General features: G+C 42.4%; 2 protein-coding genes, 1 long non-coding RNA gene and 1 other non-coding gene across 12 annotated transcripts; 1 reads left to right on the top strand and 3 right to left on the bottom strand.

Moving 5' to 3' along the window:
• Window positions 1–111,349: 111,349 nt before the first annotated feature.
• On the bottom strand, window positions 111,350–231,918 carry TTC17 (tetratricopeptide repeat domain 17). 5 transcript variants are annotated; one of them, XM_061152186.1, is made up of 25 exons: window positions 231,871–231,918; window positions 207,045–207,134; window positions 201,672–201,841; window positions 200,889–201,000; window positions 200,497–200,628; window positions 194,959–195,068; window positions 194,252–194,396; window positions 193,678–193,817; window positions 192,055–192,215; window positions 190,383–190,495; window positions 188,419–188,565; window positions 186,802–186,917; window positions 186,480–186,645; window positions 185,228–185,305; window positions 184,872–185,096; window positions 178,130–178,316; window positions 157,092–157,262; window positions 146,669–146,928; window positions 145,988–146,141; window positions 141,787–141,907; window positions 139,560–139,719; window positions 138,559–138,642; window positions 115,647–115,766; window positions 114,051–114,194; window positions 111,350–112,504 (listed from the first exon to the last, which is right to left on the bottom strand). In XM_061152186.1, the coding sequence occupies exons 1-25, from the start codon at window positions 231,901–231,903 to the stop codon at window positions 112,373–112,375; spliced, it is 3,471 nt and encodes a 1,156-aa protein (XP_061008169.1). In that variant the 5' UTR covers window positions 231,904–231,918; the 3' UTR covers window positions 111,350–112,372. The 5 variants fall into 5 exon arrangements, with proteins under 5 accessions (XP_061008169.1, XP_061008164.1, XP_061008161.1 ...); XM_061152181.1 differs by lacking the exon at window positions 231,871–231,918 and adding an exon at window positions 231,676–231,861; XM_061152178.1 differs by lacking the exon at window positions 231,871–231,918 and adding an exon at window positions 208,893–208,937.
• LOC133062856 (uncharacterized) lies at window positions 231,907–248,579 on the top strand. 4 transcript variants are annotated; one of them, XR_009694253.1, is made up of 4 exons: window positions 231,907–232,029; window positions 233,903–234,073; window positions 243,195–243,287; window positions 245,678–246,335. It is a non-coding gene; the product is annotated as an uncharacterized LOC133062856 (long non-coding RNA). The 4 variants fall into 4 exon arrangements; XR_009694252.1 differs by having other exon boundaries at window positions 231,936–232,029; window positions 233,031–234,073; window positions 245,678–246,292; XR_009694251.1 differs by lacking the exons at window positions 231,907–232,029; window positions 245,678–246,335 and adding an exon at window positions 247,295–248,579 and having other exon boundaries at window positions 232,085–234,073.
• API5 (apoptosis inhibitor 5) lies at window positions 240,369–267,600 on the bottom strand. Of its 2 annotated transcripts, none has more exons than XM_061152207.1 (14): window positions 267,374–267,600; window positions 258,365–258,526; window positions 257,243–257,336; window positions 256,718–256,783; window positions 256,033–256,184; window positions 254,398–254,604; window positions 253,588–253,692; window positions 252,256–252,345; window positions 250,890–251,071; window positions 249,836–249,929; window positions 248,930–248,986; window positions 246,937–247,013; window positions 246,286–246,422; window positions 240,369–242,494 (listed from the first exon to the last, which is right to left on the bottom strand). In XM_061152207.1, exons 1-14 carry the CDS (start codon window positions 267,440–267,442, stop codon window positions 242,412–242,414), a joined length of 1,575 nt encoding a protein of 524 aa, XP_061008190.1. In that variant the 5' UTR covers window positions 267,443–267,600; the 3' UTR covers window positions 240,369–242,411. The 2 variants fall into 2 exon arrangements, with proteins under 2 accessions (XP_061008190.1, XP_061008194.1); XM_061152211.1 differs by having other exon boundaries at window positions 240,369–242,489.
• A 2,239-nt stretch (window positions 267,601–269,839) lies between these two features.
• Window positions 269,840–269,912, bottom strand: TRNAC-GCA (transfer RNA cysteine (anticodon GCA)). The gene has a single exon. It is a non-coding gene; the product is annotated as a tRNA-Cys (tRNA).
• Window positions 269,913–288,358: the final 18,446 nt, after the last annotated feature.

Here is a 288,358-nt window from a genome sequence, read left to right as displayed (position 1 = left end):
GGAAAGCCCTAATTAGTGTTCTGCACTTGGAGGCAAAAGTCTTGTGTTTGAGTTCTGCCTTTTCATCCTTGTTACTGGATGAACACAGATTTTTTCTTTTTCTAAGATTTTATTGATTGATTTGGCTGCGTTAAGTCTTGGTTATGTCTTGCAGGCTCCAGAGTGCTGGGGCTCACTGGGCTTAGTTGTTCCACAGCATGTGGGATCTTAGTTCCTTGACCAGGGATGGAACCCACATCCCTAAATTGCAAGGTGGATTCTTAACTACTGGACCACCAGGGAAGTCCCCAAACACACAGATCTGATTTAAACTCTTCAAGCATCAGTTTCTTTATATTCAAAGCGGAGACAGTGACAGTTGAGTTTGTTATGAGAGCCAAAGGCACTAATATTTGAGAAAGAGTCTTATAAACATTAATGACCTATGATAGGAGGTAAGATTATTGTTTGTTGAAAAATGTGTCCTCCTAGTGAAACCCAGCCATAACTGCATGGTGATGACTGACTCCACATCCACACATGGCAGCCTCAGCCAGCCATGCCACTCAGAGAAAATCTCAGATGGGTGGCTTTGGAAGTGATGTGCCCAGAGTTAGATTCCATCAGGATGCAGATATATTGTCCTCTGTACCTTCAAAGCACCTAGTCTACAGAAATGTGCTTGGGTTGTAACAATCATGGGTACAGTCAGACGTCAGGAAGAACTTCACTAAGAAGATTAAGGTAGAGACTCTGAGAACTCCCTTTTGGGGATATTTAAAAATAAAATAGGTCTTTCTTGAATGTTTCAAGAACAGACCTGACCAGAGGTAGAGACTTGGATGAAATGACCTCCTTGGGTCTTTTCTACTTCTGTCCAACTCTGATGTTCTAGCATTAGACCCTTTTGCTCGATGTTGCCGGTCAAGTTCATTTAGATGTCCTGGGCTCCTTGTCCATAAGATCGGCTGCATCCACAATGCCACAGACAACTCTTTACGACTGAATAATTTCTTTGGTGTATTTTCAAGCACAGTCTCCAAGGAACATATGTTAACTCTCAAATAACTTAGAACACAAGGGACTATGGCACTCAATTTCTCCAGCAAGTCTGTAATTATTACTTATGATAATAATAAGTGTCTTATATTTATATAGTGCTTTATTGTTATTGTTGTTATTTTTTAGTCTCTAAGTCGTGTCCCACTCTTTTGTGACCCCATGGACTGTACCCTGCCATGCTCCTCTGTCCATGGAATTTCCCAGGCAAGAATACTGGAGTGGGTTGCCGTTTCCTTCTCCAGGGGATCTTCTCAACCCAGGGATCGATCAGACTCACATTTCCTGCTTGGCAGGCACATTCTTCACCACTGAGCCACCTGGGAAGCCCTCATATAGTACTTTATACCCTCCAGTATATTCTAATTTTATTAGATTTCAGAGCCACTCTTGTACTACAAATAAGCAATTATTATGCTCCATATTTTACAAAAGACAAAATGAAGACAGAGGTTTGGCAAGCTGCCTAAGACAACATACTTAGTAACTGAGCTGACTTTAGGATCCAGACCTTACTCTAGCACACATAGGAAAAAAATCCACTTTCATTCCATGGACCACCTAAGATAGAAGCAGCAAATGGGGAAAGGAATTCCAGGCCAGTGTTCATATAGCTGTTTACCTATCCAGTCCAAAAGCAGATTTACTTTTCTGGAATAAGACATTCTGCCTATTCTGACCATAGAAAACCCAGCCAAGGATTACTCTTGCCCTTTGTGGGAATATCCCATACCCAGCAGCTCCCAACAGCAAGTGTTGCAAACTTCTTTGCAAAGATCACCCCTAGATGGAGGACCTAAGTCCAGGAAGCCCAAGTTTCCACCTTGTCTTAACATAGAACTAACAGCCAGCTGACATGGCAGAAGGGCAGCTGCAATTTGACTTATATTTAGATAGAAAATATAAAATGGTATCATTGAAGAGTACATCATAGCTTCAAAGATGTTATTTAAAAGTTCCCAACCTTAAGCAATTTTCAAATCACATTTAAGAGGTAGAAGGAAGATCACATAACCACAATTCACACAGGAAGCTGAGATTCACCCTGTGGTGTCAGCTGGTACCCATCCCAGACCCAGGGGTCTGTGGAACCATGACAGGAGAACTAACCCATTAGGAGAATCCTATATTTGGTCTGGATAACAGGTGGTGATGGAAATCTTAGCTTTAACTATTTTTCCTGTTTTGAGTTTTCATTTTTTTCAACAATTTAGTAACAACAAATATTTATTTATGAATCATTTTAAACAGTAGCTGCCTTCAGATGACTTTTGTGGCACTTAAACATTAAAGCTCTTGGGGTCACAAAGAATCGGACACGACTTAGCAACTGAACAATAAAACATTAAGGCACATTAAAAAAAAAAAATCACAAAACCAAGCCACAGTACACAATTTTCAGATAGTTCTACATTTACAAAATGGAAAACTTCCAACAACAGTAAATCTAAATAAAATGGACCTTTATCCCTATAAGGGCTTTCCCGGTGGCTCAGAGGTAAAGAATCCGCCTGCAATGCAGGAGACGCAAGAGACGTCGGTTCCATCCCTGGGTCTGGAAGATCCCCTGGAGAAGAAAATGGCAACCCACTCCAGTATTCTTGCTGGGAAAATCCCATGGATGGAGGAGCCTTGTGGGCTACTGTCCAAAGGGCTGCAAAGAGTTGGACACGACCGAGTGACTAAACACACACACACACCCACATAAACCCATTAATGCTGTTTTAACATTGCCCTTCCTTACAGTCTAAAGGATCTCTAGTTTAATTGAAGATTTTTTGCCCAGGAACTTTTTCACATCACCAAATTGCACCAGTCGTGGTCGAAATAAATATCTATTTCTATATAAAAATTTTTAATAATTTGAAAGAATAGAAATAAGTTATTCAATATTCAGAATTTTTGTTTATTTAAAAATCACACTTTTTTTCATGTATGGTCATATTATAAGGTAAGATATATGGGGGAACTAATGAGAATGAAACATGTAGTTGAGATATTACAACTCAAACTAAGCCTATGTTACATAATAATGATTTTTAAACACAAAAGCTCCATGTTATTTCATTTATTTCAAATATTACTCAAACAGCATCACAGTTTTTAAATGTTGGCTACAAAAATTATCAGGTTAGTACATCAGTTATATGTCTTACTCTGTATTAACAGATTATGTCTATATTTTCAGAGACAAATTTGGATTAAATTCTTATATAACTTTACCACTGAGCTAAAAATAAATATGGAAAAATATTGGTCTGATTCTTTGAAGGATTTTTTTAATTAGAAATAACACATTAAAACAAAGTTTATGCAAACAATATGGCATAATCAGGGCATAGATTTATGTGATCCCCAAAACAAAACTCAATCACCAAAAACCAAAACAAACAAAAACAAAGCAAGCTTTTTAAAAAAGGATTAAGCCATGGAGTTTCAAATTCTAAATAATCATTATTCCAAATTCATTTCTATAACCTATCACTTATTAGTATCTTTTTTCAAACTGGCCAACGAAAGTGTGCTTTATGAATCTCAACAGATTATGTCTCTTTCTGTATCCAATCTTCTACTCTGAATGATTTTTTTCCCCAAGTTAGCATAATTCTTTTACATTTTTAAAAAGAGATAAAAAGATATAGTACCCTAACAGGACAAAAAACTTGGGAACCATACACACACAAAATAAAATTACATTAAAGTTTTTTCCTTAGTAAGGTTAATAAAAATGAAACCACATTTTATAACACTTTTTTCACTCAAAAAGATTTAAAAGTTCACCAAACTAAGATTCGTTTCACTCATTACTGATGTGTGTTCGTCCTTCAAGAGGATGTATGAACTCTGATTAACAGCAGAAGTATACTTCCAATATTACTGTCCTTCTGGACCAAGAATCCAGAAAAGATTCTTAAAAAAGAATCCTCAGAAGAAAATTGAGGATTCTTTTGTGTGTGTGTGTGTGTGTGTGGAGTCAGTTGCAGTGGGACCTCCTTAAACGGACCAAGCTAGTCTTCTGCCAATCCTGAGGCATGGAGCTTTCCTGTGTCAGGGGGACACCAAACCTTCCACAATCTCACGCCCAGCCTCAGTGTGTCTGCCAAACAACTTTCCAGAGACTTTGATGATGAAGATATTGTCTTTGAAATAAAACAATCTGTCTAGGGTTCCTCTTTATCCTGACCACTTACAAGAGTATTGGAGAACTTCCTTGGTGATCCAGTGGTTAAGAATCCACCTACCAAGGTAGGGGACATGGGTTCGATCCCTGGTCCGGGAAGATCCCACATGCCACAGAGCAACTCAGCCCGTGTGCCACAGCTACTGAAGCCTTTGTGCCCTAGAGCCTGTGCTTCGCAGCAGGAGAAGCCGCCATAAGAAGCAGCTCGCGCACCAGAACTAGGGAGTAACTCCCACCCGACGCAACTATAGGAAGCCCGTGCACAGCAACGAGGACCCAGTGCAGCCAAAAACAAATGAATATTTTTTTTAAAGAGTATTTGAACACAATGAACCCTAAGGTTAGCCCAGAGAGGAAGTAATTCCTTTTACTTAACAGGGAAAACCCAGACCCAGACTCAACTCTCTTTCAAAATCCACATTCCGATGTTTCTTCCCATCCATCTTTTGGTGCAGAACCACAGTTAAAATAATCAGGATGATACAGCCGGATGACAGACCTTAACTCAAACAGCTTACAGCCAGTCATATATTCCAGTCCTTACCTACCGCACTCAAATGGTATTATGGGCTGAATGTCTGTGTTCTCCCAAAATTCATATGCTGAAGCCCTAACCCCTAGTGTGATGGAATGAGGAGGCAGAGCCGTGGGGAGGTAATTAGATGTAAAGGAGGTCATGAGAGCGGAGTCCCAGAATGGGATTAGTGCCCTTGTAAGAAGAGAAAGAGAGACCAGAATTTGCTCTCCCCACGCACACGGGCTGGCGTGCTGAGGAAAGGCCATGGGAACACACAGCAAGAAGCAGGCAGTCTATAAGCCAGGAAACTGGCTCTCACTCGGAACCGAAGCTACCAGGACCTTGATTTTGGACTTCTAGTCTCCAGGATCATGAGAAATAAATGTCTGCTATTTAAGCCACTCGGTCCGCGGTATTTTGTTGCAGCAGCTTGAGCTGCCTAAGACAAATGGCATGCATGTCTTTATAAACAAACACACCTGAGGACTGTGATTCCGTCATTTGCTTATTTATTGGATAAAAATGAAATGAGTGCTACTCCATGCCAGGCACTGCTGGAAGTATGGAGGGTCAGCAGTGTGTGTCAGATGGTGGTATTTTTTAGTCTAAAATGAATCCAGCTCTTTGCGACCCCATGGACTATAGCCCGCCAGGCTCCTCTCTCTGTCCGTGGAATTTCCCAGGCAAGGATACTGGAGCTGGTTACCATTTCCTCCCCTGGAGGGGATCTTCCTGACCCAGGGATCGAACCCAAGTCTTCTGCGCTGGCAGGCAGATTCCTTACTGCTGAGCCTCCAGGGAAGCCCAAATCCCTGTTTGCGTGGAGCTTACATTTCTCAAGTTGCCTTCCAAGACCACATTGGGAATATCCCACCAAATTAGCTAATTTTACAAAAGGACCAAATCTGTGTGTGCATATTATTGGTACAATGAATTCACACTACACCTTACCTCTAAAGGGTTCTTGTGTCTTTAAAGACATTACCTCCCACACCCAAGCTGTTATCTCACAGAAATGGAAACGCGGCACTTGCTGGGAGGAAAACACAAACTTAGTATTTATACATTTTTGTATTATTGAACTGGTTGAAATGAGCATGTATTAGTTTTGTAAATATAATTCCATAAAAGTTCTTTTTTTTAACTTTACAATCAGCCCCTCAATACTCCTACGAAGCAAGACAGATGGAAGTGAATGAGGTCCAGAGAATGACCCTGGTTACGAGGAGAGAATTGTCTCACAGATATCCCTTCCCTAGAACCTAGTGAAGTGACCACAAAGTTCTCCAGTAGCAACAAGGAAAAGGGGCATAGCCAGTGCTGGAAGTAAGACTCCAAAAGTGGCAGCTTAAAAGGAAATCAGGACGTCCCTGGTGGTCTAGTGGTTAAGAATCTGCCTGCCAATGCAGGGGACACGGGTTCAACCCCTGGTCCAGGAAGATTCCACATACTGTGGGGCAACTAAGCCCGAGCGCCACAACTCCTGAAGCCCACGCCCTCTAGAGCTCACGCTCTGCAACAAGAGAAGCCTCTGCAATGAGAAGCCCCCGCACCGCAACTAGAGAGTAGCCTCCACTCGCCGCAACTAGAGAAAGCCCTCGAGAAGCAACACAGACCCAGCGAAGCCAAAAACAAATAAACACATAATACATTAAAAATTTTTTTAAAAAGGAAATCAGTTCTGATTTGGGGTGGAGCCAGGCAGCAGAATGGGACGGCCACTAACTGCATCCTGACTTCTCAAAACCTCTCACAAATAAGTCACACCAATCACGAGAATTCTCACTTAAAACTCCAAACTGGTAAGAAGAAAACTGGGACTAGCCTAGGGTTTTCCTCCTTCACTGGGAAGTAGGGGAAACAATTGCAAGCTGCATAAGAGAAGCAGGACAAGTGGACAAGAAGGCTGCCTCTTGCAGAAGTGCAGGCTCCAGGCATGTCCTGAGTGGGGCATGGATCTGAAGCCAGAAGTTATCTACCCAGCAAAAGGAGATCCACCTCCCAGCTGGAGCCAGGCAGTGAGAACGCTGGTCCAGGACAACTGATGAACCTTCAAAGGGAAAGCAGAGCCCAAGCTGTCTAACAAAGCCTGCTCCAGGTGAATCCTCTCTGTTCCCTTGCTCTTTAGGAAAAAACTGGAGAGCTCTTAAAGTGTTAGACCTTAAGGAAAAAAACAAATGATACTGTGAGATGATAGTTAAGACACCACTACCACTATAAGAGTAAAGAGAGAAAATAATATAGATAGAACTGCTAAAGCATGATTAAGATAAAAAATAAATTCGGGGACTTCCCTGGTGGATCCTGCCACAACAGAAGATCCTGCGTGCCCCAACTAAGACCCAACACAGCCAAATAATAAATAAATATTTTTTTAAAATGAAATGGCACTAAAACAGTCTGTATGTGACACACACACAGCATGCAAAAGACACACAAATAACCAGCCTAGAAAATATAACGCAAGAAAGAGGAGAGAAATTTTTCACGTGTGTTTAACTAAAGAATAACCGAATAAGAACATGAGGTCAAGAGATGATTAAAAAAAAAAAAACCAGAATGAGATGAAAATAGAAACAACAGGTTGGAGGGAACAAATGGATGCCAGAACAATATCATTTAAAAATTATAAATAAAAATACCAAAGGGACAGAATAGACAGAGCTGAAAATAAATCACAGTTGTAGAATAAAGGTTGAAATAATTAAATGTATGTGAAAGAGATAAAGCAGATCAGGGAGAAGCCAATAAACATGGAAGATAAACATAATAATAATAGGTATCTTCAAAGTATCAGACTCAATAAATAAAGTGGGGGAAAGTACTAGAAGACCCAACAAAAGAAAATTTCCCTAAAAAACAGTAACCTTTAAAATAGAGTTTATTATGTGCCAGACACTATTCTATGCACTTGACACAAATTAACTAAAATCATCCCAACCAATTTTATGAGGCATACATAATTATTTACATTTACAGATAAGTTGTAAATGGACTGCAAGGAGATCAAACCAGTCAATCCTAAAGGAAATCAATCTTGAATACTCATTGGAAGGACTGATGATGAAACTGAAGCTCTGATACTTTGGCCACCTGATGCAAAGAGCGGACTCATTAGAAAAGACTGTGATTCCGGGAAAGATTGAAGGCAAGAGGAGAAGGGGACCACAGAGGATGAGATGGTTGGATGGCATCACTGACTCATGGACACAAGTTTGAGCAAGCTCCGGGAGCTGGCAATGGACAGGGAGGCCTAGGGAGCTGCAGTCCATGGGGTTGCAAAGAGTCAGACACGACTGAGCAACTGAACAATGACTGAACAACAGATAAGGTGAGGCATAAAGAGATGAATAATTTGCTAAGATTAAGACAGGTAGAACTGAAAATGTCTATTGAAAAGCATACACTGGGTTCTAGAAATATGGAATGTAAAATTCACAAGGCCAAAACACAACATCAAGGGTAAAGAAAAAACTTTTCACACATTCAGTCAGACAAGGTAAATTACCGACATGAGAAATAATCATCTGACGTCCTTCTCCGAAATAATATTCAATGCCAAAAAGATAATAGAGGAATAACTACATAGCTCTTTAGAAATAAAGGGTGACCCAAGAATAGTATGCTTATTCAAACATATAGGCAACAAATACAAAAGAACTCAATGAAACAGTACAGTAAGTTGTTTTAGAAGGAAAAAAAAAAGTGTTTACAATAAAATCCAGCCAATTATAAAATAAATCCAAATAAAGAACTTCAGGGTGGAGAAGCTGTTGTAAAAAGTATAATAAGAAGTACACATACTAGACAGTAGCTATGATATGAATTATGGCTATAGAAATGATATGAAACCTGATAATGCACAAATAATAAAAACATAATCAAAACAATAGCAAAATAATGTGATACAACAATAAAAATCAAAGTGAGGGAGAAAGAGGTAGGAGAAAAAAAGAGTGCTTGCATGAGGGGAATAAATCAACATTGCCTAAAAAACAAAATCATTCAGGGTAAAAAATAAAGGCTGTAACTTCTTAAGGTACTTCATAATCTCTTCTTAAAATTAGAAGGGATATTTTGAGAAATGATATTTCCTGTGATAAGAAATGTGTATTTGAAGTTTAGTAATTCCTTCAATTTCTTTTTTCTTCTTTCAATTTAAGTTAAATTAAACACAATCATTCTATTTCAAAATAGCAATATGATCTCATTTTGTATCTCATCAATAATATATTGACTATCTCTTACCATCCATTCAGTTATCCTTCCATTAGTTGTTCTATATTGTGTGCCTAAAAAATTATTTAAAAATCACAATTTTTTTAAAAGAATAAAGTACCTTTAAAAGTGAAACAATAGTGATTTTTATTTAAAAAGAAAAGCAAAGTTATAATAATGCATCTGGGGAGCTGGCTGGGGCTTTTAAAAATCTCCTCCTCTTTTATATGGTAAGAGAACAAATGTAAAATGGTACTGCCACTGTGAAAAACAGTATGGCGCGTCCTCAAAAAATTAAAAATAGAACTACCATAAGATTCAGCAATTCTACTTCTGGGTATTTTTCCAAAGAAAACAAAAACACTAATTCGAAAAGATATGCACCCCTATGTTCACAGCAGCAATATTCAAAATAACCAAGATATGGAACCAACCTCAGTGCCCATAAATAGATGAATGAATAAAGAAGATGTGATATATATATATATATACATATACACAATGGAATATTACTCAGCCTTTAAAAAATGAAATCTTGCCTTTTGTGACAACGTGGATGGACCTAGAGGGTATTACTCATGGTGAAATAAGTCAGACAGAGAAAGACAAAAAACGTATGATTTCTCTTATTTGTGGAATCTAAAAATCAAAACACATGAACAAACATAACAAACAGAAACAAAGTCATAGATACAGAAAACAAATAGGTGGTTGCCAGAGTGGGAGAGGGTGTTGAGAGAAGTTGGTGAGGGAGATTAAAAGGTACAAATTTTCAGTTAAAAATTAAATGAGTCACTGGTATGAAATGCAAAAAAAAAAACAAAACAAAACAAAACCAGAATGAGATTAAGTACTAAGGGACAGGTAGGCTGTTGTGATATAAGCCAATGTTCATTCTATTCCTGTATTCTGACCTCCTATGAGGAATTTAAGCAGTGCAAAAAAGCATCAAAAAGAAAGTTAAAAAAAAGAAAAGTGAAAAAAACCCCACACCAAGTCCTACCATCTAGAAATAACCATCATTGATATCAGGTGAACATCAGTCCAGATAATTTTTATCCAGATAAAAGAATCAGTGGATAGACAGTTGATCAGATAGATAGCATGCTAAGTATTATAAAAAATAAAATGAGATTAGATGCAGTATTTCCTAACAGATTCCACTTAATTCCTAAACCATGATATCGTCCAAAGGATGTAAGAAGTCCAGCCCAGATGTTTAAACATTCAGTGTATGGTATTTCCTCGAGTAAAACTGCTCTATTGGATACACAAACCGCGGGGCAGTCCCACTTATACAGACACACACACACACCCCAGGCCTACTCTCCTGTTGATCTACAGCACCCTGAGGTCTGACCGAGTCTTTTCTGCACCCACAGAAGGGATTTCCCTTGTCTGACTTATCACACCTCACTCGGACACAGAAGGCCTGGGACAGGGACATCCGAGCAAAGCTGAGATGCACGCCTAAGAAACGATTCCGGAGGAAAAGCAACAGAAGCCAAAAGGACCACGAGAGGAAGAGGAACAGTGATGTGGGCACTTAGGAGCAGAAAGGGAAACCAGGCAGGCACAAAGGCCAGGAAAATAAGAAGGGACAAGAGCTGCAGGGTGGAGTGACGTAAAAGGAGGGTCTGTTTCCCACTCTGAGTCCCACGGAAAAACACTTTCCTACTGGCAATGGACCAGCACAGACAGAAACAGGGATGCAAGGGAAACAAATTAACTTCACTGAGATCAAGTTTGGAGGGGAAAGACCCCAGGTCAAGAATTGGATCCATGGACTTCCTGGGTGGCACAGTGGGTAAGATTCCTCCTGCCGATGCAGGGGACACAGGTTCAATCCCTTGTCCGGGAAGATCCCACAGGCCCGTGGAGCAACTAACCCTGCGCACCACAACTACGGAGCCCAAACTCTAGAGCCCAGGAACCACAACTGTGGAGCCCGCGTGCTGCAGCTACTGAAGCTTACGCACCTAGAGCCCTGAGCTCCGCAACAAGAGAAGCCACCACAAGGAGAAGTCCATGCATCACAGTGAAGAGGAGCACCCGCTCGCCGCAACTAGAGAAAGCCCGGAAAGCACTCAAGACCCAGCACAGCCAAAAATAAATAAATTAAATTAAAAAAACTTAAAAAACGGATTCATGAGTAAACAAAGGCTCAACATCAGGAGTAGAAAACAGCTCTTATCAGAGAGGCCTACATCTAGTATCCTCGGAGCAAGACACATGCATGGATACCCGACAGGTTTGGCTTTCCCACCTGTCCGAGAAGGTACTACCTTATCTGCAGACACAGTTCAAAAGGAACATAACTGACCCAGGAGACCAGATACATTAGACGCCATAATGGAACTCTGGGTGAAGGGATCGGATTTTCAGAGGCCTTTCTTTCACCCAAGTCATGGGCTTTTTCCACCCCGGGAAGGATGCTTCATTCACAGCACACACAGCTGCACGATACCCAATCACCTGACTGCTTGTTGGAGGGCCCTGACTGGTCCCCGGTACCCTGAGTTCTACAGGGAAGACAACTAAGACAACATGGCTCCTCAAGTCATCAGGCTCTGTGATCACCTAAATGGGATCACCCTACTTAAGTTTATATCAAATACTGTCACAATGTCTTGATTTCTCTTAAAGGAACACAAAAAACGCGGGTCTTTCCTAATGGCCAGAATGAAGTTGAGTCACTTATTTGCATTTCCTTGCTCTTTGAAACCACTCTCTAATATTATCATAAGAGATCAACTCCCCCGTCTAAAGCCTTCAGTGATCCTGCAATGCCTTCCAAACTCAGTACAAAGTCATTTGCTCAACATTCAGCTTGCTCTATAACCTGGCCCCTGTCTTTGTAGTTGCCTTTTCCTCCTCACCATCCAATCATCCAGTGCTCCAATCACAGTATATTACGCCAGAATCCACCTCGCATTCACTCTTCCAGACCTTTATTATCAAGTTCCACAGCCAGGAATCCCTAATTCATCATCCTTCTATCAAAATTCTACTCAATATACAAGGCTTAGCTCACATGTCCCTCACCCCCCCAGAACTCCCATCAGAATTAAGCTTCCTTCCTTTCAGGGCATTGGAACTTTGTTTTGACCTCTAGTTAGACTTAATTCATTTTGCCCTCTATTAGTTGCTGTTTGAATCTGTCTTGATTTAAATCTGTCCTTATTGGTTATAAGTGAATGAATGAATGTTTATTGAACATCTACTATGGATGCCAGGTGCTTCCACAGACATCATCTAATTTATCCTTCTGTTGCTAACATGTAATGCTCATACATTTCAGGTGTTCATAAATGTGTGTTGTATTATTCTATTAAAGAGAAGGGTAATAGTTTGATTTCTGAGCTTCACCAGGAGGCCACTTAAATACATCTCCTTTAGAAGACTTAATGAAAAAATTAGACTGTTCAACTCAGTTGGATGGCATAGAGAAGGGGTGCCAAATATTTAGTCTTTGATAATTCTATCTTAGAAAAATGCCCTAGCCAGAAAACAACACTGTCCTTTTTTTCTGCTTCTTTTTCTTGGCCCCACCCAGGAACTCAGCATCATATCTCTATCCTGCCCAGAGTCGGACCTCAACAAGCTAGACGGCTCTCACCCTGGACCAGCTCCTAATTTTCTGTGAACTTTCGACAAGACACAGCCCTGTGCTGTGCGCCTCAGTCGTGTCCGACTCCCCAGGACTCTGAGACCCCGTGGACTGTAGCCCAGCAGGCCCCCCGGTTCAAGGGGATTCTCCAGGCAAGAATACTGGAGTGGGTTGTCATGCCCTCCTCCAGGGCATCTTCCCAACCCAGGGACTGAACAAGGTCTCCCACAATGCAGGTGGACTCTCTACCATCTGAGCCACCAACGAAGCCTTAATGGGGCATTTGGGCTGGATGACCTCAGAGGTACTGATCAGTTCCTAAGACTCTATGTTGAAAGAACATACACAAGATGACTTGGGAATTGGCTAATTCTTCAGGCCAACCTGTGTACAACAAAATACAGAAGATTATGGAAATGGGGCAGTAGATTTCTGCGTGTGTATGTGTGTATTCTGAGAATGTTTTGTGTCTGTGCATTGGGGGGGGGGTGGTGAAAAGCTGTTAATCCATGGAAGTCTACTTTCAAGAAATTCACAATTTAAGTGAATACCTAAACCGTAAAAACACGGCTTGGTTACTCTCTACTAGGGATTATCATTTTTGTTGTTGTTATTAAGAAGCTAGTGAAGGTTAGTTTTAAATCCACTAATCTTACAGTTGAGAATGGCTTTTAAAAAATCCACAGACCTATAGAACTCAAAGATCACCATTAACAAATAAGTTCTCTTCATTTACATTTAGCATCTGACTGGTCATCCAGAAGGATCTGTTTTGACCAAATGAATGAATAAATCAACAGGGTTGCATCAACTTCTGCAGGGAGTGAGGGAACATGTAACAATCAATTTTTAGTCAGAGTGTCAATGAAGGCATATCATTCACTACTTAATAACCAGTTGATCTGGATTCAGCTATTTTCAAAATCATCAATTAGACTGGACTAAACCTCTCCTTAAGACAGGTTTGGGTGAAAAGACACAGCTTGTATACCAAGCGTGTGCATATACAGATGAACCTGAGAACGCTCAGTTTGATTTAGGAGAAGCCCACTACAGTTCTCTATATGCCTCCCCAAGGATATAAGGTGTCCTTTGTTCCCTCAGCTGTCAGAGAAAACCAGGAATAAACAGGGGCTTTGGTGCTGTTAGGGTCAAGGTCAGACTCACATCTTTGTTCCCATCAAATGGTTACTGTGTGCAGTTCCAATATTTCACCCGACTGTTTTAACCAAAGGCACATAATACTGGGCCTCAGATACAGAAATGCCACTGTGGCCCCAATAAAAATGCTCTAGTATATCAGGACTATGAGTTTGCTATAAGTAAAAGGTATTAAATCTGCAGGGAAAAATTAATTTATAAAATAAGAAAAAGAAAAAAAAAGAAGACAAAAGAAAATTTTGATTAGGTACTTTTTGGAGGGACTGGGGAGCAACATCATGTAAAATTCGGGAGAAAAGAAAACATCAAAAAAAAAAAGGGGGGAAAAAAAGTGACTAATGTATTTCACACGGTAAACATATTTTAAATGCAAACACAGAAGCAGCAGAAGGGCTCTTTTAAAACAGGGATCTTCAGTTGAGTACAGCCATTAGCTCTTACAGGCCAAACTAAGCCAGTCTACAAGGAGGGGGACGGTTTTCAGATCAGTATTGCTCAATCAACACAATTTTTTAAAAATTTTTCAAAAAGGAAGAAAAGAAAATCAGTTAAAAAATTTTGAGCCAAAACTTCAAAAGACTATTTTTAAGACTCAGTTTCATCATATATTTTAATATATGTCCTTTTAAAAATATTTTTCTCACTGCAATGCCTTTCCTAAAATCAAATATGTATTTTTTTCTTTGCTGAAGATTCCCCCAAAAGAACATTTCCCTCCAAATCTATACTTTCAATATATTAACAAAATAGATTCAAACTTTTTGTTTGTTTTTGTAGAGTTTGCTAGCCTTTTTTTTTTTTTTTTTTGTGAAAGAAAATCCTCCTCCAAATTTTTATTTTTTTATTCAGGATATTTAAAAGTAATTGCTACTTTTTGAAAAATTATGTCATTACGGAGTAATTAAGATTTTAAAAGGTTAACTATCTTTATGACTCAGATAGCCCTTAATCCAATTATCAGGGTGAAGGATGAATGGACCGTTTCTCCTTTCAATCTGTTTCTAGTTTGGAAAAAAAAAATTTCTTTCAGAAAACACTGATTTCTAAATTTACCAAATATGATGGCAAATTTAATAGCAGTGAAGTTTTTAAATAAGCTTGTACAAATCAATTTAAAAACTGCTTCTTGTGTATAACTTTTGGGTTTATGTATGTGCGTTCCTGAAGAAAGAAAGGGGAATAGAGAAGAATTTCATTTGATATTTATACTATGTGTTTAAATCTACCTCAACTAGTCCTCTACATTTAATTTCCTATGGTTAGGTTTTCTCTTTCCTTTTTCTTTTCATGTTTTACTTTTTCTTTTATTCTGCTATTCATACTATTTCCTTTTTTGCCCGTGAACAATATTTTTTAATAACAAAATTATCAGTAAATAATGATGGTTACAGCAACACTGAAGATTATAATTATATTATCTACTGTTTTCCTTGTAAGGATCTCAAGGTAGTTTACAAAGAGAAAATAAAATCAGCATTCCTTCTCCTGTCACAGGATTTAAAAATTTGACAATTGTAATTTTGGAGGGTACATGATACTAATGCTAAATCATTCAAAGCAGTGCTTTTCCTACATCATTGCTGGAATTTCCCTGTATTCAGGATTGAAGATTAAAATTTTATTTATTTAAAGACATTTTTATTTAGCATTGTCAGACACAGTTCCATCAGTCTTTTTAAGGACACAAAAGACCTCTAAGGTTTAATTCAGAGTTGAGGGCAACTTACATTTAATGAAAAGACTACCTTATGTCAAAAATAATGTCAATATTTAGCTTATTCATGTGCAGACTCTAATTTTAAATGAAATTTAGAGGAATTCCTATCTTCCAGTATATCAGTCAGTCTAAGCCAGCATGAGACTATGTTCAAACATTAGGTTACCTTCAGTTACAAGTGGTTAAGTTTTACTTTGTGGGTAAGAAAGATGAGCTACCGTCTCTGCTGGTGAGAATATATATATATATATATGTATATATATATATATATATATATGTATATGTGTGCCCGTGCGCATGCGCAACAGACAAAAAAAAAAAAAAAAAACAGGCCATAATGAAACTAACAACATGTAGACCAATGTCGAGCATACAATTTCAGGGTTTTGATGGTGCCCCTGATCTAAGACATTGGGATAAAGTCCCTGTATCTCTCTTTACCCTGTCCTCTCCGAATCAATTCCTAAACTAGTGACAGATTTTCACCTCATTCTTTGGGGATCTTCTTAAGATCACAGACTCCTTCCCCTACTTTCAGTAAATGTTAATTAACCTCCAAGAGTGCATGACATCAAAAACATAATTCTGACCCCCTTGAAAAGAAAGAATTAACAGGCATCACCTTCCTGACTATCAAAGAACCTCCATTAAAAAAAAAAAAGATAGCTCTAGAAGCTGTATTTTCCCCTGCAGGACTGCATATTAACAGACAACAGTAAAAATGGGAAAAGATTTGTGTATATGGAGAAATTGTTTCTGAGGTTGTGCCTGTCTGCCCAAGAAAATGGCAGAGAGAAGAGGTCAGTGACTACATGAGGAATTTCATCATTTTAATCATGTCATGTCTTCTCTATGGCAGATTTAGTACACTTGCAACAGGTTGGTGATTGTGGAACAAGGTATGAGAGACAATGAAAGATCTGTGAAATTTTTGAAAAGAAATTTAATTTGGAGCAATTCTATGACCTAGGTTTTTATACTTTGGGGGAGGATATTTGGCTTTTTAAATTGCGATCCTTTTGGGAAATTTCCATAAACTTTATTTAATTCTATAATATGATTCCTCAAGCAACTTTTAGAATCTACTACTTTATTACAAAGCCTTATTACATTTTTTAAAAAAATAAAAAATATTTTTGCCAAAAACACAGCAATAAATATATAGCCCCTATTTAGTGCCATATATAATCCTTCTAGAAGCATAAATATTAGAAATAAAACAACCTATTTTGATGTGTTATATTAAAATCTATACATTTTATAATCTGTGAGCATATACAGAAAAAAAAATAAAGATGAACTCAATCTAGTGCTAAAACATAAACTCCTAAATATGTTAGTAAAAAAAAAAAAAGTGTGGTCAATTTAAAATTATATCTGGGAAAACATTTTGACTGAAAATTCTATTTCTAACTAAAAAAGAGATAAAAAAAAATTCTATTTTTAAATTAAGGAATAAATTTATGAATAGTAGAAGAAAGTGCCACTCCTCCCTAAAATAAGCATATTAATGAATATCACACATCGCTCTGTGGAAATTATATTTCCTTTGTGCCACATGAAAAATTAATGCTTTATAATCATAAATAAAATATCTTCTTAGATATTTGAGCTTTGGTTAAATAATGATCTTTACTGTGATAAACTATCTTTAATATTATGCAAATAAAAGAAACAAAATTTCATGTTAAAATCTCAGGGAAGCTGAAAGGTAGCTCACTGAGAAGCAAGATTTTTCATCATAAGATTAAAAATATTTTACAGTATATCTTTAAAGGTTCCCCTTCCTTGAAAAAAATATTTTCCTTTCTCTCAGAATTCTAAAGCATGACTTTAAAAAAAATTCTAAAGCTAATAGCTAATCCTCAAAAAAGTAATAAGCTTGTATTTTTAAAATACCATTTGTTTATTATTTGAAGAGACAGCAATGTTTCCATGACTGTTTCATATTTAAATGCAAGTAATTCCTATGTAAAACTACCTGAAACATTTTTTTTTCCTGGACCAGCTCCCTGGAGGGCAAGTTTGAGGGGGAAATAGCTATGAACTGGAGGATTTCATAAGTCTGTAAATATATGAAAATATTAAATTAGTGTTACAGCCTAAAATATTTTCTTAATATTTTAATTTTAATTCTTTAAGATTTTAATGAGCAAATTTTAATTCAGGAAGCTATCAATAATTTTTTTTTCTTTCTTTAAAAAGTTTTATTATAAATGACTGCTTCTGTGCTCCATTAGCTACATATAACTTAAAATTTAAAAAGAGAGGCATAAGGAAATTTGCTAAGGGGAAACCATTTTCCTCTTTTACTCAAATATCATTTCATTAAAGATGATGCTGACGTTCAGAGGTGGTAGAAGTATAGAGGGTAAAGTTTGGAGGGCTATATCTAATTCACCCTTCCTTTTCAAAAATCAATGCATAGGCTGCCAGTTTACTTACTGCCCCTTCATCAGCTAAGAATTGCAGAACTTCTCAGACAATCTGATTTTGGTTCATACCACACCCACCTCCGGCAAGGGGGTTTTCTGCTCTTTTCCTTATCTCTGATCAAGTATTCTTGTCACAAACTCAAAGGGTAAAAGAGACCCCTTAATTTTTTTTTTTTTTAAATCACTAACTCCATTGTGAAACAGTGAAATTAATTTTTTAGTTGATTTTTTTCCCTACCAACCTAAGATCTGGGCTTTAAAGAAGGGTCAACCCTGGGGATCATAATTTTTTTACAAAGTCAGTCTGATTTGCCTGTGGAGATATTAAAAGGTCAGTGTGGTATAAATCATTGCAGTTTGAATGACAGCTGTCCTGAGAGGCTATTACTGTTTGTTTAGCTCCAGACCAGTTCCCAGCCCAATTCACAACCTCTGGAAAAATCTCAGGATGATCCCAGCACTCCTTGACTTTAGACTCATCTCCCACCTCACAACTCCTGGTGGTGTTACCTGCTTCCTATTCCTATTTCAACTCTCTGAACCAGTCCAGGACTCTCTCTAGACCCTGGGTCTGCAGGCACCTGTCTTAACACTAGCAGTGAGTATTGGTTGAGGACATACTACACACCTGAAGGACCAGACTGTCTGTTAACTGATATTTCATCTCCCCAACAACCTTATGAAATAGGCATTTGAATATCCCCATTTTACAGATGAAGAAACTGACTCAGAGAGAGAACTTGCTCCAGTGCACGCACCTGAAAAGAAAACTGACCAGTAAACCGAGATCTCACTGGCCTCAAAGCCCGTGGCCTTGGACCAAGAGGTTGCACTGCTTCCTCAAATTATGCTGCTTTTAGCCACCCCTTGAAAGGCTGCAAAGAAGAGATAGCAAGGACCACTGTGCAGTTTATGTTTGACATGTCCCTGGGCTTTTAGGTTTTTTTAAAAAGAGAAGAAAAGTCTTTGAGTAGAGTTGATGGGTAGGCTGTGGGGGAAATGCAGAAAGGCCTGTGGAGAAGGCTCCTGTTTCTAAGAAAATTAAATAAAATACATAAAAAGTAAACATAGGCAAAAACATCTTTTGAAATGGCTTCAGATATGCTTTATAGGTTCCGGGGTACAAAGAGTAGCCCTTTTCTTCTAGTATTCCCCAGAAAACGTAAAGACCTCATCAGATGCTTCCTATCGTCACCCTGCAACTTTCAACCAAGACTTGAAAGAAATGCTTGATAGAACAAGTTAAGTGAATCAAAGAGAAGAGAGCAAAGATTTTTTTTGAGGTGGGGAGGGGTGATAAGAGAAGACAAAAAGATTTATAAGACAGTGAAAAGTGAAGCTGGAGGAAGGAAGGAACGAAGAGAAAATATACATGAAAAGGAAAGAGAAAGCATCTTTGATGATAGCAAATAGTGTTATCTGTTCTTGCCCTTCTATTGTTCCTTTACTCTTTCCTTGGTGGGAATCACCTAAACTGAAAACTTAGGACTGGATATAAGCTGAACGTAAAAGGTGAATGGTAAGTATTCTGGGTGAATCCTTTTTTTCCCCCTCTGATCCAAAAAAAAAGTTTAAAAAGTAAAATAGGGAATGATTTGCAAAAATATTGTGATTAAATTCAATAGATTTTTAAAAAGAACTTGAAAGCAAGGAATTAAAGGGGAATGAAACAACAAAGAGATAATCTTTGGGTAGGGATGCATCAAGTAGAGAAAAAGATTTTCCTATCAGCCCTTCTGATTTACTCCCAGTCGGGTAATCCTGGGCACTGGCAGGCTATGGAGCAAATGGACAGATGCTTTCAGAAAAGATTATCTTTTATCTGTTACTCAGGGAATAGCTCTGGTCCTATGACTGCAGATTCCATGATATAAGCCTTGTATGCCATTGCTATATGTGTCAGGTAGGGGAAAAAAAAAAACATAATAATAACAACAATTAACATTTATTGAGAACTGAGTGAAGCTCTTTACATGCATAATCTGATTGAATCCTCACCAGAACCTTAGGGTTGTTATTGTTATTCCCATTTTACAGATAAGGAAATTGAGCAGATGAGGACTGATTTGCTTTTAGGTGGATCTTTCTATTCTTTAGCCTCAGCAGCAGTGATCTGTTACTTTCTTGCTTAAGTAGAAACTCACACACTTCACCGGATCCTCCCACAATCTACCTGAAGTCTTTACAAATTCAGATCTTAATCCAGACCTTCCACTTCCAAGGTCATGTCCCAGCAGTGCCTTTCACTGGCTATTTACCCTGGGAGCGCTGAGTAAGAGCATCCAGCTCATCCTGAACGTAAAGCTTGCATCAGTAGCTGATCACACTAAAGTCCATAAACATCCTTCACCCCAAACGAAAAAAGCCAGGCCTTCCTCATTGCAAGGAAGAATTCTGAGGGAGTTAACAGCAGGGGAGAAAGAGGCTTTGGAAGACTTGGAGTGGGGGACCTTTGCACGCTGACCTCTCCATGTCCACTGTGAGTCTTAAAGACTTCCAATTTCTCCTTTACTGAAGATCTCAGCAGCACTGCCTGCCATAAAGCCCCCAGCTATGCTATATAAAAGCAACCTATCAACCCAACAGGGTCATCCCAACAAGGCCAGTCTACCAACATAATAATCCAACCAATGGACTGTTCCTTTCCTTCTCAAGGAATCCCTCTCCTGTCTATCTCTAATTTTCCCTGGTGGTCAAAAGCACCAGAGAAAATCCATCTTTGCTATGAGCCCTGATGTTGAGACATTACACTGTCCAGCTTCAACACCAACCTCTGTTCCCTCCTCCAAATCACCAGACTTTGCCAAGAACATTTAGCCTGAAAGATGGATTGTCACTTCAAAATTCTGCAGGACTGGGCTAGATTTGGCCATTAAAACTTCTCATCTGCTTCTGTCCCTCACCTCCATGCCTGCTTTGCCTTTCAGTTACTGATTTTATGTTCAGCATTTACTCTAGCCTTTTGCAGTATTACTTAATTCCAAATATTTATTCTACAAAAAAAGGGAGGCCAAAAACCATGATTAAAAACACAACACAGAGCTGCTAGGTTAAGGAAAAAAAAAAAAAAGAGAGAACAGCTACAAATCAAGATTTGATGATGCAACCTAAGCTGCAAACCTTAATTTTGTAAAATATAGGACTTCGAGACTAACTAGATGAAAAATGTTTAATTAGGGCCCAGTGAAGCCTAGGGAAGTCATGAGCTCCTTGAAATTTTATGTAAAATATCTGTGTTTCTCTTTTTTCTCTTTCCTTTGGTTGTTTTGTTTTTCTGGGAAGAAGCTCCGTAACTTCATTAGGTTATCAAAGGGAGAATAATTTATTTATATCCCCAATGCCTAGAATAAGGCCTGATATATAGTAAGGACTCTATAAACATTCAACATGTGTTGAATGAATGAATGAACAAGAGGGATCTGAGCTCTAAAACACCTAATTTTATAGATGGAGGATCAGAAGCCTAGGAAGGAGACAATAGCTTTTCCAGGGTCATGAACCTAAGTAGTCAGGACCAGATAGAACTAGCTCTTTTAATGCCTTCCACTGTTTGCCAATCTCCTTGTTTTGTTTTTTAACCTAACTGTATCTTTCATTCCATTTCATTTTTCTTCCTTCCAATCTGTTTCTTTTTAAGTTGAGAAATGCATCTTATTTCCTAGTTAGAAGTTACCAGTAAGAGCACATCTGGAAAGAGAAGTGAGGAAGCAAACAGCAGGGAGAGTCTATGAACAAAAGGCCGTCACAATAATTTATTGGTCATAGCACACACAGCATGGCTACTCTTCCTATGTGCTCAAGACATGATTAATAATGGCATCAAAATGGCTGTCACTGATGGAAATATGCAAAGCTGAGTTAGATCCAGGCGTTGGCAGTAAATCTTAAAACTGACCAGACCAAGCCAGTGTCCTAGGAGCAGGTGACCCGCAGCACTCTAAAAGATATCCGAGGGACAAGGATCAAACGAATCCCTGCTTGGGCTGAAAGCTGCTTTCATGGACCTTCCTTGCTTGTCAAGTAATTAAGAAATCCTGGGAGAATTCAATTGGCCCTTACTACCCTCCTAACACCTCCCAGTCAAGCCCAGTAGGCAAGGATAAGATTCAAGCTGCCGACCAGAGGACAGAAATAAGGGAGAGAGGCCTAGGCCTCATGGAACTGCTTCAGGCTGAGAGAGACTCTGGAAGAGACCAGTACTCGGATCCCGTGACACAGCAAATTCCTTGTGCTGACGACTTTCTTAGCGGATCAAGGCCCACGTGGAGGCACTGAGGTCTGTCTCGGCTGTGTCAGAAACAAGAGAGGAGAGCCTTGCCTCACTTAGTGATGCCCCCAGAATGCTAACTGCTAGCAGACGAACCTGTAGGTAAACTCTTCTTTGAACCCTGGCATCCTAAATGCAAGCCATTTTGGAAGGAAATCTGTTACAATTTGTGTTTATGGATTGTCTGTATTATTTAGTAGTGCTAAGAATTACTGAGCCAAGCCAGAAGAATCCAGAGTAGACAGTAAACAACCTGGGTTAGAGCCCCAGCTGTGTGACCTTGGTAAAATCACTTAATCTCTCTGAACCCCTGTTTCTTGATTTATAAAATAAAGGTATTGGTCTGTATATCTATAGCTCTTTCTAGCTTTCACATGCTACGTACTATATTTAAGTTTGAGATTTAACCCATCAACAGATGTTTTTAGAAGAGGTTACCCTTCAGGCAAGAAAATCTTACCCCCTCTATTATTTTCTTAGATGTTTCTACAAGGCAACTGAAATATCAATTAAAGGGGGAGAAGGGGGAGATGTTAACCTCTTGGAATGAACTATAGCCCTGTTGCTCTAAGACAGATGCTGAAAACTTATATTCAAAAGGGGAATTTAAGAGAAGTTAGGTTCAGCCAGTGATTTGAAGATCTTGCTCTCACTTTACAAGGTGGGATTATAGAGGTTTCTAGTCAATCAACTTATTGTTAAAGTTCCATTCTCAAAAGTAAACATCTCACAAAATCTATGTAGCAGTCATTTAATTAATTCAGTAAATAGGTCTGTTGTGTAATGATCCTAAGGTCTTCCATGGACTGTGCTTCTGTTCTACCATGAGCCTCAAGTTTCCTCTAGAATTTCTGGCAGCTTCCTACATTTTGCTCACATAACAGCCGAGGATAAGTTAGGGAGCTCGGTTCCTCCCCATCTGACAAATCTAACAGCCCTGGAGTTTCAAAATTCTCTGCCTAGCTTTGAACTGTATTCCCCAATGCAAATCACAGTATGACTCTGAAGCTCAGCAAAGCAGCTAAACAAAAGCTCTGTAGCAAAGGATTTTCCTGGTTAATAGTAAAAGTAAATGTGTTTAGAGTTTAATGCCTTACCCCTCAAAAAAAAAATCAATAACCTAAAAATCTTCCTATCTTTCCTATGATGAACCCCAGTTAAGTAGACAGAACTCAATGTGCTGGCTTCCTCAGAAAAACTAAGCTGGGCAGCAAATCACCGTTCAACTCCACAACTCTCCTGGGCCCCTAAGAGGCCTGACATAGCCCAGGACATGGGGGCAGAGGGGCAGCTCTGGGCCCCACTGAAGAATCCCTGCACCCCTGAGTCCTGAAGGCTTGGGAGCTTCCAAACACCCAGGTCCAGGTCCTGCTAGGGGATAAGACAGGAAAGGGGGCTGCTTCCTGGGGTACTGTGCCCCTCCCCAATCACCTGTATGATGGATGCTTCTCTTTGCCAAATGCTAAGCCATCGAGGACCATCCCCAAGCACTGGATCTCTGGCTTCCCTGTGTCTCGTCACCAAGTGGGGAGTGTACACACACTGCCCAGGCCAAGGGGCCACGGGCTGGGGTAGCTCTGCACTTACCTGGGACTCCAGAATTCATCTGTGCGGACTCTTCAGCTCCTATGGCCTCTGAGAGCTCTTCCTTCAGTGACCACCCCTCACGCAGACCTCCAGGGGTCAGGGCAGGTTTGACCACCTGAAAGGGCCAAGGATGGGCAAGGTTACTTTGCTGGCTCTGGAGGAGAATGGAACGTTTGGGGGCTGGGACATTTTGTAGGAAATTATGGGGGTAGGGAGGCTAAAGGGAAGGAAAAGGGCAGAGGGGTGCATCTGGGCCAAGAGTTACAAGGCAGGGGGGCTGAAGCAAGAGGAGAGCTTTTCAGAGATGCCCACACAGCCCCCTGGGTTGAGAAGTCCTGAGACAGAGAAGAGGGCCCAGGTCTGAGACTGCAGACGTGAGCTCAATTTCTTTGACTCGGCCCCTTCCTTTGCCTCCAGCCTAAGGCAGGTAAGGAAGGGATTCAAAGCAACCACAGATCTTGGAAAAGAGGCCAGAAGGGGCAAAAGAGCCGGGCAAGGGGAGGAAACTTGGCTCCAGCCATGGATAGAGCAGGAGAGGCAGTGGGGAGCCTCACAGGAACAGAGCAACCAAAACTGGGCCTGAGGGTGAGAGCGCGTGGAACCCCCAGCCTGACCCAGCCACCAGGGGGCAGGTGACAGACAGGGGGCTCCGTGATGTCTTCACCCCTTCCTCGGCTCGGGAGACCAGCCTGGTCTGGATTTTCTGACATAGGCAAAAGCTAAGCTAGCTGATGTGCTTCGGGTACCAAGCGTCCCCGGGGACTCCCTGGACACTTCCCACCCCCATGGAGAAGCATGGGGTGAGGAAGGGTCTCCAACCGTTACCCCTTCTCCCTAATGTAGGCGCTCGACAGTTTGCATCAGATGCAAGTGCCTGGAAGTTTCCATCAGGCCCCTGGCTTACTGGGTGACGTGGCTTTTTTTTTTTTTCAAAAGGTGTGTGCGTTAGCAGTTTGAGGGTTCAAAGAGGTCCTCCCCGCACTTTGCCCTCCTTTCTCAGCAAAGACAAAGTGGGGAGAAAGCGGAGAGACAGCTCCCACTGGCCTCAGGGTGAAGCAGCCGCCCTTAGGAGGGAAGGAAAGATGTACACCAATTTTCACTCCTGGCGAAGGGAAAGGGGAGGGGGGTGCTTTCCTCTGATCCCACCCGGAATGAGACCCCCCCCCCCCCCGCAAGCCCCCCGCCCCGGATCAGTGAGTGACCGGTGTGCGGCAGCCGCAGTAGCTTCTTCAAAGCAGCAACAGTTGTCTGGCTGAGGCGAGGCGAGGCGAGGACTCGCTCGGGCGCGCACGACGCCGGCTTCGGCCGGGTGCTCGTGGGCTCCCGAGCCCCGGCCCCACACCTCGCCTTGTGGGAGGAGGGACGGGGGCCAGGGGCGCGGGAACCTCGAGCCGCCCTCACTCAGACGGTTTTTACTGTTTTTGTGCGAGTTCACTTCGCTCAGGTCACCTCTCTCCAAAACCTGGTGGAGGTTCCGGCTTTTGGAGAGAGGAGGGCTTTCTGGCTGGGGAGAGAAGGGGAAGGTAAGAAGCAAAAAAAAAAAAGAAAAAAGAAAAAAAAAGAGATGCTGAAGGGACACGGGGTGAGGCTATTTTTAATCTAGCCTGGCTTTTGCGCTTCTTCCCTCCGCGAAGCTATCGCTCCACAGACGGCCCCAGGTGAGAGGCAGGGAGGAAATCCCCCAGAGCTTTTGCTTTGGCTCCATCTCCTTTGCAGATCTTAGGGACCCTTTTACTCTTTCAGAAAATGCAACCGGAGAGAGAAAATCTCCTTTATCTGGGGAGAGGGGCTCTGATTTATCCCTGGAGTTGGGAGTCCTCGCCTTCCGTGCCTCCTCGCAGGCTGAGCTAGAAAAGATTGACTCTGTCCAGCACTCTCGGACTTTGGAGCCCTTTTTCCTCCTACGGGAGAGGGTAGACTCTGGGTGCTCGGCTCAGGGAGAAGGGAATGATGGTGGGCGTTTAGTTTGCTGGGAGAATGGTGGTTGGGGTGCAGGGGGGGGGCGAAATTCAGGCCCTCCCGGAAAATGCGAAGCTTCGCAGCCCTCGGGTCTTGGACTCTCTTATCCCTAGACTCATCCTCTAGCCGTGTCCATCCCTCTGGGCCTCCGTGTGTCTGTGTGTCCTTCTGGTTCAGTCCCTAAGGGCGTCTAGCAGTATTTCTAGCTGACGAAGGACGTGGGGGGCGCAGAGCATGGTGAAGGCCTGATCTTTGCCACTTGTAACCGAAGCGGTCACGACTGCAAGCAGTGGAAGGGGAGGTGAGGAGGGGGGGGACCCAGAGCTGATCCCCAACCCTGCAGCTCTGCTCCGCTCCCCAGGACGGGGCACCTAAAGAGGCCAGGACTGCGCTGCTGTTGCCACTGCTGAGCTTCTGTCTCGGGTGCAACCACATCGCCCAAATGCTCCTTCTCTGCGGGGGTTTTCCCAGTTTTCACATGTTTTATCCCTTTCTGTGCTACTTAGTTTTGAGCAAGGCGAGATGAGGGGGACCTGAGGCTGCAAAACGCTTCAAATTAGGTTGGAAGCAGGTGTGGGGGGAAGAAGGGACTCCGGGGAGCGGGCGGTGCCTGGGTATTTTCCCTCTTTTTCGGAGCTGCCCAGTTCACCGCGTCTCCCCTCACCTCGGGGTCCCCCACTAGGAAAGGGGATGCTGAGGGCTTCCCGCCTCTCCCTCAAGGACTTCCCCACCCCTATATTGCAGAGTTGGATCATATGGGTCAAAAATGGCCAGAAAATGTCCTAAACTGATTCATATTCCAGGTACCGATTTGGCCCTAAGACCAGATTCTTTTTTTTTTTTGCAGTGGGTGAATGGGCTTATTCGGGGTGTGGGCGGAGGTTGGTGGTGGTGGTGGGGGAGACACAACTTATGTAAACTTTTATTGTATTTCAGCTTTTTCCCACTTCTCCGAAAACATTACGCACACCGCCTGCTCCGATTCCCCCTGTGATACAAAGTCGATTAAAAAGTTGGGGGTGGGGGACCTGTGCGGAGGACAGGCGGGTGACCAAAGCCTCAGGGAGCGCGGGAAGGACGCGAGGGAAAGGACTGATTCTTCCGTGGAAAACGGGGAGAGGGCTGGGAAAGGCTCGGACTGAGTCGTTTCGGGAAGGTGCGGACTTCGGCGATCGCTGGTGGCTGCCGTCTTCTCGACGAGTGCGCCCTCCGCGAATGCTTTTTGGGGTAAGGGCTTCCGGCTATTGAGTTATGTACAGCAAGCCCAGACCGCAAAAAGATTCGCGAAGGGCAGAGTCTGCCGGCTTCTTCAGTCCGCCGCCGCCGCCTTCAGCCCAGGATGTCTCCGAACCCCGGAGCCGAGCAGGCTGGGTCTCCCCAGCGCGCTCCAACGCGGCTCAGCCTTCCCACCCCGCGCGCCGCCCGCCCGACTCTCGCCCCTCCTCGAACCCCTAGCCCCATCCCTCCATTTCTCCACACCGTCCGCGATCCCCCAACTCAGCCCGCAACAGCCTCGAGCGAGGTGTGTGGAGGGCGAGAGGAGGAGCGCGGAGAGGGGACCAGGGATCCCGGAGCCCAGCCTCCACCCCTCTCCGGCACCCCAGCACCCTGAGCCTCCACGCCTATCTGTCCTGTCACCCTCTTTCCCCTCTCAGGGTTCCGCCAGCCCCGGCTGCAAGGTCGCGGATTTCTGAACAGGTACAGTTCGGATTCCCCCTGAACCCCCTCTTGTCCCTCCTAGTCCCCCAGCAGAGGTTCCAGCCGTGACTACAGGCGCTGCGTAAAGAGAAAAACTCCCCCAGAGCACTAAATAAATACAGACGAGGCCGCCAGCTCATTGGTGAGGACTAAAATCGTCACCCACCAATCAGGAGAGAGCTCACATTTCCTTTTTTTTTTTTTTCCAGAAGGGGGAGGGAGGAAAAAAATATTTCCATTTCTAATTATTTAACAAAACCCAGACTGGAACACGTTAAAATACTGTTGTTGCAAAAAATCTGGCCAAGCCCCCCTGCCCCATTCCAGCCCAGGCGAGGGCGTGAGATATTGGGCCAGGGTTCAAGAGAGCGACCTCTCCCAACAGGACCTAAGCCAGGAGATTCAGACGTAAAATGACAGGCCAAGATAAACAGAAAATATACCCAAACTGCACAGTAGTCAGCCTATTTCTTTAAAAAAAAAAAAAAAAAAAAGGAGGATGGCTCGAACCCCACTCCCCGTAAAGTTCTGGAAGCTCGATAGGCAGGGTGAAGCCCCTCCTTCCGTACCCCCCCCCCCCAAACCCGTCTAGATGTTCAGTGTCTAATGTCCCACTTGCCTCGGGTGCCCTTTCATTGCTGCAAGGCCCCCCCCCCCCCCCAGCCCCCGCCCCGCACTCCCTACCCATTCTGCAGAATGTTGAGGGGAACAACAAGAGGCGAGCCCCTCTCTGACCGCCGGCTCCCACCACGTCGGGAGATTCCACCCTCTGCTGGAGGAAGCAGAGGGGAGGGGAAGGGAGACTAGGGTGGAAGGAGGAGGGAGATCTCTTTCCTACGTTATCCCTCCTTCCCTCTTCCCTCTCTCCCTTTAGGCCCCCTCCACCATCCAACGTAGTCAAACTTTGAGGGGTTGCCCTCCTTCTCCCCAGGGCAGCGCCACCCTTCCCCAGTCTGGTCTTCCTCCCCTCCCCCCTCCCCCACCTCGCCCCATCACGGTCCAAGAAGGATTTGGGCAAAGGAACATTCAGACCACCTCCCTCCCCGAGGGTAGTCCCCCCGGGGGAGGAAAGATTCAGCCTAAGTGGGGTGTTGCAAAACATCGCCAGAACTTGGGGGGAAAAGTTGCCATATTTGTTCTTTGCCACCCTGGAATCGACGTGCCGGCGGGCGCGGGCGCACACGCACGCTCTGGCTTAAGCTTGCCCAGAGAAATCCAGCTAGATCGTCTCCAAGTCTCTGTTGGCCCACCCCCTCCGCCCATCCATCACCCTCCGGCAGCTCCGCGACCCTCCCACCCTCCCACGGCGTCCCCTCGGCTCGGCGACCGGCAGACGCACGCACACACCCTCGGAGCGTCGGCGCGTCCGCCGCGCCAGAGGGGGCTCCACAGTCCGCGGCCGCCGCAGCGGCGGCGCGGCCCCCTGTGGGGGAAAAATAAAAGAAAAAGTTCTACTCAGCCGACCACTGAGCCGACCGACCGCCGGCCGACCTGTGCCCCGTCACCCCTTCCCCTTACCTGGGTCCCCAGGTTCCTGGAGCGCGCCGGTCCGGTCCGCACTGCAGCCAGCTTGGAGGCGCCCCTCTCCGACCGGCCCGCTCCCCTCCCGCCCTTCCCCGCCCCCCACGGGTGTTGGCCCGGCGGCAGAGCGGGCTCTTCCAGGTAAGTATATAAGTTACTGTACTGTGTGGGAGGGTCACGATCTTGGTAATTGCGGCTCTCCGAGCTTAACCCCTGCGTTCCTGCCTTCCTCCAACTTGTTGAGGACTCGTCGGGTCGCGGGGAGAGCGAGCGAGCGAGCGCGCTGGCGAGCGCGCCGGCAGGAGGGTGGGGGGTGGGGGGAGGTGGAGAGGTGCACCGGGCCGAGAGGGAAGAGCCAGACAGCGAGCGGCGGAGTTCAAAAGTCCCCCTGGCAGCGGTTTTCATTGGATAGGTCTTCCCCCCCACCTCCATTCCCTACCCCCCCCCCCCGCCCCGTCTCCCTTGTAGGGGACGTCTCCAGGCGAAGTCACGATTCCTTCTCAGTTCGGAATGAACTGTGACTAGAGCCATGACGCAGCCAGCGCGCATTACTCACTTTTTGCAGTCACGACTTGGGAATCCGTGCTGGTTCCAACCAAAATTACACCGCTACCATTGAATTATTTAATAGGATCTAGTTCGGGGGTAAACTTGTGCATTGTGTCAAGCGATGAGGAGAGGGGTCCGGGGGGAAAATGAGGACATGGGGCGTCCTCTCTTTCCCCGTAATGACCCCGCTTCCCACCACTCCACGTGTTGCATTTGTTTTATTGCGCTGCCATCCCTCCTAGCGCCGCCCCCCCCGCCCCCCCGCCCCAAGCTCTTGCCTTTGCAAATGTGGCAGAATTTGTAAACATAACCACGCAACTTGTGGGGCTGAGAGGGGCGAGGCTTGGGAAAGGGAACGAGTGGGTCCGGGTGAGTGACGAGGAGGCCGAGGGGTGGGCCGGGAGGCTGCGAGCAGCTTTGGTTTGAGCTGAATTGTCAAGACGAAGTGTGGGTTGAAGTTATTTGTGTTATTCTCCACAACATCGGTAACAGCCCTTGTTACTATTATGAGTTGACGAATACTGTCTCAGCCAGGGAATCTTCCCAGATAAGACTACTTCTAAAGTAAAAATAACTCGACCCCCGGCCCGCACCCCAGGGCTACGCCTCCAGTGCCCAGAGTTGGAGTGGGGGGGGGGGGTGGTCAGGTCACTGAAGCCATAGGCTGTTAGTGGGTTAGGATGGGGGACCTGGGCTCTCCTCTTTCAGTTGAAGGCCAGACCTCACAGATACTTACCTCACCGTCCTTTTTTTTTTTTTTTTTTCTTTATTATTATTACAGGTATAGAAAATATTCCTGCATGCACACAAGCTTACTGCAGATCTACAAGATAGCTTCACACACACCCCCACCCCCACTGTGTACAGCCCACCCTTGTGGGCCAATTTGAGGATGCATTTTTATTATTTCTCCCCGAGGAGTTAATCAGCAAGATGTCTTTGTATGCCAGAGTGATGTTTATTCCTCACCACCCCCCCCCTCCCCACTCTGGCCTCTGATAACCTTCCTCCCTCTTCACCTGTCTGGCTACAGGTTTAACTAAAGTCACTGGAGTTGATTGCAGTGCATATCACGTTGGGTCAAACCCATAACCCCAGGGAGTTGATGGTCTCCCCAATAACATTTGGAAACTTGGAGAAGAACCCCCTCCCTCCCTAGTTTCCTTCAGAGCCGGTTTTCAGAAACCCTTTGGCATTTTTGGCTTGAAGGCGCTGGGCGATGTTCCCAAGCCTGGATTTTCTGCGCATCGCACCAGCAACTCCTGTGCTTTGGTTTGGCTTCTAATTCATTCATTCCACCAACTCATTTGGGGCTCCCATGACTAGGACGCTAAGGAAAGGGAATAGTAAGAAAAATGCCATAACGCACAGACACATCTTTACACACCTCCCGGGAACTGCAGGATGTGGGAACGTGGGGGGCATGAAGTGGGAGCGACGAGAGTCCGAATAGAGCGACCCTATAGCCTCTTATTTGAAAGGGATCATCACTGGAGAGAAATCTTTCAAACCCACTGGCGGGAAGGTGCGGGCGCCTGGGAATGGAGACCCAGATAGTGCCTGGCCTCTGCGGAGAAAGCCGGTAAACCACCGGCTTGCGGTTCCTGGAGCGCTGGGCCTTGGCTCATCCTCGAATCTAACACTTTGCACCCCCTCCTTTACATTTTTTCCCTTTCCTTCCCACTCACCCCTCCTTTTCCCCAAAGCTCTCACCGAAGTCACGACTATCCTCTTTGAACATCCTTAACCCTCTCCTCTCCGTATCCCTTTTCTGCATTCAGGGCGGGGCTATCCGCAACTGGCGCCAACCCCGCCCCCTGGCGCTCGGAGCTGAACTCGCCAAGGACCAAGGAATTTTCAGCACCTGCCTTCCATGGACAGCTACCGCGCCCTGGGCCAGCCGGGATCCGCCAGGGTCGCGGTCCTCGGGCTCCCGGACCGGAGCGAGCAGGGAAGTTTGTCAAAGGAACGCGTATTTTTCCTTCTTTTACCTCCCAGCCCCACCATGCAATTTTAATCTATATCGCATCGTCTCCATTAATCTCGCAGAGAGATGGCCCATTAAGTCGTATCTGGACACCCTTTAAGACAGAGAAAATAGGGAACGGAGGGGGGCAGTCGAGAGAACCGGGCTCAACAGCGCCGACCCATAGAGAGAGAGAGAGTTGCAGCTATTGATTCAGAGATTGGTCAGGGTGATTCCCGGCTCTGCAAGAATTCCCCCTTTCGGTTCCTTTTCATGCAGCCCCAAATTCCTTATGCACACACACAGCTATACCCCTCACCCCCTACTCAGTACCACCCTTCTCTTTAGAAAAGGGGTGAAAAAGCAGCCAAAAAAGAACCCCAGGGCATGCACAAAGTAAGCCTCAGTTCATACTCACAGTCTGCGGCATGCACATGACATAATATTACTTACCCAAACGGGAACTCCTTAAGAGAGAGAAAGAGAAACACGGGGTGGGAAGAGAAAGTGGAGAGAGGGAGACAGGAGAGAGGAAAGGAAAAATCCAACAATTAATTTCCAGACATAGTTGGGGGGGGGGGAGGAGGAATGCAGTGATGTCCAGGTTTTCTTCCACCCGCGCTGGCTTTTTATCCCAGTGCAGCCCTCGGTCTATTTCTGGAACACGATCAAACCCTGATGCTATTTTTAGCAAGTACTGAAAAAACCTCCACACACAAAGGCATTTCGCTGGAACGTTACGTCCAAAACATTAGATGTGCATTAAGCGCCCCCTCCCCACTTTTCCCTGCACCATCACACTCACTTACATTACTGCAGATGATTTTTTCAAAGCAGAAAAACACCCAAATATTGCTTATATTCTCCCTCCCTCCCATTAACTCCCGTCTGCCTCCGCCTGTTGCAAGCTCCTCACTGTCTCCCCGACCAGAAGGCTTTGGAGTGGTTGTATTCTTTTAGAGCTGCAGGTCCCCATTGACCAGACATGCTTGGGAAATGGGGGTGGGGTGGGGTGCTTAGACCCCATCCCCAGAGGAGCTTCCAAAAAAAGCTCTAGAGTCTAATGCGGTCCACGCTGGAGATTCCCAAATGAGGAAAGGAAAAAAAAAAAAAAAAAAAAAACCCTCCATACCCTTCCCACGTTTCCCACCCATGCTTTGCAAAATCTCGCTGTGTTTGCAACACATCGCCTTTGGAAATGTATATTTTGAAGGCGCTGTGTATGTGTGTCTGTGTGTGTGTGTCTGTGTGTGTGTATGTGTGTTTTGCGTTCTAGTAATTCACTACGAAGGGGTTGGAGAAAATAGACTCATGAAGGCAGCGCGGAGCAGCCGCCTTGAGTCTCCTTTGCCAGCCTGCGTCAGTCATCAGCTACTGACGTCACGTGCAGATTCTCCTCTTTGGTGGGTCTGGTTCAGCCGAGAAGAGGCTTCTGCTCAGAGACGACGCTTTGTGTTCGGCGCCGCTACTGAACAAGCAAGGCGGCCGAGGCGGGCGCCACCCTAGGCTTGGGCTGGGCAGCTGCAGAGTAGGCTGCAACCTGGTGTGCAGCGGGCGTGCGGGGCCCCCAGGGCTTGCCCAGCAGGACAGCCCCCCTCCCCAAACGCCCTGCGCCGCCGGGTGCAAGCTCGGCTTGGCACAGGCGCGGAGCGAGCGTCCTTTCCCCGCCCTTTCGCAGCTGACCGCTGTAGCGGAGACAGCTCTGGCTATAACTCGGATTAATTCTGTGTGTTTGTCGGGCAGATAGCCCCAGCTCCTCAAGTGACGCAAATAACAGATTCTAAGGCTCCCGCTCTCTCTCTCTCGCGTTCCCTTTCTCTCCCTCCCGCTTTCTTTTCCCTCTTCTGTTTCCTGCGCCCACGCATCCTGCTCGGTCGCCCACGGAATCAGCCAGCTACAGCTTCTCAGAGAGCAGTCATCCAAGTTACAGACAGACAGACTCCCAGAGCAAGAACAAATAAACCTGCAATTAAACACACACATACACACAGCCTTTTGCAAACGGCCAGCAGCGTTTAGGGGCTCCCCTGTGTAGGGGAAGGGAAAGCTGATTCACAAATCCACCGGCCTCCAGTCACTGCAGGGGGGCGGGAGGAGCGGAGAGCCGACGGAGAGGCCAGGGACAGGGAAGGGCTTGATGCTGTAGCTTTGCCCTGGCACCACCACCTGAAAAGGAAACCCACCTCTATAAATACCCAGATGGCAGGGTATTAGCCGATAAACAACTTTTGTTGAATGGGAGGAAGAGAAAATGGAACAAAGACTGCAAAGGCTTAGTCTCTAGCAACATTATCAGGGATTTTTAAGACTAGGCGAGGCTTTAGCCTTTCTCCCTCTCAAAGACCAGGGGATCTTCTATTTTTCATCTTAAAATAATGCTGAAAAATGAGCTGAATGGATTAGTGCTATTTTTAAACCAGTTTGAAAGGAGCTTGTTTCATGAGGGTGATAAAGCGTGCGTGTATGCGCGCGCGAGCGTGTGTCTCAGTGTGTGTTGTTTCTGAATCTGAGGTTTTCAGCAGAAGACATGCCACACCTCAGCATGACAGAGGGTTTATTGATTGGGGATGTGATGGAGGTGGCAAGAATTCTTGCGGATTGGAAGATCAGAACACAATTACATACACAAATCACCCTCCCCAAATCTACACACGATCCCAGATCCAGCTCATATAACTTCTGCCCCGAGGAGTGGGGGTGGGGGACCAGAAAGCTATTTACATCATGCCTGATGCCTGGTCCATCTCCTTTATCAACTTTAATTATCAACATTCCCTGTCAGTGATTTCCCTTACGCCAATAAGCAATTTTCTGTAGGTTACCACTAGGATTGGGGGCACAAGGCCCGAGAGACAGTGAGAGGTCATGGGACTGACCTTTAATCAGTGTGATCTTTAATACCCTCTCATCTCTCTCTTCAGGCCCTCTGAGCCTTTGTAACTTGCCTCAGAGATTTTGGTTTCAGCTTAAGCCTGTCCTGGACTCTCAACTCCTGTCTGTGGCTTAAACCTTGCCTACTGTAGGAAGGCAGAGGACGCCTGCTCATCACGGAGGACACCCTCTGGCAGCCCATCAACAGCTGTTTATTTTTAGCTCTGTGAATGCATGTATGTATGCATGTGAGACTGCCGCTACCGTGGGGGAGGCGGGCAGCCAGAAGGATCAGTGAGACAGAGTCCGCCTGGGTTCTTGCAGTGAAAATGGCTTATCACATGGGATCATTAGATGTGGCCCATTGGACAGAGAAAGTGTTCCCATCATGTGTCTCAGGGAAGTCTTACTGGATTAATGGGAGTGTTAGGCTGACTATGTTTTTAAAGGCACAGAGTAGGTATGTTTTTAGAGATATGAGATGAGCTATGTGTCAGCATAAACTCATGTGACCACACCATTTCTAAATAGACTACATGAACTACGTAGAGAAGAGACACTTCGGAATCGTGTGACCTGCTTTCTGTTTCTAGGCTTTCTATGGTGGTTGGGTGCTATTGTATCTGATGTTGAAACCAAAGCAGCTTCATTCAAGATCACTTTGGGCGCCCCCTAACAGCTTTCAGCAAACCCCGTATGTAACCCTAACAAATAAGGCTGAGTTGGAAATAGAAGAAACATGCTGAGAACTTCTGAGGGTAGCAACCAAAGTTACGCTACCTGTAGCAGTCTGATGGGCTCAGTATCTTTGCTTCTCCTCACAACCCTCACCCCCCACAAGACAATGCCTCTCTGCTCTGTCTCGCTACTCTAATCAAGCTGAGTGGTTACACTGGGGGCTGGGGGCACCTAGGAAACTCAGCAGAAACATTTGCTGAAGGTTAGTCCTTCACAGACAGCATCTCTGGTTGCCCTACGCATCAACAGTCAGATCCTTTGGTACATGCCTGGACTGGAGCTGGTGACCTTGGCTTTCCAAGCTGTCCTGCCATTCTTTGCTAAGGGCTGTGGTGCCCAATTCCTGTCTGAGCAGTCAAGCTAAGGACCCAGAGAATTAATAGACTGACATGGAATCTGTCCAAGATGAAAACCGCCTTCTGCACTGCCGACCCATCCCTGGGCATCCCAAGCATGAAGAGGACTCATTTCCCCTAATGCTGCCCCAGAGGGCCTGGGGGGTAGGCTGTTGTCACGAAGCCCTTGAAAAGAACGGAGTCTCCTCTCTTTCAGGGTCAATGAAGCCCAGAAATGTCCCGCCCGTGTCTCTTGTCTGCTCTCCAAGCACCAAGAAAAATGCCAGTAGGTAAAGTACTGTGTTTGGAAGACGGGGAAAAAAAAAAAAAAAAAAAATCCAGCTCAGGAAATCAACCAAGGGGAGTCTATCAGGGAAGAAATCCAGGAAAGAGATTCCTCTTGGCCTAAAGATGTCTCCATCAGGGAGCAGAACTATTTTGGCCTAAATAAGGGCCAGGGTAGGGGGAGAATAAACCAATAGTTTTTGAGAACCTATTATGTGCCAGACACTGTGCTGGGTGCTTGTACATAAATGATCTTATGCTTATGGCCATTTTATGGGTATCACTATAATGATGTTGCCTACCCCATTAGGTTGAACATAAATCAATCCCAAAATATTACTTATTTTTTCTATTTTCAAGGGTTTCCCTGGTAGCTCAGCTGGTAAAGCATCCATCTGCAATGGAGGAGACCCCGGTTCTCCAGGGAAGATCCCCTGGAGAGGGGGATGGCTACCCACTCCAGTATTCTGGCCAGGAGAAGTCCATGGACTAAAGAGTTGCACTAAATTCCATGGACTAAAGAGTTTAAAGCTAAGAAAATGGAGAGCAGGCAGAGACTTTTGTGCACAAGTCTTGGAGCTTGAAGTTGTAAAACTAAGGATCTGATCATATTTATATTTGTGCGGTTCCCATACTCATGCTCACATCTCTCTATCATATTGCTTCGATTTCAATATCCAGTTTTCTTTGTTCTAGCTCCATCATTAGGAATTAGAGATATCTGGGACTTTTTCAGCAGTAACCTGAAAAATGAAATTGATTTTTTTCTCCTAAGAGTCCCGTGAGCCAGTATACACACCACCACTCCCCCCCACCCCCAACCTCGCCACAAGGCTATCTGCCTATGAGAAGAGACCTCCCTCTCCAAACCTCTCTACCGGAAAGTTCCAGCTGGTTCAGCTTCAGCCAAAACTCAAGGGATCTGTCTGAAGCCAGCCAGTGTGAAGTGAAGATGCAGTGAACTTTCTGTCCATTCAGGCTGCTACAGCCAACCATGTTGCCCCCTCCATTAAGGAAGTCCTGTAGGGGGTACCAGGGAGGAGTTAGGAACTCCCCAGTCCAGTCTCCCTAGAAGGCTCTTTGAAGGTGAGAACAGCAGCAAATCTGCATTTGGGTTGGCTAGTCCTCCTTCATGCTTTTAGAAACTCCAATCCCTGATCCCTTTCCTGATTCTGAAAACTTCAGAGGCCAAGCATTAGCACGGTGGGGGAGATGAGCCACAGCATGCATAATACAAGCTATGCCACCATCCCCTTCCTCTGTTAAGTACACGTTTCATCACTTACCCTGATCAAGAGGTACATTCAGTCTTGGAAAACACTTCTTAGAAGCCAGCATATTTGGAGGTTTAAGGGAGATGTTTTTAAGGACCACTTGCATGCTGAAGGAAAGTAACTAGAATTCCACCCCCTCCCTTTCCTTTTGTTGGCATCAACACTCAAAAAAGTCTCAACTCTCCATCCACCTGAAAGCAATGACAGTGTTCGATATCAGAACAGTTAAGACAATATCTGCTGTTTGCACACCTTCATCATCAAGGAGCAAGCTCTTTCAAATGCCTTCTTCCCCACCCTATGCCACTCAAAATGCCTGGAGAACCAGATAATAGACTTTCCTATGCCTGGCCAGATGAAAGGCACATTTGGGAGAATCGGGACCTAGAGGGTCACCCGGGAGTGTCTTGAGTGGGCTTCATGGTAAGGGTCTAAGCAAAGACAAGGAAGCCAGAGCAAGCACATGTTAGGGGCTGAGGCTGAAGCAGTAGGGTGGGGTGGGACTCAGGACACCAGCGTGCTTTAGTTTAGCAGAAGCTACATAGAAAAGAATCAGAACTTTGGGTCATGGGGAGAGAAGCATAATAATAAAAGAGGGGTGCTTCAAGATAGCTGTGTGAGTTTGGCCTTGACCTTGTCGTTGATGGACAATTGTCTACCTCTGAGGGCAGAGAGACCTCAACCACAAATTCATTGGAAGGGGGTGATCTAGTGGATCCAGATTAGCTGAACTTTTTATCCTTTCACTATTAAAGCAGTCTTGAAATTAGCTGCTGCTCTGTGAGACTTGGATTGCTATATCTGATAATCCAACAGTAAAAAATGGGCATTGCATCTCTTTAAGTCCTAGTCTAATAAATACAGGTCATGGAGCAGTAGAAGAAAGGCCTAATATATCCACTGGATTGACCAGTTTTGTCTTTGTTGTTGTTGCTTTACTTATTGGCAAGGCTATGAGTTAAGGAGCTGAGTCTGAATCTTTTCATGAGAAGAGATAGTTCATCTCACACATGAAAATCTGGCATCTGCAAATGGTTTTAACTTACCCCTAGAAGTGGAAATAAAACTGGGGGAGAGAAAATATGTTTTCTAAGTATAGTGGGTTTTCCGAGAACCACATTTTTTGTAGTGATTGTGAGAGAGCACTCTGACCTCAACAAATTCTGATTTGGTTAATCCTGGTGGTGGCAGTAGCGGGGTGGAGGGGGTCTGTTTTATTTGTGGTCTAGATTAACATTGTGAGGCTGGACCAATGTCTGTGTCAGGGCTGGGGAATCCCCAAGGGGCATTCAGGTCAAAAGAAACCAATAAGTGACAAATCTTACAGCCTAACCAGGCAGACCTGTCTCACGAGCCCTGGGTTTCTGAGATCATTACCAATCATCCTAGACAGTGCTGGCAAATGTCACTTACCTCACCATCCAGGAACCTGTGGCTCAAAACCCATGAAGAAAAGCCTTGGATCTCAAATGAAAATGTCTAGAGTGAAGCCATCACAATATGGTAGAATGAAATGCAAATTTAATTGGAGTAAAAAAAATCAAGATGATTCCATCCTGTATTCAGGGGCAGTCCAATTCTGGGGCTCTTTCTTTGTTACCCCCCATATTCTCAATCCGCCCTAAGTAAGGTCTTTTACTCTATATGACTAGGATTAACGGATTGAGGGTGCCTCCATCTGGTTTCAATTACATCACTCTCAGATACCTGGGGTACCTTTACTGAGTGAGACTGCTCTGCCAGAGCGTCTTGAAACTTCATTTTGGAAGAGGTAGGATTTGCCGTGGTTTTCCTGACCTGGGGGGCTGAGTACTGGGCTGATTCTGGCACGAGGCAGGGAGAGGAGACAGGGAAACTATTATCAGCCATCTGGATATAACTCAGAGGGGAACTTGCCAAAGAAAGAGCAAAGCCACTGCCCCTGGGAGGGGCACCTCAGAGAAAGAGCTGGGTAGACAGTGAATGGAGGAAGGATGGTGATCAAGAGGGGGTGATGATGGCAAGGGTTAATAGGAAGATGAACGTGAGCAGCAACATTGCGGAAAGCGCGAGGCAAAGGATGAGGTGTGTCCTGGGTGTCTGAGGACTGCTTTGAAAACTCATCTGGTCTCCTCTTGGTCGCTGGTGCTCCTACAATAGCAAGAATGAAAGGGAAAGGGTGTCAGCAATCTACATTCCATCACTCAGAGCTCCCTGTGAGCACTCAGTTCCAAGTTCTCCCATCCTCTTCTTCAGTGGTATCATTTTAGTGTCTCTGGACATAGCAGACACACAAGGGCCAGATGCTCACGGACGGCTACAGTTAGGTAAAGGGATGCTCAGCCTTAACAGCAGGTGGCCAAATATGAGTTCACTCCAAACTGGTAGATCTGGACCAACTATTCATCAAGAAATCACATTTCTGACAAAGTACAGCTTGTGATATCAACCAGGTCAAGCCAGAAAGAGTTGCTTCCACTGGTAGCTGAGGGCTAGGAGGTTACCTCACAGACAAATATGTTTAACCCAACCACTCCGTTAAGATGACAGCCCAATTGTCCAGGAGGTGCTGTGGCAAGCCTGCTCTTGCACCTGCTGTGTTATTATCAGCTGGTACCATTCTGACCCCATTATGACATCACTCTGCCTACTTGGAATGGGGCAGCTAATCAGAGGTCTTGAGACAGGGGTAGGGGAAGTAGGTAATATCTGGTGTGACTGCTGTCCCACTGTGTAGATTTAGAGACACAGAAGTGAAACTGGAAAGCATCACTCAATCCATAGAGGAATGGGGACCCTATGACTTGTGTGTGCGCCCAGTAATGTCCAACTCTTTGCAGTCCTTTGGACTATAGCCTGCATATAGTCTGTCCATGGGGTTTTTCAGGCAAGAATACTGAAGTAGGTTGTTTCCTCCTCCAGGGGATCTCCCCAACCCAGGGCCTGAACCCACATCTCCTGCATCTCCTGCACTGCAGGTGGATTCTTTACCTGTTAAGCCACTGGGGAAACCCCATCCTATGACTTACCTGTATCTCAAATGTCCAGGAAGAATCAATGTGGGAAAATGCTTTAAGGTTCTGCATGAAGTGAAAAGGATTACACCTTTGCATGGTACAAGAAAGTTGAAATAATATGTGGGATTCTCCCAGGGACCTAGATACCTTGAAAATGTGGGCTGGTGAGTGACCAGCTTTAAAAAGGTAAGTGGCTTGTGTATTTCCCAATTCCCAAATGACTCTGTATCAAGGGAGCTCAATCATGAACCAACCTGAAACAGGGAAAGGAGTGACTCAGGACAGGATGTGTGTGTAAATCAAGGACGTGGCTTCATTACCTGCAGTTAAAAAGCCTGATCGAGAACCTTGGTTTCAGCTAACACCAACCAGAAAGTCAGAACTTGAGCTGTGAGTGAAGATTCTGGTCTTGACTCTGCCATTTGCTCCTAATTGAAATCTAGAACACGGCACTCAGTACCTTAAATTCCCAACTGAGAAAATGTGTGTACTGCTACCTGCCCTACCTCACAGGATTTTATTTTTAAAAACACAGGTGTGAACATGCTCCACAATTTTAAAAGGCCTCACCTCTGTCATGGAAATTCTTCTTAGTCATTGTGGCAGTTCCTCTTTTTTCTGTTAGAGCTTCAGAGAGCACAGATTAGACAAGCATTGCTATGTAAGTAATTGCCTTATGGACTGAATCTTTTTTCAAAAAAAACAGGCTCAAAATGCTCTAGCTCCAGGAAGTTTATGGAACAATCTTGGAACCAGGTATGAGCTATTCATATTAGGTAATAAGAACAAGTTTCACTTCCAGTTTCACATTGTCCTTTGGTCCTTGCTTCTCAGGAAATTCCAAGAACCATGAATGTCACTGAGGGTCTCCTAATCTCTGGTGATGCCAGCAAGTTATTTACATCTCCCCAGGTCTTGGCTGCCTCACGCAATTGTGGTATTTAATGAGATCATGCAACTAAGATGCTTAGCACTGAGTTGGCACCCAGTAAATGTTAAATGAAATTATGAAGGAGGCAGAAGAAACCAGCCTCTGGAATTTCATCCTCCTTGGTGGCTCAGGATATCTTATTTTCTCCTTGGTTCAAGGCACCAAGAAGCTCTGATGCCTCAAATTGCTACCCGCAGGGCAGGGCAAAATGACTGCTATGGAATTTCTATCGAAGAGCCAGTAGAGGGAGCTCCCGAGTAAAACTTCCCTGGTCTGCCTCATTTCTCTATAAAACAAATCTCTGCCCAGAGGCCAGGGACTTTTTCTCTACCAGAAATCTTTTACTTAGAGAAAACTGGAGCCCTCATCAAAAGACCTGGACCCAGTCCTGTTTTCAGAGTAGCCAGGGAGGGGTTATTGTACTTTAGAAACAACTTGAGTCCCATGCCAAGATTGGGCTCTGGGCTACCTAAAATAGAAAGTTCCTATTAGGGCTGATCCCAGGAGATGTGGGGCTGAGACTTTTGAAGCTAACACTTTTCCAGCCCATGGAATTTGGAATATTCTCCAGTTTTCTAATCATCCTCTCCCTACAAAGATTGAGATTCACAGTCCCTTACTGTTGTTCAGTCACTCAGTCATGTCCAACTTTTTGCGACCCCATGGACTGCAGCACACCTGGCGTCCCTGTCCTTCACCATCTCTCAGAACTTGCTCAAATTCATGTCCATTGAGTTGGTGATGCCATCCAGCCATTTCATTTTCTCCTCCTGGCTTCAATCTTTCTCAGTATCAGGGTCTTCTCCAATGAGTCAGCTCTTCCCATCAGGTGGCTAAAGTACTGGAGCTTCGGCTTCATTATCAGTCTTTCCGATGAATATTCAGGACTGATCTCCTTTAGGATGGACTGGTTGGACTGCCTTGCTGTCCAAGAGACTCTCAAGAGTCTTCTCCAACACCACAGTTCAAAAGCATAAATTCTTCGGTGCTCAGCCTTCTTTATGGTTCAACTATCACATCCGTCCATTCATAACTACTGGAAAAAACCACAGCTTTGACTATACAGACCTTTGTCAGCAAAGTAATGTCTCTGCTTTTTAATATGCTGTTTAGGTTGGTCATAGCTTTTCTTCCAAGGAGCAAGTGTCTTAATTTCATGGCTGCAGTCACCATCTGCAGTGATTTTGGAGCCCAAGAAAATAAAGTCTCTCACTGTTTCCATTGTTTGCCATGAAGTGATGGGACGAGATGCCATGATCTTCATTTTTAATGAGTTTTAAGCAGCTTTTTCACTCGCCTCTTTCACTTTCATCAAGAGGCTCTTCAGTTCCTCTTTGCTTTCTGCCATAAGGGTGGTGTCATCTGCATATCTGAGGTTATTGATGTTTCTCCCAGCAATCTTGATTCCAGCTTGTGCTTCATCCAGCCCCACATTTCGCATGATGTACTCTGCACATAAGTTAAATAAGCAGGATGACAATATACGGCCTTGGCATATTCCTTTCCCAATTTGGAACCAGTCCGTTGTTCCCTGTCCGGTTCTATTGCTTCTTGACCTGCATACAGATTTCTCAGGAGGCAGGTAAGGTGGTCTAGTATTCCCATCTCTTGAAGAATTTTCCACAGTTCGTTGTGATCCCCACGACAAAGGTTTCAGCATAGTCAGTGAAGCAGAAGTAGATGTTTTTCTGGAATTCTTTTGGTTTTTCTATAATCCAACGGATGTTGGCAATTTGATCTCTGGTTCCTCTGCCTTTTCTAAATCCAGTTTGAACATCTGGAAGTTCTCAGTTTACGTACTGTTGAAGCCTAGCTTGGAGAAATTTGAGCATTACTTTGCTAGCTATATGAAATGAGTGCAACTGTGCAGTAGTTTGAACATTCTATGCCATTGCCCTTCTTTGGGATTGGAATGAAAAGTAACCTTTTCTAGTCATGTGGCTGCTGCTGAGTTTTCCAAATTTGCTGGCATATTGAGTGCAGCACTTTCACAGCATCACCTTTTAGGATTTGAAATAGCTCAACTGGAATTCCATCACCTCCACTAGCTTTGTTTGTAATGATGCTTCCTAAGGCCCACTTGACTTCACACTTTAGGATGTCTGGCTTTAGGTGAGTGATCACACCATCGTGGTTATCTGGGTCATTAAGATCTTTCTAGTGCAGTTTTTCTGCATATTCTTGCTACCTCTTTTTAATATCTTCTGCTTCTGTTAGGTCCATACTGTTTCTGTTCTTTAATGTGCCCACCTTTGCATGAAATGTTCCCTTGGTATCTCTAATTTTCTTGGAGAGATCTCTAGTCTTTCTCATTCTATTGTTTTCCTGTATTTTTTTTTTTTCATTGTTCACTTAGGAAGCCTTTCTTAAACTCTCCTTGCTATTCTTTGAAACTATGTATCCAGATGGATGTATCTTTCCTTTTCTCTTTTACCTTTGGTTTGTCTTCTTTTCTCAGCTATTGGTAAGGCCTCCTCAGGCAACCATTTTGCCTTTCTTTTTCTTGGGGATGGTTTTGATCACTGCCTCCGGTACAATGTTATGAACCTCCATCCATAGTTCTTCAGGCACTTTGTCTATCAAATCTAAAAGATCACAGTCCCTAAAAGACCTTTTTGCTCATGCCCTAAGTCATGTCTGACTCTGCAACCTCATGGACTGTGCAGCCCACCACGCTTCTCTGTCTATGGGACTCCTTAGGCAAGGATGCTGGGGTAGGGTGCCATCACCTCCTCCACAGGATCTTCCTAACTCAGGGGTCGAATCTGTGTCTCCAGCATCTGCAGGCCAAGTCTCTACCACTGAGCCACCTGGGAAGCCCCAAAAGTCCTTATTAAGAGCTTGTTATAAGGCAGTCATGGAGCCTGGATGCTGCAAAGCAGCAGGCTGAAGGGAACAGGCCTTGCCCACTCTGAAGAGCCTTTACATGTAGGTACCTGAGAACTCAGTGATGGACATGAACACCTTCTCAGATAAAAGACCTAAAATACTGCCGAGAGGTAGCAAGATGGACTCTGCGGAGCCTCTGAGACAAGCTTTTCCATAGTTCCTTCTCTGCTCAGACCCTTCAGATCAACCAGGAGGCCCACTATCAAGGGACAAACCTCATTTGTTCCCCACACTTACTTTCTGGCTCATAGTTAATCAGTGTAATAGTAGGAGCCCCACGAGACAGTGGGAGATCTTGCCAGTCTTTCTTACAATTAACATTTGCTCAGTGTGGTTTTGATCAGTAGTGGCCTCCTTTGTGAAAGGGTGCCCAAGGGGCTGTGCGCCTCACCTACTTACAGAATGATACAGTGGTCAGAAGAAACCCGAACAAGATGAAGACTTGCCATCAGGAAGCTTAAGAACATCTGAGTGCTCCTCTCCCTCCTGCTGGATCACTATCAAGAATAACAACAGCTGATATTTACTGAATATTGACAAGCCTCAGGTGCTGTGCTAAGAGGTATGTATACATTATCCCATTCAATCCTTAGCAGCATCTTAGTGAAACAGTTGGAGAAGGCAATGGCACCCCACTCCAGTACTCTTGCCTGGAGAATCCCATGGATGGAGGAGCCTGGTAGGCTGCAGTCCGTGGGGTCGCTAAGAGTCGGACACGACTGAGCGACTTCACTTTCTCTTTTCACTTTCATGCATTGGAGAAGGAAATGGCAACCCACTCCAGTGTTCTTGCCTGGAGAATCCCAGGGACGGGAGCCTGGTGGGCTGGTGTCTATGGGGTCGCACAGAGTCGGACATGACTGACGTGACTCAGCAGCAGTGAAACAGTACCTTTACAGTGTCCATTTTGAAGTTGAAAAGCTGGGGCTTGGAGAGCCCCAAAATGACCTGCCCTGAGCCAAAGAGCTGTTTCAGTGTATTAGCTGTATTCTGAAATACAGTGAACCCCTCTTTGAGCCCTAGCTGCGTTCTCCAGAACAGACAACAGTTCCCTTCAGCATCAGGGGACTTTTCCAAGGGTAAGGGCAGCCTGGGCAGTGGGACACACTTTGTTAAGTTCCCCTCAGGCCCAATGGAAGCATCTGATGTTCCTTTTCATTGTATTGCCTCATTTCCATGGGGTAAGTGCGCCCTGTCTTGGGAGGAAACAATTACACCAGGATGAAGCTTTTGCCTTCCTCTTCTCTCTCTAAGATAATCCATCTGACACCTGGCCAAGCTGCAGAAAACAAACAGGACTCATTACATCTTTGGAAATTTCATTCGATTTTTAGAATCAGGGATGAGCTGGAAGACTGACAGCCAGAGACCTAGTTCAAGAGTAGAATTATTTAAGCCTTATGCCAGAAAAGAAAAGACTGTTTGGGCCCTGCCATTAGGAATAATCTATAGCGGAGGTAGGAGTAGGTAATGGATTTTATCAGCAGCTCTCAAGCCATGACTCCACTTACCCTGAGTTGTAACTTTGCTGGGCTCTGCGTGCCCAACTCTGGTTAAGGGTCAGCATTGGCTCTTTTGACACAGAGGTTTGGACCAGGTAGGGAAAACAGAGGCTGTATAGCTAACATCATAGGAGGCACTTCTCTTTAATCCGGGATGACAAAGGCCCTGCTTTCAATTACCCCATGAGCTTGACTCTTCCTACTACCCTCTTCTCCTGAAGTCAACAGGGGGAGGCTGTCCAGTGAGAAGGTGGGTTTCTGATGATAAGAGAAAAAAAAATGATACTGTCTTGTAGAGCCCGAGAACCACTGGCTGCAGGAAGGAGGCTCAGGTCTGTTCCAGGTCCCTCCTAACTTGTCTTCTCATGTTCTCATCTCTAATGTTTTGACTCATGGAATAACTTGCTGTTCTGGGCCACCAGTATAAGCAAATTTGTTCCAATTGGTTTGAAATATGTTCAGTTACAAATCAAAGGAAAACTTTGGCCTGGATTGTAAATAACAGGAGAATTACTAATGTTCTGATTATATCTGGAGCTCATGCACAGGACGAGTTCATTCTGATTAGGGATTTGGGGCCCAGTTCACTTAAACAAGAGGCACCAAGCCCTCAGCAGGGACCAGCCTTCATCAGGCTGCAACTTGCAACTTGCTTCATCTGCATCCTGCTTGGAGCCTTCTGGGGCCAAACTGGTTACAGAATATTTATGTTTTCCCTGAAATCGCCTTCAAAGGCCTAGCAGTCAAGTCTTCCAAGGGACCTAAAGGGATGGGGGATTAGGGACAGAGATGCCCTAAGAATGGGGGAAACACTAATAATACTACTAAGAATTGATCGAGCACCTGTTATACACCAGGCAGTGTCCAAAAGCACTTCACATAGCTCCATGTACTCATAGTAACCCTAGGAGGCAGGTACCAGTATTATTCCTATCTTACAGGTGAGAAAAGAGGGAGGTGACTGAACTTGTCCGAGGTCTCAGGGCTATTTAAGTAGGCAGGGTGCTCATCCAGGCTCTTTGGCTTATGCTCTGAGCCCGGTGCTAGATTCTCTCCTCCTCATGGAAGGATCTCCGGTGGGGTCAGTGGGGGACGGTCTGGGCACGTATAGGTCTCAAATGAAAAGGGACTCATATTCAGTCTGGTGTTGTATTTGCCGTGGACAGTGTGCGGAAGATCAGATACCACAGGGACTAATGGGCCCATAGAAACCTGTTGTCTGAGGCCTGGGGATCCCCTGACCACTCGACCCAGTGCCACAGAAGAAGACTGTGATAACAGTAGCTTTAACACACCCTAGGAACTCCTGCACTACGCTAAGTCGCTTCAGTCGTGGCCAATTCTTTGCAACCCCATGAACCGTAGCCTGCCAGGCTCCTCTGTCCATGGGATTCTCCAGGCGAGAATACTGGAGTGACTCCTAAAGGGCAAGAATTATTCAACTTTCTCTGAGCAACAGTCATGAGATTGCATAAATTACCGGGTGCACGGACTCTGACCCTTCGTTTTAGAGATGAGGTCGAAAGAGGCCAAGTGAATCACGAAGTCCACGAGGTTAGGGCAACAGAGCCTGGACGGGAACCCAACTGCCTCCTGGTTCAGTCAGGCTGTCCGATCATGGGGTGTCGAAGGCTGGGGGGTCAGATAAGAGTACAGTGCTTACTGCCGAGGGAGGCTACTAGTACTCAAGACCTCACCTTCTAGAAAAGAAAGGGAGATGTTTTTCTAATTTGTGTCAGGAACTAGAGCCTGGATGGAGAGTCAGTTTACACCAGCTCACAGGCCAGGTTGACTTCCCTGGTAGCTCAGACGGTATTAGCCTCTGTCTACAATGCGGGAGACCCGGGTTCGATCCCTGGGTCTGGAAGATCCTCTGGAGAAGGAAATGGCAACCCACTCCAGTATTCTTGCCTGGAAAATCCCATGGATGGAGAAGCCTGGTAGGCTACAGTTTACGGGGTTGCAATGAGTCGGACACAACTGAGTGACTTCACTTCACAGGCCAAGTTAGGGAATGAGCTCATTGATCTCTGTCCCCAAATATCCAGATCACCAGATACGCAGGTGGTGGGGGTGGTTAGCTTATAAAAGTCTGAGAGCTCAGACATCCGTAGGCTAAGGAAGAGCAGGAGAACTTCACTTGCCTTGGTGGAAGTGGTCAAAGAAATGTTTTCAGGGAGGGATAGTGGCTACTTTGCTCTTTCCTTTTCTCTTACATCACCTCTCTGAACTATTTTTGTTTTCTAAATCTAAGTGAATTCAAGACAGAAAACTAAGTAGAAGCAAATCACCCTCGTAGTGAATAGGGATCCTAACTGCTGCCCCAGAGTGAGGGTGGGTGAAGCCACTCCCCGCAAAGCCACTCCCTTCTCAGACTTGGTCGTTCCTAATAGCCAAGATATGGTGGTCTGGATAAGGCCTATAAATCTGGGACCTGACAACCCAAACATAGTCAGCCTGTGGGCTTCTAAGAGTATGAACTGCCCATAAAAACCTGGCCTTGTCCCCAAACATTACCAAGTCCTTGGAACTAAAACCTGGATCTTAACAGATGAGCTTTTTTCTTTTCAGCTGATACATCCACACCCACGGACATGCTCATATAAACTCATGGATGAAAGTGTTCCTGATACAGTGGGACACAAGACATAGAAGTCTGCAACAGGGAAAGGAAGCCTATCACCATAGGCTTGTTGGTCAGGCAAGGGCTATATAAGTTCATAGGCACTCAGGGTGGGTGTAAGTCTTACTGAGAGAAGAATGTGGGCTGCTAAAGGCCTCTTTCACCTTTTGAACTGTGAGTGCCATGGTGGCAAGCAGGATCCAGATCTCTGAATCTGCTGAGCCTAGAACATGGTTTTTCCAGTAGTCATGTATGGATGTGAGAGTTGGCCCATAAAGAAGGCTGAGTGCCGAAGAATTGATGCTTTTGAGCTGTGGTATGGAGAAGACTCTTGAGAGTCCCTTGGACTGCAAGGAGATCCAACCAGTCCATCCTAAAGGACATCAACCCTGAGTGTTCATTGGAAGGACAGATGCTGAAGCTTCAGTACTTTGGCCACCTGATGTGAAGAGCCAACTCATTGGAAAAGACCCTGACGCTGGGAAAGATTGAAGGCAGGAGGAGAAGGGGACAACAGAGGATGAGATGGTTGAATGGCATCACCAACTCAGTGGACATGAGTTTGAGCCAGGTGATAGTGAAGGATGGGGAAGCCTGGCATGCTACGGTCCATGGGATCCCAAAGAGTCAGACGTGATTGAGTGACTAAAGAACAAAGTATATGTCCTACTAGACCCTCCACGATGTTGATAAGGCCATGGGGACTGGGTAATTTATAACTTTCTTCTGTTTTCTATCAGAGAATGAGGTCATTGAAAATCAAGACCTGAATGAGGAGTAGATGGTCATACTTGCCCCCAAGGAATCACTGAGGGACTCTCACAATGTCCAAGGAGAACTCTGAATATCTGGCCAGTGGAAAGGAGGAGACTTGTGAGTCTCCTGTGAGTCAAATGCAGATGATCTTCTTATACCCAGACTCTTGAGGTCCAGACTTGTGCTAAGTATTGACTGGGACCCTTTCTCCTTACCTGGATACCTCCACTTTTAGGACTGGGAGCTGGGAAAAAAGGGTTTATGGGCTTTGAACTGAAGGGAAAGGTCCAGAGAAGATCCCAGGCCTGTCCCTTGCTTGGCAGGGTCAATGAGAATAGTTCCTTTGACTTTCACTAGGGGAAGAAGAGGGAAGGTAGATTTTACCAGCATCTCTCAAGAGGAGTACCTAAGTATATATGTGAAAAGGTCTAAGAACAACTCCACTAGCTTCAGAACAAGAAGAATCTACCCAGGAAAGAAAGTCATATGGTGGAGATGCCATCCCACACTGGGCCATGAGAAGATACTTCCCAAGTCACTTTTCTGATGCTTCTGTGGGCCCATCAGTGGCCAGAGGTATAATAATAAAGATAATAATAAAAATAACAGTAATAGATCCTTTGCCATGTGCCAAAACCTTTGCAAATAACTCAATAAATTATGATAACTCTTTGTGGTGAATACTATTATTCCTCTCATCCGGTCCTATCACTTCATGGCAAATAGATGGGGAAACAATAGAAACAGTAAGAGACTTTATTTTCTTGGGCTCCAAAATCACTGCAGATGGTGAATACAGCCATGAAATTAAAAGACGCTTGCTCCTTGGAAGAAAAGTCGTGACCAACCAAGACAGCATATTAAAAACCAGAGACATTACTTGGCCAACAAAGGTCCATCTAGTCAAAGCTATGGTTTTTCCAGTAGTCAGGTATGGATAATGAGATTTGGACTATAAAGAAAGCTGAGCACTGAAGAATTGATGCTTTTGTACTGTGGTGTTGGAGAAGACTCTTGAGAGTCCCTTGGACTGTAAGGAGATCCAACCAGTCCATCCTAAAGGGGATCAGTCCTGGGTGTTCATTGGAAGGACTGATGCTGAAGCTGAAACTCCAATACTTTGGCCACCTGATGGGAAGAACTGACTCATAGGAAAAGACCCTGATGCTGGGAAAGATTGAAGGCAGGAGGAGAAGGGGATGACAGAGGATGCAATGGTTGGATGGCATCACTGACTCGATAGACATGAGTTTGAGTAAGCTCTGGGAGTTGGTGATGGACAGGGAAGCCTGGCGTGCTTCAGTCCATGGGGTCACAAAGAGTTGGACATGACTGAGTGACTGAACTGAACTGAAGTATCAAGAAACCAAAAGTTAGAATGTTTAAAAAGCTTATGAAAAGTCATATAATCAATGAAATTCAGGTGCCAAGATATGTTTGAACCCAGGTCTGTTTGGCTGCAAACCCTGAACTATTCGCTGTTACACTCAGGACACTGAGAGTCTAGCCTACCAGAGCCCTATGTCTACCTCTACAGCTGAGTGAGGTGAGACAGAGAGGAAGGCACGGTTTAAAAAAAAAAACGTTAACATCTTCCTCTGTGCACACGCATATGTGCAGATTCATGTATCATGTATGTAGAAGAGAGTGTGTTTAGATAAGCTACTTCTTTCATTCTCCATACATTAGACATTATAGTGTGAACACTCCCACTTTTGGGGGCTTCCCAGGTGGTGCAGTGGTAAACAATCCACCTGCCAATGGAGGAGATGCAGGTTCTATCCCCGGGTCGGGAAGATGCCCTGGAAAAGGAAATGGCAACCCACTCCAGTATTCTTGCCTGGAAAAATTCCATGGACAGAGGAGCCTGGTGGGCTGGAGTCCATGGGGTTGCAGACAGCTGAACACGACTGAGCAGGCACCCACTCCCACTTTTTAGGTGAAGTAAGCAGGTCACAAAGAAGCTAAACAATTTGTCCAAGATCGTACATCCACTCGATTTCTTGAATCTATGTGGTTTGATGCTAAATCCATGGCTCTTTCACTATAACATATTGTCACAATGATCAGAGTCAGCTAGCATTTACTACACACCCACCACAGGTTAAGCACTGTGCTAGGCTCTTTCACAAACAGTAAATAGTTATTCATCGACTGGTCTTCTAGTTCACTAAGATGGGCTATAGCTGCAGCAGCCTCCTAGTCAAGGTTATATAAAAGAATAAATCAGAGTAATTCCTTTTCTTCTTTTCTCTAGGTATTCTCAGTAGCTAAGTCAATCTAAATATTTCACAAGAGGGTGCTGTTGTCACCTGAAGGACCAAGGAAAAAAGAAAAACCAGATTAAGGTTGAAAAACTCAAGTCTCAAAGTCCCCGATCCAATGATGGAGGGTCAGTAGTGTCTTTGTTCTCTTTGCTGGATGCATTTCTAATGCTATCCTATTTCCATTCTAGTCCACCCCAGATTTCTGAGGTGCCCTCTAGCTGTGCTCCTTCAAGGTAGAGAAGTAGGGAGGCAGTTGATGATGGAAGGAAGGAAAAATTCCCTTGCTTCTAGAGTCCATCAGGACTATAGGTCTGTCTTCCTCTTGACCCTTTGAGCCTCAAACTCTAATTCTTCCATGTCAACAACAATTGAATGTATTACCAAAGTCATTGCTGAGAACCTGTCACACTAGCCCAAGAGATCCCTGAGGAGACTTTGGAGCAGTGGGGAGGTAAGTAATAATTGATCAAGTACTAAATAATAGCAAAATTTCTCATGAAGCAAGCTAAGTATTTTTTCATTTGATTGTAGATGGTGAAACCTAAGTACACATCAGGCAGAAGATCTGCTTGGTGGAGCCAAGCTCGAAAGTGGTGGGTGGGAATTGGATAGATGCTTCATTTCCAAGGCCTGGGCTCTAACCCAAGGATTCAGCAGATTAGGGAGCTATCAACAGATGAGTTCTGTCTTCAAAGCTGTGACACCCTCACCAGCAAGTGGTGGGTTTTTCGCAGAGTGAGACTTGGGTAGAGAAGTAGGAAACCCCAATGGAGGAAAAATGGAGGCTAGTGAAGTTTTTTTGGTTGTTGTTTTTGCTGCAGATGGATTCTTTGCTTGAGGAGGGAAAATAAGCAACAGTGCTCTCAGTCTAGGATCTGGGTGACTTCTTGCCTAGGCTGGCTTCATGGGTGTGCAACTTGTGCAGACACACATGGCCCTGTGCTCAGAAGGGCCATGTGCTTGGTTTAATCCTCTGCGGTCATTGTCCTGACATTCTTAATAACCGTATCTTTGAGCTTGTGTTTTGTAAGCAGAGTCTGCTGTGAGACGATGGAGAATGCATGAGTAGAGAAGGCACGTACCATACATGTGTTCACCATTCTTCACTACCCCCACGAGGTTGGCAGTTCCCCCAAGAGCACAGAATTCCAGTGGGAGCCCAGTGAGATGCAAAGTAAGTCAAAGGTGTGTCTATGAGAAAGGGGGGACCATGGACAACATCAAGAGGTCCTGATGTTGGAACCAGAACTTGCTCAAATGTAGAAATAAGGCAGTGGGGTTCTACGAAACACTAATGACCAAGGACCCCTACTTTATCATTTCTCACTCGTGTTCCTTCCCTCTATTTGCCAACCACCTATGCGGAAAAGGATGGCATGGAAGGAAAGCGGAGACTAGAGCAGTCCACAGTTGCTTCTCCTTCCAGTCCTTCCTTCCTCATCATTAAGCTGAAGTCAGAGATGCTGGTAGAACATTCACATATTAAAAGTCAGATGAAAGCAGTTGAGTTCATTTTGTTCAATGTGTCCAGTGTTCTGGTAAGAACCAAACACATATGAAGGTATGACCTATGAAATACAAGTTGTGTGATTTCAGTGATTCTGCAAATGAATTAAGTGCTCTTATATTTGCATTTAAAACTAGCATTGCACAGTATAAAGATAGATGGTAAAATTCATGCTAATGAAAATTTTTATTTTTATTTAGCATGACAAGAAACTAGCAAATAAAAAAAATGACAAGAGAGAGACTCAAGGAAAAAAGCTTTATATTTTAGTACCTTTAATAACACTTTTTTCCTGCGTTTTTGAGTGAGGGACCCTACATTTTTTTTTACTGGGCCTCATGAATTATGTCGCTGGCCCTGCTCCTATCCTTATTTTTCTTACGAGAAACAGAGGCAAAGCACCAGCGCTAATTCAAGGCGATGAACAGAAAACTTGGACTTGATTCTTCTCCTAAGCAGGTGGGCACCCGTTCGCGGTAACAGTGGTCTCCAACGTCGAGCGCAGGTAGAACTGACACTCCTGAATGAATATGAGGAAACCCCAGGCAAATTCAGGTTCACCACATATACTCAGGGACGTCAGATCCACCCCCAAACCAGAAGTGCTATTTCTCCGCTGGCGTCTTCACACGCGACGGAGGTGAAGCGAGTCCGCTCTGTTGGGTGCTGTCCATGAGCTCATAGGTGGAGAGGACTCCGCATGTGCGCACACACACGCGCGCGTGCACGCTGTGGTTGGTCTTGACACACAGTGTACGTGTACACTGCATGTAAGTGTTTGCATGTGATGTGGGCTTGGGCCCCTCATCACCTAAGAGAGGCGGGTTTACGTGGCTCTCGGGGGCGGGGTTGGGGGTGTCGAGGACCGGCTGATTGACAGAACACCTTTAAGGCTGGGGTGGACACGGTCCTTCCGGACCTCGGGCCTCCAGAGACCACGGCTGAGGGTGGAGAGCTATGCTGGTGGGTTTGGGGGGCTGCCGGGGGACACATGGCTCTATTTCCAGGAGCAGTTTTTCCTATAACCACTCTCCTCTCCCTTTATATCACAAGAAGACAAACACCTGTTGACTTAAAGAACAGAAGGATTTTCGACTTCCTTCAGAAAGGAGTAACACAAGCAACCCTACAGCCTCCGAGGCTGTGAAAGACTCTTCCCTTCCACCACTGGGCAGAAAAACGAGGAGACAGTCTCATGAGCGAGGCCCCTGAGTGACGTGGAGAGCGGATGTCAGGCCCGCTGACCTCTTCGACTCGGCACCAGCGAGTCCGGAAGCATGGGGTGGCCATCTACTCGCCCTCTTTAGCTGCTGCTGCTTCCCCACGGCAGGCTTAGTGCGAGTCCGTGTCCCGATCTCACGTCCCACCCCATCTCTACCTTCGCTTCTGCTAGCTCTGGAGCCAAGAGGTGGCAAGGGCACTGCTGATTCTAACTTCGAGGCGCACCTTCCCCAGCCCCACCTCCTCTGCTGAAAGAGATTCACTTCTCAGGGGAATCTGGTGAGCCCGCCAGCACCCCCAGGAGGAAAAAGTCACTCACTCACTTCTTTAGAAGCACATCCCCCCCGCTGGGTGGTCCTGACCACCACCAGCCCACCAAAGAATCATTGCCTTTCATTGTTTCCGTATTTCCCAGTGCATTTTAACCAGACATTCAGGGGGCACCCCCACGTCTATATTTAAAGGCTGTGGTGGGGGGACTCCCCGCCCCCACGCCCCTCAGAAGAGACCTGTGTTCCACCTCCCAGAAGTGGCTGCTCATCAGAGTGGAGGTGATTCAGCTTTCCTAGAAGATCGTTTGCAGGGGAAAATACAGTACTACTGCTCAGAGTGCTGCCTGCTTCCAGAGATTTAAAAAAAAAAACACACACACACACACACACACACACACACACACCAAAAAAAACCCCTGCTCTCAGACACATGGAATTCCCATTGACGAGGTCTGACCAACACCAGGCGCTGAATTTTTCGCATTAAACTTAAAGCTCAGGATGAAAGACGTGGGAGTGGGAGAAGGGGTCCGATTTGGCCTTTTCAGCCCTCTGGAGGATCTGAACTCTGCCCACCACCCCCCAAGGTCAAACGACTGATGTGCAAAAAGTCCTCCCTGTCTGTCCCTCCACTTCCCTTGCCCAAGCTCTCCCTCCTCACAAGGACTCTCTCTGCCACAACACAATGAAGCCCCGGTGGATTTACCCAGATTAGAGAACCCCTTGAAGTCTCTGTCAGAATTAATCTTCTCAAGAGAAACACTTGTTGGTCACCACCTTGCTTTGTGCGGCCGCGGGGAAACCAGGGCTCCGCGGGGGACACCGGCCTCTGACCCCCCGTCTGCACAGGGCACCGGGCAGGGGGCGCCCCCTCATCTCACGGGACGCCCCCCACACACACCCCCGCAGCACCACCGCCCACACCCTGCAAGCCCGTTTATTTACCTTCTCCACTCCAAGCTGGGCCCATCCCAGCACCAGCCCCCCAGAGCCCGGAGGCCAGCGCCGCGGCTTCCCAGGCGGGGAGAGGCCCTGGCCGCGCGCCAGCCGCCGCCGCCGCCGCCGCCGCCGCCCCCGCGGTTTAACCCTCCGCCCTGCGGAGTTCAGCCTCTCCGGGCTACAGGCTGCAAAGTTTGCCAGGCGCTTTTTTCCGGCGGTTTTCCTCCACACAACCGGCCCTAAGAAATCCTGCACAGAGATTTCCCTCTACAGGTGGTTGTGAGCTGTAGCAGTTTTTGCTCTTGCCATAGAAATGTGGTGGTTTGGGGTGTTTTTCTTTAATTTTATTTTACCTGCTATTCAGGATTTTTTTTTTAAAATTATTTGGCCGGCCCCCATTAAAGACGCAGCATTTCTCCAAATAATGGGATGAGAGAGTAAATTCTCTAGGCAAGAAATGTTACTACTACCATCACCACCACCGTGCCCTGACTCCATCTCCTCGCTCTCCCCCACTTTGCTCTGACTTCATGAAGCCTTTTCTGAACTAAAATTGCATGTGCAAAATAATGACAAGAATGAAGACACTTAGTGAATGAGAATCAACCCCAAATCTGACAAAGTGGAGAAACTGCCCACTACAGAATCCCCCTGCATGCCGCACCCCCCAAAAAAAAACATCGCGGGGGGGGGGGGGGAAGGAGACAGCATCCCCTCCCCAGTTTGACACCACAGAACTGTCTTCCAACTGGCATGCCTCCTGCAAAAACCACACACACACACACACACACACACACACACACACACCCAACCCAGGGAAAGCCTGCTCAAGAAGTCCAGTCGATTTGTAGGAACATAATGGTTCAATGAAACAGACAGTAATCATGGCCCGTCACACAGCTCTACTCCTCCAAACATCCAGCAACTGACATCATAAACTTTGCAAAAGCCAAACCCAAGACGGTGCATGGTATAACCTACCTTGGCGAGCTGCTTCACTTTTTGTGCAAATGTTTTCCCCTCCGCACGCTTTATGGAGATTTCTAGGGAAATTTGGAAAGGCTGGTGAGGGGGTGGGAGAGGTGAGGGAATGAGGGTAATATAAATAAGGAAGCATTTTAAATGCACCACGCAAAAAAAAAAAAAAAAAAAAAAAGCTCGGGATTTCACGTTCTGTGTCTGCACTCTTCCCGGAGCAAAGCAAAACAGTTCGCGTTCAGTGCCAGACTTGGAGGGAGAGGGAGAAGAGAGAGGGAGGGGGAGAGAAGGAGAGGAGAGAGGGAGGGGAGAGTAAGGAAGAGGGTGGGGGAGACTGGAGGAGAGAGGGAGAAGAAGAGAAAGAAAGGAAATGAGGGAGAGATAGAGGGAGAGGAGAGGCGAGGTAAGCCAGGAGGGAGGGGGGGAGAGAGAAGAAAGGAGGGGGAGCCGGAGGAGAGAGAGGAGGCAGCCCCCCTCCCACGCTCCCACCCCCACACATTCAGGCACCTCCTGAGTAACTGATCAGAGCAAGAACTCATCACCCACGTTTGAAAACCCCGTTTGGGGACTAAGTCCCGATGCACACACACTCGGGGGCTATATATAGACAGACCCTAATGATATGCATTGCATTCTGAGCGTAGATGTGTGTGTGCGGATTACATACGGTTCCTTTGACAGGTATGATTTTTTAATTTTTTTTTCTTTTTCTCTCTCTCTTTTTTTTGCACTGCAGTGCGTCTGATTATATGTTTGGATTTTCTTTTTCCCTTTTATTTTTTGCATCAGGAAAACATGCATCAATTTTGAGGGTGTTCGGGAAGAATGGTGGGGGGTCTCAACGCCTACCAAGCCCTGGCTTGCTTCCCCCTGCAAAGCTGGGATATTTGCAGAGTTGGGGCTGTTTGAAAAGGCTCCAGCTCTGGCTCGGTGTAGCACGCCCAGTTCCAGCAGTGTGTGCTATTGACCTGCATTGACGTCAGTGCGTCATTAGGTCTCCCTTAGAAACACTGACTTTCAAAAATAGTATCAAATTAATTCAGTTGGAGCCTGGTGAAGAAAGGCTACTAGCTGGAATCAGCCATAAAACTCCAGAATTTTCAGCCCCAGATCTCTTCTTTTTCTAGGAGCCAAATAGAAATCAGATTGTATGGAAAATGCCATTGATGGGATTTTTTTTCCCCTTAAGAAAAGGGACCAAATTAGATTGCAAAAACCCAGAACTGCTTTTTTTTCTTTCCTCTCTTTTTTTCTGATCTAAAAATAACCCCTTGCTTGAGCTGACTGCGGTATCTTTTGTGTTGCAGCTCTCTGCTTTTAGCAGTGTGGTCCTGGTGAAGGGTGGAACACAGTGCAGATATCGATCTATTGATATTTGCAAAGCCAGGAATTAATTTTAATAAAAACGGGTGCAACTCATCGTGGTGGTGGGTAATAGAGAAGAGGGGGCGCCCTGGGAAGATGTATGCCATTCACACTTTATCGTTTCCTTTTTTTCCCCAATTCATCTTTTAAAGCTATAATTCCCACCCCACGTGTCTCACGTGGCCTGTGACCAGCACATGCAACCCCCATTCATACAAACACAAAGCACCAGGGCATTCACACTTAGCAGACACAGTACATTCATAAGCAAAGGCTCTGGGATCTTCCTTCCTCTCCTGGTTGCTTGGCAGAAAAGGCATAGAAGCCCACCAACACAGGTTTCAGTTTAATTGGGGGGACTTAAATATTCAACCTGGTAGTTAGATTATGTTATTAAAATCTGTGCATGTATTAAAAATCTGCTTTTTTTGTGGGGGGGAGCCACCACCCTCTTCACATAGTTCACAGTGCAGTTCTAACTGGACTATTTTAAAACCGTACATTTTTCTACATACCTATGAATTATATACGGGAATATAGAGAGTATCTCCCCCATAGAAGCAAGTTGGGTGACAGGTGTCACTCTCAAAACTTTGGGGAGGGGGGATATTGGATTTCTCTATTTTCAGGGAAGGCAATTTACGGAGGCCATTGCCCACATTTCTTGCTCCCCAATCCTCTCCCCCTAACCCTTTCTCCTTGTGCTTGTGCCTCTGATCCATTCAGTCTTTAGCCTCTGCTGAGACTGTTAATGAGGGGGCTAATTAGGCCCATTGTGTACAGGGGCCCTCTTGGGAAGCATTTGGATGACAAGTGTTGTGGGGGGTCTTGGGTGGAGGACAAGCGTCCATAATGTATTGAAATTAAGACTTAAAATTATGAGGACCTTTAATTTTTTGGATACACCCACAAAGTCAGGCTTCCTATCCCTCATCACCCAATCATTTGTGCTTATCACTATTTCCTAAAAGAAGGAGGCCCTTCCCTCCACTCCCTGAAATCTAGTTGAGAGAGAGAAAGACAGGGGTAAAACACTGTCATCCTCAAAATTTTCAGACAAGGACAGAAAATGCATAATTCTATTATGCCAGGCTAGTAGGTCAGGGGAGTGGAGGGCAGAGAAAACCAAACCCCATCTGGTCCTTGTCAGACCCAAGGAGAAGCCCTGAGGGCTAGTAGGGGCAGAGTTTATCTAAGGACAGTTTCCGGTGTTTGGAGGAACCTTCAGCTGGTGACAGACTGACCACATGGTTTTCCTTGTCTCTCCCCCTCTTTCCTCTCTGACGGTTCAGGGAGGGCAAGGCAAGCGCCTATGGTGTGTGCTGCCACAGGGGCAGCAGCAACAGGGAGATGCTGTGAGAAAACCCAGTGTTTCTCTCTGCCCCCAACCCAGCAGAGTCTGTAGACTGTGGTAAAGACACTGATCAGTGGATGCTTCCAGCCAACCAGGCACCTGCAAACCACTACCCCGGCTTGCAAGGGCTCCCAGACACCCTTCATCACAAATGCATTCATTCACAGAAATCTACAGCCATTCATGCACCTGCACAGAGTGACATTCATTCATATTTCAGCCACAGCTGCAGCCACACATTTGCCTGCAAAGTCTGAGCAAGTGTGCACACAGAAACATGTTTTTAGAAGGTTGCATTCCACCCTTCCCTTCTTGAGCACAGACACACACACACTGACACACATCCTCACTGTTCGCCCTGCTTCCTTCCCCTTGAAAAGAACAGATTTCTGCCACAGAAAGTGAAAGCGAAGTCACTCAGTCTTGTCTGACTCTTTGCGACCCCGTGGACTGTAGCCCACCAGGCCCCTCCGTCCATAGGATTCTTCAGAACCCTGAATACTGGAGTGGGTTTTCTTCCTTCTCCAGGGGATCTTCCCAACCCAGGGATCAAACCTGGGTTTCCCTCACTACAGACAGACACTTTACCCTCTGAGCCATCTGCCAGACAGTTGAATCCCCAGCCTGTATAAAGATCTACTGACCTCGCCCATGATTAGATCATGGACGAGATGCCCAAGGGCTGGCAGAGGCGCAGATGTCTAGGTGGATGAGGGGAGGCCAATTCTTTTCCTGGCCTGGTTTTCCTCCCTTGGCAGCCTGGTGGACAAAGAGAGGGCCAAGGGAGGGGCTTGCAGTGTGGCCCAAGATTGCACAGTGCCCCACTTGGCCTGTTCAGATCGTGTCCTTCGGGAAGAGGTGAGAGTTGTGGAGAGCTGTCAAGTCCTGCAGGAGCCAAGACTTGGCATTCCCAGGCCCTGGGAATCCGCGTGGGTCTGGACACTGAGGTTGGGGAGATGGGGATTCTCCATTTGCCCCTCCAGAGTTGCTTGGGAATTCCTTCATTCTCTTCTGTGCCTCTGGAGGTTGACCTCCATGAACTCTGGATGTACGGTTCAACCAATGGGGGGCCCCTGCCAGGGAAGTCTGAAGACGGGAGAGTAGCGCCATCTTCCTCTGGGCCAAGCTATGGGTTGTCTGTGGTTGTGTTCCTCTTCCGTAGGGCAGAAGTCCCTGGATCCATGTTCCTCATGGTTCCTATTGGCTACTGTAAAACATCTCCCATCAGAATGCTAGGTAAATAGCGTTTGTTTTATGCACATAGGACAAGGTGAGCTTTTTCAGTTAAGTTCATTAAAGGACAGATGTTTCAGGAGATATTGCAGCAAAGCAGTTAAGGAGGGTTCTGGAAGTGGACCATTAGCTTAGCTGTTTAGCTGCCTTGTGATCATGGGCAAGTTACTTTATTTCTCTAAGCCTCAGTTTCCTCCCCTGTAAAACAAGAATAGTACTGATAACAGCACCCTGCTCTTAGAACTGTCATAAGGACTGTTAAAGGTAACGTATGTGAAAATGTGTAACCCACTGCCTGGAACAGAGTTAACCCATAGTAAATCTTCGGTGGTTGTTGTTGTTCAGTCACTAACTTGTGTCTGACTCTTTGCGACCCCATGGTCTGCAGCACGCCAGGTTTCCCTGCCCTTCACTATCTCCCAGAGTTTGCTCAAACTTATGTCCATTGAGTTAGTGATGCCATCCAACCACCCCATCCTCTGTCACTCCCTTCTCCTCCCACCCTTCATTTTTCCCAGCATCAGGATCTTTTGCAGTGAGTCAGCCCTTCGTATCAGGTGGCCAAAGTAGTGGAGCTTCAGCTTTAGCATCAGTCCTTCCAATGAACACTCAGGGCTGATTTCCTTTAGGATTGGCTGGTCTGATCTCCTTGCAGTCCAAGGGACTCTCAAGGGTCTTCTCCAGCACCACAATTCAAAAGTATCAATTCTTTGGTGCTCAGCTTTCTTTATGCCCCAATCCTCACATCTGTACATAACTACTGAAAAAAACATAGCTTTGACTATATGGACTTTTGTCAGTAAAATGCTGTCTGTCAGAACTTACATAGATATACCCAACTGAATGCAGAGTTTCAGAGAACAGCAAGGAAAGATAAGAAGGCCTTCTTAAATGAACAATGCAAAGAAATAAAGGAAAACAATAGAATGGCAAAGGCTAGATATCTCTTCGGGGCTTTCCCAGTGGCTCAGCGGTAAAGAATCCTCTTATTTTCTCAGCTATTTGCAAGACCTCTTTAGACAACCCACTTTGGCTTCTTACGCTTCTTTTTCTTGGGGGTGGTTTTGGTCACCATCTCCTGTACAGTGTTACAAACCTCCATCCATAGTTCTTCAAACACTCTATCAGATCTAATCTTGAATCTATTTGTCACTTCCACTATATAATCATAAGAGATTTGATTTAGATCATACCTGAATGGTCCAGTGGTTTTCCCTACTTTCTTCCAGTTAAGCCTGAATTTTGCAATAAGGAGCTGATGATCTGAGCCACAGTCAGCTCCTGGTCTTGTTTTTGCTGACTGTATAGAGCTTCTCCATCTTCAGCTGCAAAGAATATAATCAATATGATTTTGGTACTGACCATCTGGTGGTGTCCATGGGTAGTGTCATCTCATGCGTTGTTGGAAGAGTGTGTTTGCTATGACTAGTGCGTTCTCTTGGAAACTCTGTTAGCCTTTGCCCTGCTTCATTTTGTACTCCAAGGCCAAGCTTGCCAATTACTCCAGGTATCTCCTGACTTCCTACTTTTGCGTTCCAATCCCTATGATGAAAAGGACTTTATTTCTTTTTTAGGTGTTAGTTCTAGAAAGTCTTGTAGGTCTTCACAGAATCACTCAACTTCATCTTCTTCAGCAGCTGTGGTTGGGGCACAGACTTGGATTACTGTGATAGTGAATGGTTTGCATTGGAAATGAACCTAGATCATTCTGTTGTTTTTGAGATTGCACCCAAGTACTGCATTTTGGACTCTTGCTGACTGTGAGGGCTACTCCACTTTTTCTAAGGGATTCTTGCCCACAGTAGTAGATATAATGGTCATCTGAATTAAATTCACCCACTCCCATCATTTTAGTTCACTGATTCCTAGAATGTTGATGTTCACTCTTGCCATCTCCTGTTTGACCACTTCCAATTTGCCTTGATTCATGGACCTAACATTCCAGGTTCTTTGGCAATACTGCTCTTTACAGCATCAGACTTTACTTTCACCACCAGACACATCCACAACTGAGTGTCATTCCTGCTTTGGCCCAGTCCCTTCATTCTTTCTGGAGCTATTTCTCTGCTCTTCCCCAGGGGCATATTTGACATCTACATCAAACCAGTCAATTCTAAAGGAAATCAGTCCTGAATATTCATTGGAAGGACTGATACTGAAGCAGAAACTCCAATACTTTGGCCACCTGATGAGAAGAGCCAACTCACTGGAAAAGACCCTGATGCTGGGAAAGACTGAAGGCAGGAGGAGAAGGGGCCAACAGATGATGAGATGGTGGGGTGGCATCACTGACTCAATGAACCTGAGTTTGAACAAGCTCCTGGAGTTGGTGATGGACAGGGAAGCCTGGCATGCTGCATTCCATGGTGTTGCAAAGAGTTGGACACAACTGTGACTGAACTGAACTGATCCAGGGTACTCATCTTCCGTTGTCATATCTTTTTTCCTTTTCATACTGTTTTAGGGTTCTCAAGGCAAGCATACTGGAGTAGTTTGCCATTACCTTCTCCAGTGGCCCACATTTTGTCAGAACTTTCCACCATGACCCATCTGTCTTGGGTGGCCCTGCATGGTGTGGTTCATAGCTTTATTGCGTTACACAAGGCTGTGATCCATGTGATGATTTTTGCGAGCTTTCAGGAGTTGTGGTTTTCATTCTGGAAGCTATGGGATTGTAGTTCTTGCTTCTTCTGTCTGCCCTCTGATGGCTGAGGATAAGAAGCTTATCCCTTATGGGAGGGACTGGTTGTGCAGAAAACTGGGTCTTGCTCCACTGGCAGGACCATGCTCAGTAAATCTTTAGTCCAATCAGCTGCTGATGGATAGGCTGTACTCCTTCCCTGTTAGTTGTTTGGCCTGAGGTGACTCAATCCTGGAGTCTAAAGGCTCAATGGTAGGGCTAATGGTGACCACCAAGAGGACTTATGCCAACAGTCACCTCCTAGGTATTTAACTGTTCAGACTATAAGCATGCACTCTACAGATGACCATCTATGGAGGATCTAGTACTTTCAAAGTTTTGGGTCCCTGGCCAACAGTAAGATATCAATTTTATATCATGACCTGAAGATAACACACACAAAGCTAAAACATAATGTCTAGCCTTAAAACTTTCAAGGCACTCTGATATTCCTTCTTTTGTTCTGTTTCATCACACACACACACACACACACAATCTGGGTCCCAACTCATCAATGGAGAGACATTGATTGGGTGTTATCTTCCAGGGATGAAAGTTCTTTGAAGGTGACGGACTAAGTAGAGACCATATCTTCATGTCTTCTAAATAGGTGTAGTCACATTAATGCAGAAAGAGTCAATTAGAGATACTCTTTATAGAATCTGAAATTCCCACAATGAGTATCTGAGTGGACCTACATGTACAGAAACTAGGTGTTGGGGAAAGGGAGCCAAGTGTATAAAACATGGTGCTTGCCTTCAAGGAGCTTATAGCTGAGTAACAAGATTCACCCACTCATTTATTCATTTAACAAATCAAGCACCTACTATGTGCTAGGAAGCACTGTTCTGCATCAGTGAACAAGTTCCTGACCTCACCAAGCTTATCTTCTCATGAGAGTGACACATAATAAATGAATAAATAACTGAAGAAGCATAATATAGTGCAGACAGTGGTAACGGCTCTTAAGAAAAGGTGAGGGGACTTCCCTGGAGAGCCAATGGTTAAGAATCTGCCTGCCAATGCAGGGGACATGGATTCAACCCTTAGTCTGGGAAGATTCCACACGCCTGCAGGGCAACTAATCCTAGGAGCCACAACTACTGAAGCCCACGTGCCCTAGAGCCGGGGCTCCACGACAGGAGAAGCCACCACAAGAAGAAGGTTGTGGACTGCAACTGGAGAGTGGCTCCCACTTGCGGCAACTAGAGAAAGCCCGTGCACAGCAACAAAGACCAAGCACAGCCAAAAGTAAAGAAATAAACATCGAAAGAAAGAAAAAGTAAGGAAATGGAGAGTGACTGATATGAAGACCTGTTTCAGATAGGGTTGTCAGGGAAAACCTCTAAGGAGAAGGTATTTGACCACAGCCATGAAACTTCAGCGCAAACCCTGTACATTCCAAAAGAAACACACTTCATTAAGAGAGACCAAGGAGAAGGGGAGCAGTTCAGGAGGGACGCTCAAGAGGGAGCAGATATATGTATATTTATAGCTGATTCACACTGTTGTATTCCAGAAACTAAAACAACATTGTAAAGCAATTATCTTCCAATTAAAGGAAAAACATTCTATGATAAACCATAATGGAACAGAATACTAAAGAAGGAAGTATATAACTGAAGCACTTTGCTGGATAACAGGAATTAACAACATTGTAAATCAAATATACTTCAATAAAAATAAGTAAGAAGGAAACAGAGGGGTCAACCAGAACCTTCAGAAAGGCTCTGAAGCAGAAATGGAATATTCCAGAAGTAGGAAGACCAAGGTAGCTAGAGATCATGAGACTGTGAAATACAGATGGGGCCAGATGACATAGGGTCCTGAAGGCCATGTTAATTTTCAATTACATCTAAATGTGATGGGAGGCCATTGCAGGGTTTGAAGAGTAACACGAACCGGTTTACATTTTAAAAACTCACACTTGTTGCTGCGTAGAAAGCTGATTGAAGAAGGCAAGAGGAAAGCCATGGCACTGGTCAGGAGGCTATCATGGCAGTGAGACAAGAGATGACCGTGGCTTGGATGAGACTGACATTCACAGAGCGGGGAGGAGTGACCGGATCAGAGGTACCTCATTTGAAAGCTGCTGCCTCTCCATATGCATAATACGGCGTAGAACGTGAGGTGCCAAGATAGAGTACAGTGTGTTGTGGGAACTCAGTCGAAAATTACATCTGGCTGTGGGATGAGCTGGCACTCGAGCTGTGTCTTCAAGGATGAGTGGGTAGAGATGGCGAGGGAGGAGAGGACATTCCAAAGAAAGGGAAAAGCAGATGAGTAAAAGCACAAAAGAGAGAAAGCAGAAGGCATGCTTGGGGCCCAGCAGCAGTTCTGTGGATGATGTGAGTGAGTGCGAGTGACAGTTGCTCAGTCGTGTCTGACTCTTTGCGAGCCCATGGATTGTAGCCCGCCAGGCTCCTCCATCCATGGAATTCCCCACGCAAGAATACTGGAGTAGGTTGCCATTTCCTTCTCCATGCTGCGGATTATAATGCGCTTCAAAGAGGGGGCTAGGATGTTAAGATTGAACAGGTATGTTTGGGATAAATCACAGGGAGTCTGCAGGGCCACGACAGAATTTGGGCAATGGAGAATCACAGCATGTTCCTAGGGAGGGTTTTATGGGATCAGAGCTGCGCTTTAGAGCCTATTGGGTAATTAGAGGCTGCAGGGTAACCTGGAAGTTTCTGCTTTGGGCCTCTGTAGCTTCATTCATTGAGACCATCTTCAACTTTCTTTAATCCTAAATCTTTTGTTCCAGCCAGACCAGCCTTCTACTTGACCAGTGGGCTGCCTACAACCATGCCCTCCTCCTTGCCTTTATTTAGGTAGTTCTCAGCACCAAGGACACCTTGCCTAGCTCCTATCCATTTATTCAAAACCTCCCCCATTCTTTTCTGGTTCCTTGGCCTCTATTGTTCCCTCCCTTCTGTCAAAGCACTTGTCTACAGCACTCATGTTGGTTCTTAACTTCATACACGCGCATTCCTTAAGTATGTATTTCAAGAACTTTCCCTATGAGATGTAAACTCCTTTCGGTCAAGGAAGAAATTAGCTGGCATTCCCTTTGTTTCTTCCACACTGCTTGGCACTCAGTAGCCATTCAATTATATTGACCACCCTCATACCTAATACAGTGAGTGCTGAGAGCCAATGGGCCTTCTCAAGAGCCATGAGTAGAAAGGCAATAGTCCAGATACACTGACACCTAAACACATAGCCCAAGGGGACCGCTCTTCTTGTCTCCAAATATCTTCCATTCCCCGGCCATTCAGAAACGAAACCACTACGAACTGGACACACCTAGGTTTCACCTTCTATAAAAGAACCATCCTGGGGAATTACCCTTGCTCTAGACAATATTATCCACATTCAAGAGAACACACCAAACCACGGTTTTCCACGGGGAAACGGAAGTGGATCCGGGTCAGATGCCCACTCCACTCCGGCGCTTGCTGGCTTCCTGCATCTCGCTCCCAAGCTATGGACCACATCATCCACTGGTTTCCCCTGAGATTGTGTACTTAGTCGAGCGGCTTCCACTCGGAGCCACTCTCCCACCCCGTTTCACCAGCCCTTGGAACCAGCAAGCAGCAAGACACAAGTTTCAAGACGGCAACAAGGCTGCGTGGACTCTCAAGACCTGACACCCGGCAGGAACATGGGTCACTTAAGGACACAGGCAAAGGCACAGATGATGGGTCTCCTTCTCCGTTGCTGTGGACACTCGATTCGGTGCTTAGCCTGTCCTTGGCCTCCACGGCTCCCGGGCTCTTTCTAGATGCTTCCCCTGCCACTTCTGGGAGGGGCATGGGGCCCCGGGGAGTCAGCAAGGTCACCGACGCGGGAAGGAAAAAGATAACCAGACTCTTGTCCTGTGCACTGAGCTCGATGCTCGGCACTGTATCCAGCATGCCAGGGCACCCCTGACCCAACCGAGCCGAGAGTCTGGTGGTCGAGACCAAACCAGGCGGTGATGCCTCCGCGTCGGCGCAGTGATGGAGGTCTAACTCGGCAGTGCGCGCCCGCTCATTTCAAAATCTCGTCTCCCTGCCCTTCCCAAGGCAAGCTTAGGTTTAAATCGGGGAACCATCTCTTCACTAAGAGCCCCCCCTACTCTGCCTCCTCTTACATCTCTGAAACTCAGGGATTTGGAGAGTAGGGATGGGAGACCTCCTTTCACAGAGTTCCACCCTCCTCCCCCAAATCCAAGCTGGCTGGGAGGTCAGCAACCCTGGCCTCCAACTTCAGGACGGAGAGGGGCACGCGGGTGCGGGGGCCGGGGGCAAGGCTGCGGCTGCCGGAGGCGACTTTCTCCCGCGCGACCGCCCCCGCCGCCGCGGCCTCCCTCCCACGCGTGGGCGCCGAGCGGCGGCTGCGGCGGGGCGGGGCCGGCCGGTCACGCGGGCCGCACGCGGCGCTGCGCCGCGGGCACGTGAGGGGGCGGGGCCTGCGCCCAGGATCCCCTCTCGCGGCTGCTTGCGTAGGAGCGCGGCGCCCGCCCCTCCCGGCGCCGCCGCCGCCCCCGCGCCGCTGCGCGCGCCGCCTCCGCCCGGAGAGCTCCCGCGCGGGGGCGGGCGGCGGAGCCCGGGGAGCGGGCGCCAGGCGACGAGGAGCGGGGGGCGGGGGAGAGGCAGGGGGACGGGGAAGAAAGTGCGGGCGGAGGGCTGGCGCTCGGGGCTGAACGACGGTCTCCCTCTGGGCAAGCCCCGTCCCCCACTTCCCCCAGAGTCTCTCCCGGACTCTAGGTTTTTTTCTCTAGGGTTGGGGCGAGGAGAAGCTGGGATGCGGAATTACAGCGGCGAGCGGGCTGGTGGCGGCGAGGGAGGCTGTTGGATGCGAGGACCCCCCCCCCCCCCCCCCCCCACTTCCCAGCCCTTTCCCCCCCATCCACCCACGCGCGCGTGCTCTCCCGGCGCTGATGATGTCCTGCCCGCTCCGCTGCTCTGGCTCAGCTCGTGACTCTGCTTCGTGCTGGCAAAATTCCGCAGCATGCACTTGGGGGTGGGGGGTGGGGGCGGGAAGGTTGGCTGCGAGCCTTAACCCCTAGAGCTGGCCACCTTCGGGCCTCCCCGACTGCCAGGTACTCCACTTACCTGCCCCCTCCCACACTAGGTCATTCCCAGGCCCACCCATCCTGCAGGACACTCCATCGTGCACCTGCTTGCCCTCAATAGCATTGAAATCTCCCATCTTTTCCTCTGGGCGCCGCCCCCCCCCCCCCCGAACCCCATCTCTAGAGTCCGTATGGGTGCGGGCAGCGGACGGGAGCAGGGTGACACGCAGACTGTATACAGGGCCCCTTCGGTGTACACCCCGCTTGGAACAGGGCAGTGGAAAAACAAACAGCTTCGCAGGAGGAGATGGAGTCTAAACACCAGCTCATTTCACCCGCCCCTTGTTGATCACCCAAGCACGTGTCCGCCCCCGGGGTAAATATTGTGGTTTGCTTCCATTCATCCCCCAAGAAGACGTATTCGCTGCCCCTGGTAACTGGGCAGCAAGGCCTGGCCCAGGTCTGTCTCCTCTGGGTTACTGTGCATCTGACGCAGGAGCTGAGATAAGATGGTGTGTGTTGGAAACACAGGTAGGGTGAGAAATAAATATTATGAAAAGCAAGAGATTCTCAGAAATCAGACCCTGTGCTCTCTCAGTTGGGAATGCCCTGCACTGCAAGATGTGGGCTCATTCAGAGGGCGGGACTGTGTGGGAGGTGTTTTTGCCCCTCCCCTAGCCAGAGGTAGATTCTGTATGCTGTCTTAAAAGATACTCGTGGGGCCCTCTCTTCCAGGTCGCAGTTGCGTGGGGCTGAAGTTTCACCAGGAGAGAGGCCGCAGGGCTGGGGTTGAGATTCCAGGTTTCAGCCATAGCTGCTGAAAACTTGACCTGGATAGGTTCTCGAAAACTGCCTTGCCGACAAGCTCTATCAGCCCCAAAAGAGAAGCCTGAGTGGAAGGCTCAGCGTCCACTGGGCCCTCGTCTGCTCCAGCCTACTGGGGTTGTTGAATCTGGTTGCCTTGAACATCAGAAACTTGAGAACGTCTTTCAGAAGGCCCTTTGTCCTCCCGGTCATGCTTCTCCGAATTCCTGTTATTCAGGGTGGTAGTTTGATACAGTTCAGCTGCAGCTTGTTCTTTGATTTAATTTTGTCACCTGGTATCACCTTGAAAACGGGGATTTATGTGCAAACATGCAAAAGGCCTCAGGAGAGGGCTTCATTCCTGGAGGAGAAAAGGGCAGTACAGAGCTTTAGGATCCTTTGACCATTTATTTATTCATGTTTCTTGGTGACTTACTGTGTTCCACGCCTTGTGCAAGGCACTGGGGAAACCTAGTGAGAATGACATGGCCTCTGTCCATGTGTCCTTTGAGAAGACAGTAAATGATTTTATTACAGTGAAATAATTGATATAACTGGATTGCTTATGAGATGCAATGATAACATAGGGGCTGCTGAAATCTGCCCTGGGAAATGTATCTGTCAGCTTGGGCTACATTGAGCTGCAGTAACGAATGACTCCAGTGACTCAAGTAGCGAAAAACAAACGAGGTATTATTTACTTGCATGCCTGTCCATCAGAGGTCGCCTGTGGTTCTGCTTCATGTTCCCTTCATTCTGGAGCCAAAGGTCAAAGTGCTGTCCCTTCGTGGGTCTGGCTGGTCTTAATGGCAGAGAGAAAAGAGAGATGGCAGAGGCGTGCAATGGCTTCTGCTCTCAGTTCAGTTCAGTCACTCAGTCGTGTCCGACTCTTTGCGACCCCATGGGCTGCAGACCGCCTGGCTTTCCTGTCCATCATCAGCTCCCAGAGCTTGCCCAAACTCATTCCATCGAGTCCATGATGCCATCCAACCATCTCATCCTCTGTCATCCCTTTCTCCTGCTGTCTTTCCCTGCATCAGCGTCTTATTTCAAATGAGTCAGTTCTTCCCATCAGGTGGCCAAAGTATTGGAGCTTCCACTTCATCATCAGTCCTTCCAATGAATATTCAGGACTGATCTCCTTTAGGATGGACTGGTTGGATCTCCTTGCAGTCCAAGGGACTCAAGAGTCTTTTACAACACCTTAGTTCAAAAGCATCAATTCTTTGGTGCTCAACTTTCTTTATAGTTCAACTCTCACATCCATACCTGACTACTGGAAAAACCATAGCTTTAATTAGATGGACCTTTGTTAGCAAAGTAATGTCTCTGCTTTTTAATATGCTGTCTAGGTTTGTCATAGCTTTTCTTCCAAGGGTTGCCATTGCCTTCTCCACTAATCCTCTTTTAGCGAATTCCAAATGTTTTAGGAGCTATGTGTCAGAAGACCAACTATTTATTTCTTACTATAAATCACAATGTCACATGTACATATTTGAAATTTTATAGTAAAAGATACATACATTTATTTAACTATGTTTAATATTTTAACAATTTATCAGCATTAAGAACATTCATGCTGCTGCTGCTGCTGCTAAGTCGCTTCGGTCGTGTCCAACTCTGTGCGACCCCATAGATGGCAGCCCACCAGGCTTCCCCGTCCCTGGGATTCTCCAGGCAAGAACACTGGAGTGGGTTGCCATTTCCTTCTCCAAGGCGTGAAAGTGAAGTCGCTCAGTCGTGTCTGACACTTAGCAGCCCCATGGACTGCAGCCTACCACGCTCTTCCATCCATGGGATTTTCCAGGCAAGAGTAGTGGAGTGGGGTGCCACTGCCTTCTCTGATTCCAAGGAGCAAGCATCTTTTAATTTCATGGCTACAGTCCCCATCTGCAGTGATTTTGGCAGAGATAAAAGAGAAGTGGCAGAGCCATGCAGTGGCTTCTGCTCTAGAGTAGTATATAACACTCACTAACACGGCATTGACCGAAGCAAGACATGTGAGGAAGTTGGCCATAAATAGAGCAGAAAGTATAATCTTTCTACAAGGTCAGGCCAGTTGGGAGGGGTGGGGAATGTATGGACCAATAATATAATCTACCATGGCTTTCTGGAGGTGGTGATGCTTGGGCTGATTGCAAAAGTAGACTAAAACTTGGGCAGGTAAGCAGATAAAGCAGATGGTATTCCTGTAGAGAGAACCCCATTGGCCACAGTCATGGAGACGAGAAACTGCTTGGTCCGACAACTTTGCCTTCTAAGTCTGCGTAGTGTGGTGCGGTATCCTTCTTCCACTGACCCTTCGCATGTATGGATCTCTTTTTAGGGGCTCACCTCCAGCCCTGTTTCAAAGGGCTGTCACCTAGGGGAAGGGTGCTGATTAGTTGTTACATGTCTTCCTGGAGGAAATGGACCCAGGTTACCCCCCAAAGACTCTTTTTTAAGTACTGGGAAAGTACTTTGAAAAGTCTTTTATAAACACTGTAAAAGAAAACAACAGCATCAACAAATCAGCAAATTGCCATGAGATTCTTGATGCCTTGAAGGCCGGATAGTGATGGATCTGGGCAGCTGTGCCTAGGGGCGGGGTCTACCAGAGTGACCCCTGCACATGTCAAATCTTGTAAAAGTTCAGTCTTTGTTCATGGAGGAGTTTCAGGGGATGTCTCTAGATGGTTCTGATAGTCATCCGAGTCTCTGCCACCCTTGCTGTGTTTCTTGGTAAGCCTGATCAGTAAAAAGCCTCATTCCCACCCACTTCTTTCATTTTTTTCTTCTGATTTAGGTGTTAAAAGAAGGAAACTGTAAACCAAGATGCCTAGGTGGCAAATGCATGTTGTTGATGTGTGGAACAATTAGTTAAACCTTTTGTAGTGGTTTGGCCTTTCCTTCCTGGTGTGGTAAATGCCTGAAGGGCAGTGCTCATGGCCTGTATTCCCACCCCCCTGTATCCCCTAGAGCAGTATTTTCCTGAGGACCAGAGTCACCCAAGGGAGATTTGTACCTGGGTTGGTTAGTTGGAAGGCAAGTCTTCTGAACCGAATCAGGAATATTTCAGTTGCAAGTAACTGAAAATTCAGCCTAACTGGCTTAATCTAAAAAGGATTTTTTTTTTTTTTTTTTTTAGTTCATTTAGCAGGAAAGTCTGGGACCCACTAGTCTCCTCTGTCCATGGGATTATCCAAGCAAGGATACTAGAGTGGGTTGCCATGCCCTCCTCCAGGGGATCTTCCCCACCCAGGAATAGAACCCATGTCTCTTACGTCTCCTGCCTTGGCAGGCGGGTTCTTTACAGCTAATGCCACCTGGGAAGCCCCTCCCCACGTCTAGGTTCTGCTTTCTTCATGGCTGGCTCCTCTCTCATCTAGGCTCCTTCAGTCTAGTTGTGAGACAGCTCCAGACTTTCTGATCTTGCACCTGCCTGGATCCAAGCCCACCGGGAAAGCACATCTGTACCTTTCCCAGCAATCCTGGAACAGGTATTTCCTGAACAAATTGTGGTCTGGGGACTGTGATGCTCCATTGATCAAAGGCCAAAGGCATGTATATTGTGGGTGAGTTTCCCCACTCAATGCACAGGACTGAGGGATGGAGAGGAGATGGCTTACAGGAGGCAAGAAAAGGTGGTGACGGGAGGAAACATGAATAGCAGCTGGGTGACAAAAACAGCAGCTATTCAGTTCACGAACTGTAGTCTGCATCTGTCAGCTATTGTTACAATAATGCTGTATAACAGACCATCCCTAAACTCAGTGGCTTACGCTATTTAGCATTAAGTTTTTTCTCACTCATGGGTTTGTGGGGTGTTTGAAATGCAGGAGACCTGGATTCAATCCCTGGATCGGGAAGATGCCCTGGAGAAGGAAATGGCAACCCACTCCGCTAATCTTGCCTGAGAAATACCATGGACAGAGGAGTCTGGTGGGCTACAGCCCATAGGGTCGTGAAGAGTCAGACACAACTGAGTGCGCGCGTACACACACACACACACACACACACACACACACACACACACGTCAGGTTGACAAAGTTTGGCCCCAGGATGTGGACTGGGTTCAGGTCCGGTCTATTTTGTCTCATCTTCCTGGGAACAAGGGCTTCCCTGGTGGCTCAGGTGGTAAAGTACCCGCCTGCAATGCAGGAGACCTGGGTTTGATCCCTGGGTCGGGAAGATCCCCTGGAGAAGGGAATGGCAACCCACTCCAGTATTCTTTCCTGGAGAATCCCATGGACAGGGGAGCCTGATGGGCTATAGTCATGGGGTCGCAAGATCTGGACATGACCTAATGACTAAACCACCACCACCGCCTGGAAACAGGAGTCACTCAGGGTGTATTCTTCTCATGGTGAATGCCAGGAGCTCATGGGATGGGCAGAAGCAACCCCCGCCCCATGCCTTTTAAGAACCTTGACTCAGAACTGGTGTGCTATTGACTCTACCCATATTCATTTCGCCAAAACAAATGGGGAGGCCAAGTCCAACATCAGTGGAGCAGAGAAATATAATCCAGTTTATCACAGTGTTGGAAAAAATGAGCTCAGCAATAGGATTAGAATGGGCTGCTCCAAATTTCCCAAACTGCATCCATCTAGCTTTATTCATAATTGTCCCATGTTCACATGGACATGCATGAAAAGTCCCTGCTGAGAAATTCCCATATCGGATTCTTTGTCTCCCTAACTTTCCTTTCCCAATGCCTTTGCCTTCAGTCTGACTCTAGATTTTCCTGCACCAACTACCTGTGATTCACCTCACCTGTTTTTGAGGGTGTGAGGACTGATCCAGGAGCTATGATGGGTGCGTGTCAACGACAGGTGAGTGCCCATCTGTCTGGAACACTGTGGAAAGAATTCTTGCTGTGAGTGGGAGATTGGATGAGAAGAGGTTGCTTCTTCAGCCATTTCCCACACTAAGATACACTGATTCTGGGTATTCTTTGTGTGGGCTGCACCCCACAGGCCTGCAAGCCTTGTGGTTGCTGAACCTCAAGATGAAAGGAAGAGCCCAGAGACAGTGACCGAGACATCAGTGGTCTATTAGACAGGGGGATTGTTCACAAAAGCTCCTGGAGTGACATTGAAGCGTGTGTGGAGGACAGTGGGCAGGACCCAGCAGCAGTCTTCCCTACTTGGGGGAGAAGGAGGCTACCATTTATAGGGGAAATTGACATCAGGTGGGCTTGTGAATTACTGTGGACTAATTAAGTCCTATAATTAAAGAGGATTGCATCGTCATGTGAGAGAAGCAGGGCTGGTTGAGCAGGGGATGTGCAGAGAGCAAGAAAACAGCTGTCTTGATTGGCACAACCATACACTGTGTCAATTTTTGACCCATGTAGTTATATTTTAGGATATGGGGTTTGATCTATGAATCTTTGATCTCTTTGCTTCCAGTGTCCTCAGTGTGGGATCCATCAGGGCCTGAGACCACAGTAAGCTCAAATACCCAGACAATAATCATTCTGCCTCCCACAGGGGAACCCATGAGGAAGAGAACCCGGAAGAAGGCAAGTTTCTCAGCAGCCATATTTCTTGATAAAACTTGTCTTTGCTTCTGGATAGCTTCAGACAAAAGAGCCATCCAGAAACATTAGTCCCCTCCTTCCTTCCTTCCTTCCTTCCTTTTCTTTTTAAGTGTATCCCCAAGAAAGCGAGCAGGCAAGCATAACTTTTCATTCTGTATTCCAGTGGTGCAAAGCCCTCACATCAGGAAGTTCTGCATAGTGTCTAACTTGATTCTCCATGGTTGAAGCCCATTATTTCTCCCTTCTCATCTTTCACATCTTTGCATATGGTGGAGCCCATCTCTAATGTTGGTGTTATAGAGACCTGTTTGTGATGTTCATGTTCCAGAAGAAAGAGTTGGTATTGTTTTATTTCGCATCAACAGACAATTATTGAATGAGGGTGATTATCCCTGTACAAGTGCTGCAATGTTAAGAGCATCCCCTTTGGAGTCAGGCTGTCTGTGTTCCAGTCCTGGCTCTGCCACTTACTAGCTATGTGACTTGGACACGTTATTTAGCATCATTTGTCCACAGTCTCCCTGTCTGTAAGATGTGTTTGTAATAGTATCTCTCACAGGGTTCTCATGAGGGATAAGATAATTAATAGATGTGGAGTGCTTAGAATAGTGTCTGGCATATATGTGCTCAATAAATGTTGACTATCATTATCCTCATCTTGACATGTAAGATTTAGTTTCTGGAGGGAACTGGCACTGATGACCCTGGTAGGTAGCTGTTCTCCTAGTTAAGGTGGGGAGGGAACATGGGTAGTTGTCGGAACACAGTGAGACAAAGTTGCAAGGAGGTAAATTTCTATTTAAGAAAAGATCTTCCTGGGACTTGCCTGGCAGTCCCGTGGTTAAGACTCCACCTTCCAATGCAGGGGGCTGCAGGTTTGACCCCTGGTCAGGGAGATAAGATCCCACATACTTCAGGGCCAAAAAAAAAAGAAGATAAGATTTTCCTAACAATTAGAATTGGCCAATAAATTAAGTAATGAGCTCCCCTGTCATCAGAGGCATTCAGGAAAATCCTGAATAGCCATCCAGTTAGATGGTATGTGAAATTCTCCTAGAATTGAAAGAACAGACTTTTCAAATGGGTAGTACATTGGGCTGGACAGATCTTAACTCCCAAGGTGTATTGTTTGGGCTGTGATGTTGTTTTTAGTTTTTATTTTTTTTAATTTCACTGAATCCACAGTGGATTGGGAGATTTTTTTTGTTTAAAAATCTAGGTTTTCAGCTTGTTTGCTTGCTTGATTTTTGCAGAGTTGGAAGATCCGGCAACATTTAGTCGACAGTCTTGGAGATCAGTAACGGAGCTGAGCTGTGGCTGCTCCCTTAAGATATGTAAGTATGTCTTATGCCCTCTTCTCGGGCCTCCTCTCTCGTTTATGGGACGCACCTGACTCCTGTGTGGTTTTGAATTTACAACACGTGTTGGAGGAGGTCTGCCGCGTGGGTGGGCTAGATCGGAGGAGATCACCTTTAGGCTGACCTGACCCCAGGTGAACTCCCTCCGAATTCTGAGAGCCTTTGTTCTGGATGCACATCTGACCCCCCTGGCACAGCACCGTCCATTAAGCATGCCCTGCACACCTACTGCTTGCTCAGCCCTATGATTCATACTAGCATGCTAAACTGGCCTTCAATGGGTCCTATTTTAAATATGGAAAGGAGAACACTTGTTTTCTTTATTCACTGTTCACTGAATACCTCTTACACCAGAAGTGTGTGGGCTTTTCCCCACCAAGCAGTTCTTCAACTCTTCAGACATCAGCTGGGTGCCCTACGATTCAAACACAATTCTGACAGTAACCGCCTGTGGTTAACATAGGCCCACAGGCCCCTCAGTCCTGCAGGACCGCTCCCCGCTTCGGTGCAAGGCACCAGTCCAGGTTGTCACCTGTGTTTCTCAGCTTCTGGCTCTAGATCAGAGGCTCCTGTGACCCTTCCGTGTGTTTGATCGTTTGTGAGAACGTCTCACAGAGTTCAGGAAAACAGCTTACTTACTAGCGTTTGTGTGTTAGTCTCTCAGTGGTGTCCGACTCTTTGCGACCCCATGGACTGTAGCCTGCCAGGCTCCTCTGTCCATGGGATTCTCCAGGCAAGAATAGTGGAGTGGGTTGCCGTTTCCTTCTCCAGGGGATCTTCCTGACCCAGGAACGGAACCCAGGTCTCCTGCATTGCAGGCAAATTCTTTACTGTATGAGCTACCAGAGAAGCCTTTACTTACTAGAGAATTGGTTTATTATAAAAGGATATAGCTTGGAACAGCCAGATCAAAGAGATGCAAAGGGCAAAGTATGTGTGTGGGGGGTGGGGAGGGGGATATGGAGCTTCCAAGCCTTTCTGTATGATCAGGCCATCCAAGATGGCTGTTCTCTTGCCCTCTGTACATCCCCTGCCCGACCAGTGCCTCCTTCATCTATATCCTATTTACATGACTGACCTTCCTATGTATTTGCCCCACCCCGACTCCAGCTAGTGATTGTTCAAACCTGACATCATAGATTGAGCCCACCTGACATCACTCCCCCCTATAACTGGTTATGCCCCCTCCCTCCGGGGAGTGAAGACTGCTGACCTGGCCTGCCTATCGATGTTTTCCACGCATGGTGGGGTGTTGTTCCAGGACATTGCTTCAGACAGGTAGGCTCCCCCATTCCTTAAGCTGTTGACATCTCTGTTGCTGACTCTGGGCTCTTTGGTCATGAAGCTGGGCAAGTCCAGGCCTTGTAGACCTGTGGGGTGCAGCCCAACAACCGGCGGAGCAGACAGGAGGCCGAGGAAACCCCCGAGAGCGCCGAGATGCTGGGAAACAAGGACAGGGAAGTTGGCGGGGCCGAACGATCCCGGGGTAGCCATCCCCTAGGAAGGGGGCTCCTGTGGTGGCTGTCCTTGGGGGAATGGGGTGCCAAGAGAGTAAAGTCTCTGGCATGGTATCAAAGTGAGACTTTTGTCTTTGGGTTCGCTTTTATCTTGGATGTGTGCAAGTACCTTGTCCATGAATGCAAGTCCTATTCTCTCTTTCTGGTTTTGACCTTTATCAAAGGGTCCTAGTTGTTCTGATTGAGCCCACCTCCGTGTTTTTCTGAAGGTGAGGCAGGTGAATGTGCCAGCCTGATGTCATTCACCCTATTAACTGGCAACCTACATACGCCCCCTTTCCGGCCAGGAGTGAAAACTGCCTCTCTGCACAGTGGGGCGTTGCTCTAGGACCTTGCTTCAGACGTGTAAGATCCCTAATCCATTAAATCATTGATGTCTCTGACTCCAGGCTTGGTTGTTTGGACTTGAGGTTGGGCAAGTGCAGGTGCAGCCTGGGGTGCAGCCCAACAGTTCCCCTGGGCCACCACCCTCCCAGCACTTCTACATATTCTGCCATCTGGAGGCACCCAGGACGCCAAACTATCACTTATGCATGGAGCCTTCATTACTTAGGCATGGTTGATCCAATCATTAGCCATTCATGTTAACTCAGCCTCCAGTTCTTCTCCCCTTCCCTGGAGGTCAGGTCAGAGGCCGAAAGTTCCAGCCCTCTAAAACGTTGGTTCTCCTGGCAACCAGCTGCCATCCTAAGGGGTTTTCCAATAGTCACCTCATTAACAAACTCAGGTGTGGTTTATAGGGGCTAGTGAATAAAAAGATGGTCCTTTCCCCGTTAATCCTCTTTTGCTGCTGCTGCTAAGTCGCTTCAGTCGTGTCTGACTCTGTGTGACCCCATGGACTGCAGCCCACCAGGCTCCTCCGTCCATGTGATTCTCCAGGCAAGAGTACTGGAGTGGGTTGCCATTGCCTTCTCCATTAATACTCTTTTAGGGAATTCCAAATGTTTTAGGAGCTATGTGTCAGAAGACCAACTATTTATTTCTTACTATAAATCACAATGTCACATGTACATATTTGAAATTTTATAGTAAAAGATACATTTATTATTTTAACTATGTTTAATATTTTAACAATTTATCAGCATTAAGAACATTCATGCTGCTGCTGCTGCTGCTAAGTCGCTTCAGTCGTGTCCAACTCTGTGCGACCCCATAGACGGCAGCCCACCAGGGATTCTCCAGGCAAGAACACTGGAGTGGGTTGCCATTTCCTTCTCCAAGGCGTGAAAGTGAAGTCGCTCAGTCGTGTCCGACTCTTTGTGACCCCATGGGCTGCAGCCTACCAGGCTTCTCCGTCCATGGGATTCTCCAGGCAAGAGCACTGGAGTGGGGTGCCGTTGCCTTCTCCTAAGAACATTCATAAAGTTGTACAACCATCACCACTATCCATTTCCAGAACTTCTTCACCACAAACTCTCTACCTATTAAAAAATAATTCCCCATTTCCTCCTCCTCCTTATCCCCTAGTAACTCCATTCTTTCTATTTTTAAGAATTTGCTATTCTAGAGATGTCTTATGAGAAATCATACAAAATTTGTTTCTTGTGTGTCTGATTTATTTAATTTAGCATGATGTTTTTAAGGTTCATCCATGTTAAAACGTGCATCAGAATTTCCTTCCTATCTATGGCCAAGAGAATATTCCATTGTACGTATATACATTTTGTTGATCCACTCATCTGTTCATGGACACTTAGGTTACTTCCACCTCTTGGTTATTATAAATAATGCTGCTATGAGCATTGGGATACAATATCTGTTGGAGTTTCTGCTTTCAGTTCTTTTGGGTATTTCTGGTCCCGTTATATTTTAATTCAAACTGAACAATAAACTTTCAGCTCTTCCTCTCACTGCTCCATAATGTAATAAAGAACCTGGTACATCCATTTTACAGATGTAGAAACTGAGCAGGAAATTAAGGTTGGAAACTGGAAACTAGATCCTTGGTGTGCAGTCATCGACACTAGACAACATCTTGTCCTGAGGACAAGGGTTGTGTCTGAGTTATCATAGATTTGCATCCTCAGGACAAGTGGCCAGGATGCAGCCCACATGGTGTGAAAAGAATGAATGAACATTTTTTGTGCTGACACTTTTTTCCCCCCATAATTTGTTTATTTTTGGCTGTGCTGGGTCTTTGTTCCTCATGGGCTCTTCTCTAGTTGGCGAGAGTAGGGGCTACTCTCTAGATGCGGTGTGCAGGCTTCTCACTGTAGTGGCTTCTCTTGTTGCAGAGCACGGACTCTAGGGTTCAGGGGTTTCGGTAGTTGTGACACGTGGGCTCAGTAATTGCCACTCTCGGGTTCTTGAGCACAGACTTAATAGTTGCGGTGCACAGGTTTAGTTGCTCTGAGGCATGTGGGATCTTCCCGATCTAGGGATGAAACCCGCGTCTCCTGCATTGGCAGGTGGATTCTTTACCACTGAGCCACCAGGGAAGCCTGGTGCTGGCACTTTGACAGAAGCTCTCAAAAAAGCTCCCAATGTCTGTAATACTTCTTCCTCTCTTAAGTCTCCCTCTCCACCTCGTAGACACCCCCACCACACCCCTAACAAGGGACTTGAACAAACCAGCTGGTGCTGATCCATGCCCTAAAGTCAAAACAACCACAGCCTCGGGCCTGAGAGGTTGCTTTCCCAAGTGTTCTGTCCAGTCTGGGTGTGAGCTTTATGGGAGCTTCACCCCAGTTCACTGTAATTCCTGAGCAGCTGGTTCTGGCTGGCATGTGGAACCCACTGGGGGATCCTCTGGCATGGGGGAGGGGGAGGGCGGATCTGAATGCCTTCTAGTCATACTTTGTCAGAGAATCTCTCTAACCTGCTGCATGGTTGCAGGTCCTCTTATCTCACCAAGCTGTCCTGGGGTTTGGGGAACCTCAACCCCAATTCCCTTTTGTTTAAAAATGGAGACAAGTGTAATTTTAATGGGGTGGTGAAAACGCACCTCTCCGTAAGCTGTACTGTCACCTTGGCATTTGCTTAAGAAAAGAGTGGCTCTAAAAGGATTCCCTGCTCAGCTCTCCTTGGAGGAGCCTGGCTTGGGGAGGGGTGGGGGGGCTGTCAGAGGCGATCAAGGGGTGTGGCTTACATCCTCTGGGGTCCTTTGTCCACTTGCTTTCTGCCCACAGGACAACAGAAGCTGTCACTAATGGCACAAAGGTGGGCTGCAGAAGGCGCGTGCCTGTCTCGCGCTCCTGGGGAGAGGGTGTGTGAGGAAGAAGGCAAGTGATGGTGAGAAGCACTCACAGGCAGTGAGTGTCCTCAAAGCAGTCAGGCGGATGGTGCCGTTTCACCGGGGAAATTTCTTTGACTGTCTGGCGTAGGAAGGAGGCGGTGAGACAAAAGCTTTGGTGGTGGGGGTGGGAGTAGCAAGGGAGGGTGGAGATGAGCTCCGTAGGATTTGGCAAAAGACGGAGAACTAACTCCGTCTATCTATAGCCGGACGGAAGGCAAACAACCCCCCGGGCCTCCGCTGAAAGTGGGCGGGGCCGAGGGGAGGCGGGGAGCCAGCGGCTTCCCCGCGGGCAGCAGAGGGTTAACCGCTCCGGGCGCCCAAGGACGTCAGAGTGGGTTCTTGTCTGCGGCTGGGACTGAGAGCTTTTATCCCTTGTTATTTTTCTCCTGTCTTGGCTTTTTACTGTGTTAGGATTTCAGGATTTGGCTTTATATATATATATATATGTTTTTTTTTTTTTTTTTTTTTTCTGAAGCTGAAAATATTTGGAAGGGGAGAAAAAAAAATTCATCCCAGTGAAAAGGATAGGAAGACAGCAGGCTGGAGGCTGGGGTCATTGGGAGTCCCTGGTTTTAGATCAAAAGCAGGGCAGCCAAGGTTACGTGGCCCCCTTCCATCCCTACGTTCCCTTGAAGCCCCCCAAACCTCAGCCTGGACAAAGGGACGTCCTGCTTTGGAACCCTATTCCTCCACAAGTCAGCTATGAGACCAGCTGCTACTAACGGGGACCACCGCCCCAGGAGAGGTCCTCCTGGACACGCGGTTCTCCCGCCCAGCAGTCTGAGCCTGTGTTGGGCTGGGAGGTGAGGAGATGCCACAGACTCTGCAGTAGACTTTCCCTCTGCTGACCCTGTGGGGAAGGGCATGGAGAAGGACACAATCTTTCTGAAAGTGAAGGGAGAAGAGAGAGGTGATCAGGTTCCAGAAACAAGGAAAGAAGTGGCGTGCGTCACCTAAAACAACTAAGAGCTTCTTAGGTGTCTATTTAGTCACTCGGTCATGTCAGAATCTTTGTGACCCCGTGGACTGGACAGCCTGCCAGGCTCCTCTGTCCATGGGATTCTCCAGGCAAGAATACTGGAGTGGGTTGCCATTTCCTTCTCCAGGGGATCTTCCCGACCCAGGGATCAAACCTGGGTCTCCTGCACTGCAGGCAGATTCTTTACCATCTGAGCCCCCAGGGAAGCACTTAGATGTCTGTAAGATACTTCTAAAAGGAAATATTAAAACTCAGGGAGGTCATATTCAGTGGATACCCAGAGGAGTCAGCAGTTTTCATAGCCTGTGGGCTTCATGACAGATTTGTTGGTCTGAGGCACAAGGTTCTGAGCACAGAGCTTGGTGAGAGGAGGGTGAGGTGGCCTGGGTGTGGCACCGTGAAGCCAGATGTTGGGACAGAGATGTGGAAACACAGCCATCGAGTCCCAGGATCCCAAGAATGGAAAGGAGGCCTGAACACATCCGGGGGCCCTGCTTCCCAGAGCAAGAATGGTGTTGGCCCACATCCCTGAGATGGAAGCATCTCGTGGACTTGCACACCCTGGGCCCTAGGGAGATGACCGGGGAATGGGAGTAGCTGCTTCTTGATGGAACTTGGTCACTTGGTAGCCCTGTGAAGCTGCAGGAATTGCAGGGGTAGAAGTGGGACCTCCAAGGGCAAGACCGAATAACATTTGTCTCTTACCCATTCTTTTGTTCACTTGACAGAGAAAACAAGCTGTGTCATCTAGTGTTAAAGATTAGAACGAAGTTTTCAGAACTAAGACTTAACATTATAAAAGTGGACTTTCTATCAAGGACAAGAGTACCTCTACCTGGGGTCATGACAATGGTGGTTGGCGGGAAAATCTCCCACCCAATCCAAGTCACTTAAACTGAATTTTTGCAAGAGAGAGGGGGAAAGTATCCATCTACAGTAAAAACTGGGAAATGTATTGTGGAAAATGAGCATGGAATCAGTGGAAAAATAGAAGCAAAAATGTTCTCTGTTAAGTAACAATGTTTGTGTGGTCTCTGATTTGGGCTGGAGATCTTGACTTTCTCCTCTCTGTCCTCTCTTCAACATCCTGCCCTGAGACCTGGAAGCCTACCTTAATGGATGTGTCAGTGGGTTCTCAGGCCCTCTGGCTTCTGTTGGGTTCAGCCATTAAGTGATGCTACAGCGGGAGATCTAACCACCCTGGTGCTCAGCCAGTTTTACTGCCTGCAATGCGGGAGACCTGGGTTCAGTCCCTGGGTCAGGAAGATCCCCTGGAGAAGGAAATGGCAACCCACTTCAGTACTCTTGCTTGGAAAATTCCATGTACGGAGAAGCCTGGTGGGCAACAGTTCATGGGATCACAAAGAGTCGGACGCGACTGAGCAACTTCACTTCCTTACTTACTTAGCGGAGACTGGGAGATGGGCGGAAAGTGAAGTTGGGCTGTTTATTTTCTGGCTCCCTCCCAGCAGAGTCTCCACATGCTGGCTGTATCCCTCCTCAGAAGACCTTGTCAGGTGGTAACCTGGGACAGCAGCTCTCTCCAGATTGAAGTACCTACCTTTCCCCTTGGGCCTCCAGAGCTTGGAATGGTAACAGCCCCCACTGTTGCCAGCTTCATTCCTTGCTGGTTCCCTTTACCGTACCCACAGGATTTAACTGGCCCCTTTATTAAACTCCCATTTATCGCATCTGATATTACCAGCCACTTCCTGCTGGGACCCCACTTAATACAATAATCTAATAAATAACATCAAGTGGAAACTGTAATGTGAGGTTAGTAGTATAAGCTCAGTGTCATCACCAGCACTTGGTTGGATGAGGCTTATGTGAATTCTGTCAGTAGGGTTCACCCACATGGCAATGGGCTAAGGAGAAGAACTCGGTTCGCTTAGTTATTTAAGTGAATATTTATTGAGTATCTAACCCTAAAGGAGATCAGTCCTAGGTGTTCTTTGGAAGGACTGATGCTGAAGCTGAAACTCCAATAGTTTGGCTACCTGATGTGAAGAGCTGACTCATTGGAAAAGACCCTGGTGCTGGGAAAGATTAAGGGCAGGAGGAGACGGGGACAACAGAGGATGAAATGGTTGGATGGCATCACCGACTCAATGGACATGGGTTTGGGTGGACTCCGGGAATTGCTGATGGACAGGGAGGCCTGGCGTGCTGTGGTTCATGGGGTCACAAAGAGTCGGACACGACTGAATGACTGAACTGAACTGAATTGAGTATCTACTGTATGCCATGCCCTACGGTGGGGGCTGGGGAGTCAGTGAGGGGAAAATAAACGTCCAGCTCTCATGGCATTTTCAATCTAGTGGGAAAGGAGGAGATTAATCACATAGCCACAAATATAAATATATATAGGTAGAAACTGTGATAAATCCTTGGAGCAAGATAACTATACCTTTCTCTGAGAGCAGCTAATAGGAGGCTGATACTGGGTGGAGCTTCAGAGAAAATTTCTTGGAGGAAATGACACTAAACTTAGCCAGGGAAAGGGCAAGGGAGCGGGGGAGGGAGCATGGGAAGCAGAGGGAAGGGCATGCTCAAAGATTCTGAGGCTGGACGGGTCTGACAGGTGTTCAGTGAACGTGGGAAGGGCCTCTGGAGCAAGTTGAGGTTTAGCTTTACGTGCAGTGGGGAGACATTACAGAGTTTTGAACAGGATAATGGCATGATTTGATGTCATAAAAGCTGGTGATGGTGCCATGGGGAACACGGGTGGGGATGCAAGGAGAAACAAGTGATGTTGCTATGGGAGCTCCTAACTGCTGGTCTGGCGGTGTAGTGATGCTTTTCTGGCCCAGGAAAGCCTGACTTGGAGACAGTGAACTGGGTTCATGGGCACAGCCCTCGGGTGCCCTGTTCCGTCGTGAACATTGCGGTGAATTAGATTCTTGACCTGATGCTCTCAGAAAGATGAGAAAGCAGTGAGGGGAGCTGTGACCTGGGATCTAATCTTGACCAGCAAGGAAGAACTTGCTGGTAAAATGGAAGTGTCTGAAGGAAAATGGGAAGTTCTGGGGAGAAAAGGACATGTGACCATGTGAGGTGTGCTTGTGTGTGTGTGTGTGTGTGTGTGTGAGAGAGAGAGAGAGAGAGAGAGAGGGTAACAGAGATAGGAGAGAGATGTTAGAAAAACAAATCTGTCAGACTCCAGATAGAAGACAAGTTACTAGCTTATGGCTAGAGAGTCAGAGAAAGAAAGTGGATTAATAGGCACAGGAAATCCTACTGTATTTACTTGCTTTGGGCTGTCATAGCAAAGTGCCACAGACTGGGTGGCTTAAACAACAGAAGTGTATCATCTCACAGTTCTTGAGGCCAGAAGTCTGAACTCGAAGAGTGTCGGCAAAGTTGGTCCCCTCTGAGATTGTGAGGTTGGAGCTTCCCTCGGCCTCTCTCCTTGGCACATAGACAGCCATCATCTGCCTGCCTGTCTTCATATTGTCTTTTCTTGATCCTTGTCTGTCTGCATGTCCAAATTTCCCCTTTTTATAAGGACATTAGTCCTACTGGATTAGGGTCCACCCCCGTGACCTCACTTTTCCTTGATTACATCTGTAAAGACTCTACCTCCAAATAAGGTCACATTCTGAAGTACTAGGGGTTAGGACTCCAACATGCCTGTTTATGGAAACTCAATGGACCCATCACAACTACCAAATGAAATTCAAGGAGAACTTACCAATTCATCTATTGAATACACACCAGATGCTGACTCTGTACCAGGGACAATGCTAAGAGGCATCTTGGCCCCAAAGGTACACTTTGTCTGATACGTATTTTTGCAGATATGTAAAAATATGTACTAAAGGGCTTCCCTGGTGGCTCAGATGTTGAAAAATCTGCCTGCAATGCAGGAGACCTGGATTTGATCCCTAGGTCAGGAAGATCCCCTGGAGAAGGAAATGGCAACCCATTACAGTATTCTTGCCTGGGAAATCCCATGGAGAGGAGCCTGGTGGGCTACAGTCCATGGGGTTGCAAAGAATTGGCATGACTGAGCGACTTTCACTTTCACAGGTTTATAAGTGCTATGACAAATAGATTGATATTTACCTCTAGAACACACTTGTTGTATGATACAGTTTAATGTAACATTACGGGGAAGCAGAGAATAATACAGAGCATGGTGGTAGCACAAAGAGCAGCGTGGGGACTTCCTGGCGGTCCAGTGGATAAGAATCTGCCAGTGCGGGAGACACGGGTTCAACCCCTGGTCTGGGGAGATCCCACATGCTGTAGGGCAACTGGGCCTGTGCACCACAGCTGCTGAAGGCCACATGCTTACAGCCTGTGCTCTGCAACGAGAGAAGGCACCACAGTGAGAAGCCTACCATCACAGGAATAGTTCTGCTTACTGCAAGTAGAGAAAGCCTGCATGCAGAGACAAAGAGCCAGGGCAGCCAAAAAATTAATGAAAAAGTAAAAAGAGCAGGCTGGTCAGTGCTACTCAAGGAGGTCAGGGAAGGCTTCTTGGAGGAGGTAACACGACCTGAGTCTCCAAGGATAACAGAGGAGTGGCCCAGGGGGAGAAGAAATGGAAGGGGCCTCCGTGCGGAGGGAGGTCCATAGAGGGAGTGAGGGCAGCAGGTTTGTGTAAGAGTATGGCTTTAGCGCCAGTGGCGGAAGAGGAGATTAGGGATGCCAGATCATGAAGGGCCTTGGGTCCAAGATAAGGAATGTGACCTTACACGTATACTTGACAAAGTTTTCAGGGTGTACGTGGGATATCATCCGGGAGATTGAAGGACAGAGTGCTATGATTAGATTTGGCTTTTGTGGGAAGGATGGATTGAGGGGCTTGTGAGGGGAGCCAGGGAGACTAGTGAGTGGGCAGAGGCAGGAATGAGAGAGAAAGAGAACAGAAGGCTGGACCAAAGTACTAGGGATGCAGAGGGGAGAAACCGTGATGCAGAGTCCTGGGGGGAGAGTTGACGTCTGTTAGTGATGACTTAGTCATGAGAGATAAGAGAGTGGGGTTTTAGACTGATCCCTGGATATCTGGTGTGAATGTCCTACCAGACAAGGGGATATTTACAAGACAGGGACTTCAGGAGGCAGAGAGGATGTTGGGGGAACCTTAGATCTCTTTTAGACGTGTTGAGATGCTTGTGGGGGCAGTCAGGTGGATATATAGAGTAGAAAGTTATTGTAAATACAGTCTGGAAGTGAGGGAAGAGGTTTGGGTTTGAGATATATATCTGGAAGCTCTCAGTAGTTGAAGTGATAGACTTAGATGAAGTTACCTAAAGTGTGAGTTGCTCAGTTGTGTCCAACTCTTTGCGGCTCCTGTGTCCATGGGATTCTACAGGAAAGAATACTGGTGTGGGTAGTCATTCCCTTCTCCAGGAGATTTTTCTGACCCAGGGATCAAACCTGGGTCTCCCGCATTGCAGGCAGATTCTTTACCATCTGAGCCACCAGGGAAGTCGGAAGTTACCTAGGATGAACCTATTTATTTATTTTTTTCTCTCATCTCTCAGCACGTGGGATCTTAGTTCCCCAACGAGGGGTGGAACTTGCGCCACCCCCTGCAGTGGAAGCATGGAGTTGTAAACGCTGGACCGCCAGGGAAGTCCCTAGAGTGAAACTTTAGAGTGAAAAAAGAAAATGTAGGGCTCAGGGACAAAGCCTTGAAGAGAAGGTCATTCCATGTGTGGGATGAGAAGCCTTCAAATGAGATGGAGAAAGGTCAATGAGGTGACCCTGGAGAAAGCCTGGTGGACATCAGGAGGAGGGAGTTAACACCGTCAGATGCCCCTCGGAGACTGAGAGTGAAAAAGGAGCAAAGGGACTCTTTGGATTGGCTATTTGGTGGTCACTGGCTCCTTCAGTGGGTCAGTTTTAGTGGAGTGAATGCAGCAAAGGTTAAGTTGCATAGACGAGGAATGAACTGAAAGGGGAGGAAGTGTGGGTGCTTCTCTTAGAAAGCTTGGTAGTGAAGGGAAGAAGAAAAAGAGACTGTCGCTAGAGGGGTACAGACGATTTGGAGGTTGTTTTTTTTTCCCCACTATGAGAAAGATTTGACGGTGTTTCTATAGTGAATATGCAGAACAGTAGGGGGAAGAGGTCAAATATGCAGTGAAGAAAGAGAAGACTTCCCGAGATGAATAGGGTGGGATCCAGAGCAAAGATGGTTGGGTTGTCCATGTAGGAATGATGCAGTGGAGGTAGTAGTAGGTCCAGAAACCTTAGATGGATCAGCAGGAATTAGAGAAATTCCTCAATGATGTTGTCTATTTTTTTCCCCTAAAATGTGAGAGATGATTCATCTCTGGGGAGTGTGATGGAAGGTGGCTAGATAGTAGAAATGATGAGGGGAAGAAGAACTTGAAAAGGCTGTATTAGTCAGAGTTCAGTTGCAGTTAACAACCCTTTGTAGCTATTTTAAGAGGAGAAGGACTTAATTCAGTCAATTGGCTGCTTACAAAAATCACTGGAAACTCTAAACTGAGATTCTAGGAATGAACCCAGATGATCACTCATCTCCCAGGGGACCTACCCATTCTATCACAGTCATGAAGTTGGGGAGGGACTTCCCTGGTGGTGCAGTGGTTAAGACTTCTGCTTTCACTGCAGGGAGCATGGGTTTGATCCCTGGTCAGGGAACTAAGATCCTGCATGCTGCGCAGCATAGCCAAAAAAAAGAGAAAGAAACTGGGGAGTCTGAAAGCCCACACTGTTGACTTGGGACACTTAGTTATCATGCAGGGACCAGGAAGTTGGGACAGTAACTTTGGGTACAGGGCCAAGGGTTCAAATTCAAGCCTCATGAGGTGTTTCTTTTTGGCAAAACCTAAGTCACAATCTAAACTCTAGCTATAAAGGAGTTTGGAAAGTTTTCAGTTTTTCATTCTCTGCCATACAGGGATACATGCCTTTATCCCCACACTTAAATTCTAATCAACAACAGTAGCATGCTCCTACCTGACTTAACTATCCCTTCATACAAACTGCCATCCATCCATCCATCTTTAATTTCAGCTAAAATCAGATGTAAGCCTAACATACAATTAAAGGATTTGATAAAGCTGATTAATAGTAGTAGAATTTCATCCTTGAATAATGTAAATAATTGCCAGGGAGTTGGTGATGGACAGGGAAGCCTGGCGTACTGCAGTCCATAGGGTTGCAAAGAGTCAGACACGACTGAGGGACTGAACTGAACTGAAAGATTCTCCACTTCAGTCTTGGATATAAAACCCACCTAGTGTTGAGTCTCTTCCATCTTTTAAGGTAGGGCACTGAAGTTTACAGTGTTCTTTCTCAAATCTGATTTCACTGATTATTGTATTTTGTGAACTGGACATTCATAGGGGTTACTCTCTTCATTTTACAGCTGACGTAAGGTCTGCCTTGGTATAGTATTGCAAAGGACTTTATCATCCAAATGTATTTTGCAGTTGTTGCTCAGTCGCCAAGTCCTGTTTGCCTTTTTTGTGACCCCATGGACTGTAGCCCACCAGGCTCCTCTGTCCATGGGATTTCCCAGGCAAGAAAACTGGAGTGGGTTGCCATTTCCTTCCCCAGAGGATCTTCCTAACCTAGGGATTGAACCTGCGTCTTCTACTTGGCAGGTGGATTCTTTACCAAACATATTTCCAGGCCATCAAAGAGAACAGATTGTGCAGTATATTCAATAATAATACTTGATGAACCATACAGGTTATAGGTCAATTCAGTCTCATTGGACAATGTGCCAATCTGTCTATATGATACTGGAAGCAATTACCATAGTCTTGTTCATAATTTTCTCTTTTTTTCAGCTTTATTGAGCTATCACTGACAAATAGGAATGATACATATTTAAGACATGTAATTTGATGTTTCTTTGACTGGACCCTGTGGCATGCAGGGTCTTCACTCCGCAACCAGGGATGGAGCTCTGCCCCCCTGGAGGGGAAGCATGGCGTCTTCACCACTGGACTGCCAGGGACGTCCCTGTAATGATGGTTTGATACAAGCATGCATTGTGAAATGCTCACCACTATCAAGCTCATTATCATAGCCATCACTTTACAGAGTTGCCATTTCCTCCCTTCCTTTCTCTCCTTTCCATATCTCAAGTAAATAATGTATTGTTAACAGTAGCTATCACGTTGCACGTTGTACCTTAGCTCTCTAGAACTTACTCATCTTGCACAGCTGAAGCTTTGGACACCTTGAACAACACCTCCCTCTTTCCCCAAACCTACCCCAGCAACTGCCCTTCCACTCTCTGATTATATGAGTTTGGCTACTTCAAATTCCACATATCAGTGAGATTATCCATATTTGTCCTTCTGTGTCTGGCTTATTTCACTGTGATGCCTTCCAGGTTTATCCATATCATCAAATGCCAGGATTTCCTTCTTGTTTTATGGCTGAATGATAATATTTCATTGTGTGTACCACATTCTCTTTAGTCATTCAGCCATCATCTTGTTTAGGTTGTATCTTAGCTATTGTGAGTAGCATGCATTCACTTTCCATCATCCATCCATGCATTCATCATCCATCCAACCACAGCAGGCATCAGAAGCTGCTGTGTTTATATGGTGCATGAGTTGACCAGGTGTAGAACAGCAGTAGCAGTGGAAATCACAGTCTGATCTTACATAATCTGCCATCATTCTCTAATTCCAAGATATATCCGGTCAAAGCCAAACAGGTAGGTTAAATAAGGATACGATGGGGATCACCTCTAGTCTGCTGGCAGACTGGCTCTGAAGTGATAAAAAAAAAAGCCCTGATTTTAGTGTTTGCCAATTTCATGGCTTAAATAGTCTCATCATGACCAATTTAAAGCTACCAAAGATGAAGTTTCGAGGTAAGGTTGACAGTCTCATAACAATTCCTATGAATAAATAATATCAATTCTCATGGGGCTGTATGAGCTGATTCCTGCATGCCACTGGGTCATCAGTCCTGCGTTCTTCAGGTCTTAGTGATACTCACCTCTGTGATTCTTCTAGAAATGTAGAATTGGTTTTTGTTTACTGTTTTGTTAAGGAGGGGCTCATCGGGCGTTATCACTTGGTCCTTCCTATCATGATGGCCCTTAACCCATAGGTCAGGCAGAACCCATAGGAAATTCTGCCTGTCACTGAGTATACATATTCCACCTATAGATTCAGAACCTGGAGAAACAACCACAGGATGGAGCCACTGTGTAAAGATTTGGACCCCAAAATCATTTATCTCCTGTCCTTCATTAATTTCCACTCAACCCCTGACCTGGGATTAGTACTAACTCAGTGCCAGCAATAACCCCTGAAAAGTCTTTTCCTCTTTTCCCAGTGTTACACTCACTCTACTAAATAGCCACAGTTCCCTTGGGGAAAAGTTGGGGGGAAGATGTACGATATAAAATTGTAATGTCATATGGTACAGAGTACACAGTTTCTCTATTCGCCTGACTTAAGCGTGGGAATTTAGTGACAACCTGTGACCCTCTGACGTCCCGAGACTTTGTCTCAGATCTCTAGAGCTCTGGCTTGGTTTTAATTCTGCAGATCCAGCAGGATGTTAATGCAGTGCTCCATGTGGTCTAGCCGCTGGTCTGCATGATCACTGAGCCACCACTGAAGTCCCCTGTGAGTCACTCTCTTCTCACCGTCACCCTGGCCCTGCTCCCTTTTCGTCCAGCTTGATGTGGTCACTTAGTGTCACTACAGAGCCAGTACTGGATCTCATTAGCCCCGTTAGTACCCAGGAATGTATTTCAGTGGCAGTGTCTCCCATCATCACCCCCAACATATAGAGAACTGCAGCTCCAGCACTTTTAGAGGAAGCTAGTGTTCTCAAGGAATTTCTTGATGCCTTGGTGAAGGGGAGTCCTCTGGTCTCTATCAGGGGATGTACAAGCAGTCCCTGACTTCTGATGGTTAACAATTTTTCCTCTTTATGATGGTGCAAAAGCAGTATGTGTTCAGTAGAAACTGCACCTCCGATTCTGAGTTTGGCTTTTTTTTTTTCTGGGCAAGAAACATGTATATGGTACTCTCTTGTGATGCTGGGCATGGGTGGCAAGTCACAGCCCCCAGTCAGCACATAATCACGAGGGTAAACCATTGGAGCACTTAGAACCATTCTGTCTTTCGCATTCAGTAAATTACATGAGATATTAAACACGTTATTGTAGACTTTATATTAGATGATTTTGCCCAATTGTAGGCTAACGTAAGTGTTCTGTGCGTGTTTAAGATAGGTTAGGGTCAGCTATGACATGTGGTAGGTCAGATGTCTTAAAAGCATTTTCAGTGTTTGATATTGTCAACTTACCATGAGCTTACACAACCGCCTCGTAAGTCGAGGAAGATCTGTAGTTAAAGCTTGGATAGACCAGTCAGAAGTGAGAAATCCACTTCATCAGACCTAGTTCCCCAAGTCTTTGGATTTCTCCTACATTATACCCAGGAGCTTTATGGCATGTCAGTTTCATTTGATTATCACCGAGTCCAGGCTTCAGTTTGCCAACTGAAGTAACAATAAAACTTTGATCAGATTCTTGAGCTGGTGCCTCAGCTTCAGAATCTCTGGTAAGCCACGCAAACATACTGAAAAATTCAGCCAGATTTAAAACTACATTCTCTCCTTTACACTCTTTATACTCTCTTTATACTCCAGCATGGTTTGAACATATTCCTATGAATATTCTCCAGGTCTTCATTGATACATAAATTCACACATTTTAACATCAGAGTGTCTACTGGACACACTTTTATAATTGGCTCCCTGGTCACATGGAGATTGCCTTTGGCCATGGATCTGGGGACATGTGAGGCTCTGGGGTGGGGGGACAGTCACGGAATCATCAGATAAGGTAAGACCAGGCTCCTGAGGCAGGGTCAGAGGGGTTGTTTCTGCTGGTGAGCGAAGCCTGGTGCAGTTTCGTGGTCTCGGGTCTTCAGATTTAACTGCCTCTCCTAAGTACCACCGTTCTAATATTTTGGGACTCTGGTCTTTCCTAATGTGTGTGTGTTAGTTGCTAGGTTGTGTCCGACTCTTTGCGAGTCCATGGATTATAGCCCACCACGCTCCTCTGTCTATGGAATTCTCCAGGCCAGAATACTGGAGTGGATAGCCACGCCCTTCTCCAGGGGAATCTTCCCAACTCAGGGATTGAACCCTGGTCTCCTGCATTGCAGTCAGGTTCTTTACAATTTGAGCTACTCAGGAAGCCCCTAATCATTGCCCTAAAATTTCCCATTAGAAATATGATGAGCTGTGAATCCAGTCTATTTTGTAAATCAGCAACTTACAGGATAAGAACCTATATTTGGCTTTTGGCTACTCACTAGCTGTGAGAGATAAGGTATGATTTTAGGGCATTCATCAGATATTCTCTTAAGACAGTTATAGGAAGCCCTTGATTCTCTGACTGTTGAGCCATGGATTTAATGCCCTGGGCTTATTATTCTGTTTATTCTCTCTTGAATGGGGAGAAGCAATCAGCCCACCCCATAGTCCTTCTAGTCCTCCTGACTATCAAACTGGGGTTGGCCTTTGCCCTTTGTTCTGTCAAAGCCACATCTTTAAAAATTCACTTTCTGATCCTTGATGATAAATAAGAATAGAGCTGCTCTGTGAAGAGAGAGTGAGGACAGAACTCCAGCAGGACATTTGGTGATAAAGGAAATAAGAGATAGGAGATACCAGGATTCATGGAGGACTTTCAGAATAGAGATATTTGCAGGCCAAGAAAGCAGCATGATGGAATGGGAGAGATGGAAGATGCAAAGAATATGGCAAGTGATGGAAGGAGCAAGTTCTCAGAGGTGGACGGACTTTGAGTAGGAAGAAGAGCCCAAGTGAAGGAGTGATCCTGGTGAATGGTCTGGGGATGGAAGACCTCATGAAACCGAAGCACAAGTTGAGATGGAGTGGATGGGAGAGGGCCATGAAAGGCCAGGACATCATATAAGAGAGGGGTGTCCAGAGCCTGAGACTCGGGACAGAGCAGTTGTGAAAGATTGTGAGTGAGGCCCACACGCAGCCTTGCTGACTCAAGTGCAGCATGGATGAGGCATCAACTCGAGCTGAGCTGGTGCAAGCTGAGAAGTCCTCAGCCTGGTTGTGGAAATCGGTGAAGGTGAGAACAGTGTGGGGATGAACCCCATGAATGAGCCAGGTGTGTACATTCTGCGGGAAGGTCAGGGCTGGAGGAGACCCTGTAGGCTGGTAGATAACACAGAAGTGAGGCGGTGGTGATGCTACAAGCAGACGACCTGGTTTTTTGAGGAGGACAGGCGGGGGCGGGGCGGGGGGTGGTCTGGAAGTAACCCTAGGAAACCAAGAAACACCCCAGCCCGTCTAACCTGCACAAAAGGGGGCCTTAGTAAGTGTGCTCTGAGAGCAAGTGACCTCAGGGAGGGATTAAATGAAGATCGCTTAGGACGATAATACCAGGCACATAGTCAGCACTCAGATATATTGGCTCTAATATTACTAAGTCAGGGACAAGTAGAAGAAATAGAAGATGGACTGAGGGGATCAATAGACAGGTTAGATCTGACAGTAAAAGGGGACAGGAAGGAATAGCACTGACCGCGCCATCTTCCATCACCAGGTTCCTAAAGAACCCCTTCACTTCCTCCTCCTCCTCATTCTTTCTCTCTCCCCCCATAGCAGCTTCATCAAGATACCACCCATATACTGTACAATTCACCCATTTAAATTTCTCACTTTAATTTTTCCTATATTCACATATAAGTTGTACAACCATCACTACAATCAATTACAGAACATTTTAATCACCTCAACACCCATATCCTTTAGTACCCCCCAACCCCCCATCACTTCTGGCCCTGGGAAACCCCTCATCTTGTCTCTATGATCTGCCTGTTTTGGACATTTCATGTAAATTGATCAGAGTGTACAATAAACAAATTCTCTTCTCGAATGCCTTTTTATTATAAGTGCGAAGGAATGAAGCAGTAACAGTGGACTTTCAGGTATTAGCAACAGGGGCGCGTGTGTGTTTTAGGGAGGGGATAGGATTTGGAGACTCAGATCCTCCTTCCTCTGTGCACAAATCTAGCCTGTTTGTTTTTCCTCTTATGCTTGGAAGGGAAAATGTCAGAAGTCAACCACCTACAGAATCCAGGAGGAGGCCCATGAATCACGTCAGTGGTCGGGACCCTGCTGAGCATCGTACAAAGGGCTGGGGAGGGGTGACTCTCTGCCTCTAGGGCACCCCTCTTGAGGGGGAGACCAGTTGGTGCCGATCTGGAGGTGGCAGGTGGGGTGGAGAGAGGGGGTATTATCGTGGAGCCCCCAGAGGGCTTCACAGGGAAGTCATCCAGAAGCCCCAGCCTGTCCTTTCATCCATGTGGCCCCTCCGTGGGGACATAGTAACCAGTGCAGGGATGGGCAAGACCCACCAGTGCTTGTCAAGTGTGGCCACAACCTATGGCTCCTTACATGAAGTTCAGTGGTTCGCCGCCTGCCAGCCCCTAAATAACATTAAATCACCCACTAAGAAGGTTCCTCCCACTATAATTCTCTTCTAAGCCTTTTGAAGTCAAAGAGAAGGAATCAACTTGGTGCCCGTGTTTCTAACACCCTCACTGACCCTTATGAATTTCCCTTTTAAGAGAGTGGGTCTTAGAATCAGGGTCCACTGGCAGCAACTATATGTCCCTTGAATTTAATCACATTGTTTTGTTTACAGTGAATGGATTTTCCATGGTCTTCCACGTCTGGTAGTGATATGAAGTTTCCATCTTACGTAATCATTTTAGAGCTTAATAAGTGAGTCAGTTTAAAGAAAAATATTACTGATATTTATATAATATAATAACATTATTATTATATTAACAGTGAGTGCTAGGTAGATAGGCAAAAATGGTGATGGAGGTACATGAAATGACTGAAGCATAAAAGTGGAACTAGAAGAATTTTATGATCTGTTTCAGCCTAGAGGGTCTGTGACTCAGTGATTCAGAAGATGAGCGATGTCGCTGAGGTCAGCCTGGCTTCCCCCATTGTAGCTCTCACGCCACTGCACTGTAATGGGCAGGTTACCTGTCCGCCGCTCTCCCCAGACTTGGGACCAGAGATGTACTGTTTCCCCATGTCCACAGTGCCCAGCACAATGCCTGGCACACAGAAGTCCTCAGTACTTATTCACTGAATGAATGTACAAATGAATGAAGGAGTGAATGAACAGTTGCCCTTAATACTCTACGTGAATCGGTTCATCCATCCATCCTGCATCCACTCTATACTTATTAAGCAGCTACTATGTGCAAAACACCCTGCCCTTAACTTCCTTGTAAAGACTTTATTTTTCTAGTCAATAATCAATCTACGTATGGTGCCCGAGGTAGTCCAGATACTGTCAATGGTGGGGAGAATGTAGTCTTGACTTACAGGCAGCGATACTAGAGGCAGCCAGACCTGAGATGAAATCCTGCCTCTGACACTTAATAATTGGGGCACTTTGGGCCATTTACCTCTTGCAGTAGGAGTTCTCCTTCTGTAAAGTGGTTTTAATAATATTGAAGTGGTCCTGAGTCAGCCCAGGGGTTATGTTGTTGAATGAATGAGTGAGTGGAGTGAATGGGAGAGGGACCGTGGCCCGGGGCTCCTGGCTGGGTGGCCCGGGCACAGCCTGGCTCCTCTCCCATAGCCCAGGCCCCATCTGCTGGTGAAACTTCAGGATGGGTGTGAAGCCTGAGCTCAGAGCTGCGCTTCACTGAGGGAAAACAGAGCAAACTGGGTAAAAAGCAGAGAGCCAGCGAAATCCCCTCCAGCCGTGGACGCCGAGGCCTGTGGCTGGGCCGGCAGCCGGAGGTGGGGGGGGAGGGGGGCCTTGGCAGGTGACCCAGGGGAGAGACAAACCCTTCCCCAGCTGGCTGGATGAGCGGCCGCCCCAGCCCCTCCCCGCCCTCCGAGGATGTGGGCAAAGTGATGTTGGCATGGTGACCAGTCTGCCTGTCTCCCCCTCCTCAGCGTCCTGCTGTGACAAAGAGGCCCCGAGGAGTAGAGTGGGGCCCTGCGGGCTCCACCGGCTCAAGAACCGTAGGGAGAGTGGGGGTCTAGGGACTGGGTGGGGGAGAGAGTCCGGTGGGGGCGTGGGGGCTGCAGGCTCCACTCTGGCGGCAGGAAACAATGGAGCGGTTGCCCTGGCAACCAGGGGCGGCCTCTCCCGGGGCCTCCAGGCTGAAACTGGGAGGAGGTGTCCTAAGAAAGCGAGGTTGGGAGCGGGGCGCGGTGGGGGCTGATCTCAGAGCAGCCTGTTCCCCCCACCCCCACCCCCACCCCCACCCCCAGGAAGGGCTGCAGGGGCTTCTTTCCGGAGAAGAGTCCAGTCTCTGTGGACCCATTCTGCAGAGCCTCAGAGGGGAGACAAGAGAGAACGGTTTTCGCCAGGCCATGTGGGAGATCCTTGACTGAGCAAGCTGTGGGCATCCTGAGGACCTGCCCGAACGCCCAGCTCTCCCCCTCTGAGGCCTCCTGACAGCTAGGTTTAGGGCAGGGGCCATGAAGTCAGGCCCAGAGGTCAATGACCCGAGGGTCCCTCCCAGCTTGCGGCTGTCCTGCCAACTCGGGATGTGGGCGATGCTGTGGGTACAGGTGGGGTGCGGAGCTGGGCCCCCGTTCTCTGAGCCTGAGGACAGACCCTTGCCCCGAAAGCCCCAGCATCAGTGTTAGTAAAGGCGGCAGCTTCTGGAGCGAGACATCCTGACTTCAGAGCGAGGGCTCTGGCGCTTCACTGGCTGCGCGACCCAGTGGGAGTGAGCCCCTCTGGGTCTCAGATTCTCTCGCTTACACCAGCAGCCGTGAGCGTGTGCGTGTGATACACGGGCGGGCACGGCTTGCTTGCTGGGGACCAGCTTCCTTCGGTCCTCTCCCCAGCCACACACTTCTCCCTCTGGGCACCTGTGGCTTGGAACCCAGGCAGCATCACCGACTCTGTGCACGCTGCTGAGATACCCCTCAACACAAAGGCACCCCCGTTCTCCCCGAGAGGCTCCCCTACTCTTGTTACCTTCCTGAGGGTCCCAGGCCGAACACCCTCCTGCCGTGGTGACCAGACTGGTCTTTGAGTAAGGGCTGGTTGCAAGGTGTCCTTTGCACATCTTAATATTCTCATTTCCCCCTTTGAACGTGGGTTGCTTTTGCCAGAAAGAAAAGAGAAAGTTAGATGAGGGAGCACCTTTATAAAAGGTCTGAGAGCTCAGAGGCTTCGGGGGTGGCTGTGGCCATCGCACCCGCCTGGGTAAGAAGCAGGTCGCTGGGGGACAGTCTGTCTCAGCTGGCGGCCACCTGCACCCCAGGCTCTGTCCCCGCCCGCCGTCAGCACCTGACATGACCGCGAGCCTGCGTGGGTGTGGGGGGTGACGGGGGGTGGGGGTAGCGGGGTGAAGGTGGGAGTCACGACTCCAGCCAGACGCCTGGGCTTTCGGGACAAATGGCGCCCTCTTGTGGCCGCTAGGGCTCATGGCAAGCGTTTCCCACCCCTGCGCCCTTGGCGGAGGTTCAGAGCATCCTGCCAGGTGCCTGAAGGGAGGGGCGCCAAGGACGCGGGAGCTGGTCTGTCGTGGCCCTCCGGCATCCAAAGTAAAGGTCATTCCCGGCCTTGACCCCTAAGGCGCCCCGAGTCCAACTGGAGCAGCGAGGCTCCTTCCCGCTCCTTCCCAAGCAGGAACCTCGCGGAGGCTGAAGCCCAGCCATCCCGAGAAGGCTCAGCATGCTCGGAGGGCACCGGCCGCCTGCCAGGTGCTGACGGGACAAGCTGGCCCCAGGGGCCCTCGTCCACAGAGACGGTCTCGGGCTGACGGCGAGCGGACCGGGGGCTCACGTGGGCCTCCTGGAGAATCTGTTACGTCAAGGTCCTGGGCTGGGCTCGGGGTGAGGTGTGTGGGCAGAAACTGAGGAAGGGAGGAAAGCTGACCTGTTGCTGTCTGCGGCCTTCACACTGTAAGTGTGTGCACTCCAAACAGAAGCTCTCACTGGGGCCTTGGCTCGACCTCGGCGGGGGCCCACGGGCCTCCTGAAATCATATGCACTAGATGGTCGTTTGTCTGGAGAGGAGGTCTAGAGTTTTCATCAGATTCTCAGGGCTAAAGTAAATGGGGTGAAAACCTTCTCCTCCGTAGCGTAGGGGCCCCTGCGCAATAGTCGCCTTGGGAGGGGGCTGACGTGCTCAGACGATTCTGTTTTCTCTTCAGCTGCTGCTCCTTTGACATAGCTTTTAAACCACGGGGAAAGCTCAGGCTCATTTCTCTCTGACCACAGCTCGTTTCTGTCCCCAGAGTGACCCGGCTTGATCACCCACCTTAGTCACCAGCTTTGGATCCAAATGACTGTCAGCCTTTTCCAAAAATTCCATCCGCCTTAACAAGGCAAAGATTTGTCACCCTCAGGAGTATTCCGGTGAACATGACAGGCTTACTGTGGGAGTTCTGGAAACTTCCTTCAGAACTCAGAGTGGGGAAAGAGTGTAGAAAACTGCAGTCTTCTGAGGTGACTGCCTTGAATATTCTGTGAGTAAAGAGTCAGCCATGTGACTCTGATGATGAATTCTAAGCACAACAGATTAACCAGCAATACCTGGAAAACAAGATAAAAGGTCAAAAAAGGGGCAGACAGGGAAGGGAGAGGTCATGGTGGTCAGAAGTGTACTCAGCGTTCAGGAGGAGTTTATGGGGGACTTTCCTGTGGCCCAGTGGAGAAGAATCCACCTACCAGTGCCAGGGACACAGGTTCGATCCCGATCCAGGCAGATTCGACGTTGCCTCAGGGCCACTAAGCCTGCTCAGCGCAACTTCTGGGCCTGCACGCCCTAAAGCCCGAGCTCTGTGACAGGAAAAGCCACCTCAACGAGAAGCCTGTGCGCCACAGCTAGAGAAGGCTCACGTAGCAGTGAAGACCCAGCACAGCAAAAAAAAACCCCAAAAAACAAAAACGTGTTTATGGACATCCACTCTGCACTCTAGATGAGTAAGACAGGGGCACCCAGTGAAACAGAGGAGAGAGACACCCCAAAACTGATAGCTCACAGTGAATGGTGTTCGGTGCTACATCCATGGTCTCCAAAGGAGAAGATTTAACTCTGGGACCAAAGACACAGTCTCAGTCACTCAGAGCTTCGTGCAGCCAAGATTTTTATTTAAACCGACCGGACAGAGGAAGCTTCTGACATAGACGTCGAAAGGGGGTCGAAAGAGTACCCACCCTCACTGGTTTAAGCAGGGCCTTATATGCTTCTCAACTGGCTGCTGAGAATAGACAAAAAGAATACCTCAAGGTTGTTAGGGTTCCACCAGATTCTTTCCCAGGGCATACATTCTGAGATAACTTTGGCACAAGATTAGCCAGGGAGAACAGGTTCTGGGCAAGATCTACTGTTGCTGTGTAATCAGGGGTACAAGTCAAACTTTTGCATAAGTGAGACATTGTGCTGTGTGATTATTAGCTCCTAAAGAAAGACCAGTTCTTGGGCAAGATACCTTGTTGCACAAGACTCAAGGAAAGCAGGAGAGACCTTATTCACCTCCTCCTCAAAAGGGCTGTAGGCTTCAACCGTCTCAGAACCAACCATAGCGCCATGTGGGGTGTGTTACAACAGAGGGGCTACTGGGTAAGTGAGACCCTAAAAGCTCACCCAAAGTCGCGCTAAGCTCACCCCAAAGTGACCCTTCCTCTAGGGCTGTGGGTTGGACAAAACACAAAGCAAATGTTCTGTCTCCCTGGCTTCCTGACAGCAAAACTTGGAAGAAGACTGTGGCAAATTGTGTTAATGGTACCAGTTTTTCAGTCCTTATATCCGTGCCCATTGCCCTGTGACACTGAGGGCAAGTTGTAATTCCCCCACCCTGGACAGTGGATTTTGGCCAATGTGGCACAAGCAGGGTATTTAAACATGCTCGCCTGATGGTGTGTTCCCTGGTGCTTCTGCCATTGCACGAGAATATTCTGGGCTAGCTGATCCTAGGAAGAGGGTGAGAGACATGTGCCCCAATGAAGCTGTCTAGTCAAGCCCTGCCTAAAGGACTATCCCCAAACCAACCTCGAGATACAGAAATGACCCCAGTAAAGTCAGCAGACCCCTGAGCCCCATTTGAGCCTAGCCTTGATTAGCCTACTCACAGTCAACCTAAAGACAGATAAGGTATAATAATAAGTGTTATTTCAGGCCACTGAGTGTGGGATAGCTTGTTATGCAGTGATAGCTGACTGATACAAAGGCCCCTTTATCAGAGATTTCTGTAGATTCTGTAGATTTCCTCTTGGCTAGATATCTTAAAGGAAATTCATTTGGAATTCAGTAAATAATCCTGAATATCTGCCATCTATCATGTTCACAGTGGTACAGCAAGTAAAATATTCTTAAGAATATAACAATAGTGTATATATAATAAATACTGGACATGGAATAACAGACTGGTTCCAAATCTGGAAAAAAGTACATCAAGGCTGTATATTGTCACCCTGCTTATTTAAATTATATGCAGGGTACATCATGCAAAATGCCAGGCTGGATGAAGCACAATCTGGAATCAAGATTGCTGGGAGAAATATCAATAGCCTCAGATATGCAGATGACACCACCCTTATGGCAAAAAGCAAAGAAGAACTAAAGAGCCTCTTGATGAAAGCGAAAGAAGAGAGTGAAAAAGTTGGCTTAAAACTCAACATTCAGAAAACTAAGATCATGGCATCTGGTCCCATCACTTCAAGGCAAATGGATGGGGAAACAGTAGGAAACTATTTTTTTTGGCTCCAAAATCACTACAGATGTTGACTGCAGCCATGACATTAAAAGATGCTTACTCCTTGGAAGAAAAGCTATAACAAACCTAGACAGCATATTAAAAAGCAGAGACATTACTTTGCCAACAAAGGTTCGTCTTATCAAAGCTATGGTTTTTCCAGTAGTCATGAATGGATGTGAGAGTTGGACTATAAAGAAAGCTGAGCTCTGAAGAATTGATGTTTTTGAACTATGGTCCTGGAGAAGACTCTTGAGAGTCCCTTGGACTGCAAGGAGATCCAACTAGTCCACCCTAAAGGAAACGAGTCCTGAATATTCATTGGAAGGACTGATGCTGAAGCTGAAACTCCAATACTTTGGCCACCTGATGTGAAGAGCTGACTCATTGGAAAAGACCCTGATGCTGGGAAAGGTTGAAGGCCGGAGGAGAAGGGGACGACAGAGGATGAGATGGTTGGATGGCATCACCGACTTGATGGACATGAGTTTGAGCAAACTCCAGGAGTTGGTGATGGACAGGGAAGACTGGCGTGCTGCAGACCACGGGGTCACAAACAGTCGGACACAACTGAGCGACTGAACTGAACTGAATAAACACAGAAAAGGTAGAACATGATCAAAGTACCACAAAAAAGATCAGATAAGACATTAAGAGAATTAGAACAGTTACTTCCAAATAACTGGGAGGAGGTGATCAGGAAAACTATGAATCTCAAAGAAAGTCTAGGATTTTGACAGGCAGTGGAGAAAAGGATGGACCTTCCCACATGGAGGGCTTTGAAAGCCAGGCTGTGGGGTTGGGGCCACATTCCTCAGATAAGTCACTGGTACTTGACTGGCCGAAGGGCTCCTTCCAGAGACGGTATCCTCCCAGGCAGGAAAGTCTCCTTCCAGAAAGACAGGAAGTGTGGAGTATGTCGCAGACCTCAGAGAATGGGTTCCTTCAGTCATTCATTCACCCGTGAACCTTCGCCGAACACTGCACCAAGCACCAGGGACTCAAACATGATTGAACCAGCCCTGACCTTGGGACACAGGGGTGAGGGGAGATGTACAGCGAGCAGCTTATGGCTGCAGCGTGACCGCCGCTGCACCAGATCGCTGTGCTTGGCGGGAGGCCTCCCAGAGAAGGTGCCGCAGAAGCAGAGGCTGTCTGTCTTCATGGACAGAGAGGCGTTTTCTTAAAGCTTGCTTATTGACTGATTGATTGATTTGCGGCTGCTCTGACTCTTCATCACTGTGTGTGGGCTCTCTCTAGTTGCGGCCCAGGGGCTTCTCATTGCAGTGGCTTCTCTTGTCACGGACCATGGGCTTCTCAAGAGCATGTGGGTGCGGTAGTCGTGGCATATGGGCTTAGTTGCCCCATGGTATGTGGAATCTTCCCAGACTCAGGATCGAACCCACACCCCCTGCGTTGGCAGGTGGATTCTTAACTCCTGGATCATCGGGGAAGTCTGAGAGAGATTTTCTAGCAGATTCCAGGTGAGGGCCTGGGGTGAGGAGTCACCGGTGTTCTTGAGGGTACTGTCCCTGGCCATTGTTCCTTCTGCCTTTGTTTACCGTCATCCCGGCATCGCCCAGCCTCAGCCAAGCCTTCAACCACCCCTTCAATGCGGTTGCCACCCATCATGTTCAAAGTGGTACAGTAAGTAAGTTATTCTTAAGAATATAAAAATAGTGCATATTTTTACATACACCCTTCAATTTAGAAATCGATAATGATAGTGATAGATTTCTAAATCCGTCACTCTCCAACACAGAACTCCTCACCTATCACCCCAAACCTGAGTTTTCCTTTGAATTTCTTTTCTCCGTGAATGACTACATCTCCTGCCCAGTCACTCCAGTCATTTGGGAAGTGATCCGAGGAGACGCCAGTGGGGGGTGAGAGGTCGAATAGGGTGGGAGGAAGCTGGTAAAGGGCGTCTGTCTCTTCAGGCCAGTTGCCCCTGGGGACCACCGACACTCGGGCCTCTGCAGCATGCGTAGAATAGCTCTCAGAGGGATCTTACTCAAGAGGTGTCTGTCCACCAACACCCCATCTGTCGGGGCGTTAACTCCCCAGCACGGCCTGTCCGTGCCAGGGCCAGACGGCCCCACAGCTGGCGCAGTCCCCGGGCGGCCACTGTGGGCATGTTGATGCGGTGCTGAGGGGATAGACAGGTACCAACAGCCCTGGCATGGCATGTTTGGTATGTAGGTTCGAGAGAGCATCCTGGCATCCCTGGAAGCGGGGACAGCAGGTTCAAAGGCCCTGAGGCCTCAAGGAGCCTAAACCATCCAGGCTCTTTGAGGCCTCAGGGCCTTCCAGAAGTAATAATTATTTCCTAAGAAGAAGAAGGGGAGGAGGAAATGGATGAAGGCAGTTGAAAGGTACCAACTTCCAGTCTTAAGATTAAAAAGTACTGAGGATGTAATATACTACTTGAAGGCTATAGTTAACACCGCTCCATGGTGTATTTGAAACTTGTTAAGAGAGTAGATCTTAAGAGGTCTCATCACAGGAAAAAAAAAGAACAAAAACTTTTTTTCCTTTTTGTTTCTATTGGGCTGGCCAAAAAGTTCATTTGAGTTTTTTCCATCAGATGTTATGATAAACCCAAATGAACTTTTTGGTCGTCCCAATATATGAGATGATGGATATTCACGAAACTTACTGTGGTCATTGTTTCACAAACTATGTAAGTTAAGTCGTTAAGCGGTACGCTTTAGACTCTTACAGGGCTGCATGTCAATTATATCTCCATAAAACCGGAAAGGAATAAGAGAAGGAGGTGAGGAGGGGTCTGGATCCCAGGACCCACTCTTGGAACCTTCTGAATGGACCCCTTCTCTGGGGTTGATGCAGACTCATCTGGTGCCTGGGTGTTCATGCCCTTGGGGGCAGGATGGAGCTCACTGTCCGGGGCAGTGGTCTCTGCGTGGGACACTCTGTTGATGGAGACGTCTCCTATCTGTGCTGTCCAATAAAGCAGCCCCATGTGGCTATTGAGCACTTGAAACGTGACTGGTGCAACCAAGGGAACTGAATCTTTAGTTTTATCCCATTTTGATGAGTTTAAATGTTAATGTCAGTAGGCAGACTGGTTCGTGGCTGCCGCTGTGGACAGCGGGGTCTGTGGGCGCCTCCTTCTCCCTGTTGTTCCACCGTCCTCCGCAGGCAGGACTCTGAGCTGCGCTGATGGTGAGCATCTCCGGGTCTGGAACACCACGTGGTCCCCGCTTCCTCTGGTCCTCAGATGCTCAGCCCTGTGTCCAGCTCCCACTGGCAGGATTTGGAGAGCAGTGGGCAGAAGTTGGCCTGGTCCCTCATCCCTGGGCCCCCTGGGAAGCTCCGGGCTCCTGTCCGCCAATTGTATGAAGTTAGCATGTGCCCCCCGCACCTTTTCCTTTCAGTAACTGTGAGTTTGTTTTCCATGTCCGTGAGTCTGTTTCTATTTCATAAATAAGTTCATTCATACCATTTTGGGGGTACGTGTGTCTTTGAATTATGGTTTTCTTAGGGGCTCAAGATCCCAATGGTTTTACCTAAAGAGGGGCTGTCTTCTCTGGCTCTTGTCCCCCTCCAGGCCTTAGACAGAGTCCAGCTCCATCAACCAACTGTCCATGAGGCCTAATCCCGGTCCTGGCAGGGGACCCAAGACCACAGTTCCTCAGGCCTGTAGGAGTTCTCAGCACCACTTCCCACGCCATCCCTGGCACCTGGCATAATAATCTCTTGATTTTGAATACGTTCATATTTTGAAGTATCATATCCTGCCTTCGTGTGTGTTGGAGTTGGAGGTGTGGGATTCCAGTGTGTGTGTTCCATGGGCCAACGTGACTGGACATTTTGTCATTGTTCAATCTCTAAGTCATGTCCTACTCTTTGTGACCCCATGGACGGCATCTCGCCAGGCTTCCTTGTCCTTCACCATCTCCCAGAGTTTGCTCAGATTCATGTCCATTGAGTTGGTGATGCCATCCAACCATCTCATCCTCTGTCGCCGCCTTTTCTTCTTGCCCTCAATCTTTCCCAGCATCGGGATCTTTTCTAATGAGTCAGCCCTTCACATCAGGTGGCCAAAGTATTGGAGTTTCAGCTTCAACATCAGTCCTTCCAATGAACATCCAGAACTGATCTCCTTTAGGATGGACTGGTTGGATCTCCTTGCAGTCCAAGGGACTCTCAAGAGTCTTCTCCAGCACCACAGTTTGAAGCATCAGTTCCTCAGTGCTCAGCCTTGACTAGACATTTGGCGAGGCTAATTCTACACTATACACGACCTTTCCTCAAAAAAAATCTGGAAATTTTCCCTGGGGAGATGAACTCCTGTGTGAGAAGCATTACTACTGCAAGACATGAGTTACATCCTTCATACAGTATGATTTTTTTAATTTGTATTTCAGCCATGCTGAGCAGCGTGGTGGGACCTCAGTTCTCCGACCAGGGATTGAACCCACACCCCCTGCACTGGAAGCTTAGAGTCTTAACCACTGGACCGCCAGAGAAGTCCCTTCATATTGTATGAAATAGAAAAGGGTGTCGGGTGTCCAGACACACTTGGGTTCAGAGCAGACTCCCGTTTTTTCTAGAGTTCACCTCCTCCGTTGTTAGGCCATTCTCTCCAACCCCAAATCTCTGCAGAGGCCTGTCACAAGGAGCTCAGCCTCTCTGAACATGCTGGGCTGCTTTTATAACCTGAATACAAGCCCAGACCCGTATTGAAAGGAAGGCCCAGCCAGACTCTTGGCACATGCAAAGTGTAGTGCGATTTCTGGTCAATGTGATAGTTTTATTCCTAGTTTTTTAAAGACTCTCCACACTTTTCTCCGTAGTGTCTGTATTAATTTACATTCCCACTAACAGTGCAGGAGGGTTTTCTCCACATCCTCTCCAGCATTTATTGTCTGTAGATTTTTTGATGATGGCCATCCTGACTGGCGTGAGAAGAGCCTCACTGTAGTTTTGACTTGCATCCTTCTTCCTCTCACGTGTTTCTTGGCCGTCCACCTACTTCGTCCTCAGCTGCGCTCCAGCCGCTCTCAGGTGTGTGGGTCTTGTCTCCCACGTGTTCTCCCTCATGTCACACGTGCGTGTCTCCTAGCACTGCATGGAGCACCCGGTGTGTGAACACTTAGTGAATGCTGGTGAATGACAGTGCAACCCACGTGATCCTGTCCTTACTGCTGCGGGAGATCTGAGGGCTTTCCACTCGCACCTCACGGTTTTTTAGGAACACAGTCCAAGGCAGGTATCTTGCTTCTCTGCTTCTCTGCAATGGTGCTTGCAACACACAGACACACACACAGACAGACACACAGACACACACACACACACAGACACACAGATACACACACACAGACACAGATACACACACACAGACACACACAGACACAGATACACACACACACATACAGACACACACACACACACACAGACACAGACAGACAGACACACACACAGATACAGACAGACAGACACACACACACCCACGCTCTCTACTATTGATCTGGCTGATAGAGGAAACCCAGTCTATTCCACTGTCCCAGGGCCCCAGTTAAGGAGAATGGGGCGTCTGGTGGGACCTGCTTTGTGCGGATAACCCCCCTCTCCTGGATCCAGGGGCTCTACTCTGAAGTCTGTGCCTGCCTGTCTCCAGAGCAGCGGATGACCCAGCAACAGGGGTAGTGGGCTTCTAACTTGAGCTTTTGTGGTTCTCCTAATGGTCAGATCTCATCCCATGCTTTCCTTTTCTGCTGAGGTGCAAACAGGCAAGTCCACTCCACTAGCAAACATTTAATTCAGCACCTATTGATGTCCAGCACTGTAAGTGAGACATCAGACGTGGCTTCCGCCCTCAAGGAGGGACGATCTAGTTGGAGAGACAAGGCTGAGAGAACTAGAGGACACAGTCTACTCCTGAATGCTGAGGACCCAGGAACAGTGCTCTCTGATGGACTCACTGTCTGAGTCCCCGGGGGCGGTGGAGCCTCCTCCAGGCGCAGGAACCTCGGCTTGGACACTCAAGCAGAGCCCCCGGCCTGCCTTTCCATACATTTTTTTTTTCTTCAACTCATATTTCATTCCCCGAACATGTACTGAACACTTGCCATGTGCCAGGCACCATGCTGGTCACCACAAGTGACCCTAAATGGTGGGAGAATAGAGTGTGAGGGGACAGTGTGAGACGAGGCTGGGCTAGGTTGTTAGAGTCAGCGTGGGCAGAGCCGAGAGCTTTGGGCTTTGTCCCTCGAGAAATGAAGACCCCCCACCCCCGTGCCTCCAGCTGGCACTTGAAGCTACATTTGTTCCTCCCCTGCACCAGGCTTCCACCTCGCCTTGCTGGGGTCACGCCACTGCCACTGTCTGCATGCCAACGCCTCCTACTCCTCCCCTTTTTTCACGTATTTAATGCCACTGTTTTTCAGAGGCATTGTCCATGTGTCTCACGATGCCACGTACCTATAGCAAGCGCTGCAGTTACCCCTTTGGTGTCACTCATCACTTGCATGGAAATGAGCTAACCATGTGTCTTTTTAAAAAAAATTGAAGTAGAGTTGATTTACAATGTTGTATTTGTTTCTGGTGTAAAGTGATTCAGTTTTATTCATATTCATGTTATATATATAAATTATATATGTATTTTATATATAGCTGAATATATATATATATACACTATTTCAGATTCTTTACCATTATGCATTATTACAAGATACTGAATATAGTTTGCTGTGCTATATAGGATGACTTTTTAATCCACTTTATATATAGTAGTTTATATCTACTAATCCCAACTCCTTACTTATCCCTTCCCCCTCTTTCCCTTTTGGTAACCATAAGTTTGCTTCCTGTGTCTGTGAATCTGTTTGTTTTGTAAAAGAAGTTCATTTGTACCTTTTAAAAAATTCCACATATTAGCAATATCATATGATATTTATCTTTCTCTAACTTTACTTAGTATGATAATCTCTATGTCCATTCATATGGCTGCAAATGGCATTATTTTGCTCATTTTGGGGGGCTGAGTAATATTCCACCGTATATATGTATCACTTCTTTATCCCTTCATCTGTTGATGGACATTTAGATTTCTTCCATGTCTTTGCTATTGTAAATAATGCTGTCATGAACACTGGGGCACATCTATCTTTCCAAATTATGGTTTTCTCTGGATACATGCCCAGGAGTGGAATTGCTGGATCATATGGTAACTCGATTTTTAGTTTTTTAAGGAAGCTCCAGACTGTCTTCCATAGTGGCTGTACCAATTTACATTCCCACTGACAGTGTAGGAGGGTTCCCTTTTCTCAACACCCTCTCATTTATTATTGGTAAACTTTGTAATGATGACCATTCTGACCAGTGTGAAGTGATACCTCATTGTAGTTTTAACTTGCATTTCTCTAATAATTAGTGATTTTGAGCATCTTTTCATCTGCCTATTGGCCATCTGTATATCTTCTTTAGGGAACTGGTTATTTATGTCTTCTGTCCAGTTTTTGATTGAGGTTTTGTTGTTAAGTTCTATGAGCGGTTTGTATGTTTTGGAAATTCAGCCGTTGTTGGTCACATCATTTGCAGATACTCTCTCCTGGCCCCTAGATTTTCATTTCATTTACGGTTTCCTTTGGTATGCAAAACTTGTAGGTTTGATTAGGTCCCATTTGTTTATTTTTGCTTATATTTCTATTGTCTTGGGAGACTGACCTAAGAACACATAGCTACAATTTATGTCAGAGGATGTTTTGTCTAGGCTCTCTTCCAGTTTAATGGTGTCATGTCTTATATTTAAGCGTTTTGAGGCTTTTTGTGTATGGTGAGCAGCTGTGTTCTGACTTCACTGATTCACATGTGGCTGGCCAGCCTTCCCAACACCACTCACTAAAGAGACCGTCTTTTCTCCGTTCTGTATTCTTGCCTCCTTTGCTGAAGATTAATTGACTGGAGGTGTGGAGGGTTACTTCTGGGCTCTCTTTTCTGTTCCATTGATCCCTGTCTGTTTCTGTGCCAGTACCACGCTGTTTTGATTGCTGTAGCTTTGTAGTATCGAGGGTTATGCTTCCAGCCTTGTTCTTTCACCTTAGGATTGCTTTGGGATTTTTGGGTTTATTGACTATGTAGTTTGTCTCCAGTCAGCTGCTCAGCTCTGTCTAATAAAATCTCTATACTCCTGACTCTCGTAACACATGGGCCTGACACCAAACAGTTGGTTAATTTTAAAGAAGTTCATAAACTACCGAATTAATAATGGTGGACAAACCCAGCAATACCCCTAGAGAAGCAACAGCAGTATCAAGGAGAGGACACTGGAAATCAAAAGGGAGAAGGAAGAGTAAATCAGACAGCTCCAGGAGCCAAGTGAAGCTGTTCTCACTTAACCTGGAGAGGTTACTGTCTGGCCTCTCAGTCCTTCCCGGCCACCCACTGCTCCTGATCCATGTAAAGTACTTTGAAGGAGGACAGGAACACAGTACGCGACAGACATTAGTCCTTATTAGCAGAGGTCTTCAATCCTGCCACTAAATTCTAGAAATAAATTAAGAGTTGTATTCTGTTTCTGGACCCTGATTCAAAAGCTTGACTGCTTAAGAAAGTGAGCCCTAGGCTGAAAAGTGAGTTTGCCCTATGAGAGCATTTAATACAAACACCTGAGGAAAATTTTATTCCCGTTTTTCACCTTGGTAGATTTCCTTTCCTTCTGTCCTACAATTCATTGACTTTCTCTTCAGCTGTGTCTAGTCTGTTTAACCCAAACATTTAGATGTTTATTTCAACAGTATTTTTCACTTAAAAGATTGTTCTGTGGTTCTTCTTGACAGAGGAGTCTGGCAGGCTACATACAGTTCATGGAGCCAGAGAGTCAGACACACAGCCTGCTCATACTTTATGTTATGTGGAAGCTAGTGTTTTAACTACTTGAACATGTTCAGCATCCTTTTCAAATCGCTCTGTTGTTTCTTGTACATCAGGAATAAATTGTGGGGCATGTGAACTGTGTGACCCCGTAACACCGGAACCCCCCAGTTCTGTTCTGTATTCTCTGTGCTCCCATCTGCATTCCCTCATGTCCTTTGTGACCTCAGTCACATGGTTTCAAATACTGCTCCCATGGCTGTGACCTCCAAATTTATATCTCCAGCATGGATATCCTCTATTAACCCTAGTTTATCCAACGAGCTACGCAGTTATCTTCGCATGATCTGTACCAAACTGAATTCCTTATCTTCTCCCCCAAATTCCTAACTTTGATCTTCCCATCTGAGTTAACAATAGCTTCCTCCTTCTAATTACTCAGGCCAAAAAAAAAATCCTAGAATAATCCTGACTCCTGTTAAAACAGGTCAGATCGTTTTATTCCTCTGCTTAAAACTAGTGACTCTGCAATGACATATAAAGCCCTGCAACAGATATAAACCAAGCCCACAAAAAACTATACATCTGTCTCACTTCTCTGGCTTCATCTCCTATTATTTTCCCTCTTGCTCACACCTCTTCAGCCACACTAGTCTCCTCTGTTTTAAAACTTGAAAAGCATACTTCAGCCTCAAGTCATCTACATTTGCTGTTCCATAACATCACGTAAACAGAATTATACAGTACATAGCCTTTGGAGTCTGACTTCGTTTACCATGTGGGAGAAAATGAAAAACTACAGAAACAATGGATCAGCGGTTGCCGAGGGTGTAGGATGGTGTTTGACGACTAAGGGGCAGAGTGAGAGTCTTTTGGAGTTGATCACAGTTTTGTATCCTGATCATTGTGGTGGCTGCATGACTCTACACATCTGTCAAAACTCACAAAGGGGCTTCCCTGGCAGTCCAGTGGTTAAGACTCCGTGCTTCCAATGCAAGGAGGCGCGGGTTCAATTACTGGTAAAGGAACTAAGATCCCAGATGCTGCATGGTGCCAGGGGAAAAAAAAAAAACAAATAAAAAAAAGGTCACAGTACTGTACACCACAGAATGAATTTCACTGTATATATGTAAACTAAAAAAAACAAAAACAAAACCAGTAGTTGCAAGTTTCAGGAAAAACTAAATGCCACATTGCCAAGAGTTGGGGAAGCAGGGGATGTATTCAGACGCAGGCAAAGATACTCTGAGGGAAAAGAGCTTCACTTTATCTAGCAACAAAGTGAGCCTCTTCTCAAAATACATCTGATAAAACTGCTTGAAATCAGCTGGACTCTAGCTGCACAAAAGACAGACAGAGTGGACAGGCATGTCTGATTGCTCACCTGCTTCTAAGAAATTACAGTCTGTGCTAGAACCAAATGCTCTGGGTTCAGTGACCCAGTATTTGAGATGATTGGTATCTGATAGCTGTTCTAGGGAACCCCGTGTTCGGCAGAGTCCTGTCCCAAAAGGAATGCTTAATTTCACACTGGTATGACTCTCACCAAGTTTCTCCATCAAGCTTACCTGGAAGAGCTTTAGGATCAGTGCTCACCGCAGGGGATGTGACTTTGTGGTTTAGATTCTTCTTCTTTTCCCTGGAAGGTCAATTACCAACTCTGAACATCTGATTGTGCGTCTTTCGTGGTCAAATGTATCATGTAAGATCATCAACCATAAAACCTAGTGATGGACTATTTCTCCGCTCGCTTTATGTTGTGGAAAAAGAGAAAAAGACAACCTAGGATGTGAGAAGATCCAACACAGGGTTACAGTGAGGCTTCAGAGCTGCCTGGATGAGCCTGATTCTAAAGAAAAACCATGCCACAGACCTATTCTGTTCATAAACGACTTTTATTTTTGTCCTCAGTATGTGCCCTTGAAGATTCCCAAATGCCTGGAGTTTCTGACTCTCCTGGGACCAGAGGTATAAGCATTGTAAGGAAACACCCAACCTTGGCTCCTCACTCTCCTGAGGGGCTCAGTCTGAAGGCCTCAGAGAGAGGGAGCCGACATTCACGCCTCATTCCAAGATGGGTAACACAGTGAACAAAGAATTAGTAAAACACAGACTCAGTCTGCTGAGGGCTTCAAATATACATATTCTATATATATAAACCTGTTATACAGGATGTCAACATATTGGTTTCCTTGTGATCTGCAATTTAAAGTACAAATGAGAGCGATGTTGTACACTGCTGATTTCCCCTTCTCAGCCCCCCTCCCTCCCCAACATAAATAACAGCACAAAGGTCAGGTGATCCTAAGGGTTTCTGTTGTTGTAAATATTTTGTTTTTAAAATCATTTCCCCTTCCTCCCCCCCTCCCCCGCAAACTACCTCTGAGAGTTTGTAACGTAGCAGCATGGAACGGACAAGGCCGGGGGGCAGCGTGGAGAGCTAGTGGGAAGAGCGCGGAACAGTGCTTCTTGCTGACTGGCGCCGGACGGGCTTCTGCATTTCCATGGACAACAGAGGCTGTGACGAGAAGCAGAGAAGGTGCCATGTGGCTTCGTCCTCCGCCGAGCGGAGGAAGCTGGCTGGACCACTGAGAAAAGCCCTAAAGGCATCGAGGTCTTGGAGACAGAGCACGCTCCAGAAATGTCTTGGCTCAGTATTTACACGGTATCTTTAAGCTGCATTTTCCTTTTAACAAATTTACGTTTCTGAGGTTGGCTGGGGGAAAGAAGGAACTTAAAAACAAAAACAAAACAATTCCCACATATGTAAAAGTCCTGTTATATGTCTTATTCAGTTATTTTCACACACATCATTAAAAGCAGATACTGACAATGATTGGTTTCTTATTCATTTTTTGAAGAGCATGAGAAGAGAGACAGGAGAGAGGGGAGGGATGAGCTAAGGAGAGCGCCGGCCCTTCTTCAGCATCAAGTGACACTGGATGGTCTGGATTCGGTTCTTGGCGGGGACAAACTCGGGCTGCAGCTTCAGGGTAGACTCGTACCACACCAGTGCTTTCTCGAACTCTTCCTGTGGGGGCAGAGGGACAGAGTGAGAGGGGTGTGACCACCAGACTCGACAGGGGTGGTGACGTCTCTCTTCCTGGAAAGCGCATCTGCGGCAGGGACGGGCCTGCAGTGTTCTCTCGGTGCGTCTAAATCCCTGAGGCAGAGGGGACAGCCACCTCTGTCCCCGAGGTCACAGACTACAAAGAAAACCATGGCCAACCAAGAGCCAGAGGCAGAGGGCAGACCAGCTCTACAGAGGTCTGGTCCAACGACAGAGTGGCAGTAAGAACCGCTGTCACTGAGCCCTGCTGCGTGCCAGGCGCAGAGCCAGGCGCTGTGTGGAATCCCTTCTTGTAATCCTCATGGAAACCACTAGAACTATGTCTGGCAAAAGCTGATTTTGCATCTGCTTGAATTTTCTACTGTAACTGGAAAGAAGGAAGTCAAGTCAGGTATCTCAATTAGACTTGTAAATTTTGAAGCAGTTTCTTATTCTCCCTAACACTTGAAAATATGAACTTGGTTTGGAAATGATCACTGCCACACGGAAGGCGTTCATCTTTTACTTAGACTAATACTCCCGAAGAAGAGCCCGAATCTACCGCTTAAATGACTCCTTCTAGTCAAATGAGAGGCAGAATTTCTCATTCATAGCAGCAAATTTTGCATTTACTGGGGACGAAAATAGATTCTTCAATTTTAAGAAGCAGAGAGGGAAATCTGCACATTCAGCAAGACCTACCTGGCCAAATTAAATTTCTTGCCTTTGAAGTCAAGGATGACACACACAACTTGGAGCCTGAAGCTGCTCGTTACATGAGCCTTTATCAAGAGCACCTTGGAAAGAGCCTCATGTGGGCCCTAAACTTTGGATGAAAGTGGATGGCATGACTCTCATGTTCTAGATTCAGCTATGACAGCTTCTGGGGGACCCCTGGGACTCTGAGTTCTGAAACTGGTCCTCCTTCTGACCCAACAGGGTTCTGGATGATGGCTTTGCCATTTTGGCTATAAATGGTATCCCAGGGAACTAGTGGCATTCCGCCATTCATTAAACCTTTGGTGAGCACCTACTACGTGCCAAACCCCGTGAAGTGCCAGGAACAGGGAGATGAAGAGGAGTCTCTTTCCTAAGGAGCTCCTGGTCTGGTGGGAGAGACTACTGCTCAACACAAAAATTATAAAACAAGGTGAAAAGACAACAAGAGAAATCCGCACAGGGCACTGTGAGCAATCCTGGGGACCTGGCCCGGCCTGGCAGTAAGCGAGCCCGAGTCTGTGTCCGCTTGGAGTGTTAGGGAGGGTGCAGTCTGCAGAAGAGGGCAGGTAAATGGGCCTGTTAGTGTTAAATTCATGGTGAGGAACTACACAGTTGCAGATACCTGAGTGAATTAAAGACTTACAAACCCCCTACCATGAATTATACCTGTGGTGGAGAGCTACAACTTTAGACACAAAGCTTCCAGGAAACCAGGGGACACTGACAGAGTCAGGGGGTCTGGAACTAGAGACGTGGCCCTGACAGAGGGCAGCAGAGGGGGTTCGCCCCGCTCCCAGGCCAGCCTCACCATCGCCACGTATACGTTGCCCAGCGTGAAGTGGTTGACGGCGAAGTGCGGCGCGATCTCCACCGCCATGGTGGCCACGATGACGGCGTCGTTCCAGAGCTTGGCGTTGTGCAGGATGTTGGCCAGGCTGATGAGGGGCACGTCCTGGGAGAGAAGGGAAGAAGGTTGGTTTCTGGGCTCTCACTCTCGGCTGTGGTGGCCGTAGGCAATGTGGTCAGTGTTCCCTGGCGAAGGAGAGTCGTGCAGCTCGATGTGGGGGCTTGTCTGCTGCGGGTCTGTGATGGGGAGGAGCGTGTACCAGCCCAGCTGTGCACTTCTCTCTCTGGGAGAGTCTTGTCTCAAAAACAAACAAAAATGCTAGCTGGGTGAACCTCCTGCTGAGTGAGGCAGCTGCTGTCCATCGTGGTGCAGCTCCGGGTCACATGGCAGCTTGTGAGGAGCAGCCGGGGGCCCGACGCTGTCCACAGTCCACACTGAGGCTCACTGTCACAGAGCCGAGCTCTTCTCTGCAAGGACCACGGTGCCCTGAGGCAGGGCTGGCGCGCTGTGGCCACAGGCCACGGCCAGCCTGCTGCCCAACTCTGTACCTTTTTATTGGACCTCATCATTCCCACTCCCCGAGGTACTTCTGGGGCTGTGTTCATGCTATCATGGCAGAATGAGTGGCTGCAAGAGGCAGGCTGGTCTCAGAGCCTACATGTGTATTATTTGGCCCTTCACAGAAGAATTCCCTGACCCCTGATCCAGCGTCTTGGCCCTTCCCGTTGGGGAGCCTTGTGGTAGCCTAGAAGCATGGAGCACAGGATGAGGGGCTGAAAAAGCTGCAGTGTTATTGTCACAAATATTTACTAATATCACAAATATTTATTCCCTTTAGATGTGTGCTCAGTCGCTTCAGTCCTGTCTGACTCCTTGCAACCCTATGGACTGTAGGCCGCCAGGCTCCTCTGTTCGTGGGATTCTCCAGGCAAGAACACTGGAGTGGGCTGTCACGCCCTCCTCCAGGGGATCTTCCCAGCCCAGGGATAGAACCCAAGTCTCCTGTGTCTCCTGCATCGGCAGGCAGGTTTTTACCACTGGTGCCACCTGGGAAGCCCCCTTTAGACGTGTAACCTGAGAAACTGGTCTCTATATTGCATTTCTCTATATCACTGGGTTCTTCTACAGGAGACATAGAAGAACAGAAAAAAAAGACCCATGTTTGTCCTTGCTGGACACCCACAGAGACACATCGTTATATGAGGTCACAGAGGTTTAAGAAGTTGCCTAAGGTCACAAAGTAATCACAAAGGTGGTGAGAGGCAGAGCCGCACTTAGAGCTGCATTTACGACTCAGCCATGCCTGCTCCTGAGAGTGTTCTTCCGGGATCCTGAAGCCCTTCCCCGACGGCCCCACTTGCTGAGGGGGGAGGCCATGACGGTGAGTCTAACTCAGGCCTGTGGCAGCACGGGTGGGCCGCTAAGGTTTCCCACCCTTAGCTTCTTGCTGCTTCCTTACGGGCTGAGCAAGAGGAAGGCTGACGAAACCTCAGGACAAACCAGCGGGCGCGGGAAGCAACTGAGGGATGGAAGCTCCCACCTGGGAGCCCCACGCACCTTCATCTGGTGTGGCGCGTGGTGGAGGGCCTGGCGCAGGCAGTCGATCGCCTTCTTCCCCTGGCCTTTGACTCTCCAGTAGAGAGCTGCCATGCTGGAAAGGACCCAGGACGTCTGGTTCTGCAAAGGAAAGGTCGGTTAAAGCGGGTGTCTCTTAAATAACACACTAACTTACCACCAAGATTGGGAGTCGCAACCCAAGTTCACGACCATTTAACTATTTACCTGGCGCTGGTGGTCTGCCTTGCACCTTACGTTCACCCTCTCACTGACCCTAGTAACCATCCCACAAGCTTGATTCTACTAGTATAGCCTTTTTAAATAAATATTTAACCTCTCTGGATCATAGTTTTCAAATCTTAAGTTTCTACATAGTTCAGTTTATTAATCTATTTCCAATGGCTTCTGGATTTTCAACTGTAGTTAGGCAAAGTCTGGTTTACTCCAAGGTTATCAAGAATTTTTACCATATGTTTTCCCCAGAACTTTTGTAGTTTCACTTTTCACATTTAAATATTTGATCCACTTAGAATTTAACTTGGTGTAAAGTAAAAGATAAGGCTCCAATTTACTTTTTTTTCCCAGATGGCCATTAAGTCACCTTAATGTTACTTAATGAATAATCCATCTCTCCCTCACTGTGAAGCTACCTTTGTTATATACAAAATCTTTGTTACTTAATTCAGGTCTGTGTGCTTAGTCGTGTCTAACTCTTTGCAAACTGTGGCCCATGAGGCTCCTTTGTCTGTGGAATTTTTCAGGCGTGAGTCCTGGAGTGAGTTGCCATCTCTTCCTCCGGAGGATCTTCCCTACCCAGGGATCGAACCTGTGTCTCTTGCGTCTCTTGCATTGGCAGGTGGACTCTTTACCACTGCGCCACCTGGGAAGCCCGTAATGTAGGCCCGATGTTGGGTTAATCTACATCTAATTTTTAATTTCCCTGTTTCACTTACCCCTTTTGATGGATGTTTCTAACTCCCAGCCATTCTGGTTGAGGCAACTGGAAAACTTACTCTGCCTCCTCCTTACTTTGTCCTTTCAATCTCTCTCTCTCTTTTTTTTTTTTTTTTTTTGTAATTCTATCATTTTTCATTGGCGGGGCACATAGGGTGATATGAATACTATTTCCTGCCTTGTTTTTCTGTTGGTTCTACATGTAAATATATTCCTTGATCACTGACATTACTTTTGTGTGGCTACCCTAGTCATCTCTTGGTTGGCTAAAGTTTATCTTCTAATAGTTTTCTTAAGAAGAGTTGATAGGAAAATTATTCTCTGAGATTGTTGTCATGGGGTGAATTGTGTCTCCCCAGAGTCATATGTTAAAGTCTCAATCCCTAGTATCTCAGAATGTAACTGTATTTAGAAATAAAGTCTTCAGAGGGCAGACTAAGTTAAAAATAAGGTCATTATTGTGGGGCCCTAATCTAATATAACCGGCTTTCCAGGCAGCTCAGCAGTAAAGAATTCACCTGCAATGCAGGAGATGTGTGTTCGATCCCTGGGTTGGGAAGATCCCCTGGAGGAGGAAATGGCGACCCACTCCAGTATTCTCGCCTGGGAAATCCCATGCACAGGGAGGCTGGTGGACTACAGTCCTTGGGGTAGCAAAAGAGTCAGACACGACTTAGTGACTAAACAACAAAATCTAATGTAAGTGGATTTATAGAAGAGAAAGAGATACATCAGTGTCCTCCATGCAGACGCTGACCCCTTGAACAGCTGCCTAGAGGGTAGCCAGCTGCAAGCCAAGGAGAGAGGCCTCAAAAGAAAACAACCCTGCTGGTACCGGGATCCTCAACTTGTAGCCTCCAGCACTGAGAATACATTCCTGTTGTTTAAGTCATCCTGCCGGCAGTATTGTCATGGAAGCCCTAACAAACTAATACAATCGTATACGTTCAGAACTTTCTGTCTGTAGCCTTTATGCCTGAAACACAGCTGACTGGATATAACCACGGCCCATTCTTTCCTTGAATAATCTGCTGGCATTGCTTCTTGGTGTGAGTGGGGCTGCACAGAACTCTGAAGCTAACCGGATGTATCCCTCCTCCTTAATCACTTGATCCTTCTGACTGGCTTATCAAGAGGATTCTTTTTTTCTTTTTTTTTAAAGAAAATAAAATTACCTTTCTTTACTGCCAATATCTGACACATTCCAAAGAACATACCTGGAGTAGGAGATGGCAACCCACTCCAGTATTCCTGCCTGAAAAATTCCATGGACAGAGGAGCCTGGCAGGCTACATACAGTCCATGGAGTCACAAAGAGCCGGACATGACTGAGTGACTAACACACTCACTGCCTTATCTGTGTGTTATAAATATATATATATATATATACATGGATACTATGTAATTATATAAAATGTACACTTATGCTGTAAAGCATAAAATAATAAATATCCTAAGATTCACCCATGAGGCTGAATGTGGTTTTTAGTTCATTCAGTTTCCTTTCTGCACAATTAAATGTCCACTAGGTGAATATACTATAATGTGTTTATTTTCTGTAAATGGTGGTGGGGGTGGTGAGTTACCTTGCATCTACCTGTGTGTTCTTTTCACTGTGCTGTCCTCCTGTCTTTGCTCCAGAGGCACACATTATCCCAAGTGTTCTGTTTATTATCCCACTGCTCCTTTTAAACACTGTTCTATCACACACACACACCTATTTACCTCAACAATACAATGCTTAATTTACTTCCTGTGCATTATAAAAATGGTATCATACTGTAAGCAGTCTTCTGGGACTTGGGGGTTTTTACTCAATACTCAAGCATGCCATGTTGCTGAATGTAGTTCTTAGTTCATTCAATTCCCTTTTACACAATTAAATGTCCATTAAGTGAATATACCATAATGTGTTTATCCATTTTCTGTAAATGGGGGGAGGGGGTTGAGTTACTTCCTGTTGTCAATAAATGTGCAAAGAGTTTCTCTAGTCTATATACATGGGAGTGGAACTGCTACATCACAGGATATGCAAATGTCCAGAGAAAGTCAAATTGCTTCCTTAAGGTGTTACTACAAGTTACAGTCCTACCAGCAATGTTTAAAAGTGCCTCCTGGTGTCTAGCCTTTCTAACTCTTAGTATTATCAGTGGGGGGTGAAACGGTATCTTACTGTAGCCTTAATTTGTATTTCCTGACTATTAGTGAGATTGAGAACTGTTTCTTCTTTATTGGTCATAAACACATTGGTCTTAATTGTTTTCTGTCAAATGTCTGTTAATATCTTTTTTTTTTCTTTTTCATTTATTTTTATTAGTTGGAGGCTAATTACTTCACAACATTGCAGTGGGTTTTGTCATACATTGACATGAATCAGCCATGGAGTTACATGTGTTCCCCATCCCGGCCCCCCCTTTTCTATACCTTTTTTCTATCTTATTTATCTTTCCCATCACTTTATTTCCATGCTCTGCATATTAATCCTTATAAGCTAAGTGTGTTACATGAATTTTCCTTACTCTGGCTTCTTTTTAATTTAAAAAAAGTCTTTAATTAAAACATTTCAAACTTTAATGTAGTTGAACTTATTAACATTCTCTTCTCTGGCCTGTGCTTTTATAATCTTCTTCAAGAAACCTTTTTGTACTTCAAGGCCAGAAAGATCATCTCTCATATTTTAATTTTTAAAGTTTTGTTTTTGATGCTTGAGTCCTTAATTCATGTGGAATTCATTTTTTGTGTAGGATGTGAGGGGCCAACTGAAATTAAGTAACTGCCCTAGAAAGCTTCCTGAATAGCCCTCACCTCCCCATTGATCTTGCATAGCTCTTGTAAGCTAGAGATTGTATAGGCTACAGGCTTTTATTCACTTTTGTTACTTTTGTTTATTCCTTGAGCAAATGGCATGTTTTATTTTACAACTTTTCACAAAAGGCAATTCTCACAACCTTATTCTTCTTTTCATGAATGTCATATCTATTTTTTACCCTTCCATATAAATGTAAAGATCTGCTATTCAAGAGCCATAAAAAAAGAAAACGCTGTTATTTTGAGTCTAACAGTATTGACTCTATAAATCAAATTGTAGAAAAGTGATATGTTTATGGTATGTATCTTGTTATCCATGAACATTACACACCCTTCTGTTTATTTAGGTCTTTTAAAATGTCTTTCAGTAAAGTTTTATCACTTTCTGCACATAGGTCTTATGACTTTCTGGTTAGATTTAGTACTGGGAATTTTATATAAATTTTTTTTTGGGGGGGAACTTAATATTTTTGTAACAAAGTAAATATGTGTTAAAATTATGTTTTCTAATATTTATTGCTGCTATATAGAAATGTAACGTATTTTTATTTACTGACTTTACAGGCAACTACCTTGATAACACATTGTTACTTCTAAAAATTTGTGTGTAGATTCTTTTAGGTTTGCTATGCAGATAATCACATCATTTCTGAATAACATGTTTTTTTCTTCCTAATACTTATGCTAGAACTTTCAGTACAATGCTGAGAAGAAGGGGTAATGGTGGGCATTCTTTTTCCTGACTTCAAAGAATTATTTAAAATACTTCTCCCATTAAGAATTATCTTTGATAAAAATGTTTTGTGGATTCTTTTCATCAGATTAAAGAAATTCTTCTCTAGTCTTAATTTGCATTACCTTTAGTTCATGAATGTACTGAATTTTATCAAATGCAATCTATTGAAACGATTTCATAATTTTTCTCCTTTAATTTGGGTGATGAAATTTTAGCTTTTCCTAAAGCTAGACCACAGACTAATATATTTATGAATATAAATTCAAATAGACTGACTGGCTTAGCAGCAGCAGAAAAAGGTGTGTATGTGTTGGTTTGTCAGTTTGTTTCATTAAATAATTTTCTGCTTTATATATTTTGAGGTTATCTTACTGGGTATGCATAAGGTTATCAATCAGTTCAGTCACTCAGTAGTGTCTGACTCTTTGTGACCCCATGGACTGCAGCATGCCAGGCTTCCCTGTCCATCACCAACTCCCAGAGTTTGCTCAAACTCAGGTCCATCAAGTCGGTGATGCCATCAACCATCTCATTCTCTGTTGTCCCCTTCTCCTGCTGCCTTCAATCTTTCTGAGCATACAGGTCTTTTCTGATGACTCAGTTCTTTGCATCAGGTGGCCAAAGTACTGGAGCTTCAGCTTCAGCATCGATCCTTCCAATGAATATTCAGGACTGATTTCCTTTAGGGTTGACTGGTTGGATCTTCTTTGCAGTCCACGGGACTCTCAAGAGTCTTCTCCAACACCACAGTTCAAAAGCATCAATTCTTTGGTGCTCAGTTTTCTTTATGGTCCAGCTCTCACATCCATACATGACTACTGGGAAAACCATAGCTTTGACTATACGGACCTTTGTTGGCAAAGTAATGTTTCTGCTTTTTAATATGCTGTCTAGGTTTACTCTAACTTTTCTTCCAAGGAGCAAGTGTCTTAATTTCACAGCTGCAGTGATTGTGGAGCCCAAGAAAATAAAGTCTGTCACTATTTCCATTGTTTTCTCATCTATTTGCTATGAATTGAGGGGACTGGATGCCATGAACTTAGAGTTTTGAATGCTAAGTTTTAAGCCAACTTTTTCACTCTCTTCTTTTACTTTCATCAAGAGACTCTTTAGTTCCTCTTCACTTTCTGCCATAAGGGTGGTGTCATCCACATATCTGAGGTTATTTCTCCCTTCAATCTTGATTCCAGCTTGTGCTTCATCCAGCCTCACATTTCACATGATGTACTCTGCATATAAGTTAAATAAACAGGGTGACAATATACATACAGCCTTGCTGTACTCCTTTCCCAACTTGGAACAAGTCCGTTGTTCCACGTCTGGTTCTAATGGTTGCTTCTTGACCTGCATACAGATTTCTCAGGAGGCAGGTAAGATGGTCTGCTATTCCCATCTCTTGAAGAATTTTCCAGTTTGTTGTGATCCACACAAAGGTTTTAGCATAGTCAATGAAATAGAAGTAGGCATCTTTCTGGAACTCTCTTGCTTTTTAGATGATCCAACAGATGCTGGCAATTAATCTCTGGTTCCTCTGCCTTTTCTAAATGCAGCTTGAACATCTGGAGTTCTCGGTTCATGTACTGTTGAAGCCTAGCTTGGAGAATTTTGAGCATTACTTTGCTAGCGTGTGAGATGACTGCAATTGTACGGTAGTTTGAACACTCTTTGGCATTGCCCTCCTTTGGGACTGGAATGAAAACTGATGTTTTCCAGTCCTGTGGTCACTGCTGAGTTTTCCAAATTTGCTGGTATACTGAATGCAGCACTTTCACAGCATCATCTTTTAGGATTTGAAATAGCTCAGCTGGAATTCCTTCACCTCCACTAGCTCTGTAATGATGCTTCCTAAGGCCCACTTGACTTTGCACTCCATGATGTCTGGGTCTAGGTGAGTGATCACACCATCGTGGTTATCTGGGTCACTAAGATCTTTTTTGTATAGTTCTTCTGTGTATTCTTGTCACCTCTTCTTAATATCTTCTGCTTCTGTTAGGTCCATACCATTTCTGTCCTTTATTGAGCCCATCTTTGCATGAAATGTTCCCTTGCTATCTCTAATTTTCTTGGAGAGATTTCTAGTCTTTCCCATTCTATTGTTTTCCTCTATTTCTTTGCATTGATCATTCAGGAAGGCTTTCTTATCTCTCTCTGCTACTCTTTGGAAGTCTGCATTCAGATGGATATATTCTTCCTTTTCTCCTTTGCCTTTCGCTTCTCTTCTTTCCTCATCTATTTGTAAGGCCTCCTTGAGACAACCATTTTGCCTTTTTGCACTTCTTTTTCTGGTATATATTTCTGGTGAATTAAAGCTTTTATCATTACATGGTCATTCTCTCTGACCTTATTAATTTTTCAGCTCTGAAATATATCTTTTCAGGTAATTAATGTAACTGTCTTTAGTACCTTTTGATAGTATATTAATTTTTGATTAGTATTTTCCTGTTATTTTCAACATTTCTATTATGTTTTCGGTATGAGTTAAAAAAAATGTGGCTCCTTTAAAAAATTTCCAATTTGACATTAGTGTGATTTACACTGTAGATTAAAGACTGTTATTATAGTTCTTGGTTTCTTTTATCCAGATTCTTGAATTTTTTTTTCCCTTTTTTAAGCAGTTCTTGTTTTTTTTTTTTTTTCCCTTCTCTTCTTACTCCATTATTTTATCCTCACAGGTTTGGGATTTGCACATTTTTCAAAAGGTTACCCTTAAATTTCTACTCAATTTTTAATTTAAAATCCAAGCAACATTCTAACTCACTCCTCCTGAATACAAAAAGGGCCTTTAAATACCTTAACTCTGTTCATCCCACTCTCAAATGTACATTTGTCCAGAATTTGTTTAGTCATTAAAAAAGAAATCTCAAACTGTTTTCCACAGTGTTTGTTTGGGTTTATATACCTGTGTAATTTTATTTGCTTAGTCAATCTTCCTTTGCTTCAGATAGTTTTTCTTTAGTTATCATACAGAAAAGTTCCTTTAGGGTGGGGCTCTTGGTAAACTTTTTCCAGTTCTTTGTCTTTAAGTGCCTTTACTCTTCCGTCATTGTAGGGGGCACAATTCTAGGGGGCCCAGTATCCTTCCAAAACTGGATTAGGCAGTTGTTATGGAAACATTTAGTCACACTCCTCTATAGGTAATCTGACCTTTCTGTCTCCATGAGGACAGAGATCTTTGTCTTAATTTTTCTTCACTGATATATGCCAAGCCCTTGAAAAGTATTTTGCACAAAGCAGGCGCCTGCCACATATTTGTTGAATATGCTGCCATTATGTTTCTTAAGCTCTTTTCTCTCAGATGCAAATCCAAAGTTGTACAATCTGCTTTGTGAAGTTGTGGCTGAACACTGCAAACCACATTTCTCCTTTGCTAGCAGGCTTCTTGTTAAGTTCTGCAAACATGTGTGCTAGGCAATTGCAAGGCGAGAAGGAGTGGGACTTTTTCTCTCAGTTGGCATGCTGTTCCAGTTGGTCATTCTGGCAGCACTTTGGGGGCAGCACTTCCAGACCCAGTGACCAGCCCATGCTCCCTCCTCAGAAGCAGGAACTCTAGCTCACCCGGAGCTCTTGCCTGTGAACTCTAGGTTTCAGAAGCCCCGAGGGTGTGCCTTCCCACTCCCTAAGTGCACATCTCTGATTTTCCTATGCGCTTCCTCTTCTCTTGTTCAGCCCTCCACCACAATGTACGGTCATGTCTCGGAGATACTGCTTGTTGGTTACAGACCTCACGATGAGGTGAATATTGCAAAAGGGAGTCACACAAAGTTTGTGGTTTCCCAGTACATACAGAAGTTATGTTTACATTTAATACTGTAGTCTATTATGTGTGCAGTAGCATTGTGTCTAAAAAATTATATGTTGTTGTGTTAGACGTTCAGTCGTTTGTGACCCCGTGGACTGTAGCCCGCCAGGCTCCTCCGTCCATGGGATTCCCCAGGCAAGAATACTGGAGTGGGTTGCCATGCCCTCCTCCAGGGGATCGTCCCCACCCAGGGATCGAACCCAGGTCTCCTGCATTGCAGGCAGATTCTTAATCATTTGAGCAACCCAGGAAGCCCTAAAAAAAAGAAAAGAAAAAAAAAAAACAACCTATGTACATACCTTCATTAAAAATACTTCCTTGCTAGAAAATGGTAACAATCAGCTGAACCTTAGTGAGTGGTAATAGTAACATCAAAAATCACCGGTCACGGGTCACCATAACAGAAGTAGTAATGAAAAAGTTCAAAGTATTGTGAGAATTACCAAAATGTGACACAGAGAAAGTGAAAATCGCACCAATAGATTTGCTCAAGACAGGGTTGCCACAAACCTTCAATTTGCAAAAAAATGCAGCATCTGCCAAGCACAATAAAGCGAAGTGCAATAAAACAAGGTCTGCCTGTAATCAGTTCTCTAAATTAAATTTGGTTTTTGAAATACGTAATGTTGTTTCTGTTTTCCTGACAGGATCCTGACTGAAACAGACGCTCTTAAGATATCTTTTGTCTTTGCCATAATGCATCTTGGCGTGGATTTCTTTTTATTTACCCAGCTTGGGACACCTGGTGCTTCCTCAATCTGTTGATTTGCTTATTTCCTTACCTTTATAATACTCCAGGTAATTTATTTTTTTACACAAAGCTTGCAATTCACTGATTATTTAATTGTGGCTAAATCTATCTAACTCATCCACTGGGTATTTGACTTAATTACTTACACAAATATATTTTTAGTTTAGGATGTATGTAATTTTTAGAAATTTGCCTACTCATTTTTTGACATGCCATTTCTTTGCTCACCTTTGTGATTACACCTTTTAGGTGTTTTATAATGAAAATTTTCAAATGCATATACAAATAAAGGAAACAGTATAATGAACTCCATGTGCTCACCACCTAGATTCAACATTTATCAACAACTCACGGCCATACTCATGTCCTCGAGGTAATAGTTGTCCCGTGGAATGAATGCGGGAGCATTGCCTTCTCTTCAGTTTTTTGGAATACTTTGAGAGGAGTAAGTTTTAACTTTTCTTTGTATGTTTGACAGAATTGCCCTGTGAAGCCATCTAGTCCTGGACTTTTGTTTTTTGTAGTTTCTTGATTACTGATTCAATTTTAATACTAGTAGTTGGTCTGTTCAGATTATTTATTTCTTCCTGATTGAGTGGTGGAAGATTGTATGTTTCTAGAAATTTATCCATTTCTTCTTCTAGGTTATCCAATTTCTTGGCATGTTCATAGTATTCTCTATTTTTCTTTGTTTTTCCCCCATAGTATTCTCTTATGACTGTATTTCTATGGTATGTTTTAATTTCTCCTCTTTCATTTTTTATATTATTTGGATCCGTTCTCTTTTATCCTTGATGAGCCTGGTTAAAGTCTTATCACTTTTATCTTTTCAAAAAAAAAAACAGCTCTTGGTTTCTCTGATCTTTTCTATTGTTTTGTTTGGTCTCTTCTACTTCTCCTATCTTTACTATTTCCTAACTTCTTCTTAGGCTTTGTTTTTCTTTTTCTTTCCCAGGCAAGAATACTGGAGTAGGTTTGCCATATCCTTCTCCAGGGGATCTTCCTGACCCAGGAATGGAACCTGTGTCTCCTGCATTGGCAGGCAGATTCTTAACCACTGAGCCACGAGGGAAGCCCTGTCTCTTTTTCTAATTCCTTTAGATGGTAGGTTATGGTGTTTAAGATTTTTTTGTTGTTGCTTGAGGTATGCCTGCATTGCTACAAAATTCCCTCTTGTGACTGTTATTGCTGTGTCCCACAGATTTCGGAAAGTTGTTTATTTTCATTTGTCTTAAGGTATTTTCTGATCTCTTTGATTTCTTCACTGACCTGTTGGTTTTTAAGTATCAAATTGTTTAGTCTCCATGTGTTTCTGTTTTTCCCATTTTTGTTTTGTAATTGATCTCTAGTTTTCATACTGTTGTGGTCAGATAAGATGCTTGGTATAATTTCTATGCGCCTAAATTTATTGGGACTAGTTTTGTGTCCTAGCATGCAATCCATTTGGGAGAATAGTCCATGTGCACTTGAAAACAATGTGTATTCTGTTGTTTGGGGATGGAACGTGTGTGTGTGTGTGTGTGTCTGGGGATGGAACGTTTGTGTGTGTGTGTGTGTGTGTGTGTGTGTGTGTCTGGGGATGGAACGTTTGTGTGTGTGTGTGTGTCTGGGGATGGAACGTTTGTGTGTGTGTGTGTGTGTGTGTGTGTGTGTGTGTGTGTGAGAGAGTTGCTCAGCTGTGTCCAACTCCTGCAACCCCAGAGATCAGAGACCATCAGGGCCCTCTGTCCAAGGAATTCTCCAGGCAAGAATCCTGGACTGGGTAGCCATTTCCTTCTCCAGAGGATTTTCTCGATTCAGGGATTGAATCTGGGTCTCCTGCAATTCAGGCAGATTCTTTACCATCTAAGCCACCAGGGAAGCCTGGAATGTCCTATAGATATCTGTTAAGGCCAAGTAGTCTAACATCATTTAAGGCCACTGTTTCCTTATGGATTTTCTGTCTGGATGATTAATTTGTCCACTGATATAAGTCAGGTATTAAAGTCCCCCATTATTATTGTATTACTGTCAATCTTTAGGTCTTTTAATATTTGCTTTATATATTTAAGTGCTCCTGTATTGGGTACATTTATGTTTATGAATGTTATATCCTCTTCTTGTATTGATCCCTTTATCATTATATAATGCCCTTCTTTGTCTTTTATTACAGACTTTGTTTTAAAGTGGAAAATTACCTAAAGATCACAACCTGGGTACGGAGGGTGCTTACTAACACTGGGCTAGTCATAGATTCTAGTCTTTCAGCAAAATGAAGCCAGCATATGTGTAAAGATACCAATTAGATATATCAGGAATTCTGACTAATACTTTCAGTTTAAGATAAAGATGTTTACGTCATTGTTCTCACAACTCTATGTCCTTTCACCCATACTCAAAATTCCAGTTTCCAAATCACCAACAAAATTACTCGTTTACTTTGCAGTACATACACCTACAATCCCAAAAGAATAACACTAACATTATTAACAACAGTACTACTGAAAACAGTATAAGGTTTTCTTTTGCTCTTAGGGTAAATTTCATTAGGGATGTGCAGCCAAATAACTGTGTTTTAAAGTCACTTGGAATAGTTCCTCTTGATGTGGTTATACTACCAATGGAATGCACAGTTAGGCTCAATTAACTTTACTTTTAATTAGGAATTACCTTATTTAAAAATTTTTTATAATTATGCAAAATATTTGGTTTCAAAGTAAAAAAACAAAAAAGTTGATTCAAGGAAATCTAGCTTTATTTCCTGTCTTTTCTATCCTATTTCTATCTTCCTTCCATGGGACAGCATTTAAAATTTTTTTTCAAAGTTAGTCTTTTCATTTTAAAATATGTTTCTTTCTACAAATATTCTCCCTCCCTACAACTTGCTATTTTAAAAAGATATAAGTAGTAATCTGAGGTATAATTTTTTTTATTGTTCTTTTTTTCACTTGCTGTATTCTGGAGATTATTCCATATAAGTTTATAGAGATTGTCCTCATTCATTTTGACAGCTGCAGAAGCCTCCACTGTGTGGATTTCACACACAGTGAACAACCACAGTGGACTGTTTATTCAATCAACCCCCTACTACTGGGCATTTGGATTGTTTTTTGCTCATTAATACAAGTCAGACTGCAATCAACAGTCTTACTCATAGGTATTTTTGTCAGATAATTTTTTTGTCACTGTATTTTAAGGAAATATTCCTCAAAGTAGGATTGCTGGATGAGTGTATAATATTGCTAGATAGTTTGCTAGATATCTCTTTCCTCTCAGAGAGGTTATTCTATTTTGCATTTCTCCTAACAGTGTATGACAGTGCCAGTTTCCCCAAGGTCACACCAAGGGTATCCTATCAAACTTCTGAATTTTTGCCAAAGATAGAGGCAAGAAATATCTCAGTCTAATTTTGTTCTTTATCTAAGCTTTGTGGGATAGAAGCATAGATCACTAATTTCAGCCTGTTTTTTTTTTTTAAATTAATATATCCATTAATTTATAGGGCTACAAACTTTCCTCAAGCATTGCTTTAGCTGCATCCCACAAGTTTTGATATACCAAATCTTTATTGTCATTCATTTAAAAATATTTTCTAATTTTGCTTTCTTCACCAGATTGTGAGTCATTCAGAAAGTGAAAGTGTTAGTTGCTCAGCTGTGACCAACCAACTCTTTGTGACCCCATGGACTGCAGCCCACCAGGCTCCTCTGTCCATGGAATTCTTTAAGCAAGAATACTGGACTGGGTAGCCATTCCCTTCTCCAGGGGGATCTTCTTGACCCAAGGATTGAACCTGGGTTTCCTGCACTGCTGGCAGATTCTTCACCATCTTGAGCCACCAGGGAGAGGTACACTACTAATTTCCCCAAAATCACTGGGAATTTTCTATCCTTATTTTTTTATTCTGATCTTTTTCTCTAGGTTAATTCCATTATGAATAGAAAATAAACTCTAAGTTATTTCAATGGTTTAATATTTAATTGAGGCTTAATTTATGATTCAGCTTGTGATCAGTATGGTAAATGTTCCATATGCATTTTTAAAATAAGAATTTTGTTACAGTTGCATGTGGCATGATATAAATATCAGTTATGTCAGGTGTGTATATTAGCAGATGTTCTATATCATATTTTTTGTCTGCTTAGTTCTATCACCTATTAAGAGGTATGTTAAAGTCTGTTTTGGTCATGGATTCGTTGCTCCTTTTACATCTGTCAATTTTAATCTCTGTTTATATAATGTGAAACTATGATACTGGTTCTGTATAGATACACAATTTTCAATATTCTGGTGGACTGACCACTTTATCATTATGAATTGTCTTTATCTATAGAGTAATGCTTCCTGCCTTAAATTCTACATTGTCTGTTATTAGCATAGTTACACCAGCTTTCTTTTGATTAGTATTTATTTGATGTTATCTTTTTTCCATCTGTTTAACTTCAGCTGTTTTGTATCTTATTACAGGTGTGTTATCTGTAAACAGCACATAATTGGGTTCAACATTTTAACCTAGTCTGATGTGAGCACTCTAATTGAGGTACGTAGTCCTTTTATGTTATTACTGTGATCACTGATAAACTGGGTTTATTGCTATCATCTTACTATTTGCATTCTATTTCACCCACCTGTTTTATATTCCTTTGTCTTCCTTGCCTCCTTTATGAATTAATCAAATGCTTTTTATTATTCCATTTTCCCTTAATTATACATTCTTTAACTGTTCTTTTAGTGATTAGCTAAAAGTACAACAGGCATCTTTGATTTATTACAGACTAAAAATATAAATTATTACTTCAATTTTATTACTTTCCTGTAATGCTAAAGCCTAGTATTTTGTCCATGTGTATCCGTGGGAAATGAATCTCATGTTAACTTTTCGGCTGTGATCCGCTGGAAACCTGATCAGGGTAGAATGTCACCCATGTTACTAGCAACACCGCTTATGGTAAAGATGACCTGACCCTAAACTGCCAGTGGACTGTGATTGACCTGGTAGAGAGCCCCAGCTCTGAGTTTTCTCTGTGTGACGTTTCCTGTCCCTTGTTAGAACTCTTGGACTCTAGGCCACAGGACTGTTATAAGAGGCATATAAGTGGAACTTGAGACTTCCAGGCTAGGGTGGTTCCCACACTCACCCACGTGGTCCTGACCCCTTATCCCTGAGCTGTCAACTGGGGGGTTGGAGTAGAGAACAGCCCCAGGACTGCTGTCAGACAGCTATGGGAACTCGGAGATATACCTGAAAAGCTGCCCTGCTGGCTTGCTATGTGTTCTGTAGTCTCCAGAGTGAAAGCAAGACAACTGCTCTACTGGGCTGTGCAAAATATGAAATATCTGTCGAGCTGGGCTTCAAACCAGAGGCAGTGTGCACTGCAGAGTGGTAGCATCAATGAAACAGACTTTCAATCCTTGGTTCAATATGGCCAAAGCACCATGATACAAATGGAATGGGGAGGAAGATGCTGGTAAGACTGAAGCCTCAGTGGGGGCTAACTTTCTCAGAGTCTGATGGCAAAGGCTTGATACTGTGTGACAGGGGGTAAATCTTCCCCTTGTAGGAATGGATGAAAGCTGGAGACAAACTTATGCTAAGAGAAAACGTCCCACTCTCCATGAAATGGGAGCTGACCAGAAACCTGGTTGAAAATGGGCTGACTGGCAAGATCAGTGTACCTGTGGTGTAGCTGATGCATTTGAGCCAAAGAAGGCATTGATGCCTGACAAGCGTGGGCAGGAGACAAGCACACAGACTCAAGACTCCATGCTTGTGACGAGGTCTGGATCAGACAAGGCGGTGGAGCAGCTTGGCTCTGACCCAAGTTGGGTTGGCCGGGGATCCAACTAGCACAAAGTAGTGCTCACAAGCCACCACCTAAAGAACAGGGGGACAAAAATGGGAGAACGACTTCTGCACTAGCCCACCAGGTCAAACAGGACGACGTGGCAACCTGGCAAACAAACTGGCTGCAATGGCAATGGCAGCAGCGTGCTGGGCATCTGGCAGCTTGGGTGAGACCTCGGCAGAGGCTACCACATTGAGAGTAACCTTGGCTGCAAGCTGGGCAGCTTTCTGAGGGGTCTGAAAGTGCATGATGACTGAACCCTAAAATGGAGTCTGACCAATGTCATCTGCTGACACTGGTAATTATGGTAATACAAACTAAAACCTCTCTAAAAAGACAACTAAAGATGGGCTTTTCAAGAAATAACAGAGGATAATGACTAAGTATTTTAAAAGTTGAAGCAGAGAGGACATGGAGATCCTTGTTTTCTTGTGAAAGGTAAATGGGAAAAGTGTGCTTTTGGTTTGCTATCACTGCTATTTTCTAAGTGTGATCCTCTGATCAGCAACATCACCCAGAATCACCTGGGAACTTATGAGAAATGTAAGTTATCAAGCCCAACCCTAGACTTACTGCATCAGTAAGTGAAGTCATAGAAGCCTAGCAATAGGTTTTAACAAGTCCTCCAGGTGATTGCGGTATACCCTGAAGTCTGAGATCTACTGCGCTAAAAAGTTAATAAGGTCATGGTTGGTCTGTGAGCCTATAATGAAATCTCATGTTGGATTTACCTTCTAGCCCTATTTCTCTGAAGACCTAATAAAGGAGAAATGTTAGCTGTCACCAGGCAAGACAGCTTACAGTACAAACGACCTTGGTAAACTGTAACTGGACTGGTGAGACTGGAAAAGACTGGAGGCAGAAATAGCAACCCACTCCAGTATTCGTGCCTGGGAAATCCCATGGACAGAGGAGCCTGGTGCGTTACAGTCCATGGGGTCACAAAGAGTTGGACACAACGGAGGGACACTGCATGCATATGCATGCACGTTCCCAACAGCCTTATCAGCTTATCACAAGGTTCTAATTTTTGGATGACGATCAAATGCCCCATGACCTTCAGCCAGATTATGCATACTGGAAAAGGCATCCTTTAAAGGGCTGTATCTATCCCAGATAAAAGGACCATTACCAGGTGCTCTTAACTAGCTCATGCACAGTGAAACTAAAGCGACTTGTCTCTTGAATTCTTGTTTCTCACTTAAGAACAGCCTCTGCTTTGAACTGGTCTAGAGTAAGGACTGCTGACCCCAAAACGTAGACCCACACTAGGATGAGAAGACAACAGCAATGGTAGGCAGCTGACCCAACCATCTGGACCTGTAAGATCAACCCCACTAATTGAATTGAATTGTTTACCAAATGTGTGTCTCTCTATCAACATTGAAAGTTATTGTTTTACTTCTAACCATACTGTTGCCCTTAATGTTTAGGATGGTAAGAAAATTCTCAAGTGAAGTCGTCACAGAGAATTATGAATTATCTTAACCACTTGTGACATGTTTCACTGCAAGTCTACTAAAATTTTATAATTATAAAATTTTAAAATAAAGTTGTAATTCAGTATAATTGGTGAAATGTATAGCCTACAGAAACTTTTCCATTAGAAAAAAGAAAAAGACCAGGAAAAACTCTAAGCACCTGTGGAAAGCCACAGCCGGGAGCCTCTAGGTACCATGGTTCTTGTGGCTGATTATGTCCCTGCTCTGTGCATGTGGGGCTATTCCAGAAAACACTGGTTCTCATATTGGACTCAGAGCATTACGTCAGGGCAGTCCTCACTTCTAACCATCTGACTTGCTCCCTCGCACCTCAACAGTCACTCGGCAGGAAAGAAGGTGGGCAGAGAACGGCCCTGGCCTAAGTAAGTGCTTGTTCTGGAGGTACGAGCCGGCTGCTGCTGTGGTGTCCTGGCCCCTTATCCTTCTGAGTGAAGCCCACGCCAAGTGAGGTCACTTACATGAGTATAAAATGTCTAACTGGATCTAAGACCATCTACAGCGGTCAGTGTAATTCCTTTCTGCCTTTCATATTGCTTTTGCCATGAGCTATAACCTCAGAAGGCAGTACTGCTGTTATTTAGTATCAACACACTTATTTACATATACCGTAATATTTACTCTTGCTGTGTTTTCTTTGCCTTTTTCTGTTTTTCTGAGTTTCTACCTGGAATAGTCTTCCTTCTGCCTGAAAAAAATCCCTTCAGTGATTTTTAATGCAAGTCTGTTGATAACATGTATCTTTCAGTTTCTGGTGGTCTAAAACCTTTATCTAAACTTCATTTTAAAAAATCCAGGTATAACTGTTTGCAGATGACATGATCCTCTACATAGAAAACCCTAAAGACTCTACCAGAAAATTACTAGAGCTAATCAATGAATATAGTAAAGTTGCAGGATATAAAATTAACACACAGAAATCCCTTGCATTCCTATGTACTAACAATGAAAAAACAGAAAGAGAAATTAAGGAAACAATACCATTCACCATTGCAACAAAAAGAATAAAATACTTAGGAGTATATCTACCTAAAGAAACAAAAGACCTATACATAGAAAACTATAAAACACTGATGAAAGAAATCAAAGAGGACACAAACAGATGGAGAAACATACCGTGTTCATGGATTGGAAGAATCAATATTGTCAAAATGGCTATTCTACCCAAAGCAATCTATAGATTCAATGCAATCCCTATCAAGCTACCAAAGGTATTTTTCACAGAACTAGACCAAAGAATTTCACAATTTGTATGGAAATACAAAAAACCTCGAATAGCCAAAGTAATCTTGAGAAAGAAGAATGGAACTGGAGGAATCAACCTGCCTGACTTCAGACTCTACTACAAAGCCACAGTCATCAAGACAGTATGGTACTGGCACAAAGACAGAAATATAGATCAATGGAACAGAATAGAAAGCCCAGAGATAAATCCACGAACCTATGGACACCTTATCTTTGACAAAGGAGGCAAGGATATACAATGGAAAAAAGACAACCTCTTTAACAAGTGGTGCTGGGAAAACTGGTCAACCACTTGTAAAAGAATGAAACTAGAACACTTTCTAACACCATACACAAAAATAAACTCAAAATGGATTAAAGATCTAAATGTAAGACCAGAAACTATAAAACTCCTAGAGGAGAACATAGGCAAAACATTCTCCGACATAAATCACAGCAAGATCCTCTATGACCCACCTCCCAGAATATTGGAAATAAAAGCAAAACTAAACAAATGGGACCTAATGAAACTTAAAAGCTTTTGCACTACAAAGGAAACTATAAGTAAGATGAAAAGACAGCCCTCAGATTGGGAGAAAATAATAGCAAATGAAGAAACAGACAAAGGATTAATCTCAAAAATATACAAGCAACTCCTGCAGCTCAATTCCAGAAAAATAAATGACCCAATCAAAAAATGGGCCAAAGAACTAAACAGACATTTCTCCAAAGAAGACATACAGATGGCTAACAAACACATGAAAAGATGCTCAACATCACTCATTATTAGAGAAATGCAAATCAAAACCTCAATGAGGTACCATTACACGCCAGTCAGGATGGCTGCTATCCAAAAGTCTACAAGCAATAAATGCTGGAGAGGGTGTGGAGAAAAGGGAACCCTCTTACACTGTTGGTGGGAATGCAAACTAGTACAGCCGCTATGGAAAACAGTGTGGAGATTTCTTAAAAAACTGGAAATAGAACTGCCATATGACCCAGCAATCCCACTTCTGGGCATACACACTGAGGAAACCAGATCTGAAAGAGACACGTGCACCCCAATGTTCATCGCAGCACTGTTTATAATAGCCAGGACATGGAAGCAACCTAGATGCCCATTAGCAGATGAATGGATAAGGAAGCTGTGGTACATATACACCATGGAATATTACTCAGCCATTAAAAAGAATTCATTTGAACCAGTCCTAATGAGATGGATGAAGCTGGAGCCCCTTATACAGAGTGAAGTAAGCCAGAAAGATAAAGAACATTACAGCATACTAACACATATATATGGAATTTAGAAAGATGGTAACGATAACCCTATATGCAGAACAGAAAAAGAGACACAGAAATACAGAACAGACTTTTGAACTCTGTGGGAGAATGTGAGGGTGGGATATTTCAAAAGAACAGCATGTATACTATCTATGGTGAAACAGATCACCAGCCCAGGTGGGATGCACGAGACAAGTGCTCCGGCCTGGTGCACTGGGAAGACCCAGAGGAATCGGGTTGAGAGGGAGGTGGGAGGGGGGATCGGGATGGGGAATACGTGTAAATCCATGGCTGATTCATATCAATGTATGACAAAACCCACTGAAATGATGTGAAGTAAACAGCCTCCAACTAATTAAAAAAAAAAAAAAATCCAGGTATAATAGAAATGCTCAGACCTTAGGAATAGCATTCAGTTTTGACTATTACTTAAAGACTCAGAAAACTTCCAACACTCCAGTAAGTCCTTTCAAGCTGCTTCCCTTCCCCTGACAAAGCAATCACTCTTCTGATTTCCACCACCAGAGGTTAATTTTGCCTGTTCTAGAATTTCGTATAGTTGGAATCATACACCATATATTTTTTTGTGTCCAGTGGCTTAATAGCACAATATTTCTGAGATTCATCAATATGGATATAGGGTCTTGTAGAATAGTATCCACTGTATAACACTGATTATCAATTCTCCTATTGATGGGTATCTGATTCCAGGTTTTTGGCTGTTATAAATAAAGCTGCTGTGAACATTTTTAAACAAGTATTTTTGGACATAGTTTTCATGGCGTTTCTCTGGTGAGTCAGACAGTAAAGAATCCGCCTGCAATGCAGGAGACCTGGGTTCAATCTCTGGGTCAGGAAGATCCCCTGGAGAATGGAATGGCTACTCACTCCAGTATTCCTGCCTGGAGAATCAGAGGAGCATGGACTTGCAAAGAGTTAGACATGACTGAGTGACTAACACTTTTACTTTTGATTAAGTACCTGGCAGTAAAATTACTGGATCATATATGCTTAGCTTTTTAACAAGCTATCAGACTGTCTTCCAAATAACTGTACCGTTTTACATTCTCACTAGTGACGTATCAGCGTTCAGGTTGCTCCACATCACCTTGAAAATCTGTATTATCAACCTTTTCCATTTCAGCCCTTCTAACTGTTTCTTGCTTCAAATTTTTTTTTTTTTTTAAATAGTGTAGCTGTATCTGCTTTCCTTTTTTCTTGTTTGTGTGATGTATTTTTCATCTTTGTATTTTCAACCTTTCTGTGTCCTAATATTTGAAGAGTTTCTCTTATAAGCAGCATATAGTTCTGGATTTTAAAAAAATCCATTCCATACAAAATGCTTTAATTATAAATCTTTTCTGAAGCTAACTAATGATATACTTATCTACTATTTTACTATCTGTGGTCTATTTTTATGTACTTTTTACCTGTCTCAATTTTCTTTGGATTAATCAAATGTTTTACATTATTTCATTTTCCTTCCACTGAATTACATTTTAAAACCATTTTTAGTAGTTATCCTGGAACTTAAAACACACATTCTTTCTTACTACAGTCCACTGCAAACTTTCTTTTATGACTTGGCCGATACCAATTAAAACTCAGAACTTTTAAACTCCATTTATTTCTCTGCCGTTGTTTCTGTTACTGTTACCATGAATTTTAGTTACATATAAAGGTGAAGCTCCTCAGGGGAGTGCAGTTATCCTTTTGTACAATTAGTCTTCATTTATATTTTCTTTCCAGTGTCCTTCTTTCCCTCTGGCATGTCCATATTTCTGTCTGGGATCATTTTTCTGAAGAACTCCCTTTAATTTTACTTCAGTGCAAGCCTACTGGTGCCAAGGTCTCTGAATTTTTATTGAACACATATCTATTTCATTTTAATTTCTAAAGAATATTTTTGCTGGAAAAGAATTCTAGGTTTGCAGTTTTCTTTTTTAGTACCTTAAAGATGTCATTACATTGGCTTCTGGTTTCATCATTTCCACTGAGAAGCTGTCAGTTCTATTGCTGCTCCTTTTGGAAGGCACTGTGGTGGATTAAAGACGGGCCCCAGTCTCTGTACTGCCGGCAGGTGAGGGACGGCCCCCTTGCCCTGGGCTTGCTCTGGTGGAGCTTGTGAAAGCGCTGCTGCTCCAGCTCTCTGCCTGGACGCTAAGAGGCCTGGATGCTTTTGCTCTCAGTCTCTTGGAGCCCTGAGACACCAGGTAAAAAGGTCCAGCTTCTCTGCTGGAGAGTCTGCTTGGAGAGAGACAACATATAGCTGTGCCCATCTATTCCCATCACTCCACATTTCTTTGGTGGCCAGTCCCAGGTGAGTCACCGTATGTCTGTCGTTGCATGGATGATTCCAAGTCAGATCAGAAGGAGGTCCAGCTCAGGTTGCAGGGTCTTGAGCAAGTAATAGTTTTGTTTTAAGCCACTCAATTCTGGCCTAATTAAGCAAAAAAGGTAACTGAAAACAATATCTGGTATCAAGAATAGAGTGCTGCCATAACAGAAACTTAGAGCATGCTGACAGCAGTCTGGGGGATGGGTTGAGGCTATTGTTGAAGAAGCAGCAACAAGAACATTAATGCAGGTTGGAAGAGCATTGAGGAAACTGCTCCTGGAGGCTGGAGGAGAGGTGTCATCATCTATTGGCAAAACAAACAGTGAGGCTCTATCTGGAATATAGGAAAATACCTAACGATGTTGTGGATCTGGCTAGGGAGGCTTTGAGGAAGAAGGCTGGAAGTGACAAATGGTTTTTTAAACATCACCCATAAAAAAGCATTAAAAGAGGAGAAGTAAACAAGGAACTGCAGAGTTTTCAAGCAGAATTTAGAGAAAATGCTTCCAAACTGGGACTTGCAGGGTTAGAAAATGAAACTTCCTCATCTCAATTACTAGCTTCTCCAGTCAGCACTAAGTTTTGACAAAAAATAAATCAAATCCAGATGCTACCAGTAAAACTATGGCCTCAGGATCAAGATCACATCAAAAACACAGCACTAAGACCCTCTGTTACTACCACCTCAGAAAGATCTGCATCTTGATTTAAGTCTCTCGGACGGTCAGACAAAAGGCATCTAAGAATCTTAAAGGTATTGTCCTGGACTCATGTTTGAAGCAGACAGGGGCCTTCTTGAAGAGATCTGTGGGCGTGGCTTTTGCCTCTTCCAGTGGCTTGTAATCTGAAAGTCCACAAAGTTTTACAAAGTTGTGCCAAGGATACACAGGCAGCAGGCTGAGGAAGCTCTTCAGCTGCAAATACAGGACACTTCTAAGGAGAAGGAAAGGCAGCCTAGAGAGGAGAGCTGAGAGAAGGAATAGGAAACCACCCCCACGGGACCAAAACAGGCCCTATTCAAGGAGTATTTCCTACCCTGGAATTGGGGGAACTGGTGACAACTGGCCATGTGAATTTCAGAACCGCCATGGAACAGTGATGGCTGTCTGCACTTCCTCTCCTTTAAACGGACGTGATTGCCCTTCCCTACCATACTGCCACGGTCATACTGGAAGTTGAGTAGCTCTTTTAATCACTGTTATATCACCTCTTCAATATCATATAATGATAAGTGGATAGATTCTTAACCATAAAGTAAGAAAACAAAGTTTTGCAAATGTTCTGTTTCATGACTTCAGAAAAAAGATATTTCAAGATATGGTTCCCACCCATGATCCAAACTACCAAATATTCTTTATCACCAGAAGATGAACCTTTGACTTATTTCTTATACCTGGATTCCGAAGTTCTTAGTAGCATCACCTGAATCTATTCATGGTAGCCTAAAAATGAGAAAACTGACCACATAAATTTAAGCACAGAAAGTAAACAAAGCAGCAAAAAAGAATAGTAACCACATAATGGAAAAAGTCACAGAAAAATGATTAAAATATTCTGTGTGGGGTTGTTTCATGTTATCCTTTTAGTTACCAAGTGCTAAATAACTAACTGAAGAGGTTAGGGCCACTTAATGGCAAATAATTGGGAAAAATTACAAAGTGGGTAACAGTTTATAGCTTTCCTACAGAGTGACTTACCTTTTCCAAAACTTTGGCAATTCGGGTGCCAATTTGTTCAAGTGACTGTTGTGGATATTGGTCTTTGCCAAGATTTTGCAATACCTGGTACAGGGAGGGAGATGACAGATTAGAGGAATGCAAATGAGGGAGGTCTGCCGACGCTGCTGACATGGGGCTGGGCCCTGCGCCGTGGGTGCAGACTGATCTCTGGGGGCGCCTGCTCTGGGCCTTGGTAAGGCATTTTGTGGAACACACACTGAAGGCTATCACATCCCCTCAGCCCTCTCTCACTTAACAAAGGTTATAGGCAAGAAAACACATTCATTACAGCATTACAAAAAGTAGAGTACATGAAGAAAACAAAAGCGCTTGTAATCGTGTCACCCAGACACAACCACTGTTGGTATCTCTTATGTATCTTTCAGATACTTTTCTATGTACACATATATTGTTATTCTCACAGACTGTATACTATGGGATCACACTGTAAACTATCACCTACATTTTCGCACAATACAGTCAAAAAATTTCTTCATGTCAATAAATATATTTCTCATGCATCTTTCTTAATGGCTCTTATTGTATACTAGCTTATATCTACACCAAAACTTATCTAACACATCCTCTACTGTTGGATATGTGGGGCATGTTTTCTGATTATTCTTCTGGGTACACTCTTTGCTAGATATATGCTGGGCCTGCCCTCCTCCCCTCCCTTAAGAATGTCAGCAGGAGAATGAACTGTCCCAAATATTTCTCACAAAGAGCCTCTGTCCAGTGACAAGCAGAATGCTACCCATCTGGAAGAATGAATCAGAATTATAATTTCCTGGTCATTAAAAAAGCATACGTTCAGTCACAGGGCCTGAAAGAAATCAGGCTTTTCCTAAAGCCATCTAGACAACAGTCATCTGAAAAAGGCAAAAAAACCCTGGCCTGGTCACTTGCGCTTTCGCTATCCGCTGCATCATAACTGTACGGCAAAAACTACAGACCCGCTGAATACAGCTGACGCTCACCTCTGTTAGCTGGCTCTCCCCCGTGTAGTGGAGGCTGGCTCGGTTGGAAACCCCCTGCAAGTGGTCCAGGGTGTGCATGCTCGTGGGGAGATTGCCATTGCAAACAGGTTCCATCGCTGGCTGCTGAATTGGAGTGGCAAAGTCTATGTGTTCTGTGATGCTGCAAATTGGAAAGGACCACCTTAGCCATACAAAAGTTAAGTGGGTGGGGACAAAGTCGTAATCATTTGCTGACCATAACTGCCATATATAAACAGAACTGTCTCGAACCACAGAATCTCAAAATGCAAGAGATTTCAGGAGATATTTAGTCTGGTCTCTCACTTGATAGGTACAAGGACTCCAGAGCCTGGTAATGACGGTTAGTTGAATGTGTGAGTAGAGGTAGTCAGAGCAGCAGTGTGGGATCTGAGTCCTGAACTCAGTCTTTTCTCAAGCTGCCTTCTCTCTATGCAACAGGCGTCTGATTTCCTCACTGCTGTTGGCCACTTTTTCTCACTGGGGAAGTTTTAAACCAGGTAGGTTTTCTTCTAGGGTTTCTTTTCCAGGGTACAGACAGTGATAAACAACCAGAAGTGGTTCCTGTCTTTCATTTTCCCTCTGTGCACAGAGGCATACTTGTCCCCACAGGAAAAGCTCTCTAAAGTTTAGACCGTAAATGTTACACATATCCGTGAAGCACTTCCCTTCACGGTTCCAAAGTGGTCATTTTCCTGCTATATACTGGCCAAATGTTTTACACTATCATATATACTGATGTGGCAATTTGACACTGGCAAATTTTGCTTCTAGCTACTTAGGAGTTGACCATGTATTAATATGCAAACACTCATTATTTATTCAGAGCCTATCACATGTCAGATATCAGAGTTATAATAATTAACAAAACATACCCAGTTCCCACTGTTATGATGCTCACTGTCTTGTGTTAGTCAGTTACTACAGATGTGATGAGTTATAAAAGATAAAAACATAGTACAGTGTCAGTTTCCTAGAGGGGGTGTACATTTCCTCTGTGCCGAGAGAGGAAGGAGGCAGCTAATGAAGGATTTCCTGAGGAGGAAAGGTGTTAAGACCAGAAGGAGGAATAGGAATTAAGCAGGTAGGGAGAAGATGCTGAGAACACCACCACAGGCAAAGGCAGCACCACGTGTGAAGGCCTGGCAGGAGGGAGCGCAGAGCTGAAGATGGAAGGACACGTGGGGAGCAGATCATGAAGGGCTCTGTGGGCCACTGTGAACAGCAATATTTACACGTTGTTAGAGCATTTTAACAATTATTTGACTTCCATCTGAGGAACACTTCTGAGTACTATGGAGAGAATGGATTGAGGAGATGCAAGAATGAATAAAGCAGCAATAGGGATGAAGAAAAGCAAGTAGTTTTGAAAAATACTCAAAGGGTAAAAGTGACAAGAACCGGTAACGGACTGGACTGGAGGGTAAGGGTAACTCCTAGATTTCTGGCCTAAGCACTTCTGGGAGCTATTTACTAAGAACAAGAAATAGAAAACAAACAGAACAAAGATTTTAGGGGGGATGGAGAATGGACAAGAAAATGATGAGTTTAGCTTTTCTGAGCTTGAGGTGCTGGAGAGAGATCTAGGCAGAGAGGCCAACTGGAGAGACAACTTGAGGGATTTGAAGAAAGGTCTGGCTGGAGATTCAGATCAGGGAGTTGTCAACATATCAGTGACCGAAGTTTTGGGAATAGAGCACTCTAACTAGGAGTGATTTTTAAAATAAGGTTTAGTGGTAAATCTTGGGGAACTGCAATGCTTACAAGGTTAAAAAAAAAAAGGGGGGGGGGCAATAAAAGAGAAAGAGCAACCGGGGAGGAAAAAGCAGTTACCATAGAGGCAACCGTGCCTGCTTGTGTCTTGGTAGGTGCTCACAGATCTGGATTTGCTCTGGCTCCCTTTTCAAGCACACGATGTCAGTGAGGTTTTGTGCTTTAATGGAGAGAGATCCAGTCTTTAATTTACACCAAGTCATCTGTGACTAGATAGATAGCTTACAAAGTATGGGAGAAGGCAGAGAGAAGAGGGTACACAGACTATATCAGGACCGTGAGCTGAGTCCATCCATGGTATCCTCTGAACCACCAACCCCAGGAAGGATGACTCTTTGGTAGCTGCTGACAAAGGGCATCCCTAAAGTCAGCTGGGGCCCAGTGTGATCACTGGTACACAAATGCCATGAAAGAGGGAGAGCTTTAAGATACTCACTCAATGTTTTTTGAAGAAACTGCAAGCCAGGTACTCACGATGGCTGTCAGCTCCACCCAGCGGAGCTTGAGGCACTCGTCCGGGCTGGGCCACCCCAGACTCTGGTAGTCACGCTTTTTTCCTGGAAGGAAAGTACATCATCTGTCAGCACAATGGCAAAGACCCAAAGACACATATAGTGTCTTACGCCCTGGTGATTACTTCACTCAGACTGGTGTATTGGAGATGCCAGTTATCCTTCTAGTCTAGAATTTCTACCACTTAGAGAACTAACAAAAGTCTTATCATTCACAGCAACAGGAATAACTATCATCGTTGAGGAAAGCCTTGTTTTCAAAGATGATAAAGTAAAAATGAACGAGTCCTTCACTGGATCTAAGACTGAAATAAGGGTTAGAATACCCTTCAGTATTAACATTTTACCAAACTTAATTTTCACCTTTCTACATTTTGATTCTATAAAGACAACTCTAAGTCAGGAGAAGCATACGTCTCTAATGCAGGTTTCTTAACCTGGCACCACCAACACTGTGAGCGTTGTCCTGTGCCCTGGAGGATGTCTCACAGCATCCCCAGCCTCTACACCACAGATGTCAGCAGGACCTCCCCTGAGACAGGACAACCAAAAGCGTCCCCAGATATCGTCGAGTGTTCCCTGGAAGGGCAAAGTCACTCCTGGGAGAGAACCCCTGTTGTAAAGAAAAACAGTAGGATACAGAATGATGATGACAACGAAAGGTTATCATTTATTTCCAGTGCGCTTACTGTGTTGTACGTTCAGGTCCTGTGCTAAATGCTTTTCATCTGTAACCTCAGCAGGCAGTTCTTAATCCTTGTTTCTCCAATGAGAACATGGAGGCTCAGAGAAATCAAGTGACCTGCCCAGGACCACCTGGCTACTAGGGCAGCACTGTGACTCAGATCCAGGTCTGTTTCACTACAACGTGCATGCGGCCAGTCATGCTGTTTAAAGCTTTCCTGGGCTTTGAAGGCTCTGCTTACTGATACCCTTCAAAGGTACCACCTTTTGGGTGTAGGCTCTTTACTTGGATAAAGCCCCCAAGAAAAGAGCAGAACTCAGTCTTATCTGGGAAGGATTCTTCTGATTCCAATGGAATCATCAGGAAGGAGAACTTTGGTAATGTATTAACTCTTTTTATACTGTAGGAATTTACCAATAATAGAAAACTTTTAAGATAGAGGCAGGGCTTTAGATTTAGATTTTAATAAAAGAGAAAAAAAAGTTTGGAAGAGTTTCAAATGAACCCTGTTTAAATAAATAACAAAATTAAACCATAAATTTCAGAATAAAACTTACTTTTCCTTTCTGTGTAAGAAATTCGCTTGGAAAGTATTTTATTGTTGTCCAGTTGCTCAGTCATGTTTGGCTCTTTGCAGCCCCATGGACTGCAGCATGCCAGGTTTCCCTGTCCTTCACCATCTCCCAGAGTTTGATCAAACTCATGTCCATTGAGTTAGTGAGGCCATATTTATTGAGCAGCTATTATAGGGGACTGGGAACTGTATTAAGACACTAGGGATTCAGAGAGGAATAATAAAAGGGCCTGCCTTTGAGCTCAGTCTAGTGAGGAAGGTAGACATGAATTATTAGAACACAACAGGATGAGAGCCACAGTGAAGGCAGAGGACAGCTGTACAGAGGAGAAAGAAACGGATGCTGCCGGAAGGTACCGAGGAAGTGATGGCACTGGAGTCGGAGGCTGAGTGACGTGTCAGCACCGCTGAAGCAGCGGAGTGCATCCTAGGTGGAGGGAAGAGCACGTGCAAAGACAAGGAGGTAAAACAAGAGCATGACTGGCTCAGGGAATGGTGCTGCAGGGAGACAGAGGCTGGGTTGTAAATGCCCTGTGTGCCAGCCTAGAAAGTGTGGTCTTTATGCTGCAGGCATTGGGGAGCCTTTGAGCCCATCTCTCGCCACACTGTTCACAAGGATATCATAAGACACTCTGTTAAGTGCTTTGCTTAAATCCAGTTATGTTATAAAAATGGCACTTCCCTGGTCTTCTAGTCTAGTAGACCTCACCAAAGTGGGAAATGAAGTAAATTACGCATTATTAGTTTTATTAATTCTTAGAAAATCTACAATGACCCTTAATGATCTCCGAGACTCTTCCCCCATGGGCTCACAAAGGACTGGTTTAATAATTTGCTTTACCACTATGTCAGGATTTATCACAAATCTTATCACTTGGCAGTGGACAGAATCTATACTTGGTTGAAAATTGGGATACTGAACCTCTCCAGTCTTCTCTTACCTCTTCCACGCTAAAGAACTTTGGACATGAGTGAAAGTGAATAGTTTTATGATCTTATTTGCGAGTATATTCAGTGCCCTACCCAGCCCGACCTATTTGAATCCACTTAAAATTGCCTAAGTGCTCTCCTATCCTCTCAACCATACTGAGTTTTAATTGTCACTTTTATAAGAAATTTTTAGTTTTTGTTTGTAAAAGTAATATAGGCTTATTTTAAGAAATTTAAAAAATGGAAAAAAACATTAAAAATGAAAATCACCTGTAGCCCCATTAGCACCCAGGGATGATCATTTATGATGTTTTAGTGTAAAACTGAGGTATCTTCTATATATGCTACTTTATAAAGTGCTTTTGTTCACTTACTAAATTACAGACATCTTAGTTGCACAATACAGGGCAAGAATATGCTGTAGTTTATTTAGGCAACTGTCATCATTTAGGTACTTTTAAAATTTTTATTATGATAAGCAGCATGATGATCAGTATCTTTATACGTCTATCTGTTGCACTTATAAGATTATTTAGGGTAAATTACTAGAAGTAGAGCTGTTGGTATATTTAAAATTTTTCTGATGTATCTAGTCAAACTATCCCAAAATTCATTTTATTAAATCTCACTGTGTATTACACAAAGACAATCTGACAAGGAGAAATGGCATGTTACATTTTATGTCTGCATTTCCTTGCTCGAGAGGCTAAACATTTTACCACACTGAGCGGGGGGGTGGGGGGTGTGTGAGGTGTGGGGTGTGTGGTGTGTGTGTGTGTGTGTGTGTGTGTGTGTGTGTGGTGAAATGCCTATGTTTTGTGCACATATTTTACTGAAATGCTGTATTTTTTCTATCGATTTGGAGGCGCTCTTTAAATGACACTGGTATCCTTTGCTTATCAAGTATTCTGTAAAAATATATAAATATTCTGCAAAAAAATAGTTTCAACTCTTTGTCTATTTTGTAGTGTCTTCTGATGCCAGAATTACTTTTTTCTTTTTCTCTGTGCTTTCACCTTAAAGTATATAACTATCCATTTAAATTTTCCTCTTTAGTATTTTTTGTCAAGTCTCAGATCATTCTGAGATTTAGCTAAGATTACCTCATTCCTTATATTTTATTATGTGTTCTCTGCTTTCAGCTTTAGTAAATACAATTTAAATTAGACACATTTTCATGAAGTTATCTTGAATTGTCAAATGTAACACTGTGAAAATATCCTTTTAAAAAAGGATTAAAAAAAAATTAAAGAGAATTTTTTTCTTTTTTTTTAAAAAGAAATTCTATCACCACTGTTTCACTGCTGGAAAAGAAAGTCAACTGGACTCATGGCAATGGCCCTGAACCTGGAGTCCAAAGACACACTTTGGGATAACTATGAACCCTAAAAGTACATGCCAAATTTTGATGTAAATGCATTTTTTTCCCCTGGGGAGTAGTTCCAAAGCATTATCTAATACTTAAAGGGCTATCTAACACATAAAAAATTACTAGATAGTTAGTATATATCGAGCCCTATGTGTTCAGTTCATTTAAAGCACTTTATATGTATAACCTTACAGAATACACACAACCACTCTATGAGACAGATGCAATTATCCCCATTTTATAGATAAGAAAAATGAGGCAAAGGAACTAAATAGCAAAACTGGTGTCTGAACCCAGGGAGTCTGTCTCAAACCCCAAGTTTTGTTTATATATTAAACTAAGCTGTCAAGTTAAGAATTAATAGAGTATTTAAGTTCAAGATGGTAAGAACGTAAGCCAAATTAATGTTTAAATTTACAAACTTTTTATACCAATGACTGGCTTCCTGTTCACTTGGCTCAATTACCTTTTCATGTGATCTACTTGTAGTCACGAACACACCCTTTGTGAGAACTGAAACAGTGAAATCTGAAAGAAGAAACTGGCATATTAAACATTCCAATCTACCTTGTGGCCCAGGAGATGCCACCTTTGGGCCAGTGATCTCCAGGTTTCCTTGGTTACGATGTACATTTTCTGCCTGACTTGATTCTACCTTTTTCCCAGAAGTTTTCTTATGATCTCCTTTGGGTTTCTTTACACGTTTGACCTGGAATGTGATCTGGGAAATGAAAACATGTTAGGGACAAATGAGATCAATTTTCATGTCTGCCTGTGGCTGTGTGTATTGGTGGCTTTAAGAATAACCAGTCCCAACACAACACTGTACAGCAATTATCCTCCAATTAAAAAACAAAAATAACAACCAGTCCCGTGTAAGAGTTAAGTTCTTCTCTTCAGTTTAATTCTTAAAGGTCTAGATGAAAAATGTTTACTGAAATAAACAAAATAACCTAGCCTTAAAGGATACAGAGGAAACTAAAACTTAAGATGTTTGAACTGGGCTGTTCCAAGCCTGCAGGCTTTGAGCGTGGCTTCACACCCTTTCCTCTAAAAGCCAGCAACACCTAAGGCTCATGAAAAGCTTCCAGCAGTACAGTTCCCATGTGAAGGCTGACTAGGGCACGGAGTCGAGCGCCACACACCCAGCAGATTATACTCGGCAAAGGAGGAGCACCGCCCCGCCCCCTACCCCCTCTCAAGGACCTGGGCTACAAATGGGTAAGGACTGGGCTGGCAAACTCTTACCCATTCTGTTGCTTCATCATCTTCACTTCTGCAGTCTCCATAGCAAGAACTTCTGGCCACTCCATCCTGGGGACCTTTCTTCAGTACTCGTATGCCCTGCAAGTCCAGACGCCGTCCCTTCATCTCCAGGGCTCCTCCAAAGCCTTCCAGGGGCCATGCCTGTTGAAATTCATCCACCAAGGCCAATATCTCTTCTGACATTTTTGTTTCATCTGAACTCTCCATCTCATCAGAACCATTGCTTTCCTCAACCACTGTACCTGAAATTCAAGTGCCAGCATGTTATTAAAAGTTACACAGTCATTCAAGTACTTGAGTGACTCCAACCTTGCTTTCTGAGAAAAGTTTCCGCTCTGCTTAGAGGCACTTCTGTAGTCCATTTTCATAAAAATGCCATTCAACATCTTCAGAATTCATAATATAGTCATTTTTGTCATCCAACTTTTATAAAAAACTGGATTGAGAAGAACGGCAGAAGCTAGATGGTAAGCAGTCATAGACTGTCACTAGTGGGCATGAAGATGGCTATTTTATGTGTATTTTTAGTGGGGGGCGGGGAGGGAGGACCAGCTTGCTCTAGATATAAGATATAGGTGGCAAAGATGAAGTTTATTATGATATATTATTTAATATATAGGATTCTTCAAGCTTTATTCAAATAACATATGAAATATAATTGTTAAGACCATACAACCTAATTACCTTAACTGAACAATGACTTGTTTAGTGGAAAATTATCCTAATTCCACATGAAGGCTTTCATTTTCACTAATGGCTAATAAGATATAACAATTTGCTAGTGTAATTTTTTCCTAAAATGGTTATCAAGATATTTATTATATTGCTAACGTTTCTTATGTAAAGACTCCCATTGATGTTTCTCAGTGCAATGGCCTAGTAAAAATTCTCTCTCCTGAGCAGTGTGTTTCCATTATTATACACTGTAGGGTTACACAACCTTACAAGCTCTCCTCTATGCCTAACTAGAAAGAAAGCTTAGGGCGAAATTAGTCTGAGTTTCTTTACAGAATGCTTTCCTTTTTTAATTTTTTTTTGCTTTCCTTTTTTTAAAAAACAAATTCTTTACTACTTAACTTTTGCTGTTTTGAATAAATGGCTGAGTCTTACACTGTGTTCTGTGACAGTTCTTTCTACTCCTTCTAAGAAGTATACAGGGTACAAAAACAAATAACAAAATGGAATGCTTCCTACTATGATGTGTGCCCAATGGACAACCTGAGAGCTTGGGGTGGATGGCTCACAACAGTCTATGCTATGCCAGTACCGCAAAAATCTGCAACTGGTCATCTGGCTTTTCGTAATTTAGAACATGGCATTCATAAGGCCAAGGTCAGGAATCTCAACGGTTTCAGCAGACCTATAACCACAGTGAGTAACCCGTCTCAGAAATGCAGTTTCGGTCTCTGAGAAGGCTGAGAAAGCAGGCTGATTCCCATTACTAAAAACAACTTAAAGCTTTGAGCCCTTCTCACAGAAGGTCTGCAGTGTCACTCTTAGCTCTCCAGTGGCATCTGTCTCCCATCCCACTTTCCAGAACAGAAAGTGGGAAGGTGGGCAGGGCTGTTGCCAAGCTGAGGAGCACCACTAGAAATCTCTGTCATTTCCTTCTTTGAAAAGCTGTACGGCTCTTCCCTTTGTTAACAAGTGACTACAAAATCTATTGCTGCCCTTTCAAGTAACTTTTTTTTAAGTTTTCTGAACCAATATGATGGTTTCTGTTGTTTAATATTATCATTAACATTCTGCAACAAGCATAAAGTCAAACAGGGGTTGGCAAAGTCTTTTCCGTTAGGATATTTAGATAAAAATGGTTACTTGCCAAAATTATGCAGTCAGTAGTATAAATGTGGGGTTGACAAAGAGTTCTAATTTTTAGTTTCTACCTTGTTTGCTACTATATTCCAAATGTCCGCCACTGCTCCTGGCATGGAGCAGGTGCAGATAGCTACAGAAACAATTAATGGGAACTCAGGAATACTTTGTTTTGTGGGCTCCTTGAGGATCTGTTGTTCCTGCTTTTGCCTTGTCCTGCTGGAAATTTGTCATGTGTTCAAGTACTGCCCACCGAGATGATAGGCAAGCAATGGAAAGGCAGGCATCACGGGTTTAAGCATAGCGTCTGATACGCTATATGATTCACAAACTTCTCAGTACCTAAGCCAGGAAAGCAGCAGAAAAGGACTGCTATAGGGATTCCAACAGGGACTTAATTAGAATTGCCCGGCAGCTGACTTGTAGCAACAGCGTTGTCTCCAAGTCCTCCTCATGTTATTTTAGCTTCCTCTCCTTCCTTCTCTGGCTACCACGGGACTCCCTGCATCTGGTCCTGGGACAGAAAAGAACTTTTGATACATTTGCCCATGACCAAGAATACAGGTTTAAAGAAAAGTGGCTTTTGGTCAAAGGAAGACAGCACATAAGTAAGTCCGCAGTGCATAGTTAGAGCTGCAAATGGATGCTGTATATGGAAGCCTCATTTCCATTTAAAAACTACTACTATTTAGAAAGCATTCATGTTGTTTAGTTGCAAAAAGTTCTGCAAGCCCAGGTCCCAAAGATTAGTACTTCCCTATGCCCTTACCATATGGTAATATATATCATTAAAAAGTTCCTAGGGAAAAGGCCTTTCACTGATGGAAACCAGTATTCAACTGAACACTAGCTGAGGGCCACTGCTGCTGGCAGCCACCCGGCCGTTTCAAAGGCTGCTGGGGTTGAGGTGACGGCAGTTCCTAAAGAACAACACTAAATAAAGGTGAGAAATGGGGAGATATTAAAGGTGCTATGCCTTAGAAAAACACAGACCAACCTTTATCTATTTAGGCCCTACTACGTGCCTGTCTCTGTGCTATATATTTGGGAGCAAAAAGAACCTGATCCTAAGGAATTAAATATAATCAATTTGGAGACATAAAACTATACACTAAACAATGAGAGAACAATTACATTTAAATATTTTTTCCTAAAGGAAAAACATAACTGAAGGTAGTCACGAAACGCTTTTTTACAGGAAAGCAGACTACCTTAGGCAGGATTTAGATAGAATAGAAGCCCAGGGAGGGCACTCCCAGAGTGATGAAACTAAAAAAGCAGGTATGGATATACCCATTTACACACATACAGAAACAGGTGTAATGAACGTGTATGTTCTGAAGGCACTACTCGTTTCAAATTAACTAGAAAAAAAATTTATATAGAGTACATCAGCAAATAAGATACTCAGGGAGGTGGGTGACACTGAGTGTCTGGGAAAGTCTGGAAGGAGATTCATTGTAAAGGGAGCCTCTAGTTTGTTAAGCAAAGAATGACAAAGTGACAGCCACGATAGTTATAGAGGTTAGATTAGTAAATCAGTTGGTGTGTTAGGAATTAGGGCGTGGAGGACAGAGGACAAACAGAAAGGGGTTTCAACAATCTCTAAAAGTGGCACATACAGAAAAACTGACTTAGGCTGAGGGTAAAGGGGAAGTCTTTAAAAGGGAAGGGAAAGAGGTATGGGGAAATTTCAGTGAAGAAAAATTAAAGGAATCTGGTAGTTATGTGAATATAATGGGAAACAGAATATCCAAAGATGACGTCACGATTGTAAAGTCCGATGTGGAACAGGGAGCTTTCTGTACACTGTGTGAAGTCTTAAGAGTCTGTGAGTGTGTAAAGGTAAGGCTATTTGCAAAGCCGAGGGCATAGGGACAGGACAACAGGATAGTGTTGGGATTTCAGGCGCTTATTTGTTAATTCATTTAAACATTTGTTGTTACGTGCTTAACAGTGTGCTGAGGGCTCAGAATACAACAACCCACGGAGCCATGGTCTAGGCTAGAAGGATGGACACATCTCCAGCTCCAATAAGCAGCTGCAAATACAGAATTCAGGTGGAAAGAGGTCTGGATGACAGCGGGATCTCAGCAGGTTGAGCAAACTCCGGGAGATAGTGAAGCACAGGGAAGCCTGGTGTGCTGCAATCCATGGGATCACAAAGAGTCAGACACGATTTAGCGACTGAACAAGAAGAAGAAAAAAGTAAGTATTAGGCTTGCTGCTTGCGGGCCAGATGCTGTGGTGTAAACTGGAAACAGAGAGGTGGAGACCCTTATTTTTTTCTTTGTCTTCAACACGTACCATTTTCAAACTGGAAAAAGGAGAATACGTATTGTGAAGTGAAGAGACTGTGAGCATCCACAGTGAGGCTGGCCCACAGAAAAGCTCACGCTTTTCTCACTTGGATGAATTATATCTCAGGGCACTGGGAAAACTCACAGCTGAGTCTGAGCACTGTGAGGTAATCTGGCCAGAATCACAGGGACAGGAGGAGTACAGAGAAACAGAGAGAAGCGTATGTAGTTCTGATTATAAGGAAAAAAAAAAAAAAGCCCACCATAATTTTGCAACATTGGAGACACAACTGGAAATTTGGAAATTCATGGTCTGGGCACCACTGTGGAAGAGACTTTCAAACTATACTTCAAAGCGGAGTACATTCATAGAAAAGGGACTCAGTGAAAGGCCTTAAAACCACGTTAAATGGGGGAGGACTGAAGAAATCAAGGTGATCCTGTAGCAGGACGAGCAGCTGATATACCGCATATACACATGATCAGACTTTGAAAATATTTTGCTAAAAGGTTTTTTAAAAATTCCAGAGAGAGTACAAGGATGGTGCGGGGACTAAAAACTATAATAAAGAGAAGCTAGAAGGAAATGAGGACATTTAGCTAAAGGGAGCAGAAATGTGGGGTGGGAGCTGGTAGACAGGAACAATAACCATCTTCAAACACCTCAGGAAGCACGGCGTTAGAGAGAGACAGACTGTTAGCCTCAGAGGGCAGGGGTAGAGATGAGAAGTCGTATTTTAGCTCTGTATTAGGAAAGACTTATGAATGGTCAGAAGCGGAATGGGCTATCTAGGGAGAGACCGAGCTACCCGTGCCTGGAGCAGAAGCAGAAGCAGAAGCAAGACAAAGCCAGGAACATTACTGAGAGGGAGAGGACCGTCAGAAGGTGATTAAAAGAAGGTGACTGTGCTTGATAAGCAGTATTAATAATCTTGGAAGAAAGGTTCCAAGAAGAATATAAGGGAGCAGAAGCTGAAAAGACAAGTGCAAAATGAAACACATCAACAATAAACAGAGGTAAAGATCACATATTCAAAGAGACGACCAGCAAGACAAAGTCCTTCCTTCAAAGTTTGGATCAAAATGTGTCCAGAAGGTCTTACGTGATTAATATCCATAGCTTTTACTGTAAGACTGTGGCTTCTCAAGGCAAGCAGGCACATTCTACCTTTCAGAATATGTTTCTTTGTCTCACAAAATAGACAGTACACTCTGGAATTAGACAAAGTTGGTTTCAAATTAGGACTCCACCACCACAGGACCTTGGGCAATTCTGTCTTGAGTTTCAGTGTCTTCTCTGCACAACATGGATACACTTGGAGGGCATTATGCTTAGTGAGATATGTCAGACAGAAAAGGCAAATACTGTATGGTATCACTTACATGTGGAATTTAAAATATGTAACTAGTGAATGTAACAAAAAAAAAAAAAAAGAAGGAAGGGGCAATATAGGAGCAGGGGATTAAAAGGTACAAACTATTAGTTGTTATGCTGTTTAGTCACTAAGTTGTATTGATTTTTTTGTGACCCCATGGACTGTAGTCTGCCAGGCTCCTCTGTCCATGGGATTCTCCAGGCAAGAATTCTGGAGTTGGTTGCCACTTCCTTCTCCAGGGGATCTTCCCGAGCCAGGAATTGAACCCACGTCTCCTATGCTGGACTACTGAGCCACAAGTATAAAATAAGCTACAAAGATACACTGTACAATATGGAGAATGTAACCGGTATTTTATAACAACTACAAATGGAGGAAATCCTTTAAAAATTGTGATTCACTATATCATACATCTGTAACATGATATTGCAAGCAACTATACTTCAGTTTTAAAAAGGCAGTGATCTCTTTTTTGAAGTCAGAGGATAAAGCTGTGGACTTAAGACTTAATGCATAAACAACAGCATAAAATTTCAAACTAGCGATCAGAAAGCACAAAAGGCTTAGATTAAATCACTAAGACTAAGACAGGGAGGGAATGATTCACTTCTGAGAAGACAGCAATAGTGAGTCTTCATTTGCACAAGTGGTCCTCTTCCTCCTTTTAGCTGGGTTAGGAGAGTAAAGAGAAGACAGAGACTTTGGAGAAGACAATCTAGAAAATCAAGTAGGGAACTGTTCCTGTTAATAACTCTTGTGCAAATATGTCAGGGCCCCCTTGCCTGATGTTAACATTGAGCAGATACCGTACGTACTTGTGAGGACTTTGGCTCACAGCCAGCCTCTAAGTCAGGAAGCAGTAGAAACACAGGAATGCCTGTGTTTCCAGAAATGAACATTTACTGAGTTCCATGTGTGTACGAGTACCTGGTACAAACGTCTCCCCCAAAGTTATTTCATTTAAATATTCATGAGCACTCTGAAGCTTGCCTTTTTTCTTTTCCCCCTCCCTTCTGGTTTATTTTTAAATTAATGAGATAAGGAAGGCTCAGCAAGATTAAGTAACTTGCCCAAGATTTACCAGTTAGTAGGTGGCAGACATAACAAAATCTCTGACTATAAAACCTACAGATTAAGGTTTCCAAGTTTGGGACTAGATAATGAGCTATTAAAGCAATGGTTTTTCAAAGGTTAATCAGTGACACAGTTTTCACCAATCCTTAGCAAAATGAGAAACAAAAAAGAACATGTACGGGACTTCCCTGTCGGTCCAGTGGTTAGGACTTTACACTTCCACTGCAGGGGGTGCAGGTTCGAGCCCTGGTTGGAAAACTAAGATCCCACATGCTCTGTAGCATGGTTAGATAAAAAAAAGAATCAATAAATAAATAAAAACAAAAAAAAGAACATACACTAAAGTTATAGTACATATATATACACACTTATGTCCAGATACACATTTGTTGGTGTAAAGTTGCCAACTGTCCATTTTTGAGGAAGACTATCTTTATTCTAACATTGTCTTTGTACTTTTTTGACATTAAAATGTTTATATATATATATATATATATATATATATATATATATAAAATAATGGTAACAGCAAATGCTAGTTTGCCTCAAATATGACCTTACAAATTAAAAAATAAAGTTTTTTTATTATCTATTATTTATCTATCTATTATAATCTATCAAACCCCTGTGTCTGAGAACCACAGGCAATGACACAGGTGTGAAAGCAGAAGGCCCAAGGATAAGCTTTAGTTCTATACCCCCTACTGAAGATGTGAGGCCAGGTACCTAGCTTCTGAGTCTCAATTTTCTCACCCACAAGATGGGCTAATAATAAATATTCCACAAAATTAATACATAACATATAACACTCCGTAAATTATAAAGTACCACAAAAAGGTAGTAACTATCATAATAATTTATGGTTACTGGAAACGGCTTAACTATTTGTATTTATTTTCCTCCAAAAACAGAGTTTTAAAAAAACTTTTAAAAGTCTATGCTTGACTTTTATTATACCACACTACTTAAATTAAAATATAGAGTCTTTCTCCTAATCACACTATAGGAAGCTTGCTGGTATAAACATGGTAACTTACACCATGACCGTGGTCCCTGTGGACTTGTCAGTATCTGGAGAAAAGAAGAATGTACTCCCAGAATTCAGACATGGTTTTTTAAAAAAAACAAAAAACATTAGTATCTAAGAGTAAAACTAGTAAGAATCATCAACATACTGTAATCACATTAGCAACGCACCCTAAGAGACAGTGTGCAGAGTGCTAAAGGGACCTGGCAAACACCTAGCTCTAGTCAGGGCAACCACACAGGGTCCGCAGTACCGCGGAGGGAATGGAACTATGGGGGAAACATGGATCTAGAAACTTAAATACTAGGTTATCTGCCTCAAGCAATGATGTATTCAGAAAATGAAGTGACACACAGTTAAGATTCTGGTTGGGTTTTATTCTGAATTGTCCTAGTAAAAGATTCTAATTTGGTAGTCATGAGTATTCCAGTCATTAAGGAGTCAGACTGGAATGGGGTCAGTTTCTGTAAGCTGGAAAAAATACCCCTTTATCACTACTCAGTTTCATTTTTTGTTGATTCTGAGTTTATCAAATAATCTCATGATGTTCATGTGGTTGTGTGGGTACCTGATACCAGAGAGACATGAGGCCCCTGGGCACCAGACAGGAGCAGCCCCACTGTGAATGAACAAAGTGGCCATCTGGTTTAAGTCAGTCTCTTCTGAGTAGGTAAATGGGAAATTAATTTCCTTAAAGCCCCACAATTCCTGGTAGAAGAGATGAAACTAATTTTCTAAACCTACAGAAGTGAAAGTCACAACATCCCCCTTTGAGGTGTCTTCTCTTAGACATCATTTTTTTATATATAATATACCACTTAGAAGGAAACATAAAGATTTTGTAATTGCTAGATATGTTCATCCAATCTATGCACGAAGGCAAAGGCCACATTTCACTTCTCTAAAAAACATTTACTGCACACAGGAATATAAAGTTACATAGGACACAATATATAAGAAGCTCATTGTCTGATGGAACGTCAGTTATACAAGCATTTAATACAATATAAAATGTGCCTTGACAAAAAGGAGGAACAAGAGCAGCAAATGAAGCAACTGAACTCTTGGCGACCTTTGTGAATGCTTCACAGAGAAGACAACATTTGAGCTGAACTTGGAGATGCACAGGGGTTGTCTAAAAAGCAGTGTGTACAGGGCTCTTCTCAGCCTCTGCAAAGGAACGGGGGCTCAGAGCAGCACGGCGTGTGAGGGAGACAGGGAAAGGTCTGCATTCCCCGCTGCATACAGCACCAGTGGACAGTACAGCTGGAGACAGAATCCAGGGCCAAACTGCCTCACATCCCACATGGAGACATTTGGATTCTTCCTACAGGTAACAGGTGGGCTCCCCTGGTGGCCCAGATGGTAAAGAATCTGCCTGCAATGTGGGAGACGTGGGTTCGATCCGAGAAGGGAACGGCTATCCACTACAGAGCCCCTGCATTCCATGGACAGAGGAGCCTGGCAGGCTACAGTCCATGGGGTCGCAAAGAGTCAGACACGACTGAGTGACTGAACAGAACTATAGATAATAGAGAACCATAGAAAATTTTAAGCATAGGCAACTTACCAGATCAGGTCTGATTTTAAAAACCACGCCATGGACACACAAGAAGTTGGTAACAGGTTACGTCTGCTTTTTAAATTGTATACCAATTATATGTATCCTCTCCCTCTCACATACCCACATACCCACCTCTCCCACTCTCTCCATACATGAATGAAGTAAAGGACTAGATATAGGGGGCCAATCATGATGCTACTCTTAACAGCCCAGACCCAAATGAAGAGAGTCGGAATGCAGATAGTGACAGAAGGAACAGATAGAGAGACGGGAAGTTTAACAGGTCCTAGGGATTGACTGGATATAGTGGTGACTGGGTGAGCTGTGCCATTCAGGAAGCATGAATATAGCAATCAGAAGCAGTTCAGGAAATAGGACAAAATGAGGACAAGTTCAATTTTAGATATGTTACATGTGAAGTTCCTATGGCACATCCAGACAGAACGCTAAAAAGACAGAAGTAAGATCTGGGGTCACAGAGTGTCTTAGCTGAAAGTGCGGATTTAGAGACACTGGTGTACTCCAATGCATCTCAAAGGCCAAGAGATTACAAAGAGGTAACTAAGAAAAGGAGACCAAGGTTAAGATCCTGGGTAAAAAAATAAATAAATAAAGGACAAAGTAGAGAATAAGTGAATGAAATTGAAAAAAGATATTCTGAAGACAGGAAGAGAAGCAAGATCAAGCGATACCCCAGAAGCCAAGAGGAAGAGGAAGGAGCTCCCAGTGGGGAGTTGTGCACAGTTCCAAAGGCAGTGAAGAGGTTACAGTAGGATAAGTACTAAAAGCAAGTCACTGATTTTGGTAATTATAAACAGACTGATACATCTTAAGAACTTTTCAGCACAGCACAGCTCAAAATGTGATCATAAAATGGAAGTTTAGAGGAGGGCCTAGTAGGTACGCCCGTTATTTCAAATCTTTAAATTTTACTGGGTTAGTGTAAATACAACGTGCTTTCTTTTTTTGATGATTTACTCAATAAACTAATGACATTAAGAAGACTGGTACATAAATCAAATTGGCTCTAGTAAACGAAGACGTTGAGGTGGAGAGAGAAGTGTGAAGAGCAATTTCACATTATAGCTTGTCTTCTGCCTCCCAATCTGGGGTCACCCTCATGATTCTACAGTATAGTAAGTGACTGTTAAAGAAACAAATGCTTGAGAGGAAAGAGAAGCCTAAGTTAAGCTCCAAGCCTGAGAGTTGATTCTACCCCAGGAACACAGCTCAGGTCAAAGCAACTTACTTTCAAGTCTAAGGACATCTGAGTCCCTCCCTGAATTCTCAACAGAGAGCACAGGGTCTTCCTCTGTCCCTGCCTCAGAGGGCTCTTCTTCGGCAGCATCCAGTGACTGTGAGTTGTCAAAATACTTCTGTTTGTCATGGCTGTTGTCCAGGGTTTTCACATGACAATTACCTCAATGACAAGAGACACAGACACAGCATATTAGAAACCTCTCTTGTGTAGTCCCACAGCTCAAGGTCCCCAAGTATCAGGAAGAGCCAAAAGGGGACCGTTGCGTTTTTCTTCAGCAGGAGAAAAGTGCCCTTTAAAGCCAGGTGATAACTGTGATTCACGATTTTGCACTTAAGTTCAAGTTTCACCTGTTAGGCTACTGTTAAGTATTTGGGGAAAAAGCTCTAAGAACGAAGTCCCAAAATCTCCCTCCATTCTTAATGAATGATTGTGAAACACTTCTCTGAAAGTCAGAAACATCATAAAAAAAGTGGTTTTCCTTCTATTTGCCTTTCGAACGTGAGAAGTGACAGATGAGTATCTGAATAAGTCTGGAGATAGATGAATTATAGCAGAAGAGTATACCATTCTTGCATTATAGCTTAAAGTGAAAGACTAAAAGTAAAGGATTAGAAATTAAAAACCAAGGACCTGGAGGGGGATAGGGTGGCAGAGAAGCCACATTTGTGACTGTCAGATCACACAGGTGCCTGTTTTTCTTTTGGAAGACAAATTTTGATCATGTGTGAAAGTGTCAGTCGCTCAGTCGTGTGTCTGACTCTTTGCAACCCCATGGACTGTAGCCCGCCAGGCCCCTCTGTCCATGGGGATTCTCCAGGCAAGAATACTGGAGTGGCGTGCCATTTCCTTCTCCAGGGGATCATCCGAACCAGGGAGTGAACCTGGTCTTCCGCCTTGCAGGTGGATTCTGCACCGTATGAGCCACAAGGGAAGCATGTGTGTGTCTGACTCTTTGCAGCCCCATGGACTGCAGCCCGCTAGGCTATTCTGCCCATGGCGGGGAATTTTCCAGGCAAAGATACCAGAGTGGGGTTGCTATTTCCTACTCCAAGGGATTGTCCCGACTCAGGGACTGAACCTGCACCTCTTGTATGTCTTCCGTGTTGGCAGGCAGGTTCTTTACCACTAGCACCCCCTGGGAAGCCCAGTAACGATTTATCTAAGCATAAAATGTCATATTTGAATGTAATCATAGCACTGTGTGATACTAGGCTGGTACAAAAGTAACTGTGGTTTTGCAGTGCTGAACTCTGCCAGTTGATACTACAATACATTCTTAAATAAATGTATTTATTTATTCATCATTTTTATATGAATTTCTCACTTTATGTTTTTTTATTTTTGGCTAATGACTTACTAGTTACTGTTTATTTTATATTTATTTTAGACTACAGAAATGTTAGACAAAAAAGCAAATTCAACCAATTTTTTCATTCAAGTCCAAAATGGGTTGTAAAGCAGCGAAGACAACTCACAACATCAACAATGCATTTGACCCAGGAACTGCTAACAAACGCACGGTGCAGTGGTGGTTCAAGAAGTTTTGTAAAGGAGACGAAAGCTTTGAAGATGAGGAGTGCAGTGACTGGCCACTGGAAGTTGACAACGGCCAACTGAAAGCAATCACTGAAGTTGATTCTCTTAGAACTATACGAGAATAGTCGAAGAACTCAACTTCAACCATTCTACAACATTTGGCATTTGAAGCAAAGTGGAAAGGTGAAAAGCTAGATAAATGGGTGCCTCATGAGCTGACTGAAAATCAAAAAAATCAGAGTTTTGAAGTGCTGTCTTCTCTTATTCCATGCAACAACAGTGAACCAACAATTTCTCAATCGGATTGTGACATGTGATGAAAAGTGGATTTTCAGAGTGATTGCTCTAACCACTGAGTAGCAATGAACAGCTCACTGGTTGGACAGAGCAGCAGCTCCAAAGCACTTCCCAAAGCCAAACTTGCACTAAAAATCATCGTCACTGTTTGGTGGTCTGCTGCCCATCTGATCTAATATAGCTTTCTGAATCTTGGTGAAACCATTACATCTGAGAAGTATGCTCAGCCAATCGATGAGATGCATTGAAAACTGCAACGCCTGCAGCTGGTATTGGTCAACAGAATGGGCCCAATCTTTGTCATAACGCCCAACTGCACAACCAGTGCTTCAAAGGTTGAGTGAACTGGCCTACAAAATTTTGTCTCATCTGCCATATTTACCTGACCTCTGATTTTAGCTGATTTTCAGTCAGCTCATGAGGCACCCATTTATCTGACCTCTGAATTTAGCTGATTTTCAGTCAGCTCATGAGGCACCCATTTGTCTAGCTTTTCATCTTTCCACTTTGCTTCAAATGCCAAATGTTGTACAATGGTTGAAGTTGAGTTCTTCCACTACTTCTCGTATAGTTCTAAGAGAATCAACTTCAGTGATTGCTTTCAGTTGGCCGTTGTCAACTTCCAGTAGCCAGCCAACTACCACTTCTTCAAGTATCTCAACAACTTTTTGCAGGGAAAACGCTTCCACAGCCAGCGGGAGGCAGAAAACACTTTTCAAGAGCTTCTCAAATCCCAAAGCATGGATTTTTATGCTACAGGAATAAACAAACTTGATTCTCATTGGCAAAAATGTGTTGATTGTAATGGTTCCTATTTTGATTAATAAAGATCTGTTTGCACCTAGTTGTAATGATTTAAAATTCATGGCCCGATACCACAATTACTTTTGTACCAACCTAATACTTTCTGACGTGCACAGTGAGCATGACCTCTTGACACAACTTTGCCCAGGAGTCAAAGGGCTTTGAACTTACTAGGGAGCCACATGTTAATACAGATAAACAGCCACTATCTAGCTCCACTTGACAGTCATTCTCTGGGAAGAGGAATGTATTCCTAGACTGCTGTGTCTTCTCTGGTGGAGATCTGGCTGGCTGAACAGGTCTCCTCATGTTCCACGTACGTTTTTGTGGAAGATGTATATTCAACAGAAGCCTACATTCCTATTACAGGACACTTCTCTGATAACAGAGTGTATAAGTAACTTTCCTCCTTTATCAGAACATCCAAACATGTTCTAAAAGTTTTTTTTTTTTTTCTTTTAAAAGAGAATGTTGCCTCAAAGAGATGTAGGTACCCAATCAAGCTGTCTTTGTAGCAATGGGAATACAGGAAGTCTTTCTGGATCTGATGACTCTCCTTCAGATTCTGTAATTTCTGAAAGTGCTACTCAGTCATTTCCCTCATTGTACCAATAAAACATAAAGGACTCAAAGCCTTTCCCAACTTACTAGTTTAGAGAGAGGGGAACTGCATACTTTGGGAGTCACTTTCCATTTTCCAATTCTACACTATCATACATCTGAGGCTATTTTCAACAAGGCTACGTCAGAAACTGAAGACTCTTTCAAGAGAGCTTTAGCTCTCAAGAAATTTAACAAGCAACTTGGGGAGACAGTAAATAAAGACAACAAACACTAATGAACTGGTCTACTGTGCCCAGTAGGTGCTTCAGAGAATGAGCTTTGAGTGGGAAGATCTTGAAGTGTGAAGAATACGTAGGACTTAAAAACACAACTTTAAAAAGGGGGAATTACAAGGAAGGGGACCAGTATTTCTTCAGTACTTTCAAATTTTTTTTCTCACTTACGCCTCAAAAACACCCTATGAAATATTATTAATTTTACAGACAAAGAAACTGATTCTCCATGAGATTAAGCAACTTGTCTGAGGTCAAATATAAGTAAGTGGTAGATCTGGGATTTGAATCAGTTCCATTTTACTACAAAGCTTCTTGGCTTCCCCCAGTCAATACGACCTCTTTAAGCAAAAAAAAAAAAAAAGGTGGAGAAGTTGGCATTTTAGGTAGGGAGGAATAATGTACTGAGCAAATCAACAGGAATAGGGATTCTCATTTGTGGTTGGAAGGTCATGAGGAGTACAATTTGAAAGAGATGGAAAGGGTGGAGTGTGTGTGGGTCCTGGAGGGCTACCAGGAAAGAAGGCATGAGCAATGGTAGCTGCTTTCTTTCTCCAGATTCTCCTGAGAGGCCAGAGGTTGCTGAGTTGCCTCCACTTCTGTCTTCACCACCTAGCCCGTGTAGGTAAATGTGGAAAACCAAGCACACGAGCATTGAAATAAAACAAAGCAATGACAACTCCATATACCCAACTGTCTGAACTTTACTATGAAGAATAGCGTGTTTCTTAGAGGCAATTTTTAATTAGGATATAAATAAGCATGACTATTAAAAGAGAGGAAAGAAAATGATGACAATGATACTGATAATTTAAAAAATACAATGTTCCTAGTGAATGTTCTCTGCCTTTAACTTTGGAGAATTTGCCTCTAAAGCATTATTAAAAAAAAAAAAAAAAAAGCATTATTCACCTTGACACAAGCTGGGTAAAGCAAAAGGACAAACCATTTAACACTGGAAACCGGTGAAATCTGAGCTGTGCTTCCTGTAGTTGATTTCGTCCTCCAACCTTTGCATCTTATTTTTCTATCCCACCCTCTATTATAAAAATTTAATTGGTTTCATCTTTTAAAATGTCTGCAATATTTAAAAATGCTTTATAGGTCATTTATAAGATATGATATGCATAAGATCCTGAAGCTAAAATTAGTCCTTCTGCATGACCTCAAAGCAGACACCCTCTTGAAGCAAGCCTCATGAATTCTAAGAATGTCCTGCCCTCCAACTCAGGAATCGGGGCCAACACCTCTGAGGGAGAGGGTATAAAAGGGGATCAGGGAGAAATTGGGGAATTAAAGGAATAGGAAGTTTATTTTAAGCTATTTCTTGGAAGTAGGAAAAATCAAAATGCTCAAGTAAAAACTACATGTTTTAAAGTTAGAACTGTTGATATGAATTTCTTAGGTTGATGGTTAAAAACAGACTGGTTTAGTATTCTGGTATGATTTCCATGATTAACTAGTCTAATCACAGAAAGTCATATTGCCTAACTCTTGAATGACTCCTTCCAGTTGCCGGAGGGGGAATTAATGAACTTCAGAAAAAATAAATATATCGATTCTTTGGACTATAGTATAGGTCTACTCCAGCTAAAGAGGAACTAAAAAAAAGTTGCCTATACAGAAAAATATTGCTTGTCTTCTCAGCAAAGGTAGAGATAATGTTCTCATTAAAGAAATACAATGAAATGTTGAAGAAGGAAAAATGGAAAGAGACCTAAAAAGTAACAAGTATCTTCTGTGCATATGGCTATTATTTCTTGTTGATGCAAAAATGAGGAGATTCTGAGGCTCAGACTAACCTTGATAGGCTTTTTTTCTGGGGCGGGGGGGAGGGACTTCATGATTTAAATGAAATGCTTTAGATAACAAGGTCCCAGATGAAAATGGAAACACTTTCCTCTGCTTACTGTTCTATATCTGCTTGCAAAGACTTTAGCATCCAATTCAAATCCTGGCACTCTGGTTTTTCTTAGAATTAAGAGAGGATATGCAGGAGATATAAGAGATGTGGGTTCAATTCCTGGGTGGGGAAGACTCCCTGGAGGAGGGCATGCAAACTCACTCTAGTACTCTTGCCTGGAGAATCCCAGGGACAAAGGAGCCTGGCGGGTTATAGTCCATAGGGTTGCAAAGAGTTGGACACAACTGAAGCGACTTAGCATGCACACAAGCAAGAGAGGATAAGGCAATACCAACTAAGCATTAGAAAACTAAGATCATGTCATCTGGTCCCATCACTTCATGGCAAAAATAGATGGGGAAGCAATGGAAACAGTGACAGGTTTTATTTTGGGGGGCTCCAAAATCACTGCAGATGGTGACTGCAGCCATGAAATTAAAAGACGCTTGCTCCTTGGAAGAAAAGTTATGAACAACCTAGACAGCATATTAAAAAGCAGAGACATTACTTTGCCAACAAAGGTCCATCTAGTCAAAGCTACGGTTTCACCAGTAGTCACGTATGGATGTGAGAGTTGGACTATAAAGCAAGCTGAGTACCAAAGAATTGATGCTTTTGAACCGTGATGTTGGAGAAGACTCTTGAAAGTCCCTTGGACAGCAAGGAGATCCAACCAGTCCATCCTAAAGGAAATCAGTCCTGAATATTCATTGGAAGGACTGATGCTAAAGCTGATAACTCCAATACTCTGGGCACCTGATGTGAAGAACTGACTCACTGGAAAAGAGCCTGATGCTGGGAAAGATTGAAGGCAGGAGGAGAAGGGGATGACAGAGGATGAGATGGTTGGATGGCATCACTGACTCAACAGAACTGAGTTTGAGTAAACTCCAGGAGTTGGTGATGGACAGGGAGGCCTGGCATGCTGCAGTCCATGGGGTCGCAAAGAGTCAGACACAACTGAGCAACTGAACTGAAATAATTGAACTAAGCATGAAACTCCAAAGAGGGTATTTCTGACTCTGGAACAACTACGAGATCTTAAATTTATCAACATCCTTTTTTTGCAGTTAGACTACTGCTTGCATAAATTGGGTTATTAATATTAACCTCCCCTACAAGGGTATTCTGGAAAACAACTAAATATTTAATATACCATGTCTAAGCCTAAGCCTCCTAAGGGAGAAAGGCACAATTTATTCTGTGGCTAAACAGATTTTCAGAGTAAACTAAGTTCTCAGAAACTCCTATCATGACTAGGGTTAAAGAAATCTCCTATTTTCTCTTATTAATTCTGTTTACAAAGGTCTTAGAAGATTATTTTTCAACTGGAGTTGGGGAACCACTTACTTATTAAAAAGAATTCTTCTGTTCTGAATCTCATAAGTTGGTAAAGAGATTCCTGGGTGAATTAGGAATCCTTTAGGGTTCTTTAGGATTCTTTGGGGTTTATTCTAATAAAGAAACGCTACAAAATTGAGGCATCAAAATTTTGTAAGAGCAAGTAACTAATTTTCTATTTATTTCTCTGGTAAGAAATCCATCTTTTAGGAAATATGGTAAGATAAATGGTGAAGTGGACAAAAGTGTATCTTTGAGTTACTCACCATTGCTAAGCAAGATTATTTTTTTTTAATTAAATTTTATTGGAGTACAGTTGCTTTACAAAGATTATTTTAAAATATCACCAGGAAAATTTAACTGTGGGGCTTGGGACCACACTAATAGGTAATAGTGAAGAAGTAAGAAGCCTTACTGCAAACGGATTCCTTTATGATTTCTACCTCAAAGTCTTATAGACCTTGTTCTAAAAGAAGCAGTCCACGGTATGGACTCAAATCCTGCCTAGATACAGCCTTACCATGTGAACTTGCACAAATCAACTCTGGTCTCTGCATCTAGGTTCTTTACCTGAAATAGATAAGCTACTGTCCAACAATAAGAGGAGTCTCAGCAAACTCCACTGCTGAAACCACGGTGAACATAAGTACACAGAACTCCTTGAATTAGGCGAACCTGAGACAAGAGAATCTGTCTCACCTCCTCTATCCTGGGCTGTCCTCCACTTAGAAAGATGAGTGAAATCATCTCAACAGTCGTAATGGTTCAGACTTGTTCTCATTCAGCAGTTACTGCTGAATGACATTCTTGCAGGAGGTTTAAAAGTAATGGCTATGTACTGGCTGACCTTAACTGCCAGAGAGAAAACAGATCATATTAAAGAGTTGAAATCAGCAACTTCAGGATTATATAGGCATTCCCTCATGGTGAGGTGAATGAGTCAGAAGTGAGTTTAAAGAAGAAAAACTCTCAAAGAAAAGTATGTGACCTCAAAAAGAAATGAGAGCAGGGGTGGGAGAGATAGAGAGAAATTCTTTTCTACTATGTATTCTAGAGTTAAATTCTATGCTGGGGAACACTGCCCACACATGGTGGGGGAATCCGATTTGTGCTGGTTTCTATAGACCTATACGCCCTGCTTCCTTTTAGAGGAGAAGAATGAGCTATAAATCTGGCCTCCTTGTCCTGCCATGTGGCATTCCCTAAGTGGCTAAAGTATATGGTGCAAAGTCAGCATCAGCTGAGACACAGACACCACGACATGTAGGCTGTGAAAGAAACGACTCCAGAGATGGAATCTAAGCTCTCCAATGCTATAACTTCCTCCAGAAATGGGAAAGATTAGGTTAGATCCCTAAACAAGAGAATTTAAACATTAAGTTTACTAGGAAAGATTTTCCCCACACAGCAACTATATAAAAAAGTTATCTTTCATAGGTGCCATTATTATTATTATTGTTAAATTTAAAAATCTGTTTTACTTCAGCCTAAGGAAATGGGTTTTGAGCAAGAATGTTGGGGAAACAAATCCAATAGATTTCTCACACTTACTAATTTATCTATGAATGCTAGTTTTTTCAGTGAGGGTCAACAAGGACACTGTTTGTAATTTTCATTAAAAACAGTGCAGACAGGAGGCGGGGAGATACAGGCTACCTGTTAGATGTTGTCATCTTCTAGCGGACAAGTGAGACGATGTGATTCCTTTTCTCTGCCCCCTCCTACGGCGTGGGGGCTGCAGACCTTTAAAGACTTACATGTGTGTGGCTTAAAGCATTCGGTGCATACAGCTAATTACCCTCTATTACCAGGTATTCTCAGTAGCTCAAACTGGAAATGCCATTAGATAATTTGCCATATGAACACATTCCAAGGGCTAAACATTGGGAGGAGGGTGTGGAATGCATGGGTCAGCATATGGAGGTGAACAAAGGAATGGTCCCTGCTCTCAAGGAGTTAAAAAGTTCTGTAGGAGACTTCTGTCTTATACACCAATAACTGTAATGGCAAGTCACAGGAGCTGAAGGAGAGACACAGGTGGAATGACTGCTCATGCACTGCTTGTGATTAAGGGATCAGGCAAGGCACATGGCAGAAGTGGGCCTTGAAGGATGGGCAAGATTAGGATTTTTATTTAGGGAGGGAAAGAGTGCACGAGGGAAAGTCATGGGGGAAAACTGAGAACGATACGAGCAAACACACGGAACCCGCAGAGCAGGCTGTATGTGGCAGAACACACAGGCTGTCCACGACAGTGTCATCGTATGTCACGTGTCACGGTGTGGTACAATTTCTTTTGACGCTGCAAAAGAGAGAATGATATTAAAGTCTCTCTGTTGTCAGCTTAAATTAAGCACCCCTATTTGAGTCAACCACAGACTCTTGTAGTAAGTTGGCTTCATTCAATTCTTAATGCCTAGAATAAGGCCTATACACAGAGGGTAGGGATGAGGGAACAGGGGAGGGCTTAGGAAATTTCCCAGCTACTCACCACCTTTGTGGTTTATATTTACTTCTCCTTTCTCATGCTGAAAGGGTTCAGTTGCCTGCTGATGTCAAGGGAAAAAATCTAGTAAAAAAATCAACAGATCTTAACTCTGGTCCTCTTCCTCATAATACAAATGGAGGCACAGAGATAGGCAAAATGGGAAAGGGACCTAACATTAGAAGCTCTTGTTGCTTCCATATGGCCAAATGCACTCACTATAAATCAAGTGTAAAGCATTAGAAAAATAAATGATACTGTTTGCTTTTGCTTTACGTCACCAAATGAAATTGGCCTGGAGGCATTCACCTCAGTTGCCACTTTGCACATAATAACATAGTTTCCAGGACTCTGCTCTTTCCCAATTTTTAATATTTATGGTTTTTAGGCAGTGTACAGTGAAAGATGGTGACTTGTTTGGTTACATTTTCCTATAGTTGTATTTCATGTCATCAAGAGAAATTGGCTGTATTATCACAAGTGTATTAGGAATCAGAAGACTTGATTAAGACCACACACCCCGTCAGCTGCTACTACTCTTTCTCCTAAAATGTGATATGCTTTCTTTTTTTTTTAAATAATCATCACTTTGGATATTTGTGATCTGACTGGGTTATTAAGTAATGCCTGATAGCTAAAGCAGTTTAAACTGCTTTGAGAGTAGCAAATTTTGAATGTCAAATTTAGATTTGTTGTTATAAAAATCAACTAAGTGAGAAGAGAAACCCAAAGCTGTTATTTTCAACAGCTAAGAATTCTGATTTAAATTTCTCCTGTATTTTAAATATCATAATTAAATAAACTTTGATGGTTAAGAAAAAGTAACAGATTACTGAGATTTTCTTGGTCAAAGAGCACAACAGTTTAGTATGAAACAAATTCAACTACTAGTAATAACTAACAATGAAAGAAAAAAAAGGAGGAAAAACCCAAACCAGCATATGTATGACCACATACATGTATATGCCAGGTTTCCTCAGTCATGAGAATTTTAAATCTCACCAGTGCTCTTTGCTAGTGATTATCAGGCCCAACTACTGTATTTCCATTAGGCCATGGAACTGAGTTAAAAAAAAAAAAAAATCATTCAATGATTATATTTGTAAAGGGGTTTAAGTATGTGGTACTCACTGTTTTAAACAAGAACTCCAAAAGAGGTGAAAAGTGAAAGTTGTTCAGTCATGTCCGACTCTGCGACCCCATGGAATAGTCCATGGAATTCGCCAGGCCAGAATACTAGAGTGGGTAGCCTTTCACTTCTCGAGGGGATCTTTGCAACCCAGGGATTGAACCCAGGTCTCCCACATTGTGGGCGGATTCTTTACCAGCTGAGCCACCAGAGTAATTCATTTCAACTAGTTGGTTCACAATGTACACAAAGAATTTTCTGGGGTATCGGTCACTAAAAAAAAAAAAAGCCCACTCTAACGTAGCGTGGATTTGTAGTATGTGTGAGAGAGAGACAGAGAGGGAGAGAAAGTTCTGCCAACTAGAATAATTTTTTGAATGGGGAAGAGTCATGCAAATGCTTGCTATATGAGATAGCAAAGCTTAATGTCACAAACTGAAATAGCTCCAAAAACATCTGCTACCATGCATGGATACTGAAGATGTAAAAAGAAAGATAGCATCCAGTGAACGTGCCTAACTTCCTTCACACAAAGTATTCATAACTAGATGTTAGCCCCCTTTCGCTCCTATCAGGAGACACGTACAACTGCAGTAACAAACCACATCAAACGCATCTCGTTCAGTAATTAACAAGGGCTGGATACAACAGACCCCATCCTGCTCAGCCATTCTTCTTGCTGGTGTGTACCATCACTGTGACCTCAGTGATGTGAGTGTTGGAAAAAGTTCCTGATGCAGAACGGGGCCTAAACACAAAGGGTGATGTCTCAGTAGAACTTTCCAACCCTATCTGCAGAGAAGCGATCACAAAATATGAAGAACAATGCCTTCCAATGGGTTATTTCCACACTACATACACAGCAGAAAGGAGGAAGACTTAATTTACATGATCTAGACTTAATTCACAAACTCAAAAATATAACTCACTTTCTTTTGGACATGCAAGACAGTCACCCTAATGCTGGCAAAGACCATTTGCACACATGAAGTCTTTGGAACTCAGAGAGATTATCTTAATAAATTTGTAACTTCTTATTTTTAAAGAGAAGCATTCTATAACTGAGTGACAAGCTGCAGTGCGAAGCTGACCTCAGTAAGTGCTCCTGCAGTGTCTAAAGTAACCACGTAGTTGCTGCTCTCTGGAGCAACACAGCCAAGCTGCAGTGACTCAGCTCCCACAGTCCCAGAGACAGAATAAAACCACTTTCCCTGTGTTTATTACATACAGGGGCTTAGAATACCCTCCTGACAAATGCCTTACTTCTTCACAAACCCGCCAAATTTTTTTATTTTTTTCACTTACTTTCTCATGTTTCTATAGCAAGTGAATTTTTTAAAAGTCTTTCTTCAGTTCAGTTCAGTCACTCAGTCTTTGCGACCCCATGAACCGCAGCACGCCAGGCCTCCCTGTCCATCACCAACTCCCAGAGTTTATTCAAACTCATGTCCATTGAGTCGGTGATGCCATCCAACCATCTCATCCTCTGTCATCCCCTTCTCCTCCTGCCTTCAAGCTTTCCCAGCATCAGGGTCTTTTCAAATGAGTCAGCTCTTTGCATCAGGTGGCCAAAGTATTGGAGTTATCAGCTTCAACATCAGTCCTTCCAATGAACATTCAGGATTGATTTCCTTTACGATGGACTGGTTGTATCTCCTTGCAGTCCAAGGGACTCTCCAGAGTCTTCTCCAATACCACAGTTCAAAAGCATCAATTCTTTGGCACTCAGCTTTCTTTATAGTCCAACTCTCACATCCATACATGACTACTAGAAAAATCATAGCGTTGACTAGACAGACTTTTGTTGGCAAAGTAATGTCTCTGCTTTTTAATATGCTGTCTAGGTTGGTCATAACTTTTCTTCCAAGGAGTAAGCATCTTTTTATTTCATGGCTGCAGTCACCACTACTATTTACATGTTATCTAAAGAATGATTCTTGGTATCATTAACTATTTGCTTTAAAGTTATTTTAGTTACACAGTGACAGGACGAAACACAAGTTACACAGTTTAGAATCATGCCATTAACTCCAAAATTAATCCAACTGTATACAGAACGCTCACTTTAATATTTCTATTATCCTAGAATTTATTCTTGTTTTAGTATAGATATCTTGCTATTGTACAGAAAATACTTTTGATAAACTGAGATCACCAAATGATTTTCTAAACTGTTAAACTCAGAGCTTCTCACACTATTCACTCATCCATTACTGCTGTAATTTTTCCATAGGTACTAGTACCTTTATTTATGCAATGTTTTTCTTTAAATGGACTCACTGTTTAATCTTACAATAATTTATGTTAAAAGGGAAAATAAGTATCACTTTTCAGGAACAACAGGTTTGATGTGCTGGTTATATAATTCTTCCAATACCAATTAGAATAAGTCACAAATACTAAAATTAAAAAATGTTACTCAATACCACCTAATAGCTTGTGCACTCTGGTGGTATCTGTACCGTATTTTAGGAACCAATACAGACCATACTGTTAATTTCTTTTTCCTTCTCAAACCCTCTGTTCCTCTGACCTTCAAGACCCAGCTCTCTCTTGGTTCTCCCAGGCCCCTCTCTTTACTCACTCTTTCCCTGGCTCTGCTCCTTAAATGTTAGTACTTTCTAAGACTCTATTCTTGGACTTTTCTTCTCACCATGAACCTCCTGACGGAACCAGTGGCATCTTGGAATGAACACATCTACCACTGAACTTATTTTTCAGCCCTACATCAATGCATGGATAATTTCTTTTCCACATTCCTCCTCTTAATTAATGACACTGACAATTATCCAGTTGTCAAAAATTTTCTAAATTCAATTAGAAACCTCTAAAGTCAATTCACATTTTTTTAGTCTACTGTTTTCAGCCATTCCTCTCTCAATGTTATCTCCAATTTCCTCTGCCCCTCTTCATACTCATCTGACAACTGGCCTCTTATTCCACTGAGAAGTAATCAAAAGTCTCACTATACTGACATCTCTACCTATACATTGTACCTTCTCCTATCTAAGGACCACCGCTACGCTACCTTTGTGCCTTGGATCCCATCCCCTTCTGTTTATTCAAGAGCTTTACTTTTATAATTTTTTCTGCATCTTCAATTACTTCCTCTTTACTGGATCACTCCTGCAGGAACACAATGCAGTACCTCTTATTTTCAGAACAATAAAACCAAAAGCAAGTATCTTCAACCCCACATCTCCGTCCAGCAACCACTCCATTTTTCTGCTCCTCCCCACAGCAAAACTGCTTGGAAGGGTTGCTAGCCATCTCCACTTCCTCATCTCCTCCACAAACCATTAAACAAAAACTTTTAGAAGACTGCCAGTGACCTCTGTGTTCCAAAATCCAACGCTTTACTCTGTCTTAATCCAACTCAAGCTCTTAGGATACGCTCACGTAACGTAAGAATGATGGTAATATAATTAACCACACCCTGAAACACTTTCTTCACTCGGCTTCTGGAACAGAATACTTGCCTGGTTTTCTTATCTTACTGGCTACTCCTATACTGTTCTTCCTCTTCCTGGTCACTAAATGTTAGCTGGAATGCCTAGTAATGAATCATCGATATGCTTTCCTTTTTATACTAATCACTGAGGTAACTTCATCCAACTCTGTGATTTTAACAACATCCATAGGTCCATGGCTCACACACTTTCCTCTCTCGCCTGGGCTCTTCCTTGGCCACAACGACAGCTGTGTATAGCAACGGAGAAGCGGTAGCTATACACCCAACTGCCTGTCCAACACCATCGCTTAAACATTCAGTAGGCAGCTGAGACTTAACGTGTTTAAGACCAAACTTCTTTTTCTGCCTAAGCCTGCTCCTCCCTCAGACTTGACTGTCTCATTAAAAAGTACCCCAAGCACAGCTACCACATCTTCTGTGCGAAACCCAAGGTTAGACCGCAATCTAGGGATGCAAAATTCAGAAGCGAACAAAGTGACATGCTAAACTGAAAGGGGCCACTTTAGGTGTGTTTTTAGGGCTCATTATGACTGTCCCCCGTAACACAGCTCAGATCCATGTTTTATATAGGGATGTATGTATCTCTCTTGACGGGTGATACAAGAAGTGCAGTGATTATGTTACTTTCATAAAATGACTCAAGAATCTACAAATATGAATTCTTTCAGTCTTAGAAGTGCGCTAGTTTATGACTTGGGGATAAAAGAATTATGCATGAGGCCCTGGACGGCAGAGGACTCAGATTTCAGTCTCTGTGCTACCAATGACTGGCTCTCTGACTTGAGTAAATCATCAGCTTTGCTTCTCAATTCATAAGAAGGGGACTTTCTTATCCTCCCTGGCACCATCACATAGATACAAAGGACTGTTTGGTAACCAAATAATTAAAGCCTTTTAAGTAAAGAAATATAAAAATTTAGATACAGTAAAAACTTTGTGTTTCAGACTGTATCTTTCTTTCTTTTTTAGAGCATATATCTTCACTAACTCTCATCAAGAATGTGATAAAGCAAAGGTCCTTAATTGCTGGTAGCATATCTCGGATAGTCCACAGGAGGGCAGCAAAATGCAGGATTTCTTTTTCTTCAAATTCTGAACTCTATGTAAAATTGCTTTAAACTACAAGATACATAAATCTATAGAAATTTAGGTAGAACACAGGCTAAAACTAGCAGGCAATGGAACAAGTTATCAAAGGAGATAAGATTTAGGTAAATAGTAGAGATGCTAAAATACAGCAACACTGTAAAGACAACACAGGATAATCCTTTCACACACTGGAAAAGATATTACAGCTCACGTAGGGACGTCCCTGGTGGTCCAGGGGTTAAGACTTCGCCTTCCAATGCAGGGGGTGCTGATCTCTGGTGGGGCAGCTAAGAGCCCTCATGCCTCACCACCAAAAAGCCAAAACATAAAACAGAAGCAATATTGTAACAAATTCAATAAAGATTTAAAATGGTCTACATCAAAAAATAAAAAGGTTAAAAAAAATCATGTACATTATTTGGAAATTCTATTTTTTTTCCTATAATGGAACAAGCTTTCAAATACATATTATAGAGAAACATTTATAAAAATTCTAAGTATACTTAGTTAAATACTAAAGTCTGAGTTCTGTATAATATTTATTCCTTTTTCTGAAGATCCAGGCCAACAATTTTAAGTAGGCATGTGTCTCAGTAAATTAAGAAAAGATGAACATTCAGAAATTAGGGGCTGATGTTTACATTATATTCAGCTAATAACAATGCCATTGTTAGTGGCATACTTATAAGTATGTAATGAAGTCTAATAAACATAACCTACTGTGGAAAATTCTGAAAGAGATGGGAATACCAGACCATCTGACCTGCCTCTTGAGAAACCTATATGCAGGTCAGGAAGCAACAGAATTGGACATGGAACAACAGACTGGTTCCAAATAGGAAAAGGAGTACGTCAAGGCTGTATATTGTCACCCTGCTTATTTAACTTATATGCAGAGTACATCATGAGAAACGCTGGGCTAGATGAAGCACAACCTGGAATCAAGATTGCTGGGAGAAATATCAATAATCTCAGATATGCAGATGACACCACCCTTATGGCAGAAAGTGAAGAGGCACTAAAAAGCCTCTTGATGAAAGTGAAAGAGGAGAGTGAAAAAATTGGCTTAAAGCTCAACATTCAGAAAACTAAGATCATGGCATCTGGTCCCATCACTTCATGGGAAATAGATGGGCAAACAGTGGAAACAGTGTCAGATTTTATTTTTTTGGGCTCCAAAATCACTGCAGATGGTGACTGCAGCCATGAAATTAAAAGACGCTTGCTCTTGGAAGGAAAGTTATGACCAACTTAGATAGCATATTAAAAAGCAGAGATATTACTTTGCCAACAAAGGTCCGTCTAGTCAAGGCTATGGTTTTTTCAGTGGTCATGTATGGATGTGATAGTTGGACAATAAAGAAAGCTGAGTGCAGAAGAACTGATGCTTTTGAACTGTGGTATTGGAGAAGACTCTTGAGAGTCCCTTGGACTGCAAGGAGATCCAACCAGTCCATCCTAAAGGAGATCAGTCCTGGGTGTTCATTGGAAGGACTGATGCTGAAGCTGAAACTCCAATACTTTGGCCACCTCATGCGAAGAGTTGACTCACTGGAAAAGACCCTGATGCTGGGAGGGGTTGGGGGCAGGAGGAGAAGGGGATGACAGAGGATGAGATGGTTGGAAGGCATCACTGACTCGATGGACATGTGTTTGAATAAACTCCGCGAGTTTGTGATGGACAGGGAAGCCTGGGGTGCTGCAATTCATGAGGTTGCAAAGAGTCGGACACGACTGAGCAACTGAACTGAACTGAACTGAACTGAACCATTGGTCTTATGTTTTCTAGTGTAAGAAAAACAATACTGAATGAAGACTACTAAAAATAAAGTAAAATTATGCATATCAGAGATATAATAACAGAAAAATATATATTGCTTAAGTAGTAGAAAACATCTTTGTTAGATATAACTTTTTAATTTTCAAATTAGTGAAGCTGAAGAATGAAAGTATTTAGAAGTTTGGAATAATAAATATGTGGAAAATCCACTATCATAAATATTACAGATACAATATTCACATTTTGCTTATACTGCTATTAAAATTATTTTCCATCTTTCATCATTAGAGAAGATAATAATTACTGCTTCATGAAAGTTCATTTTCTGTGAGATACTGTAATTTTCACTTTTTTTTACAAAAGTCCTTTTATAGGGTTGAGCACTCAAGACAACTTCCTTATATTCAAAAGCATGATAAGTTTGACAGATTCCATTTTACTTTTAAAAAGGCCAAGCATGCTGTTACTGGACTTCCCTGGTGGCTCAGACAGTAAAGCGTCTGCCTACAGTGCGGGAGACCCGGGTTCGATCCCTGGGTCGGGAAGACCTCCTAGAGAAGGACATGGAAATCCAGTCTAGTACTTTTGCCTGGAAAATCCCATGGATGGAGGAGCATGGTGGGCTACAGTCCATGGGGTCGCAAAGAGTTGGACATGACTGAGAGACCTCATTTCACTTCACTTCACTTCATGCTGTTATTGAAAAGAGTTTGTTCAAGTGGCCAATTCAGTTCTAGTTAAGTTAAACTATAAAATAACAAACCAATAAATGTGGGAAAAAAGTATGTATTTCTAAACTGGCAAAATAAATTGCTTAATCAAAGCTGGAGGCACTAGCTTCTGTATCACTGTCAACTTGAGGGTGGACAATTAAAAAAACCAATCTATTATGTTTTCCTTTCCAGGATCCTTGAAACTGTAATGCTAATATAAAATACCTATAAAAGATAAGGCTTTACTAAATGGTATTCAAAGGAAAGAGACACGATGATGATAAGCAGTTAATATAAGAACACATGCAACTAATAAATGGCAGCAAATAAGATGACTTCTAGATTAATCAAAGTTTGGGAAAACTGTCAGATAAGTGATTCTTCACTAAATGTCACACTGTTAGCTATAAAGTCTTTAGAAGCAGGAAAACTGTGTGAACATAATGATAATGTACTTTTAAGCAGAATGAATCAGTATTCAAAGCTAAATATTACCTGTGCACATATTACAAAACATACACGCTGAAAATCTGTGTGAAAAATGTCCATGATTATATATGAAAAGCAATAAAATACTTGCTGATATTGAAAGACTGCTGATAATTTTACCATTTAGTTCATACTACCCAAGACATTATACACTATATTACACTTGCCAGAAAAAGTGTCTCATGTGGATCTTTAAAGAAAATGATTTGTGGAAAATTAATAATAGTGATCAGAAAAACAGTTTTTTAAATGTTTTCCAAGAGTACTTAACTATTTTTGATCTTGAAAAACTTATCTGAAAAGCTTTCAGATTGGTAGCTTTTCAAATAGACTTTCATAAGAGAATTTTTTAGGTTGGGAAAGGGTGAAAAAGGGCAGCTTAAATTCTTATCCTAAAAAACCCAATTACAATACAAATTCCTTCATTATTATATGGAAATAGAATCACAAGTCTTGCTGTCTCAGGAGACCTTGGTATAGTTATAGTAAAACCTTTGGACAGATAATATGTCAAACAAGTAAGATAACTTAAGATTCTTTCAATACTGCAAAAATGAAAAAGTAAAGGATAGACAGAATCATTTGAAGGTAAAGAAATGCTAATCATTACTCAGAGATTTTGCCTTCTTTTTCATCAAGCATTTAGTAAAGCTCAGAGATGACTGGAGTAAATGCAACTGTTAGGTTTTAAAACATAAGAAGTTTATCATTTTGATTAGAGGTGTTTGCACCTTTCAAATTTCAGCTCTTCAATGGAACTTGGCAAAGCAACCATCAATAAATAGGATTACTGTGGAAACAAGTAATACAAAAACACTGTCAAAGAAAAATTTAACACTGAAATTAGATCAGTATTATTAATGAGTTTTTAAACTTAGAAAATGCTACAGCATACATTTTCATTAAGGGTAACAGTATTTTTTTAGGAGTTAGCAGACACTGGATTCTTTTCTAAACCAATTAACTGCAATGTAAAAAGGTCTCTTTTTTTTAATTAGAAAATTTTTTTAAACGAGCTCTCTCTGAAAGAATTAAAAACGGTATTCTCTCTTCCCAAGTCAAATTATTCTATTTTATTGTTATTGTATTGGATCCAATAATATTCTTGGACTAAACTGGACTATCATATACTACAATTTTGAGAAAGATCTGTTTCAAGTTAAGAGTTTCCTGAACTAGTTGAGACCATGTTCTGGGGGAAAATGCTCAAGACAACTCAATTTCCTCTCTTGACATCAGTGACATAAAATAATAATGAATTTCAAAAAACTAAAATACTGGACTTTCCTGGTGGTCCAGTGGTTGAGCCTCCATGCTTCCACTTCAGGGGGCATGGGTTCGATCCCTGGTTGAGAAAGATCTACATACTGTTCAGGGTGGTAAAAAAAAAAAAGAAACCAGAATACTAAGAAAAGAAAAGAAAAGGCTTTTAGGAAAGTTATCACTATATACATATAAAACCCTTCTCCCCAGTAACAGAAAAGAATCAAGAGAGGGAGATGAGAGTAAGTAAAGAAAACAGGAAATAATCTATTAATATAAGCAGCTCATTGAAAAAAGTGAAAATTTGTTTATAAGGCAGTCCTTGCATGACCATAAAATTTTAAAAACCACAACTTATTTTCTAGTATGACGCAAGAAGATTCTTAACCTTTTGAGTCATATTTTGCATTCATCATGAATTTCTAATGGCTTACTTTTACTTAAGACCTACTCTGTGAAAATAATCTCATTTAGTTCTCCCCAAAAGTATATGAGATTTTACTCTTTCATTTTATAGATTAGGACACACTTTACTGAGAATAGAAAGACAGTAATGGCAGAAGCAGGGCTCCAACGTGAATCTGTATGACTCTAGCACTAGCCACTGCACTATACTGCCTGCTAAAACAGTGCCTAACGCCTTCAACAGTCACATACAAATTCTATTGTAGTGTAGATAGTGCTCAACACTGATCTGCAAGTGAGCTATGGTGTTATGCTGCTGAGAGATTTTGTTTCTTCACAAGAAAACTGGGCTCTGTTATTTAAAATGACTAACTGCCTTCCATTAAAATCCTAAAGCAGTGTAGTAAAGTGAATCAAGAAAATGAATTTGAATGCCAAATCTGGTAATTACTGATGTCTTTTAGACAAGTCACTTAATGAAGTGTGTGTCACTTAAAATAATCTGATAGAAGGAGCTGGACTAGTCCTCTGGTCAAATACTGGATCTAATTTGAACATTAATAGAGCAACTACTGTGTGCTCTACAAAAGCAAGGTACTGAGGATCCATATGTATATAAACTGTACCACTCATAATTCAAGTTAAACTCATTTTTTTTTCCTTCCCAGTGAAGGTTCAGCAAGTAAATAATCAAATATTGTGGAACTACTATATTCAATATCCTATGATAAACCACAAATAGAAAAGAATATAAAAAAGAATATATATATGTAAAATTGAATCACTTTGCTATACAGAAAAAATTAATACACCATTGTAAATTAGCTATACTTCAATAAAAAATATTGAAGAAAAAAAATACCATGGAACTCTTAGGGAGTTCTAATTGATAAACCTACAATAACTTAGATACTAACTCAAATACTTCTGACCCAGGTAGATACACTTCTGCACATGCATGTACGTATATATGCGTGGTGGTGGAGGGAGAAAGTAGAAGAATGCATAGCGGATACCACTTCACGTCAGGCAACTATTTTAAAGGTGCAGTAAAGGTCCGCCATCAGCTTCACTCAAAGCCAAGGGGCTGTATCTCAGTGAATGAGGATAGAAACACTGCTTCAAATCTCATGACACAGTTTGAATTCATGGCAGAAAAAAAACTTACTTTGCCATAAGTATCAGTTATCGTAAAACATCAGAGATTTTGAGAGGGAAAAAAAACCTCACGGCTAATCAATCCCAACTGAATAATATACTTTAATCAGCCTTTCTCAAACTAGGGTTCTGGGAGAGAACTAAAGCCAAATGCTCCACAGTATTTATATAGAAAGCAATGAATTAATTTCTTTTCTATGTATCTAGAATTATGCTAGTTAAGTAAAATCCTTGGGAAAATTAAGAAAATGATTTTCTGTGTTCTGTTGATCAAAACAGGAATCCCAACTGAACTCGTTATCTGGCCGGGATGAACAGCTGCTTACCACTGCAGACAGAAGAGGTGATGTTGTACAGAAAGGGATAAAACTGCATACAGCGGATCAGCTTCAGGCTGTTCTCACACTCGGGGCATTTGGTAGTTAATTTCAAAGCCTGTCTAAACGCCTCAAGTGCCCCACTGATATTCTTCAGAGCAAGGTAAGCATTTCCCAGGCTCAAAAAGGTCAGGGGCTGAAAAGAAAAAAAAGAAAAATCAGCAAAATGTTAATGAATTAATATTTTCCAAGCAATATAAAACCTTTACAGTTGTATGTCTTTTGGCTTTTTTTTAGGGTTATTCTATAAAAGTTACCCCAGCTGTCCATTTTATTCAAATCAGCTAATTCTAAACTGTTTAACATAAATTTTTTACCTTTTTACTAAGATAAAAATTACATCAACTGTGTAATGTACATTAGTCTTAACTGTACAGCTGTAAACACCGCTCATCTAAAGATATACAACATTTAGAACATGTCTAGTACCCTGAGAGGCTCCCTTGGGCAACCCCACCCCCAACTCCAGATGTAACCAATGATATGATGCTGTGACTTCTATCACCACAGATTACTGCCACCTGTTCTTGAACATCACATAAATAGAATCAAACAGCATGTTCCCTTGTGCATATAACATGTACCCTTCTGTAGCTTCTTTTACTCAACCAAACCTGTAAGACTTTTTTTGGGTATACTGTATGTTCACTCTTTTTTAAAAAAATTGATGTGTGATATATCCACATGAATACACCACATTGTTCATCCATTCTCCTACTGATAGGCAGTTACAGGATTGTTTTTGGTTTTTGATCTACCACAGATAAATTTACTATGAAGTGAACATTGTTGTAAATGTCTTCTGACAGACATATTATTCATTTTCCTTGGGTATACATTTAGAAGTGGTTCTTAAGATAGGCATACATTTAGTTTTAAGAGATCCAAGCAAATAGTTTTCCAAAATGGGCATACAGACTTAATACTCCTACAAGTAAGTGTGAGAATTCACTGACTTGGTATTGTCAGTTTTTAAAATTTAGCTGTTTAAGTGAGATGCTTAAGTGGCAACTCACTGTGATTTTAATTTGCATTTCCTTGATCAGTAATAATATTGAAACATTTTTTATACACTTAGTGGCCATTTTGGTACACTTATTTCTGAAGTGCTGTTGTTTTCCTCATTAAAAAAAATGGGTTGTTGTTTTTTTCTTACTGATTTGAAGGAGTTCTTTATATATATATATACTATACATGAAGTCTTTGTTGGACATATTTATTGCAAATATCTTTCCCAGGCTATCATTTGCCTTTTTATTTTCTTAATGGCATCTTTTGATAAACAGAAATTCTTAATTTTAATGAAGTTCAGTTTACATATTTTTCTTTTGTAGTTAGTGCTTTATGAAATCTTTGCCAGCTATAAGGTAATGAAGACTTTCTCCTATGTTTTCATCAAGAAGTTTTACTGTTTTCTCTTTCACATTATGGTACATGATCCACCTCAAATTAATTTTGTATACAATGTGAAGTAGGAGTCAAGGTTCATTTCTTTTTCCATAGAGGATATCCAAGTACTCCACTACTACTTACTGAAAAACCCAGAGCTCCCCCAGACACTAAACTACAGGTGCGCCTTCGTCATAAATCAGCTTATGTTTAATGTCTCTATTTTGTTCCACTTGTGTATTTGAGTATCTTTGTGCCAATTCCACTGATTTAATTACAGTAAGTCTTGAAATCTGATAATGAAAGTCTTCCAACTCTGTTTTTATTTCTCTAACCCCCAAATCTTTGTGCTATTCTAAGATCCATTTTTATGTAGATTTTTGAAACTACTCATCAATTCACACACACAAATACATGCAATTGCTGGGAGTTTGGGATGAAATTGAATCTATACATCAACTTAAAGAGAATTTACACCTTAACAATACTGAATCTTTCAATCCATGTACATGATATATCAATATACCACCATTTATTTACGTTTTCTCCTAGCAATGTTTTGTAATCAGGATAGAAATCTTGTGCACCTTCCTGTAGATTTATTTCTAGATATCTGCTTTTTTGGTGCTACTGTAAATAGTCTTAAAATTCTATTTTCCAATTGTTTTTTGAGATTTTGTTTTTATAAGCAGCCCAAGGTATTCAGTTGAGGTCATTTTAGTGGAAATATGCCTATGCTTAGTATTTGCTGTGTACAAACCATTTATTCTACACTTATTTTATCATTAAAAATATTTTAAAAGATTTAAGAATGCTGTATTCCCAAACTGCACAGTCTATCTCCATGAAAGCAATACTTATAATTTCTTTTTTAAATCATGAAAGTATGATGATACATTTACAGAAGACTTGGAAAATACAGAACAAAGTTACACACAGTTCCACTATATATTACAATTATTTTTTTAAGTAGTTAAATTAAGATTTTTAGTTGGAGTTTCAATATCAAACTCTCAAAATTGAAAGAATGAATAGTCAGAAAAGTAGGAGGATACAGTAGATCTGAAAAGAACTATGAACCAATTCAACATAAAGATTTATATAATTTTCACACAACAGCAGGATACAAATTCTACTTAAGTTCTCATAGACTATAAACCAGGAGATATTAGAACATGCAACACCTATAATTTATCAGCTACTGTTTCTGATTCAGGCTGTTAGGTCATCAGAAATATCTCACTATAACCAAGCCAAGGTTTACAAAATATTCCAGATTAAAGAGGTCTACTGTAAGTAGTTCTCAAGTTACACTTCAAGTATTACTTAGAGGTTTACAAGATATAAAATTAAATTCCATACTTAAATTAAGTGTCTTTATATTTCCTGTTAGGAAACAAAGTATCATGATTATCCCTACGACTAGAATGATAGTTGGGCAAATATCTTGTATTCAGATGAACTGTTCAGTGTTTTAGAAAAAAGAGTAATTTTCATGAATTCAGTCAGAAAATAATTACTGAGTGATTGTTTTCACTGTGTTTCAAATACTGTTTTTCATACTGGGGATACAGCAGAAAACAAGAAAGATAAACCTCTGCCTCAGTGGATCTTAGAGTCTCGTGTCACATAACTGTGGGGATGTTATACAATTGTGAGTAAAATGTGATAAAGGAAAGAACAGCAGGGAAGAGACATAAGTAGTACTAAGAGTTGGGAAGAGAGTGGCATTTCAAATATAGTAGCAATGGAAAGACTTACTGCAAAGTTAGTATTTGTAAAAGATTTTAAGGAGATGAGGCACAAACTAGGAAGAATCTTAGTGGGATGAAACATTCCAAGCAGAAAGAACAGAAAATGCAAAGGTCCTGAGGAGGGACCAGAACTAGCATGTTCAAGGAACTGCATGGAGGCAAGTGAGGCCAGAACAAAATGATCAACGGAGTGATCTCACAGACATGAGACAGGAAAAGTAACAAGGTCACGTAGGACTTTCTACCCCATTATAAATTCTCGTCTCTTATTGTGAGTTACATGGAGGGACACTGAAGAGATTTGAATAGACAAATGACAACATCTGATTTTTAATAATAATCTCATTGTTTGCTATAATATGAATAGACTATAGGGTGATAAAAGCAAAAAACTTAGAAACTAGTTAGGAGGCTACTGAAATAATCTAGATAAAAGATAATGATGGTTTGGATAAAAGATAATTAATGATGGTTTGGATAAGACAGCAGTGGAAGTGAAGTGAAAGTCACTCAGTCATGTCCAACTCTTTGAGACCCCTGGACTGTAGCCTGCCAAGGCTCCTGTGTCCATGGAATTCTTCAGGCCAGAATACTGGAGTGGGTTCCCTTCTCCAGCAGATCTTCCCAACCCAGGAACTGAACCCAAGTCTCCTGCATTGCAGGCCGATTCTTTACCATCTGGGCCACCAGGGGAGACAGCAGTGGAGATGAAGATAAATAGTGAAATTCTGGGTATATTTTAAAAACAGAATTAGCAAGCTTAATTAATAGATCATATCTGCTCTTAGAGGAGAAAGGTTTGAAGGATAACTCTAAGTTTCTATCTTAAACTACTGGCTTCACCATTTACAGAAATGGGGAAGACCAAGACCAAATTGGAACAATGTTAAGGAGCTTAGTTTTGGCCTGCAGTTTTAGTGTTTCAGACATTCAATATGTTTCAGATATTCAAGTGGAGATGTCAGATAAACTGCTGAATAAAGGAGTCTGGAGTTCAGAGCAAAGTTGATACATGAGTCAATAAGGAAAGCATAGTGTTCTTGAGATATGGTTCTGGAACAACTGGATATCCATGTGGATATGAACTTTGATTTCTACCTAACATCACAAAGAAAATTTAACCTGAAATGGATCATAGGTCTAGATGTAAAACCTGAAACTATAAAACATCTAGAAGACAGCACAGGAAAAGATCTGTGTATATCCAAGAGTCAACTATTTAAAGACAAACCATAGAAAACAAAACCAAAACAGGACTATTTTTTTTCAACCTTCTTATGAAGACATCTTAAATCTAAGAATAGAAAGCAAAAGGAAGAAGATAGTAAATTAAGGGAATTTTTAAAAGCTAAGATAAAAAGGCAAGGAGAGAAAGTATTTTTGACATATGACAGATGGAGTTTAAAAGACTTTACTGTATAAAGAATTCATGTAAAATTTTAAAGATTCTAACAAAATGGACAAAATTCCTACATAAACTTTTACTTTAAAAATACAGTTGAAATACGATATCCTTAAAATAGGATAAAGAAATTTGTTACAACAGAGAAGTGAAAATTTTTTTAAGTAAATTTGTTTTACAAATGCTAATACAGAAGCAGTGTGACTTGACTATAAAGGGTGTGAACTCTGAGGCCAATCTCCCTGACTTCAAATCCAAGCTCTTTGATTTTCTATAAATCCCTTCAGTTTTCTTTTTCTGTCAAATGGGTAAATCTTATCTCAGAGGGTTGTGTGGATTAAATGAGTTATTACATGTAAAGTGCTTCGTATGGTGCACTAGAAAACAATAAAAGTTAGCAGTTATTTCAACTGCTTGATAATGTATTATGTGGTGATAATACTAGAGAAATGAATATCCACAGATCTTGATTATGGCAACATATATTGGCTCAAATCTTTTTCTGAATTGTTTAGCAGTCTGTATCAAAGGCATCAAAATATTCATTCTACCAGCAATCTTTCCTAAGAAAATTTTCTTTACACAATCATTTAAATTGATGGCTGTAAAAACTATATAGTAATAATTTTTTTATATAATAAGGTTTAAAGGTCACCAAAGTTACAGTAAGGGGCTTCCTTGGTGGTTCAGTGGTAAAGAATCCTCCTGCAATGCAGGACCACACAAGACATGGGTTCGATCCCTGGGTTGGAAAGATCCCCTGGAGGAGGGCATGGCAACCCACTCCAGTGTTCTTGCCTGGAGAATCCCATGGACGGGGGAGCCTGGCGGGCTACAATGCATAAGGTCACAAAGAGTTGGAGACAACTGAAGTGACTTAGCAAAGTAACAGTAAAGTTACAACATACAAAATATTTATGTAGAGGGAAAGCTTACAAGGAAATATTTCCAAATGTTGACAGTTGGGGGTAGGGTCTGATGAAGGTATATTCAGGGGTATCTAACCTGATTCACTGATTTATCTTTTTATTCTTGTTACAGCACCACAGTATTTAACTGAAATTTTAGTAGAATTTTCAAATATATAAAGGCAACTAATCTCTAAAGTAGCTCTTTTTTCTTCGGAAGAATACTGCCTAATTGCCTTGGGTGACGGTGCAAAAAAAGTGAACCCTTACAAGCATGAAGGGAATACAGCTTTGTTAAGCGTTCTATTTGGGTGTTCTCTTTATCATAGCCCATACAGAGCATCTGTTCTACTATACCCACACCTGACACTGTAAACATCTGATAAATATTTGATGTACTTCTCTGGCAAGCTGGTCTTTGTATATAACACAGTGGTTGTAAACTTCTACTTAAAATCCAGTTGTGAATTTATTTCAAAGGAAACTTGTAATAGGCAACATTTCCTTCTAATACTGAAAGAAATTAGTTTGGGGACACCTCAAATAAACCTAAGCCATTCATGCACAGTTCTTCTAAAAGTTTCTTTGGGTATAAAACTTGGAAACATTTAGACACTAAGTATAAAAGCAATTTAATTATATATTTATTATAACTGCATTTCATCAAACCTAAAATGTCATTAATTATAACATGCATCCTTATTTCAGAGATGTTAATATATGAAAAAAAAAAGGAAGTGGTATTTTAGAAACTATGAAATAAAGTAATAAACTACAAAGCAGAGATGTAACTCCACGGACTTCATGTGGAAGGTTCAAGGTACAAACCTATCTATCCTTATCAAAACAACCTTTAAACTGTGCTCTGGCTTGGTTGGTATAAAGATTTTAAGTTGTAAAACAATATAATATTAAAGGATGTGCATGCTGTAATGAGTAAGATAAAATGAGAAGCAGATGTTTCCGACATAAAAAGGTGGCAAGTGTATTTTTAGCAGCCATGTCATTCTTATTTAAATATGTTTCTAAAAATAAACTACATAATTTATAAACTTCTTTTAAAACAGAGATAAACACATCAAAAATATAACAAAAGCCCTCTTACAATATGCACATTCTACTCTGAAAAATAAAACATGAGATTTCTTTATGCCCTCTCTACAAAAATACAACAAATACTCTGAATTTAAGTTACCACTACTTAGTACATATTGCTACAAAGGAACATGAAACCTCACCTCAGAGCTATTGATGGCCAAAGCTTGAAGTAGCAGTTTGGTGGCGTCAAGATGAAGGCCATAGTGAATCAAAAGGTTGGCCAAGTTAACAAGAGGAACGTCCTGGTATTGAAGGGGGGCCAAATTCAAAGCCCTCTGAAGACAAGCAATAGCAAAAGTGCTATTTCCTACTGCTCTCCAGTAGAGTCCAGCTTCATTGAGGATCAGCCAGACAGGAGCATTAGGCTGAAAAAGCCCAAACACTTAATTCAAGAAGACAGAACTCATGCTAAAAAGAATTTTTAATACATGCATTGTAACTTTTAATTACAATTACTCAGCATTTAAATTTCAGATGTCTGAAGTAGGCGGCTCACCTTGTTAATAGCATGAAATAAGAAAGACCCAATTTCTTCTTCTGGGACAGTATAGTTATTAATACGGGAAAGCAAAATCTGAAAACATTAAAAGGAAGACTGAATCAATTGAAAATAACAGGGAAGACATTTGAAAAGAATTTCTACAGATCCTTACTTGAACTCTTCAGGAACAGCTAATTTGAATAGACATTTATAATTTATATATATAACATGAGGTCACTGACATACCAACAGGTGTTACCTTACTCACATGTATGTCTTAGTTTCCTTTAACTAAAAAAAAATAATCAAAAGACATATACAGCACATACATTATTAAGATGATCTATCATTTCCCCATTAAAGTCAACCTAAGTGACCAGAACCAAATGAGAAATTATTCAGAAAACAAAGCATGCAATACCTGATGCAATTATCTGCTATCCTTCCTAGCTGGAAAAGCACCAGATCCTTAGTTAATCACTTTATATTCCTGAAGCATTTATGTAACTGTGAACAACTCTAAGAAAGGGATCATGGTCTGTTTATCTTTGTATTCCTAGAACTCCAAACACTGCCTGGAACATAATGTTTTTTTGCTTCAGTAAATGTTGAATGAAAGCAGTAACTACTCATAGTTTCAAAATTAAATTTAACAAAGGTCATTGTGATGGTTTGTTTTCTCTGTAAAAAGGAAATTTTTTCATTTGTATCCATGGAATGGTGTTTACCCTAGGATTTATATTCAGTAATAAGATTCCTAGTTACACATAACTTATAGGAACTATGGAAGACAGCCTAACAGAAAATATTTATAATGTTTGCCAAGAGGTTATCAAATTCATACAAATTCCTAAGGACCTGACATGAGTCCAAAACAGGGCTGATAAGGCCAAGCAAAGAGAATCCTCAAGCTTTCAATTTCAATTATACAAACTTCTGGCGGCTTGGAGGATGCAAAGCTAAACTGCAATGGTCAGAATGGCCTTCACTAGGTAAACAGTTCTACGTGACTCATCTTTGCAGCCCTCTTAGAGGAACAGTGCTTAGGTGGTCTGTGTAAACAGCAACCCCAAGGAACACTTTGCTGGCAGCCCTTCAACAGTATGACTGACTTCTTAATAATTTCACTAATTCTTTAACTCAGTCCTCCGGTTTTATAAACTTAGAGCTCAACAACTGCCCTCTATTCAATTTTTGCTCCACCGATGAGGCTTGTGAAATCACCCAGAATGGACGGCAATAAACGCCAAGCCTAAGTGAGCCTTACTTTTCGTGCATGGTCATCTGGCATTTTGGCTTTCAGATCCATGCGGACCTCTAATTCTTTGACTAAGTAGGACAGGGTCTGGCTTTTTCTGATGTCAGTTATGGAACAGTCAGGGGTTTGGGCCTCTTCTTCTGAAGAATAATCATCACTGTTGAGTTCGTGGATCCTGGCACAAGAAAAAGGAACAAAATTCATATTTTCAAAGTTTGGGTGACTTCAAAATAAAGACTTAACCTTTCAGGTCCAAGGCTGGTGCTCTCAAAGAACCGCCAGATGATAATCATGCAGAATCAAGTGCTTTGCCATATCCATAAGCACTTGCCTGAGTCCTTTGTTTTCCGGAGGCAGAAAATACGTTGGCAATTCCCCACCAACGGGGACTCTAGGATAGCTTTCTGCACAATCAGCTCTTTTAGGCCACAGAATATGCTGCTTGTCCTAACAGAGAAAAAAAGTTTCTCATAAATTTCTTCAGAGTCAGTACTTCAACATGCTAAATGAACTTTTAAAAGAACATAAATGTTAGCAGGAAAACCAAACAACAATTTAGTATTTTAGGATCTAGAGACTGAGGTAGACTCTAGAATATTTTTTCTACTGTGGACTGTTAGTCTAAGTCAGTAATTCTACCTGCTCTACCACAGACTGGCTCAGGGTTGGGCAGGCTTAACTCAGCTGAGCCAGTAAGACACAGGGAGAGGTTTGCTTCGGGATTCCAGGAAAGAAATACCAGTCTTAGTCTCTTAAGCCACAGAGGCAAAAACCACATTGTTCCAGCTGCTGCTGGCTGTCGCCTCATTACCATGAGGAAGAACAGATTTTGGATGGAACCAATACAGTGGATACCAAATTAAAGAAGAGGAAAACAATGGGTTACTGGGCCACTGATCAACCAAAGTTTGCTCTATCTTTGGATTTCCTATAATACGAGGTGAATTTTCTTTTAAGTCAATTTGAGGTAAAGTTTGTGACATATACTGGGAAGCACACAGACACGTAAGAAACTGGCCCAGAAAACTATTTTCCCCTTAACTAAGACCTTTTCTTTGCCAATGCCAAAGTTTAACAGTTATTTTATTTGTAAAATTCCATTTTTCTAAATATAAATAATTAGTACCAGACATTTACTAAACTTATAGCCTGAAGCTTTCAAACTTGGGAGTTTACATTTCATATAATTAAATATAAGTGGCTGTATTAATTCTGTTAAATTTCTGAAAATTTAGTAGTGAGGACTTCCCTGGTGGCTCAGATGGTAAAGAATCTGCCTGTAATGCAGGAGACCCAGGTTCAATCCCTGGGTTGGGAAGATTTCCTGGAGAAGGGCATGGCTACCCACGCCACTATTCTTGCCTGGAAAACCCCATGGGCAGAGGATCCTGGCAGGCTACAGTCTATAGAGTCACAAAGAATTGGACATGACTGAGTGACTAACACTTAAAAAAAAAACCACAATGTTTCTGTCTTCATATCTTGATATCTCCACTGGCTAACATATAATTATCTCTTAGCTAGCTTAGAAATACATATTCATATACTTGTTTATTTTCTGTACCTTCTGCAACAAGGGGAGCTCCAGCAGAGCAAGGAACCTGGTATATAGTTGTGAGCTCAGTAAAAGAATGCTGACTGAATACATTAAATATATACAAACACACACTTAGGCCAAGTTTAGAAAATTGTGTGGGCTGGTAATTTTACTTAGAGCTTTGATTTAACATCAGGGTGTCTATCTGCCCCATGTGGCTGGCAAGAAATCAAGACAGATCCTATGTCCTACTTATCCACCACCTAGCAGAAGGCCTTCCATTTAATCTCAGCTTAACAACTTCTTGCTCAACAGTGACTGCAGCCATATTAATCAGTGGAGTTGAGGGCCACTCCTTTAAGAAATCTTACCTGAGAAAACTCTTTCATCATCCTCTACTAACTAACTTACCCTATATGCATTAGAGTCCCTGCCCCAGATCCAGAGAACAGAATGGGCTACAGGAGAAGACTGGACCAAATCACTGATATCACTCTGATTTGTTTGAACATCAAAGTTCACAGACATCATACTGGAGGTTGAGGAATCTTCACCAAACTAGAAAATGAAAAGAAAAGTTCAATCAAATTGAAAGCAGAAAAGCAGTTGTGACTCAGATTTAACTTAAACCCAAAATGTTAGTGAATAAATCAAAATTAGAAGGAAATCAGAAAGTAGGTCAGCTAAAAAGCAATCAGATCTTTAATTTTCAGAACCATGCCCCAATAGTATTCTCTCACAGATAATGCATAGCTAGCAACTTTCAATCAACTATGCCGCTGATGCGTGAGAAAACTAGTGTGGGCTGTTTTCTTCTCTGTCCATTTCCTTTCTATGATTTAGTCTCTCACAGGTTTAACTGATTTAAATGGCTGATTCAGAGGTTTGGTTCATTCTTCTCCCCTGTCTGGACTAAAGTGATAACTACTCTATAAAATTACTGTGCTTAATATACCTATCACTTAGGCATTAAATACTATTGCACAATCAATTTCAAATATGTATAGCCTCCCCGAAAACCAAAGAACAATATCTGATACTCTCACAAGATACCATATTTCCTATGTATTTCTGGAACCTTGTTAGAAAAGAGAGTAGGACTAAGATGGGATGGAGTAGGAAAAACATGAGTAAAAGGAATGAATATGATGAATTTATAGCTCTATGCCTTGATGAATAGGAATATAGTCTTTCACTATATAGAGGTGATGAAATTCATGGATACCTAATACTGGAAGCTACACTGGTACATGGCAGTCTTCCAAACGGTCTGTCTTGAGACCATTACGATTTCTAAAAGTTACACTGTGTTTCAGTCTATTTCATTTCTAAATATGCCCCTTTTCTGCTTAAAATGCTTGGATTTAAGACAGGGAGCTACAATCTTAGTGGGTATGAGCCTGTTCTTCCTTTACTCCTCCTGAAAACTAAATATGGGATATTGCTAGAAGCTGGCTCACAATAATCATAGTAAGCTTTTGGCCTCTATTACTATTTCTCTTCCTAAATGACCTCTTAATTTTTGCTTCTTACTCTTTCCCAATGTCTGGGTTTTTTTTTTTTCCTCCCCCAGATTAAAGTGTTCTAATTTTTCATGGTCTGTCTTTCTATAGATGCTGTCTTGATCTCTTAATTACTTTAACTGCTTCTCACTAGAAGTTTCTGTATCTATGATTAAGGACATGATGGATTTTCTATAGGATATAATAAATGTTATTTTATTTCCAGTATCCTTTTGAATGAAAACTGGACTCTGGTTGTACTTACTATCTATATCAGCATCAGTTACATGCCATTTGGTATCATTATGTACTATTTCTTCCCAACTAGACAGGCTGGGATGTTATGTGCATGTGTGACTGTATGTGTATGTGTATGTACCTGTGTGGACATACACAGAGACAGAAGGAAAGAGAAAACATGCAAACAGCAATGGTACTTAATAAACGTTTCTTGTTGATAATGATCATTTTGTTAATGTTTTTGGTTGAAGCAACATAACTGGACTGATGACTTTCGCAAAGAGCATGGCTACTCTTTCCCAAATTGTAAATTAGAGGTCTTACTAAAATAAGTTATAAGGAAAGGTAAAGGCTTTGACTCATAGACCAATTCTAGCTCTCATGGTAAAGACAGGAATTAAACACATATGAAAACACAAATACAGCTAGTGCTTTAGGAAACAGAAATATCATTCATGAAGTAACTGAGTACTCTCTATAAATCTGACTTCAAAAACATAACAGATACTCAAAATCTTAAAATGACAATCACACATTTTAGAGATCAAATATACAAGGAATTGGGGGTGGGAGAGCAATGTTACTCTTGATATGCAAAAGTTTATAAGAACTAGAAGACACCAAGGAAAAGACCTGGACATAGTCCACATTTTCAAAGATATCACCACGATGGTAGCGCACAGGTTGGTCCCACTGGCAATGTAAACTATGCTGCTGGTTGACCAGACGGCATATCTGATGATTTCCTGGGATACAAAAGGAAATTAAAACTGATGAAAAGATCAACAATGCCAACACAATTTTCTTAGTCTAAGTCATGTAGTATCAACCCTGTATTCTTCAGAGCCTGGCAGAGTACTTATGGAGGGGTACTCATCCAGGGGAAAACTCCTTAATGGTTAATTAAATCATTCCAAAGCCTCAATTTCTCCATCTATAAAACAAAGGCGCCACTAAATAATCACTGAGGTGTCTTCTGGCAATTCTATGACTGTAAAATCTACTGATTAATGGTTTTAAGACTGCCCATCTCTCTGGAGACAATTTGCTTTATATGCTTCATAACTTTTTCAAATGTATATATAAGAGCTCTGGTTGCATTTTAGTACAGACTGAGCAGTAAGTAATCCCAAGAACCAAACATACACTTTACACTCAAAATAGCAAAGAAAATTTGACAGGTGAATTGTAAAATGGGACTAGAAATGGTCATGTTGTCCAGTCACTCAGTCACGTCCAATTCTTTGTAACGCCAAGAGGCTGTAACAGACTCTATTTATCAAGCAAAGGGATATAATATAAGGGATTCTATTCATTTACTCTTTGGTGTCAAGTTGTCATATCTGCTCCCACAGGGTTTGATCGTAAATGAAACATTCTGGGAACAACCAAATCACTGGTATGCTGTTAACGCCAGTTCCTTTAGACCAGTGGTTCTGTTTTGGGGTCACAGGCTGTAAGAGATGTTCATAACGGGATGTCCCCAGCGGTCTAGTGGTTAAGACTCCATGTTTCATCTGCACAGGGCACATGTTCAATCCCCAGTCAGGAAACTAAGAATCTGCGTATCTACACGGTGTGCCTCCCCCACGCCCCCACAAAGAGCTATATATCGTCTTCCCAGAAAAGAAGTTGTGCATATACACAATATTGTGTGTCATTTGGGGGAGGATTTCAGAATCCCCTGAAAGTAATCCACTGATGACTTTTTTTGCTTAAGACAAAGTCTAGTCTAAACTCTTCTAAAATAAAACATTTGTTTTTAATGGAAGAAAAAAAGAACATTTAGTCCTACTGCCAGTGTTGGCTGAAAAGTGTGAATTTTTTGTTTCCAGGGTGTGTCTGGCTTGCATTAACTCGCTGTAGTGCTATGTTACTCACAGTGAGCTTTCAGATCAGCAGCAGCAAATAGGAGTTTGTTAGAAAAACAAGAATCTCAGGCCCCACCTCAGACCTACTGAATCAGAATCTGCATTTTGACAAGATTTCCAAGACACTGACATGCATATTAAAGTCAGAGAAGTACCAGTGTTGGCCACAGAGGGCAAAAAACTGTTAGGACTCCTAGGATACAAAAGATTTGGCTTTTACTTTAAAATGTGAATTATAAAAAAGCTAGGAGGATCAAACTGGCTCTCAGGCCTGCTGGTCCACTTGCAGTGATAACTTCATTTTAAGATCCAGGAAAATCATAAGCACAATTTTACACTGCTTTGTGGCTACCTGAAAGTTATGAAAGTTATGAAACACACTAGACATGAACTTCCTAATCTGCCTTTAAAAATTACTTGGAATCAGGACTTACCTAATTGTGCCTCTTTTGCCATCTGTGTCTCATGGATGATATTTCTTAGGATCTGCTCTTCCTGAATCAGCTTATGTTTTTCTAGGATTTCCTGCTGTCTCAGGTAGTGGTCATGTTGCTTTTGATACTCCTTCAACTCATTCAGTGTTCGCTGGAGGGATCTTAACATTTTTTAATGCCAGGAAAAAGTTACAGAGCTTTAAAACTGTAAATGTTTAAGCCCACTTAAATACACAGATTTTCTGGTTCTCAGCAAAAATTGCAAGATTTTGACTTTTAACAAACAACCATTGTACCACCATCTCAAGAACCATGGGGCTAAATAAATGCTACCACTTTATTAATATTTGGGTGGTAAAAAGACAGATGTGAAATTCTTCTCATAAATACAACAATTAATGACATTAAATGGTGTGGTGGACTTTGCAGGGGCCAAAAAAGATACAAAGCGATATACTATAAAGCTCTACAGATTTAACAACTCTGTTTTCCTCCACAAAGATTATATTAGTTCCACTGACATTCAAAGCCTTTCTAGAATCTTCCTTTTCTTTTGATTCTATCTAAACAAAAGGTTAAGGAAAAAAGGCCACAATACCAGGCTCTTGCATTGGAGCTCTTTGGTTTACAGATTTGGGTAAAAACCACAGAAACTGCTTGGAAAGGAATATTCTCTACCAGCTGATATCAATAAATCAGTGGCTTAATTATATTTAGTCACAAAAATCTTATTACTTATTACACTTGACATATGGAGGTTTAAGAGCTGAACAGATTGTGTAAGAAGAACATAATATTGGAAGAAGCTCAGCAAGGGCAAGTTCTGAGCAGGTATAACAGAAGCCAGGCAAAAACAAGCTATCATTCTATCCTTTTTTTTACTACATCAGGCTTTTAAACAGATTGGAAAATGGAAAATTTATTCATTAAATGGAAAATTCAGTGAAATCCTAATCACTGAATTCTCTAATAATCAGACTCAAAATTCTGTAAGTGATGAACAATTCATTTCTGAATTATGTGAAGTTCCTTTACTGGTCTTATTATTTATAGAATTAAACACAGTACATTTTTTATTAAGTACAAGGACCAAGTACAATGGAATTCCATTACCGTGCAGCTTATACAAACCTGATTAAAACATGGGCCAAATAATCTCTCTCAACATCACTTAACCAATATAACAGTAGCCCAACCCTAGGAGTCAAAGGGGAGAAAGATCGAACACAGCATGTGCAAGTGACTTCACTGACAGTCTAATTCATGGAAATAAAAATGCGATCAATAGAGTTACTAAGCATCTGGCAGTATCCCACTCCTTCATCAGACTTCATACCAGTAACTGATGATCAAGATTGTAAAGATTTAAATGATGGCATGTACTGTAAACATTCTCTAGTACCTAGAATCATGTACACAACCACTGACTTGTGCTAAGCCTCCTGGATCTGAAGAAAAAGGACAGGACTAGTAGTAGTGAAAAGGTGTTTTTCTTAATTCTAATGAACAAATTAACGCTGATTTCACCCTATACAGGTCTAACCTATGATCTATTGTGCTTCAGTAAAATAGTGCTTTAGTAAAATTTTTTTTGCTTCAGTAAAATTTTTTCCTCCGAGTTACCTATGTTGCGCTTCCAATTTCTGCTCAAGTTTTTGCTGACACAGGACAGCATGCTTCCTCTTTATGGCTTGCTCAAACCCAGGTTTGGCCTGTAAAGCATGGTCGTAACAGAGCACTGAGTGGTTATACTCCCCAAGCATCTGAAGAGACAAAAACACACACACACACATACACAAACAGAGGAGGGAAAAATGTCAGCCTGGTTGTATCTGTCCAAATGTCCTTATGATTTATGAGATCACACCAAATTTCATAAAGTGAACATCATCTCAATCAGTGGCCAAACCTCCATAACATGAAGCGATGCTGCATAGGATGGCTTAGTTCAAACAACTGCTGTCTTAAGAGGACTACTGTAAAGAAATTTAATATTCCTATCGATTTATTATTTTTTTTGTCAAGAGGCTAGGACACTTATGATTCATTACTGTTTGAGTTTTTTTTTCTCTTAAGTTTCTTCATTTCTATCCCCTTTCTCTTGTCTAGAACAGAAGAAGGGAAGATGGTATTTTTTAAATAGAAAAAAAAAAGAAAGAGCAACTGGATTGGTTCATGTAAAAAAAGTTGTATTTACTGCATATATGTTTCCTAAAGTGTAGTAGCTAGTGAAGAAGTCACTGTCGTCCAGAGCTGCATGGACCACTACAGCAGCGTCGGCAGAGAAGTGCGCTCTGTGCAGAACGTTCGCCAGGTTGACCAGGGCAATGTCTTTATTGTGCCTTCAAGAGGAGGAGAGATGTAATTAGACGTCAGGAAAGAAGCTTGTGCTCCACAATTATCTGTGACTACATTCAGAGCTGTTGGGCTTTGGAAAACAATTTTGAGTTTGCTTACAGATGGGGAAAATAATTTTAAAAAATCCTAATGTTTCATTTTACATCATTTATGGTGCTCATTCAATCTGATGGCTACAAATTTTGCCACAAAAATCAAGGCTGGCAGACATTTTATGATTTTAAAATGTATTTACGGCTAATGTTTGCTTTGAGAAAAATTTAACTTTTGATAACTTCTCCAGCCTAGGTCCTTACTTCCAAGTCCCAAGCAAGTCAGAGGGCATCTATATCGCATATTTTCCTTAACAGAAATCAGAAGTATGTTATGCCATTATCACTTTGAACTCTTTGACATCTACCATTTTTGACTGCACTAATTTCTTGGAACAGGGACTGAGGAGAAAGTAAGTACATACAATGCTTCTCCTTGTTTTTTTTTTAATATATATTTTAACAGTCCTGAATTATGTGGAAAATAACAGGTCCAGAAGGACAGGAATCCTACCTGGATGAGAAGTGAAGAGCTCTCATGGCACATTCCACTACTTGATATGGCTCATTCTTTATTCTCCAGTAAAATGAAGCCATGTTATATAGTACCCATGAGGAAGAGTTCTAGAAATTAAACAAATAAAATGACAACCAAATATAACTCAAGATAGTTTCTTCAACTCAGAATGTTCAAAATGAGCTCCTTTACCACTCTATCTGAAACTGGTAAAGATCAAGACTTACACAGTAGTGACAAAGCAGAGGAGAAAGCACAAATAAACCGTCTGTAGCAGAAGAGGCCTCTGATCATTAGCTGAGCAAGTGTACTAACGCGCGGTCTAAACAGGCAGACTGTCCAACCCTAGGCTATCATTCCAAGAGGGAAACAAAGCCGAAAATCTCACCAAGCGGCCACAACTTGGGCCCTACATCAGAACTTCAGAAGTTAGAATCTAGCCTACTTAGAAATGCTAGTTGTTCTAACATGAAATTCCTGAAATTAACATACTGCAAAGATATATTTTTAGTTGTCATTTTCTCAGTGTGTTCAGAAACTCATTCAGATCTTCACATTGCTAAAAATGTCTACTATATATTAATAACGTATTATTTAGTCAAGTTAAGCAGAAGTTCAGATAGCAGACAGGTTTTCTCCTTTTGTGGTTTGGATTTTTAATCCCTGAACATACACTGATTTCAACTACAGAGAGGTCAAAACACTAAACTGAACTGTGTCAAAAACTCAATGTAAGTTTAAACCCAAGTAAGAAATTTCAAATTCAGAATGAAAAAAGTCATAAAATTTAAGATAAAACAGAAAAAACATATGACAGCCAACGTTTAATATCTTTAATAAATAAGACAGCTCATTAAAAACCTAAACAGAGAGACAAAAAGCCAAGAGAATATGGGACAAAACATGGACAACTCAAAAATATGAAACAATGGCTACTTAGCAGGTGAAGAAAATAAAAAACAACAAAAAATAATCTAAAAGATGCAAGTTTTTCTTTTAAAAATTGGCAAAGATTAAAAAGAATGCCAGTATTCACTATTGGCTACAGTGTATATTAATTGCAGATATTAACTGTAGGTTAGTAGAGCATTTCCTAGGGGGGGAGGGGGGAACAATTTAACAACCTGTAGTTATAAAACCTTAAAAAATGTGATTACTCTTTTACCCCCAAATTTCATGATTAAAAATTTATCCTTGAGAACAATTTTTAACTAAAGAACTTCCCTCGTGGTTTAACTAAAGAACTTCCCTCATAGTCTAGTGGATAAGAATCCACCTGCCAATGCAGGGGACGTGGGCTCAATCTCTGGTCTGGGAAGATTCCACACGTGGGGCAACTAAGCCAGTGAGCCACAACTACTGAGCCTGCCATGTCCTAGAGCCCATGCTCTGCAAAAAGGGAAGCCACCGCAATGAGAAGCCCATATTGTGACCAGAGAGCAGCCCCCGCCCACCACAAAGAGACAAAGTTCACGTGCAGGAGCAAAGACTTAGCACAACCATAAAAAAAAAAAAAGGTTTAACTATAAAAATGTTAAACTAAAAAAAAAAATCTCCAAAATATTATAAAACAGTTATTATCTCTGACTTTAAATTACAAGTTTTACTTTCTCTTTTATAGATTTTTATATAGTCTGTTTTTAAAAAAGGATCAGTTATTTTATTTTTGAAAGCTATTTTTAAGATTAAAAGCAGTATAATTCTGCATTAATCATCCATTAAGTATTCTAGCTTCAAGGAAAAATCATGATTTTTGAGTAACGCAATGAAAGATTTTAGCACTAAGTGTAGCTGGTTAAGGAACGCTATGCTGAGTGCTCAGCTGCATCCAACTTTTCGTGACCCTTTGGACCGTAGCCCACCAGGCTCCTCCGTCTCTGGGATTTTTCAGTCAAGAATACTGGAGTGGGTTGCCATTTCCTCCTCTAGGATATCTTCCCAACCCACGGTTTGAACTCACATCTCTTGCATTTCCTGTATCACAGGCAGATTCTTTACTGCTGCGCCATCTGGGAAGCCCCGTGGACAATAAACAAGCAAATAAACAAAATAGCAAAGGTTGTGATAAGGGCTGAATTCATTTAATGGAACCCTTGTTCCATTAGTACTCCTCCCATTTTGCAGGTGAGGAAACTGAGGCTCCCGAGATCCCACAGCCCATAAAGGGCAACATTAGAACGTGAACCTGGGTCTTGTAATCCCAAACTCTGTGCTCCTGCCGGCCTTCTGTGGTCTCACTGTACTTAAGAGTGCTCGGTGCTGTCTCTACTCCATTCCAAGACAGCTCTGACTGTTAGAACAAAGTCTCCTGTTGTGATGAACTGAGGTCTATACCTGGCTGGTCCCACTTTTGCCTTTTGGGGCCATCCCGGACTGCTTCCTCCCCTCTTACCCACGACAGCCTGAAAGGTGAAGGCTGAGCGCCGAAGAATTGATGCTTTTGAACTGTGGTGCTGGAGAAGACTCTTGAGAGTCCCTTGGACTGCAAGGAGATCCAACCAGTCCATCCTAAAGGAGATCAGTCCTGAATATTCACTGGAAGGACTGATGCTAAAGCTGAAACTCCAATACTTTGGCAACCTGATGCAAAGAGCTGACTCATTTGAAAAGACCCTGATGCTGGGAAAGATTGAAGGCGGGAGAAGGGAACACCAGAGGATGAGATGGTTGGATGGCACCACCGACTCAATGGACATGAGTTTGAGTAAACCCCGGGAGTTGGTGATGGACAGGGAGGCCTGGTGTGCTGCAGTCCACAGGGTTGCAAAGAGTCGGACACGACTGAGCAACTGAACTAAACTGAACTGATAGGTTCTAGAAAGAGCAGATGCTATATTCTTTCACAACTGATTTATGACTTAGGCTTCAGTCTCTCTTTTAGTAGCCTTTTGAGAAAGTTTCTTTTTAAATCAACAAATGGTTTTTAATCTGTTTTTAAAACTTGCATTGTGAATTGGGACAAAACGATAAATTAAGAATTCAACATGAACTACTAAAAGCATCATGATAAACAGAGTATTCTACACATCATACTGGAAGAGAAAAAGAAATCTTTGAAGAAAAATCTTTCATTAAGATTTCTTATAAAATCTCCTGCCAGAGCTATAAATGCTGAAATGTCACTATTAATTATTCTTTCTCTTTTGAACACTTTTTTCTGCCTGGCTCTTAGACACCACATTGGGCCTCTTCTCCTGGCCCCTCCTCCCCCTCTGCTTGACAGGCAACGTAGGAGGACCCAGGAACTCTTCTCCAAGTGACCTTATCCAATCCCACGGCTACAAATTCTCCCTGTTTAACAATTATTCTCTATCTGTAAACCCAGCTGTGACCTCAACTGGAGTTCCAGACTCATAAAGGTATTTCAGTTTAACCTGACCCATACAGAACTCTATCTTTTTCTTCCTCCACCCCAAACAAGCTCCTCCTTCAGGTTGCTCAAGTCAGAAATTAAGGAATTATCCTTGATTCCTTCTCCTCTCATTCCCCACATCTAACTATGCAGCTTCTAAACATCTTCTGAAATAGTTTAAGTCCTTTCATTTCACTACTAACCATTCCAGTCCAAACCATCTTCATGCCTCTCTTGAATTACGGCACTAACCCACTAACTGGTCTATTTCCAGTTCTGGCCTCCTTGAGTCATTTCTCCATATAAGTTTGAGTGTACTTTTAAAAATACTAATTAAATTATGTCCCTTCTCTGCTTCAGCTTCTCAGCACACCTGGAATAAAATTCAAAGTCCTAACCTTGGCTTTTGGCACCCCACTCCAGTACTCTTGCCTGGAAAATCCCATGGATGGAGGAGCCTGGTAGGCTGCGGTCCATGGGGTCGCCAAGAGTCGGACACGACTGAGCGACTTCACTTTCACTTTTCACTTTCATGCATTGGAGAAGGAAATGGCAACCCACTCCAGTGTTCTTGCCTGGAAAATCCCAGGGACAGGGGAGCCTGGTGGGCTGCTGTCTATGGGATCACACAGAGTCAGACACAACTGAAGTGACTTAGCAGTAGCAGCAGCAACCTTGGCTTTCAGAGCTCAAGATAATCTGGCCCTGGCCACCTTCTCTGGCTTCATTCCCTATCACCCTCCCCTTCGCTCACCAGACCCCAGCCATACTGACCTGAATTTAATCATATAACACCTGTTACAGACTGAATGTGTCTCTTACCATTCACATATGAATGCTCTAACCCCCAATGTGACTATATTGAAGATAAGGCCTCTGAAGAAGTAATAAAGGTTAAAAATCCAACAGGGCCAGTCCCCTTATAAGAGGAGGCTTTTTCTCTCTCTCCCCTCCCACCCACTCCTCCCCGACGTACAAACAGAGAAGCCAGGTGACGACACAGCCAGCAAGCGGCCATCTACAGGCCGGGAAGACAGTCCTCAGCAGGGACTGAATCAGCCAGCAACACCATCGTGGGCTTTCCAGCCTCCAGAACTGCGCGAGTTCAGCTGCTGAAGCCACCCAGCCTGCGGCATTCTGTGGCGGCGGCCTGAGCTGACTGACACACTGTCAAGCTAAGTAAGGCTTCGGGGCTCTTGCCTCAGCCTAGAATGCTCTTCCTTGATTTATGACTTTTGGTTTCTTCTTGTCATTCAAGTATCAGCTTAAGTTTCATATTTCCAGAGAGGATAACCCCACCTGCTTAATCTAAAGTAGCCACCCAATAAACCCTCTATTTTAATTTTTTATAGAGCACTTACCACTATGATCTACTTTCAACTAACAATTCTCTGAAGGATATTTTAAATCCTAGGCCAGTTTTCCCTTATTATTCATCAATTCTGGGGATGCGGTATTTTACATTACCTTCAGAAAAACAAGATGAAGAAGGTAACTTAGCTACAAAAATAATCTTATATAAAGTATTTGAATAAACATATATTTGGGTAACAGTATAAAAATATATATATTTGAGTAAACTGTATATAAATATTACAACTACACATTTTACTTAATACCACTGCATAGAAAATAGCCTGGATTTCATGAATCTCCTTAGGCACAGAGAAGAGCAAAAACTATTTCTAAATTCCCACATGTTATCCTCAATGATACATTTAAATTTTTGGGTCCTGTTACATAATCCCGCATTCCATTTTTTTTAAAGTAGGTGTTTCTTAAAAAGAAAATTACAGGAAGATTTTATTTGTGGTGATTTTTTCCCTGTTCAGAGAACAGTGATAATCTATGTATTTACTGTGTATAGTTATATATCAAAGATGCTAATGTTAAATTTTCCTTCACACTCAAAATATATAATCTAGCCTATAAGCCCAGTTGCTTATATTAGTTTATAATTTGTTTTTTCAAGAATTAGTTCAAACAAAACTTTTCAGCATCTCACCCTGATAAAGGGGACTGGATTGTCAATGCTTCTGCCTAACTTTAAACTATATGGTTTATACTACTGTCATCAGGATTTAAAATCACTCTCTAGACAAAAACAAGCCAGGGAGGTATTTTCTGAGAGAAAAGTATCTTCTGTTCACAGTCTCTGGGCTCTTTAGTCACTGATGACTTACCTTCTGCAGGCCTTCATGAATGAGGTGACCTATGTCATCTATACTCCTTCCTAATCGTTTAGATAAATACGTGAAGATTGGATCTTCTTTAGGTAGTAGAGGTGCGGAAAGATTAACTCTCTCTTGTACACCCTGAAGAGAAGAAGAAAAGATTGAAAAAAAGAAAAAGGAGAATAGAAAACATAAAAGATTACAATTCAGTATCTTTTTTTTGTTTTTTACAATTCAGTATCTTAAGAGTGTTTATTCTGAAGGAATTTTAAAAGTAGGAGATGTCTGTTAAAACAAAAAGCTATTTGTAAGGAGAGAAGAAAGAAAAAAAGAGCATGCCTAAGCAAGAGATTAAAGGAAAAAAATGAAAACGAGGCCCCCCCCCAAATTTCTCTACTTACTCGCAAGTGCTGAAAAGCATGTATACTATATGGAAGCTCTAGAATTTTAGTACAATCAGGTTGCTCAGGGTCTGGAGGGACAGGAGATTCTGTGTCTATATAATCTTCAGGGCTACAATCAAGAGGCAAGGAGTAACGAATGAATGAAAAGTGAAGAAATGCCAAATTTTTCTCTAATTAAATCATATTCTCAAAGCATCTCACTTTACAATCAATATTAGTCAACATGCATACCTTTTTCATATAGTTGCTGTTGGAATAAATTAGTTTGAGAGTTCAACTTAAAGGAGATAAATCAAGAGTTAAAGAGAAAATAACAGGCAAGTCACAGACTGTTAAAGACTGCAGACTTAAAAAAAAAAAAAAAAGACTGCAGACTTTTCAGCTAATAAGACACTGCTAAACTCTTTCTAGAAATGTTAAAACAATTTACACTTTTGTATACAGTCTTCCCATATTTTATGTTACTGATTTTTAAATATTTTTTTCCAATTTGATGAAAAATATGTTTTAGCATGCACTTACTTGATCGTTACTGAGAAATAATTTTTTCCACGTGTTTATGGGCCATTTGTACTTTTTACCATAAACTGTTCAATTTTCTACTGTGATGGTAAATAATTGATTTGTAAGAATTCCATACATAGTATATATTTTGAACTTTCAGATTTCAATAAAGTCATCAGTTACTGAAGCTTTTTCTAATTAGAAAAATAATTTTGAATTGAGAAATGTCTGTTCAGGAAGAAGTACTTTTATTTTTGGAAAGAGAATTTTTTTTACCTGATATCTTTGCTCTCCAAAGTTATGTATGTGCCATCATATAGGTCTAGGTCCCCTAAGGGCACCTTGGCTTTGATGCAGTCTGGATCCTCTTTATTATGTCTCTGTTCCAGTCCTGTATCTCTGTCCTCATTCTCTTCTATGTGAATTTTTTGAGCAACTAATTGCTTCTGTTGAGAAGAAAATAAGAACTTGTTGGATTTTTCTCATATTTCAATCTACATACCATGTAAGAGAAAGGAGAATTTAACGTGTTGACCAAGTCAGAGAATTCTAAATATGCCCTCGGTAACCTTAGTTGACATGAACAAGCTTCTCAAAACAAGTGTCCATATACAGAAAGTAACAGAACATGACATGTATAATACTGGCACATGAGTGCCTTATAAAATGATCTCTAACTATCTATAAAGCTATATTTAACAACTTTCTAGGCACAGGATGGCTCAGCAATTAAAACTACCTTGAATTGTCCAAACATGTCATATTTCAGTCCTTCAAGACAACCAGCACATTGATAGTGCTAGCTGGAATCACTAGATTTGAGAGAAATTTCTGCCACTCGTATTTTTTTTCCAAATGTATAGAGGAATTACATAACAGCTATATTTCCACTACTCAATCTTAACATTTTGCCATACTCTATAGATTTTTCTAGAAGGAAAAAAAATAGTTGAAGCCCCTCTTACCGTCTTTGAAACCCCTCTCTCCCTTTCAAAAGTTACCACTACCCTGGGAATCCCGTGGTTAGGACTTGGCACTCTCACTGTCAAGAGCCCAAGTTCAGTCTCTGGTTGGAGAACTAAGATCCATCAAGCCACATGGCATGACCAAGAGAAAAAAATAAATACTATAAATAAATAAGCAAGCAAACAGAAGTTACCACTATCCTGAATGTTTTATACATCATTTTCATGTATATTTTTACAAAATATTACTATATTGCCCATACTCTCTTAAATATTACTATATATATATATCTAAAATCAACACATAGCATTGTTTTGCAAGTTTTAAAATTTTATATAAATAGTATCATACTGTATATTCTACAACTTTCTTTTTTATTTATTTTTCTCTCTCTCTTTTTTTTACCCCCCATTTATTTTTATTGGTTGGAGGCTAATTACTTTACAATATTGTAGTGATTTTTGCCATACATTGACATGAATCAGCCATGGATTTACATGTGTTCCCCATCCCGATCCCCCCTCCCGCCTCCCTCTCCATCCCATCCCTCTGGATCTTCCCAGTGCACCAGCCCTGAGCACTTGTCTCATGCATCCAACCTGGGCTGGTGATCTGTTTCACCCTTGATAGTATACTTGTTTCAATGCTATTCTCTCAGAACATCCCACCCTCACCTTCTCCCATAAAATCTAAAAGTCTGTTTTGTACATCTGTGTCTCTTTTTCTGTTTTGCATATAGGGTTATCATTACCATCTTTTTAAATTCCATATATATGTGTTAGTATACTGTATTGTTCTTTATCTGTCTGGCTTACTTCACTCTGTACAATGGGCTCCAGTTTCATCCATCTCATTAGAACTGATCCAAATGAATTTTTTTTAATGGCTGAGTAATATTCCATTGTGTATATGTACCATAGCTTCCTTATCCATTCGTCTGCTGATGGGCATCTAGGTTGCTTCCATGTCCTGGCAATTATAAACAGTGCTGCGATGAACACTGGGGTGCACATGTCTCTTTCAGATCTGGTTTCCTCGGTGTGTATGCCCAGAAGTGGGATTGCTGGGTCATATGGCAGTTCTATTTCCAGTTTTTTAAGAAATCTCCACACTGTTTTCCATAGCGGCTGGACTAGTTTGCATTCCCACCAACAGTGTAAGAGGGTTCCCTTTTCTCCACACCCTCTCCAGCATTTATTGCTTGTAGACTTTTGGATAGCAGCCATTCTGACTGGCTGTAATGGTACCTCATTGAGGTTTTGATTTGCATTTCTCTGATAATGAGTGATGTTGAGCATCTTTTCATGTGTTTGTTAGCCATCTGTATATCTTCTCTGGAGAAATGTCTGTTTAGTTCTTTGGCCCATTTTTTGATTGGGTCATTTATTTTTCTGGAATTGAGCTGCAGGAGTTGCTTGTATGTTTTTGAGATTAATCCTTTGTCTGTTTCTTCATTTGCTATTATTTTCTCCCATTCTGAAGGCTGTCTTTTCACCTTGTTTATAGTTTCCTTTGTTGTGCAAAAGCTTGTAGGTTTCATTAGGTCCCATTTGTTTATTTTTGCTTTTATTTCCAATATTCTGGGAGGTGGGTCATAGAGGATTTTGCTGTGATTTATGTCGGAGAGTGTTTTGCCTATGTTCTCCTCTAGGAGTTTTATAGTCTCTGGTCTTACATTTAGATCTTTAATCCATTTTGAGTTTATTTTTGTGTATGGTGTTAGAAAGTGTTCTAGTTTCATTCTTTTACAAGTGGTTGACCAGTTTTCCCAGCACCACTTGTTAAAGAGGTTGTCTTTTTTCCATTGTGTATTCTTGCCTCCTTTGTCAAAGATAAGGTGTCCATAGGTTTGTGGATTTATCTCTGGGCTTTCTATTTTGTTCCATTGATCTATATTTCTGTCTTCGTGCCAGTACCATACTGTCTTGATGACTGTGGCTTTGTAGTATAGCCTGAAGTCAGGCAGGTTGATTCCTCCAGTTCCATTCTTCTTTCTCAAGATTGCTTTGGCTATTTGAGGTTTTTTGTATTTCCATACAAATTGTGAGATTATTTTACAACTTTCTTTTTTAAAACTTAATTCTTTTGAGATTTATCTACATTGGTCAGTACAGTGAAGGTCTGTGGTTAGTAAACTGTGTATGTCAGAAAATTGCTTTGTCCTCACTCCTGAATGATGGTTTAAGAGAATATAAAATATTATATTTAAAAGAATATAAATTCTGTACTTAACACTTTGATGCTATTGTCTTCTGGTATTGATTCTGGTATCTAAGTACACCTAGTTGTCACTACTTTATAGGTAAACTGTCTATAGGTAAACTAGTCTCATGGATTTAATCCTATGTCAGTGATTAAGAAGGATAAATAAACTTAAATCTCTAGCTCAAGCCTTTACCCAGGAGTCCACACCAGAAGAACCAACTCTTCACTCAATGTCTCCACTCAGATTCCTAATAGGTATCTTCTTAATATACCAACTTCCTCCCCAGTCTATCCCTCCTTCAGTCTTCTCATCTCAGCTAAAGCCAACTCCATCCAACATCAATTGCTTGGGTCAAAAATCCTGGAATCCTCCTTCACCCCATCTCCGTCTCTGTCTCTTCCCAACCACTTCATGGCCACCTCCTGGGTCTAACAGTTTTGTAGCTGCTTCCAGGTTCTATCTAGATCCAACGTCCAAAACCAGATCATATAATTTTAGAGTTTCTAACCCAAAATGATACTCAACCCTGAAATGTTGTTCAGGAAACTGACGATGCAATTACTGAACCACTAGATGGTTTGGTTCATTTTTTGGTCATTAGGTTTTGTTTTGTCTTCCTGCCTTTTTAAAATTCTTCCCACCAGACTGTTTTCATGCTCCATCCCAGTCTTCCAGCAGTAGTAAATCTGGTTATCTTCCTTTATCTTGCACAGAACACTGTTGTTCCCTTTACTCCACAGAGATGAAATGAACATCAGACAGCAGAACCTATTCCTGGTTTTGGAGACCAGCAGGCTTATAGTTTTAGCTACATTCTCAACTTGGTGTTTTCTATTCCATTTCAAGTCTACGGAGACTGTTTATGTTGTGTTCAGACCTGACTACATTTTACTTTGATTTCTATTTTGTCTTTCAACTGTCATTGTGCATATGAAGCAGAACTAAGTACTATGTATAAACTCATTATATTACCTTAACCAAATACTGGTGGAGTCATTATTTTTCATTTGCATTTTCAATGACTTGGTAAATGGCATTTTCCCATTACACATACTCGAAGTCTCTTTCTCTTCATATTAAATAATACTGCCACTTAAAAAGATGGATAATCATAAACATATATAGTGTTGTCTATGGTTCTTAAAAACTATTTTCTGCACCACTGCATCTTTCTGAACAATGTGTTTTAAGCTTGCAAGCATGGAGCCCTATAAATTATGTCTACTGTCTTTCTTGGTATTCATAAAAATCAACATTTCCAAATTTATAAGTGACAAAACTGGTAAGAACAAGGTGAGACACTATCTTTAAAATGGTGAGGTGCTTAAGTTTTATAAGTATTCCTAAAAGTTTACTGCCTACACGATTGATTAGTATGTGCTAAAAGTTCTTCCTTCTTAACTGACAGAAGTTTAAAAAATATATAACTATTACTGTTAATAGATGTACTAGTTTAAATTTATATAAGTGAAGTTTGTAACTTTTATATATCTAGAAGATGAATGGCTACCTGGTTTCATCTCCAGAAACAGCTAGGAGATAAACCGTCCGCCTCTGGTTCTGCCGTAACTTGTTTCATGAAATCAGGCAATTCACAGTCTTTAGGTCTAATTATTTCCTTACCTCTGAAATGAGGATGATCTTTATGATTCCTTCTAACTTTCTAAGACTCTGATTCTACTCTTACTATTCCCAATAATTTTCTAAATCTCATTTTGCAAAATGGGTTTTTTTTCTACAACTTAAAAAAGTTTCATTAAAATTTGAATTCCATTTACACTGTAACTTTTAAAAGGAAGTTTTATGAAAGAAAAAAGAAACTATTTTTCAAATAGTTAACACTATCTGCTACTAAGAAAAATCAGTTTATGAAAATCAATGATAGAAACCAAAAGGTCAGGTATTATTAGAGCTAATAAATATCAGGTTTTCAAAGTGTGGAAAAGAATCTGAAAAAGAATAAATACATGTATAATTGGACCACTCTGCTGTACACTTGAAACTAACCCAATATTGTTAATCAACTATACTTCAGTATAAAATAAAAATGAAGGAAGAATTTTCAAGATGCAAAGTGATGAATGCTTTTCACCTCAATCATAAGAACACAAACTACTAAGGTCCTAGTTTTTACTATCTGAGAACTAACAAAATCTTTACCCAAACTCTCCTTCCAAGATTATCTTGAGATAATTCCTCTTCATATTTGATGGAAATATTTATACATGGAAATATTGTTCAAGGATATATGAGTCAAGAATGAGGCATAAAACCAAGGTTCCAGTAGTCTATTTCTCTTACTAGTGCTCAAATGGCATTCTGATTTAAAAAAAAAAAAAAGCATGATCTAAAAATAGAATATTCCTGTAAAAGTCAGAAGAATTAAGAAATAATACGTTTTAATTCTTCTTTGACCACAGTAGCACCTGTGAAATGCACCAAGTATCAGCTGCATACCGCTTGCCCAGTTGTCTCACCTCCAGTTCTTTGAGGTAGTTAACTGTTGTTTCTTGTCTCATTAATATGACTAAGTCATGGGGATGCTTCAAGTTCATAGGTGAATCCACCTGCAAGCAAGCAAACAGATAAAACTCAGATTTCATTAAAATCTGTTTGGATTAATAACATTTTCTTTAATATGCCTTAAATTATTGTTCAATCACTATTACAGTCAGTGTGAGGTGCTCAGTAAATTTAAGAGGTATTTCAAAAGTGATCATGTGTAAATTTCAGCAAAGAGAATGAGAGGTTCAGTAGCTGTCCCTTGAACTCCAACTCAAAAGAGCAAGGTTTTGAAATTAATATCCTGACTTGACTAATAATATAAGAAATATTCAAGAAGAGAAGTATTTGGAAATGACTGATAAATTCCTTAAAATGTATGTTACACCTATACTAACAAAAAAAAGATCGCCTTGTCTTGATAACACATTCTATATCTAAACAAGTATGGCAGGAATAAAAGGAAAAATAAGAAAAGCATCTATTTTTATAGGCTATTTGTGAAAGCCATAAATCAGAGATTATATAAAATAAACTCGGGACTTAGAGTTTACAATTCAAGTTTCTGAATCATAAACAAGCAACTATGTTGTTGAAGATGTAGGAAGAATGAATCCTTATATGTTGGCAGCAGGCTTATAAACTTATTATTTGGAGGCTCATTTGACAACATGTATCAAAACTTTAAAATTACACCCTTGATTTAGGAATATAAACTAGGAAACTATCAGTTCAGTTCAGTTGCTCAGTCATGTCCGACTCTTTGCGACCCCATGAATCACAGCACGCCAGGCCTCCCTGTCCATCAAGTGGGCAAAGATACATACAAATATGTTCACTATATTACCTTTAACTGAAAACAAACAAACAAAAAAACTAACCAAACAACAAAAACAAACCTAAGTCCTTCTGTGAGGGAACAGGGAAATCAATTGTCCAATGGAATGGGATACAGAAAAATTAGATCTACTATCGTGGAAAGACATTCACAATGCATAATTAACTAAAAAAGTGATAAAGAATAAGTATTTTTTTTTAAAGAAATTACATTTTTATAGATTTAGATGTATACATGTCTGATATGCCAAAAACTAAGCTGGTTTACTTTTGGGAAGTGGGATTAAAAAGAAAGGTACATTTATATCTTTTACTTTTTACACTTGTATATTTTTCAATTGTCTACATATGTTTATAACAAGGAAAAAACAACACATATACACATGGGCCTTTTTGAATTTCAGGAAAATCTAAGACAGTGGCCTTGGAATCTAACAGATAAATGAAGTTCCTGGTATCCCTTAGGGTTAGATCGTCAAATTATGTACTAGCTCTTCAGAAGTTCTACTTTGAGAAGAAACTACATTTGTGTAATCTCTAAGAACTTGACAGCAGCTCAATTAATTAATTTTAGAGCTAGTTTTTTTTTTTTTTTCCTTTTTTTTTTATTATTACTATTTTTTTTTTTTTCCAGTGGGTTTTGTCATACATTGTTATGGATCAGCCATGGATTTACATGTATTCCCAATCCCGATCCCCCCTCCCACCTCCCTCTCCACCCGATTCCTCTGGGTCTTCCCAGTGCACCAGGCCGGAGCACTTGTCTCGTGCATCCCACCTGGGCTGGTGATCTGTTTCACCATAGATAGTATACATGCTGTTCTTTTGAAATATCCCACCCTCACATTCTCCCACAAAGTTCAAAAGTCTGTTCTGTATTTCTGTGTCTCTTTTTCTGTTCTGCATATAGGGTTATCGTTATCACCTTTCTAAATTCCATATACATGTGTCAGTATGCTGTAATGTTCTTTATCTTTCTGGCTTACTTCACTCTGTATAAGGGGCTCCAGCTTCATCCATCTCATTAGGACTGGTTCAAATGAATTCTTTTTAATGGCTGAGTAATATTCCATGGTGTATATGTACCACAGCTTCCTTATCCATTCATCTGCTGATGGGCATCTAGGTTGCTTCCATGTCCTGGCTATTATAAACAGTGCTGCGATGAACATTGGGGTGCACGTGTCTCTTTCAGATCTGGTTTCCTCAGTGTGTATGCCCAGAAGTGGGATTGCTGGGGAACATAGGCAAAACACTCTCCGACATAAATCAAAGCAAGATCCTCTATGACCCACCTCCCAGAATATTGGAAATAAAAGCAAAACTAAACAAATGGGACCTAATGAAACTTAAAAACTTTTGCACTACAAAGGAAACTATAAGTAAGGTGAAAAGACAGCCCTCAGATTGGGAGAAAATAATAGCAAATGAAGAAACAGACAAAGGATTAATCTCAAAAATATACAAGCAACTCCTGCAGCTCAATTCCAGAAAAATAAATGACCCAATCAAAAAATGGGCCAAAGAACTAAACAGACATTTCTCCAAAGAAGACATACAGATGGCTAACAAACACATGAAAAGATGCTCAACATCACTCATTATTAGAGAAATGCAAATCAAAACCACAATGAGGTACCATTACACGCCAGTCAGGATGGCTGCTATCCAAAAGTCTACAAGCAATAAATGCTGGAGAGGGTGTGGAGAAAAGGGAACCCTCTTACAGTGTTGGTGGGAATGCAAACTAGTCCAGCCGCTATGGAAAACAGTGTGGAGATTTCTTAAAAAACTGGAAATAGAACTGCCATAGAGCTAGTTTTTTAAGAGCAAAAGATAGCCTTGCTTAGGCTTTGCTAAATGCAAGCCTATTAAAAAAAAAAATCAAAGAGAGGGAATGAGAATTCTCTGGTGGTCCAGTGGTTAGGAATCAGTGCTTTCACTGCCGGGGGCACAGGTTCAATCCCTGATTGGGGAATTAAGATCCTATAAACCGCGAAGTATGGCCAACAAAAAAATAATAAGAAGGAACAAAAATAACATGGAATAAGTCCAATGGTTGCTTTAATAACATGCACAGTAGTACTGGGTGATGCTAGGTGACTGCATATAAAATTCATCCACCTTTCTTCATTCTACTGTCTCAGAGATGCCAGAAGAAAAAGAGATGCTCTAGTCTGGAGTAACTTCCACTCATATTTTCATAGCAATTATCTGAACTATATAATCACCATTATGTAGTTATGGATAATTATCATCTCCCAGGGTCTTCTTTTATAACTAAATCCCTTCACTGCTTCCCTTGGCTTTCCTACTATTTTGGAATTTACATTAAAACTGTACTCTGAATTTAAAAGGCACTAAAAATATAATAGCAAGGCCTATACTTGACCACTTGAGCTGTTAATCTCTATCAAACAATGAAACCTAGCAAAGGCCTACAAGCAAAACACTAGGTGTTTCTCAATGAGGGGTGGAAGTTTTCGCTTCTCTTACATATTCAACAGTCAAATGCCAGAAGGGCAGGGAAAGCGACCGTTTTGAATATGACCTGATCTAACTCCAAAGTCCATCAATCTCTTATACAACAATGTAATATATTGTTTGTAATATATTACAGCACACCAAAATTTTTACAGGAGAAAATGTAAAAGTGATAGGCAGTGGTCAGAATCAAAAGAGCTTTAATAGGAGGTCAAAGGAAGTCTTTACTTTGCAACTATCCAGACCTTGAGAGCAACTGATTTAACATACCTCTCTACAAGTGTATTTAAATGAGGTTTTTAGAAAAAAAAAAAAAAAAAAAATCGGGGGGTGGGAGAAGGAATGTGGGAGTGTGGCAATCCCATTCCAAAACACCGAACCAGTCTATTTATCTGATAATTTGAAGAACTACAAGCAGAATGAAAGAAGAAGACAGATGAATAGAGTATAATTTTAGCTTTAGATTAAAAAGACACAAGAGAACCAGGGCTTTATCGTATTTGAATAGAATGGGTTTGACCAACATTCAACTGTGAACATTTCATTTCCTTGAAGCACTGAGTGCAACAAAGATACGGTAGCTAGAGAAGGCACAAGATAAAATTATTAGCAGAAGGGAGCCCGCTGACAGCTTGGCAGCTGAGCTTCTCCTTTTGACGTGGCAGCAAACGGCATGGCTCTCTGCCAGAGTAGGGTTGATTACAGAAGATTTACAGCCTGACGCATATTCTAACTGAGGTACCTTCACGTTCTTACATTTTAAGATGTTATGCTAACTATCTTTGGCAAATGCCAGTCAGCTTGAATTTCTCTCTTTTTGACTCTCTCTCCTCCTTAGAAGATTAGGAAAGATTACAACTTTGTAAATGCTACAACATCCATTCAACTAACAAAAGTTATATTAAGCCTCTATCAACCAGGCCCACTATGAGTCAACATGTGGAGCCTGTGCACTCCTATTTTATATACAATTTAAGAAGGAGTGGTAATATCCCTTCAAAACCTTCAGCATTTAGAAGTGGCTGCTATAAGCCCAAGAGCAAAAAGAGTGACAAATTACAGAGAGGTATTAATAGATTAAACATGACATAATGCATCCACTAGACCTCAGAGCACTTTATGGTTTTTTCACAAAAGGACAAACAACCCTACAACTTCCACAGCATAATAAATGATGCTTATAATGACCTGAATTAGAAAGAAAAACTGAAATTATTTTCAATTTGTTATAAATAAAGAAGGTGAGAAAGTATGAAATACATTTTAGGGAAAAATTTAAAATGCAGGGAAAAACTGACCATGTGTTTGGAAATTAGCTATCATGGAATTCTGTTCAAAATGATTCATTCTCTCAGGACTTCCAGGTAAACACAGTTTCACTGTTACCACAGCAATTTATTTTAATAAAGAAAATGGCAACCTATATATAACAATCCAATTTTATTTTCCTTTTAATATATTTTATAGCTACATGTATCCAGTTATATAGAACAGCAGTAAATATCTTATTGTCAGGTTCATTTTCATATATTTCATTTGCTGACATCTTTAAGATATTGTTAATTTCTATATCTCTAATTTGGAATCCTGTCTCTGTGAATTCAATAAAATCACATGGTAATGTCACTCTATAAAGGTAATGACTTCACCCCCAAGTGAGATAAAAGATGAACACTGTAAACTTAAAATAACCAACCTAAGGATATAAACACTTTTGAGTTCTACAAAACCAATCACTTTCGAGGCATTCCCTGGCAGTCCAGGGGTTAGGACTCAGCATTCTTTTTTTTTTTTTAATTAGTTGGAGGCTAATTACTTCACAACATTTCAGTGGGTTTTGTCATACATTGATATGAATCAGCCATAGATTTACACGTATTCCCCATCCCGATCCCCCCTCCCACCTCCCTCTCCACCCGATTCCTCTGGGTCTTCCCAGTGCGCCAGGCCCGAGCACTTGTCTCATGCATCCCACCTGGGCTGGTGATCTGTTTCACCGTAGACAGTATACATGCTGTTCTTTTGAAACATCCCACCCTCAACTTCTCCCACAGAGTTCAAAAGTCTGTTCTGTATTTCTGTGTCTCTTTTTCTGTTTTGCATATAGGGTTATCGTTACCATCTTTCTAAATTCCATATATATGTGTTAGTATGCTGTAATGTTCTTTATCTTTCTGGCTTACTTCACTCTGTATAAGGGGCTCCAGTTTCATCCATCTCATTAGGACTGATTCAAATGAATTCTTTTTAACGGCTGAGGACTCAGCATTCTTACTGCAGGGACCCTGGGTTTGACCCCTGGGTCGGCAACCCACTCCAGTATTCTTGTCTGGAAAATCCCATGGACAGAGGAGCCTGGCGGGCTACAGTTCATGGGGTCACAAAGACAGGACTGAACAACTAACACCTACTTACTTAGGTACATGATACACTGTTGATTGTTGGATGCAAAGTATCTGATATCACCTTGTTAGATTCTCTATCTCCTAAGGCATCATGACTCACTGATGACCATCTGGAAAAAAGGTAAAGTGGCTAAGCCATCAGGAATCAGGAAAAAATAAGTCTTTGACCCGACCATGACCAGCTCTGTGACGGATAAGCAAATCACCTTTTCTGCCAGGGCTCCCGTTTCTTTCTCTATAAACTGAGGGAGCCCAACCTAATGACTTCTAAAAATTCCTGACATTTTCCAAATTCTACCTCTATAAAAGATTGAACACTATCATTAAAGTATCACTTTTAAACAGCCTAAACCATTGAAGTAATGTGATATTCAAATGAATGAAGTTGTCATTCTTTCAGTTTGCTCATACAAATGTGTACTTTCTTTAGGCAGGGACTATTTCCAAAGACAAAGTTAAGAGCTTCTTTTTTTTTTTTTTATTTTATTTTTTTATTATTATTTTTTTTTCCAGTGGGTTTTGTCATACATTGATATGAATCAGCCATGGATTTACATGTATTCCCAATCCCGATCCCCCCTCCCACCTCCCTCTCCACCTGATTCCTCTGGGTCTTCCCAGTGCACCAGGCCGGAGCACTTGTCTCGTGCATCCCACCTGGGCTGATGATCTGTTTCACCATAGATAGTATACATGCTGTTCTTTTGAAATATCCCACCCTCACATTCTCCCACAAAGTTCAAAAGTCTGTTCTGTATTTCTGTGTCTCTTTTTCTGTTCTGCATATAGGGTTATCGTTATCACCTTTCTAAATTCCATATACATGTGTCAGTATGCTGTAATGTTCTTTATCTTTCTGGCTTACTTCACTCTGTATAAGGGGCTCCAGCTTCATCCATCTCATTAGGACTGATTCAAATGAATTCTTTTTAATGGCTGAGTAATATTCCATGGTGTATATGTACCACAGCTTCCTTATCCATTCATCTGCTGATGGGCATCTAGGTTGCTTCCATGTCCTGGCTATTATAAACAGTGCTGCGATGAACATTGGGGTGCACGTGTCTCTTTCAGATCTGGTTTCCTCAGTGTGTATGCCCAGAAGTGGGATTGCTGGGTCATATGGCAGTTCTATTTCCAGTTTTTTAAGAAATCTCCACACTGTTTTCCATAGCGGCTGGACTAGTTTGCATTCCCACCAACACTGTAAGAGGGTTCCCTTTTCTCCACACCCTCTCCAGCATTTATTGCTTGTAGACTTTTGGATAGCAGCCATCCTGACTGGCGTGTAATGGTACCTCATTGTGGTTTTGATTTGCATTTCTCTAATAATGAGTGATGTTGAGCATCTTTTCATGTGTTTGTTAGCCATCTGTATGTCTTCTTTGGAGAAATGTCTGTTTAGTTCTTTGGCCCATTTTTTGATTGGGTCATTTATTTTTCTGGAATTGAGCTGCAGGAGTTGCTTGTATATTTTTGAGATTAATCCTTTGTCTGTTTCTTCATTTGCTATTATTTTCTCCCAATCTGAGGGCTGTCTTTTCACCTTACTTATAGTTTCCTTTGTAGTGCAAAAGTTTTTAAGTTTCATTAGGTCCCATTTGTTTAGTTTTGCTTTTATTTCCAATATTCTGGGAGGTGGGTCATAGAGGATCTTGCTTTGATTTATGTCAGAGAGTGTTTTGCCTATGTTCTCCTCTAGGAGTTTTATAGTTTCTGGTCTTACATTTAGATCTTTAATCCATTTTGAGTTTATTTTTGTGTATGGTGTTAGAAAGTGTTCTAGTTTCATTCTTTTACAAGTGGTTGACCAGTTTTCCCAGCACCACTTGTTAAAGAGGTTGTCTTTTTTCCATTGTATATCCTTGCCTCCTTTGTCAAAGATAAGGTGTCCATAGGTTCGTGGATTTATCTCTGGGCTTTCTATTCTGTTCCATTGATCTATATTTCTGTCTTTGTGCCAGTACCATACTGTCTTGATGACTGTGGCTTTGTAGTAGAGCCTGAAGTCAGGCAGGTTGATTCCTCCAGCTCCATTCTTCTTTCTCAAGATTACTTTGGCTATTCGAGGTTTTTTGTATTTCCATACAAATTGTGAAATTCTTTGGTCTAGTTCTGTGAAAAATACCGTTGGTAGCTTGATAGGGATTGCATTGAATCTATAGACTGCTTTGGGTAGAATAGCCATTTTGACAATATTAATTCTTCCAATCCATGAACACGGTATGTTTCTCCATCTGTTTGTGTCCTCTTTGATTTCTTTCATCAGTGTTTTATAGTTTTCTATGTATAGGTCCTTTGTTTCTTTAGGTAGATATACTCCTAAGTATTTTATTCTTTTTGTTGCAATGGTGAATGGTATTGTTTCCTTAATTTCTCTGTCTGTTTTTTCATTGTTAGTATATAGGAATGCAAGGGATTTCTGTGTGTTAATTTTATATCCTGCAACTTTACTATATTCATTGATTAGCTCTAGTAATTTTCTGGTAGAGTCTTTAGGGTTTTCTATGTAGAGGATCATGTCATCTGCAAACAGTGAGAGTTTTACTTCTTCTTTTCCTATCTGGATTCCTTTTACTTCTTTTTCTGCTCTGATTGCTGTGGCCAGAACTTCCAACACTATGTTGAATAGTAGTGGTGAGACTGGGCACCCTTGTCTTGTTCCTGATTTCAGGGGAAATGCCTTCAATTTTTCACCATTGAGGGTGATGCTTGCTGTGGGTTTGTCATATATAGCTTTTATTATGTTGAGGTATGTTCCTTCTATTCCTGCTTTTTGGAGAGTTTTAATCATAAATGAGTGTTGAATTTTGTCAAAGGCTTTCTCTGCATCTATTGAGATAATCATATGGTTTTTATCTTTTAATTTGTTAATGTGGTGTATTACATTGATTGATTTGCAGATATTAAAGAATCCTTGCATTCCTGGGATAAAGCCCACTTGGTCATGGTTCTTTTTAACCATCAATTTGTCAAATGACCCCAAGGCTCCAGTTAGCAGTGCCTATTTCTGAGCCGTTAAGTTGCTCACTGTATCACAGACAAAGTCAGTCCTCTGTCCTCATGCTGCTTAATTCTAACAAAGTTCCAATTTAAAACTTAATAACAAAATAATCTTTTTTCTGATTTATAAGCTAAATATATATGGTTCTATAAAAACAGACACATTATAGACAATCTAAAGGAGAAAGTTAGAATTACTTGAACTTTCAACTTCAGAGATACCTGTTGCCAAATATATTTATCAGGGTAACTTCTCAGCATTTATATACATATATAGCTATGCATATACTGTTAAAAAAATCAGATAATACATCTACTATATTATAGCCTTTCCCCCTCTGTTCTTCTCTAAATTTTATCAGGCTTCTTTCCCAATAAATACAGATTTACATTATCATATTTAGTAGATGACAATTATGTTAAACAATAACAACTGCAACCTGGGCAACAACAATTATATTAAAAGTCATTTACCCAGGTTGCTACTAAAATTTATGCTCTCCTTTTAACAATACTGGGATGAGTATCCTTACACCTAAGTTTTTTGAAAGTGAAAGTCACTCAGTCATGTCTGACTCTTTGCAAACCCATGGATTATATGGTCCATGGAATTCTCCAGGCCAGAATACTGGAGTGGGTAGCCTTTCCCTTCTCCAGGAGATCTTCCCAACCCAGGGATTGAACCCAGTTCTCCCACATTGCAGGTGGATTCTTTACCAGCTGAAACACCAGGGAAGCCCAAGAATACTGGAGTGGGCAGCCTATCCCTTCACCAGCAGATCTTTCCGACCCAGGAATCAACCGGGGTCTTCTGCACTGCGGGTGGATTCTTTCCTAACTGAGCTACCAGGGAAGCCCCTAAATTTTTCGAATAGCTATTAAATTGTTTTCTTCCCAGAATGGGGATTGTTAAGTTACAGGGATTGGCTTCTAAAAGTTGTATTTTTTACTAGCTTTTCTCTAGAATAGTTGAATCAGCTGAAATTTATAACAATAGTAATCGAGTTTCTACACACTCAGAAACACAAGAAAAGCATGAATATATTTTAATTTCTTTGTTGGCATATGTATTTTTGCCTTTTATACACAAAAAAAATCTTTCTTTTTTAAAATCCATCTGGCAGGTTATACATCACATTTTATGAATGGTGGTTTCTAGCTGGATGATTATTCTCTTCTGGTTTGTGTTTTCTGAGCTTTTCTACAGTGAACATGTATACTTAAATTTATAAAGTATTTCTTTTCTTTAAAGAGCTATGAACAGGTCATCTTGTTAAAATGAAACTTTATATAGTGCTATGCAACATGTCTTCTTGTATTAAAAAAAAACTGTAATGACAAGTATAAGTTCAGATCTGAAAAATAATCTTTAGCTTTTCCTTATATATTCTCAGAGAAAAAAATTCCTCTAATAGACATGGGACCAAACACTCAAAAAGAGAGTATCTACTGTATTTTCTTATTCCTTTCTCCGCTCAAATTTTTATTCTTATCTCAAATCTAGTTCACTGCCATTTTCAAATGATGGCCTGAGGAGCCCTCACCTTTGTGACCCGTGCCAGGTTCACGCAGTTGCAAGCACGAAGAGTTCTGGAAGGATGCAATGAGAGGCAGAAAAGCCTGTTACTGGACTTTGCATGCAATTCTCTCTTCAGAATTCAAGTCTAACTATCGTGGACTTTCAGGTCTAGAGAAGTTTAAGTTCACAAAATACCAGTTTAGCCTCGACTCTTAAGAGAGACTTACACAACTTCCTGGCTGTAATAATTGCCAAAAAATGTAACATTTTCTAGACCTCTTACTGCAAAAATGTAATTGTATCAGATCAATAAAATGCTACTGTTATGAACTGTCAAGATTCAAAAATAAATTTTTATTAAAGATGACTTTTTTCCCACTCTCAGAGTACTTGTAGAGTATTTTAGTAAAAAATTAAAAACCAGCCTCAATTTTATAGAACACCAAGTTACCAAACTAAAATTCAACTTAAATAACTAAAAATGTTGAATCCTGACCATTACATGAATTTTTATGGCCTGATATCCCTATTTTTTGAAGTTACCCTCAATTAGATTTTACTTTATCATTTTCAGTTCTTGGAAGACATAGTTGTAAATACTTAAACTCACATAAAATAATCTAGGTATTTAGGAGCTGTAATCTAGATCTGAACATCTCGTTAGAGCATTCATGTTAATCACCATTTTCTCAACTGATTAGCAAGTAACCATTTTTAACGTGAGCAACTAAGAACAACTTCTTACAAGAGCCATCAGTCTACATTTCCTGCCTTACTTCACCAAAGAATAAACAAACAACATAATGAATAAACTAGACAGCTTATAACCTTACAAGAGAGGAAATGAAACACTGGATCAGGACAGCAGAATCATGAATATTTACTTGTGTACTTATGATATTCTTGTAAACACATACAGAGGGAATGTAGCTGCACAGTTAGAGTGGATGCATACCTAACTCAGAAGTGGTTTTTCTTTCCGGCAGAAAATACCAAACACAGAATGATTCAACAAAGATGTCAATGTGCTAATCCCCAGAGTATGTGAATATGTTAGGATACAAGGCAAAGGGAATTAAGGTCGCTCACTGAGTTAAGGCTGCTAGTCAGATTACTTTAATTGAGCAAGCTAGAGAGTGTCACCTGGATTATGAAACAGGTGGGCCCAATGTAATTACAGGGTCCTTAAAAGTGGAAGAGGAAGGTCACAGAGAGGGATGCAAGGTTGCTGGCTTTGAAGATGCAATAAAATGGGATTGAAAGCTGAGGACTACAGGTGGTTTCTAGAAACTGGAAAAAGCAAGGAAATGAACTTTCCCCTATAACTATACTCCACAAAGACAGGCAGTGCTGCTGTCCCTTTGATTTTAGCCCAGTGAAACACCTACAGGACTGTGAGATAATAAATCTGTGCCGTTTTAAGCCACTCAATTTGTGGTAATTTTTAATGACAGCAATAGAAAACTCACACAAGAACCCACTAAGTACCAGACATAACGCCAGGCACTATGGTGATGAAAAAAACATGCGCACCAGAGGGTAGCTATGGACTGAACTGTGTCCCCCCTCATAAATTCACAGGGAGAAGCCCTACCTCCCAATAAAGTGGTAACCGGAGACTGGACCTTTGGGAGGTAACTGGATTTAGATGGCGGGTCATGAGGCTGGGGGCCTTCCCTGATGGCTCAGCGGTAAAGGATTCACCTGTCAATGCAGGAGATTCGGGTTCAATCCCTGGGTTGGGAAAATTCCCTGGAGAAGGAAATGGTCACTCACTCCAGTATCCTTGGCTGGGAAATCCCACGGACAGAGGAGCTCGGCAGGCTACAGTCCATGGGGTTGCAAAAGAGTCCAACATGACTGAACGACTCAACGACAACTGAGACTGGGGTCCTCATGATGGGATTGGTGCTCCTGTAAGCTTAAGGAGATACCAGAGAGCTTGCTTTCTCTCTTTCTCTGCCATCAGAGGGAGGAGGAAGATGTAGCTGTTTGCAAGCCAGAAAGAGAGCTCTCACTAGAACCCAACCATGCTGGCTCCCTGATCTTGGATTTCAGCCTTCAGAACTGTGAGAAAATAAACCTTGGCTGTCTAAGCCACCAGTTACGGCATTTTGTTATGGTAGCCCAAGCTAAGACAAGCTGGGAAAAGACTGAACACAGGAGGAGAAGGCGGCAACAGAGGACAAGACGGTTAGACAGCATCACCAACTCAACGGAGATGAGCTTGAGCAAGCTCTGGGAGAGAGGGAAGGACAGGGAAGCCTGGCGTGCCGCAGTCCATGGGGTCACAAAGAGTCTGACACGACTTAGTGACTGAACAACAAAAAGCTAAGACAGATTTGCCAATCAAATATTGGAAAACTAAAATCAGGGCCAGAAAAGAAACCTTAGTAACTTTATCATTATTCAGATGATGGCAAACTCAATGGCCGGGAAATTACTCTATTTCGTACTAGAAAACGATAGTCTACAAGAGACAATTGAAAAAAATTCATCTTGATTATTCATCAAAATAGTGGTAGTATTAACTGTGGGGGAAAATAAGTCAGCTTGACTAATCTCTTTTATTGCAGTCCCAGCAACTGTGAAATAAACATTAATGATAAAGGTTTAATTTTGTCTATGAAGACGAAAAAAATTTAACTGAAGGTCCCTTTCTGTTCTTCCACTGATGGTCACAACACTGTTTAGCTAAAGGCAATGGATAGATTAGAGGTCTTTCACTAGAACTGGATTATGAAAATTTTTTGACACTGTTGACACAGTCCACTAGGAGAACAATTTAGCAAATCTAAGAAAATTAAATATATGCATTTTTAGAACCAGGAGACTCCACTTCATAGAGTTTATCTTACAGATACACTCAATATATGCAGGGAATCATGCAAAGAGGAATGTATTTGCATGTTCACCTTCTGCAAGAATGTCTGTAGTAGTAAAAATATGGAAACAATCTAAACGTCCATCATGAGGGAACTGCTTAAATAAATTACAGAACATCCATACAACCCAATACTACCCATGCTTAAGAGAGAAAAGGGTAGCCTTCTATTTCTGATAAGAACAGATGTCTAAGTCTTATGAAGTGAATAAAAGCTAACAGTGAGACCAAATGTTTCTAGTCCCATATTTTTTTTTTTTTTTAAATTGTGTTTGCAAATGCACAGAAACTTTAGGGAAGAATACACAAACAATTCTAGTTGTTTCCAGAAGAGAGACTATGGGTAGTTATGAAATTTTAACTTTTCACTTTATAACATATAGTGTGAAAAACTTTAAATTATCACATATTTTATAGTCTTTAATTCAATTTTAAAACTAAAAAAATTTAAACAAAATTTAAAATTTTGATGAGCATTTGTTTTACAAATAAAACTACAGAAATATTTTTCTTTATGTTAGTAGCAATGTTTAGCACTGTAGAAAAGAGAAGAGGGTTTAGAATCTGATCTGAGCTTGAGTTCATACTGCCACTTTCTACCTGCATGGCCTCAGGCAAATAATTTAATCACATTCTGTCTAAATTTCTTTAACAGAAGAACAGTACCACATTTTCCCGAGTCTGTATAATGATAAAATGAGACAATGAGCATGAAAACATTTGGTAAAGGGTTCCGTGAATTACAGACATCAAATGGTTTTTATTACAATGAAAGTTACCTGTTGATATCCTAAATTAAGAGTCACTTCCATGTATGACTGTATAAAACGCAAACTCCGTTAAGGCAGGGACTTTATCTCCCTCACAGCTATATTTCAAGTTCCTAACACAAAAAGCACCCAAGCATGTGTTGAATGGGTGACCCAAACGTGCCAAAAGCAGGAATGGACACACAAAAAGCACTCGGCAAATACTTGCTACAGTAAAAACTTTCCTGACTCCAATTGACCACTTTTGTCATTGACTACTCTCTTGGGTTCTACTAAAGATTAACTACCCATCTCGACTCCCCACCAAGCAATCAGACTGAAGGTGGAAAGGCTTGACCTTTGGGGGCAGGGCCTCTTTCCAGTCACCTGATTTTAACTGAAATAACTAAGTTCCTCAGAGAGAAAATGAAGGCTGAAAATGTTAGTAAATATATAAGTGAGTTCTTTTCAAAAGTTAGACTCATGAAGTAGTTACTACTGACTAAACAAACATGGGAAGCACAACAGTGTGAATTCCTAATAGTATATCTTGAAAGCAAAATATAAAGTGACTTACCTAAACTTATACAATATTCAATTAACTTAAATAATGTCACAGGGGCTTCCCCAGTGGCTCAGGGTACAATAGAGAATCCGCCTGCAATGCAGGAGACCCAGGTTTGACCTCTGAGCTGGGAAGATCCTCTGGAGGAGGAAATGGCAACCCAGGTCAGTATTCTTGCCTGAAAAATCCCACGGACAGAGAAGCCTGGCAGGCTACATTCTGCAGAGCTGCAAGAGGCTGGACATGACTGAGCAACTATGCACACACACAAATGTCACAATCTCAAATATGAGTTCTTCGAGTGTATCATAAGGTTGGAGAAGTAAAATATCCAAAATAGCCAATAGGAAAGTAGATTATCTGAGGCATCATTTTACAATTCTGGGTTAGAGATACCATGTGCTTAAAAAATTCTTAGGCTGTCCAGACCTTTCACAAGTAATGGGGAGAATGAGTGAATTAGCTTGTCTCTGTTAAAATAAACGCACCTCCCTCCTCCAGACTATTAAAGCAATGGTGGCCCTTCAGTATGTCAATATGAGATGCGAGAGCTAACACAGGAGTAATTACTGCTTGCACACACAGACATGCATATACTCTTTCACTTCTTCAGTGTTTCCTGAGTGTGCATCACGAGTCAGGGCCCTGTTTTAAGCACTGGGTTACTTTACTGAACAAAGCTGTTGCCTTCATAGAGCTTATTATGTTCTTGTGGAAGACAAGCAATAAAGTATATGTTACAATACAGTGCCAGTGATAAATACTACGAAGAAACATAAAGAAGACAGAGTGATGGAAAGAGATGCTGTTTTAGACAGTTTGGTCAGAAATGGGTGACATGAGAACAGAGGCCTGAAAGAAGAGAAAGGATGAGCCATGCCGATGTCTGCAGAAAAGTGCTTCAGGTAGAAGAAGGAGCAGAGGCAAAGGCCTTGGCCAACCCGAAACAAGTGAACTTGGTACTCTGAGAACCACCTGAAGTCCAGTATGACCGAAACACGGCACACAAGGAGAGCATCAGGGCAGAGAGGCGGCCAGGAGCCAGGGCCCAGGGCCTGCAGGCCTGCAGGCCCTGCTGCGAACTAGGTTTTATTGTTTAAGTATGACGGGAAACCACTGAATATTTTCTGAGACTCTTTGCTTCCCTTCCCCCAAGACCCCTCAAGGAGTGGCATGACCAAAACTTGCTTTTTAAAAAATCACTTTGGTTGCTCTGGGGAGAACAGACTCTATGGAGCGAACAGAGAAAGAAGGAGACCCATTAGGCAGTTACTGCAGAGGTTCAGCAGAGAAGACAATGGTCTGCACAGGCCTGTGAAAGCAGAGGGGGGACCACCTGGCAGGATTCAGAATGCATTTCAGGAGCTGAGAGGTTGCCGACAGACTGGGTATAAGATGTGTGAGAAGAGAGTTAAGGACAATACCAAGATTTGGGAGCATGAACCATCTGGTAACAGGTGTGATGGGGCAGGAAATCAAGAGCTCAATTCAGGACTGGGTACACATGTGGTGTCTATTCGCCCGTCAGGTGGAGAGGCTGAATAGGCAGTTGGCTGCACGAACCTGGAGTTCCGGGAGAGACTGCAGATAGGGTCCAGGGACTGCAGATGTAACACTGGATGCCACGGGACGGCATCAGATCGTCTGGTGGGCACATGCGCAGGGGGAAGAAATGGGGCACCTCAATATTTAAGACTAGCAAACCAAAAAGGAATTCAGCAGAGAAGAATAAGCGCTTGTGGCGGGGATTTAGAAGGAAAACCAGGAATATACGCTCTGAAAGTCAGGTAAAAAAAAAACAGTCTGATGAAGTCTGAGGACAACTGCTGGGCTGCTAAGAGGCTGAGAAAGACGCCTTTGAACTGAGCACTGAGTGTGGCAATATGGAAGGGGCCCTGGGAGTTTTGACAAGAGTGGTGGAGATGGAGGACCCACTGGAAGGGGCTTAAAGAAAACCCATATGAAGAGGGGGGGACGAGTCTGCTGGCAGAGGGAGTCCCCTTGCTCTTGCCACCGTGGAGCACAGCTGAGATGCAGGCCCCGCCCACACCCGGCTCCCCACACCGTGGAGTGCAAAGCTGTTTTAATTTTTGCCCTGACCTGCTGGCAAGTCCTCTTATTTCTGGCTGTCAGAGTGCCTTCTCTTCACTTCCACCAGCGCTGCTTCTCAACTGCAACAACTGCTGACCCCCACGGCTGATCTAACCGGTCCTCAGCAGTGCAGCTGCCAGTTCCCATCTACTTCGCCTCAGCCCTTTCCAATTCTTTTTCTGTTTTTCTTGTTTATCAAGTTTCCTGTCGCTTCTTCCTACTTTTAATGACTGAGCAAGTGCTGACCTTTCAGATGTCATGTCAGCGATGAGTGGATGACTTCTCTTGCACACACAGCCTGACCCCAACAGAGAGCCAAGAGCAATCTCTGAAATTATGGATCTCACCTGTGTACAGCAGGTCTCTGAAGGCCTCGGGGCTGACGTGCTGATGGGTTACTCAGATTTAAAGCTCTCCTGGGAGGTGTGAGGCTTCCTTTAGGCTAGTCCCCAGATGATTACCACACTAGTGAGTACTGTGAGGCTTCATTCATACAATGGTAAATATCTAAAAAGTAGGAGCCACTTCTCATGCTTCCTTACATCATCCATTCAACAGATACTACTGCAGCCTCTGAGATGACACAGTGTGAGAGATACTGGAGTTGCAGAGAAGATGAAACAGCTACTCCCTTCATGGAGCATACAGTAGTCTAGAAGGACATTTACAGAAGTGAACAGACAAAACACGGCAGGGCAGATGCTTTCACAAGGGAATGCAGGATGCTCTGAAAACACCTTGAGAGAACAGCTTACTCCAATCTGCACATCACAGAAGCGTCCCTGAGAAATTGATGTTTAAGTCATGAAGACTGTGAGTTAGGGGGATTGACACATTTGCGGGGAAGACCATGTACAAAGACCCAGAAGCAAGTGAGAGCAGAGATATTTGGGGATACTGACAAAAAAGTTAAGTACGGCTAAGTGTGTTATGCGTGTACCTTTGGAAGTGAGAGTGGGGCCCTCAAGGATGAGCAGAGACAGGCCAGAGAGAAGGAAAGGCCAGACCTCGAGACACGTTAACGAACCTGAACCATATTCTGGGGTATGTACTCATCTGTTTTAAAGGTGTTTTTTCTTGGGGAGTAATAATAAGTAGAGGTAGGAGGGCTTCATTTTGTGACTTTATATACTCCCATAGTGTTGGGCATTTATTTTTACAATGCCACACATCAATTTTGTAACTCGAATTTTTAAACAAACAAACAAACAAACAAAAAAAAACAAAGAAGGTTGGAGTGGGTTGCCAGTTCCTTCTCCAGGGGATCTTTCCGACTCAGGGATCAAACCAGGTCTCCTGCGTTGTAGGCAGACACTTTACCATCTGAGCCACCAGGGAAGTCCAAGGTTTTAAAAGATTATTGTAATTGCATCGCGGAGAAAATGGACTGGAAGCAGGACAGGCCTAGAAGCAGGGAGAACAGTTAGGAAGTTACAGCAATTAATCAGGCAGCGAGAATTAGAGCAACGGTAGTGGCTATGGAAAGAAGCAGGATATAATTAGAAAATAGAACTGAAAAATGCTGGTAAGAAAGAGGGAGAAATTGAAAAGGACGACTAGACAAATACTACTTATTTGTCCGATGGTAGCAGCGGTAGTGGCAGATGGCGAACGCGGCATCTTTCATTAAGTTTGGGAAAACAGAGCATCACACAGGTGTAGGTGTAAAACAGTTAAGATTTGGGAACAATAACCTTGAAGTGCATAGAGGACATTCAACATGGAGTTAACACAGAAGTCCTGAATTTATAACTCTGGAGAAGAAAATCTGAGTTGTAGAAAGAAATGTAGATATCCCCAGCATATATACGGCAACTGAAGTACTGGGAAAGGACGAGATTGCCCAGGTATATGCAAAGAGTAAAAGAGAAGCCTGCAAAAAAAGGCAAGGGGAGAGCAAGATCTAAAACTGAATTCCTCATAATGTTCGGTGACCCATCTGCACCATAACCTCCTGAGAAGTTTGATTAAAATGTAAAGATCTTGGCTTCACCATCAACCTACTGAATCAGACACTCTCGGCAACCCGGGAGTCAGCATCCTAAGCAGGCACCTCAGATTATTTCTGTGCATAGTCAAGTTTGAAAGCCATGGATCTAGAAGATAAGCAGAGGTGGAAGAGCCCCCTGCCCCCCAAAAAGGGCTCAAGAAGGAGGTGTGCTCTGCTCACCTCCGAAGAAAAAACAAGAATTGTAGCCAGTGGAAAAGGACATACCCTTCAAAGCACTGTGGGCTGATGAAAAAAGGAAGCCGTCAATAAATATTTGTTCAGTAAATAATTGGGAGAAGTACTTAAAGCTATGACCAACCTAGACAGCATATTAAAAAGCAGAGAAATTACTTTGCCAACAAAGGTCCATCCAGTCAAGGCTATGGTTTTTCCAGTAGTCATGTATGGATGTGAGAGTTGGACTGTAAAGAAAAGCTGAGCGCCAAAGAATTGATGCTTTTGAACTGTGGTGTTAGAGAAGACTCTTGCGAGCCCCTTGGACTGCAAGGAGATCTAACCAGTCAATCCTAAAGGAAATCAGTCCTGAATATTCATTGGAAGGATCGATGCTGAAGCTCCAATACTTTGGCCACCTGATGCCAAGAACTGACTCATTGTAAAAGATCCTGATGCTGGGAAAGATTAAGGCAGGAGGAGAAGGGGACGACAGAGGATGAGATGGTCGGATGGCTTCACCGACTAGATGGACATGAGTTTAAGTAAGCTCCGGGAGTTGGTGATGGACAGGGAAGCCTGGCGTGCTGCAGCCCATGGGGTCGCAAAGAGTCGGACATGACTGAGCGACTGAACTGAAGAGCTGTAATTTATCTCTGTATGTTTCCAAGCTATAACTACTGTCCCGTATAAACACAGTTAACACCTGGGTAATTTATAAGAAGAAAAATAATAGTGGGAAATAGCTTTAAAAAATGGATTGAATAAGAATCACTTTGATGTCAATATCAAGGATAAATTCCGAAGGTTTGGCAGGTGCCTGGCCAGTTAGTAACTAACCAGCATGACCTCTAGGTCCAAGTAAACCCCTGAAATGTAAAAACACAGAAACAGTGCTCTACGTCAAAAAGATGGGTTCCATTTGGAAAAGCAGTGAAATGAAGTTGTTAGCTCCACAGTACCATACGGATGCTCTCTCCCAGATTAACCAAATCACTTAACATGAGACCAAAATTAAACCACTCCTTCACTTATAAGCTAGTAAAGATCAGTAAATATTTAGCCAGCTTGTCCAACTAAATATAATAGCTCTTCCTTAGGTTATATTATAGTTGCTGAAATAGTTGCTCATCAGCTGTTCTTTACCAAGTTTGCTAAGCTTCAGAGCATTCATTTTGTAGGAAGCCTTATTTGTTCTGAGCAGTTAAAATGATCTGAACTCTGAAGACAGCCCCTTGATAAGAGGCAGAATGATTAAGTGACCCCAAATTAACTCACACCTATTGGGGAACCTTCTCCATTCACCCACCCCCAATTTGAAGTTATCATAAAACATTCTGCAAAGGTAAAGCAAACTGGACAAGAGAAGACATTTACTTCATTTGCTTTTATTTTTCTTTATATTCCTTCCTTTGTAGGTGTTACAAAGGTTGCTGCTGCTGCTAACTCACTTAAGTCGTGTCCGACCCTGTGTGACCCCATAGTCGGCAGCCCACCAGGCTCCGCCGTTCCTGGGATTCTCCAGGCAAGAACACTGGAGTGCGTTGCCATTTCCTCCTCCAGTGCATGAAAGTGAAAAGTGAAAGTGAAGTCGCTCAGTCGTGCCTGACTCTCAGGGACCCATGGACTGCAGCCTACCAGGCTGCTCCATCCATGGGATTTTCCAGGCAAGAGTACTGGAGTGGGGTGCCATTGCGTTTTCCTTACAAAGGTTAAGAGAAACCAAACCACTTCAAACTGCATAAACTGCTCACTTTCACGTTACCACAAATAAATACATCTTTACTTCTTGCTACCCCTAAATGCCATTCAACAAGGTCTTTGGGTGACTTTCCTAGGAGTTGTACCATATACTGTTTAAGAATTTTTTCCAAATTTAAAATGCCAAGGGTTGATACTCTAAATTTTGAAGTTTTTAGACTTCTATTTACGAAGACGCTATCAGAGGTAATAAACCCTGTGCTAGAAGTTCAAATTCTTGATTCAGTAAGTCCACAACGGGAAACATTTCAAAAGCTGATCTCTAAGCTGCTAATTTGGAAAATAAAGCAAAAATTTTTCCAAAGAAGTGACATGACAGGTGTGGGTGTGTGTGTGTGCGCACTCAGTTGTGTCCGACTCTTTGCAACCCCATGGACAGTAGGCTGCCAGGCTCCTCTGTCCATCGAATCTTCCAGGCAAGAATACTGGAGTAGATTGCCACTTCCTACTCCAGGGGATCTTCCTGATCCAGGGGTCGAACCCCAGAGGTTCTTAGGCTAATTCATAAAAGTTTATTTCACCTTCAATGCTGGTGAATTGCTAGACACTTTTGATTAAAAAAGAAAATAGGTGTCTCCATACTAGTAATTAAACAAAAATAACTGTCAAAATGAAACAAACAAAAAATTTATCTTGAAGTCATATAAAAGATCCACTGGCCTGATTACACTGGAGATCCTCCTAGTAACTAGATAATAAAATCTCACACCTCAAGCCCATAGATCACAAGTTAAGGACTCCTGCTTAAAAAAAGTGAGAGGATCTTACTAGTTTTCAGGTACAGGGACATTAGGAGTTCAGAAGTATGCCAAAGCCCAGAGCTTGGAGAAAAACACAGAGTTGGAGAGGAGGGGCCTTTTCTTAGAAGTCCTCTGACTGCAGCGGGAAATGGACTTAGTACTGGAGCATTCTCTCCACAGCCCAGCTCCAGTATCCCCGGGACAATGCTCCTCGGAGTTCAGTGGCTCAGCAAACACAAGAGCCTGAAAACATGGGTGGTGTGCTTCCCAGACAGAGTGGGGACTGCGGAAAGGAACAATTCCCTGAGTTGCCATGCTAAGTACTAGACACCCGCTACCGCCAGAAGCAGTCCCAGCTTTGACTGTTAGAAGTCTAATGTTCGCTTCCTTGCCCTGACTGAAAGACCCATTTCAATCCCTCTACAGATCCAGGCCTTCCAATATATATGGCAGGTTTACAAGTCTGCAACTTATGGGTGTCTATCTTTATCATCTAAGGCTTGAAACAGAAAAGCCAAAATAAATGTTATCTTCTTCTGGGAAATACTGCTTACTGTACTTAAAACTAACTATAATGATGGAAAATGTTCTTATCTAAGTCTGTATTTTGGGCAGTTCAGATTTTTAATTGATAAGCACTTCACACTCACTCTTAAAACAATGACCTATTACACCTAATTTGGATAGGTTTAAATATTGGGTGAAGAATTTCAAAAGGTATTTGTAAAGGTCTGCTATTTCAGTTTGCCCTTAACCCTTTCCCTAACATTAGGCAACTTTAAAAATGAAATCACGGGGTTACCTGGTGGCCTTGCGCTTAGGATTTTGAGCTTTCATTGCTGTGGCCGGGGTTCAGTCCCTGGTCAGGGAACTGAGATCCAGGAAGCTGCGCAGCACAGCCAAAATAAACAAATAAAAATGAAATCATACCACTGCTCTCAGAAAATAAAACCAACACCAAATAGCAAGGAGCTTGGCATTTCCGGTAAGACACAACATATATACTAAATTAGTTATGTCACTGAAAGTACGAACAGACCTGAAAAAGTGAAAGTTGCTCAGTCATGTCCCAACTCTTTGCGATCCCATGGACTAGTCCATGGAATTCTCCAGGCCAGAATACTGGAGTGGGTAAGCCGTTCCCTTCTCCAGGGGATCTTCCCAACCCAGGAATGGAACCAAGGTCTCCCACATCTGCAATATATGCAAATTAATCTACTAAAGAAATCTTTCAATTCGTTGATAAATATATCCAAATGTGATAATTAACCAAAATCTAAATTGAGGTTTTGATTCTACAGCATTCAAATTATGGCCAGAAAAGACAGCATGGGTAATGCATGCATAACTATCAGAGTGGAACTCAGAGGCTGACCCTGATGTTCAACTCTCTCACTTTATTTACATGGGCTTTCCCCTCAGATTAAATCCAACTTCCCTTCCCTAGCGTCTTACTGTTACACTGTAGTCACCAACTTTACTTCTGGTTTAACATTTTGCAGTTGTCTGAACTTAACAAAGTACTGGACAATTCATTGAAGAGGATCACTAAAAAAAGGTGTATATAGTAAAGAAATCTTGCTTTCCTAACTTTAGGCCTAACTACCAACTGTAGGGGTGACTTGGAAGAGACCCAGACGATTCTGTAGATTTCTCAAGCAAGTTTCTAGTAACCCCTTTCTCAAGCAAGTTTCTAGTAACTCCCACCTTTCCCCACCAAAACATATGTACCTGACATGCAAAAAGAAAGGTTGTGTTGAGCAAACAAAAACCAAATCAGAATCAACTTTCCCACTGCAATGTTCAGCATATATTACATTTTTACCAGCTTTCACTTTTCTGACGGACCAGTTTCTCAGCTGAACTGCAAGACATCAAAACGGGAAGGAGAAGTCTGTGTCAGGGGGTATAAATAGCTGTGGCCAAAAACAATACTGCAAAAGAGCCATAGGAGAGGGCTCCCCCAAAAGCAGCAGGAGTGACTTAATTCCATGTCCCCCTCCACCAGGGCCTCAGGGAAAACCATTACTAGGAGACAGAAGGACAGAAGCAACCAGAACTCGCTGAAAAAATTTCCAATCTTCTGTCAGAAATTAATTTGTAAGTGTTGTCTAGGGTGTCTGAAACACACATACGTATTTTAAATCTCACCTGGTATGCCATGAAAAGGAAATTTTTTCTAATGCAATAACTTGGGTATAGAGAACCTGCCACCCAGTATAAAGAAGTCAGTCTTTTCTCGGATATACACACAAAGCCACTCACCAGAACCAACACTGACTTTTAAACTGCTTTATTCATTCATTATATTTAAGACAAAATTTGCCATCACACGGTGGCTCTAAATGTGAACCTCAGTTTATACAAACGCAAGCCTGGCATTGTGCTCCTATCACCAAGCATTACATACAACCCGCGACTTTCACAGGACAATGGTTAATACATTTCGCACCAGCGGACCAAATGAAATTGCATGGGGCACACACGTCACTCTGTAAATGTTCCCTGGACTTTACAGGACTGCGCTCAAGTGCTGGAAGTCATTAAATGTACCGAGTTTCTGCAGCAGAATACACACTCATTCATTCTTCAAACATCAGCAGCATCCACAAAATACAGGCCATCAGAAAGTTACGTAAGAAAAGCAGCCTCTCCTCTGAGTAATTCATTCAACCTTCCAAGAAATCACATATCCTCCTTGTGGGGCCGGGTCAAAGGTACTAGGAAAGAAACTGGGCGAAGAACACTGGGAAACCAGGGCAGTTTACGGCTGCAAAGATTCACGCAACGCCACCAGAGGCATCCTCAAGCATTCCTTTGCAAACAGAGGGTGCGTGCGGTTTGTAATGAGCCCCTGCTGACCTGGGTAACGGTCCCAGCTGAAACCACCCCAGCCTGACACGAACGCCAGCATGTGGGAGAGGAGACTGGGGGAGGCAGCATTAGCTGACACACTGCCTGGGGGGCCGAAGCTGTCACCTCCTTGGGACTCGCGCACAGCCGGGCGCTGCCACCTGCTTTCTACTTCCTTGGGGAGGGTTGGTGACGCGTGGGCCCGAGAGGCACCAGGGAAGAAATAATGAATCCGGTTTCTAAAGCCAGGGCACCAGAAAAGGTCCCCAGGGCCCGATCCCCTCACCACTGGGCAACTCTCCCCGAGCGGCGCGCGACCCCAGGGATGGAAGGAAGCCTGAGAACTTGCAGACGGCAGAGGCCAGAGTCAGTCCACTAGCGGGGAATGGGTGGGCCAGAGCGCGGGGGTCGCCCGAACCCCGACACCGGGACCGCGGGAAGGTAAGCTGGGGGCGGAGCCAAATAGCCAGGGGCCAGGCCGGTCTGGGGAATCTTTCCCCCCAGGGCGAGGGCGGGCGCGGGGGGCCGGAGAGGGGCACCCTGACCGCTACCTGCTGCTGGATCTTCCCGTCCTCCGTGACGACCCAGTGCGTGGTGGCGAAGGCCCCTCGAGCTGCCACACTCAGCAAGGCGGAAAGGCTGAGGAACCAGCCTGGACTGGAGCACGGCAGCAGCTCGCACCGGCCGCGGACCCCTACTGCCACCGCCATCTTGCCCGCCCCCCCCCCGGGCCCGGCGACTCGCACCGGAAGCGGAAGTGGGCCCCCGCCGTTCGCCATCTTGGGGAGGTCGACGCTAGAGGAGGAGGAGCCGAGAGGGTGCCGCCGGCTGACAAGCGGCTTCCTCCGCTTCTGTTTGGGCGACGCGGAAGCGCTGCCTCAGGTGCTGTCCCAGTTTGGCTTCAGGTCGGAGGGCGCTTTTTATTATCGTTTTCTTGTAGAGTGGGCACGAGAGAGGGAGAGAGAGAGAGAGAGAGAGAGAGAGAGAGAGAAAAGTAGTATTCCAGTTGGAGCCTCAGCAGAAATGAGAGGACTCAGAGCATATATGTATTAATACTTTTAAAAAAAATTATTTTTGTTTCGAATGGTTGGGTAATACAAGGTATGCTTTCGAAACACCTAAGGGAAGGGATAGGTTCTGTTTTGTTCTGAAAATTTCACAATGGGGGAGCTTCACAATTGGGAGGCTTGTTAGTCTAGGACAGTGCTGTCCAGTAGAAACGTAAAAACATAACGCGAGCCATGAGCCACAACATAATTAAAAAAAAAAATTTGAGATAACCAACATCTTATTTAACCCACTATATGCAGTATATTATTAGTTCATTGTGAAATCTATAGAAACTACTGAAGTATTTATTTTTGTACCATGTCTTTGAAGTCGGTATGTATTTTACACCTATCAGTTCAGTTCAGTCGCTCAGTCTTGTCCGACTCTTTTCGACCCCATGGGCTGCAGCACGCCAGGCCTCCCTGTCCATCACCAACTCCCGGAGTTTATTCAAACTCATGTCCATTGAGTCGGTGATGCCATCCAACCGCCTCATCCTCTGTCTTCCCCTGCTCCTCCTGCCCTCAATCTTTTCCAGCATCAGGGTCTTTTCAAAGGAGTCAGATTTTCCCATCAGGTGGCCAAAGTATTGGAATTTCAGCCTTAACATCAGTCCTTCCAGTGAACACCCAGGACTGATCTCCTTTAGGATGAACTGGTTGGATCTCCTTGCAGTCCAAGAGACTCTCAAGAGTCTTCTCCAACACCACAGTTCAAAAGCATCAATTCTTCCGTGCTCAACTTTCTTTACAGTCCAACTCTCACATCCATACATGACTACTGGAAAAACCATAGCCTTGACTAGACAGACCTTTGTTCACAAAGTAATGTCTCTGCTTTTTAATATGCTGTCTAGGTTGGTCACAGCTTTTCTTCCAAGGAACACGCATCTTTTAATTTCATGGCTGCAGTCACCATCTGCAGTGATTTTGGAGCCCACCAAAAATAACATCAGCCACTGTTTCAACTGTTTGCCCATCTATTTGCCATGAAGTGATGGGACCAGATGCCATGATCTTAGTTTTCTGAATGACACCTGTCAGCTCATCTAAATTCAGACTGGTCAGATTTCGGGAGCTTCATAGTCCCACATGTCTAGTGGCTACCTTACATCATGGGTGTAGATCTGGAGGCTGGCAGCACTGGCATCACCTGGGAGCTTATTAAAAAAACACATTCTTGGCTCTTATCTATGTCTCCAGCAGGTTTTACCCTTTAACATGAACCCCACATGACTGGTATGTACATAAAAGTTTGAGAAGCACTTCCTTCTAGTGAACCAACCTGTGGGCCAAGCGGACTACCCTGATTACAGTATTCTTGCCTGGAGAATTCCATGTGGACAGAGGAGCCTGGCGGACTACAGTCCATGGGGTCACAGAGTCGGACAAAATTTAGCGACTGAACAACAACAAGAAGGATCATTGGGGAGTCATCTTAGAATTCTGCCTGTCGCAGGTTCCAACTGCCAAGTCCCCCTTCTCAAGTCTTACTGAACTATGTTTTGAGCGTCACAGTAACCCTTAGAAGTGCTTTTGCTCATCTTCCGTTCAGTCGTGTCCAACTCTTTGCGACCCCATGAACCCCATGACCCGCAGGACACCAGGCCTCCCTGTCCATCACCAACTCCTGGAGGCCACCCAAACCCATGTCCATTGAGTCAGTGATGCCATCCAGCCATCTCATCCTCTGTCATCCTCTTCTCCTCCTGCTCTCAATCTTTCCCAGCATCAGGGTCTTTGCCAGTGAGTCAGCTCTTCGAATCAGGTGGCCATAGTGTTGGAGTTTCAGCTTCAACATCAGTCTTCCAATGAACACCCAGGACTGACCTCCTTTAGGATGGTCTGGTTGGATCTCCTTGCAGTCCAAGGGACTCTCAAGAGTCTTCTCCAACACAAGGTGAGCAAAAAGCATCTTTCCTTGCTCTTAAAAAAAAAAAAAAAAAAATATATATATATATATATATATATATATATATATATATATATATATATATATGTATTATTTAAGGTACAGCTTAAATCCTGGATTGTAAAAAAAAAAATCTGTCAACTGCTATTTGCTTCCTCTGAATTCTGTGACACTAATGTGACAATATTGGGTTTCTTTATGATATTACTTTGTACACTTTGAACAGCTAAACTCCTGAGTAGTTCTTCCTTCATCCAGCTAGACTGGAAGTATCTGAAGGCAGTATAGGAAATGTATTTTTATTTTTATCTTCCATAAAGCTTGATGCTTAAGTGGTTAGTTTATTTCATTTTTATACTCCCCAAAAGGTAGCTTTCCCATTTTGTGTGCATAAAACAATGAAAAATTCTAACCCAAATAAAACTGTTGCTGCCAATTTTTGACATCCAAATAGATCACTTGTTGTGTGTGTGCTCAGTCGCTCCAGTCATATCCAACTCTTGGGACCCCATGAACTGTAGCCCACCAGGCACCTCTGTCCGTGGGACTCTCTAGGCAAGAATACTAGAGTGGGTTGCCATGCCTTCCTTCAGGGGATCTTCCCAACCCAGGGATTGAACCCTCCTCTTTTATGTCTCCTGCATTGGCAGGTGGATTCTTTACCACTAGCGCCGCCTGGGAAGCCCAGATCACTTGTTAACCTTTCTTTTTATTCTAAGACCTGATATTTCTTTTTCCATTTTAAGTACATATTTGTTCTTTATGGTTAGATAAAACCTTTGGAACTATAAGATGGTAGTTATGAAAATTGCTGTTGCTAAGTCACTTCAGTCGTGTCCGACTCTGTGCGACCACATCCCTGGGATTCTCCAGGCTAGAACACTGGAGTGGGTTGCCATTTCCTTCTCCAATGCATAAAAGTGAAAAGTGAAAGTGAAGTCGCTCAGTCATGTCTGACTCTTCGAGACCCCATGGACTGCAGCCTACCAGGCTCCTCCGTCCATGGGATTTTCCAGACAAGAGTACTGCTAATAATCTCTAAATTGTGATTCAATTCTTAGTGTAACAAATGCTAGGAAAGCTCATAACTGCATGTAATTTGGCTTTTCAACATAAAATATTTTAGCAAATATGCCCTTTAATTTATCATTATCATAAATTATAGACCTTTTTAAGCTGAGACTTGGACAATGGTAAAATGGTCTTGCTGTATTATTCATTTCCTCCCTGGGGCCGCTTTATCTGAATGTTGCAAAGGATCTGTACTTTTTTATTTCTTAGAGAAAATACTTAAGATATAAATATTCCTGAGAGAGTTATTATAACACCCTGGTTTAAATTCTGATTATCTTTTGCTTCACGGTGAACCAGCGCAAATCTTTGTGGCATAAATTTTAAGCTTTAGACCATGATTTATTATACTTTATAGTTTTTTGGCTGGACTCAGCTGGTAGTTCTGCTCCTCCTGCTGTTAGTTGGGGGTCACTCACAAGGCTGAATTCACCTGGGACCTCGGCTGGGACTGGAATGTTCCCAAATGCCTCCAATCATGTCTAGTGCTCACCTGGAATGACTGAAATGGCTAGGGTTGTCCAGGCCTCTGTCTCTCAGTCCCAGTAGTTACAGAGGTTTCTTACATGGTGGCTCAAGGCTCCCAAAGAGTGAAAGTAGAAGCTCCTTGAGGGCCAGGCCCAGAACTGGCAAAGGGTCACTTCTGCATTCTGTTGATCAAAGAAGGTAACAAGGCTAGCCCAGATTTAAGGGGAAATGGAAATAGACTTATCTTGATAAGTGAAACAGCATGTTTGGTTAGGAATAGAAGGAACTATTGGCAGCTTACTACGTGTAGTTAATTCCTTTGGTGATTTTGAATTGGTGGGGGTTGAAAGGGTGAATCTCTGTACTAGGAAGGGAAGCTAGTCACAGAGGAAGGGCTATATAGGTTTATCTCCCAACAGCTGTATGCAAAGTGAAGAGGAGTTTCAGCAGGGAGACAGAGGATACCTAAGTAGTAATTTCATTAGAAATTATGAAATACAGTAATTTCATTTAGAAATAGTTTGTCAGTAGTTCGTCAGGGAGTCTGAAGCACAAGGACTACTTTGGATGAGACCAAGTGTCAAATCAGCCCCAGATTCTAACTCCCAGTGACACCGGGGCTGCTCTGAGCTTATCATGATGGTCAGCCTCAAAAGAATTTTCCTGATGCAAACATAAAAAATCGCACAAAAACACATATATATGGAATTTAGAAAGATGGTAACGATAACCCTATATGCAAAATAGAAAAAGAGACACAGAAATACAGAACAGACTTTTGAACTCTGTGGGAGAAGGTGAGGGTGGGATGTTTCAAAAGAACAGCATGTATACTATCTATGGTGAAACAGATCGCCAGCCCAGGTGGGATGCATGAGACAAGTGCTCGGGCCTGGTGCACTGGGAAGACCCAGAGGAATCGGGTGGAGAGGGAGGTGGGAGTGGGGATCGGGATGGGGAATACGTGTAAATCTATGGCTGATTCATATCAATGTATGACAAAACCCACTGAAATGTTGTGAAGTAATTAGCCTCCAACTAATAAAAAAATTTAAAAAAAAAATCACACAAAAAACCCTCAAATGCCAAAAAGACAGTGTATGGAATAGAAGAAAATATTTGCAAATGATGTGACAATGATGGGACAGACAAGGGCTTAATCTCCAAAATATATAAACAACCCATACAACTCAACAAAAAAACAAACAACCCAATCAAAAAATGGGCAGAAGACCTCAACTGACATTTCTCCAAAGAAGACACGTGGTTGGCCAGTAGGCATGTGAAAAGATGCTCTACATCACTAATTATCAGAGAAATGCAAATCAAAACTACAGTGGGGTACCGCCTCACACCAACAGAATGGCTGTCATTAAAATGCCTACAAATAACAAATGGGAGAAAAGGGAACCCTCCTACACTGTTGGTGGGGATATAAGTTGGTACAGCCACTAGGGAAAACAGTATGGGGTTCCTCAGATAACTAAAAATAGGATTTTTTTAATGATATGATCCAGCAATCCCACTCCTGGGAATATACCTGCACAAAGCTATAATTCAAAAAGATACATGTCTCCCCACCCATGGCAGCACTGTTCACAATAGGCAAAACATGGCAACAACCTAAATGTCCATCAACATATGAGTGGATAAAGAAGATGTGGTGTATATATATATATATATATATATATATATATATACACACACACACACACACAGTGGGATACTACTCAGCCATGAAAAGAACAAAACAATGGCATTTGCAGTAGTAACATGGATGCAACTAGAGATTATCATACTAGGTGTAGTTGTCAGTAGGAGAAAGATAAATACCATACAATATTACTTACATATGGAATCTAAAATATGGCATAAAAGAACTTATATGCAAAACAGAAACAAACTCAGAGACACAGAGAACAGACTTGTAATTGCCAGAGGAGTGGCAGGGAGGGAGAGGGATGGACTGGGAGTTTGGAGTTGGTAGATGCAAACTATTACATTCAGAATGGATAAACAATAAGGTCCTAATATATAGCACAGAGAACTATACTCAGTATCCTGTGGTAAACCATAATGGAAAAGAATATAAAAAAGAGTGTGTGTGTATACACACACACACACACACACATATATATATGAGTCACTTACTATATAGCAGAGATAGGCACAACATTGTAAATCAACTATAATTTAAAATAAAGAATTTTCTTGATACAGACTTACCAGCCATTAATTTATCCAAATCCTTGCTTCTGTTAATACGTTTGGGAATGACAGTTTCTGTGGAATAATTGTATTGTGACTGTTTAGTCTCTTAAATAACTAAAGGTCATATCCACTCCCCACCCCGTTTTTACTCCCTCACATAGACCCAACTTTCAGTGTCCTGACTTCATGATTGAATCTGGGCTTCCCTGGTAGCTCAGCTGGTAAAGAACCCACCTGCAATGCAGGAGACCCAGGTTCAATTCCTGGGTTGGGAAGGTCCCCTGGACAAGGGGTGGGATACCCACTCCAGTATTCTTGGGCTTCCCTGGTGGCTCAGCTGGTGAAGAATCCGCCTGCAATGAGGGAGACCTGGATTCAATCCCTGGGTTGGGAAGATCCCCTGGAGAAGGGCATAGCAACCCACTCCAGTATTTTTGCCTGGAGAATCGCCATGGAGAGGAGCCTGGTGGGCTGTATAGTTCATGGGGTCATAGAGTCGGATACAACTGAGCGACTAAGCACATGATTAAATTCAAGTTAATTCTATTCAAACCATTTAGTGAGTTTGTGCCTTCTGATCTTATCACTATAGCATACTAAGTTTTAGTTTTTTCTTCTAGAAATACCATTCCCTCATCTTTTATTTGCTTTTCTTGGTTCCAATTCTACTTAACGTTATTTTTTGACAAACCCAAATTGGAACTGTATGTAGCAGTCTATCTTGGTTTTGTGTCATCTTGTTTTATGATGACCAGAATTTTACTTGATTTTATTTGTGGCTGTATTAAATGTACAACTTCTAGGAATAAATCTAGTTTCTTAGGATTTTGATAGATTTCATTTGTCTAAGTTTTAGCTTCCATCACATTTGCTAGAATTAAATCCCACTTGCTGTTTTCTACACATCAGAACAGAAAATGGGGAGGAAGGATAGTGAGCTGAGGGAGCACACAGGTGGTCCTGTATGCAGCTTGGGCAGAAAGGCTTCCTGTGGGGAGTGAAATCTAGTCTGACCTGAAAAAGGAATGTTAGCCTGGTGAGTGTAGGAGGAAGAATCAGGGAACAAAGCTTTTCCAGACAGAGGTGCCTGCCCAGTATCAGAAAGAGCTCCTTGAGTTAATGAAAGTAGTTCACCCCAGATGGAGTTTAGGAATTCTTGGATTATGAAGCTAACTAAGCACTGGTATTCTTAAGGTTTTATTGCCTCTATTTCAAATGCCTTTCCTTGAAATCTCCATTAGGCTGGCTCCAAATCATCATCTAGGATTCAGCTCAAATGAATTCCACCAACTTTTTCTAACCATTTCTATGCTCTTAAGAGACATTCACCGTCAATGCTTCAGTGTCCTCATGACGCTTCTCTCTGAAATCAGCTTATCGGGCTCTGTGTAACAGGATGTAGACTCCATGAGCTTGATTATCTTGTTCACCACTATATCCTCAGCAGAAAACACCGCCTTCGAGGTACTACTTACTGAACGCTTACTATGTACCAAACATTGTTTTCAATGCTTTCGATTATCAGTTAACAGAACACAAAAACCCTAACCTTTGTGGCATTCTAGCTACATTATATTTTACCAGGGGGAAACACTAAAAATACAGTATATTTTATAGTATATTTTAAATTATGTTAGAAGTTGGCAAATGCTCCAAAGCACATAGAGTAGGTAAATGGATTCTGGAGTCTTGGCAGGGAAGAAAGGGGGCATTGTGGTATTAAACAGGATTCCTTGAGAAGACGACCTTTGGGGAGTTGAAGCGGTGAGTTGCAGATATGTGACTAGAAGGAACAGCTAGTGCAGACTGTAAGGTAGGCGTGTGTCTTTGCCTAGCCTGCATGAAGCTGACTGGACAGAGTGGTGGAGGGTAAGAGTAGCAGCTGAGGTCAGAAATTTTTGATTTTTATTCTAAAATGAGGAAGGAGTCAGGGAACATCTTCAAGTAGAGGAGTGGATGTTTCTTTGCTGCTGTGTTTAGAACAAGCTATAGAGTCAAGTGTAATAGCTTGGAAATCAATCAGGAAGTTATCATGGAACTCCAGGCAAGAAAGGATGGACATAGACATTTGGCAGCCCTCAGCACGTAGATGGTATTAAAGCCACAGGAATGGATGTGATCACTAAGTGAATTTAGGTAGCTTGTACTGATCCCTCCTTGGTGCTTTTTAATAAAGGCTGGAAAATCTTTTTAATAAAGGAAATCTTTAGTAAAGGCTGGTAGTCAAATCAAGACGTTGCTTTACATACTGAGGGAAGAAATTATTCCATTATGATCTGTCAAGTACCTGATGTTTTGCTTTGATAGAAACAACCCAATTCTTTTTTCAGAAGGTTATTAGCTTCTAAAAATAAATCCAAAAGGCTGAAGATTAAAGATAACTGGCAATACAGAATTCTTTGAATGAAGAGCAGTATTTTGTCCATCTTTGTATTTTCATGGTCTGACAGACTGTTTGGCACATGAGAAGCAAGAAATGTTAATGAACATCCAAGAAACTGAAGATGCCGTAATGATAACACAAGACACAAAACAAAATTACAAAAGGAAATTTATTTCAAAAGCATAAGAGAACATTTACATTTGAACAAAGTGATAAACAGGTGTCTTGCAAAACAAAAAAATCCATGGCATGAAGTTTTTCATTCAAAATTTTTAAGCAAAAATAACCTAAGTTGTGCACTATTGCTTTAGGAAAGGGAAGGGGAACAATGAGGCGGTAAGGGAAGGAACACAGTCAACTTAATATCAAACTTTAGAAAGTAAAGTCACTTTTTAGCTCTGAGTTTACAAATATTAAAAAGAAAAAGAGGAAAAATTATACTTAATATTCAAATTTATATAAATGTAGTCCCAAAACAGCTTCTGTAGTTGAAATGGCTTTAGGCCACTGGCTGATCTGACTCTGAGGTCCAGGCTACCTGGTCACAGTTGTCAAATGGCAATTCCATGTTCCTATTATCTGTTCAGATTCCAAGGGAGCTTAAGTTCAGCTCATAGTCTTTTGGAATGTTTAGAGATTATTGCCACCACTCCATAGTCAAGCTGACCAACTTCTTTTGCTCACTTGTATCATTCTAGTCTTCAAAAAACATTTTCTCCAGAAACATGTGCAGTAATTCTAACAAAGGTTTTTTTTTGTCTATTCCCCCAATATAGAGGTAACAGTAATGAAGACACCTGCATTATAATCACAAACTATTCCTCAAAAAATAGGTCAAACTACCAGAAAATGTCACTCAGGCATTAGATTTGAATAACAAACCTGGGGAGGGAAGATTAATTGTGGAACAAAAATATATGAAACATTCAAATGCAGAGCAAAGGGCCTATGCTACTAAAAATGCCCATGACAATTAAACACTCCACAAACCCCCCATCTGTTGTTTTAACCTAAAGATTCTATTGACTAACTTATACAATAATTTTGATTAATAACCTGAGAAGTTAAAATCTTGAAAGTGGCAAAAGCAAACTGAGAGCATCCCTTACTTACTGGTGTATCATATTATCAAGTCACTTTTCCTGGGCTGCCCTGGTTATCAAATCCCCGAATTCTAAGTTACTATACTTCATCCTGCAGAAACCTGTATGTACATCAGATTCAGTCTTTTGGCTGTATTTCTCCAACAGGGGTCTCAAATTTACCTTTGAAAATGCAGCCTTTGTTTATTTTTAGTTTTAAATAACAATCATCACGTAAGTGCAACTGACTCAAAAGACCTCACTACTGGGAGGAAAACCTAAATAACAAGTTAATAATGGATTCAGCCTCAAGAGGATAATCACCGTGTCAAAGACTACCCGTTCCTGGAATTAAAAAAAAAAATGACTTATGTTGTATAGTCAAGTTTCACAGCATGCATATATATATATACACACACACACACACACAGATATATGCTCATGTATGTATGTATATTATACATACACATTTCTATGCAAATAGTAAGATCCCATATTCAAAAGTTTATATCACAACATATGGAGAAGAGTTAAGTAAGCAGTGCAAAGCAACTTACTTCTTCCTAAAAATGTCATGTCATTTCTACACTTTAAGAAAGCTGATTAAGTATTTTTGTTTTTCTGACACGCAGGAATACTGTACCATTGCGTAGCAGCTTTATTAAATAAATGTTAAGTCTGACCATTACTCTTCTCCATATGTTGGCGCGGGGGAGACAGGGGGACAGGAAAATCAGGAACCTTTCAGCACTGATGATCTTTACCAGTTATCAGAAATGGACTGAATTTTATTACACTTTAGATCTGAATAGCTCTCAATAACAAATTATCAAGATGTTTAAAAGATTCACAATGTGAAGTCTGAATAATGACGATATTGCAAAAACAAGTCAAGATTGCAGACAAAGCATCCAAAAATATCGCTGTGGTTTTTACCTTGGACACAACCATGGTTTGTTACAAAAGTAGATCATACATACAAAGGTATAAAGAACAGTAAGTTTTTAGCTGAAGGCAGCAGTCTTTTTAAAGGGACACCCCCCGTAATCCAATGAGTAGTAGAATTAAGTATATTAAGCTCATGACAACGCTGAAGAATGTGACTTCTCATTCAGTAGAGTCTTCCCCGACTACGATTTCCTCGTGCGCCCCAACCTCGGCCACCTCTACTTCCCCTGAAGGCTCCTCTCTGCTCTACGAAAAAGCGAACAAGGGTTTAGGTCTTGTTCAGGACGTCATGGGACAGCACACACAGAAGAAATGTAGCTGGAAGCTCTGAATGTAGCAGTAAGCTCTATAAAAACAGCATGGTATTCTGCGAGTACATCTGCAAGTTCAAATCTCTACATAAAACCAGGGCATCATATATGCCAAAGCACATTATCTCAAGGTACCAAATATATTCATAGTATGTACTCAATTAAATGTATCCCATTAAAGATATTTCAAGGTGACAATGTTAATGATAACTACATTTAGTTATTTTGGTGCCGATCACAAAGATGACTAATGAAACTACAAACGTTTCTATATTTAATATGGATTAAAGCTATAGGCCTTCAAAAGTTAGTGTCATATATGTAAAATATCTTAAACTACCAGTGATCAATTCTGAAAAGTTAGGCTAGAATGAAAAATGTACCTTTCAAATGCAATGAAAAGGTAATCTGTTTGGGTCACCACATTGAAAAATAATGTTACAAATTCTGACAGCTTTTCTCACTGCTTTGTCAGCTACGTATGAGCTGCTCAGAGTGCTGCCAAAAAGGCTGTCTGTATATATTACAGTGTTTGGGTTACTGATGTAAATTAAGCATATCTCTTGCTGAAAAATCAGTCACTTGGATCATATGGTAGAATGAGTCCTTGATTTACTTGTCAGTCTGTTTTACAGGTCCAGAGAAATATTCCTCAAAGGAGTCTTTCCAGTGAAGAAAAACTGACTGATGTTATCAGCAAGGCTGGACCTTTCATCATACACAAATGAGTAAGAGTCTCAAACTTCTAATTCCAGAGATCCAATCTCCTCATTGGAACCTTCAAACTTCCTCATTGCAGGAATCTTGTTAGGAGCAATAAAAAGAACCTGGTGTTGCCATTTTTGTTCCATAATGTTGGAGGCTTGAAAAATTCCTATCCAGTTAGTACTGCAATCCATTTTTTGCCATTATTGCTAGAATTATATTACTGTTTTGGGGTGATGCTTTATTTTTATCCCTCCAGAAACTGAGTTAGAAAACTAACTAGACCTTTCCCTAGTTTAACCAACATTTACCTGTCAACAGAATGGAATCTGATTCAAAGTCACCTCTCATGTCATGATACATTTTTCTAAAATGATTGGTATGCCAACTATTTGAATGAAACCATCATGAGCTATCACATTCAAAAAATCACTTGAATGATCTTTTTAATGGTTTCAAGCTTAATCTAATACTGCTACTAGTTAAAATTATACTTTAAAAATTATTTTAATATTCAAAAAAGGTAAAAGTTGAAGGACACAAGTCACAAAATATAGAATTAGTACTTGTGGGTTACCGGGCAACTCTGTTCTACAGGAAGGAAAACTGAACATGGGTATGTGCAAATACTTTGATTGAAAATGCACCAGGAAGCTGAACTAAGTTATGGGAACACACACCTTTAGATAAAGCAAATAATAAGAGACATTGGTTAGTAAAGTGAAAAACTTTGATAAGGAAAAAGTCTAACTATGCCTATATGGACTCAAAGATGAATTACAAATTCTGGCTCCTTCTCTGCATAGAACTAGTTCAGGCCCATGACACTGGCACAATCTATTTTCTTTGCAGTAGACTTGTTCACTGTAGTAAGATAGTGATATAATAAAATTGAGTTTGGCTGACATAGAAAAGTAGAATTTCAATTATTAAATATGGGTAATAAAGTCTAAGTATTAAAGACTTAAAAAAATATTCTTCTCCCTCTGTCCTGAGGCAATACTGACATCCCAGGAAAAAAAATCCAACACTGTTTCTCTTTCCTCCTAACCCACTGTCAGTGCCCTAAGGAAAGGACATTAAAAAGGTAGAAAAATTTGAGATAGATAGGTCAACTAATTTTCATCTGTAATACTGAGAACTGTTTTCAGCTGAATGGGTGAAAGAAATCCAAGAAAACTCTTCAAATTGTTTCTATGAGAATACTTACAACCTGACACATCTCAACTCCCCCAAATAAAAATACTAGCAGAAATTTTGTTCCTACTTTCCAATAAGAACAGAGTTTAGTTTGCTTTGTAGTTCAATTTATGACAAGCACTCCAATTACAAGGTTGCTCCTATAGGAATATTAAAGTACAGGAATACCAGACACAAAAGACAGTTAACGGGCATGTTTGTCGTTCTTGTTACTTTGTTGACTAAGGAACAACTAAAGTTGTAAGTGACTCCTGTATTTTTTCCTTGGCCTTGCCGTGTGGCTTATGGGATCTTAGTTCCCTGACCAGGGACCCTCAGTGTGAGGTCGAAGTTCTAACCACAGGATGACCAGGAAATTCCCTGATTTTTGTCTTCGGTAAAACTGCTTCCCACCCCACCCCCCCACCCTTTGATAATTAAAAAAATCACATACAACCTAAGGCTTTGCATTTTTCACATCTCTTTTCCACATGCATTACATCATCTGATTCTAAGGCAGGCAATGAATGTCACAGGGCAGAATACTCATGGAAATTCAGAGTAATTGACTTGCCTAAGTGAAAACAAATACAATTCTCTATGTATTGCCATAGTTGATCATATTCATCTAAATCGATGGTATCTGAGAGAACAGCTGATGTTAAGAAAGGTTTTGATAAATACCACATTAAATCATACAAGTGACAGAGGACAGACAATATTTAGTGCAATGGAGTAATGAATCTTTTCCATTTACAAAATGCTATCATAAATATTTTTTGACGTTTTTAAGCTGTCTGCTATCCCTATTTTTCAGATAAGACAAGAAGCCAAGAGAGGCATGTTTACCTATTATTATAAAGTAAAAGAGTTCAGTGATCTTTTCTAAACTAAAGTTGCCTCAAAGAGTCTGACTGGAGTTTAAGGTTTCATTTCACAATCTGAAATTGCCTTTTCATAATCTTTTTGCTCAGATATTGGAGGAATTTTGCTATCATAGAAGGCATTTACTTAATGTCAAATCATCTCATCCTGGAAACAATTATAGGGAGTATATGCTTCAGAATGTACTTTTTTGGGGGATTAATTCTCCAGAATTTTTTTTGCAGAATTAATTCTGATTGGTAATCAAGACCAATCACAAGTATGTTTGGTTCTGGATATTAAACTTTGTCTTCTTAAGCAAGATTAAGGATCTGAGTCAGTGATATTTATGTCCATTCTTCTTTATAAGCCAATGAGACAAACTTCACTTCTGATTCAACAGCCCTGGGAGAGACTGGACTAGTGGGAAGTTGACAGGAGGACTGCACTCTGGGCAGTGGAGGAGACTGCCAGAGGACACATCTTCGCTAGAAGATGCTTTAACATCGACTCTACCTTCCAGGACTTCTCCTTCTGAAGTCATAACAGAAAATGGGAGGACAAGCAATGACGAGGTCCAAGAAAGGATCATTAATACCACACCTGCCAGAGGTTATATCTGTTCCTGAGGCAGAATGGACAAAAGGTCTTGCTTTGAAGCTAAAAACAGGGAAAATCAGGAATGGATGGTTCATGTCATCTTCCTTCCTTCCTTTTTTTCTGTTGGCGTCTCTGAATACAACAGGCATATTTTTCAGGTTCTTGGTGTTACATGCTCAGCTCAGTGAACCCACAAGGGTGAGTTAGAAAACAGCAGGATAAACTGTTTTCCAGCAGTTCAAGTTCGCCAAGCTAACTCAAAAAAAGCAACCTCAAAGAGTTACTCTTCCAATACTCTTCAGTTACTAATTAAAATCAAGTACAACACAGTTTCTGCCTAATCTCTCATATTTCTTGTACCCAAACGGAAACGCTCACCATAATTAAAGTTGCTCAAATTGCTGCTGTATTTCCCACTAGGAGGATTATAAATCTGCCTGGCATCCCTTTTTGGTCCTGCTGAAGATTTCTTGGGAGGTGAACCTGAAGTTGTATCTTCACTGGTTCTCTTTTGCCTATAATGGTAGGAAGAACAGCAATGCAAAAAAAATTCTTTTATATCAGAGGCTAGCAATATATTTATTATATTAGTTACAAAAGACATCCTAAAGATGATAGTCACATCAGAAAAAAGGAAATAACATCTGACGTCATCAAATGAACTCTGCTTCAGTTACACAGACACTGTCAGAAGGGCATTTACAGGGCTTTAAAACAATCTGAAATATGTAGCTTCACAGATTATATTCAAGTGACTCATTTCATAGAACATATCAGAAAAGTCTTCTTATGCCACTGCAATACAAACAATGGTTTGAAAATTCCAGAGTTGTATTCCACCAATTTATTTTATAAATACTAGATTAGATTTTCTATTTAAGTCACACTTCTAATAGCTATATTTTAACATCTTATCAAGAATCATTTAATAATGTACCATTTTGTACAGGAAATAATCTGAATTCAGACTTTTCATATTTATAAATCAAATATTAGAACACGTTAATCCCTTTTAAATATATTCCTTACCCAAGTTCAACCTTCTGTACAGGCTTCCAGGATAATGTTACTGTGCTCTTATAAGAAGGAGGAATATGGAAGAGATCCTGAAGAAACAAAATTAGAGATTTCTAATGTATTTGGTGGTATGGGAAGTGGTAGTAAAGATAGGAAACAGGAAGACCACATCTTTAATCTTAGAAAAGGAAAGTAACTTATCCCATTTGCTTTTGTGCTAGTGACTAAAATAATAACCTAGGGAAAAAACTGCAAGAGAAAAGTAAACAAGGACAGTTATGTTTACAAATGACATATATTACCTAATTAATGTTATTTTATGCACATCATTTAAGAAACTGCAGCTAATTTTTTTCAAATGTCATTTCAGGTTACAGGACAAAATATCAATCAACTTCAGTCAAATCTCCAAGTGATTTCTTTTGCACAGATGCAGTCATTAATGTGCTTTAAGGAAAATATAATGGTGCAATCTGTATTTGCTATTGCAGATTTTTAAGTGGTTCAATACTAGAACAAAACTAACAGTCTGGGTAATCATGTTTTTCTTCCCTCAAATATCTATATATTACCAATAATGAAAAAATCCACATTAAATTTAAATACTGAAATAATTCAGAAGTGAAATAATGTAACCCTCATTATACCCTCACAACTATGATGAATTTATATCTATCATTTTACCCTAATTTTTCTATTTAGGTAAAATCTGATAAAAGTAAACTGAGTTTCTTTCACGGTTAGTATTTGCTTGCTACTGCTACTGCTAAGTCACTTCAGTTGTGTCCGACTCTGTGCGACCCCATCTTCTGGGATTCTCCAGGCTAGAACACTGGAGTGGGTTGCCACTTCCCCAATGCATAAAAGTGAAAAGTGAAAGTGAAGTCGCTCAGTCACGTCTGACTCTTCGAGACCCCATGGACTGCAGCCTACCAGGCTCCTCCGTCCATGGGATTTTCCAGGCAAGACTACTGGAGTGGGGTGCCATTGCCTTCTCCGAGTATTTGCTTAAAGTATTCTAAACATAGTGTATCTTCAACTTTGATTTATGGTATCAGTTCAAATAAAGTAAAATCTCACATTTTAATGTACTAATTCACCATTTCAAACTATGATTTATATTTAAGATTTGAAATAAATGGTGCCTATTATAAAAATTTTCTTCGAGGTGTGAGTCAGTTTTCTTCCCTTTTAATGCCCTTTCCCTTTTCCTTTTGGCACTGATAATTCATCCTTCAATGTCTCACTGTTTTCTCTGAAAAGCTTCCCTTTCTCTTCTGATAAAAAGTTAAGTATTAAATGGGATTTTTACCAGACTACATTTAAGACATGCCACTCGCCCTGATTTTGTTACTGTCAGGCTTTGTGACAAATATTTCTTTCTCCCCCTGGCTACAATACTATTAACTTGTGACAATACCGTTAACTTACGATATTCAAATGATGGGTTGTTGTGATTCCTCTTTTGTTCTTTCAGGTTATTAGTTTTTGTTTAGGCTAACAGATACTTGAGGAGGGTAAACAGAACTGAAGCGTGTTTATGGCTTAATGGTAAGGTACACCTTAGCCTACAGTATAGAAAACTCAATTTATTACACAGACAAATTAACAGAAAAGAGCACAGGGCAACATGTCATGCATCACATAAGACTGTAGTGAAGCAGGGTTTTATTGGTCATTCAAAACGAACCAATAGCGTTAAAACTACAAGAACTTAAGACAGTGAAATTTCTGAGTCTAATGTATCTGCTCCAATGCTGTTGGTCAGAACTGTGCATGCCTCTCGTTGTTTGGTGTATCTTCTGCAGTAACGTTTAAATAAATAAAACAATGAACTGTAACAGCTACAAAAATGTTACTTGGTATTATAAAAGGCATAAAGCTTTAAAAGGCCAAGTGTATGGAAGGTAATGGCATTTCTCCTGCACTAGACTACTACAGACATATATCCTTTGCACTAACTTTGTAGCTAGTTGGGATGGCTGAGTAAGAAAGGAAGACTTGCCTTGATTAAAACATTAATATTATTTGTTATTTTCAATGCAACGACTTTAATCTTGTTCTGTAAAAGGAAAACAACATTAAATTAAAATGCCAGTAACTCTTATGATATATTACTTTCCCATATAAAACTTGAATTCCACTTCTTTTTCAGAATCATTTCTACAGTTAGGAAATTCATTGGCTTATATCCACAGATAATGCTTATTCCTATTTCTCGATTATTAACAAATGTAGAGATGGCAAAGACAGCAAATAATCTTAATCTTCCCTCAACAGGCTAGAACATTAAACTGTTAACTACAATTCACTTGAAAAACAAGTAAGGGACAGGTCATTGGCACGTATCAGTTGTTTTAAAAGAAATCAGTTTATGTTACAGAAAGACACAATGAAACTTAAAATATTTCATTAGGACTAGGATGAAGTAGGATGAAGACTGATCAAAATAGATGAGATCAGGGAAAACCAAAGATCCTAACATAAACACAAGGTATAGTTTGGTACAGAACTAGTAGTTTAATACTTTTAGTTTTAATGTAAATTATATGTTTGGGTTTCAAAAAGGTAAAATTTTAAAAAGTCACAATTGCTAATCAAATATTTAAACAAAATGTGCTGCAAATGAGACCCCAGTGAAAGATCATTATGTATCAAAGTTTGGTAACAAACACTGTTCACAAACATTGGAAACATTTAAGACATTTCAACAATGGTAGAAGTTTCCTATATAACTTAGCATATAGCTAAATATGCAGTCTTCTAACACTGTATCTTCAACTTTTAGACTTAAATCATCAGTTCAAATAAAGTCGAATGGTACATTTCAATATATGAATTCAGTCTGAATTTGTAATGAATGGTGGCTATTATAAAAATTTCCTAACGAGATATAACCCAGTATTCTTACCTCATCTGTCTTTAATGCCTCTCCTGTTTTACCTTGGAGAGCCAAGCGAAGTTGTCTGATATAAACCTGCAGGCCCCGTGCAAAGTACTGCAGCCTAAATGAAGAAGTATTTATTAATTAACAAATCATCACTTCAACTCTGTTTTTAAATTCATAGAAAACTACAGCCTTTACCAATAAAGAGTAAATTTTGAGGGGGACTTTCTTTTAATTATCAATGTATGATCATAAGAGATATACAAGTAAAATAAAAGCAGTTTTTCCTTGTCAAAAATTGGAAGACATCCACACTCAACCTGGCAATGGAAACACTTCTAGAACTGGGTTAAGGAAGCCTGTTACATTAAACTGCAAGGCTAACCTAAGTTAGAAACAACCTGGAACCATGGGTTAGAATCAGGTGGCCTGGACTCTTCTCTTCCACTAGTCAAATGAAGCTCAAGTGACAGACACAAGTCACTTAATCTCTCTGTATTTATCTGCTAACAAGGGACCGTGTCTGACACATTTGCACCTTAGGGTCCAGTTTAAAAATAAAACAAAATTGTAAATTTTGCAAAGGATGTTGAGTAATCTTTTTTTCAAATTTGTTTCCAGGTAGTATGTGTGGAAAAGTGCTACCGTAACTCCAGCTTGCCGCCTTCTAGGAATTCTGCTTAACAATGTGGCATCATTGTTTTATGCCGGGCATTGTGCTTAAGGCATTTCATTACTGTCATTTAATTCTCTCAACTCCATAAGGTAGGTGCTAGTATCTATAAATTGAACAGCTGAGGACAATTTGAGGTGTCAGGTCAGAGAATCCACCCAATATCCTAAAGCAAGTGAGGAGAGCCAGAGTCCATTTTTGTAAAAAGCCATCTTCTGCCAAGCATTTGTCATGCCACCACAGCTGTATCTTTGTATACATTCCTGTTTTGTGGATCTTGCGTTCTTTTGCATTATAGTAAGAAAGGGTGGGGGGAAAGCTCTTGCAAAATGAAAACAAAATCAAGGCAGCTTCAAGATGGCTTTCACCTTTATCAAGGACTGGGGCACTTCAATTATATATCACCTGATTTTGAAATCTTTGAGCTTTTCTGCATTCAGCTTGGCTGTTAAGAAATCTGGAAGTTTTCGGCCCAACTGGTGAAAGCTATACAACAAACATTCCACATAACTGAACTGTAGCTTGGGTTCTTCATTACCAGCATTCTCCCCGTTTTCTGCTTCTTCTGGAGGGAGAGGCATGTATTCCTAAGAGATGAAAATACAAGAGATATATGAGATCTGCTCTAGACACTAATTATAAAACATATACTCAAGTAATTATAAGACACACTTTTAAGATATGAAACATTAAAAACTACCAAGATCAGAAATTTACGTAAGATATCCCTTTTACATTTTGGATCAATGATCCAACCTGTCAACATTCCATATTAACCTACAGTATAGCTGCTGCTGCTACTACTGACAACAAAAGTAGCCAACCCAGCACTAGGCAGATGAAGGAAATGAAGTTCTGAGAACTTAGGTAAAAAACAAGCTAAAGAGTCAGGATTCAATGTAGGTTTGGCAACAAAAGCTGATGCTCCTAAAACAGTATTCTTAAAAAAGAAAACAGTATTCCTAAAAACAGTTTCTTAAAAAACTGAAAAAAGAGTTACCATATGATCCAGCAATTCTACTCCTGGGCAAATATCCAGAGAAAACTAATTCAGAAAGATACATGCACCCCAATGTTCATAGCACTATTTACAATGGCCAAGATATGGAAGCAACCTCATGCCCAAACAGGTAAACAGATAGGATGTGCGTCTATGTGTACATACACACAGCAGTACTCCTCAGCCATAAAAAACAGTGAGACAGTGCCATTTGCAGCAACAGGGATGATTATTATAGAGGCTATTATACTAAGCAAAGTTTGTCAGATAGAGAAAAACAAGGAAAATGTAAGATACATGTCTCTTATGAAATTCCTAGAAGAAAGAATAGGAATAAAGCTCCTTGACGTGGGTCATGGAAATGATGATTTTTTGGATATGACACCTAAATTGTAAGCCACAAAATAAAAAAAAATTATGACTTAATGACTTTACTTCTAGGTTATTAGAGCTATTTGGCCCTGGGCAGTAACCACGATGGTGCTCTGGAACAAACATTTACAATATTTTGATGAATAAATAGCAGAAAAACTTACTATATAAATCTTGTATTATATTTTGTCTAAAGCATCAACAACAGAAGAAATGCCAAAGATTAAAACAGATTTGTTTTTAAAAAGTAGACAACATGTGGCCTGAGCAGCTAAGAACACTCGTTAGGATTATTACCTGTCACTTAAAAATCTGGCTGTCCATAATCTGTAAATACTATACTACTAAACTTTGGGATGCTATACTGACTATGCCATAAGGAAAGAAAAAAATTCTTACCAATAACTTATCAAATAGTTTCCTTAAATTTGTTTCTAGCTTTTCCATGTCACCACAAAATGAACTCATTTCGGCCAAGAGTTTTAATACCTACAACACACAATTTACTGTTATTAGCATTTTCTTTGAATGAGCAAGGGTTGTAAAATAATATTCTACATAACTATTTAAGATTGCTTATTTTTCAATTAGGCTTTTACAGAATCATAATGTTTGAACTGGAAAAAAAAAAAGAGAGATGCAGCTCTATTTTGCTTTGAGGAAACTGAAGGTCGGAGAGAGAGTAACTCAGCAAAGTCACAGTATGTGTGAGGCGGTGCAGACCCTGAAGCCCTGGTCTCCTGACTTTTAGGATACCTGTGAGAGTAAGCAAGGAAAGGGACACACATGGCCCTTTCTGCTACAGGATGATAATGCACAAGGGAGAGGCGATGAGTAAGAACTCTTCCCTTTTAACATTTAGGCTGGGCCTCCTCTGCTATCAAATTCAGTCTCTGGATACTAACTCAAAGTATCAGTAACTGCCACTGTTCTTAAGGTTCATCTCTGCTTCTCATCAGTCAAACCCAGGACATGTGAAGCAAACCACAGTTTAAGTGCACAGTGAGACTCTTCTCTCTCTTAAAGACCTATGAGGGAAATGGCACATTTCCATATTTCAGTTCAACTAAACAAACATTATCAGGTGATTTTTCAGAATCAGGCTCTACATTAGATTTGGGAGATTCAGAGAGGAATAAGGTTAAATTGGGGAGAAAGAAGTAAAGTATTTTTATATGCTTGGAAAAAATGTGTATGTACATTACAGTTGAGATATAAAAGGGAGAGAGGGTAGTCAATTCTATTGGAGAAGGGATAAACAATATTTTGTGTTAATCTATTTAAACCTGGCTGATTCCTGAATCAGGAAGATCCCCCTGGAGAAGGAAATGGCAACCCACTCCAGTATTCTTGCCTGGAGAATCCCATGGACAGAGGAATCTTGTGGGCTACAGTCCATGGGGTCGCAAGAGTCAGACACGACTGAGTGACTTTCACTACTACTATCAGTTACAGAGATAAGAACTGTCATGACTGACCAATGTATTTAAAAGCACTAAGGCTACAAAGGTCGAGAATGACTATAATGAAAACTACAGGCACTGCTTTCCCACTGCAGCAAACTCTCAATTAATCCATAAAGCATTCCCATGTAACTAATCCTGGGACAGGTTATTAGCTAGCCACCACCAAGCCTTAAATCTCTTAGCAATCAGATCAAGTTAGTGGTTTACATTTAGGCTGAAATATGGCAATACCTTTTCAGTTCTAAGGCCAGAAACTTTCTCTTACCTCCAACTGTATATCAAGACCTTCCACTGGGGTAGTCAAGGAACTGAGGTTAGGGAGAACTTGCTCACAGAAATAAGTCACAAACCTTGTGGAATGAACATTTTTCTGTAAAAATCCAAAGAATACTGAATTGTCAGAAAAATAAATACTTCTTCTCTCAAATATAATAGTCTAATTTAGTCAATCAACAAATGCTCAGTATCAAAGCATCAAGTACTACAGCTAAAATACAATGGGAGAGCATATCCCAGAGCATCTCAAAAATAACTTCAAGAGACAGCATATACTTAGTTGCAAAGTAATCTGGAGCATGGGACTTTTATACATCTTTGAACTCTTCTTTGATTCTAAGGTCAAATTGTATGGGAAACTTCACTGTTGAATTTTAGACTATACATTTCCCCAAAAGGATAGCTCCTTTAAATTGTGCTTTTTAAACTTTGCTATGTATCTCTCAGAAGATTCAGTGCCAGAGGAGGCACAATGCCAGAGAGAAAACAGCAAACTTACCTCTAACAACAGTCTAGAAAATTTAAGAAAAAGAAGTTAGGTTACTAAACTGTTTTATAAACTCAGTGAACACTACAAAGTAGGACATAAAATTCTCAAGACTTTTCAAAAGTCTCTAGGCAAGACTTTAAAGAAATTTCTTGCTGCTCTGGGCTCTTCACCTAGGCCTGCGTAAAACAAATGACAGCTCCGCTATGTTAATGCTTTCACGCAGAGCTCTGAGGAGAATGGTCAAGTGTAATCACACAGTTACAAGCCGACAGAGCGACCAGAACCCGAGCCGCGCAGAACACAGCTCACAGAGAAGAGCGGCACGGCCTGCCGCGTGCACTGCAGCAGCCTGTCCACACAGTCGGCGTCCGAGGGGTTGAAGGTCTGCTCCAGGTCGGCCTGCTCGGCCACCAGCTCCACCAGCTGCTGCCTTCCACTCACTGTCTGCAAGCTTCTCAACCCAGACAGGATCTTCATGAACAGGACAAATTCTTCACCGGTCACATCTTCTAGCACCTGGAAAGAGACCATTCAGAATAGTCAGTAGTATCTTTATCACTTGAATGGAAAAGAAAGAGCAATATTGAAACTGCATAGCAAACTGGTTTTGCAGAAGTCATATCTGCTGCTCATATTTCTGAACTACTTAAGAGAGAACAACTTGAAGCTTCAGTTGACTTAGCTGCAGAATAAGCCATGCACTCTCAGTGGTGCACTATATTGTTTCCAAGGGAACAACATTTGGTTCTTGGGAAATTTTACTCTTTTTTACGTCTAAAGCACAGATGTACATACAGTACGTAAACATATGATACACAGTATATCTGCGGTGTTAAAAATTTCATGGGAAAGTAGCTAAGGATACTCTCTAAATCTAAAATATCTAAAAAGGCTCTTCAGGAGCTGATAGCCAAAAAAAAAAAAGGTGAGAAAATCTGGCAATAAACTGTTAAATCAGATTCAGTTCCTTATATTTATAAGCAGCCTTGATCACATTAACATGGTAATTACATACAAAACAGGAAAAGTGAAAGTGAAAGTCACTTAGTCATGTCCGACTCTTTGCCACCCCATGGACTTTACCGTCTGTGGAATTCTCCAGGCCAGAATACTGGAGTGGGAGGCCTTTCCCTTCTCTAGGGGATCTTCCCAACCCAGGGATGGAACCCACGTCTCCCACATTGCAGGTGGATTCTTTACCAGCTGAGCCACAAGGGAAGCCCAAACAAAACAGGAGACCATGCAAATTTTCAGTCCTCCGTATCAGTGGGTCTAAACCTTTCTGTTCATTGACCAAAGGAGCAAGCAATCATGACATATCCCACCAGATACAAAAATGAAATATGCAGCTCCTCTCTTTCTCACTGAAGAAATCTTACCAATTAGCAAGTGAGTGGTGCCATTAGAGAAAACGCTGAATTTTCCTGAACACATAAACTATTCCCAAACTTTGGTGCTGTATGAATGTAACGCTAATTGTGGCACACCTTTCAAATCTTAGCAACTGTAACTCTGCTAGTGCTGGGAGCAGACAAAGGATTTATATGTGATCAAACCCTTTAAATTAACACAATGATTCATCATTACAAATGTTGCTGTTGTTGTTCAGTCACTAAGTCATGTCTGACTCTTTGCAACCCCGTGGACTGCAGCATGCCAGGCCTCTGTGTCCCTCACCATCTCCCGGAGTTCGCCCAAGTTCATGTCCATTGAATCGGTGATGCTATCCAACCATCTCATCCTCTACCGCCCCCTTCTCCTTTTGTCTTCTCCATTTGCCACTATAAGTGACCAAAGTGTAAGATACAACATAAGAAAATCTTGAAGTTTTACAATGCTTCTTATGGGATATATGATCTTATAAACAAGCTACGTATAGCACTGATGAACACTGCTAACATTAGCCATGTTCCTGTGCATTAGAGAAGTTCACTAAAAGCTTACCTTTTTGGATTCAGTTAGTATAAGTTCCTCTACTTCCTTTGTTAAGACTTCATCTGGTAAAGTCTTAAGTTTTGTAGAAAGGAATTTAATTGCTCGTTCTCTAACAATGTCCTCTCCTTGAAGTATTTGGCTGAACAAGCCACCTAAAGTCCCTGTAAAACAAAATAGTTGCATGCAGGAAGTCAATTCTATATAGGAATGACATCCTTCAAGTTAATTTGAATTACAGCATTTCTTTTCAAGTGAATTAATATACATCATGAATATCACTGATACTGGTTAAACCAGTCTAAAATTTCTACAGTCCCAACCATAAGAGTGATCATACACTTTGTTCATGGATTCAGAATCAGCTTGAGCATGACATTCCTTTTCTATCATTATTAATAGTAAATAAGCCCAGGTATTTTTGGATGAATTCTTTGAAGTGGGAAACAGAGTTTTTCCAACATATTTCTAAGGGAAAAGTTTGGTCTGTTTTTAGAATTATTTCTGCTGGTTTTTTGTGTCATCTTGACTCAACATCTTGAGCTAAGCTGCCTTTTTTTTTTTTTTCCTGAGAACACTTAGAATTTTTATGAAACAGATGTCTGGGTCAATCCCAGACTTCACCCTTAACAAGAAATGCCAAACTCCCCAATTTTTTAGGCCATCAAACACAATTCAGAACAAGAAGTGGCCTTACCTTTTGCATCCATCTTAAATATACTTAAGAGGGCGTTGTTCACTAAGTTAAATTCTGCAGAGTCATCTGGATAGAGAGAAAGAGGTACAGTGTATAATCTGCTTCATTTCAAACTTAAGACTCAACACAGTTTGTCACAGATTACACTGAGAGGAGACATAAACTAAGCATTTATCTCAGGTACCAAGAAAATGCATCTTTCCTGTAAGGGTAGAGACCCTGCTCTAGTGTACCTGGAAAGCTCTTATGTTAAGATGGTAAGATGGTACAGTTAAGAAACTCAGGAAACTGTGGGGTGACGAATCATGATGCATCAAAATCCCCCAAAGAATCCAGTCATCATACCTTTACAAACAGAATTCAAAACAAAACTAGAAATAAGATAGTCATTAAGCTTCAAACTAACTGAATGAAAAAAAGAATTTAAATTTCTATCAGAGGTAAATCTTCAGAAAAAAAAAAAAAAAAGAATCATTATTTCAGAGAAGTTACATTTAGATAATAGGTAGTAATAAAATTCCTTACCTGTTTGCAAAAGTTGGGTTAGTATATCTGCCACTCGGGGGAGATTTTCTCCAGTGGCAAACTGAGGCAGCTCTTTAATTGCTTGCCGTCGAATCTGAACATAATTTCAAATAAAAAATTAACCAAATACTATCATGAATAAAAACAACCACCTCAACCTTTAGAGAGGACAAAAAGCACAAGAGAAATCACAATTACGGGCACATGAGTCACAAAAACATAAAATGAGATTTTTTTAGCAGTTTTAGAAATAATTTACTCCAATTTAATATTCAAGCTTCACAAAGTACTAGAACAAAATGTGATGGAAAGGGACACTATATACTGACTACACACAACTGCTGGGTTTTTACTACCTACTGTGGGCACACCGTACAGTATCCCTCAAGAATGGCTGCAGTGGCCAATGTCATAGCTAGTAACGACTTACTTTAGGATTTTCGGTATTCAACTTTGTGGATATATTCTGTGTACTTAATTCCAAATACAGGATCTTGGCTTACCTAGTTTCATATAAAAATTCAAATTATGCATGAAATGTTGATGATTCACTAATTTCATTTGAAAAGCCAGGGGCTAATAGTTGAAAATTTTTAGGAACTTGTATCATCAGCAGCCAGAAATGCTAATGGTTAATTCTGTTCCAAGGAAAAACTACTACTTTTTATTCCAGTAATCACATATAATTATTTCACAGTTCAATTATTTTTCTGCTATGAAAAATATTTAGGGGTGTTGAAACTCCATTTTATGCTGCAATGCTATTATTAGTTTAAATATCCAAGGAAGCATAAATTGACAAGCTAAAGCTAGTCTGATTTCATATGCACTCTGCCTGACAACCTATGAAAAGGATGTGAGCCATAACTGTTTTCAACAGTGGATAATAAATAAGAGAAACAAAGTATTTTGTATGCGTTTTTCACAACTGAAAGGTGGTTACATTTTCTCATGTGTAGACTGAAGCCCTGGGATGTTGTCCCATCAGACCAGACCTGACGTCAGCATTTGATTGTGCACTAATGACTGGTACTTCAGTTACATTAGCTACACACAGAAAATGTCTGCAAATGGCAAAAGCAACATCTGAAAACTTGTTCAAAGTATCAACCATAAACGTACCGATACATCTTCATCTTCACAGAGGTCTAGCTGTGCGTTGATAGCAGAATCAGCCAATTCTGGAAAATGCTTAAAGAATTTCGGAATAAACTGAGCTGCTAATCTTTTTTCCTTGGTACCACCTTTGACACCATCCAGTATCACTTGATAAGCATCTTTATGCTGAAAGAAAAGAATAAAACAGAAAAATACAATTTTCAAGAACGGGAAGCTAAACAAACTTCTTTCAGTTTGCTTTAAGTTAGTAAAATTTCACACAGGCTAAGAAATAGGGCTTATTTTTGGAGTTTTACTGCTTAAATTTAACACCTACCTTCCTACTATCTGCTCTCTGCCCTTCACATTATTCTTTGTGACTTGGAAAGAGAGAAGAATGATTCTAATTTTATGTGGAAAAAACAGGTTTGTTATATACTAACACTTCTTCATTTAGTGATTAACTGTTCCTAGTCTTCTAACTGTATAATGCTTTAAAATTTTGTAATAAACAGAATAAACACAACTGCACTCATCTCACACGCTAGCAAAGTAATGCTCAAAATTCTCCAAGCTAGGCTTCAACAGTATGTGAACCGAGAAATTCCAAATGTTCAAGCTGGGTTTAGAAAAGGCAGAAGAACCAGAGATCAAATTGCCGACATCTGTTCGATTATAGAAAATGCAAGAGAATTCCAGAAAAACATCTACCTCTGCTTCATTGACTACACTAAAGCCTTTGACTGTGTGTATTGCAACAAACTGTGGAAAATTCCTTAAGAGATGGGAATACCAGACCACCTTACCTGCCTCATGAGAAATCTGTATGTAGGTCAGGAAGCAACAGTTAGAACTGGACATGGAACAACAGACTGGATCCAAACTGGGAAAGAAGTATGTCAAGGCTGTATACTGTCACCCTGTTTATTTAACTTATATGCAGAGGACATCATGCGAAATGCCGGGCTGGATGAAGCACAAGCTGGAATCAAGATTGCCGGGAGAAAGATCAATAACCTCAGATAGGCAGATGACACCACCCTTATGGCAGAAAGCAAAGAGGAACTAAAGAACCCCTTGATGAAAGTGGAAGAGGAGAGTGAAAAAGCTGGCTTTAACCATCAACATTCAAAAAACTAAGATCATGGCATCTGGTCCCATCACTTCAGGGCAAATAGATGGGGAAACAATGCAAACAGTGACAGACTTTATTTTTTTGGGCTCCAAAATCACTGCAGATGGTGACTGCAGCCATGAAATTAAAAGACACTTGCTCCCTCAAAGAAAAGCTATGACCAACCTAGATGGCATATTTAAAAAAAAGAGACATTTACTTTGCCGACAAAGGTCCATCTAGTCAAAGCTGTGGTTTTTCCAGTAGTCATGTATGGATGTTAGAGTTGGACCGTAAAGAAAGCTAAGTGCAGAAGAACTGATGCTTTTGAACTGTGGTGTTGGAGAAGACCCTTGAGAGTCCCTTGGTCTGCAAGGAGATCTAATCAGTCCATCCTAAAGGAAATCAGTCCTGAATATTCATTGGAAGGACTGATGCTGAAGTTGAAGCTCCAGTACTCTGGCCACCTGATATGAAGAACTGACTCACTGGAAAAGACCCTGATGCTGGGAAAGACTGAAGGCGGGAGAAGGGGACGACACAGGATGAGATGGTTGGATGGCATCACCAACTGGATGGACATGAGTTTGAGTAAGCTCTGGGAGTTCATGATGGCCAGGGACTGCGTGCTGCAGTCCATGGGTTGCAAAGAGTCGGACATTACTGAGCAACTGAACAGACTGAATAAACACAATTCTCAAATAATTTTGTTAGATATACAAATAATTTTGTTACATCTATTTTCAATGATCACAGTGCAGAAGGTAGAATATATTCCTGAAATTAAGCAATTAAGAGGAAGGTTAGGAAGCTTTATTTTGCCTCACGTTTTAGGATATAAAAATGGTAATTTGTTTTACATGCCCAATGTCACATATTTAACTTTTCATTAAAATAACACAAAGCTTGTTTCCGTAAAAAAAAAAAAAATTCAGAAGTACTTGCCCTCAGATACTCATAATGTGAAGAGTCAGCAAATTCCCAGTCCCCACTACACACCTGCCTCTAAACTAGCCCTTTTATTGATGGATCAAACTGGGAAACAAAGCAATACATATCAGCACCACAGAGAACTTGTAATTACGGGAAAACCTTAAACACACTACTAAACCAAGTATGTACACAGCATCGTATTTACTCTGTAAAAGGCAATCCTCCAAATGCTTTAGATAAGTAAGTGAGTGATGAAAGAGCATCCAGTAGTTACAGATTTAAAGAAAAAAAAAGGCAGGATGCAAAGTTATTTAGGTTCATTGGAGTCTCAATTAAGGACACTATTTCTTTAAAAAAGTAATCAGAAACAAAGTGTTTTATGTATCAAAAGGCTATGGTCACAGTTAGATGTTACAGATTTTAATATCTGAATATTTACTAGATTAATGCCAACTTCTATCTTACACATTAATACCAACCCCTAAATAAGACATTTCTGTGAATAAGGATAGCTTCCTCATGAAATGCAGACACGAAATCAGTCTTCAGGAATTACTACTTCAAAAGTATATTACCCACTTTTTAGTGCAAAGGTTCAAAAACATGGCTGATTTCTGTACCACTTTACACTCCTCTAGCTTGCTCCATAGCTTGAAAATGTTAGTCACTCAGTGTGAAAGTGAAAGTGTTAGGTGCTCAGTCATGTCCAACTCTTTGACACCGCATAGACTGCCAGGCTCCTCTGTCTATGGGCTTTCCCAAGCAAGAATACTGGAGTGGATTGCTACTCCCTTCTCCAGGGGGATCTTCCTGACCCAGGGATCCAACCCAGGTCTCCTGCATTGCAGTCGGATTCTTTACTGTTTGAAAGTAAAGGCTTCCCACCAGGGAAGCCCTCAGAAGATGTCATAAAATCAAAGTCTGGAGCCATCTGACATCCTTACTTTTTGCAGAGTTATCAGTCCAATTTCCTTTAACTTGAATTTCAAGCTTTACTTAGAAAGACCTTTGAGTTGTCTAAAACTCACTGTCTAAAAGTAAATGAAGAATTTCTGCTTGAAACAACCCATCTTCCTACCAAGGAAAAAAAATCTGGAATAGAATAAAAACGGATCACCAGCAACATTTGCTGAAAGCCTACACGGTGTTGTGGAATGCCTTGTGTATTGTGTGGAATGCCTCACAATAATCCTGTGAGTTAGGTGTTACTACTATCCCTATTTTTCAGATGAGAAAACCACCAAGGCTCAGAAAAGTGAAATAATTTGTCCAGAGCCACACAGTTAAGGAGCAGATCCAGGACCCAAACATAGTTCTGATGGGTTTTTAAGTCACGATCTGTGTCTAATACCAAGCTTCTTTAATTGGAATCTTTCAAATTAGTATCCTGAGATCTTAATTAACAAAAGAGGAGAGAAAGAAAAGCTTGCCAGATCCAGGATTGTCAAAGGTAATTTGAGTCCTAAATACAGGCTTCACACAAGCATGTAAATCAGAATGTTATCCTAAACAGCAAGACCTTTGGAAAATTAAGACATTTTAACATCGTTAAACTACCGTTAACAGTCATCAGTTTTATCAAATAATTTCACAGACATTATTAACAGACTTTAACTAATTATCCTTCATGAAATGCAAAATAAAATTATATTCTTCTTTGCCAGCTTTTTAAATTACTTATTTTTCAACTGCAGTATACGGACAAGACTTTTGAACAGAAATCTCCCTCAAGTAGTTACTACTTCTGGTTTTCAAAGAAGAAACTAGATATAAGTAATATTTTCAGTGATCACAGTGATTCAGTAACAGCTAAGTGCGTAAACACAACAAAATGTTTCAAATACTACACAGCACTGTACATTTTCCTTTTCCAACAGTTGTATATTTTAGCTCGATAAATGATTTATGATCCTAATTAGAGGCTTTAATTGTAAACATTTTTAATACATTTCTAAAACTATAGTTATCTGTGATTTTAATATCTAATAAAAAGGGCAAACTCAAAAGAAATCACTAAGATATTTTCAAGTAAAAAAGTTAACAGTTTCATTCACATTCAGTAGACACATTCTAAAAGAAAAACCTTGTAATTATAACTGTGAAATCACAACTAATAAAAGTAAAGCCATTATTTTAGAGAAGAAAGGAGGCAGTTTCAACAAATTTCTCAAGTATGACATAAAAAGAAGATGGATAAACTAAGCTATCTTCCTTTCTTCCTTAGACTCCATTAAACTTAGTTTGTGTGTTAAACTGTTAACACTTCTACATATTTCTGAGGGATTATGAACTTGGTTGGTCTTTGATTTTAGCTTAAGCAGACCAGAAAAAAGTACCAAAAGAATGCTATTTCATGAAACCTAAGTCAGTAAAGTTTATACTCTTCTACCCTTAAGAGCCAATGCACTCTTGGGCAAGAGAACACGAGAGGAATCAGAGTTTAGGTATTATATTGAGCAGATCTTACCTCAGTCTAACTGCCAAAATCCCTTAATAGGTGTTCGGTTTATCTTTAACTTAAGTTTTTCTTGACTACATAACATAAAATTAAATATTTACATTTTAAAATTAAATACATTCATAAAAAGTTGAGACAAAATTTAACGACGGGCCGCAGTGTGTTCTTTTCTGGCCTGCTGGGAACAGGACAAGGGCTGAGAGAGGTCTAGGAGCACGGCAGAGGCGGCCAGCCTAAGGAGCAGCAGGGGCAGAGTGGGAGGAAGGGGGGCTGAGTAAGCAGGTGGGTAACACGAGTCACAAGAGGAAAGATGACAGAAGGACTGGAAGTTTTGAGGTATTAAATAATGCTTCACTTAGAATTTATGACCTGCAGTTTGCTCCTTAGAACATACACGTTCTTGGTTTAAATATGTCTGAGTATGTGTGTATAAAGGTCCCTTCTTCATTCAAAAGAGACTCCTTGAAAACAAGGGTGATGTGGTATATATGTATCTGTTCCTTCCTTGAATATATTTCTTCAAATGTTCTCCTGAAGGGCATGGGACAAGGTAAGGAGAGAAACAAAAAAATAAAATAATTTAACCCTGGGCAGTCCCCTTAGTGGCAGCTCCATGAGCAACTGTGGAACTCACCTCTTTAAAAAAGGGTGAAAATCAAAATAAAGTTAGAAGTTCTAGACCAAGAAACTCAATCATGGTTTCAAAACTGTCCAGAGAAGTCTGTGTTAGTTACTCAGTCGTGTCTGACTTTTTGCGACCGCATACTCTGTCCATGGAATTTTCCAGGCGAACAATGGAGTGGGTTGCCATTCCCTTCTCCAGAGGATCTTCCAGACCCAAGGACTGAACCCAGGTCTCCTGCACTGCAGACGGATTCTCTACCGTCTGAGCCACCAGGGAAGTCCAGAGAGGTGCCTGCCAGGAAATTCAAAATCTCTACTGTAAATCGTGTAAGGTAACATGAAAATCTGGCTTAGGTACATTAAGAATGTAAATATTTTTTCCTCTCCTTAAAAAAATATGAACGGTGTCCCTTCTGTTAAGTTGGCTGTTCCTTTCAATTAAAATTTATAAGCAGTATCTTGAAGCCCAATACACTTTTCTTTAGTGAGCAGTTTTAGGAATTTTCTCTAAAAGGCAAGAATTATTACACAATAGAGCAGAATTAGCTGGCTTTACAGTTTGGCCCAGCTTCAGTTCCACCAGAATTCACTGTCTGGGGCCCAGCAAATCGTGACGCTTTATTACACAGACGTCTTTTTATCTTATTTAGTTGTTTGACACTTGGCATTACAGTGTCATGAAGGTACTGATGTCCCATCACTTAACTGAAATGTTACTGTCCAGCAGAGTGTCTGGAGGGCTTCCCAGGGGGCTCAGCAGTAAAGAATCACCTGCCAAGCAGGAGACGTGGGTTCCATCCCTGGGTCAGGAGGCTCCTCTGCAGAAGGAAATGGCAACTGACTCCAGGATTCCTGCCTGAGAAATCCTACAGACAGAGGAGCCTGGTGGGTTATAGTCCACAGGGTCACCAAGAGTCAGATGTGACTTAGTGACTAAATCAACAACGGTGTCTGGTACATGACAGGCAGTCAAAAAAGATACTGAATAAATGAAATCATGGGTCCTCATTCAAATCTGCGTGAGGGGTGGCCCTCCTGTTTTTCACAAACTTCTGTCTCCTGGGCACTCTTCCTAAATTAAAAGCAGATTTCTTCTGAGAAACATTACTGACCTCTTGAGGAAGAACTCTCAACCTAAGCTGGGAGATTTATAACTAACGATGACATAAAAGGAAAATCTGAACAACTCTCAAATTCATAGAATAGGAAAACTCCAGTTTGGCTTCTGTTTTCTCTAACATACTCTAAGCAGGTGACTGTCCAGCAAAAAATGAGGCTGGGGGTATGGGACAGCACTGTGTACAGTTTCAGAGGTTCCCCAGAAGACTCCTGGATCGCCTCTTTGGGAGAGCAACGTATACAACTGACTTGAGAATAACTGTGTTGTCCCCCAACCTCTCTGCAATGAAGTCAATTTTAGGCAGAACAATTTGCTACACTCTTCCCTAACTCAGTCATAACGAATGAGAGCATCTTCACTTACTAGTTCTCTTCAGGAACAAGGACAACAAAAGTTCAAACTGAGTGACCATGTAAGTTTTCCCCACCCTGCCTCAACGGGCAGAAAATGTTTCTTTCATAGCTGACTTAACACACACACCATACAGACATCCACAGCAGACTATCAGTAAATATTTCTCATTGATGACATCAAAATTCTCTACTGAAGTGGAAATGTGTAGCAAAGAAAAATCATCTGATACTTCAAACTGGTATAGTCACAATTCTAGATTAAGCTAAATATGGTCCCAAAATAAAAAAGTGTTGTGTTCAGCTTGAAACAGTTCAATCTGAATCATACATCTCTTCATTCTTTCTCTTAAAGAGATGGGAATACCAGACCACCTTACCTGCCTCCTGAGAGACAGGTCAGGAAGCAACAGTTAGAACTGGACATGGAACAATGGACTGGTTCCAAATTGGGAGTATGTCAAGGCTGTATATTGTCACCCTGATTATTTAACCTATATGCAGAGTATATCATGTGAAATGCTGGGTTGGATGAAGCACAAGCTGAAATCAAGATTGCCAGAAGAAATATCAGAAACCCTAAATATGCAGAGGACACCACCCTTATGGCAGAAAGCGAAGAGGAACTAAAGAACCCCTTGATGAAAGTGAAAGAGGAGAGTGAAAAAGCTGGTTTAAAACTCAACATTCAAAAAACTAAGATCATGGCATCTGGTCCCATCACTTCATGGCAATTGGATGGGGAAACAATGACAGACTTTATTTTCTTGGGCTCCAAAATCACTGCAGCCATTAAATTAAAAGACACTTGCTCCCTCGAAGAAAAGCTATGACCAACCTAGATAGCATATTTAAAAAGCAGAGACATTACTTTGCCAACAAAGGTCCATCTAGTCAAAGCTATGGTATTTCCAGTAGCCATTTATGGATGTGAGAGCTGGACCATAAAGAAAGCTAAGTGCAGAAGAACTGATGCTTTTGAACTGTGGTATTGGAGAAGACCCTTGAGAGTCCCTTGGACTGCAAGGAGATCCAAGCAGTCAATCCTAAAGGAAATCAGTCCTAAAAATTCATTGGAAGGACTGATGCTGAAGTTGAAGCTCCAGTACTCTGGCCACCTGAGGTGAAGAACTGACTCACTGGAAAAGACCCTGATGCTGAGAAAGACTGAAGGCAGGAGAAGGGGACGACAGAGGATGAGATGGTTGGATGGCACCACCGACTGGATGGACATGAGTTTGAGTAAGCTCTGAGAGTTGATGATGGACAGGGAAGCATGGCCTGCTGCAGTCCATGGGGCAGCAAAGAGTCAGACAAGACTGAGCAACTGAACTGAACTGAACTGAATTACACATGTTCAGAAAAAACGGATGGAGAGGAACAGCCACAGCTTTGCTAATGTTATCAGTCTCTAGGATCTCCCACTTCCTACTCCTTGGGATGGGTAAGTAGGAGAATCAAATGTCGTTTTAAGCACTGAAAAGATACTGTATTTCTAACAATAATGGAGATTATGTAGAGGAGAGACTGGTTCTTTTACCAAGAAAACACACCACCACTTTATCAATTCCTCAAGTTCAATGGACTCTAGCACTTGAAGGCTCACAAAGCAGCAGCGGCTCGGAGGGCAGATTCAGCACTGCTGAAGTTGTCTGGGCAAACACTTTAGGGAACTCTTGCCAGACAACTCTATTTAAAGCTGCACCCCTCCTTCCCCCCTGCGCACGGCCCTATTATATTTTCTTCACACTTTCCACGGGGTGTGTGTGTGTGTGTGGTGGGTGGGGCGGGAGCGAAGCATCTAACTTTCTTATTTATCACTGGTCTCCCTCACTAAAGATGCGTTCTGGGAGAGCTCGGGGCTGTCTTTCTCGTACCTCCAGGGTCCGGCGTAGAACCTGGTTCCTGGCAGGCGCTCATCTAATGGACTAAATAACGAAATCATAAGCCCTCATTAAAGTCTAGACGTAACGGCCCCTTCGGTATTTCACAAACTTCTGTCTCGCAAGTGCTCTTCCTAAATTAGCTGCAGATTTTTGCCTAGAGAAAGGCATTTCTGACCTCTCAATTTAATCTTCCAAGGGATTGAGCGCCACCGAAAAGGAGGGGAAAGACTTCAAAGGACCCCGGAGGACAAGGATCAGGGAAGAGACTGAACTGGGGTGGGCGGGGGGGTGGTGGAGGAGTGCTGAAAAAGCTGAATTAGGAAACGGGGAGAAAAGGCTGACCATGGGAGGCAGACAAGCCTGGGACGCGGGGACCGCACTCTGGCTGGTGAAGCCTGAGTCTGCCCTCCCGGGAGGGGCCCACTCTGACGAAAACAGCCCGGGCGGCCAGGAGCTCGCGGGCGGGCGAAGCAGCAGCCCCCGCCGGGCCCGGGGAGCGCTTTCGAGGCCGCGGAACGCCGGGCCCGCAGGCCGCTGGGCTAACTCACTTGGCCCACTTGCTCCGTGGCATCGGCTAAGATGCCGTAGTTGCGGTAAAGCTCCTCCACGGTCGGCATGGTGAACGACAAGCCCGGGGCCCGCTCCTGCTGTCCTCGTCGTCGTCGTCGTCGTCGCCGGCGCCCCCGCCGCCTCTGAAGTTCTCCAAGCCTGCGACCCGCACTACTCCGCCTCCAGCTGCCGCCAGTGCCGCCGCCAGTCACCGCGCACAGGGCGGCTCCTCCCCCAACGTCTACGTAAGGCCGTGCGCTTCGGGAGCGGCCTTAGTTACCGGCCAGCGAGCCGCCTGGGGTTTGATCGCCCTCTACCTCTGGGAGGTGCAAAAAGCCCAAGGACGATTAAAGTAGCTCGTCCTTTTTTTTTTTTCTTTTTTTTCTTTTATTTATGGAAGGCTTGTGCCTGGAAAAAGACCCTGATGATGGGAAAGACTGAAGGCGGGAGGAGAAGGGGACGACAGAGGATGAGATGGTTGGATGGCACCACTGACTCGAAGGACATGAGTTTGAGTAAACTCCAGGAGTTGGTGATGGGGCAGGGAAGCCTGACATGCTAAATGAAGTCTGTGGGGTCGCAAAGACTGACCGACTGAACTGAACTGAGCTGAACTATGCCTGGCTAGGAGCTCTTGGTTGTGGCTTGGAGGGAAATACAAAAGATGACTGCGTTTCTGCCCTTAAAAGATCTCAAGTTGGCCAGAAAAGTGATTTTACAGGAAGAAAAATAAAATGATGAATGAGAGTGCAAGCTCTTCTATGTAAAGTCATGAACTATTTACAACGGATTCAAGGAAGATAACGCGAATCTGTGTCAATGGATTCAGTGTTGTTTTTATTCTTTTTTAATTTGGGTTTGTTTGTTTGTTTGAGCAAAAATCACTCAGGTGTCCTTTAAACAACAAAAAAAAAGGACTCTAGGTTCAAACAAAACAAAACAGAAAAACCCAAAAAACAAAACAAAAAAATTGTCCATCAAGCTAAACATGTCTAGAGTGAAATTTGGCTTGCTGGGGAGGTTTATTTATCTTTGCTTGCTGCCAGAGTAGAGTTAGGACCACCTAGTTGTGTTTAATATCCAAGAGGGTAATAAATAACTGAAACCATATATACTTACTGATAAGAATCTGTAAAATACAAGTTTAAACTAAAAAAAAAAATGGAATTTGCAAAACAGCTATAAAATGATCACATTTTTATTACAAAAAGCACACAAGACAAACTTACATGCATTCATATTGAACTGTCAAGATCGAAACATCAAGTTATGTAATAAATGATAAATTTCAAACCCAGATTCACTTGCACAGCACATACACAGGCAATGGTTACAAAACAGCTCCTTGGACCTCGTATCGCTCATTTAGATTAAGGATATTTTAAAAGATTAGGAAGTAAGAGGGGAGGAGTTGGTAAGGGTTTTTTGAAAGAGAAATCTTGGACTTCCCAGGGGGGCTCAGTGGTAAAGAATCCAGCTGCCAGTGCAGGAGGCACAATAGACTCAGGTATGATCCCTGGGTCGGGAAGATCCCCTGGAGGAGGAAACGGCAACCCACTTCAGTATTCTCGCCTGGGAAATTCCATAGACCGATGAGCCTGGCAGGCTCCAGTCGATGGGGTTGCAAACAGTTGGACATGACTTAGCCACTGAACAACCAAATGGGGTGGGGAATAAAGAGCAGAAAGGCAGGACGGGAAGCAGGTTCCACCTGGAGCAGAGATCAGGCTGAAAATCGAGTTTAGTGTTTGTGTTCACATGTGGGAATGGACATTTTATTTTCTGAATTGAGGACTATCTTTTAACTAAGAGCAAGTAAAAAAGTTATGGCTCTGCCAGAATTTTTCTCTAGTGTCCGAACAAGATTCCTCTACCTTAATAAATTTTAAAGAGATAGCAGAAGGCAATAACAAACGTGTATGTTGATCACATCCACTACATTAGGTATTCAATATAGTGTTAAGTGTATGTGTAAAAATAGGGAAGTGATCTGGGGCAGGAAGTGAGGCTGTGTTTTCAAAGGGACTGTTGCTTTGGCTTAATATTTTAATTCACTACGGTAAGAATAAATTGTTACATACATATAATATAATGTGCATGCATGCTAAGTCACTCAGTCCTGTCTAACTCTTTGACCCTGTGGACTGTTGCCTGCCAGGCTCCTCTGTCCATGGGATTCTCTAGGCAAGAATACCAGAGTGGCTTGCCATGCTCGCCTCCAGAGGATCTTATGGACCCAGGGATCGAACCCTCATCTTTTACGTCTCCTGCATTGGCAGGCAGGTTTTTGTTTTTGTGTTTTTTTTTTTTTTTTACCACTAGCGCCCGTTGGGAAGTGAAGTGAAGTCGCTCAGTCATTTCCAGCTCTTTGCGACCCCATGGACTGTAGCCTACCAGGCTCCTCCATCCATGGGATTTTCCAGGCAAAAGTCCTGGAGTGGGTTGCCATTTCCTTTCCAGGGGATCTTCCTGACCCAGGGATCGAACCTGGGTCTCCTGCATTGCAGGCAGACGCTTTACCCTCTGAGCCACCAGGAAGTCCCCTTGGGAAGCTCACGTATAATATATAATACATAAGCTCTCTATAATTTTATATACCTGATTTTTTAAGCATGAACTTCAAAAAAGATAAAAGGCTCAACCAGTGTTTTTCTGTTTTAAAATATATGTACTCATACAATTTCCTTCAAACCTAATCCTTAACTAACTTGCTAGGCAGTTCCCCTCAACACTCACCCTTCTTTCTCCATTGCTGCCCTTTAGTTAACCACAGTAATCAGTCTTGTGGACTCTTCTTGGTTTCCTTACTCTTCTCTGACCCTTACTCCTGCTTCAGTTCAAATTATATTTTTTCCCTGTATTTCCAACTGGTCATCTAGGCTCAGGGACTAAATTTGACCCTAATGATGATAATTTTGATGACAGTGATTGTGATGGTAATAATAAGAGGAGTCCTTCTAATAATAACCAACATATATCCAGAGCAATGACAAAGTTCTAAGCATTTTACACAAATTGATTCCTAAAAGCTCTGCGAGCTAGGAAATGGTATGTTCATCTTCACTGACAAATGAGCAGACAGAGATGGGATGTGAACTAACTTGCCTAATATCCCTTGGCAGGTAAGAGCTGGGTTGAGCTTTGAGTCTAGGCAGATGAATTCCAAAGCCAATGTTCTTTACTCTGAAAGTGTAAACACCCCCAAACACCTCCAAACACCCCCCCCCCCTCACTGCTCCATCCAATCAATCACGAGTCTCAACTCTACACCCTAAACCTATCACACGTTTATCTCTTTCTGGTCATCCCCTCTGCAGTGGTTCAGGCCCGACATCCTCACATTTGAGCAATGCCCGCAGCTTCCTAAATGGTTTCTTTGTCTCTGATCTCAGTGGACTCTGCTTCTTAGTGAGTGTGTGTTAGTCAGTCATGTCCGACTCTTTTCGACCCCAAGGACTGTAGCCTGCCAGGCCCCTCTGTCCACAGAATTCTCCAGACCAGAATACTGGAGTGGATTGACATTCCCTTCTCCAAGGGATCTTCCTGACCCAAGGATCGGACCTGGGTCTCCTACATTGCAGGCAGATTCTTTACTGTCTGAGCCACCAGGAAAGCCCAGATCTTTTCATCATTTTGATTTTTTTCCTTTAAGCAAGTTAGCATAGGAATATACTATCATATTAATATAGTCAAATACTATAAAATTATTTTGCTTAAAAGCTAAAAGTTCTTCTTCACATCTGTCTTCCCCAGAGGTAACTATGGCTATCAGTATAGTTTATAGTCTTATAGACCTTTATACACAATATGTAGTTTAAGAAAACATGGACCTGTTGTGTTGGTCAAAGAGTTCATTCGGGGTTTTCGGTAAGATGGTATGAAAGATCGGAACAAAAGTTTTGGCCAGCCCAATATATGTAGTAACACAGCACATTTTGTTCTGTGCCTTGCTTTGGTTACTCAGCAATATGTTTTATAAATCTTTCCATGACAGCGCTGACTAGTATCGATGTACCATAGTTCATTTATCCATTTCCTCTTGTATGGGTATGTTGTTTCCCAGTTTTTATTACTACAAAGTCTGATAAATGGGTGATTTTTAAAATTTTCTTCTCTGTGCTTTTCTGTATCGTCTAGTTTTTCTTCGATTTTTGTAGTTTTGTCTCTCCCAGCCACTGGATCTGTGTATGAGTTCACAGGTCATTTTATCAAAATCCCTCTATACTTACAAAGGCGGAATTAAGTCCCAGAAAAGAGAAAATTGGTTTGGCTCAGGTTAGGTCATGTGGCCTGGTTTGGTCCGGCCAGTTAAGAACAAGAAAGTGATATCACAAGGCACAAACATGGCTGCCAGGGGCCCACATGTTCAGAGGAAGGAGGGACTGTTCCCGGAGAAAGGAGAGGTGAGAGCGTGTTGCTATAGCACCCTCTATCAACAGGGCCTCCCAGGTGGGACTAGTGGTAAAGAACCCGCCTGCCAATGCAGGAGACATAAGAGACACGGGTTTGATCCCTGGGTTGGGAAGATCCCCTGGAGGAGGGCATGGCAACCCACTCCAGTATTCTTGCCTGGAGAATCCCCTTGGATAGAGGAGCCTGGCAGGCTACAGTCCACAGGGTCGCACAGAGTTGGACACGACTGAAGTGATTTAGGACACACACCTCTATCAATGGGGATGCTTAAAGGCCATCTGGATTCCGTTTTGTCAATCTCAGTGCTTGAATAGAGGTTGTGTTTTGCCTCATCACTCAGCAAGTATTTGTTGAACACCTTCTATGAGCCAGGCATTGTTTTATTTTATTAAAAATTATTTATTTGGTTGTGCCAGGTCTTAGTTGAGGCATGCAGGATTTCTCTCTCTCTCTCTCTCTCTCTCTCTTTTTAGTTGCGGCATGTGAGTTTTTAGTTGCGGCATGTAAGTTCTTAGTTGAAGCATGTGGGATCTAGTTCCCTGACCAGGGATTGAACCCGGGCCCCCTGCTTTGGAAACACAGAATCTTAAGCCACTGAACCACCAGGCAAGTCCCCAGACACTGTTTAAGAATGCAAACAGCCAGGCATGAAACATACATGCTGGTACAGAGAAACAATAAGCAAAATGCAGAAGTAAAATATATTTGAGTTACAAAAGTACATTGATGACATCAACATAGTGTACTCAGCCAATAGACAGATTGTATGTACTGATACTGTGATATGTGACTGATGACGTGGTCTGGAGTTAGCTTTACAGGGCCAGGAAGTGACCTGGGCAGTCGTCGGGTTTAGTACTTTTCCCAGAAATCTGCAGTGAACATTTCTTCCCTTCTATTGTTCCTATTGTTCCTCTGGCAGAAAGTGAAGAAGACCTAAAGAGCCTCTTGATGAAAGTGAAAGAGGAGAGTGAAAAAGTTGGCTTAAAGCTCAACATTCAAAAAACTAAGATCATGGCATCTGGTCCCATCACTTCATGGCAAATAGATGGGCAAACAGTGGAAACAGTGGCTGACTTTATTTTTCTGGGCTCCAAAATCACTGCAGATGGTGATTGCAGCCATGAAATTAAAAGACGCTTACTCCTTGGGAGGAAAGTTATGACCAACCTAGACAGCATATTAAATAGCAGAGACATTACTTTGTCAACAAAGGTCTGTCTAGTCAAGGCTATGGTTTTTCCAGTAGTCATGTATGGATGTGAGAGTTGGACTACAAAGAAAGCTGAGCACCAAAGAATTGATGCTTTTGAACTGTGGTGTTGGAGAAGACTCTTGAGAGTCCCTTGGACTGCAAGGAGATCCAACCAGTCCATCCTAAAGGAGATCAGTCCTGGGTGTTCATTGGAAGGACTGATGCTGAAGCTGAAACTCCAATACTTTGGCCACCTCATGAGAAAAGTTGACTCATTGGAAAAGACCCTGATGCTGGGAAAGATTGAGGGCAGGAGGAGAAGGGGACGACAGAGGATGAGATGGTTGGATGGCATCACCAACTCGATGGACCTGGGTTTGGGTGGATTCCAGGAGTTGGTGATGGACAGGGATGCCTGGCATGCTGCAGTTCATGGGGTCACAAAGAGTTGGACATGACTGAGCGACTGAACTGAACTGAACTGATTGTTCCTCTGTAACGCTCAGTTCTTTCTAGCCTGAACTGCAGTTGTTTAAAGACATTGCCCTAGATAATAAAACTTGGAACTACTTATTAATATGCAGTAAATAAATAAAATAATATAAATAAAATAAATAAAAGAATGAACTAACGAATAAGCAAACAGTCCAACTTTTCTGTCTCCAGTTTATTATAGTATGGTCAAAGATCTTGAGGATTTCTTGGCAGGAATTTTTCACTTTGTTTTTACTTTTACAATTTAATTTTGGGAAAACCATTCTGTGTTTTTTCCTTGCCTCTCCTCCCTCCACCCACCCAATAGCCAGTGGCTTTTGCCCTAGTAAATTGTGGCATTTCAGGTACTGTGACTATCTTTGAATCTACTTTTGTTATAATTTTGAAATTAAGCTTGATTCTCTACTAAATATGTGTTGAAAGGCTTAAAGAAACGCCCCCCTCCTGCCATTACTGTATATGCTGTGTACTTTGGATCAGTCTGAGTGCTTACATTCTGAGAACTTTTATTTTAATCCAATTTCTGTCTTCTAAGGAGGGCTTTTTAAAAGTCTAACAGAATAAAGATCATGACTCTCTAGAAGAAACAGGGAAAGATGAAGGTCCAGCTGGGTCTGAATTGAACTAATGATGATAGTAATAGTCACTCTCCACTGACTGTTTACCGTGTGCTTGACAGTATGTGTGTTACAGTGATGGCTAACGCTTATGGAGCGGCTGCTATCTGCCGGGATTGGTCCTGCATGCCTTATATGCTTTAACTCACAAAGGCCTTATGTAAGGCAGATTCCAATACAAAGAGACGGAGAAGCCAAGGCACAGAGATGTTAATGACTTTCCCAGGGTCACACAGATGGTGAGTGGGGGTTTTGGGGTTCCTAGCCTGCTCTGGTAATCTGCTCTAATGGATATACCTGATTACCTCTTGGTTTATGCGTTGATTTCTTGGATGGGTTAAGTCATGTCTGGAGTCTCGCAGTTCTTTATCAAGGAATATTTAACCTCCTAACCCAACTTAGATCTTGCCAGGGGAGCTTCACATGCTCATTAATGGTACCTGCTTTATAAGGTTGTTATGAGAATTAAATGAAATAATAGAGCCAAGTGCCTAGGACAGTGCCTGGACCACAGTAAGTGCTCAGTCAACATTGGTTTCCTTCCCTTGTACTATTTGAAGAGCTTACTCATTTATATTTCGAGAATGGATGGTCTTGGTTACTGTAAGATGCTCACTGGATGTCAGTTTGCTTCCTCTATTATATCCTAGTTATTGGAAATAGGGGTATATTAGTTCCCTGGTGCTGTCATAACAAATTATCAGAAACTTTCTGGCTAAATTTTTGCTCTCCTTGTTCTGGAGGTCGGAAGGCAGAAATCTAAAATCAAGGTGTTTGCAGGACCGTGGTCCCTCCAGAGGCTCTAGCAGGGATTTTATTCCTTGTCTCTTCCAGTTTCTTGTGGCTGTTGGCATTCTTGGGCTTGTGGTTGCCTCATTCTAATCTCTGCCTCTGTCTTTACATCACTTTCTCTTGTCTATCAAATCTCTCCCATGTGTCTCTTGTAGGGACATGTATCTCAGGATTTAGGGGCCACCAAGGGCTTCCCTCGTGGCTCAGATGGTAATAGAATCCACCTGCAATGCGGGAGACCTGGGTCTGATCCCTGCCTGGGTTGGGAAGATTCCCTAGAGGAGGGCATGACAGCCCATGCCAATATTTTTGCCTGGAGAATCCCCATGGACAGAGGAACCTCACGGGCTGCAGCCCATGGGGTCGCAAAGAGTCAGACACGACCGAGTGACTAAGCACAGCACAAGAAAATCCAGGATGATCTCATCAGAGGTCCTTAACTTAATTACATCTTCAAAGATCCTTTTCTCTAATAAGGTTATAGTCATGGGTCCTAGGGATTAGGAAGTGAATGTAACATTTTGGGGATTGCCATTCGACCCACTATGAGGGGTTAAGAACAGACGCTTGGAGCCAGTCAGCTCTGATTCTGGCTGTGAACCAGGGTGTAACAGATCGTCAAGATCATGGCCTGTAAAAGCGCTTCTTCCTCCTGTTTATCAAAGGATAGTGGTTCCTCTCCTCTGTGGCCTGATGCTGACCCCCGTCCCCTCAGACTGCAATGGGCTTGTATTAGCCGGGGTTCTCCAGAGAAGCAGTATCAACAGAAAATAAATATATCTGGAGGCTGCCAAGTCCAAATCTGAAATGTGAGCTGACAGGTGGGGACTCAAGACGGTAGACTGTGCAGTTTCAGTTGAAGGCAGTCCCCTGGAGAATATTTTAGGATTGTTTTTCTGTTGTTGTTCTATTCAAGACTTCAACTGATTGGATGAGGCCCATCCACATTATGGAGGGCAAGCTGCCTTATTCTACCCATTACAATGTAAATCTAATTCAAAAACATCCTTGCAGAAATGCCTAGAATAAAGTTTAACCTGCGACTTCCCTGGAAGCCCTGTGGTTAGGACTCCAAGCTTCCAGTGCAGGGGATGTAGGTTTGATCCTTGGTCAGGGAACTAGATCCCACAGCCACATGGCATGGCCAGAAAGAAATTTTTTAAAGTATAACCGTTTGATCCTGCAAACTCTGGTTGAGGGTGTATCACAAAGCCCAATAACCCAGACTGGGCTCCTAAGCATTAATTAAGGGTGGGATAGGAGCCATCGGAAAGCTGAATTGTTTTCTGGAAACAAGCTCCAGGTGGACCACCTGTTTAAGGGAAACACTTCCATTGGCTGCTGCCCAGGGGAACGCAGTAGCCCCGGATGTTGACCAATACTGTCCCGGCTACAGGAGAGCTCTCGATTGGAAACCTGACAGAAGGGACCAGCTAAATTTTTGTGACTCTGAGCAAGTTACTGAACTGCTCGAAACCTCAGTAATCCCATCTCAAAATGGGAATAACAAGAGTGCCCCATCAAAGGCTTGCTGTGGGGTTCAAAAGAGAGCACATTGCCCAGAGCCTATCACGAAGTGACTAGCCAATAGTGATGATAATAATAATAGCTACCAAGATCTGAGTGCTTCTCTGTGACATGCCCCTGGGGGTCCCCACTTTTAAGGTGAAACAACTGAGGCTTGGGTTAAGTAAGACCAAGAGAGGTTAATAGCAGCAATTATTGTTCAGGCTTCTTTGCTAGTCACTCAAAATTTTACGCCCCTGCAATCACCTTTTCTATTTGCAGAAAAGAGTAATTTACACATTAATGTGTTATGAAGACAGAAAGGATGTAAGTGAAAGGCACACTGAGGATGATCAACGTGTTTTATCAGAAGGAGTTTGAGCCCGTGTAAGCTTTGTGGCTCAGACGGTAAAAGCGTCTGCCGACAATGCAGGAGACCTGGGTTCAATCCCTGGGTCAGGAAGATCTCCTGGAGAAGGAAATGGCAACCCACTCCAGTATTCTTTCCTGGAAAATCCCATGGGTGGAGGAGCCTGGTGGGCTACAGTCCATGGGGTCAAAAAGGGTCAGACACGACTGAGGGACTTTACTTACAAGTTATTAACAGCCGGCACCACTTATTTCATCTACTTGAAAAAGCGTTACAAGTGTAGAGCCACTTCATTTTGTAAAGTGCTTAAAGCTCTGGAAATTTGCTCTAGATTTCTTGACTAACTAGAGAGTTCATAGAACTGAAAGGAATCATTGAGAATGACTCTCTAAAGAAAGCCTATTTTTTCTGAAGGGTGGCATCTTCTTCAAAAAGCTTTGCATGTGCTCTATATAGTGCAAAATATTTCATAAATATAGTCCGCTCATGATCATCAGGACATTTGAGAGTTTGTAAATAACAGAGAGAAAAGTGCAATGGAGGCTGGACCTGCTCCCACCCTCCCAGTTCAGTCTAGTTCAATCTCTCAGTTCTGTCTGACTCTTTGCGACCCCATGGACTGCAGCATGCCAGGCCTCCCTGTCCATCACCAACTCCCGGAGTCCACCCAAATCCATGTCCATTGAGTCGGTGATGCCATCCAACCATCTCATCCTCTGCTGTCCCCCTTTCCTCCCGCCTTCAAGCTTTCCCAGCATCAGGGTCTTTTCCAGTGAGTCAGCTCTTTGCATCAGGTGGCCTAAGTATTGGAGTTTCAGCTTCAGCATCAGTCCTTCCAATGAACACCCAGGACTGATCTCCTTTAGGATGGACTGGTTGGATCTCCTTGCTGTCCAAGGGACTCTTAAGAGTCTTCTCCAACACCACAGTTCAAAAGCATCAATTCTTCAGTGCTCAACTTTCTTTATAGTCCAACTCCCACATCCATACATGACTACTGGAAAAACCACAGCCTTGACTAGACAGACTTTGTTGGCAAAGTAACGTCTCTGCTTTTTAATATGCTGTCTAGGTTGGTCATAACTTTCCTTCCGAGGAGTAAGCGTCTTTTAATTTCATGGCTGCAGTCACCATCTGCAGTGATTTTGGAGCACCCTCCCAGCTTGTACTGATTGATAACTTTTAGGGTTTTGGTGGGTGGAGAGTGCAGGAGAGAGGCAGGAAGGGAGGGAGAACAGCTGAGATGATGTAGCATTTGCCCCTGATAATAATGGTAATGACAGTCACAAAAGTGATTGCTAAGGAGCCCTCATGCACTGTGGGTGGGAGTGTAAATTGGTATAGCCACTATGGAGAACGGTATTGAGGTTCCTTAAAAAACTAAAAATAGAGTTACCATATGACCCAGCAATCCCACTACTGGGCATATACCCAGAGCAAACCACAATTCAAAACGATACATGCGCCCCAATGTTCACAGCAGCACTGCTTACAATAGCCGGGACATGCGTGTATGCTGTCATGTCTGACTCTCTGCGACCCCATGGACTGTAGCCTGCCGGGCTCCTCTGTCCGTGGGATTTTTCAGGCAAGAATACTGGAGCAGGTTGCCATTTCCTACTCCAGGGGATCTTCCCAACCCAGGGATTGAACCTGCATCTCTTGAGTCTCCTGCATTGGGAGATGGATTCTTTACCACTAGAACCACCTGGGAGGCCCAGCCAGGACATGAAAGCCACCTACATATCCAAAGACAGAGGAATGGATAAAGAAGATCCCCCCACACATGGTGGGATGTACAGTGGACTATTACTCAGCCATCAAAAGGAATGGAATTGAGTCATTTGTAGAGAAATGGAAGGGCCTAGAGAGTGTCACACAGAGTGAAGGAAGAAAGAGAAAAACAAATGTGGTATATTAACATATATATATGTGGAATCTAGAAAAATGGTATAGACGATCTTATTGGCAAAGCAGAAAGCAGAAAAGTAGAAGATGAACATATGGATACCAAAGGGGAAAGGAGGGCGGGAGCAGTTGGGAGACTGGATTGACACATAACAATAGGTAACTAATGGGCATAGACTGTATAGCCCAGGGGACTCTACTTAATGCATGCGGTTACCTGACCGGGAAAGAAGCAGGGAGGGGATAGAGGGATATCTACGGCCAATTCCTTTTTCTGTGCAGCAGAAACTACCACTGCACTGTGAAGCAACTCTATTCCAATATGAATCAATTAAAAATAAGTGAGAGCTAACATACTGATCGCTTTCTCTCTGCTTTTCCTCGTGGGCTCTCCCTCTGTCCCTTCTGGTTTGTGAAGAAAAGGCTTAATTCTGTGCCACATCCGAGATGTCAGGGGGTTGCTACACTTCCCAGGGGGTTGCTCAGCTTGCTTGGAGACAGAGGTGAGATTTGAACCCAGACCCAGCTGACTTCAAATCCTGAACTCTTGGGGTCCGAAACTTTACATCCACCATCCTCCATGGCAGCCACCAAATGAAGCTGGTTGAGAAGTCTTCCCTCCATTTGCTTTCTCTTCATGGAGAATGAGCAGATTCTGTTCTTTTTTTTTTTTCTTAATTCCCTCTATGTTCCCCATTCATTCATCAAAACAGGAAGAGATGCCTACTGTGTGCAAAGCGATGTGGTTGGCATTGGCTTAATTTTGTCCAGAGAAAGAGAAGCCGTGGAAGAGATTGACCCCAAAATTCGTTCACAAACTCAAAGGCAGAGATATTCAAAAGAAGTACCAACAGTTTTTATGTTTATTTTTCTTTTCTTTCTTTTTTTTTTTCTTTTGGCTGCGCCATACTTAATGCAGAATCTTATTTCCCCGACCAGGAGTTGAACCTGTGCCCCCTTCATTGGCGGCTCCGAGTCTTAACCGCGGGACCACCAGGGAAGTCCCTGTTTATTTTTTATTGCAAACATAATAGATATTCACTGAAGAAAGTCGGAACAACAAAGCATAAAGAAGGAAATAAGTCTCATACTCTGTTAACATTTTGGTATGCTTGCTGAAAAAATTTCCCCCCTATTTATAGGTAAAAATACAAATTCTAGTTTATGTAAGATACAGGGTATTTTTAGTTACATGAAAAGAAAAAAAAAGTTGCATTTTTAAAAAGCCATTTAATCAGGTATTTGTGACTGGCGGCTGAAAGCGTTCTGATTTCCTTCCTGACGGATCAGTTCTGGGTCCTCACGTTGATTCAATTCGGGCTGCGCGAGGTGCTGGTGGTATAAAACGGTACCCACGGCAGGCGCTGCTCTTTGTGGTCATGGAGCTGTCAAATTAACTGAGGAAAATAGTACAAAGATAAAACATATTAAATAAAATCTCGCCATGTATGGTGATAGGTGTGATAGAGGATGACAGGTGGATATAGCGCCTGGGTAAAGTCTCTATGAGGACGAAGTGAAAGTGAAGTCGCGTCTGACTCTTTGCGACCGCATCAGGCTCCTGCATCCATGGAATTTTCCAGGCAAGAGTACTGCAGTGGGTTACCATTTCCTTCTGCAGGCGATCTTCCTGACCCAGGGATCGAACCCTGGTGTACTGCATTGCAGGCAGAGGCTTTACCGTCTGAGCCACCAGGGAAACATCTGCTTTAATACCTGAAGGATGAGAGGGAGCCGGGCACTTGGAGAGGGGTCCACCAGGGGGCGCTGTTTGCATGGCCAACATTTAACTTCTCAAGGCCTGAGTCTTCATCTGTAAGATGAGGATAACAAGAGGACTGAACGTTCTGGCAATGTTATGAGGATTTAAAGAACTCCTATAAAGTAGTTATATAAAGTGCATGTAGTATGAAATGCTTAGATCATTGCCTGGCACAGGGTAGTGACTTTGGATGTGTCAGATATCGTCATATGCTGGTGCTGGTGAGTTCTGTGAACCCCCAGGGACTTGCAGTTCTACTTTCTGGCACTTTCTGCCTCCTGTTCTCATGAGTGGTGGCGCAAGCTGTCTCTGCTCCTTCCTGTGTTAACTCGTGTCTTGACATTCAGCCTCTTGGGACTTCCCTGGCGGTCCAGTGGTTAAGACACCACACTTCCAATGCAGGGGGCATGGATTCCACCCCTCATTAGGAAACTAAAATCCTGCAGGCCAAGTGGTGTGGCCTAAATAAGTAAAAAAAATACTTAAACAAAATTCAGCCTTTTCCCAGCTTCCACCAAAACAAACAAAATGTAAAAAAAAAGAAAACAACCCACAAATCCACAGCAAACAAGTGAACAATAAACAGAAGCGTATTGATAAATGATTAATACAATTCCACTCTTACTCAGCATTTACAAGTGTTTAAAGTCCAGTTTATGGAAGACTTGGATCGGTCACACGGAGGAGTCCCATTAGCAGGCATACGTCCGGCGTCCCGTGGGTTTCCCCTTCCCTTTCGTTTCTGCATCTCCCTGTCTGAACTTTCTTTTCCCATCTCACACATAGATGTTTAGTTCATCTTTTGTTCCTTGACTGTGTCAGAAATGCTCCTTCTCTGCACTGAGAACACATCAGAGTATCTTTACCAAACAAATGTGGTGCTGTTTCCAAGAAATCTGCTTTTGTTAGGTTGAGTTTTGTTATGCTGCATGACAAACACCTCGGAAATCTCAGCGGCTTAAAACAAAAAAGGTTGATTTCTTGTGTGTACCGTGTTTCTTATAGGTTTGGGTGACTTTTTGCGACAGCCATCCTGCATGTAAGATTCAGTGTTGCATTTTTCATCTATGTGTGCTGTCAAAAGTGAAGAGTGATGAGGAGAGTTGAGCCCTGGAGATTTCATACGTCCACCTGGTCTCTTCTGCTTATGTATCATTGGCCAGAGCTTACATGGCTACACTTAACTGCAAGTGGCAGAGAAGTGCAAAATTCCTTGTGCCCTAAAGGAGAGAGAAATAGGATGCTGACAAAATATGTTCATCTCTGGTTAAAAATTGATCTTGGCTTCATTACGTTGACACGAAATGAGGTACTGGCAGAGCCAGGATGGGGATCTAGAACTCTGGCTCTCCACTGTTGGATCTTTCCCTCTGGAGGTAGCACTATGATAAGGAAAAATAAATACCTGTTAAGAGCTTGATGTCTGAAGCAAAACTAAAATCAGTGCCACCCAGACGACACATCATGGCAGCAAATGGAGAGGTCTCCGCTTCATTCCCACAGTGTGGTTTCATTTCATAAACTGGACACAGTAAAGATACAACTACTCTGGGTTCCTTTTGGGGAGGTGTGTCATCTGCATTGAACGGAATACTCTTAGACTACATTAAAATGCTTACATACTAGGTAAAACCTCAAAGCACAATACTTCTTCACTGCAAGAGAATCAGTGCACATGTAGCGTTTGTGAAATATACATCACTAACTCACTTTCAGATAAATCCTTGGACAAAGGCAATCATTCAGATTAGGCCCAGTGTATGGCAGGGGCTCATTAAATCTCTGCTGAATGATTGAATGAATGAACACTATTTCTAGCCAGATCTTTTGCACTTATTTATTCAACCAAAGAAATATTGAAAGCCAATGTGATACATGGTTGCCATGGTGGCCCCCAGTGAACCAGCCCTCCCAGTATTCATACCCTTTCACTTGAAGCCTGGGCTGGCTCATGTGACTTGCTTTGTCTGATGGAACATCAAGTATGGTGCAGGTGGAGGCCTGATAAGCACTCGAGGGCTGGGGCTCCTGCCAACACCATGTGGGGAGATGTGATCTAATCTCCTTGAGGAAGGAGACCCCCGGAGGCAGAGGCTCAGTGATTCCAGCAATCTTAGCTGAACCCCTCACCCAGTTCACCCTTCAGCTGAATGTGGTTGCCCGAGGGAGCTTGGGAGAAACCAGCATAGTCAAACCGCAATATTGTGAGACATGAAAAATTGTCATCAAGCCAGGGTCATCAACCTTTTCTTCTGGAAAGGGCCACATAGTACATATTTTAGGTTTTTGGGGGATCATGCAATTTCTGTCACAGGGACTCAGCTCTGCCATTATAGTGTGAAAGCCGCCAGAGGATGACACAGAAACAAAATAGGTGTGGCTGTCTTCCAAACAAACTTTGTTTTCAGAAACAGGCGGCGAGCGGAATTGGTCCACGCGCTGTGGTTTCCTGGTCCTGTTTTAGGCCAGTAAGTTTTGGGGCGGTTTGCTTTGTTGCAGTAAATAACGGAAACAACTCGTTCCAGGTGTCCCCATTCCTGAGACTGTTCCGCCGTGTGACTTCATTCCAGATGGCTCCCTAGGGTGGAATGCCCTCTTTTCTCAGACCTGGCCCTCGGAAAAGTGGGAAGTCAGCGGCGCGTGCTTTTAGCTTCCCATCAAAAGGTTCCAGAAAGGCCAGAAAGAAACAGTCGTGGAAGTGTTCCTTTCAGTGGGAGTGGAAGCTGTTGACCCCTAAGTTCCTGATGAATGGAGGGGGGGCACCCTCTCCTCCTGCTCAGGGGCCCCGAGGCTCCACGCAGTCTGAGCAGGATGACTGGGCGCTGCCTAAGTGGGCAGTGAAGTTGATGTAATGGAAGGCTCTTATCTCTGAGCCTCGTCAGAGAGGCTCAGCCGTCCCCATAAAACGGCGGCTTCTGACCCACCCATCCACATTTTGCCCAGAAGTTTCAGATTTCCTGGAATTTCTCCTGGAATTGCTAAAATTCTAAATAATGGCTTTCAAAACTCAGAATGACTGCATACTCATCAAGGAAATAGAGTCTTGCCCTGTTGTTATTTCAGTTCTAGTTGACTGTGTACCTGTGGAGAAGGGTGTTGGTTCTGGAATCAAGCCTGCCTCCCAACTACTCAGTCCCTCCATGACCTTGGGCAAGTCGAGTAATCCTCTATGCCCAAGTTTCCTCAGTTATAAAATGATGGTAATATTAGCATTCACCTTTACGATTTTTGTGACAAATGAATGACACAGACCATGTAAAGTGTCACAGTGCCTGGCACTTAATATTCAGTAAATTGTCGCTATTATAATTATTACCTGTCAGTCAATTCTGCAGGATTTCCTAATTCCTTCAGTTTTTGTAGATTACTTATCTTTTTACCCAAAGTGTTCTCACTTCCACATCTCGTTGATTTGTCTAAAAAATTCTGGAAAGGTATAGCACAGTAATAGTCTCAATTTAAAGGGGAGGAAAGTGAGATTGAGGTATTAGGTTTTCTCATTTTTGCCCCAGTTATCTTTATCCTTGTCCAGTGAAACCGGTAAGAGACAAATGTGTTTGTTTCAGTTTACAGGTGAGGAAGAAGGAGGCAGGGATTTGGGGCTGTTAGAAAGAACCCACACTGAAGTGTTGCAGGGCGATTCCCCAGGAAGCTGACTCTGAGGTTTGCATGAAGCAAGTTCATTGGGAAGTGCTCTCTGAGTGACAGCTATGGGGAAGTGAAGGAAGCAGAAGCGGGCAGAGGGGGAAGGAGGGGTGTGACTCAGCTGCAACAAAGCCTCAGTCATCCCACGGGAGCTCTGAAGTTGGAATAAACCTGCAGAGTTGACTCACATGAGGCAATTGGGTTGGGCCTTTTAAAGGCCACTTTAATCCACAAACTGAGCATTCCTTGGGTGTGAACCACCCTGGTGAGGAATATGACCTTGGTCAAGGCTGGACTCAGCTGTGAGCTCTCAGTTATCACCACGCTGCGCTGATGGTTTTGAGGGGATCTGGGTGGCAACCCACAGCATCCATAACACACAGCTTCTACTTATGGACCAGGCGAAATGCAACGAGCTTTCACATACACCGTGCCATTCAAACCTCACAGCAAACCTACAGAATAACTAAGGAAGAAAGCTATCGTATGTTTAATGACTTCTAAGTGCCATGTGGTTTAAAAATTCTCATTCTTGTTATTTTCTTAACAATCCATCAAGGCTGGAATTACTGGTTGCACCTGGTGAGAGAGAAAAGTAGCTTAGAAAAGCCAAATTGACTCTCAGACCTGAGTCCAGCTCTCCTGCATCGAGCTGGTGCTCCTCCAACTGGGAAGTACAGACCCATTTTACAGATGGGGATGTTGGGGATTAATGAGATTAAAGGACTTTCCTGAAGATCAGAGCTAGTGGTGGGCAGAATTGGGGCTTGAATTCAGATGTGAGATGATCTTTCCCAGGCATCAAGTTGTACACTGGGAGAGAGGAGAAAGACCATGACCTGGTGGGGGAAAAGGCAGCTCAGATGAAACTTAACTTCTCTGAACTCCATTAACTTGATTCGTAACGTTTCAAGGGCTTTCGAGACATTTCCTGATATTATAGCTTATGGGTTTTGAGCATTTTAATAGGGCTAGCCAAGAAGGCTTTAGAAAACTCCCTGTCTGATTTGCTTTTTTCCTCCTCTTCCACTTCTATATCAGCCTCTAGAGCCTTGACATTAAGAAGTGGGCAGGAGGAGGCTAGATCTTCTTTCTTGGGAATATTGAATTACATTTCTGGTGCTTTTGGCTGTGTTGTTTGTTGTATTTGACCTTCAGTTATGGACCACTAGATGGCGCTCACCCTCTATTCCTGAAACCTGTTTGCCAGGGCCGTGATCATCTTCCTAACCGCACTGTAGTAGCCTTATCAATGGCTAACAGTGACATTCGTGTGCCCAATGCAGATCGTGGCCAAACTGAAATGTCGGAGTTTGGAGTAGTGAAAGGTTTATTGCAAGGATTACTACAAGGCGGACAGGGCGTCCCAGGTGGTGCTAGTGATAGAGAACTTGCCTGCCAAAGCAGGAGATATAAAGAGACATGGGTTTGATCCCTGGGTAGGAAAGATCCCCTGGAAGAGGGCATGTCAGCCCAGTCCAATGTTCTTGCCTGGAGAACCCCTTGGACAGAGGAGCCTGGCAGGCTATAGTCCATGGGATAGCAAGGGTCGGACATGACAGAGGCGACTTAGCATGCTTAAGAACATACAAGGAGAACGGGTGGCTCAGGCTCAAAAGACAGAACTCTCCAATAGGTTTCAGGGAGATTTTATAGGCAAAACTTGTGGGGCGGGCTGCAGCACTTGTAAACCTCCTCTGATGGGTTGGCGGTGCTCCAGGAATTTCTATCACCAACCATTCTGAGGTCTGTCTGTTCAGCCTGAAGTTACCATCCTGTTGAGGAACTCAAAGGTAAATATCAAATTATTAGGTTCAACCCTTGAGGAGGAACCAGCCCTGCCCCCGCTCCATCCTGCATATTGTTTCTTTCTGTTTTCCCTCACTCTCCTAATTAGTAACTGTTTGAATCTGTCCTTTATTATTTTTTTTTTTTGAATTTTTTTTTTGAATTTTTTTTTTTTTGAATCTGTCCTTTAGAACTCAGTGAACGTCTAGGTGCTTGAAGGCTTTTTTCCCTACAAACAAAAAATGGGAGACCTGGAAAAACTTTTATGCCCTGGAGTTTCCCCACAGGGTCCTGCTCCGGTTTTAATGAGAAGGTACTGTGTGCCTAGTAAGTTACTATGCCTCGTGCTTTATGGAAATCATCTCATTGAATCCTTACCAGGACTCTTTTAAGGCAGGCTTTGTTATCCTTAATTTACCAACAAGGATACATAACTTGCCCAGGAAACAAAGCTGGTGCTGGCTGGGTCAAAGCAGGATTTAAAGCAGGTCATCCAATTTACACTTTTGAGCTTGTCAGGGAGGGAATAAAACTTCCCCTTCTAGGTTCTTCTGGCTGGTCTATTGACATGAGACAGGTTAACAGGAGAAAATAAAATTTAATTACATACATGCAGGAGTTCCATAAGAATATGGGTCCTAAGAACAAGTGAGTCAATTAAAGCTTATATGTCACCCAAGAGGAGGAGAAGAGGGTAGACATTAAGACTGCCGAGGAAAGGAGGGCCATCTGTAGGAAAATGAACAAAAGCAAACATTTGGTAAAGAAATGTTTGCTGGGCCATAAAGAAACCATAAGGCAGAGAGGACTTTGATCCAGCAGCCTTGCTAACCTACCCCAGACTACCACACCTGGCTCGTATTATACTCTATGGGAATAGGTTTTCCTGAAACAGGCCCTTTATCTAAAGTCTTTTGAACAGCTACGGGGAGAAGGTAAAAGTTCATCCTGAGCCTTTGCTTCAGTCTAAATTAATTCTCAACACGAAGAGACACATTTTGGGGTGGCAAGTTTTGTTCCCTTATAACCTCTACCCATTCTCCTGTCTCCCCAGTCATCCCATAATGACGACAAGTGAGTGCCAGCCTCGTGCCAGACATTGTGGTAAGTTGGCTCAAAGTTTGCTTCATTTGAAACTCATAATGTCCACACACACACACACACACACACACACACACACAGAGATAAACACGTGAGATGATGAATGGGGATGAATCCACACCTCAGTTGTGGGAATCCTTTTGAAACAGGAGGGAAGGGGGCAGGACACAACCTTTGAAAGAATGATAGAGCCTTAGGACATGACAAAAACTAGTTTGAACCAACTTGGTTCAAGATGGTGGAAGATTCAGCTTCCAGTAGGCCACTGAGCCGCATTATATGCTCATTGTAATAAATTAGCAGGAGCTAAATGACACAGCTACAGCACCATGACTGATCTGAGGCTAACCAGAAAAGCTAAAAATGTGGGCGGTGGTCCAGCCCCTGCAGATCTCCACCCCTTCCCCCAAACAGTTGGAATAATCCTCCCAGTTGTTAGCCTATGGCCTATGAAATTACCCAGCTCATAAAAACTATTCACACTATTCACAAAATGACTTTCTCTGGGTCTCTGATGATGGGTTTAAAATTCAAGGAGCATCTGGTTTTGGTGTGGGGATGATCCAGGATTATGTTGTGACTGATGGATATATTGGTTATTTGTACATTTTTTTTTGAATCTTTGCAAGGGAAAAACTACAAGTAATGAGTTTTCTACCGTTAATTTAAACCTGTTACAAGTTTTCATGTTCAGGATGAACAGTTCCTCAACTTTGGGTGAAATATACTTGCAACAGTTTAAGGTGACTGTGTTTTACCTTAGGACAACTGTAACATGCCAATTTGCGTGTGAATGTAAACACTTCAAAATTGAGCTAGAAGATGTAAATGTAAAATTGAATGTGTATCTGATCTGCCCCAGGTTCAGTAAATACATGATTCATTTAAAAAATAAACAAAAAACTATTCCCATGGTGTTTTGGGGCCTCTCACCCTTTTAGAGGGCTTCCCTTGTGGCTCAGCTGGTAAAGAATCCACCTGCAATGTGGGAAACCTGGGTTTGATCCCTGGCTTGGGAAGATCCCCTGGAGAAGGGAAAGGCTACCCACTCTAGTATTCTGGCTTGGAGAATTCCATGGACTGTATAGTCCACGGGGTCGAAAAGAGTAGGACACGACTGAGTGACTTTGACTTCACTTCACTTCACCCTGTTAGATGGCCCACAGTCTGTCTTTGGAGTGTGTATCTCTGTAAATAAATCCACTCCTTGCCTATCACTTTGTCTCTCACTGAATACTTTCTGTGATGAGACATCAAGAACATGAGCTTCATAAAGTCCTGAGACCAGGGGTATGATCCCAGTTAAAAGATTGTGGTTGAAGTCCAAGTCTGGGTTTGGGCTGCGTTCAAGTCCTGCCATGTGGGTTCAAATCCCAGAGGTGAGTTGTGTGG

This window comes from Dama dama, chromosome 1 (assembly GCF_033118175.1).
Source record: "Dama dama isolate Ldn47 chromosome 1, ASM3311817v1, whole genome shotgun sequence".
Taxonomy (NCBI): Eukaryota; Metazoa; Chordata; class Mammalia; order Artiodactyla; family Cervidae; genus Dama; species Dama dama.
The sequence above is the reverse complement of the archived record's forward strand: the minus strand, read 5'-3'. Positions and strand labels throughout refer to the sequence as shown.

Coding starts and splice junctions, on each gene's coding strand:
- TTC17 (XM_061152181.1), bottom strand. CDS start 231,834: ATGGCGGTGGCAGTAGGGGTCCGCGGCCGGTGCGAGCTGCTGCCGTGC. Junction 207,135..231,675: donor ACGGGAAGATCCAGCAGCAG/GTAGCGGTCAGG, acceptor GCTTGCTTGCAG/GTGGATTCACCTATGAACTT. Junction 190,496..192,054: donor GGCAAAAGAGGCACAATTAG/GTAAGTCCTGAT, acceptor TTTGTATCCCAG/GAAATCATCAGATATGCCGT.
- API5 (XM_061152207.1), bottom strand. CDS start 267,442: ATGCCGACCGTGGAGGAGCTTTACCGCAACTACGGCATCTTAGCCGAT. Junction 254,605..256,032: donor TACTAACTGAATCCAAAAAG/GTAAGCTTTTAG, acceptor GTCTCTTTCCAG/GTGCTAGAAGATGTGACCGG. Junction 242,495..246,285: donor TTTGAGCAACTTTAATTATG/GTGAGCGTTTCC, acceptor GCTTTTTCGTAG/AGCAGAGAGGAGCCTTCAGG.